A 288,358-nucleotide genomic window follows, 5' to 3' on the forward strand; every position below is an offset into this window, starting at 1 on the left:
AAATTAGGGATTCTCTTTGCTTCAGTTCAAGCGCCGTATTATAGACATGGGGCAAAGGCAACAAAGCTGTCAGGAGGTGCACTGAGAGTGTGCCACAAAAAGATGGTTCACTATTAGTGCACCCCCTGATGGCAGCCCTCTGGAGGTGTTCAAGGGGGTCATATGGACCCCCACAGATCTCCCTTTGCAGGCAGGTGCAGTCAAGGAGATCTCTCTCTCCTTCCCTTAAAAGTGCAGGCGGGTTGCCGCCTGGACAGTCAAACACAGAGGGACTGCTTCAAAGGCGCTTCGCATTTCACTTAAATGCACTGCCCCTAGGGCAGCGTGAACCCAGGCTACCCTGAGGGCAGCGCATTAAACATTGTAGGTTTTACTTTCCCGGTTTGCACACGGCGCACTTGTTTTAAGGTGCACCGTGGGAAAAATAGGGAAAGTGTTCCCTATTGAGTTTTTATATCCATTGTTCATTAGTTTTCTGACATTGAAAACTAGAAGCCTAGAATAAAAAAAGAAAAGTACCTTCAGCTCACTTCTAATAAAGATACTCAGTAGACTTGCTCCTCTCCAGAGCGCACAGTTTAGAAGCAGAAACGGGTTTAAACCTAAATTCCAATCTTGTATGGTTTGACCTGTATTCAGACTTCAATGTATCATTCCAAATTCAGTCACACAGATTGAGAAATTATACATAATGCAATAATGAAATACAAAATAGAATGTCTCAAAGTCAAGTGTCTCCTTAAGAACCTGAATGCAAAGACACTATCATTGAGCAGAGTAATGGAGCACAATATGTAAACATAGAGCTAGAGAGACAACAACTAATCTCTGGTATAGTAATCAAATCTGTTAAAATAAATAAGAGAGAAACATGTTCATAGCTAAAGAGGAAAGCAACGTTGCAAAGGTGCTATTCATGGGAAATAGAGTATAGAAATTAAAACAGTATGCCCAATCACTCTAAACCCAGTGAGAGCACGACTCAGGTTATGTGGCGATGAGTACCTAAGGTACAGTGGTGATGCCACAAGAGAGGGGAAGGTTGAGGTTCATTCCATGCCAGGAATCCATGTAAAATAATCAGGTCAAGGAGAAAAGATATGGCAGGCATGGCTAAAATGGCGCCAAGGCACTTTCAAGTATTCCTTGGAAAATCTAAGTATTTTTTTCAGGTAAAACGATTTTTTTTCTACGACTGCCTGCACAACTTTACACTGGCTGCCAGTTAAAACGAGGATCACATTCAAGATCTTAAATTCAGTTTCTGAATATCTACAGAAAATGATGTATTCCCTACAGACTAGGTAAACCTCTGTCCTCAGTTATCAATCTCTCACTGGTGTAAAGCCATTGCCAGGGCAACACACAGTACTGCTGGAGACTGGGTTTACGAACAATTCCTTTTGAGTATTCAGGTAAGTCCCCCTTTTTATTTCAATGAAGATGTTATATTTGACTACTCTGCCGACTCCATAATTCATTTTGAGGACAAATGTATAGAGGTATTTTGCTATGGTGATTCACAAAACTACCTATTTTTGCACCTGGAAAAGACCTTTGTAAAATGTTAAAAAAACATGATGGGATACAAAGTTCTTTATAATTAGCAAAATGGCGTTTGTAACCATTTCTTAATAGCAATTTGGATGCTGCTGTTCCCGTCCGATTTGTGAGTCGGAAAGGTATGTATGAATGGTTTGTGACCAATTGAGGTTGCAAACTTGATGAGTTAACAAATATAAATGTTGCCAGGCAGAGAATGTGAGCGCAGGGGCTGCAGGGATAGACGCCTGCTGTCCTTTGCACGCCACCATCCCTCCTTTAACAGCAAATCAAAGGAAGTTAAAGAAAAACAACTCCAGCCTCATTAATATTCATGAGGTAGGGGATTTTGTGGGCTTCTTGTAAATATATGTTTTGTGATGTGACTGATTAGTACACTAGTTGCATCTCAATATGCAATCCTGTTTGCAAACTAGTCGGAGTGTAATTTGCATCTATTAATTTGTGAATCACTGGATTCTAAGTCTATGTTTTTGTGCATCTATGAACAATAAACTTTGCAGCATGCATAAGCGTAATGCAAACTCCAAAATGAAATAAAAAAGAAATCATGAGAGCCTCTGATAATCAGTGATTGTGCAGAAAAATACATTCACAAAATACATTATTCGAATTTCTGTTTGCAGTTTACAGAAGCAGGATGTGTGAAATCGTTTCTCTCAACTAGCTGTGCTAAATAAACCATTGAGATAGTTCCCCTCTAATACCGATGATTAGATTATGTGTGTACTTGCAGCTGTTATTTAATATTTAATCGAATGGCTCAGTTATCCAGAAGGAATCAATTCTGGGAAACCCTTCTATGCATAGTCTTCCTCTTTAATTGTGTAGGGTTAATTCAACACCTTAGGGTGGACAGAGTGACAGCAATATTTGCAATTGGTATTTTCCAAAACCAGCATATAATAAGAGTATGCTGGCAACACGTTTAGTGAGTTGGACACACACTTCAGGTGAGGTCTGCTTCAACACTCACTAATCTTTCGATCATTTAGGTCTGCGGTAAACTACTTTACATGAGTGAATATCCCTGAATAACCGTAGGTTAGGCTCAAGAGATGAAACCAGTACTGTAAACTAAGCAGATGTACAATTCCCTTCCATTTCCCAAAAATAAGTTCATTCAGAAAGGAAAAGCAAACATCCTGAGCAATGTGTCATTACTTCATTAGCAGTGCACAATTATCTGATATTTATAGAATCAAAATATTTTAAAATGCTTGATCATCCCACATTTTGACATTTCTAATTTTCATCAATTGTACCAGCTTTTTCAGAGATAATCTACAGCAATTATCACATGACTAACTGTTGATTGATAATTCAGTATTGACATGGATGTGGAAGCCCCTGAGCCCTGACTACCATAACTGTGTAGAGGCACTCTTAAGATTCCCTTTAATTAAAAACAGACGCGCACTCACTCATGCAACTGCTATTATTTCTATGAATCCGATGAGTTATGGCTTTTGCCACACAGGGAAAAACCATTATATGCATTATTTTTCATTCTGCACTTTTCCTCAAACTCGCTCATCTGTGATTCCAAATCATTGTCCTCTCTCGTAGAATTTTGATTGCTGTGAGACTATGCCAAAACATTAGTTAGGTTCTTCAGAAGACAGGTTTTTTATTTGTGGATTGTCTTTTCCACTAACATCTTGGGAAGCCAACTAATATCTGAAATACTTAGAGCAGGGATGTTCCTGTGCTACTAACTAGGATGATTTTAGCAGGTGTACTCTTCCTAGGGCCATATACTACAGTAAGTGCTTCTGGAATGTAATGGGTGCTTATGTTTGCTTCTTATGCCCCTGGGACACTTTGCGCGGCTACTCAATGGGGCTTTGCGGGGGGTGGCCGACCGGAGGGAGGCTCGCCCCCCCGGGGATTTTGGGGCTCCGGGAGGAAGGGGAGGGGAAACATTATGGAGGACACAGGAAGGGTTTGGGCAGTTGGGCTTGCTGGCGGTTTTGGGCTCCTTTTGGGCTGGGTGGGGATAAAAGCGGCCATTTTGGGTCACTAGTCACCATTTTATGGGACAGTGACCCAGCAGCCGGGGAGGAGAAGGGGTTTTTTGTGTTGGTAGTTGTGGTGAGCAGTTAGGGAGTTTTGAGGGTGTTAGCGCGCTTGTCGCGTGTTGGAAAAAGTAGGTGTACTTACTTGTGGTTTGGCTCGCTGTCGGTGGACGAGTGCGGTGTCAGGCGGTGGTTCGTGAACTTCAGAGGAACAGCGACGATGGCGGCGGATGGCATGGCGGATCCTCGCGTGCAGGAAGCGCTGCGCCTGCTTGGGGAGGCGGGACGGACCGATCTTCTCCGCAGCGATGTGCGGGTAAGGCCCCCGCGGCGCGCTGCTGATGGCGCCGCGGCGGCTGTTGCAGCGTGTGACCCGCCGAGGTCGCGTGCGCGAAAGGGTGAGGGGGCGGGAGCAGTCAAGAGGGCGGCGCTCGGTGGCGGCCTACAGGCGGCTGGTGCGGCGAAGAGGTCTAAGGGCCCGGGGAGGAAGCGCGGTGCAGGTAAGATGGCACCGTTGGTTTTTGTGGCCGAGGCTGAAGGGCGGGGGGGGCTCCGGAGCGGTGGGGGGGCGGGGGAGAATGGCTCAGGAGTTTATGACAGGAGTGGGGAGGCAGAGGTAACGCAACCCGGGGACGCGAGGGGGGGGGAAGGCCACGAAGGAGGAGGGGTCGGAGGGCAGGGACAGGCTGAGGACGCGGTGGGGGGGGTCTGGGGGTAGAAGGGAGAGAGGGGCTTTTGGTTGGAGCGGGGGGGGGACCTGGGGGGGAGGAGCAGAGAGGTTTAGAAGGGGCAGGGGGGGAATCCCCATTGTTGATTGAGGACACGGAGGGGGAGGAGGAGGAGGAGGGGGTGGGGGCGGGAGCGGTCAGGAGGGAGAGGAGTCTGAGGATGAGCAGGTCATTCCGCCCAGCAGTAGGGGTTCCCCGCGGGGGGGGAGGCGGGGGGTGCAGGGGGGAGGGGGTGCGATGAGGGGCAGACGGGAGCAGGCGGGGGGGTGGGGGATGCGTCGGGGGGTGGGGGCGGATGGAGAGGGGGGGAGGTTTGTGGGGGGTCACAGCGGGGGAGGGGGCGTGTGGGAGGGTGCGGGGGGATTGGCGGGGGGGAGCTGCGTGAGTGGGGTGGGTGGGGGGGTATGGGTGGGGGCGCGTGGGGCGGTTCGGGCGGGGTGGGAAGCTGGGGGTGGGGGGGTCGACCGGCGTGGCGGGGAGGACATTCTGCGGCGGGGGGGGGAGGTGGTTGGGGAGGTAGTGGAGATGGTTTTGCCCCGGCTTGCTGGACTTCCCCGTTTTTCTCTTGGCAGGAGCAGTGGGGGAGGGGCTCGGGTGAGCAGCATGCGGCTCCACCCCGGCGAGTGGATGGGCCGGCTCTGCCTAGTACGGGCGGTCGCGCTCCAACGAGGGACCTGGGGTGGTCCGAACGAAGATGGATGGACAGTAGCTCTCCAGCGCCCCCCTCCCGATGGGTCGATCCGGCCGCCGGGGGACGGGGATGGAGCAACGAGGCAGCGGTTTCTTCTTACCAACATGAGGGTAGACGGAGAGTGAGTGTGGACCTAGGGGCCTTGATGACGGAGGGCCAGAGCAGGTTTGAGTAGGGTATCTACTAGTAGGATTGTGGTGGAAGGGGCAGGGAGTGCGGAGCTGGAGTCGGAGGAAGAAGGGGAGTTGCAGGAGGCCGGGGAGGTTTGTAACGTTGTTGCCAGTGTTTTGCAGGAATGCCCCCGGCAAGTGGTGCCGCGAGTGACGGCCCCCCCTGAGGATCTGGTTAGGCGGCGGGATCCGGTGAGGACGCCAGCCTTGATGCCAGGTAAGACCAGTACGGGGTCGGGGAGTGGCTTGGGCACGCCTCAAGGAAGCAAGGCGGGAGGAGGTGGTGTTGGAGGACACCACGTGTCGGTTGGGACGGATGCGGAGGGTGGGGATACAGTGCGACTGGTAAAAGGTAGGTATGTGATGGATGCCGGTGTGTGTACTGAGGCGGTTTGCCGGTCGGCGGGAAGTGCGGGGTCGAGCGGGTCCGCTAGTGAGTTAGTGGCGGCAAGTGTCGGAGCGAAAGGAAGCGGCGAGGGTCCGGCTGCGAGCGCGGCGGTGGGGACCGCTGGGACGGACGGGGCGTCAGGTGGTGCGGTTGCGTCGAGTTCCGGGGCGAAAGAGAGCTGCAACGTTCCGGTTAAAAAACTACCGTATATGGGTGTAGCGAAGCCATTGGGGGCTCATTTGTCATTGGCGACCAGGGAGAAAATATGGAAAGGGGAGTATGTCGAGATCTTTAGGTTGCTTCACCGGGAGTTGATGGCCAAGGAGGGGTCGAAAGAAGAAGAACAGGAATTGGCACGGCGGCCGAGGGTGCCGGTCACTATTGAGAACTGGTCAGCGGCGTTCTTAATCTATGCGAGCGTCTATTGCGAGAAGTATCCTGACCGGGCGGTCGCGCTGTTCAAATACATGGACGTGGTGCGGAGGGCGCAAGTGACTTACGGTGGGAATGCGTGGTCGCATTACGACGAGGAATTTCGGGCGCGTATGGCGTCGGACCCGGAGGCGAAGTGGGGGGAGTTGGATGCGGACCTTTACCAGCAGACAATGAGTGGGGCGAAATTTGGCCGCACTATTTACACGGCCAGTGGTTTGCCACTGGCTTCCACACCCTTTTCGGCTCGCCCCACCCGTGGGGGGGTGGGGCTGGGGGGAGCCGGGAGCTTCCAGAGCGGGGGGCCCTGCTGGGATTTTAACAGGGGTTCCTGTCTCCGGCAGACGTGCAAGTTTAGGCATGAGTGCTCCTGGTGTGGAAAGCGACATCCCGAATCGCGTTGCTGGGGGCTTTGGGGAGGCCCCTCACAGGGTCAATCCCCGGCTCCCGGGCCCGGCAGGGGGAGAGGGGGGGGAAGAGGGGGTGCGAGTACCTTGGGAAAAGGCTCGTACTCCGGTTAGGCTGGATCGGTTGGAACCATTCTTGGAGGTTTATCCGCAGGCGGATGATGCGTCGGTGCTGCGTCGGGGTTTCAGGGAGGGTTTCCGGTTGGGGTACGAGGGTCCGCGGATTGCTCGTTGGGCGGAGAACCTGAAGTCTGTGAACGCACACAAGGGCATCGTCCGGGAGAAGCTTTTCAAAGAAGTGAGAGAGGGGAGGATGGCGGGACCTTTTGAGGTGGCACCTTTGGAGGATCTGATCATTTCGCCCATTGGTGTGGTCCCGAAGAAAGAGCAGGGTCAATTTCGTTTGATTCAACATCTCTCGTGGCCGGAGGGCGCGTCGGTGAACGATTTTATATCGGCAGACTTGGCGTCGGTGTCCTACTCGTCCGTGGACGTTGCAAGAAAATTGGTGACGACGGCGGGACGAGGGGCGCTCATGGCGAAATGCGATGTAAAATCGGCTTTCAGGTTGCTGCCGGTTCACCCAGAGGATCATCAGTTGCTGGGAATACAGCTGGACGGGTTGATTTTCGTGGATAGAGCGCTTCCGATGGGGTGCTCCGTGTCATGTGCCTTGTTCGAGCGATTCAGTTCTTTCTTGCAGTGGGCTTTTTCCTGACGCACAGGCTCTGAGGCGATTACGCATTATCTGGACGACTTCTTCCTGGTGGGTACCCCTGGTTCAACGGACTGCCAGCAACAGCTGAGTAGTTTTATGGACCAAATGAAGTATTTAGGGGTGCCTTTGGCGCCAGAGAAGACACAAGGGCCCAGCACGGTGCTGTCGTTCCTCGGGATAGAGCTCGACTCAGCGGCCATGGAAGCACGCCTGCCGGAGGACAAGAGGTCGGCGATGGTGGTTCTGGTGAGGGACATGTTGGCTAAAAGGAAGGTGTTGGTGCGAGAGGTGCAGGTTTTGCTGGGGCACCTGAATTTCGCGTGCCGAGTGGTGCGGGCGGGGCGGACGTTTTGTCGACGGTTGGGATTGGCTTTGTCTGGGCTGTCACTGCCTCATCATCACGTACGGTTGCCGGTGGGCGCGCGAGAAGATCTGTGCATGTGGTTGGCTTTCTTGGAGAGGTTCAACGGTGTTCCCATGGCGCCGCCGGAGGAGTGGGAGTGGGACGTGACAATGTCTTCGGATGCGGCGGGAGTCGGCGGTTTTGGACTCTACTGGGCGGGCCGGTGGTGCGCGGAGCAGTGGCCGGAAAAATGGCAAGCGGGGGGGAGAAGCATTGCTTTCTTGGAGTTGTTCCCGCTGGTGGTGGCTGTGACTGTGTGGGCGCGCGAGTTGGCGCACAGGCGCGTGTTGTTCAGGGTGGACAATATGTCGGTGGTGCAGGTGGTGAACCGGCAGTCTGCGAGGGAACCTCAGGTGCTGAAGCTGATGCGCGTGTTTGTGTTGAGGTGCCTGGAACACAATATCTTGTTTCGGGCACAACATGTGCCGGGAGTGGACAATGACATTGCAGATGCTTTGTCTCGTCAACAGTGGCAGAGATTCCATGGGCTAGCCACGGAGGCGGAGGCGGTCAAGACGAAGGTGCCGGAGGAGATGTGGTTGGTGGGAGAGCGCGGGTCGTTCGATTGGTGAGGTCGTCAGTGGCGGTGTCCACGTGGAAGAGTTATGAACAGGCCTGGCTGGAGTTTCTGCGTTTTGGAGCGGTAAGGCAGCAAGACAAGTGGCGTCGGGAGGAACAGGTGGTACAATTCATGTTGGGATTGATGGACAGAGGTTTGGCGAGAGTGACCATTGCGGGTAAACTGGCAGGGGTGGCGTTTATGGGTAAGCTTTGGTGGGGCTATGCTCCCTCGGCGGGGGAATTGGGAGGGCGTCTTTTGGAGGGTTGGGAGAGAGAGAAAGGGGCCCGGGTGCGGCAGAGACGGCCCATTTCGGAGGCGATGTTGGAGGGATTGCTGAGTCGGATGCCGGTGGTGTGTAGAGATCAGGGAGAGGCGGTGCGGTTTTCTACATTGATGTCGTGGTTGTACTTCGGGGCCTTTAGGGTGTCAGAGCTGGTGGGTTTGAAGGGGCAGGCGGGAGTCATGTGGGGGGATGTGGAGTTTCGGGGAAGGGAGGTCGCCGTGCGGCTTCGACGTTCCAAAACCGATCAGCGGGAGAGGGGCACGTGGGTGGTACTGGGGCCAGGGGGCAAGGAGGCGGTGTGTCCAGTGGAGTGGGGGAGGCGGTTGGTGGCCGGTGGAGCGCAGGCGGGGACAGAGGTTTTTGACAGGGGAGAGGCGGGACGTGTGACGGCCGCGCAGTTGTTATGGGTCCTGCGGCACGCCCTGCGGTCCATGGGTGAGGATCCAAAAGACTTCGGGACGCATTCTTTCCGCATCGGGGCGGCGACGGAGGCGGCGCGCCGGGGTTGGGGGAAGGAGGACATTAAGCGGTTGGGGCGCTGGAAATCGGATTGTTTTAAGACATACGTCAGGTTGAGAGGGGTAGTGGTGGAATGAGAAGGTGTGGACTTGTTGCTTACATGTGTCTCTTTTCAGGTGCAGTGGCAGGGCCTACGGCGGCGGCGGTGTCCATTTATGTGGTGGGACATTCTTTTGTTAAAAGAGCAGAAAAGGCCGAATGGGAAAAATGCAGGAGCCTTAACCTGGAATTAGACGAACAGTTGTTTAAATGCCATTGGAGAGGAAAGGGGGGAATGCGTTGGCACGAGTTGGTGCCGGTTTTAAATAATGTTGTTCGGGGAGGGGTGTGCCCAGATGTTTTGGTGGTTCATCTGGGTGAAAACGACCTGGTGCAATGTAAGGGTTTGGCCCTGGTGAAGCAGATGCGGAGGGATCTATTGGAAATTAAGAGGCAGTGGGCAGGGTGTCACATTATCTGGTCTGAGTTCATTCCGAGGAGATGTTGGAGGGGGGCAGTGAGGCCGGGAGCGATTGACAGAACCAGGAGGAAGATCAACAGGGAAATGAGGGCCTTTTGTGAGAAGGAAGGGGTGGGCAGGATGGAACACCCGGAGCTGACGTATGGAGCTATATATTTTTTCTTGGAGGATGGTGTCCATTTGTCTAGGTACGGGATGGAACTTTATGTGGTGCAGTTGAAGGAGGCGTTGGACAGGGCGATAGGGGTAAAGCGATATCCGAAGGTACAGAGGTCCTAGGGGGGGGGTCGAAAGCGGTAAAGGCTTTCGAGTGGCGCTTTTCCCTAGTATAATGGGGGGGGGTAGGATAGGAGGAAGGAGCTTGACTGGTTGGAAGGGAAGGAGTGTACAGAGGGCAGAGATTAAAACATTGAGCCAGGAGTTTGTGTAAAGGATAAGGAGTTTATGAGGTTGTTGGGGAACTGTTTAGGGGTGGGGGTGGGGGGATTGACAGATATGTGCATATTTAGTTAGGCCTAGTTTTGTGCGGCAAAGGCCAAGGTTGGGGTTATGTTCAGGATGCACCTGTTTCCAATAAAAGCGGCCTTTAACACACTATATACCTGTGTCCGGTCGGTTCTTCCCCTCCCCGTCTCCCGATGGGCCCCAATGGGGCTTTGCGGGGGGTGGCCGACCGGAGGGAGGCTCGCCCCCCTGGGGATTTTGGGGCTCCGGGAGGAAGGGGAGGGGAAACATTATGGAGGACACAGGAAGGGTTTGGGCAGTTGGGCTTGCTGGCGGTTTTGGGCTCCTTTTGGGCTGGGTGGGGATAAAAGCGGCCATTTTGGGTCACTAGTCACCATTTTATGGGACAGTGACCCAGCAGCCGGGGAGGAGAAGGGGTTTTTTGTCCCACCCTCCCTCCCTGTTTTATGCTAGTTAGGGTTGGGGGGGATAATGTAAGGGTTTTTGTTGGTTTCAGGTGCTTTCTGTGTTAGGGTTGTCGAGTGTGTCGCTAGGAGCAGGTGCGGGGGTGGTTTTCTTTGGGTTGGCGCTTTTCCCTAGTATAATGGGGGGGGGGGTAGGATAGGAGGAAGGAGCTTGACTGGTTGGAAGGGAAGGAGTGTACAGAGGGCAGAGATTAAAACATTGAGCCAGGAGTTTGTGTAAAGGATAAGGAGTTTATGAGGTTGTTGGGGAACTGTTTAGGGGTGGGGGTGGGGGGATTGACAGATATGTGCATATTTAGTTAGGCCTAGTTTTGTGCGGCAAAGGCCAAGGTTGGGGTTATGTTCAGGATGCACCTGTTTCCAATAAAAGCGGCCTTTAACACACTATATACCTGTGTCCGGTCGGTTCTTCCCCTCCCCGTCTCCCGGTGGGCCCCAATTAAGGCGGAGGAGCATCACCCCACTCAAGTATTGACCCCAGAGATAGAAAAATAAAATAGCGACGAAGTTCATTTATTAACATCTTATGTTTCAAAACCATGTCCCGAGCCGAGCACCAGGATGGGGTGGGGGGGGGGAGGTGAGTGAGGAGGGGGGTTTAAGCACGGGGCTTTCGGATTTCTGCTTTTGCCAGTCAGGCAGCAGTAGAAAACAGTGATGGGCAGGACGTGCATTTTAAACCTTCTTAACCAAGTTGTCTAAGACAGCTGGGTTAGAGACAGCATAGGCCTCCAGTGTCCTCTAAAGCGGCAAGAGAGACTGCTCCCTGGTGCTCTCATGCAGTATGAGAGCAGTGCCAGGATGGGTTACTGTAGTTTACTGGAGTCTGTCTGCCTGCTTGGAGAAGGCCCGAGCGAGGAGGACGTCGCACCAGGAAGGTTAGTGGGATTATGTTTTCTTTACTTATTTTTTTTTACTTTTATTTTTGTACCCCCTCCTCACCACCCTCCTTACATGCCAACCGCCACTGGTCCGTAGATGATTGTGCAGCCATTTCTATAATAGGGATGGCCCCAGTGTAGATATTGTGTCAGGAAAATCACCGGCGTGTGTTCCCTCATTTGCATGGGTGTATAGCCCCATGCAAATAAGGGAACACTTTCCCTCTGTACTCGCGCTGTAGTACATATGCAGGTGCAGAGGCAAAGACGTCATCCGGAGGTGTACTGATTGTGAGTCACATATAGGCGGAGCACAGTCATTACGTACTCCAAGAGTTTCCTTTGGAAGGGGATAAATGTGTCTCATTGACATCCCCCAAACAGACCCTGCAGATGGGTGACATCACTCACTACAACTGTCTGCAAAGGGAGCTTTGTCCCCTTTTGAAATGAGGCTGGGTTGGAGCCTGCATAGTCAGTCCATCTTTCAATAATGCACTGTCCTCAGCGCAGGTGTGAGTTTTGTGCTGATCTGCGGATAGTGGATTCAACCTAATAGGTTGCACTGGTGGCATCTGCACCTGGCCCAGCCAGTTAAAGGTGTACCATAGCACAGACAGGGCAGTGCATCCTATATGCAATAGGAGCCTGGCCACAAGATTGTTCTTACCAGGCATTTGTGTAGATATTGGGACGTGCATTTAAATGTTATTCTGATGTTTTAAGCTGTTCCTTTCTTTATCTTCTCCTATGGGTTTGTGGGCGTTACCTTCTTTCAGTTCTTTTTTGGTCTATTTATGCATTGCTTTAGGTTGAATATCAACTGATCAAACAAACTGGTTTGTTATTGGGATCTTTTGAACTCTATTTAGGTAGTCAGATGGGTGAATAGGTGGACCTTGAGCCGATTTTGAAGGATTGTTAGGTGTGTTTTGATCTTGGAACCTTTGGGGTTGTTTCTTTCTACTGGTTGCATCGAGGTGTTGGTATGACCCCCACACACGGAGGCCAAAGAGAAGTGGAAAACTTAAAGGAAGTTTTGGGATTTTGGGTTATTTTGGAGCTGTGAAAGCAGATTATATCCCTAGTGTTCTGTGGGATGTGTCTGTTGATTGTGTTGGGAAGCAAGTTAAAGATGATTCATGCTAGGTTAAGAGTAAGTGCAAGGTAATTAAATGCTTAGATAAGAATTGTAAATTTATATTTACCTTTATAAACATGAATGATTACTTTCCGTCATGATATTGCGATTGTCAATATTTTGGCCACAATATTTCGTCATAATTATATTTTTTATGCAAAATTGTGACATACAGTTATACCTGTACTCTCTCTAATGGGAATTAATAAATTAAGAATAATAAATGTACACTTAAAACTACATACTTGGCTTCATGATATTATGGTATTTGATATTTGATATTTTAGCCAATATGTTGGAAGTACGATATTAAAAAGTCGATATTCTGATGGAATATTACAGCTATTTTAGGAGAATGGTGATATGGCCTCATTTCTATGTTTTTTACTTAGTTTAGACACAAATATTTAATGAGAATTTTATATGGTTCAACTTTTCACAGTATACATTAAAGCATCTTGTATTTGCATATAAATGTTTACATAAATTCTGTCAACATTTCAAAATGGTTACAATAAAACAAGCATTGTTATACAAGAAATAACAGGCCCAATGCATTTCGGGACACTTGGGGCCAGATGTAGGACGGCAAATACCGGTCGGTAATGTCGGATTTCGGTCGTTACCGACCGGTATTTGGATTTTCAGATGTAGGGGGCTTAAAAATTATCAATTCAGTAAATTTACAGAATCGGTATTTACAGATTCTGTAAATTTACCGAATCGGTAATTTGAAATGTAGGTGGCACTGAAAACAGTGCCACAGGGCCTTATTATTATTATTATTATGCGTTCTTATATAGCGCTCGATTACCCGTAGGCATCTCGGCGCTTGCCTTGGGAACCCGTCCTGGCTTTTTCCCTGTGAGTTACCCGTACTGGGCAACCCCAAGGTGAAAGCCAGGCATCCCGCCGCGGGGGAGCCGTAGTGGAGATTAAGCAGGCTGATGCCCAGAGCTGCACAGTGTGAACCCGTGATTCGAGTAGGCACCGAAACGAGAATTATCGAGTCCGTGGATATTTGGGCTCAAGACCCTGCCGCATCGGGAATTGAACCCTGGTCCCGGGTCTGACCTCTGCTTCAGGGTCTACCTCCTCCAACCAGTGAGCCACACTTCTCCACTAGAAATTAGAAATTAGAAATTCGTTATTTACCATCAAATACTATTTGATGGTAAATAACGAATTCCTGTGTACATGCACATCTGTGCATGTACACCTGTGCCATGTGGCACACATACATGCCCTGTATGTGTGTCACATGGCACACAAGCCTGTATCAGGGGTGCAACAGGGTGTCAATGTGACACCCTGTTCCCCCTTGTAAATTCAGTAATTTTACCGAATCGTATTTACCGATTCGGTAATTGCCATTGATTCCTATGGGCCTCAGGGCCCATAGGAATCAATGGCAATTACCGAATCGGTAAATACCGATTCGGTAATTACCAAATGTTACAGATTCGGTAATAAAATCGGAAAAAATACCTACATAGCATTTACCGATTTGTAAATACCGAATCGGTAAAATTCGGTATTTACAAATCGGTAAATGCTATTTACCTACATCGGGCCCCATGTCCCTTCATCAGGGGTAATCTGTGGAAAAGAAAGGAAACATTTCAACAGATGCATAAAAGGATCAACGTTGAATTCTTCAGACTGGGACAAGGCCACCTTCCTAGTTACATATATATGCGTCGCAGGCATTTTTCCTAACATAGCACACATATCGAACAAAAACACAGTCCAATTTTACAATCAGAGTGCGCTTTTCACCAACATTGTCGCATTTCTAGGTTTACATTTTTAACATCGAATTATTGTTAACAATTCTGTCAAATTGGCAATTCATTTCCTCATAACAGTACCATGTGTTTTCAAGGACCAAGTGGAGCCAGTGATGACAGGAGACTAATAGATACACTGGGTAAGGGTAACCAAGCCCGGCAACAGAGACACTCAGTGTCAATTGGACCACGGGTAATTTATTTTATAATTACAATCTATAAACCTGAGCCCCCTTTGAAGTGAACTGTTTAAATGAACTGAACTGTCTTCAAGAACTGTACTGGTCTCCAGAACTGAACTATCGTTGTTTCATATTAAGATGGTATGTTGTTTATTTTTTAAAACTATATACCACATAACACCTTGAGTCTGAGAACCGGGTAAAAAAATGAGCGAAAGGAGACCAAGTAAGCAGAACGTATGTCAATGGGTTAGGATACCAGCCACCTCATGGGAAAATGAGAATTCTGTGTTGCCCAAAACCCATCATTCACAATTAGTGAGTTATCATCATTTGGGTCTGGCCTCCTCCTGGTTCGGGTACTCAGTCTAGAAGAATGACTGGGATGCCCTCAGCTGTTTACCAATCAGAGGATGGCTGACTCGACTGAGCACACCATGAAACCCATAGGCATAGACTCTTGCCTAGTGAAGAGGGTACAAAAACAAAAAGTGACAAGTGCAGCGCTAAATAATACGAGAAAGGTGTGTGACTCAGGGAACTCTATAACACCTTTATTCTCAGAGTGCCCCTGTCATGGTTAAAAAAGCAGACCGCTAACAATTGAACTCAAAAGTTAGACGATAAAAAGGTCGACATGTTTCTGCCCTCACTAGGATCTACAAGTATCGGGGCATTCCTCAGGACCAATTAGCCTGAGGAATGCCCCGATACTTGACCCAAATGATGATAACTAACTAATTATGAATGATGGGTTTTGGGCAACACAGAATTCTCCTTTTCCCATGAGGTGGCTGGTATCCTAACCCATTGACATACGTTCTACTTACTTGGTCTCCTTTCGCTCATTTTTTTACCCGTTCTCAGACCCAAGGTGTTATGTGGTATATAGTTGTTACGTAGGGGTAATACACCTTGCAGGTCTTTAAACTAACCCTGAGACCCTCCTTAATGTGTTGTGTTCCGTTTATTTTTTTAAACCAGCTACTGTTCGGACCGGCAAAGTTTTCTCACAAATTCTTGCATTAGAACACATCAAGTTGTTTTTAGTTTCAAGCACATTTTGAAACTATATGCATGTAATTATTGTCGCCCTAGTGGGTGATTCCCTCCAAAAGACCCACATTATAATTTTGTGATTTCTCGAATTTGAAATACAGTTTGCAAGTCTTGAATTATATTAACTGCCAAGTGATAGCTGGACATGCATATCAGTACAGACGCTCGGCAAATATTTAAAAGTGATGCTGAGTGTGAGAATGATATATAGGGTCAGATTATCTAGACACGGACGTGACGGGAAATTTACAACGCTGGGTGAGCCATGCGTGCCCAGCTGCGGTTGGTAGGGGAGTACCTGCCGGGGCGGTGATGTAGGGAGGGCAGGGTGGGGGTAAGTAATGTATGGATAATGGAGGTTTGCAGGTAAGTAAACATTTAAATAAATCAAATGAATTTCGTTGCTCACACTGCATTGCATTTGGGGATGCAGTGCACGCAACAACATTTATTTGATTTATTTAAATGTTTACTTACCTACAAAACTCCATTATCCATACATTACTAACCCCCACACTGCCCCTCCCCCTCCCCACGTCACCGCCCCGGCAGGTACTCCCCTACCGACCGCGGCTGTACGTGCCGTTTCCTTGCAAGCATAACATGGCCTGAACCACGCATCTACCTTAACCACACATATGTGTGGTTGATGCAGATATCGGTCTAGTGTGCTGATGGGTGGGGAGAGGAACAGGAAGCATCAGAGCAGGAAGCTCCAGATGAGGATAGGTAAGTGGGGCTGGGGATGGGTTTTGGGGGTGGTTTTTAGGGGGGTCGGATTTAGAGGTCAGTGTGGCGGGTAGTTTTTAAATTTTGTGTGCGTCCTCACCCTAGTGCTTGGAAGGGGTAGAGTAGCATTTTGAAAACCTTTGTGCTTGTGTCTCATCCCTACTCCCTGAGTGGGGTGACGTTGGAATGACATGTATCTCACCAAATAGCCGGTTTGTCTGTAGCTCACACCAGGTGTTAAGGGACTGGCATGACAAAAGTAATATTTGAATGTTTCCTCTGAAAGGCTGTAAATGTTCCCCCTTGAAAGAGATGGGCTTTTGAAAACTCCAGGATTTATAAAAATGTAGATACTGAAGAACTAAGACTGCAATGAATCTATGGTGTTCTTTGAGCCCGAGGAACTGGACCAAATTTGCAGGTATATGCATGCAGATGTGTCAGATAGCAATAATTCTTGGTGAGAATCACTTTTACAATGCGGGAACCTACTCCGATACAGAGAATGCCGGTTAGTGTTTTGCAATCTACATGAAACATATGGCGTTAAGTACTGTATTAGTAACTTAGGCCTCCAAGCACCCTCTAGTTTGACTGACCTTTGTTTGTTTGGTTCTTCTTCCTCCTTATCTCATGACCAACTGCTTTTACGCTTTCTCAGAGCTCATTTTTATTAAGACTGTCTAGCCTCCAGACACCTGCTTAAGTGAAGTCTTTCCAGTATCGAGTACTCATTTGTTTCATTAGTCTGTCTTTATTCCTGTTTGCAATTGGAGGGATTTGTTAGAAGTTTTGAACCACCAAGCCGGTGCCTGTTTCTTTTGCCACTCTGGCCTCTCTTGTGCTGTCTCCAAGAGAGTGCAGCCTGGCATTGGAAATGGGTTGTCACTATCTCTTCAATACCAGTAGGAATTGGAGTATCCAGATGAGCTCTGCCGATCATACATATAAGTGTTAATCCAAACCTGTAAGGGATATGTTCTCACCTTTTGCAAATGTGTTGTTTTCTGTGTGATGACTTAGGAAACACTGAATTTTTTCTTGTGTTTAAAAACTTTATTTGAATAATAACATAAAAAATAGAAAAGGCCAGCAATACGGAGAATAACATATTAAAGTGAATACAAAATGATAAAATGGCTAGCAGGAAGAGAGAAAAGAAAGCTGTTTAAATTTAAAGAAAGTAAGGGGGAGGAGGGAAAGGGGAGGAGGAGGGGGAAGTGGCAAATTGGTAAAATATAATATTGTATATCTACAAAGGAATGCGAACAATGATTATTATATAATTAATTTAAAAAAAGCAATAAGCCAACAAGGGTTAGATGAAAAAACAGAGAAAATCAATGTTTAAGGAGGCTTAAAATGTTCTCTGCATTTAAACGAGAATAATTTGTTAATGCTAGTTTATCTAAATAAGTAGTAAGTGGCAACCAGAAGAGCTTCCTATTAACCATTGGTTTGCAAGAGTAGGCAAAAGCAATATCAAGTCGGTGAAAATGACAGATACTATTCCACCAGTTTTGGACAGAAAGCTTTGTAAGAGTTTTCCAATTATGAGTTATGTGCTGGAAAGCTAAAGCTAACATAAGCTCCAGAAGGCCATGTTTATGAGTGGGAAGATCTAAGGAGTCAGACAGACTTCCAGGGAAAAGAAGAGAAATAGAATAAGGAATGAGAATGTTAAGCAAGCGAGAGATATAGGACCATATTTTCCCCCAGAAGAGAGAAACTGAAGGGCAAAGAAAGAGAAGGTGTATGAAATCAACATTAGCAGAGCCACAAGTCCAGCAATTTGTATCAGTAGAGTGAGTAAACCTAGCTATAGAAATAGGAGTAAAGTAGAGTCTATGGTAAAGGAAAAACATAGATTGAGTAAGAGAGGCAGAGCGAGAGATTTTAAGAGAGGAGGACCTGAGTTTGTCCAAAAATATGATAGTCCATTCACATCCCAGGTCAGATTCCCATGTATGTTCCAATTTGGTTTTGGTACGATCAGGATTAGGAGCTAAGGAGAATTTATAGATGAGAGAAGCTATGGGTAGAAAGAGAAGAACCTTAAGAAGAGGGTTTTGGTCAGAGAGAGGAGGGAGGGAGGGAAGAGAATAGAAGGTGTCAAGAATAACTGCCATTAGGATAGAGAATTTCTGGAGGAAGGAGCGGGGACAATGAAAAGTAGCTTGAAATTGGGGGAATGAGCACAGAGAGAAGCCATCAAATAGGTTCTTAACCCAAATTATCCCCTTTGATCTCCAGGATTTCAAAAAGATGGGTCTATTAGTAATAGCAATAAGGGAGTTGTGCCAGACTGGGAATTCTAAAAGGGATTCTCTAGAGATAGATTTTGGTTGGGTCAACGGTTTCAGCAGGGAACAAGTGTGTTTAAACAAGGGAAGAGAGGTATGAGGGGTTGTAGCAGAAAAGGCTGGAGCTTCCCTAAAAGAAAAGGGCAAAAGTAGAGTCCGCTCAATGGAAAGCCACAGGGAGGTAAAAGGAGAAGGTTCGGAGAGTAGCCATTTTGAGTCCTGATGGAGGCAAAAGGATTTATGATAAATGCGAAAATCAGGGAAATTCACACCCCATTGGATTTTGGCTTACAAAGAAGAGATAAGGAAATCCTGGCTTTTTTGTTTTTCCAAAGAAATTTAGAAAGGCGAGAATCAATCTTTTTGAAATAACAGGCAGGAATATGGACAGGAAGCATGGAAAGAGCATAAATCAATATAGGAGTAATCATCATCTTAATTAAATCTAACCGGCCCCACTACGAAAGAAAGAGAGGATTCCAAGAGGAGAATAGTTTGTCAATTCGAGATAGGACCTCAATCATATTTAATTTGGCAGAAGAGGCGATGGAACTGGAGAACCACATACCTAAATATTTGATTTTGAAACTATTCCATGCAAAGCAGGTGGAACAGAAGGAATATGGAAAACAAAATTTTGTAAGAGAAAGAATCTCTGTTTTGTCTGAGTTAATATTATAGCCCGAAACAAGGGAAAAGGAGGTGCATTCCTGTAATAAAGGAGGGATGGAGATTTTGGGATCGGAAATGAAAAGGAGAATGTCATTCGCATAAGCGGAGAGTCTTAAATGTTGTTCACCATAGGTAAAAAACGGATAAAGAACCATTATTGCGAATTGAAGATAAGAAAGGTTTGAGAGCTAAGACAAAAAGAAGGGGGAAGAGACCACAGCCCTGGCGGACACCACGTTGCAGGGGAAAATAAGAAGAAAGACAACCATTGACAAGAACGGAGGCTCTAGGGGCAGAATATAATAAAGAAATAAGTGAAATCAACTTGGGACCAAAACCATTCCATTTCAAGTATGCAAATAAAAAGGACCAATCAACCCTATCAAATGCTTTTTCAGCATCAACAGAAATGGCCGCCGAGTATGTGGAAAGAGAAATGATTTTGTTCAAAACGTCAAGAAAGAGACGAGAATTATCCGAAGTATATCTGCCCTTAACCAAGCCACACTGCTCCTTATCCACCAAATAGGGCATAAAAGGTCTATTCGCAAAGCAAGTACTTTGGCGAACAGTTTGTAATCTACATTAAACAGAGAGATTGGGTGGTAATTCTTTACAAAACATAGGGTCCCGTCCATCTTTATGTATGAGGCAAATTGTGGCCTCCTGAAAAGTGCCTTTTGTCTTGCCAAGGAGAAAAAAAGAATGAAAAAGATTTAAAAGTTTAGGAAATAATAAGTTAGAGGAGTTAATAAAATTCAACTGAAAAACCATCTGGACCGGGGGTTTTCCCTTTCTTCAAAACATTTAAAGCTGTGGATAATTCACTATGGGATACATCTGTTTCAAGATCACAAATATTAAGGTGGTCATCAGATGGGGTTGGGAGGTTATTGAGATAAGATTGAATGAGGGAGGTGGAAGGGGGAGATTCTGGAGTATAGAGATCTTTGTAAAAAAGCATACATTCCTTAAGAATGTCCTGATGTTTGTGAATGGCCGTGCCTTTCTTAGGAATAGATGGTATCAAATAAAATACAGTCTTTACAGGACTTGAGGCAGTTCACTAAAAGTTTACACACCTTATTACGTCCACCGTAATATCAAGCCCTGCTACGAAGAAGTATGGAAGACGCATTATCAGTCGTGGTTTTGTTGAAAGCTAATTTGGCACGAATAAGAGCAGGTAAGACTGATTCCGCCTTTTGTTGTTGATGGAAACATTTCTTTTTTTTTAGACAAAGTCTATAATAAAACCTCTTGCTGTAGTTTTAAGGAATCCCATAATATATGGGGGGGAATTGGGATCACTGTTTAGGTCAACAAATTCATTAGCAAAAGTGATGAAAGAGGAAGAAAAAAGTGGGTCGAGAAGAAGAAGAGAGTTATTAAAACAAGAGGACCTGGGCTGTGGAGGGAGCAGATCAAGATCAGATATAATTGTAAATGTAAATGTAAATGTAGGTGTACTTATATAGCGCAAACCTGTCACCCAAAGGGCATCCTGGCGCATGCTTAGGGAACCCGTCCTGGTATTCCCCTGTGAGAAACCCCGGCAGGGTGTCCACAAGGTGAAAGTCAGGCATCCCGCCGCGAGGGGCCGTTGTGGAGATTAAGCAAGCTATTGCCCAGAGTCGCAGAGTGTGAACCCGTGAGTCGAGGAGGCACCGGGGCAAGAATTATCGAGTCCATGGATTTTTTAGCCCAAGACCCGCCAAGGCGGGGAATTGAACCCTGGTCCAGGACCGATCCCAGCTTCCGGGTCTGCCGCCTCTAACCCCTGAGCCACACTTCTCCACAGATTGACCAGACTGACCAGATTGGGGAATGGTCAGAAATAACAATAGATTCAATAGAGGAAGATAACAGATTTTGAGATAAAGATTGAGAGAGAAAAATATAGTCTAAACGGGAGAGAGAGTCATGAGGAGGTGAGAAGAAAGAGAAGTCAAGAGCATCGGGGTGGGAGAGTCTCCAAGCGTCCACTAAGTGTGGTTGGGAAATAGAATCGAGAAACTGTTTGTGTGTTTTGTTATGAATGAAGCGTATTTAAGATTGGCGGTCAAGAAAGAGATCAACAACTTGAATATAGTCACCTCCTAGTATAAAGAAATCCTCTCTAAACTGAAAACATTTCTGTGTAAACTGAGGCCAAAAGGAACAATCAGGTTGGGTAAGTCCATAAACAGAAACATTAATTAACAACTTCGCTAACAACCATTTTCCTTCTGTATCAGTCTCTTGCGATTTAACTTTACAATTCAGCTTCTTGTGACATAAAATAATGGCACCATTTTTCTTATTGGAAGTAGGGGAAACTAAAACTGAACCCACCCACCCTCTTTTCAATTGTAATGCTTCAGGTTCTGTAAGGTGGGTCTCTTGTAAGAGAAACAGATCGGGGTTATAGGAGGCAAGATGGGATAGTATTCTCTGTCTTTTAATTGGGATAATAAAATCCTTCCCATTCCAGGAAATAACTTTGAATGTAAAACCATCAAGAATACATAAAGAACAATATATGCAACAATAAAATGATAAGGTAAGAGATAAAGAGAGGGAAAGGGGAGAGATATTAAGAAGACACATAAGAAAAGAAACATAAAGGAAGAAGGATGCAAGTCAGTCAAGAAAAAGGAGAAGAAAAAAAGAAAGGAGGGGAAGAGAGAATAAGAACAAGAGGAGGCTGTACATGTCAAAAGACGACGGTTAATACGTACCTTATGTTAACAAAAGGAAAGGATAAGAGGCAGCACCGGACAACGGAAACTGCACACCCAACAAGGGGCAACACACCATACCAGGACATCAAATAAACATGAGTAGAAGCAGGAACATGGAGTGGAACACAGTGAACTTTCAATGAGCCTGTAAAAGGAAATAAAGAGTTATGCATTTTAAAAACAAGAAGGGCGAGTCCAAACAATATAAACCATAACAGCAAATTCAATGCAGTATTAAAACAAAAGGAGTACTACAGTCAAGTTCCAGAAGGAGGAGCCGTCTCCATTGAGGCAGTAGAGTGAGACTGACTAATCTTCTGAGTTCAACTGGATCTTCAAAAGTGGACATTTTGTTGAGGAAGGTGACCTTAAACAGGCAGGGATGGAACACACTGTATCTTGCACCTAAAGAACGAAGAGCCAGACGAAGATCCAGAAATTCTTTTTGATGTTTGGCAGTCATCGAAGAAACATCTTGGGAGAAAAACACTTTTGTACCATGCCAGAGTAGCTGCTTTTTGGATTTAGTGGTATTCAGTACCAGCAGAAGGTCAGTGAATTTGTGAAATAAAATAATTACTCCACGAAATTTAGATGAAGCAGCAGAAGAAGACAGACGTGGGCCCAGTCTATGTGCTTGTTGTATATTCAGTTTGGTTGCAGGAGGACGATCCAAAAACAGTGGCAAGAAGGAAGTAAAGTACGCAACAGGGTCTTCACCTTCAAGGCCCTCAGGAAGACCATAAGTAAGGTCTTGTTCCACCACAGTGAGGCGGGACTCCATAAATGACCATTTACTGTCCAAGGTTTGCAGGCGAGAGTAGTTTCCTCAATAAAAGGTCGCAGGGCGCGGATTTCCTCCAAGACAATGTCCAGGGAAACCGGAGATACAGATTTAGGAGGAGAGGGCGGATCTTGTTTAAATCTCTTGCCAGTAGTTGCAGGTAATTACGCTTTAGATGCCATAGCCGTGGGATTCTTTGCATTAGTATAACAAACCCCGTACATCAACACCTCAGGTGTATGAGGATTTGTTAGGGATCGTGTCATTGGTGCCTTAAGCTGCAGAAGCGTTTGACTTCAATCTTTTGATGTGATGAAGTAAGAATTTGCTCCAGCCCATGAAGTATGGAATGAAAAGCTTAGGAAAAGGCTGGCATCACATATGTGAATGGGCAGAATTACCTCATAAAAACAGCAATATTCGACAAATAGGGTTAATCTCCAACGTTGAAAAGAGTTCATAAAAAAAGGCGTGCAAGATACAGAAAACTTCGAGAAAATTTAATTGCAAGGCGCCATAAGAGGAAGCGTGAAGAAAAATGGCAGGAAGAAAAACAAAATTGTGACCGTTAGGCAGCTAAAAGAGTCACCTGTAAATTACAACAATTCTCCATGAAAATGAAGGCTGAAAAAGGTATGGTCCCGAAGAGCAGCCATTCCGATTCAGGAATATGTCAGCATAGTTTGAAGAAACGCACTGGAACCGCTCCAGAAGAACTGCAAAGTCCGGCGCGATGCGGAGCTCCGTCGCCAGGCGGCCATCTTGGTTCACGGTGCGCTCGACTCCCCCACAATTAATTTTTTCTAAAACAGAATACTAATTTAGAGATGATATTTTGATCTCAACATACAAAATTTAGGACAAATGTATAGCTGTATATGATTTGACTGATTGAAAATGTTTTGTAGATATGTAAATACCTTTTTTGTAGTTGAAGATTGTCTTCTCAATTGCCTTCTGAAGTCTGGCCTAGAGACAGCTTTCTTTCTTCTGCCAGTCTCACCTTTTCCAAAGAATTCATTAAAAATGCGATACATACACACACACATGGCTTTTGGTCAACCCTCTTCATCCACTGGTCTGCTCAAGCGTCATTCTTATGTTGCTTCTACCCACCACAACTTAGACTACAGGGCAATGGGTCAGCCCATTTTAGCCACTGGGTCTCTTCAATGTGAGCAATAGAATTTTGCTTGTGCTTGCCAAAAAATGTGTTCATGTCAGTTCTGGGGTATGTAGACCAACATCTGCTTTTCTTTCCCTTTTCTTTTCATGTTGTTTTTAAATTTCTTTTTTGGGATGGTGCTTTTATTGACGTATTTTTTGGGGAAGTAACTACATGTCACCTTTAGAAAGAATAGTTTTTACATTTGATTATTTTACACTTTTAATGCATGTTGTATATGCATTAAAAACATTGCAGGCCTGCCAAGGCCAGATGTGTGATTGATTTAAGGGCTGTTTCTTTAAAGATACAATTGCAGCCAACCCATTAAAGTAGTTCTACATCCAATCAGTAACAGGTAACCCACTTTCATCACAACAGACAGGGCCAAGATAACAAAATCAGCTTGTCTTATAATCCAGTTAAGTCCATCAGTTGTAATTGATGTAGCAACCTTAATTTAAGGGGATCGCGAAGCAATAACTATATTACAAGTAAAGCTTGTGACTTTGCACATTAGCACAACATGTGTTGTGCTGTATCATCTGACAAAAGACACACAGATTATTTTTGCATCTGTCACCATGAGTGGGACCGGTATGCCCAGATGTAAGTTCCGTGCTCTCCATGCCACTGGATTCAAGCTAGCCTTAGTGATGAGGGGTGTTACCCCAAAATCAGTACCAGGATGCTGGTTTCTAGTCCAGAGAAGAGCTGACTTTGCAGTTTGGGCTGGACTGTTCCCATGAGGAACAGGGTCATGACTGATATGCATATGGCTGGGTCTAAACTGGGGGGTTTGAAGTGATCTAAAAAACAATGATGGATTCAACCCAGATCTAGTAGGGACAGGGGGTAAGTGTCTGCAAAGTTTCAACACTCAGCCCATCATCTCCTTGTGTTTGCTAATTTTTCTTTCCACAGCACTAACCATTGTGCCTTTCTAAGTTAAATGTTTTAAGTTTTACCAAGATGGCTCTAGGTGTGCCACACTTTGTCATAATTGAGACTGCTAGCGCTCTAGTTGTTCTTTTGAACACTCTGGGAGGCTGCAGTAGAACAAGGGGACTCAACAGACAGGCTGCTCCTGTTGGAAGTAGACGTTTTACTGAAAATGTCAGATTTAATTCTCATATGGCTAAGAAACTTAGGGGCCGATTATGATGGCGGACGGACCTGAGCCCGTCCGCCACCCCAGAGTAGGAGGGACCGTCCGCAGGGGCAGCGGCGGTCCCTCCGTGCAAATTAGGATGTGACCACCACCCTGGCGGGCACATCCTGTATTTTTAACATTGCGGCGGGTGCTGCATGAAGCAGCACCCGCCGCAATGTTAAAAATGAAAGTTGTGCATTTGCATGCACAAAGCGGCAGGCACCGCGCGGTGCCTGCCTCTTTGTGCACGCAAATGCAGGGGGGTTCCATAGGTACCCCCCATGTGTACCCCCCACCCCTCTTCATCCCTGGGGGCCCGCAACGGGCCCCCAAACAAAAATCCGTATGCCTTTGCACTGCGGAAATGCCGCCGTGTAAAGGCATAGTACTCCAGACATCCTAATATGGCTGGCGGTGTCTGATAGACACCGCCAGCCATGTTAGTGATTTTCCGCCGCGGACGGGAGGCGACCGCGGCGGAAAAGCTGCGGACGGAAAAAAGATCCCCCAGCCATCCTAATCTGGCGGGGGGTCTTTTTTCAGTCCGCAGCGGTTTTCCCGCCACCGCCGGCCCGGAGGATGCAGGAAAACCGATATCATAATCGGCCCCTTAGTGTGAATTTACAGAAAATATACTGGAATTTCAGCTTATCGAGCATCTTCATAGCCTCTATGGGAAAATCATAAGAAAACAGTTTTCTATCAAACATGCTTCATTAAATACCAGAATAATGCTTTTTCACGGGGTAAGATCACCTTAAAACACACAACAATTCTTGTAATTAGTATGGTACTATCAATAAATTATTTATATTGTGACTAAAATCTGTTATCACCCTTTACATGTTCTCCTTTTTGTGACCATCAAAATCTGCCATTCACTACAATGCATTTCAATGGGGTCCTATGATGTTTGTTGGTCCCAAGATGGCTGCCAACACTTCCTGGTTTGAAGTGTTGGCAGACAATCTGATCTCAGCATGAGATCAGGAAGAGTCACAGATCTTCTTGTCCCTATATATACAAATTTGGATTTTGGTCAATATCTCTGAAACTACTGAACGGATTTATACCGAATCACAAAAACTCACTCCCTGTACCAACATCTACATTTCTGCCAAATTTGGTGTAATTCCGTTCAGCAGTTTGGAATGTAGCCGTTTCGAAATGTCTTTGGACTTAACATGGGAAACGTACATTTTTTGTCCTCTTCCCCCTTTTACTCAGTCCGCTTGACATATAACCGTGAAAGTTTCCATGTGTAAATCAGTTCAGTAGTTTTAGAGATATTAATCTAAATCAGCATTTTTATATATCGGGACGTGGAGGATCTGTAAACCCTCCCGATCTAGTGCTGAGATCTTATTGGCTGCCAACACATCAAACCAGGAAGAGTTGGCAGCCATCTTGGAACTCGGCTGGAGACAAGTCCTAGAATAAATGCTAACAGAAAGGAAAAGTGGTCAGGGTAGGGATACTCTGACCCCTTAGGCCTCTTGGGGAGGGGGCCCACAGGGACACCGCAGGGCCAAAAAAAGCATTTTTTTGGTTTAATTTTTAGCAGTAGCTGCTTTGAATCTACGGCTCCCATTGAACATTTAAAAAAAGAAGAAGCACCGGCTCCAGTGTTTCTGAAGTAATTGGCTCCTGGGAAGGTTAGGTCCAGGGAATATTTTGCAAAACAAGGGGATTTTTCATGCCCCAGGGACACCACCTCCCTACGACTTATTTATTAATAAATGGGGGCCTCTCTGACAACAACCTCCCCGGGGCCATACTTCACAAATAAATGGATGGGCCTCATCGACCCCCTGTGCCCCAGGGATCACCATCTCCCCGGGGCTTTTGCATTTGTAATGGGGGGGCCATAGGGACCCCCCCCGGGACCACCACCTCCCTGTGGCCAACTTCAACAAGAAAGAAAAGGGACCGCACATACCCACTCCGGGAGCCAGTATTGGCCCTGGGGACCATTACCCCCCCACACACACACTACTGGTTGGATCATGAAGTCCCCTTGGATTCTGAGGGTCTTCTGAGTGACAAGAACCCCTCGTGTTACCTTCAGAAAGTCACACACAGTGTGATTGCTGAGAGATGGTCGGAGGCCCCACCCCCTTTCTCCACCACTCCAAGTCCAATCAGGAAGAATATATGCTTTTCATAATTACAATCCAACAATACCAGTGTTGAGTTTGATTCGAAATGTGCACAAGAATCTGACAAATCCGCCAAGCCAGCCAATCATATCTGCTCAGGGAAGCCTCTTAGAAAATATGTCCAAATACACAGATTCGTTTTTATAACAATATCAAATTAACTTACAATGGTGATTTTCTAAAACTAATAGAACAAATAGTATCATTCTCCCATGCTAAGTTAAATGTTTTAAGTTTTACCTGTTTGATTCAATCAAGATGCTCTAGGTGTGCCACACTTTTTCATAATTGAGACTGCGAACGCTCTAGCTGTTCTTTTGAACACTCTGGGAGACTGAAGTAGAACACAAGGGAATCAACAGACAGGCTGCTCCTGTTGGAAGTAGATGTTTTACTAAAAATGTCAGATTTCATTCTCATAGTGTGAATTTACAGAAAATATACTCTCATTTTAGCTTCTGGGGCACCTTCCTTGACCTCTATGGAAAAATCAAGAGAAAACAGTTTTCTATCAAACATGCTTCATGAAATACCAGCATAAGCCTTTTTCACTGGGTAAGATCACCTTAGAACACACAACAATTCCTATAATTAGTATGGTACCATCAACAAATTATTTATATTGTAACTAAAGCTGTTATCACCCTTTATATGTTCTCCTTTATGTGACCCTCAAAATCCGCAATTCACTACAATGCATTTCAATGGGGTCCTGTCATGAATATTGGTCCCAAGATGGCTGCCAACACTTCCTGGTTTGAAGTGTTGCTAGCCAATCAGATCTCAGCACGAGATCGGGAGAGGTCAAAGACCTTCCATGTCCCTATATATACAAATGTTGATTTTGGTTAATAACTCAGAAATTACTGAACGGATTTACACCAAAAGGGTCCTGCAATACAAGCGTGCAAGTTGCAAGGCATTGCGCAACACATCACAAACATGATCCTAATAAAATTAGGTATTTTGTAATTGATGCAGTCCCCTTTAATAGGAGAGGTGGGGCCTGTGTGAATGTGCTAAGAGAGCTTGAAATGTGTTACATAGTAAGTCTAAACTGTAAGGCCCCCAATGGGACGAGGAACTACATGTTTGCCTCTAATCTGTATAACTGTACATTCTAGATATGCCCACAAGGGCTTAGTTTTACTACCATTTCTGCCATTTAATTTTTTTTTAAATGTTGTTTCGCAACAGCAATGAAACTTTGAGATTAATGTATGTTTTCTAGCACAACCTGCTCTGATTACCTGCAGAATAGAATGACATCATGAAAATGTAAGTGCACCATGGGCTGTATTAGGCATTGCCATTGTTTGCACCGGGTGCACCTTTTAAAAAGTGCGCTGGGCGCAAACAATGACAATGCGTCCTGTAATATTGTATGCGCTGCCCCCAGGGCAGCTGCAAACTCGTTTTCCCAGTGCAGGCGGCAAATGGCCTGCACTTCTAAAGGTGATAAGAGATCCCCTTGCAGGTGGGTGCAGTCAGTTACTGCACCTGCCTGCAAGTGGGTGTCTTGAGGGTTCACAGGACCCCCTTTCTCCCTTCCAGAGGGCTGCTTTCAGGGTGTGCACTCACAGTGCACAACCTAGAAGGTGGTGTACTGTGAGTGTGCCCCCTGACAGCTTCTTTGCCTCTGCACCTGTGTCTCTAATTTGTCATGGGCACAGAGGCATGGTGCAGTAATATTGTCTATATGTGACTGATGTAATATGTGGGATAATTAGGAGGTCTTGGTAAGGGTGTGAAATATACTTACCTTATGGCACAGGCATTAGTTACTAAAGATAACTATAACTGCTGCAAAATCTGAACCTAACCATAACATCTGTGTAACCTTTCTTATTTAGTGAATTTCTAAGGATTTTCAAATGCTGGTTTTTTTCAGTGAATTTTTAAGGTCTTTTAACCCCTTGCACGCTGATGACGGAACCGCTCCGTCATCAGCTGCGGGTGCGCTGTGCCGATGACGGAGCGGTTCCGTCATGGCCCGCTCGCCGCTCATGCGCGGCGCGAATTCCGCGCCTGCGCTGAGCGTTCTATTGAGTGGGGCGGGCCATGACGGAACCGCTCCGTCACAAGCACAGCCCAACCGCGGCTGGTGACGGAGCGGTTCCGTCACCAGCATGTGGCCGCCGCGCGGCCGCCCTGCCCCCTTAGCACTGCGGCGGAATAGCCGCCGCAGTGAAGGGGTTAAACGCTATTTTCTAACTATAATCCTGTAACCTTTGAATTTTTCAGTGAATGACTGTATGGGTATGTGAGTGGGTGTGTGAGGGCTGTTGTGGGCATTTGAGTGAGTGAGTGGCAGTATGGGTATGTGAGTGGGTGTGTGAGTGGCTGATTGGGTGTGTGAGTGGGTGTGTGAGTAGATGTCTAAGTGAGTCTGTGAGTGGATGTCTGAGTGAGTATGTCAGTGGTTGTGTCGGTGTGTAAGTGAGTGTGTGAGTGGCTTTGTGGGTCTTTGAGTGTGTCTATTGGTGAGTTTAGTGGTCTGTTAGTGGGTGCGTGAGTGGATTTGTTCATGTGTAAGGGGGTGTGTGAGTGATTGTCTCAGTGTTTGAGTGTGCATGTGAGTCAAATTGTGAGTCTGTGAGTGGGTGTGTAAATGGTTTTGTGGGTCTGTGAGTGGGTGTGTGGGTGTATGAGTGGTTTTGTGGGTCTGTGAGTGTGTGTGAGAGTGGCTGTGTAGGTGTGTGAGTAGATGTCTGAGTGGGTATGTGAGTGGTTGTGTAAGTGAGTGTGTGAGTGGCTGTGTAAGTGATATTGTGGGTCTGTGAGTGGGTGGGTAAGTGGTTTTGTGGGTCTATAAGTGGGTGTGTGAGTGACTGTATCAGTGTGAATGGTTGTATGGATGGGTGTGTGAGCGGGTGTGTGAGTGGCTGTATGGGTGTGTGAGTAGATGTGGGAATAGTTCTGTGAGTGGGTGTGTGAGTGGATGTGCGAGTAGCTTCTGTGAGTATATCTATTAGTGGTTTTGGTGGTCTGTGAGTGTGTGCATGAGTGGATGTTTTGATGTGTGAGGGGATGTTTGAGTGATTGTGTGGGTGTTTGAGTGGGAGTGGGAGTCACATTGTGAGTCTGTGAGTGGGTGTGTAAGTGGTTTTGTTGGTCTGTGAGTGGGTGTGTGAGTGGTTTTGTGGGTCTGTTAGTGTGTGTGAGAGTGGCTGTGTGAGTAGATCTCTGAGTGGGTATGTGAGTGGTTTTGTGGGTGTGTAAGTGGTATTGTGGGTCTGTGAGTGGGTGGGTAAGTGGTTTTGTGGGTCTATAAGTGGGTGCGTGAGTGACTGGATCAGTGTGAATGGGTGTATAGATGGGTGTGTAAGTGGCTGTGTGAGTGACTGTGTGGGTGTGTGAGTGGGCATGTAAGTGGTTTTGTGGGTCTGTGAGTTGGTGTATGTGTTGTTTTTAATTGGAGTCTGGATTCGCTGATCTGCCACAGAGTCGCACAGGGCCAGCCTAAGCACTGTGGTGGATCCTTTGATCCTCAAATGCAAAAAAAAAACATTTTTGGTCAATTTCTTGCCCATGAGTGGTCCCTCACAAAATCCTCCAATCATGGGGTCAGGATACCTCTATCCTGACCCCTTTAGTCCGATTTCTTAAATTTATTCCCCGGAACCGTGTACCAATGCTTTCAGTCAAATTTGGTGTAATACTGTTCAGAAGTTCTTGCTGTAGTCAGGTCTAAAATCCCTATGGAAAATTGCACGGGAAAACCCATTTTGAAACCTCACTTTTTTTCGACCCCCGGCTTGACGAATCACCCTAAAACGTTCCAGCCAGCAGCTCGTCTGAGTGAGAATTTTTAGGGACATTTTTGTAAAGATTTTATATGTATATATATTCACTGAAAAAACCATAGGTTTGAGGCAGGTTATAGTTAGGAATTATCATTTAAAAACCTTAGAAATTCACTGAAAAAAACATAAGGTGTTAGGGGTGTTATAGTTAGCTGGACATTTCACTCATACAAAACCATTGAAATTCCTCCGTTATAGTTAGTTATACTAAGTATAACTCGCATGCCCGCAATTCACTGCTGATGATGTCACAGATTACATCATTCATTACATGGTCGGTGACATCACTGATAACATCACTGATGATATCTCAAATAACATATCTACAGCGTAAGTTTCTGAAGAAAGTTTATTTGTATTTGCTAAATAAAAACGGTTTCAAACCTAGACTGAATTTTTTGCTGCGCAACCACACCTCCCCATCAGAAAAGTAAACACCACAGTATAAGTAAATAGTGCTCCTGGGAAGTATGTCACCCGCAAACTTGATTTAAAAAAACAGCGCAAGACAGTAATTTTTCCGCCATGATTTGTACACCACACGGCAATTATATAAATGGCCCTTAAATCATATTAAAACAATTTTTACCTTCATAATCCCTCTCCACCACCTTGTGACCACTGTACAGAGTTAATAGTGTTCCTAACCTCCCCTCTACTACTTTCTTTTCCCATACTCCTTTGGAAGTGCATCACAAAATCACTGACAACAGTGAACCGTTCCCACCCAATAAGGAGCAAACTCGTGCTCGAAACACTTTAGCCGATAAAATGTCCATGTTGTTCCCCAGAGGAGGAGGGAATGGCTGCCAACAATGAACATTAAGCTTCGTAAGGTCCCGCTTGGAACACGTTACCCAATGAAATGTCCCTAATGCTCCGCGAAGAGGGAAGGAATCACTAACAACACTTTGTATTGTATTGTATTGTATTTTGGATTTATAGAGCGCCTTATCACCCAGGGGTCTCTAAGCGCTTAGCGGAAAGTGAACGTGGTGTTGATTCAGGGAGCAAGCTAGATGGTACCCCATGCCTCCTGAAACAGCACGATTTTTAGCTTTTTCCTGAAGGGCAGCAAGCTTGTTTCTTTGCGTAGGGTCTCTGGCAGTTTATTCCAGGCACTGGGAATTGTGTAGGAAAAAGTGCGCCCTCCTAAAAAGGACAGTTTGAACCTTGGGCGGACCAGCAGTGCAGCATCTACTGAACGTAGGTTCCTGCTAGGGGCGTACGGGATAAGGCGATCCTTAATGTATTTAGGAGCTTGCCCGTATAAGGCTTTATGCGTAATGCATAGGCCCTTGAACTCGGCCCCCTGTTTTACTGGCAGCCAATGAAGTTTGCGAAGGAGGGGGGTGGCATGGGTCCTTCTTGGTTTATTGAAGACGAGTCTAGCCGCGTCGTTCATGACAATCTGGAGTCTGTTCATCAGTTTTTGTGGAGTACCGACATACAGAACATTGCCGTAGTCCAGACGTGCTAGGATTAATGCTGATACTGCTCTCCTGAGAGTGTCCGCCGTCAACATTGGGGATAATTTACGCAGTTGCCTCATTAGGCCCACGCAGGTGCCCATTATCGCTGAGACCTGGGCTGACATGGTGAGCTTGGCATCTAAAACTATGCCTAGGCTTTTGACTGTTTCTGCAGGTACCGGGGGGTTTCCTAAGTCAGTGGGCCATAAGAGGTCGCTCCATGGGCTAGATGTTGTCGTTATTGCAAGCACCTCCGTTTTGTCAGGATTAATTTTTAAGGAATTTGCCGTCATCCAAATTTAAGGATGTTTTGCAGTTTCTGATCTGCTGATGGAGAGTTGCCAATTTGAATGATGATCTGTGTGTCATCAGCGTAATTGTATATGCTGCAGTCCATCTGATTTAGTGATGAGATAAGAGGTTGCAGATATGCATTAAACATCAGGGGTGACAGGGCCGAGCCCTGTGGAACTCCACATGTGATCTTTGCTGCCTCTGATACCAGGTCATCCAGCTGTACTCTCTGAACCCATTCACCAAGGAATGAAGTCAGCCAAGCATGGGCTGTGCCCCGGATACCGAAATCCCACATCCGCGACAGTAGTAGGTCGTGTTTGACCGTATCAAATGCCGCGGAGAGGTCAAGCAGCACCAGGGCACAGGGATCTTTATTATCTGCTTTAAGTCGCAGGTCATCCAGCACGGCAAGCATGACCAATTCCGTGCTGTTATGGGCCCTGAAGCCGGCTTGATTGGGTTCCAACAGGGCGTTGTTCTCAAGGTGATGTGAGAGGCTGGGCAGAACATGCTGCTCCATTATTTTGGCCAGGAAAGGAAGTTGTGAAATGGGCTTGTAGTTCTTTAATAACTTAGTATCTGCCCCCGACTTTTTTAAGACCGGGATCAACCGGGCTTCCTTGAGGTTGGAAGGGACCTGTCAGAATGTGAGTGAGCTGTTTAGGAGTGATAGTATATCATCCTCCAGTCCTGCCCAGGCTTTCACTTTCAACAGTTTACAGCCAATCAACATTAAGCTTGGGAGAGTCCTCCTTGGAACACGTCAGCAAATCAGATGTCCCTCCTACTCTGCAGAGCGGAAATGAATGGCTGACAACACTTCTACTTCCAATAGTTTGCAACCAACCAACATAAAGCTCATTAAAGTCCTCCATACAACATGTAAGCCAATTAGATGTCCTTGCTACTCTCCAGAGCAGAAGTGAATTAGAGAAAATACTTCTACTTTCAATAGTTTGCACCCAAATGAACATTAAGCTTGTTGTTGGAACACCTTAGCCAATAAAATGTTAAATTTGTTCCACGCACACATACAGAACACGCCGTCTTACATATTAATACATTTCCTGTAACAAAGTAACTGTATCCGTAACAAAAGTGAACACTGCCTAATAAATAAACTTTATTCCACATTATATTAAAGAAAAGCTGCAATAAGCAACATTGTTCTTTTCCGATATAATTTCCACAGCCGACTGCACCCCCCTCCCAGCATGAGTTATTATATTTTCCACTGACTTCTTCTACGACTAACGGTTCCTATGGAAAAATTTAAAAACTCCAGCACAGTAACTGTTTTGATTAGCAACATAGTGTGGTGAATTTCTAACCCGGGGATTTCTGTATTGTGGGAGGCAGACTGCGTGGCCCTCTGCCTGGAGTGACTGGAGCCCTCGAGGGCTCCAGCACAGTAACTGTTTCGATTAGCAACATAGTGTGGTGAATTTCTAACCTATTTGCTCACTTAAGTGTACCATGAACTGTTAGTATGGTAACAGGCAGTAAGCCGTTTGGGGGTAGGGTTGAAAGGTACTGGCTGTACAGAAACCGTTATATTTACACAGGATCCTCTACATGACAGAAAGGAAAGCAAAGTAAAACAGAACACTGTGTACCAGATTTACAACCCCCTTGTGCCACTTTCGTGTCCAAGCCCCCCCTGCAAAATTAGAAGTGTGGTGGCCTCAATGACCCCCTCAAGCCCCGGGAACCACCACACCCGGGGATTTCTGTATTGTGGGAGGCAGACTGCGTGGCCTTCTGCCTGGAGTGACTGGAGCCCTCGAGGGCCGTGGGGACCACCACACAGACAGAGTAGTGAAATCTGTTCTCACTTTCAAAATCCAAACCAGATTGCTTTTCCACATGGAAGTTAGCATCTCCCGATGTGGAAAAGCAATGCCTGCTCCTGAAGGATGTGGGGATCAGGCGTGACCGTGGGGGCATTGCGGTCCCCAACATTTTTTATAAGACCCGGGATAGGGTCCCCGGGATATTAGAAATTACTGATAGGGGCTATTTTGTAATGGTAAAATTAGAAGTCGTGCACCCAGCGCAGCGCTCAGTGCGCCCCCCTGCTGTGAACGCGCTGGATGCACGACTCATAATCTGTAGGGTGCGTGACTCCAGCACCTTTGGTTGCACAACTTCTACTCGTTTGGGAGCCGGCATTGCTTTTCCAACTGGGGAGCTACTAACCTGCAGCTCCCCATGTGGAAAGCAATCTGATTTAGATTTTGAAAGAGAGAACAGATTTCCTTGCTATGGGAGGTCGGGATGGACACCCCGGGACATTGAAGGAGCCGGCCCTCCCACAATACATAAAGCCCCGGGAAGTGGTGGTCCCCGGGGCTTCAGAGACCTTGCAGCCCCCCCGCCAACCATTTTTTTTGTAACCCCGGGGGGTAATGGGGCCCTCGAGTGATCCACAATACATAAAGCCCCGGGGATGGTCCCCGCGTCTTTGGAGACCTTGGACCCTCCCCCCACCGTTTCTTTTTTTTTTTTAGCCTAAGGGGATGACGATTCCCGGGGCTATGGGGCCCCTCTGGGCCCACCATAAAATTTAATAAATGTGCCTGGCGGAATTTAGCCCCCCCAGGGGCTAATTATGAAAAAAGCCTCTGTTTTTTTTATGGCAGAGTCCATGCACCCTACACACACCTGCTGGGTCTTTTTAAAAAAAAAATAATAATTGTGGGCAGGACTAGAGGGTAAAAGTATTTCTACCCTGCCCCTTTATACGTTTTGCACACATATTCCACTGACTTCCTCAGCCTCGCTTCTACCGAGGCACAAAATGGCTGCCAACAGTTCCAGGTTTCGAATGTTGACAACCACTTGACAGCCAATTAGCATTCACCGCGTGATCGGAAGGGTGCGCTTATGGTGCGATGGCGATGCGCGCAGAATCCGCGGATCCACCGCGCCCATAGATATAGAAATGGTTTTAACTGTACTTTTCTCAGGCACCACTGAACAGATTGACACCATTTAAGCAAAAGGCACACGTCTGAACTGAGGGCTACCTCTTTGCCAAATTTAGTGTATTTTCGTTCAGCCGTTCGGGCTGTAGCTGTGGCTAAAGGTCCTATGGGAAATTGCAGGGAGAAAACACGTTTTGGGACCCCCCTTTTTTCTCGGCCCCCGCTTGATGAGTCATCCCAAAACTTTCAGGATAGGAGCGGTCCAGAGCTGGCCAAAAGTTTGAAACCTTTCACAAAGATTCATCAATCAGCACCAAAGTTATTGGGAACAGAATGTTGCGAATTTCCTATGGATAATAGGTCCTAACTATAACTACCTACTGACAACCGCCAGTAGGTAATATGTGTACATATATATATATTACAACCACAGTCCTTATAGTACCAAACACCAACTCCTCTTTACATTCAGGAAAGCGAGATCGGGAACGGACCACCACAAAGCAGATGTAGTTTTCAGTGCTTTATTCTTCCACCATAGCAGACATGACGCGTTTCGACAGGAAAACCCTGGTCTTGATCACATGACATGCCCCAACCCTTCAAGTGAATATATACTGAATATTCGAGCATGTGCTCCTCTCCCACGGTCATAGAGGTAGACAACAGACTATGCAATGTTGTGAGTATATAAATAATAACTCATCAAACTTGTTTTAAAACTATATTATGGGTAAATGTTGTTGACTCAATTCAAAATAATCCAATGGTGGAATAAATAACATGAGTGAGATTTCAATGGATACATTTATAGATAAAATAATGGGTAAGTGCCCTTAATATATCTAACCATTGAAAAATCAATACTTTAATCAGAAATAGGACAACAACATGTATTGATAAATCTGATAATCTTGCAAAAGCGCTGTGTGCTCATAACAGTATAACAACAAATTAAATTAAATTGATTTAAAAAAAAACAGTGCGTGCTAAAATGATCTAACATAAAAGCAACTCCATCATTAGATTCATAAATAGCTTGCCATCATTTTTGAAAAAAATATATACATACTTATTCACTATGTTAAAAACATGAGGTCATAGCGACGGACCACGTTATTTCCACAATTACTGCAAAAAATAAAGTGCTCAGTGCAAACCTAATGCAAAGCCAGCAAACATTAAATAAATAAAGTGCTTGTATTTCAATTGAATCAGGATCATCAGTATTATTAAATTCATATCTACTGATTAACTAAGTAAAAATGCAATGAATTGACATGTCTCAAGTAAGACTGTTAACCCCTTCAGTGCTAATGACAAGGGTAACTCGTCATGGAGTTTCCATTGATTTCAATGGAAATTACATGGGAATCAACAAATAGGCTTAGCATCCAAGTGGTTAAAAGAACTGAACAGAGCTGATAATTTCATAGGACTAAGGTTAAATTCATGCGCAAATAGCAGTCAACGGCCCTTCCACTCCACAGACACCAGAAAAAACCCAGTAAAACCAACAACTAGAAAAACCGGTTAACATCCAGTAAAAGAAAAGCTAAAATACAGCTTAAAAACCACCCACACAAAACTAAAACCACATTCGATAAAAATTATCATCATAAAACATGTCATATCGACAAGAGCATAGCAGCAAATATAGAGATTCCAAAGACCATAAAAAGATCATAAAACGTTGTATAAATCTTCCCCTGTGTTCCAACTATTTGACATTTTAGTATCTAGCTGAACAATATACTGACTCTCCAGTTGTCTTAACTTCCTCTCTCTGTTACCACCTCTGATAGATTTGGGCATGGCATCAATCACAAAATAACTCAATCATTGAGATTATTTTGATGTACTAATTTAAAATGTCGTGCCACCGGGTAACTCGAGTCGAAATTTACAATCGCACGTAGATGCTGAAAAATGAGATTGAATACCTAGAGTTTTGAACTGCCTATATATTTTAACTGACACGTACACTCTAAAATATAGACAGCGTAGTCAGTTTTACATGTGAAAAATCCTTTGATTTTATACATATCAGGGGAAAAGGCATCCAAGTATTCTGTTTTGTAAACACCAAATTTACACGCTCTGCAGGAGCTAAATTTAAAGAATCCAGTCCTATTGACAGCCAATTCCCTTTGTCCCGCACTTCTGGACTTGATTTAACTAAAGCATCCCGCATAGAGGGAACCGGTCTAAATGTAATGGCTGGTGAGGCTCCTAATTCAGGTGCTACTGTAATGTCAGATTTAAGAATAGGCCAGTTTTTATTAATAATATGTCTGACCAATCTATGGTGACAACTATAAGTTGTTATTAATCTGACTGGTGCTTTTTCTACAGTGGGCTCGCTCTGTGCGGTTAACGGACTCACTCTGTCTTCACTAGAAGTCACTGCTGCATTTTGTTGGTTGTGTATTTTGGACAAAGCAGTTTTTAAATCCGACTCTTGCTAGGAATCTCTGTACAGACTCGTTTAAGCATGTGGTCATTGCAGCATATCCGTTTTATTCTTAAAAACTCCCCATAGTGGATGCTCTTGATGAGGTTCCTGGGGTGTGTGCTAGTGGCATGAAGAGTTGAATTCCCAGCCGTTGCCTTCCTATGAAGTCTGGTGTGTATCGTATTATTCTCAATATATACTTCTACATCTAGGATTTGTATCCTCTGCCTGCTAATGTGGGCTGTAAACTCCAGGTTTAGATTATTCTCATTGATGACATCGACAAACCTCTGTGCAGATTCAACAGATCCCTTCCAAACTACACAGATGTCGTCGATGAAATGCCACCACTCAATAATGTTCTTCATGAACAAACCTCCCTGGACGTGGCGAAGAACATGCTCCTCCCACCAGCCTACATGTAAACATGCATAGCTGGGGGAGAAGCATGCCCCCATCGCCACGCCCCGGAGTTGCTGGTGAAACTCCTTATTAAAGAGAAAGTAATTGTTAGTCAAGCATATACGTATCATGGTCAACAACATGGTATTGTGTTAGTTGAATCTGACATCTCTGTTAGAAAGATATTGTTGGACAGCTGTGAAGCCATCCTCATGATTTATACTAGTATAGAGGGAGCATATATCCATTACAATGAAACAATACGTATCATCCCACGTGACCTCCCTGAGTTTTTTCAAGAAATGACCAGTATCCTTTATATAGGAAGGAAGGCTCTCTATGTCAGGTTTAGCTTTGCAGGATTCAGCTGCAGTAGAATAAAGGACCATCTCCTGACATCACCAAGTACCCTGACATGGGGTTCCCCCCCAGGGTCTTCGAGTTATCAAGCGAGGGGCACCAGGTAGGGGAGGGGTCAGCAGGGACAAAGGCTCTGAAAAGACATAAATACAACCATGAGATACTTGTTACACAAACTACTCTCATCAATTCTCGCTAGAACACAATTCTCATTAATACCTTCACATCCTCTGCATTTGTCTCTATTAAAACATCATAGAACCCCTGTACACCATCTGGTGGGGAAAGCAGAGTACAGTATTAATATACAGTCAAACCTTCGCCTATGTCCAAATACCAATGCTTATATCGAAACCCCTACCCTGCTTGTGTATCCTCTGACCCTTACAGGACATATGCACCAACCGGAATAGTGGAATGAGAAGGCAGCAAATCAAGGTTGGAAGACACCCTGACAGACAGCTTCCCAACAGATCTTCCTCCCCCTGGCTACTTGAAAGATGGTTTGTTCAATCTCAAAAGAAGCAAAAAAGGTGCTGTTACTCTCACAGCAAACTGAAGAAGTATGGATCAAAAGGATTCTCCTATAGTGACGGTAGCCTGCAGTTGCGACCACCGCCCGACTCCGCCTTTCCAATACAAGCAGAATAAGATCCAAATATACAGACGGTGTTACGCTGCAGCCGCACGCAGTAACCCACTGTAATGTCCTCAAAACAATAATCCCCAAAAGGTAGAATCAGACGGCGTTACGCTGCCACCTTGACACGCAGTAACCCGCTGAAAAGTCACATCCAGAATCAGTATAGTTTCATACACAATACGGCGTTACGCGGCTGATTGCTCGCAGTAACCCGCTGTGTCCACAAGGAACGGAACCGCTATCGGCCATAGGTACGCCGACTGTGATCAGGAATCAGGGGAGAAGCGGAGCACTCGTACGAGCACCACACCTTTACTCACGGAGATCAAACGTATTTCAGATCTCTGCCTCATCGGCTCCGAGCTCTCTCTCCCCAGGAACCAGGACAAACTCGCCAACCCGACGAGGAACCACAGGAAGAATTACACGCAACCTCGCGCGCACCCAGACTAGATTTAAGACTTCCTGTCAGCGCACCGGCATCATGGGAGTTGTAGTTCCATGCCGTCTCGCGCTGACCAGGGACTGAATCCTGACAGTACATCCCTCTCCCTAACGCCTTCCTGGCCCCGGTTTGGCAGGGAACCGGCGATGGAAGGACCGAACAGCAGCGGGGGTGTGCACATCCCCGCATGTCTCCCAGGAATCATCCTCCTCAGCTGTATACCCCTTCCAGGACACCAAGTACCACAACACTCCCCGGCGTATCTTGGAATCCTTGATGCTCTTTACCTCGTATTCCAGACCCCCATCGCACACCACCGGAGGCGGAGCTCGACGTCTGGCTCTCACAGCTGGCTTCAATAAACTACAATGGAAGACGGGGTGTATTCTCAGAGAACCCGGCAAACGCAACTTGTAGGCCACAGGATTGATACGCTTCACCACTGTATATGGGCCTATGAACCTGGGATGGAAAATGCTGCGCAGCCTGAACTTGATGTTCTTGGTTGACAACCACACCTTAACTCCCACCTGGTATTGAGGTCCATTACGCCTGTGCCTGTCCTCCCATCTTTTATACACCTCCTTAGCATGAATCAAGTGCAATCTCACCTTTTTCTGCAAGGTGTGCAGTCTCCTGACTTCCGACAGTTCCCTCGGCTGATTGTGCACCTCTACAGGGATGGTGATAGGCAGTACCTTGGCGTCAAACCCATAGGTGGCATGGAAGGGAGATAAACCAATAGAACTGTGCCATGAATTGTTATATGCCACTTCTGCCATCCACAACATGTCTACCCATGATTCCTGAGCATCCTTGGCATAACATCTCAAATATTTCTTCAGTGTCTGGTTCAACCTCTCCGTCTGTCCGTCCGTTTGCGGATGGAAGGAGGTTGAAAGGGAGGAATCTATGTGCAAAGCCTTACACCACATCTTCCAGAACCTGGCTATAAATTGAGGTCCCCTATCTGACACGATAGTCTCAGGCACTTCATGCAGTTTAATCACATTAGACATGAGGATTTGAGCAGTTTGGCTGGCAGTAGGAAGATTGGTGCATGGGATAAAGTGACCAAGTTTAGTAAGGCTGTCTATCACCACCAAGACCGCAGAGAATCCCTTTTCTAGGGGTAGACCAGTAATGAAGTCCAAACTTATGTGTGACCAAGTACTCATAGGCGTGGGCATAGGCATCAATTTCCCTTTTTGGCCCCTCGTCTCCCCTTTTGCCCTTGCACATTCTTCGCATTCAGACACCCACTTTGCCACATCTTTCTTGAGCTCTGGCCACCAGAAATGTCTCTGCAGTAGCTCTTGTAATTTCGTGATACCCTGATGACCGGCCAAAGGAGACACATGACACCACCGGAAAGCCTCTTTTTGTAGTGTGGACGTGGGTAGATACAGCTTAGAGAGATGAAACGGCAACCCTTGTCTCATTGAGCGCTCTCTTTTTTGAGCCACCCATGCATTCCACTCTCCCACGGAGCGATTCTCCTTCACCTGATCCAGAAACCTAGCGGCGGTTACCGCACCCACCACCTTGGATGGTTCAAGTATAGAAACAGGCACTGTTTCATTCGCACAGCCATCTCCGGTATTCAACCTGGACAAGGAATCCGCCTTATGGTTTTCCGCCCCTGGTCGGAAAGTAACCACAAAATCATATTCAGCGAAAAACTGCATCCACCTCATCTGTCTTTGGGAAAGATGCCTAGCTGTCCTCATGAATTGCAGGTTCCTATGATCTGTATACACTGTGATGGGATGTCTGGCCCCCCACAAGTAGTTTCGCCATTCCTCAAAAGCCTTTTTAATAGCCAATAATTCCTTTTCGGCTGTGGTATAATGTTTTTCAGCTGAATTCAACTTATTGGATAAGTAAGCCACGGGATGTAACTGTCCCGTACTCCGGTCTCTTTGGGACAAGATCGCACCCACTGCTTCGTCTGAAGCATCAGCCTCAACTATGAAGGGGTCTTCTGTGCGAGGATGAGACAAAACCGGGGCTTCCGTAAACGCCTTCTTTAGGTAGTTGAATGCATCATCGGCCTCTTGTGTCCACCGGAACACACACCCTTTCTTTAGCAACCTAGTGATGGGTACAGCCACCTTGGAGAACTGCAGGATAAACCGTCTGTAATAGTTCGCAAAGCCTAAAAAGCATTGCACCTCCCTGACAGTCTTTGGAGTTGGCCATTCTTGCACTGCTAACACCTTTCTTTCGGCCATCTGCAATCCCTCCGGACACAGCATTACACCCAGGAATTCGACCTGCCTTACTCCAAACTCACATTTACTGAGTTTGCAATACAGTTTATGCACCCGCAGCTGAGCTAACACCTTGCACACATGGCCTTCGTGTTCACGTGGATTAGATGAGTAGATCACAATGTCGTCTATGTAGACCACAACGAACAAATCCACGAAGTCTTTCAGGACATCATTCAAAAAGAATTGGAAAGCTGCAGGAGCATTACAAAGGCCGAACGGCATGACCTTATATTCGTATAGCCCATACCTAGTCTTGAAGGCTGTCTTCCATTCGTCCCCGCTTTTTATTCTTACCAAATGGTACGCTCCCCTCAAATCTAGTCGTGTGTAGATCTGGGCCTCCTTAACCTGATCTAATAGCACAGGAATTAGGGGCAACGGATATCTGTTCCTTACTGTGTTTTTGTTGAGGACTCTATAATCTACACAGACCCTCAATTCGCCATTCGCCTTTGAGATGAAGAAAAGGGGCGACGCAGCAGGAGACCTGGAAGGCTTATATAAAACCTATTTCAAGATAGTGGTCCAAACACCCCCTTAAATGCTTAGTTTCAGGTTCGGAGAGCGCATACACCCTGCAAGACGGAATAGTGGCCCCTTCAATCAGATCGATACGGCAATCATACTCCCTATGGGGAGGCAGGAGCTCCGCCATCTTTTCACTGAATACATCAGCGTACTGCATGTACTCCATTGGTAAAGACACCTCCTTCTCTTCTGCAGTGGCCACAACGTAAGCCTGAGACAGGGCGGTCACCGCTAACTGAGGCAGTGGAAACAAATGGTCTGTGCAATCCTCAGCTGAGAATGTAATGGTTTTTGTCTTCCATTCTATGATGGGATTATGGTAACACAGCCATGGCATACCCAATATGATCTCGTACTGAGGGGCCTCTATTATATTCAGAGTTAGACTCTCGGCGTGCATTTCCAACGCCATCTTATATGTCAACACCACAGTCTCCGTTCTCTCCACTATCAAACCTGATTTTAGAGGTTGCCCATCAACGGTAAACACTTCCTCAGCCTTACCCAATGTCACCCTTTGAAAGCCAAACTGGGATACCAAACCGCTATGGATAAAATTGCCAGTGGCACCTGAGTCCAACATCACTTGTACCTGATGTGTCTCGTGTTTGTGTGTTAATTCCATGAGTATTTTCATGTGTGTCTCACTTTCCACCAATGCCAAAGCCGTCAAAGAAGGTAGCTGCAACCCTTGCTCTGACCTCCCCTTCACCATTGGGTCGCTGCTCTGTGATTGACTACCTGAGTACGACACAGCAACCTTTTTGCCACTGTTCCAACTATCAGAGGATTTGGGCTTGGTGGGACACTCCCTTACAAAATGCCCTCTCTTCCCACAATACATACACAGCCCTTGCAGGCGTCTAGTGTTTCTTTCCTCTCTGGACAGGGCGGGTCTAACAGCTCCTATTTCCATAGGTTCCCCTCCTGAGTCCGGTGAGGGGTTTGGCTTACGAAAAGACCTGTCATACCTGTAAGCCCCTCTGTCCCATCTCCGTCTATCCCCACCTCTATCGACCATCCTGCCGTCTAGTCTCAGGGTCAAACTAATCATAGCAGCACAAGTGGTAGGTTGGGGGTCTATCTGAGCTATGACATCCTTGAGCTCGTCTTGTAGGCCCTGATAAAACAAGGACATCCTTTTCTCCTCCGGCCACTCTGTCTCTGCAATCAACCTATTGAACGTAGTCAAATAGGTGATCAGATCCTTTTTCCCTTGCCTTAGCTCAAGCAGTTCCCAGTCGGCGCTAAAGGTAGTAGCTCTGCGGTCAAACACACGCTCAAACTCAGCCTTGAAAGCAGCCCAATCAGATAAAATATGATCGTTATTCCTCACCAAGGGAACCGCCCAGTTAGCCGCATCCCCAACCAAATAAGATATGGCAAAAGCTATTCGTGAGTGGTTATTTGGGAAAGAAGCAGGTTTGTATGAAAAGTGCAGCATTATCTGCGTCAAAAACACCTGCACCTTCGAGGGATCCCCGGAGTACCTCTCCGGACTGGCCAAAGGAATGGGAGGAGGGACCGTCACCTGAATCTGAGAGGCCCCAACGCTAGCATCAAATGGATTCCTGGACATTCTATCAACCTTTTCTATCAAGGCAGTGGCCTCTGCTTTAGACGAGGCTAATTCCTGCTGTACCAACAGAAGTGCCTGCATCACATCATCCATAGTGGCCATTATTCCACTACAACCGAATACCCCAAAAGGTAGAATCAGACGGCGTTACGCTGCCACCTTGACACGAAGTAACCCGCTGAAAAGTCACGTCCAGAATCATTCTAGTTTCATACACAATACGGCGTTACGCGGCTGATTGCTCGCAGTAACCCGCTGTGTCCACAAGGAACGGAACCGCTATCGGCCATAGGCACGCCGACTGTGATCAGGAATCAGGGGAGAAGCGGAGCACTCGTACGAGCACCACACCTTTACTCACGGAGATCAAACGTATTTCAGATCTCTGCCTCATCGGCTCCGAGCTCTCTCTCCCCAGGAACCAGGACAAACTCGCCAACCCGACGAGGAACCACAGGAAGAATTACGCGCAACCTCGCGCGCGCCCAGACTAGATTTAAGACTTCCTGTCAGCGCACCGGCATCATGGGAGTTGTAGTTCCATGCCGTCTCGCGCTGACCAGGGACTGAATCCTGACACTCTACATATCCTCTAAGGAAAAAATCTCCATATTTGGACATGCATTCTAGTAATCCTCGCTGTGCAGATATTCTAGGATGGCCTGGCACAGGACTAATCTGCTTGTGCACTTTAGGTATAAAGTATAAAGTGGGTGTGATAGTGTGGTAAGCCTTTAAAAAATTGTTTCATCTTTGTTGATGGGACCAACCCTCTTCCACTGAGCTAATTCCTTAAAAACTAGATCTTTTACAACTTTTAAATCACTGAAAGAAGCCTTCTTATAACATGCCGGGTCACTCAGGTGTTTATTAGCCTCCGTCAGATATGCCTCACGGGGCCAAAGAACGATGTTACTCCCTTTGTCAGCATTATTTACAATTATGTTATTGTGGTCATTTATTTTTCTCATTAGTTTGGAATATTGTTGTTCCATGTAGCTCCTATGCTTGTTATTAACTATCACACTTCTATTCAAAGTTTTCAAGTCATCAATGACACAGTCACTAAAAATAGCAATAGCATCACGTGGCATGACTAGGATAAATGTTGATGGAGGATGTAGTGGGCTAGTAGCTGGACTCGTAGTAGTAACCCCCATTTTGCGCAGCTCTTCGTAGTGCTGCCTGTTGATTCTTCTGTGTGTCCCGCCAATGAATAGATATTTTCTAACATAGGTACATCTGATACTTGTAACTGGACACTAGGTCGATTTTCAGCCCCCAACATAATCGCCATGTTGTTTGCTTTGTTCAGTTTGTGAAATTTTAAGAGTTCCAATTTTTGAATAAACTTGAAAACGTCAATTCGAGACTGTACATATTTAAATCCTGATTTGGGACAAAATGAAAGTCCTGAGGCCAAAAGCTGGGTTTCAGCAGTATTGAGGTCTAAGTGTGTATATATATATTACCTACTGGCGGTCGCCAGTAGGTAGTTTTAGTTAGGACCTATTATCCATAGGAAAACTGCAACATTCTATTGCCAATAACTTTGGTGTCGATTGATGAATCTTCTTGAAATTTTCCAAACTTTTGGCCAGCTCAGTTACGCTCCTTCCCTAAAAATTGGGGTGATTGGTGTAGCGGGGGCCAAGAAAAAAGGGGGGTCCCAAAACGCTTTTTACTAATGCAATTTCTCATAGGACCTTTAGCCACGGCTACAGCTCGTACGGCTGAATGGAATTACACCAAATTTGGCAGAGGTAGTCCTCAGTTCCGACTTGTGCCTTTGGCCTATCTGGTGTCAATCTGTTCGGTAGTTTTTGAGAAAATTGCGGTTAAAGTCATTTATATATCTATGGGCACGGAGGATCTGCGGATTGTGCGAGGATTGGTCTTGTAGGATAAGCGCACCGTCCCGATCACACGCTGGATTCTAATTGGCGGTCAAGCGGTTGTAAACATTCGAAACCAGGAACTGTTGGCAGCCATTTTGTGCCTCGGTAGAAGCGAGGGTGAAGAAGTCTGTGAAATATGTTGGCAAAACACCCTAGGCCTGCTCAGGGGGTGACCTAGGGACCCGTAGGGCAAAAAAAGTAAGAACATATTTTTCTTTAAAAAGTCGCGAGATGCGCGTAGGATCCGCGCATTTGGTCGCTGAAAAAAAAACATGTATTTTTGAGATATATATCAAGCTTATGTGTATAGATGTTGGGTGGTTCTACAAAGAGCCCTTGTGTTTATTGAGAGATTTTAGTAATTACAAGTAAGTACTGATGCAGAGTCTAAAGCTCATGAGGAAGACACGTTTTTCTTCATTTGTAAAATGTACACTTTCTCTTTAATAGATGCCATGCATATTGAAACGCAGATTGTTGTGGTATATGGACAATATTCTATAGTCTCATTGAAAAGTAGAAAGATTTATTCACATGTTTATTCACTTATCTGTGCAGATCAGGTGTTCCAGTCTTCCCCAATCTTGACGACTGGTTGCTGAAGACGGGCTCTCCCCAGACAGTCATCTCCCACCTCCAGACTACGCTCTACCTCTTGCACCTGCTGGGGTTGTCCATCAACGTGCCGAAGTCGCACCTGTGCCCCTCTCAGAAGCTCCTCTTCATCGGAGCGGTTCTGGGCTCGGCGCAGTTTCGGGTTTTTCCCTCTGAACAGCGGGTTAGGGATATTCAGGCTCTGATTCCAATCTTTCAGCTTTTATCCCGGGTCTCGGTCAGGTTGATGCTGCATCTCCTGGGGCTGAAGGCCTCCTGCATCCTAGTGGTGCATCACGCAAGGTGGGATGTGAATAAATATAAACATAGGTCATGCAGTTTGCGTCTCGTAATACATAAATGTCAGGGGGTGGTGGTTCCTGGGGCTTGAGGGGGGTCATTGAAGCCCACATACTTGTAATGTTGTAGGGGAGGTTGGACACAAAAGTGGTGCAAGGGGGTTGTAAATCTGGTACACAGTGGTTTGTTCTACTTTGCTTTCCTTTCTGTGATTTAGAAAATCCTGGGTAAATATAATGGTTTTTGTATAGGCAGTAACTTTTAAACTTACCCCCAAACGGCTTTCTGCCTGTTACCATAGTAACAGTTCATGGAACACTTACGTGAGCACAGAGGTTAAAAGTTCACCACACTATGTTGCTAATGAGTTAGCCTCAGAATTATACTTCAAATTATAAATATCATTTCTATTGATGACTGCTACCCCCACAAAAAAAAACAGACGTATGTATTTTTTGTATTAACTTTTATTAAAACAATAACTGGAACTATAACTAAAAGATAACAATACATAAAAACCTAGAACTATAACTAACAAAACAATATAATAAACAACATATAATATGGACTCCAAAACAAGTATTGTAGTTAATCTGCAAAACAAAAAAGAAAATTAGTGTTTAAAATTAGATGGATATGACTGAAACGCTTCCACTGGAATTGTACATGCAGACTTTGGTCCACCCTTATTATCAATTTTTGCAGTTTGAGATATAACGACCTACCTCTGTTATTCATCTCCTAGTTTCTCCTTTCAAATTCTCTTGTAAATACCTTAACAATAATTAAAGGGTACATGTTCTGCATATTTTTAATAAAGCATTCGACACAATGCATAGTGACACCGTATTTATTGAATGTTTTGAAATAAATTTTCACAAGTCTTAAAAAGGGTGAATGCAAATAAAGTTACTTGCCGCATATGCAAGACTGCTTTCAAGAGGAGACCCCAATAAAGAGGACTGGTGTTGAACTGCAAGTATGCGGAAGCACTTGCAGGCTAAGAATCCGGTCAACTTAGCAAGGGAAGAGTTAAGGAGATTAAGAGAGACTCCTCCTGATTCATGAGGAGGCCCAAGTACCAGTGGAGCAACACCGTCAACCTCTACTGCATAGCCTAATATTCGTCCCCAATTTGGAACCCTGTAAGAAAAAAGTAAGAAGTTTGGGAGCTCTGTGTGCCATCCTAATACCTAATCATCCTTTAGTTATACAGAGATCTACCCTGTATCAGACCCATCCGTACAAGTGTGAATTGGAGATTATCTGTCACTGAAAACCCCTCAATTACTTATATCTATTACTTTTTAACTTCGTCGAGAAGTCGTATTGTGAGTATTTACCTTAAAGATGTCCGTTAAAAATTTGTGAATCTCTCTGGCTTCATACAACTAGTGCATGACATATTTGAGACATCAGTGAAATGAACTGGAACAGGAGAATATACTTTCTTCAATGTTGGTAACTTGCTGCTGACTCATGTAACATTGTGGTAACTGAAAAAAGAGTTACAAATATATATGTTGTACATATGTCCAAGCTTAATTTTAATGTTCATAAAAACAATTGTTCTCAATAGGATTGGGGATGAAAAGTAATCATCAGAGGTTATATTTGGACAGCAAAATAGGAAATAGTATTGCATTATACAAATGTTAGGTTGAGATTGGTCACTCACTACATTCACAAACTCCTGGGCTTGATCTGATAGAACACTTTTTGGACTTCCATGATCTAGAAATTCAGAAATAATTAGCTAGGAAAATTAAAAGTACAGGCTGAAAACGTGAAATGAGCATTTAAATGAGAAATGGGTTTCAGAAAGAAAGGTCTATAAGACTATCACAATGCAGATTTATATTTTATATTTTATAAAAATATTTATAGAAGCAAGAAAAATTATAACTCATACATTGCTAAATTTTAAATCACATATTTGGGCAATAAATCGGGAGGACATGTTTTTTTATGTTTGGTTGATTTCAGAATGCCTACAAATTCTAGTAAAACATGAAAATAACACAGTTATCCGTCTGTAAACACATGAAATACACAAATGCTTATCTCAGAATGGTTTTCGATCATGAAATGTTGAAGACAAACCTGAACTACATTAGGTCCATTGCAATTTTTGACTGATAACATATGGAGAGCAGTCAATGGATCTGATGTGTTGAGTTGTTCATCACCACGTGGTATAGTCTATGGGCAGGAAAGCTTGTGGCGGCCAGTACGTCTCATGGTTGAGATATCTGTAGAATGAGATAGAACAGGGGGCAAATGAAGTTTAAGGTTATTAAAAAACATGGAGAGCGTGCTAAAATACAACATTGACCAATTGATTACATGTGCAGTGCATGGAGAGGAAGCAGCACGTGACGCACTACTTAAAAAATTATATGCGTCAGGATTAAGTGATTTGCCCAGAAACATCATCTACCAAGGAAAAATATTTAAGTTATATGAACTGGAAACGTGCTAAAATACACTTTTGCTGAAAACATTACTTTTGCCATGCAAGGGGCACGTAACGCACTACTTACATGAGAAAAACTACATCGCATTAACTTGAACAGCACGTGGCACACTGCTGCGGGAGCGGCCACGTGGCTCTTGGCAAATTAAACAAACGCAACAGTATTAAGGGATTTGCACAGAACAAAGGATAGCAAATCAAGTTTAACTTTATTTAAAAATATGGAGATCGTGCTAAAATACAACTTTGACCAATCGATTACATGTAGCAGTGTACGGGGAGGAAGCAGCACATGGCGCACTACTTAAATAATGAAAGGCGACAGAATTAAGTGATTTGCCCAGAAACATTGCATACTAAGGCAAAATATTTGAGGTATAAGAGCTGGAAATCGTGCTAAAATACACAATGCCAAAAACATTACTTTTGCAATGCATGGGGCACGTAACGCAGTATTTACACGAGAAAAACGACTTCACATTCACTTGAACAGGATGTAGCACACTGCTGTAGGAGTGGCCACGTGGTGCTTGGAAAATTAAACTAACGCACCAGGATTAAGTGATTTGCCCAGAAACAAAAATTACGAAGTCAACTTTAACGATATAAAAAAGCAGGAAAGCGTGCTTAAAAACAACATTGTCAAATCGAATATAAATTTGCATTTACGTGGTATTTAAAGACTGTTCAGAATAATTAATTTCATTACTCTTAAAAAAAGTGCTCACCTACGAAGAAGTGGATACGAGCACTCTCAATGGCTGTGACTGCGGAATAGGAAAAGTTCAAGAAGGTTGGCAGCTTATAAATTCTTTGCAGAAGGATGATTGGTTGAGCATGATGTCTCTGGGTGTGAGAGCTCTGATTGGGCATGTTGTAATTGAGCATGCGCAAATAAAATGAAATATGTTAGGGGTACATAGCCAGACGGTGGGACGTATTGCGCGCATGCGTAACAATAACACGCATGCGCTACCACAAACATGTATGCGCAAAGTGAAGGCAACTCCTACGTGGTACATACATAGATGGAGTTCGGATGTCCCCGTAGTCTTGAAGTGGCTTCAGGAGGGGGGCTTTGCAGCCCTCCTCCATAAAATAATAATATATAATTAGCTATGCCCCGGGGGCTGGGGACCCCGGTGCCCGGAATTGGGCACGGGGGCCACGCGGACCATTTCCCATAAAAAAATTGAATACGTATACACCGCTTATTGTCATCGTACCATAAGCGCACCCTTCCGACCATGTGCTGAAGGCTAATTGGCTGTGAAGTGGTTGTCAACATTCAAAACTAGAAACTGTTTGCAGCCATTTTATGTCTCGGTACAAGGGAGGCTGAAGAAGCGTGTGAAATATGTGTTTAAAACGTAAAAAGGGGGAGGGTAGACACACCCTGATCCTCTATGTCTCCTCAGGGGGTCCCACAATGTCTCCCAGAGCCCCTATTTTGTTTTGGGGGGGGAGAATTCGCGGGGTGCGCGTATTATCCGCGCAATCTTGCAATATTTAAAAAAAAAACAAAGACGTGGGCTACCGCGTGTCTTTGGTAATTTTCATACTTTCAACTGTTTAGAGGAGATGCAGCAGTGCTGTATCTAGGATCCACCACTGAGTAAGAAAAGGTAACAATAACAATATTTACCTGCTGAGTGAATTTCCGCCCATAAGATAACAGTGATGTACTTTATAAGAAAGTTAAAGAAAAATATTAAAATAATAACCTCAGATAATCTGTTGTCTTAATATTTATATTAAATATATATAAATACGTTTTTCAACATTGAAAAAATCACGGAAGTCGCGCACACACCGTGTCTGATATGTATATGACGTCAGGCGCTACTGCGCGTCTGTCACGTCACCTTATAGGTACACCTCGCGTATGCGCAAGGCGTCGCACACAAGTCACATAGCAACCGCGTGGGAAAAGTTGTACCCGTCGCACACCCTTCACGGATCCTAGACAGCGACCCTAAAATGGTGGAAACGTTTCGCGCAGTAAATGAGCAGGGTGTTCGTAGGGTGCGCAACTGCAAAAAAACTGAAAAAAAATTAAAAAAAATAATTTAAGTATATTATAAACAATATAAAATAATGAAACAATATATATTTTTATGTAAAAAAAATAAAAAAAATGTGTAATATAATTAAAAAAATAACATCTAAAAATAAAAAGATAAAAAAATTCAGTTAGAAAATATAAAAAAACAATAAAAATATTTGCAAATTAGCATATAAAATATCTTTGAATTTTACTGAAAAAAACATAGGTTTCAGACATGTTATAGTTAGGAATTAGCATTTAAAAAACCTTTGAAATTCACTGAAAAAATGATAGGTTTCAGACATGTTATAGTTAGGAATTATCAATTAAAAAACCATTGAAATTCACTGAAAAAAACTTAGGTTTCAGATAAGTTATAGTTAGGAATTGACATTTTAAAAACCTTAGAAATTCTCAAAAAAAAACATAGGTTTTAGGGATGTTATAGTTAGCCACATAACCATTGAAATTTCCCCATTATAGTTAGTTATACTAACTATAACTCGTGCGCCCACAATCCACTGCTGAAGATGTCACATATTACATGATTCATGACATGGTCAGTGACATCACTGATGACATCTCAAATTACATCACTGATGACATCATCCATGTGACAAGCTGATACACCTGTTCATACAGTAGCATAATCTTTTAACACACATTATAAAATATGAAGTACCATATTTGAAACATTGACACACCAGTACAAGTTTCTAAAAACCCACTCAGTGATTCCTGAATCTACACACACATCTAAACACTTACCTATAGATTCACTCATACATGCTAACAAAGATCAATAGAACACTATTAAATATACTTATATACCTACATCAACATTACACACCAGCACATATCCTATTCCTTTATACAGACATCCTACTCACTTATGCAAACAATTGATCATACTTATATTTACTAAGCTACTCACTTACACAAACACCACTTTATTTATTCATATAGATAGTAACTCATACTCAGGGGCACATTATGATGGCGGTTTTCCCGCATCCTCCGGGCTGGCGGAATCAACCGCCGGCCCGGAGGATGCGGGAAAACCGCGGCGGACTGAAAAAGACCCCCCGCCAGATTAGAATGGCTGGGGGATCGTTTTTCAGTCCGCAGCTTTTCCGCCGCGGTCGCCTTCCGACCGTGGCGGAAAAGCAATAACATGGCTGGCGGTGTCTATCAGACACCGCCAGCCATATTATGATCGCGTAGAAAGTATGCTTTTCCACGGCGGCTTTTCCGCCGTGGAAAAGCATACGGACCTTCACTTTGGGGGCCCGTTGCGGGCCCCCTGGGTGAAGGGGGGGTGGGGGTGCACATGGGGGGTACCTATGGTCCCCCCCTGCATTTGCATGGACAAAGCGGCAGGCACCGCACGGTGCCTGCTGCTTTGTGCACGCAAATGCCGAGCATGCATTTTTAACATTGCGGCCGGGTGCAGCTTGAAGCTGCACCCGCCGCAATGTTAAAGATTGAGGATGTGACCACCAGGGTGGCGGTCACATCCTAATTGCACAGGAGGGAACTTCGCAGGCAATGCGGAGGTTCCCTCCTACTCTATGGTGGCGGACGGACTCAGGTCCGTCCGACATCATAATCGGCCCCTTAGTGTGTTATAAAATCAGTATTACAAGTATACATTTATCCATACATCAATCATACAATCACTGAGTATTATGTATACTTATTTATAAACAATAACTGTCACATACAATGCCTTACATATTTTTAGTTTGTTGGACACCCATACAGAGATTCACTCACCCAAAAAACTGTTTCCACATACAGTCTTAACCTCATAACTTACTAAATCAACTATTTACACCGCTTTCCACAGTCACACACGTCCCACCCAAACACACACACATTATTTCACTATCCCATACAAATACACATTTAACTAATTAATAACTAAAGTAGACTTTCACATAGGTAGTAACCAACTTATGTAGTGGTTAGGTTCTGGTGTTAACCTGGGCTTTTATGGGAATTCACAAGCGCATATTATCAAGCCCATTATCGCTGCTTTAGCGGCAGTTTCCTGCCGATAAAAGTGGCGATAATGTATCGCCCTTTCTTGATAATATGGCCCCATGAAACTACAGTTACTCAACTCTTGGAGATGCTGGCTAAGAGGTGTCCAAGGCCAGGTTACAAAAGTCAGCATTTTAATCCCACAGCTGGATAAACGTTTTGACTGCAGTCATGACAAACTTGGTGAGCAAGATATTGAGCACTATCTTATCAGGGTTCAAAGAGGTGATGATGGCCTGTTGACAGGTGTGAATACTGAGTTTTTCCATTCTCCTCGTAAGCTTACCCTGCATTCTTTTAAGCAGTGCTGGACAGAGGCATACTATGTGTTGAAGTGATTCCTTACTGGTTCCACAATCCCTGCAGATTATGCTATAGCTAAGGTGACACCAACTAGCTAAACGGTCAAGGAAGGACCACTCCTCTTACCTGAGGGCCATGAATCTTATTTTCCCATGAACTGCATATGTGTGGGGCAGATAAGATGCTGTAGTGGCTGGCTGCTACCCGGCTATGATTGACCAGGCATCTGGGCTTTTGGCCAGTTGTGCTCTGTCTGGGTGAAATAAGCCCAGCAAAGCCAAGAGAATCAGACTGCAAGCAAGCTAGCAAATGGAAGAGTTCAAAATGAACAGTGTCACCACAAGCAACTCCAACAAAGATGGAGACAAAGCCAGATTGACTCAGATTGACTCAGACAAGAGCACCTACAAAATCCCCCTAAGACGCTATTATCAGCAGATCAGGGCCATCAATCGCTCCATGATCACATATTGAAGGCAGCACCAACAGGGCATAGGAAATCTATGCCATTGTGAAAAATGTCAACTCTCCAGTAACAAAGTCCACCAGCATCACCTCCTCTCAAGACCTCTGCCATGAGCTGTCCATATTCTTCAGCTACAAAATCACCAGCATCTTTGGCAACTTAGAGCCAAAACTAGATCACTTTGTCCTTGCAACTTTACCAAGGGGACCTCTCTGACCAAGGTTGTTGGGCTGATTCAGGGCCTGATTTAGAGTTCGGTGGTTGGAATACGTGGTGACACATGTGACAGATATTTCATCCACCACAATACAAGTGCATTATATCCAATGACACTTGTAATACTGCAGATGGGATATCCACCATGTTTGTAAAGGAGTAACCTGTCAGTCTTAGAAGGGTATGTGAGGTGGGAATGGTGAAAGGTTATGTAGCTAGGATGCCCATGATGGTTAACTAAGTCTATGCTTGATGTATATTTGGATGGAGTGTGTGAAATGATCGGGGAGGCCATGGAAATGTCTAGGTTTTATTATATCAAATTAAAAGAGTATCTTTCCACACCATTAGCAGGGGACTTCTTGGAGAGGAAGTCATAGCATTGTGAGGATATGATTTGAGAAATTTAGAGGTGGAAGGGGATCAATGGATTATCTGAATGGTGACAACACCACACATAGGTGCTGGCATGGTCACCATGTTGCCTTTTTCCTATTTATGAGAGGACATTTTGGGGAAGAGAAGACTAAGATTTGTCCTAATGTCAGTGACAATTGTTGTAAACCTTTTAAGATCACTGCTTGTGAACTGAAAACACATTTGAAGCAAACTAGGAATATAGCCATATAAAGGGTGTTGGGGCCATCCAAATAAATCCATACACTAAATAACTGATGTTGCTTAAGTTTTATGTATAGAGGGCTCAATTCACAAAGGCAATTTTCAGAAAAAAATGTGTGCACACATAGATTTATGCCTACATACAGGCACAAATCTCTCACTAAATCTAATTCAGCAATTGACTTACCCTTTTGTAAGTTTGTTTTTCTATTTGCATGTTTCATCCTAGTTTGTCCTTTTTGCCTCCCATTTGGTAGTAGATGTTCTCCATGTTACTGCAACTCCCCTCTGCCACGTGGACATTTATTCAAAAGAAGTAAACTTCCATGTGTGGATTTATTTCACTCTGGTGGCGGAGAAGTCCGCACATAAGAGAAAGGGCACACATACGTGGACATCTCCATCCATGCTTCAGTTAATTATGTTTATGAGCATGTGAAGTGCTGCTGCTGGAGTACCAGTTTATTAATTATAAATATCATTTGTGAATAAGGTCCATAATGTTTCTAAGAAAATATGTTCCGTTAATACACTGTATTGGAAGCCAGATTGTAATCATATGGTTTGTATAAACCACAGGTTAAGTTGATAGTGCACCAGGACCTATTTTGAAATCATACAAGTTTTTAATGTATCATTAAATATTTAGAGAACATAAAATGTGTTACAAAACATCCATCATTATAAATTGTTACTTCCTTTCAAAGTACTTTTTTTGAATGTAGATAGATTGTGAATCAAAATGGTAAAAAAATAACTTTCCCTTTTCACAACCCTTTTCTTTGACCTTCAATTGCTTCTCTTTGTTTTCCTTTTACAATTGGGTCTGTCCCTGAACTAGAACAAGTTTAGATGGTGAGGGTTCTTCATGGGGTTTCACCTGTTGTTGTGTTGATGACATCTCTGTTCCAGCCACACATAGTTCTGCCACTTTTTCTAAATTACTACTTGATACATTTGTTTATATATTTGTTCTGGTGTTATTTGGCTCACATTCTTGATGGTATTCCTAACCTTTTACTTTACAACTTTCAGTGTGAAATGTGTGTTTTGCATCTTAGCCTCAATCTTTCTCATTACTCCTCCCCCCACTGTCTGTTTTCTCTCAACTGACTTCTGTTTTCATTCCTCCAAATGGTCTGTCCCTAAATCCTTTCTTTCTAAATAACAGTTATATTTTCCCTGCCTCTATCCATTGCCAAATTATTCCACTCCCATACAGGAATTTATTTTTTTCCACCCTTTCTTGCCCTTGAATGAAATTCATTCATGTCAATGTCCATCTTCAGAAACCCCTCAATGTTAATTTTTTCCCTTCAATTTCTTTTATTGTCTTTTTTGCTGTCTGACACTCAATCCTACAATTCCCCAATATGTTTCTATTTCTTTTCATCCTGTTGCCTGCCTCTTTATTTGTCTCTAGTTGTCTTCCTAACACTGACTTTTTCTGTCCTTTACAATATATGTGACCTTTTATGACTTCACTGACTGATTTCATTTGTTTCCATCTTCAATAGTCTCTTGTTGCACCTCTTCATCTTTCTATTGCTTGTCTCTCCTTTTAAGACTCTTCATGTTGATTAGATCTTGACTTCAACCACATTTGCTGGCATATTCTTTTGTTACTCTTGCTATCTCCTTCTCTTGGTCACACTGCCTTCACATTCCCTTGCATGTCTCTCCTTAAACCTGGATGCAGATTAACTAACTGATAAGGGTTTTATTTTCAGGCTCATCATCTCCTTGTCAATCTAACTTCAGGAACAATGTCTGCCTCTCCATCTATGGACAGTAAAAGTAGTTCAAAGATCTAAAATGTTTTTTTTTCCTTTGGCAGGCTCCTACATTCTATTAGTTAAACAGGTGGTTACAAACAATTTTTTTAAATATCATATTGTTTATGTGGCTCATTGATAATATCTCAATAAACATATCATTGTTCTTCTTGAAGGTCCAAGCTCTGAAGATAATGGAGAAAGGGAATCAAAGCACAGTGTCTGAATTCATCCTTTTAGGGTTTTCTGAGCCTCCGGAGCACTCAATAATCCTGTTTGTGGTTTTCCTATTGATGTATTTGGTGACTCTGGTGGGAAACGGTACCATAATTTTTATTATACGGGTAGATACTCAACTTCACACGCCCATGTACTTTTTTTTAAGTATCTTATCTTTTGTAGACATTTGCCTGACGACTTCCACAGTCCCAAAGCTTCTGGCCAACATCTTCCTGGAAAGGAAAAGCATATCTTTCCATGGGTGTTTTCTGCAACTGCACTTTTTCCTCTCCTTTGGTAACATGACAGGTTTTCTGTTGGCCATCATGGCTGTGGATCGATACTTGGCTATCAGTAAGCCACTGCACTATGCTATGTTAATGAGCAAGGGTGTGCGAGTGAGGCTGGTGGCTGGGTCTTGGGTCATTGTCTCTCTGCATTCAGCAGCACACAGCGTTATGGCAGCACGATTATCATACTGTGCCTCCAACGAGATACGCCACTACTTCTGTGACCTGCCACCACTCTTCAAACTGTCCTGCTCAGACACATCCCCAAATGAGCTCCTTCTTCTGTCCGAGACAACCTTATTCCTGCTGAGTCCATGCCTCTGTATTACAATATCTTATATCCTCATTATTGCCACAATATGCAGGATGCCTACAACGGAAGGGAGATCCAAAGCGTTTTCCACTTGCTCTGCCCACCTGACAGCAGTGACTCTGAACTATGGCCCAGTGCTATACACATACATCCGCCCAGCCTCTGCTTATTCATTGGAAAAGGACCTCATTATCAGCGTGTTGTACAGCATTGGGAACTCCATGTTGAACCCATTTGTCTACAGTATTCGAAACAAGGAAGTCAAAGGTGCTTTGGCTAGAGCTCTGAGAAAAAGACATTTTTGGGGGACGAAATAAAATCTGACACTATCCATCTGCCTTTCTGCTGCAGTGTCCATCATCTGTATTGCTTTTTTTAACTTTGTGCTGGGATTTTGTAGAACATTTATCAGCCACTACTGAGTGCTGGAGGTGAGAGAGGGTGGGTGGGAGAGTTGGAAAATAATTCTGAAGGTCTAATCCTATGTACTGCACAGACAGGTGAAATTCTCCGATAGATCAATTCAGAAGCTGGGATCAATATGTAGAGTGGGTCAAGTAAGCCTCTAATCCCTTGCTTAAGGGCAAAAGGTCTGATTAACAACGTGCTCCAGAGCAAGGTTTCTTAATAATTTGGCCTCGCCCTCTACCCCCCAAAAAAACATTGATTAAGCAATATCTTCATATCAGAGAGACAGATACCATTGGCAAATCAAAACATCTGGAAATCTTACAATAAAGAAGCAAGTACAAGCAATAGAACAATCACTATTAGACAGAGTTGGCACACTTATTGAAGACTGTAAAGATATTTACATCTACTCAGACCGTGGCTGGGAATATCCAATCCTGAATGTCGACTCAACAGAATATTGTTACAACAATGTCAGGGGATAAAACATCGATAAATAAGTGCATAGAGGCAGGTGAGTATTTACTATTCTTAACTCCACATCTATGTACCTTGGAGCTATATAGATCACCAAGGTACGCATATGTGGAGTTAGGTAAAGAAAATGTACAGTAACTTATCCCTCAATATTGTTATAATGATAATCTGTCCTGTTGATATTCGCAGCCTACACCCTTACTAATTTATGCTTTGTGATCCTTTTATTTATTAGTGGTTTTAAATACAAGACCAGCATTAAGTTTCATAATAGGACTGTGAACATGAAAATGTAGCATTGTACACATGTTTACAAAAGCATACTTTGCATTGACATTTTGGATATTGTTACAAGAATATTGAGCAGAAATGCATTGTAATAAAACAGTCTTAGCAATGCCTATTTACTATCATCTGAGTACATCTGCCAGTTATGGACAAAGTTGCCCATGAAATAGTCCAGAGTTAGGGAAATCCCTCTAGATGGTGGTGCAAGAATGTGACCTAATGACAAGCAATGTTGACAGATGTGCGATTCTTGGAAGAATAAAGGGCCTCACTTACAATATTTTGATGCACAGCAGTGCAGCAAGCCTTCCGTGCAGATACAGCACATTCCTATCCTTCTTTCCTGTGCTGGCGCACAAACAGTAGCGATGCCCCAACGCGGACACCCTTACGTAATTTTGCAAGGGTGCCTGTACTGAGGGGATGGTTGTTTTTGTGCAGAAAGGGACACCACAGAGCTTAGTGGTAATGCTGCTTGGGTTATGTGGATTTACTGCATCAGTATGGTAGTGATGCCACATCGGGTAATTCAAAACTTTAATTTGCATTAGCAAAACCCTGACAGTAATTTGTGAGGGAAAGTAAATGTGCAAAAAAAAATCCATTAACCTTCTAATCAGACATTAGCTCTCATGTTCCCCCGCTGACCTCTACATTTCTAGGAAGTATCCAGTTTTACTACAAGTATTGCTACCTAATACTACCTCCACATAAACCCTGCACTCTAAATGAGGTTGATAGTAGGAAACCACTGCACAATTATTAAAAATGATGAAAGGAAATGATTGCATTATTAAAAGGTTGGTAGTGAGATCCCCTTGACTGCTACATTCTGGCAGATTTTTTTGAGTGGGTCTTCTGTTTTCTAGAGATACACAAGGGGCAAATTAAATAAAATGCCTAGTGGTGCTATTTTGCACCATTATGTTTTGCTATCATCTGTGCTGTTTTGTCAAAGCATAAATCATTGTTCGTATTTTATCTAAGTATAAAAATATGTTGTTTTTTTTAATGAAGGAGGGGTTCATAAGGGCAAAAAGAAAGGAAACAAATTAATAAATAGAACCTCATTGTAAATTAGTGCCACCTAACAAACCCACATAAAACAAGCCTGGGACCACTTTACAGTAAGTGCCTTGGGGCACAATGGACATTTACTTCACAATGGACATTTACTTCCATACCATACTACCGATGCGGGCAAAGCGGCTGGGAAGAGGCAGACTGACTGTATGCCACAAAGAGGAATCTCACAGTCAGTGTGCCCCGAGGGGGGCACTTGAAAGGGGGGAATGAGGACCCTTTAGACCCCCCGTCCAGGACATCCTGCAGCAAGTGGGAGAAATCACTCATTGCACCCCCTAGCTGGGGAATCTTTCCTCGCCTTTCAAATGCAGGCCAGGCTACCGCTAGCAATGCAAGAAAAGGTGGTGCCTGTCAACTGTCAGTCTGCCTTTCATTAATAGGCTGCACTCAGTGAACGTGCAAATTTGTAGCTGTGCTGAGGAAATGCATTTGCTGTAATAGGGGACACTGCCTCAATCGGCGCCAGATGTGGCCAGTTGAAAGTTCAGCACAAACTTTCCCCCTCATCATACACAATCTCGAATAGATCATATTTTTATTTCACGCAATATCTCACAATCCCTTCATTCTACTGACATGGACCATATTCTTAACTCAGATCATGCACCCGTCTCTATTCAATTGGACATTTTAAACCAACCCACATTACCCAAGAAATGACGCTTCAACAATTCCTTACTTCTTGACCCTAATTTTAATTAATCTTTTGTTTCTTTCGGTCAAGAGTTTTTTCATATTAATTTAACAAATGATGTCCCCTTTCATACAGTCTGGGACGCCTTTAAAGCCACAGCCCAAGATTTCATCATTAGATTTGTATCCAATAAGAGAAAAGTTTCTCGCATACTACATAACACACTTCTTGTTAAGATCAAAAAATTTGAACACTCCTTCCATACCTCCAAGTCAAAAGATTCTCTTAAAGATCTCATCAGTGCAAAAATTGCCTTTAATGAATCCACCACTGAACAGGCCTCCCTTTACCTACTGAAATCCTCAGCGAAGTATTATGGTGGACAAAACAAATCATACAAACTCCTAGCCAACTATCTAAAGATTAAACAACAGAAGCTCCATATTGATTCCATTATGAACGAAAACCAAGTGCCGAAACTCAAAGACTCTGAGATACTCCAATAGTTCGTACATTTCTATCAGTCCCTCTACACACCGGAACACACACCCTTGGATACATATCCCAATATTATTCCACCATTCAAAAACACACAAACCCCCAATTAGATTTGGCTTCCTTGGAAGAGCTGACTTTACACAAACCGAAATGTTCAATGCTTTGAAAACTCTTAAAAAAGATAAAGCTCCAGGCCTGGACGGCTTCACAGTGGACTTTTACTCACATTTCGCTCATTTATTGCTCATCGCTCATCGATGTACCACGTTTTTTGCAGATACCACTCATCTTGGTATAAAAAATAACTGTGCATTAGAGTGAACTCTAGGAGTTCCATCAGGAATACTTGCATGTCTTGGTTGTAATCGCTCTCCAATAATACCTTTTCTGTTGTTTCTAGGCCTAGGTGGTGGGGTATGGAAGTGTAAAGTGAGTGTTATCTGCAAAAAAGTGGTACATCGATGGGTAAATGTGCGGCCCCAACTTACGCTAACATATTCATGAGAGAATTCGAAGAAACGAACATCTTACAAAAAGCAGAATGGTCTAAACACATTCGCATATATGTACGTTTTATAGACGACATCTTCATAGCATGGGAAGGATCAAAAGAGCCACTAACTACAGAAATTACAAAATTGAACTCCATCAATGAAAGGATTCAATTCACATGGGACATTAAAGATGAGACGATTAATTTTTGGGATGTGGAAGTAACTAAGCTGACTACAAGATTCGCCACAAACCTGTTTAGGAAAGCTACAGATCAAAACAATCTACTACGGTACGATAGCTACCATCCTCCATATTTAAAGAGACATTTAGCCTACTCACAACTCATGAGGGTGAAAAGAGTAGTCTTGGAACCACAACAAGCAGAAACACAAATAAAATCGATGATCACAAGATTCACCAAAAGAGGGTACCCTCAAACAGTTTTACAACAGGCTCTACATAGAATTGAAAATGTAACCAGAGAAGATCTCTTAAAAACCAAATCTAAGACCTCAGAACCCAGGATCACTTGTGTCATTAAGTTCTCAACTGCCAGTTATCAATTCTAGAGAATCATAAGGAAACACTGGTCAATATTGCAAGCAGAGCCACATTTCAAGGGAGCGTTTGCTAATGAACCCATATTTGCTCACACGAGGTCAAGAAACATGAGACAACTTCTTAAACCAACCAAAACGACAACATCACAAACGAGATACAAAGGAACACAACCATGCCAAAACTGTCATAACTGTGTTAACATCACAAGAGGGAACAGCATTCCTCACCCAATCACTGGAAAACAGATCAACCTTAAAGTTAATGGAACATGCAACACTACCAATATCATATATTTATTAAGTTGTCCATGCGGCAAAGGATATGTCGGTCAAACCGAGAGGAAATTGAAAATAAGACTCAATGAGCATAAGAGCAACATACGCACCAAAATGATGAAATCCACTGTAGCCACACATTTCGTGGATGCTCAACATCGCATCGACCAGCTGAAGGTATGCATCTTAGAAGTTGTGGACAAAAGAGAGAGAACTGACAATAAGAACATTTCGTTAAAAGGAGAAAACCACTGGATATATCACTTAGGAACCATGAAACCCACAGGACTGAATGAACGTATTGAATTTATGTGTTATTTGTAAATAATGTTGAGCATATATGTATTTACGCTGGTGGGGGCGCTACTACATTTTAAGTAGAACACACCTTCAGCAAGTTGAACTGCAGTTTTTAACCACACTCCATATCCCAGCATGAACAGCGAGAACAACAGCACACCCACCCCCCACAGAACACACCCACTAGCAACGTACACAAGTTGATATCCCTTTAAGGGAGCCAAGTTCGCCGTAACGTAGAGACGTCGGATCGACATTCGAACAGAACCTTTACGCGGAGACTTGCGGAACTCCGTCTACACAGACACCGGTAAGATCTAGGATATGGTCGTATCACGTCAGCGTTAAGAGTAATGGCGTGGGTTTAGCAAATCAGCGCTAACAGCCACAGCCACAGCGTGTACACATGTGATGTAAAAATGCCAGCGGTATCTGTAACTGCGCGCTAACATGTTAATGAATTTTAAAAGCGATAGCTATGACCGACAACGCTGCACATAACGGGGGAGGAATCCTAGTTCGGTACACAGAGAGTGGCTCCCACCACAAGACACATATTAGGGATGAACACACGAGACTAGAGTGTTTTTTATACCAACACAGGGAATGAGAAAACTGCACGTGAACCATTTAACATCAGCAAATCACAACCACTAGTAGTAAATGAGGGGTGAGTTGCATAGGACCTTCATTCGGACATGCACACCCACAACAGAATCACAAGGAAGCGCAAGATTGCGCCCAATGGTGGCAACACATACTGCACTAGTGACACATGTATTATCATTATTCTTTCAGATTGATCCCTTGAGAAAGGCGCGTGGCACCGAAATGCATTGGGATATGGGATATGAAATGCGTATTGAGATATAAAGAATTTGAAATGAAACAGAAGATGAATGTGAATGCAACATTTAATCATGAACTAAAGGATTAATAAACAAAATCCAAAGAAACAAGAAGTTTATCTTGCACATTTATTCATTTGGAGCTGGAGACACAGCAGTACCTTGGTGCCCAGGGAGACAGACCAAGAGTTTGGATCTGCTACATATTGTAGTTTAAATGAAGACATCTGCCCGAAATGCATGTTACCTCTTCGCCGACCAAGATCTCATGAAACAATTGCACTGTATTTACTCTCATTTAAGCCTGATTAAATGCCCCCAGTCTATCTAGAAACAAAACGTTTACAAAAATTGAATTTTTTTCAAATACTTTCCCAAAATATTGACAATGACTTATTGCTGTATTAACTTTGAAAATAAAATAAACATATATGGAAAATAAGACGTGTCGTTGATTTCATTACTGTATTGTCGAATAAAAGGCTATAACCATGGCCAACTTCTGTAAATGCTAACCGTGTATCCACTATTTTGTAGAAGATCTCTACAAGAAGTATTAAGGGCCACCACATCCATTCGTCCTATTTAAAAACAATCAGGAGAAAATGTGCCAAAAAGAATTTGTGCTAATTATTTTGATAAAATGTTTACTGTGATGTGCAAATCAAAAACAAAAACATCGCGTGTATATTCTTGTGTCTAGCTTCCACTGGTAGTCATTATCTTATGCCCTGTTCCTCCCACTTCTCATGGGGGCCAGGGTAATGCCCCTACATCACCAAGCTTTATGCCAAACTTAGAGGTGTAAGACTGCCTCTGTTAAATATTTGAAAAGAACACTGACAAGGCCAATAGGTGTGACTTGTTCTTGAACATGCTTCTTCAATGACTGGCGAGATAGTGTGTGATATTCTGTATTTTGGGCGATTATGATTGCAAGAATTATTTTGAGGCTTGATCATTGGATGTATCAATGCCTGGATGAGTGACTTAGTCGATGGAGTAGGAGTGCACTGGAAAAGCCAAAGCCAAAGTGTTTGGCTTGTTTCACATTTATGTGATCTTTGAAGCAATAGTGCATACTGTGTGATCTTTTTGAATTCACAAAGAAATAACATGTACAAGCACCATTATACACAGATAACACCTACAGGCACAAAACATCATACATGTATTCAGGTAACTCACATGTGGATGTGGGAACATGCAGACACAAGGGAATATTGGATGCATGCACGTAATGGTTGAGGATGTGTGTGCATAGATAGCTAGATGGTTGGGTTGCTGTGGATGCCTGCAGCAGTGGATTGGTAGATAGATGGAGGCAGGTGAGTGGATAGATGCAAAAAGGTTTGACATTTCTATAGTGTGTGACAATATTAATAAACAAGATCTGGCACACATACTTCACTTGGAAAAATGTGTTGAATCATGTACAGCAAGAGCAGAAGGGTGATATTCATCCACTGGGCCCAGGGTGATGGGAATTAGAACAGCACAGGGTGTAGAGCCAGGGTGATGAGCATTAGAACAGCACAGGGTGTGGGGCTGGGGTAATGGGCATTCGAACAGCACAAAGTGGTGTGTACCAAATAAATCACAGAATGATGAGCTTCAGGGAACCTTAATACAATAATCTTCATGGAGGCAGGATGTTCTTGAGGGAGCACTAGATGATGTAAAGTTCAAGGTCAATCCTTGGGCCAGTCCTTTTTCCAAGGTCCCCATAAGCCTTTGAGAATTGTCAAACAGGAGGCTGGCAAGACCGTGGCATATGCACCCTGTTCCCTCTACCACCAGGACAGATATGCCTTACGTGCTGGCAACCAGTTTAGATCACAAGCTTCCATTACAGGTGAGACTGAATCCTTATTTGGGGGTTGTTCGGGTGTTCTTCCTACATACCTAATCCCAGAAAATCCAAGATGCTTTAGTCTACAGACAGTCCTGTGATTACAAATATAATGTTATGGTTCTACCATACAACAGTTTCATCCCAGTCAACTGTCTTTTTCTCTACACAAAAGGACCTTTAGAGATATGGAAATTCAGGATTTGCTTCGCAATGCGGTAAACAATCTGAGGTCTCCCCATCAAATAGGTTTTTGCAGGACCATTTTGCTGCTATTCAAATGCAGGTTGGTATTGAACCTAAAGAAGTTCAATTGTTGAGTCCTTTATAGCCACTTCAAGATGAAGGGGATCTATCTTCTCAGACACATTCTCATAGAAAATGATAGGATGGTCCGCTTCTAAAGGATACCCATCTGACCATTCCATCATTTGCTCCCCCCAGCAGTTCCTTCAATTCCAGGGTTGCAACTGGTGGTACAAAAATGCAGTTCTGCCATTTGGCCTATCTTTGACCCCTTGGTGCTACACCATGATGATATAACCGGTTGCAGAAACTCTGGGGTGCCCCTCATAATTTATGTAAATGATCTCTTCCTCATCATTCAGGACTAGCCCCTCTTCCTGACCCATTTGACCTGGACAATACATTTGCTTCACCAGTTACGTTTTCACCTCAATGAGAATAAGTCTGTGTAAAATCCATTTCAGGCTGTGAAAGTTCTGAGCTGCAGGATCAATTCAGGGATGGCACAAATATTGTTAAAATGTGAGATGTAAAACAGGAATTATGGAGGATTTTGAAAGTGACCTGGTGTCCTATAGAGATGTAGCCAGAGTGATGAGAATACCGGCTTCATCCATTCAGGCCATTTTCCCGGGTTCACTTAATTACAGAGAGTGGCCGCATTTCAAGATCCAGCCCCTTCAAAAAAGGTTCTCTTAAACAGACAGGATTCCCTTATCTCAGGACACCTAAGCCAAGATGTTCTGGTGGTTGGAGCATAGAACGGCAGGGCGATGTTGGGTTCCCAACCTGTGATCATCATCGGGTCAGATACCAGCAAGTGGGGTTGGGGAGCCAGGTACAACCTAGTCTCCACCAGAGGTCTCTGGTCAGCAGAGGAGTTGAGTCTTCACATCAACTCCCTAAAATTGTTGGTGGGCTCCTTCACCGTCAAAACCTTGTCCCACTAGAAGTCAAGTTAATGTATACTTCGGATGGAAAATGTTCTGCTGGTTCTTTACATCAACAAGTTGGTAGGCACAAGGGCGCGAATGGAGGTAGAGTTTGGCACCAATTTTTTACATTATTGCCTCCAGGGTAAGATTTCAGTGGAGGTGGTCCTGTATCTGACTGGTCGGTCCACTGTAGCAGTCAATTGGAATTTCAGATTGTTGAGAGATTTCAGTGATTGGAGGTTGCATCCTCATCTCTTTCAATATCTTGAGAATCTTTGCGGCCCTTGTCAGAAAAATCTTTTTGCCCCTTAGCTCAAGAAACAGATGGCATAATTTTTCAGCCGAAAGCTGGATTCGCTGGCCCTAGCGACAGATGCGTTCCTTGCTGGACTGGATCAATGATCTCCGCTATGCGTTTACTCCCTTCCTGATGATCCCAAGGTTTGCCACTCTGGTGAGAAGGAAGAAATGTGAACCTGATGTATGTGACTGCAGTGTAGAGGGCAAATTTGGTTTCCAAGTTTGTTGGAGCTCTCATGTGACTCCCCGATTTGTCTTCCTTCATTTTCAGAGGTTCTGAATGACCCTGTGAGGATGCTTCATCCTCTGATTTGGGACTGGTCCCTACAGCTCATGGCCTGGGGAGTTTCAGGGGTCTTTGGCTCCTGCCTGGCCTGTCACGACAAGTTGAGTTCTTCATCTAGCAGTCTCGGTCCTCTGGTACCCATAAGCGATATGCTTCAGCCGGACACAGAATGGTATGTTGGTTTGACGCACAATGTGTCGATCACGTGGGGGCGAACCTGCACTTTGCAATTAATGTTCTCTCTTATTTGACAACGTATAGGGTGGCCTATCTCTTTGTGACTAATTTTCAATCTGGCAATTCTGGGTTCATGGTAAATCTGTAGGTAAGTTTTTGTGAGGTATTAGGTTGGCCAATCCACCCCAACCTCGCTATTCCCATTTATGGGATGTAGGCTAGTATTGCAGTTCCTACAGAGTTGGCTGGACAGTTATATTCTCTCAAGCAAGCTGATTTCAGCTAAGTTGACCATGCTTTTATTTTAAATATCCTGTAGGAGAATTTTGAATGTGTGAGCACTGGACCTAAAAGGTAGAGTATTTTCTACTGAATGGGTGTCTTTTCAGATTTGTAAACGTACGAAAACTTTTTCAAAATGTGTTGCATAACCCAGTTTTCCTCATAACCTTAAATTGTGCATTTTACAATGTTTCAAAGCAGCTGTTGATTGCACTGCAGAAACAAATATGCCCTGTCTCATGAGCTACTCTTTTTTTCATAAACACACGGAATCCACCCACAAGGTAAAGTGAAACCCAATGTACGATCTCAATAGTGATGTGGTTGATACTTTGGTGGGAAGCGCATTGTGTTTTTAAAAATACCCCTCACACACCAAAAGGGCCCTTGGTGTCATGCTTCATCATAGGGGTCTTCGCACCCCTCTACGGTGCGCAGCGGCATGCTACTAACCAACGAATACGCGGGAGCACTTAATGTGACCTCTATGTGTAGTGTGTGAGAAAGGGTGGGTGTGAGCGGTAGGGTCGGAGGTGAATAGTGAGTGAATGTTAAAATATACCTGGCAGGTAGGACTAGAAAGAGTTTGGGCACAAAAACAGATGACGGCGCGAGCGCGCATCATCTATAAGGCATTTCGAGTGTGTGGTTGCGAGGCTGCAGACAGAGAAGGGGTACTTGCTTGTGACTTTGAATGTGGAATATTAAATACTGAGTTGATTTTTAAAGACGCATTTTGGAAAGGGCTGTGATTTTTTAACTCTTATTTCTGGCAGGCTAACGGGGTGATTATCTTACCTCCCACACGCCAATATCTTTCACCGCTCTCCTGATTGCGTGGTCTGTCCATGTGAGCGGAAACGCCATTTTGGGAGTTGCGGCTCAGCGGTTAGCGGTTCAGCTCTCCTGGCTGCCTGGGCATAAAAACAGATGACGGCGCGAGCGTGCATCATCTATAAGGCATTTCGAGTGTGTGGTTGCGAGGCTGCAGACAGAGAAGGGGTACTTGCTTGTGACTTTTAATGTGGAATATTAAATACTGAGTTGATTTTTAAAGACGCATTTTGGAAAGGGCTGTGATTTTTTAACTCTTATTTCTGGCAGGATAACGGGGTGATTGTCTTACCTCCCACACGCCAATATCTTTCACCGCTCTCCTGATTGCGTGGTCCGTCCGTGAGAGCGGACACGCCATTTTGGGAGTTGCGGCTCAGCGGTTAGCGGTTCAGCTCTCCTGGCTGCCTGGGCATAAAAACAGATGACGGCGCAAACGCGCAGCAGATGTGCGCAGCGGGCGCGCCGACAGCCCACTGGTGGTGCGCCAAAGGCAAGCATGTCTGCGCCTGTCCGCATCAAGGATGCGCCCAGCGCCTGCTATGCTGTCCCCTCATTTAGAGATGTTAGATCTGCTGCAGGTGGGCACTCCATTATTTATACTAGTGACGAGCTACGTAATATTGGGGAGTGGGGTAAAGGTAAGGGGAGCATTAATCTCGCTGATTCAGCTTCACCGACCTCATACTTCTTGAATAAAGATCTGTTGTCCTGTGGGCTCTTAAATGTTAGATCTTTGCCCAAACATTGTGTAGAAATCCAGATGCTGTTGGAGCATCATAGTCTGGATGTTCTGTTTATGACAGAAACTTGAACTCCGCTGGAGTGTGATGTTGACTCAGGGGTGGCCTTTCCGCCAGGGTACAAATTTTGCCATAAGCCATGACAGGGGGGAAGTGTGGGGGGGATTGGGGTGATTCATAAAGACGTCTGGGATTTGGTTACTATTGATATTAACGAAGCTGAAGGATTTGAACTTTTAGGCTTCGCCATTAAAAATGTCCATGCTCATGTGTTAACAGGGATCGTTTGCTATAGGCCCCCTGAGGCTTTTACGGTGGTTCAGCAGCAGTTATTATTGGAGATTTTTACCAATTTGGCTGCCGTTCACCGCAGACTGGTCATCCTGAGCGATTTAAATCTTTGGCTGAATGGATCCCTTGATTCAGGGTATCTCAATGTTCTTCACTCATGTGAGGGTCTGGGCCTTTCTCAGCGGGTGGTCACATACTTGATCTGATCTTTTCTGAAGAGCATCATCTTATCATTACAGAAATTCTGCCTCTGGTCTGGACAGACCATTGCCTGATTAAATTTGCAGTGAATGTGGCCAACTATAATCGCAAAGTAACTGGTATTAGGAAAGATGTAGTTAGTAGAGATTGGAAGGCGCTTTTGCGTAAGCGGGGATCAGCCCCTTTGTTTCAATTGGATGATTGCTTCTCGGTGACTGAACCGGTAGGTAGAAATTACACCACTTTCTGCGCAAATATTACGGCGGTTTTAAATGCTCTGGCACAGCTAAAAATTCATAGAACCAGGGGCAGACCATCGGCTCCATGGTTCAATGAGAAATTGAAGAATATGAAATTGGACTGTAAATGCGCAGAGAAGAAGTGGAGACGGGACTACTCGGTTTTGGACAAACATACGTGGAAATCTAATATCAAGTGTTATAAAAAGGAGATAAATAGGGTCAAGGCAGAATATTTCTCTAATACGATTCTGAGTGCCCCTAATACCTCAAAAAGTATTTTTAACATCTTGAATAGTCTCACTAACCCAGAGTGCACAAAAAAACAGATACCCCCATCGCAGGAGCTATGTAACGATTTAGCTAAGTTCTTCCATCTCAAAATTAAAACGATTATTGATGAGTTGGGAGAGGGAAATAAGCAAGCGACGTTGGAAACCATTGATACAGTAGGTGTCAATGACACGGGGAAGAGGGTAATGGTCTCTCCATCACCCGCCCAGACAGACTGAATGGTAATTATCTAACCGAGTTTGTGTCTCTGACTTCGGAAGAATTCTGTAAAGTTGCACAGGGTATTTCCTCAGGGTCCCCTTTAGATCCCGTACCTCAAAAAATGTGGAAGGCATTTGAGGCAGAACTGTTTCCCACTCTGCGGGCAATTTGTAATCACTCCCTCAGCAGTGGAAGCAAGCTTTAGTGACTCCCTTGCTCAAAAAGGCCTCCCTGGACCTGGAATGTGCTAAGAACTATAGGCCGATTTCCCTGCTGCCCTTTCCGGCGAAAATTATGTAAAAGGCGGTCAGCAGGTCGCTCTCCAGCCATCTGGAGCAACATGAATTGTTGGAGGAGGCTCAGTTTGGATTTCGGCCTGCTCATGGTATAGAGTCGGCCCTGGTGACCGTGATGGACGAACTTCGGATGCGGGCAGACAGGGTTCGGGCAGCTATTCTTATTCTGCTTGACCTGTCTGCAGCGTTCGACACGGTCAACCACGGGACTCTGCTGAGCAGGCTGGAGGAGGTGGTGGTGAAGGGCTGTGCTCTCCAGTGGTTTCAGTCCTTCCTCATGGATCGAACACAGGCAGTATCCCTCCCTCCTTATCGATCTGATGAAATTAACATCACACATGGGGTGCCACAGGGCTCGGCAATCAGCCTGATTTTATTTAATATATATATAAAACCTCTGATTGCAGTCATCAAAGAACACAAGATTAAAGATCATAAACTATGCCGATGACACGCAGCTTATTGTTTCATTGGAGGGAGAGCAGTCTACCTCCTTGGAGGAGTTCCACTGTTGCTTGCGTGATACAGCTATGTGGCTAATGGGTAATTCATTGCAATTTAATGCTGGCAAAACGGAGGTGCTCTTCTGCTCTGCGGACAGGATTCCCTCAGTGCTGCCCAGTAATTTTTGGCCCAGCGATATCTCAACAGTGAGACCAGTGGACACGGCTCGTAACCTGGGCATCATGTTTAATAACAAGCTGACTATGGAGGCTCAGGTTACTAGAACGGTAAGTAGCTGCCTTGCGATCATTAGATCCTTACGGAAAATCTTTCCTTTACTACCCCCTCATGCAGGGGCATTAGTTGTACAGAGCACAGTACTGAGTAGATTAGATTACTGCAATGCCCTGTTGCTAGAATCCCCAAAGTTTCTTTTGGACAGACTTTTTAGAATTCACGCCACCGCTGCCAAACTCGCTCTGGGTTGGCCTAGAAGGTCGTACTCTTCCCGGGCCCTGGCTGAACTGCATTGGCTTCCGGTGGGGCAGAGAATTCAATTCAAGTCACTCTGCCTAGTGTTTAAAGCCCTACATGGGTTGGGCTCGGTCGCACTGCAGAGGAAATTTCAGTGGTATCTTCCAGCTAGAAACCTCCGTTCCACCTCGTCTAGACTCGTCAAGATCTCGAGGTTCAGGAAGGTTAGAACGAGGGCAGATCCTTTATGGTTGCTGCGGCCAGACTGTGGAATGGGCTTCCTTAGGAACTACGACAAGTTGGGGATCTTCTTCTTTTTAGAAGAAGACTAAAAACTTTATTGTTTCCAAAAATCTAAACTGCTTCACTTGTTTTGGGTGGTCTACCCCTGCCTCTCTACTGCACGTCTCTTCATCTGTACTGTATTGCCAGCGCCAGGACGCCTGTTGGGTGACAGAGCGCTTTAGAAATTAAATAAATAAAACAAATAAATAAATAATAAACTTCCTGCTGGTATAGGTAAAAGACGTGGGTCTGCTCCTGGCGCTGCGAGCCATAACATCACAATGGAAGGCGAATAGGGGCCCAGGGGTGGAGAAATGGAAGGCTGAATTGCTCAAATGGGCCCGCTGTGAGGGAGAACTCCGTATGCGGGCTGCACTTAGAGTAGACAATGACGCGGCACTAAAGAGGGCCAGGGCATGGGAAGGACTGATCTTAGACCTCTCACTTGTGGGCCTGGAGGAGGAGGACACCCCGGCACATAGCCCTGCCCCGGCGGACCGCTTACCCGGTGAGGCGGCAACCTAGGCTCCCTACCTTATACCCCTACTTCCCGAGTGAGGACAACAAGTTGTTTGTTGGATGCTCCTGATGACCCACATTGGGGCTGCTTTGGTCGAGGAGACTATGATCTCGCACTGGTGACGAACTGGCATGCCTGGGGGGGTGGGGGCTGGCGGAGGGGGGGAAGGGGGGATAGTTCTGGGGGGGAGAAGGGGTGGAGGGGGGCAAGCTGGGTGTTGAGGGTGGGGAGTTCTTGTTTAGACGTAAAGTAGAGACCTTCCTGACTTTGATGGACACAGTGTTAAAGTGAGAGAGCAAGAGGACTGAAAAGCAGCACTGTCTTTCCCCAGAAAGCTGATTTCGACTGTTACATGTTATTACACCCTACACATGTATATCTCTGCAAGCACGCTGCTCGACCTCCGGGGTGTGAGCTGAAGAGCTGTGTGACACATTTATCGAAAATTTACAAGGGGATTATACACCGGAAGAACTAACAAGCACAATGTGAATGTACAAATAACTATGCTGCAATAAAAATAGATTTACAAAAAAATAGGTAAAAGACGTGAGGCGGAGATTTTTAATGTATTAATGTACAAAAAGCCTCCTACGTGTCTGTGTCAACATGTTTCGAAGTTGGATACATCTTCATCAGGACGGGTACACAGATCCCTACCCTGCTCACAATCAGACAGTGAAATATTGTCAAAACATAGGGAATTCTATGTGTGTATTTACTTGAAGTATGCCTAATCAGCTCAGTATGCTATGGTGACGAGATAATATCTTTATCTCTTGCAATCCAGTGGTGTCAGGCCTTATGAGCCTTCATGGAGAAAAATTTAGGGGACCCTGTGTTTTAATCAAGCACTTATATGGGAGGATACTTCCTCACCCAACCGTCCCCTCCGCGGCTCCATGGACAATCCACGGAGGTGTCACTATTCACCTCTGACCCTACCGCTCACACCCACCCTTTCTCACACACTACAAATAGATGTCACAACAAGTGCTCCCGTGTATTCGTTGGTTAGTAGCACGCCGCACTCCGTAGAGGGGTGCGAAGACCTCTATGATGAAGCATGACACCAAGGTCCCTTTTCGTGTGTGAGGGGTATTTTAAAAACACAATCTACTTCCCACCAAAGTAGGAACCACATCACCATTGAGATCGTCCATTGGGTTTCACTTTACCTTGTGGGTGGATTCCGTGTGTTTATGAATTATAGTAATTGGAGATTGAATCCACTCCCTGTGTCCCACTGGACACTCCCTCTCTCCACTCTCTCTTTTGATTTAGATAATCATGAGCTACTCTGGTAGGATGGGACATGTGACTTATGGCAGAAGCCAGAATTGATCTAAGTACTTTTAGAGCACACTCAGTCAGGGATGTGATGGTGTCAAAAACCTTTCTGTTAGGCTCCATTTTGGAGGACATTATGTGGGCAGCCTATTGGTCCTCTGATTCTACTTTTGAAAGAGTTTTGCTATAAGCCTATATCCACTGTGGCATCAGCGGTGGTGGATAGGCTTTAATCAAGCAAGTTCGGAGCCTCTGGTCCTGACATAGAATACAAATGTTGCCAGTTGTTGCATCAAGATGTTTTTCTTCTATTAAGGACACAGAGGCAAGGATAATCTCACCAATTATTGAGCATTAATTGCTGAACTATGTCTTGTTTTGTTATGATAGATTGCTGACCCTCCCTGTTATGTGCATTGGAACAGAGTGATGGACGTTAACTCGTATTTTATTTTTCAGGTTCTCTGCAGCAGCAGGATTGAATTGAACTGGAGAGATGACATGGTCATTGGGCATGGTGCCATGCCACAAGTCCGGTCCTATGGTTTGTCTGGAGTTGGCATCCTTGAGGGCTAAAGGCCAGTTTTTTCCATATCCAGTTAGATTCAATGTTTGAGGAGTTCCGGGTGTTTTTCTCCTTGCTGGTACTTGAGTAACTTTTTTAGCCTATGAGTGCTATTTGCATTCCGATTGGTTGCTGTTTTGTCAGACTGAGGAAAGAATGAGGAGGAGTTGAAGTGTCTTGTGTTGATTAAGGGAGATGTGTGCTGTTATTGGTTGTATGGGAAATGTAGCTTGTTTTAATTGTTTTTATAGGCTGCTGTGAAAATTCCACTAAAATTTGAGAAGCATAACCCTCGCCTCTGTGTCCTTAATAGAATTGAAAATTATTTTATCCCAGGCCGCCTTAGAACATTACCGGTCCCTTCCACCCAACCCACCCTCAAAATATATATTCTATAGTAGGATAGGCTAGTAAGTGACCTTGAAGAGCTGAAATTAAGGAAATATTTACATTCATGAAAACATTAGCAATAGATAGCTTTGTCACAGGCTGAAGTCACAGCCATCCCAATAAATTAAGGGACAGCTTATGTATGGAAAGAATGTACAGAGAATTAGTTTTGACTTATGAAACCTGTTGCTGGCAATAAAAAGGAAAGAAACAGTATTGTTGAGGTTTTCTCTTGCATGCCACTGCATCATCACACTTTAACAAGGTGGCCATCTTAGAGGAAAGAAAACCCACCAACAGCCAATACAATACCGAAGCTCTTTCCAAGTAAGTAAACAATTTCTGCCTAATCAAATCATGTAAAAATGTCTCCCAATATGTAGACGAAACTAAAACCCCTCTCTCCTGGTGATGCTCACTTAATTGTCTAGTGACAGCTGTGCTGTCAAGCCACACCATAAAAAACATGCATGTATGTGAAGTTGGATGATGTCAACCCTTAAATTACAACATAAGGTGTTTCAAGGAGATGATCCTTGCACACAGTAACTGTAAATTTCTCCCCAGGCTACCATTGGATTCAGCAATGTCATAAAATCAGGGCCATTCATTATTGAAGGGGTAAACTGTCTGTCTTGAATGGCAGGAATGACAAACAGTGTAGTAACACCAAGATATGACAAGTAACAGGTGAAAACCAACAAAGTGAACAAATTGATGTGGGAACTACCCACTAGAATTACAGAAAATATAAATGTACACGCTCAAGGGAATACATAAATATGGAATTACTCTTGCCCTGTCCAAAGACAGAAGTCAATAAAAACATCAATCCACTGTGTCTTTTTTAAAAAGAACAAACTCACATAATGCATCAACCGCAACACGTTGGACGCTCCAGGTTAAGACTTGAACTAGGGTTAGTACTTCCATGAATCAAACTGCCTAACTGAAAACTCAGGTCTTGTGAGGTTGTAAAAGGGTTTAACCCTTTCTGCTTAATCAAAAATGGATGTTCTCCCAAAATTCAAGAATTCCAGTATGAACTCTAAATTTTTCATTGACTTTGGAGGTTGGAGCAGCACACACCTTTCTAAAAAAGTTGTCTGCCAAGCTTTCCTTTTACTTGTAAGCTCATATCCCAAAAATAGGACGCTGAGGTGGGTTATTTTCGATTTTTCGAAGTTAAACTTGTAACCCTCTGAGGCGAATCCCAAAATGATGGTGTTCACCCTCGTCGAGTGTTCTCCAGGTCATCATCCATCAGATAAATATCATCTACATAGGGCAATGCCTCCTCATCCAGATTTTGAAGTAATTCAGTTACTCTGGCATAAAACAACCCCGGGCTGTTCTTATACACCTGGGCAACCCAACAAAATTGTCACTGGGACCCTAGCACTGAGAATGCTGTCCAGTATCTGCTCTCAGGTCCCATATCCTGCCAGAAAAATCCATTCGAGATATCTAGTGTTGTTTTGTATTTTGTCCGCACAATGTTATTCATTAATGCGGTCTTATGTGTATTTTGTACCACAAATTATTTTGTACATGAATTTAGATGTCTGTGATCCAACGCAGACATGTCAGGTTTCATTACGGGAAACAAGGGATTATTCATTGAACAGGTGCAAGTTTCAGTCAGAAAAAGCTGGCATAATTACCGTTGCTCCGTTTGGGCTATCCATAACAAAAGAAGGCGGCCAATCTTTTTCCGCTAGTAGGATGTCATAGCCAAATGTTAAGTTCTCCCAAAACAGGCCTTTTACCCGTCTGGCTTTGTCCCTCTATCCGGAGTGTTATTTCATGTAATTTATGTGGGATGCTTACCCTAGTATCAGGCATTTCCACCGTGATATATTCACTCAACTCCGCTGTCACCAGAAATTCCATCAGGTTTGGCGAGCTATTGTTACTTCTGTTGTGCTGTCTAGCATCGTCAGAACACAGTCCCCATTCAGTATTTGAGTCCTCAAAATTCTGAGCATGTCTAACTTTGAGACCTGACACTTTCTTCTTTTTGAATTGAAGTTTAGCTGTTTATTTTTCTTCTTTTTAGGTGGTAGTCCACAGCGCGTTTCATGTCTCTGGACTTTGTACGGTCCTCCTGTCTGTGTTCCGATCCTCCTTCTCTCTTGTTTTTCGATGAACCCTGAAAGGAATGAGAGGAACGTGTATCAGTGTCCTGATACCTCTCAGGTTATCGAATGTTGTCTCTATTCCTAAGGTTATACCTCCTTTTGGCGGGCTCCCGTTGAGGAGACCCACCTCTTGAGTGAGCTCTATTTGTTTTATTCTTTTGTTGTTTGTTATTGTCCCATTTCTTCTTTGAAGAAGCAGGTTCTTGCTTAAAGGTATCCTTTTCAGGACTCCCAATTACCTGAGGTTTTACTGGTCTAGGTCCCAAACTGTCTCTACCTATTTCTGCATAAGCAGTTTCTATTATTTTAGGTAATTCTGTCTCCTGTTGTAAAGGAGTAAAATCTCTAGAACGTTGGCGTATTACCACTGATGCGGCCTCCCCCTTAATGTTTGCTAATATTATCGCTGATACCTGGGCGAAGTTATTTAATAACTTCACCCCTAAGTTCAGAGCAGGTTCTGCTCTATACTCATTCTATATCTGTTGCAATACGTCGGTTATTACTGCTAATGAAGGGATACCATGTGTTCTTGGATATATAGCTGTGAAGAACGTACCCCAAAAAGTACAATCCTCTATCCGGGGAGCTATCTCCATGGGCAAGCAAACTGTAAGCATTCTGTTTTTTTCTTGTGGACCAGTCTGTGGGAATACTGCCTCTAGCTGTGTTATCTTTTGAGCTATCCAAAAAGTCATTTGCTCAACTTTAGTGGGTATTTTACCCATTACTGCGTGGAATGCTTGTGGTGTAATTTTTGTTTTCGTCACAAACTGTGTCATGTTTCTGTACATTTTTATTAGGTCTTTATGATGTGTAAGTAAGTCTCCTCCTGGTTTTGTCTCAATGTCAGGATGTGGTGCATATGTCGCTAGTACTGGCCATGTTACTTTATTTCTTGTATGGGGAGGGCGCCTTTAAACCAGTATAAATGCTCATGGTAAGTAAGCGGAATTTCAATGTCCTCGTATGGACAATATTTGTTCGGTATGTCATCTTTTAAGGGGCAGATTTGCAAGGAACTGACGCATCCGCATAGTTGCATCAGTTTCCTTGCGTCAGCGCCAAATGTCCTTTCGGCACTATGGATGCACTGTATTACAATACAGGGCTCTATGGCACAAGGATTAACAGAAGAGTCAGAAATTCTGATGGCTCTGTTGGCACAAAAGTGATGCATTGCTGGAGTTGCTCACAAAAGTGACGCAACTCCAGCAATGCGCCACAATAGATGGCTGAGTCCCCTTCAAAAAGCCCTGCATCATTCCTTACGCCTGGTCTGAGCAGGCGTAGGGATTTTGACTCAGTGAAGACATAGAGTGACGCAGTGAATTCTTGTAGATTTGACTGCATCAGTTCTACATGGCTTTTTGCGTGGGATTGCCTACCCTGCATAGATTATACCTGACGCCCTGATTTCTGAGCCCCCAGGGAGAGCATGTCTGAGGGGAGATATGGCGATTTGGCCGCTCTGTTAGCCATAACGCTGCTGCCAGAATAACGGTTGACTCTGGGACGGGGAGTCCTCCTCTTCCATACCCTTCGGCACACGCGACCCTCTCGGGAGTCGACCCGCAGACCCGCTGGAGCGGAACTTTCGCTTCTGGGCCCCTTGGAGCTGACCCGTTGAGCTGACACCCGGCCGAACAAAGTGACGCCAGTCTCACTCAAAACACTAAACCACACAGACTTAGGGTCCAACATATGGGGATTTGAAGGAGTGGTGACGGAGGCAGCAATAAAAAAGAGCACCCGCACAGGCAGCTGGGAGGAAAAGTGAAACCGAAACCGCCTTAGACACAGGACAGCCTAAGGGGTGCCACAGTGAAGTGAAGAAAATGACATAACAACAGTGTTCACTCCAGTGAGCGGTGACGGGAGCCTGCATCACTACACTCTGTTGTCTCAACTCTGTGGCCTCAACTCTAAAGCTACCTTTGTATGATGCCCGGTGGAGCTACCTCGCGAACCATAGGGGAGATTAAATTTGGACTCCCTCCTTTGACTATCACCTACCTAGCCGGACTTCGGACAAACGCTCCAGCCTCTCCCCTGCCCCTTGCCCCCACCCTGTTTCTCAGTGAACCTCTTCCCTCGACACTTGAGACCGAACTATTTTGTCTGATGCCCGATGGAGCTACCTGGTTTAGCTATAGGGGAGATGGGCCGCGGATTCCCTCCTTGGTCGTCACCTACCCAGTCGGTCTTTAGACAGATTTCTTTTCGTCTCTCCTTATTGTCTCTTCCCTTATCCTCACTTTCTCACCTCCCCTACCCACCACTACTTTTCTCTCTCCTTTCTCTCCTCTCCTAATGTATCGCTGATTGTTTGATGTAATGTGTAATTGTTGATCTTTTTTCTGTTATATTGTTGAACCACATTGTTCCACTTCCTTTCGTCTCTCCTGTCCTCTCCTCCTGCATCCTCCCTCTATTTTATGTCTCTCCTTCTCTCCTCTCTCAATGTATTGAGACTGAACTATTTTGTCTGACGCCTGATGGAGCTACCTGGTTTAGCTATAGAGGAGATGGGCCGGGGATTACCTCCTTGGTCGTCACCTGCCCAGTCGGTCTTTAGACAGACTTCTTTTCGTCTCTCCTTATTGTCTCTTCCCTTATCCTCCCTTTCTCATCTCCCCTGCCCCCTCCACTACTTCTCTCTCTCCTTTCTCTCCCCTCCTAATTGTATTGCTTATTTTTTGATGTATTGTGTAATTTGTTGAACTTGTTCTGTTACATTGTTGATTCTCATGTAAAGCGCTCTAATACCTTCGGGTCTAGCCAGCGCTATATAAAACTCTTTTAAATAATAAAAAATGTGAGGCAGGGCTTTACAACATGACGCATCTCCCTAGATGCGTCAGGTTGTAAATGGGCTACAACATTTACGTTGCAGCTGCATCACAAAAGTGATGCAACCGCGGCGCAAAAGTCACGCAGGGGCTTGTAAATCTGCCCCGAAATGTTTTGATCGTGCATTTGCATGTGGGAATCTAGGGCCATATGTAGGTAGGTATTTTGCGATCGCAAACACTGCGATTCGCAGAATCCAGGGTGTATGCGATCGCAAAAGTGAGTGTTCCGATGTAGGTAAGCATTGCTGCTCAAAAAAATGTGAATCACAAATTTTGCGATTAGCAATTTTGCGTGCCATGGAATCTGCGAATAAAATTGCAAATTCAAAAGGTGCATCCCAGTATTTGGGAAAATCGCAAATATTGTTCATGCAAAATGCGAATTCGCAATTTGAGATGTAGTAAAAAATCGCAATTAGCGATTTTACGAAAATCGCTATTTAGCACATCTCAAATACCACCAACTCTGAACAGGTGGTAACCAGGTGCAACCTATTTAAACAGGCCCACAATGCCACTGGGACTTCCCACAATGGCTGGCCTGTATGTGATAGCCAGGAGGCTGCGTATCTGAGAGGCTGCACAGAGAAGGAGACACCAGGAAAGGATCTACAAAGCACACATCACCCTCTTCCAGTGGACCCAGGAGGACATCTATGTGCACTACTGGCTGCACCCAGAGAGTATCCTGGAGTTGATAGAGGAGCTGACACCCATACTTGAACACCCCACATACAGGGCACACACCATTCCCACCCACATACAGGTTTTGTGCTCACTGCACCTCCTAGCATCACGCTTTCCTTGATGCTATGATTCAGAGGATGCATCACCACATCCAATTCCCAAACACACAGCAGGCACTTGACTAGACGAAACAAGATTTTTACCAAATAGCCCAATTTCCCCAGGTGATTGGCTGCGTAGACGGAACCCATGTCACACTGTCACCTCCATCACAGAATGAGTTTGTTTTTAGAAACAGAAAATCCTATCATTCCTTGAACATCCAGGTAGTGTGCAATGCTAAACATGTAATCACAGATATTGTTGGAAAATTCCCAGGAAGCACACACGATTCCTTCATTTTTCGACACTGTGGTTTACATCACAGACTCACAAATGGCGAGTTTGGAGAGGGATACCTGCTAGGTAATTGCATGGCACAAACACACACAAGTAGGAAAGGTATGAACTGGCAGGACAGTACTTAACATCAACCTACTTTTGCCCTGCAGGTCACAGAGCCACAAGATGCACGATTGAGAGGACCTTTGGAATCCTTAAAAGCCATTTCCGGTGCCTCCATAATTGTGGAGGTGCCCTACAGTATAGCCCTGAGACGTGTTGCAAAATCGTGGTGGGCTGCGCAATGCTACACAACATCGCTACCAAGAATGGCACCCCAGTGGATCTGACAGATGCGGACACATCAGATGAGGAGGATCCAGCTCCCCAACACAGACGTGAAGTTGGTGCCGGGGCGGCTGCCGGGCACCTGAGACGTGATGACATCACACAGAACTACTTCTAGGTGAGAAATGAGGACACAATGCTGCTGAAATAATATGTTTGTTCCCTTAACAGCAGTATTAAAGCTGTCACACAGCGTGACTGAAATGTTGTTAGATGCACATGTTGAGCTCACAGTGCTATCATTGTTAAGAGTCACTTAGTCCATATGGCATGTGTTGCCTCACACATTGCCATGAGTGCATGCTGCCCCTTCATCTCCTTCGTGCACGCCCTGTTGCCCCTCGTTCGGGCTGCGCACTGGCCTCACTGGTGTCTTCTCCTGCTCTGCCCTGACGCCCACGCCGGCGTCTTTCTGCAGGAAGTGGAGGAGTTAGGCTGCTCCTGCTTGATTGTTCATCAGTGTCCAAGCTGCACAGTGTCCCTAGGCCACCAGTGGCTAAAGCACGCATTTGGTCAACCGCATGTGTGACCTGCACCAGGCCCCTACCCACATCCTGGCAGCAGTGTGCCATTTCGTGCTGCATGCTCACACATCTCCTAGCTAGCAGGGATATGGCGGTGGACTAGCGGTTCACAGCCTTAGTGTAGAGGTCCATAGTTAATACTACACTCATCCCACATAGCAGTCAAGTTTGTGCCCCTATCTGACACCACTTGTTTTGGAAAACCTACTCTGGTGAACACACCAAGCAGTGCTCTAGCCACTGCAGGAGCATCAATAGTTCTAAGAAGGATTGCCTCAGGCCAGATCCGGCAGGCAGGAGCATAGGCCAAAGACGACATGAGGATACCAACACACACAATGCTGTGCAACAGTCATTGGAAGCACTGGCCAGGGTGGAGGAAAGCTATCAACGTGGTCAGGCACAGGCAGACCGGGCCCACCAGGACTTTGTTGACAACACTGCTATGTTGGGGGCCATTGAGAGGCGGCTTGGCCAACTAGTGGACATTTTTACCATGACAACCAACATGCGGATGCCATGTACATCCGCCAACACCACCCTCCCCACAACCCCACAAACAACGCCACCGCCACCGCCACCGCCACCTGCGGCGGATGTGGTACCTGATGCGCCAGCGCACCCAGCTGACTCCGTACCGTCACAAAGACGGAGGGGCCGTCCAAGGCTGGAAGTGGGCGAGAGCAGTGTGGAAGCAGCTGGCACACGCTCCAAGAGGAACCGAAAATGACTATAACAGTACCCGAGCATGCCATTCACCCTGCCAACTATCCAGTCCCACCTGCCACAGGCCTGCTGCACTAGGCAGACACCACCCTATGTGGTGTCAGCACGGACATTTCATCTGCCATAACCTTCTACTCTCACTCCCCCACCCCTTCACTCATTTGTAAATATGCACCTACACCCATGCACAATTTGTAAATAAATGCCACTTACTCACTCAATCATGTGTTGCCTCCATGTTTATTCACATGAATGCATCAGAAACAGATGTTACTAGGTACAGGTATCCAACTGGTACAGAATCATGGCGCTGCGGGAGTGACCTAGGGAAAATAGAAACCGCAAAGACACGTCAGGAAACATGATCACACTCATCAGAACACACTGCAGTGTCAAGTCAAGTCAAGTCATAACATTTATATAGCGCACTACATACCCAGAGGGTTTCAAGGCGCTTAGGAAGGGGAGGAGGATTATTTGTCAAATATCCACGTTTTAAGCTGCTTTCTGAACGCTAGGTGATTCTGGGTGAGGCGAAGGTAAGCGGGGAGTGAGTTCCATGTTTTGGCAGCCAGGTATGAGAAGGATCTGCCTCCCATGGTGGTCTTGTTGATGCGAGGTACAGTGGCGAAGGCTTGGCTGGAAGAGCGAAGTTGTCGGGAGGGGGTGTAAAAGGACAGTCGAGAGTTGAGGCAATCTGGTCCGATGTCGTAGAGTGATTTGTGTGCGTGGGTAAGCAGTCGGAAAGTAATCCTCTTATTGACGGGTAGCCAGTGGAGGTCTTTAAGGTGACCAGAGATGTGTTCGTTGCGTGGGATGTCTAATATGAGTCTGGCTGAGGCGTTTTGGATTCGTTGAACAACCTTGCAACATTGAACAACCCACACGCATCACAACAGTAATGGATGAGACGACACACATCATGGAGACGTGCATTGACCAAAAATTAACACACACACACATGCATGCATCACATTGCAGAACACAGAGATGAAGCATACCACAATGCCACAACACCAGCACACATTCTCAGGGCATACCCAAGCAGCACAAGAGGAGCACATTCACAATCAAGGGAAGTAGCGATCAATGATCTGGCGCCTCTGGTCCACACCTTCCTCCTCACCACTATCCTCATCAGTTGACATGGGTGGGTCGGGAGGGCGAGGAACTTGCAGTTCATCAGGGTCCAAGAGCAGTTCAATGTTATTGCGCACAGCCAGGTTGTGGAGCATGCAGCACGCTATCACGATCTTGCATACTTTGCCTGGTGAGTAAGGCAGGGCCCCTCCAGTCTTATCCAGGCACCGAAACCTAGACATGAGCAGGCCAAATGTTCGTTCTACCACTCGACGTGTCCTACCATGGGCATCATTGTATCTAATTTCTCCAGCTGTAGTGGGATTGCGTATGGGACTGAGCAGCCAAGGCCTGTTTGGGTAAGTCGAGTCGCCTGTGTTGGTGGAAGAGAGAGAGAGAGAGACATCACAACCTGCATTGTGGGGCACACCATGCCACACAGATATCACTCCTGTCACCACAGCATACTCACCAACAAGCCACGCTTGTGCCGGACGCAGATTAGCCATCAGTTGGGGGACAATGCTGCTCCGCATGAAGTGGGCGTCATGTGCAGAGCCAGGGAATCTTGCACACACATGTGAGATGATGTTGTCGGCCTGGCACACCACCTGCACGTTGAGGGAATGGAAGTGTTTCCGATTCCTATACACCTGCTCACATGCCCGTGGTGCAATGATAGCGATATGCGTGCCATCAATGGAACCCACAACGTGTGGTATACGACCCAGTGCATAGAAGTCAGCTTTGACCGCTGCCAACTCCGCCGCCTGAGGGAAATGTATATAGTCATGCTTGTACAGCATCATGGCTGTCAGTACATCCCGGAGTACCGTGCTGAACATGGCCTGTGACATTCCCCCGGCATATCCAACTGTGTACTGGAATGTGTCTGTTGCAAAGAAATGGAGTGCCGACATCACCTTTTGCGTGGGTGTCATGGAACCTGGATAGGTTCTTCGTGGCAGCAGGTGAGGAGACAATAGGGTCACAAGGTCCAACAATCGACGGCGATCCAGCCTGAATTTCCGGATCACCTCCTCGTCCACCATATCCTCCAGCACAGTGTATGGGCGATGGACATTTGGAGCCCTCCTGTGTGGGAGTAGATGGAATGGAAGTCAATTCACATACAACGCATGTGTGTGCAACTCACTCACATGTCAACGCCCTCTACCAACATGTAGTATCCAGTGTATGATTGTCATATGTGTGACTTCTCTGATTGTCAGGACAACATGGATTGACGTAGCAACAATGTGCATCCACTAGCAACATGATGTTTAGCAACATGTGCAATGCACAGTGTCTCACCTCAACATTACTGCCAACCAGACATGTGACATGACCCACATGTGTAGGCCCAACATCACATGCACACATGCAAGTACATGCACACATACTAAAATAAACCCCCCCCCATTTCATGATGCACCAATGGCAACACCAATAATGGTGGCCATACGGACATCACATGCATGGGGACACAATAGGCAACACACATGTACAGTACACAACAGAACCCCCACCATAGTCATCATCGGACACATACCACTCACTGACAACTGATTCACAGGTGCCCATACATACGGGATCTACTGTGTAGATGTGAGGTACGACAAACTTGTGTAGGGTACTACCCGATGTGGACATGCAGACGTGATGGACACTTGTGGCTCACCGATGGCCATGGTATGGACACACATGGGATAGAGCATGACATGTGTAGCCACGCAATCACGCACACGCAGCTGCAGACAATGGTACAAGGTGCATCATCAGCGAAGATTCAAACATTGACCCCGCCATGGCGGTGCACTGCTTCCGCTGTTTACGTCTGGGCATACGCGGCCCGCCTTCGACATTCACATTGTCTGCACGTGCACAGACCGTCACGCTCACACACCGGCAAGTGCATGTGCAAGGTTCCGGGACGGATGGTCGATTTGCAACAATGTTGTATCACTGGCGCCAACATGGCGGGGCACATGTTCGGCGGGGGACATGCAGGCCAACACATCCATTAGCTGATGTCAATGCACATGGCAGGTCATGCCCCCCTTACAGTGACATTGCATCATCCAGCCTTCACCGGCCGGCCGGCCGGCCCTGCCCTGCCCAGGACCGCCGTGCCGGCCATGCCAACCACCGCCGTTGCACGGCCCTTCCACTACCGCCGTGCCAGGCCCTGCCCAGGACCGCCGTGCCGGCCATGCCAACCACCGCCGTTGCACGGCCCTTCCACTACCGCCGTGCCAGGCCCTGCCCAGGACCGCCGTGCCGGCCATGCCAACCACCGCCGTTGCACGGCCCTTCCACTACCGCCGTGCCAGGCCCTGCCCAGGACCGCCGTGCCGGCCATGCCAACCACCGCCGTTGCACGGCCCGCCAGGGAACGCCGGTAGTGGAAGGGCCGTGCAACGGCGGTGGTTGGCATGGCCGGCACGGCGGTCCTGGGCAGGGCAGGGCCGGCCGGCCGGCCAGTGAAGGCTGGATGATGCAATGTCACTGTAAGGGGGGGCATGACCTGCCATGTGCATTGACATCAGCTAATGGATGTGTTGGCCTGCACGTCCCCCGCCGAACACGTGCCCCGCCATGTTGGCGCCAGTGATACAACATTGTTGCAAATCGACCATCCGTCCCGGAACCTTGCACATGCACTTGCCGGTGTGTGAGCGTGACGGTCTGTGCACGTGCAGAAATGGGAGGTGCGAACAAGGGCGGCGTGTGCCCAATAGAATGTACCGTATGCTGTGCAGCGCAACACCAGGGCCAGTCATTGGCCCATTTCCAAACACGCTTCTAGGGCTGACCAATGGCTGTCGCCGTATGCCACTGACATGGCCACAGGGCCCTATAAATGTGTCATGTGCAATACCACACATTCCACGATGACCACCGACTGCTGCCTGTGACCATCACCTCCAACTGCTGCTGCGGAGCTGACCACCGACTGCTGCCTGTGACCATCACCTCCAACTGCTGCTGCGGAGCTGACTACCGACTGCTGCCTGTGACCATCACCTCCAGCTGCTGCTGCGGAGCTGACCACCGACTGCCGCTCTAGTGCCCTACTCCGTGAGCTTGCCATGTCGAGAGTCAAAGAGATCCGGTCTCGTCCCTTCACCGCCGCGGAGCTGGATGTCCTCGTGGACGGTGTGCTCCGCAACTACGGACGCCTGTACGGCGCACCCGGAGAGGTGGTAAGTGCAGTGGGGGACAAGTTGGTGTGCATGAGGTGTACCATGACACCTGGGCTCTGGGATCTTGGCGGTGTGATGTGGGACCAACACATGATTCGCAATGTGCATGGCTGCTGAGAGTAACGTGTTGCCCCAATCTGTGTGACTGGCGAACTGTCCACTAACTTGCACCCTTTTGTCTCCCATCATGGTAGGTCAAGCTGCACCTTCGCAAGGACGTGTGGAGGAGCATTGCACGTGATGTACGAGCAGTGGGGGTGTCCAATAGACGACATACACACTGCCACAAATGCTGGGACAACATTTTCCAGGCTGAGCAGGAAGGTAGCGGAAGTGACACTAGGGATGATTCCAAGAACGGCACGACTGGCCCGACGCTCAATGACCCCTCTCATGCACCGTATCATAGCTGTGACGCATCCTGCCCTGTCCGAGCGGTTGCGTGTGGATGACCAGCAACGTGGCGGTAAGCATACTGTCAGTGAATGTTGCTTGTGAGTGCAATGCATGTTATGTTGGCCAGACACATTAGTGACTTCCGTGAATCGTGAGTCACTTTCCGGTGCGGCATGTTGAGACGGCACTCGCTAAGCAGTTGAGTGTTGATGCACACGCTGTAGTGCTCCATCACCCCATGGCAAGACTGGTGTGCAGATGTAGTTGCTCATGCCCTGTCCGCATGCTGTACATGTCGCACGGACAACGCCACTTATTTCATGTGAGGATGACTGGTAGGGGTGGCCCGTGTGCAGGTTGGGGGATCGAAGTACATCGTCAGTAATGGCAATAGGGATTCCGTACCAGTACTGTACGTGAGTGTGGCCGTGACTTACACCTCTTTTCTGTGAATTTCAGCTTTGGCAGAGGACACTCAGCCACAGACCGAGGAGATGTTTGAAGCAGGCCTCAATACATTGAGAGAGGATAAGAGGACAAACACACACAAGTAGGAAAGGTATGAACTGGCAGGACAGTACTTAACATCAACCTACTTTTGCCCTGCAGGTCACAGAGCCACAAGATGCACGATTGAGAGGACCTTTGGAATCCTTAAAAGCCGTTTCCGGTGCCTCCATAATTGTGGAGGTGCCCTACAGTATAGCCCTGAGACGTGTTGCAAAATCGTGGTGGGCTGCGCAATGCTACACAACATCGCTACCAAGAATGGCACCCCAGTGGATCTGACAGATGCGGACACATCAGATGAGGAGGATCCAGCTCCCCAACACAGACGTGAAGTTGGTGCCGGGGCGGCTGCCGGGCACCTGAGACGTGATGACATCACACAGAACTACTTCTAGGTGAGAAATGAGGACACAATGCTGCTGAAATAATATGTTTGTTCCCTTAACAGCAGTATTAAAGCTGTCACACAGCGTGACTGAAATGTTGTTAGATGCACATGTTGAGCTCACAGTGCTATCATTGTTAAGAGTCACTTAGTCCATATGGCATGTGTTGCCTCACACATTGCCATGAGTGCATGCTGCCCCTTCATCTCCTTCGTGCACGCCCTGTTGCCCCTCGTTCGGGCTGCGCACTGGCCTCACTGGTGTCTTCTCCTGCTCTGCCCTGACGCCCACGCCGGCGTCTTTCTGCAGGAAGTGGAGGAGTTAGGCCGCTCCTGCTTGATTGTTCATCAGTGTCCAAGCTGCACAGTGTCCCTAGGCCACCAGTGGCTAAAGCACGCATTTGGTCAACCGCATGTGTGACCTGCACCAGGCCCCTACCCACATCCTGGCAGCAGTGTGCCATTTCGTGCTGCATGCTCACACATCTCCTAGCTAGCAGGGATATGGCGGTGGACTAGCGGTTCACAGCCTTAGTGTAGAGGTCCATAGTTAATACTACACTCATCCCACATAGCAGTCAAGTTTGTGCCCCTATCTGACACCACTTGTTTTGGAAAACCTACTCTGGTGAACACACCAAGCAGTGCTCTAGCCACTGCAGGAGCATCAATAGTTCTAAGAAGGATTGCCTCAGGCCAGATCCGGCAGGCAGGAGCATAGGCCAAAGACGACATGAGGATACCAACACACACAATGCTGTGCAACAGTCATTGGAAGCACTGGCCAGGGTGGAGGAAAGCTATCAACGTGGTCAGGCACAGGCAGACCGGGCCCACCAGGACTTTGTTGACAACACTGCTATGTTGGGGGCCATTGAGAGGCGGCTTGGCCAACTAGTGGACATTTTTACCATGACAACCAACATGCGGATGCCATGTACATCCGCCAACACCACCCTCCCCACAACCCCACAAACAACGCCACCGCCACCGCCACCTGCGGCGGATGTGGTACCTGATGCGCCAGCGAACCCAGCTGACTCCGTACCGTCACAAAGACGGAGGGGCCGTCCAAGGCTGGAAGTGGGCGAGAGCAGTGTGGAAGCAGCTGGCACACGCTCCAAGAGGAACCGAAAATGACTATAACAGTACCCGAGCATGCCATTCACCCTGCCAACTATCCAGTCCCACCTGCCACAGGCCTGCTGCACTAGGCAGACACCACCCTATGTGGTGTCAGCACGGACATTTCATCTGCCATAACCTTCTACTCTCACTCCCCCACCCCTTCACTCATTTGTAAATATGCACCTACACCCATGCACAATTTGTAAATAAATGCCACTTACTCACTCAATCATGTGTTGCCTCCATGTTTATTCACATGAATGCATCAGAAACAGATGTTACTAGGTACAGGTATCCAACTGGTACAGAATCATGGCGCTGCGGGAGTGACCTAGGGAAAATAGAAACCGCAAAGACACGTCAGGAAACATGATCACACTCATCAGAACACACTGCAGTGCAACATTGAACAACCCACACGCATCACAACAGTAATGGATGAGACGACACACATCATGGAGACGTGCATTGACCAAAAATTAACACACACACACATGCATGCATCACATTGCAGAACACAGAGATGAAGCACACCACAATGCCACAACACCAGCACACATTCTCAGGGCATACCCAAGCAGCACAAGAGGAGCACATTCACAATCAAGGGAAGTAGCGATCAATGATCTGGCGCCTCTGGTCCACACCTTCCTCCTCACCACTATCCTCATCAGTTGACATGGGTGGGTCGGGAGGGCGAGGAACTTGCAGTTCATCAGGGTCCAAGAGCAGTTCAATGTTATTGCGCACAGCCAGGTTGTGGAGCATGCAGCACGCTATCACGATCTTGCATACTTTGCCTGGTGAGTAAGGCAGGGCCCCTCCAGTCTTATCCAGGCACCGAAACCTAGACATGAGCAGGCCAAATGTTCGTTCTACCACTCGACGTGTCCTACCATGGGCATCATTGTATCTAATTTCTCCAGCTGTAGTGGGATTGCGTATGGGACTGAGCAGCCAAGGCCTGTTTGGGTAAGCCGAGTCGCCTGTGTTGGTGGAAGAGAGAGAGAGAGAGACATCACAACCTGCATTGTGGGGCACACCATGCCACACAGATATCACTCCTGTCACCACAGCATACTCACCAACAAGCCACGCTTGTGCCGGACGCAGATTAGCCATCAGTTGGGGGACAATGCTGCTCCGCATGAAGTGGGCGTCATGTGCAGAGCCAGGGAATCTTGCACACACATGTGAGATGATGTTGTCGGCCTGGCACACCACCTGCACGTTGAGGGAATGGAAGTGTTTCCGATTCCTATACACCTGCTCACATGCCCGTGGTGCAATGATAGCGATATGCGTGCCATCAATGGAACCCACAACGTGTGGTATACGACCCAGTGCATAGAAGTCAGCTTTGACCGCTGCCAACTCCGCCGCCTGAGGGAAATGTATATAGTCATGCTTGTACAGCATCATGGCTGTCAGTACATCCCGGAGTACCGTGCTGAACATGGCCTGTGACATTCCCCCGGCATATCCAACTGTGTACTGGAATGTGTCTGTTGCAAAGAAATGGAGTGCCGACATCACCTTTTGCGTGGGTGTCATGGAACCTGGATAGGTTCTTCGCGGCAGCAGGTGAGGAGACAATAGGGTCACAAGGTCCAACAATCGACGGCGATCCAGCCTGAATTTCCGGATCACCTCCTCGTCCACCATATCCTCCAGCACAGTGTATGGGCGATGGACATTTGGAGCCCTCCTGTGTGGGAGTAGATGGAATGGAAGTCAATTCACATACAACGCATGTGTGTGCAACTCACTCACATGTCAACGCCCTCTACCAACATGTAGTATACAGTGTATGATTGTCATATGTGTGACTTCTCTGATTGTCAGGACAACATGGATTGACGTAGCAACAATGTGCATCCACTAGCAACATGATGTTTAGCAACATGTGCAATGCACAGTGTCTCACCTCAACATTACTGCCAACCAGACATGTGACATGACCCACATGTGTAGGCCCAACATCACATGCACACATGCAAGTACATGCACACATACTAAAATAAACCCCCCCCCCATTTCATGATGCACCAATGGCAACACCAATAATGGTGGCCATACGGACATCACATGCATGGGGACACAATAGGCAACACACATGTACAGTACACAACAGAACCCCCACCATAGTCATCATCGGACACATACCACTCACTGACAACTGATTCACAGGTGCCCATACATACGGGATCTACTGTGTAGATGTGAGGTACGACAAACTTGTGTAGGGTACTACCCGATGTGGACATGCAGACGTGATGGACACTTGTGGCTCACCGATGGCCATGGTATGGACACACATGGGATAGAGCATGACATGTGTAGCCACGCAATCACGCACACGCAGCTGCAGACAATGGTACAAGGTGCATCATCAGCGAAGATTCAAACATTGACCCCGCCATGGCGGTGCACTGCTTCCGCTGTTTACGTCTGGGCATACGCGGCCCGCCTTCGACATTCACATTGTCTGCACGTGCACAGACCGTCACGCTCACACACCGGCAAGTGCATGTGCAAGGTTCCGGGACGGATGGTCGATTTGCAACAATGTTGTATCACTGGCGCCAACATGGCGGGGCACATGTTCGGCGGGGGACATGCAGGCCAACACATCCATTAGCTGATGTCAATGCACATGGCAGGTCATGCCCCCCTTACAGTGACATTGCATCATCCAGCCTTCACCGGCCGGCCGGCCGGCCCTGCCCTGCCCAGGACCGCCGTACCGGCCATGCCAACCACCGCCGTTGCACGGCCCTTCCACTACCGCCGTGCCAGGCCCTGCCCAGGACCGCCGTGCCGGCCATGCCAACCACCGCCGTTGCACGGCCCTTCCACTACCGCCGTGCCAGGCCCTGCCCAGGACCGCCGTGCCGGCCATGCCAACCACCGCCGTTGCACGGCCCTTCCACTACCGCCGTGCCAGGCCCTGCCCAGGACCGCCGTGCCGGCCATGCCAACCACCGCCGTTGCACGGCCCGCCAGGGAACGCCGGTAGTGGAAGGGCCGTGCAACGGCGGTGGTTGGCATGGCCGGCACGGCGGTCCTGGGCAGGGCAGGGCCGGCCGGCCGGCCAGTGAAGGCTGGATGATGCAATGTCACTGTAAGGGGGGGCATGACCTGCCATGTGCATTGACATCAGCTAATGGATGTGTTGGCCTGCACGTCCCCCGCCGAACACGTGCCCCGCCATGTTGGCGCCAGTGATACAACATTGTTGCAAATCGACCATCCGTCCCGGAACCTTGCACATGCACTTGCCGGTGTGTGAGCGTGACGGTCTGTGCACGTGCAGAAATGGGAGGTGCGAACAAGGGCGGCGTGTGCCCAATAGAAAGTACCGTATGCTGTGCAGCGCAACACCAGGGCCAGTCATTGGCCCATTTCCAAACACGCTTCTAGGGCTGACCAATGGCTGTCGCCGTATGCCACTGACATGGCCACAGGGCCCTATAAATGTGTCATGTGCAATACCACACATTCCACGATGACCACCGACTGCTGCCTGTGACCATCACCTCCAACTGCTGCTGCGGAGCTGACCACCGACTGCTGCCTGTGACCATCACCTCCAACTGCTGCTGCGGAGCTGACTACCGACTGCTGCCTGTGACCATCACCTCCAGCTGCTGCTGCGGAGCTGACCACCGACTGCCGCTCTAGTGCCCTACTCCGTGAGCTTGCCATGTCGAGAGTCAAAGAGATCCGGTCTCGTCCCTTCACCGCCGCGGAGCTGGATGTCCTCGTGGACGGTGTGCTCCGCAACTACGGACGCCTGTACGGCGCACCCGGAGAGGTGGTAAGTGCAGTGGGGGACAAGTTGGTGTGCATGAGGTGTACCATGACACCTGGGCTCTGGGATCTTGGCGGTGTGATGTGGGACCAACACATGATTCGCAATGTGCATGGCTGCTGAGAGTAACGTGTTGCCCCAATCTGTGTGACTGGCGAACTGTCCACTAACTTGCACCCTTTTGTCTCCCATCATGGTAGGTCAAGCTGCACCTTCGCAAGGACGTGTGGAGGAGCATTGCACGTGATGTACGAGCAGTGGGGGTGTCCAATAGACGACATACACACTGCCACAAATGCTGGGACGACATTTTCCAGGCTGAGCAGGAAGGTAGCGGAAGTGACACTAGGGATGATTCCAAGAACGGCACGACTGGCCCGACGCTCAATGACCCCTCTCATGCACCGTATCATAGCTGTGACGCATCCTGCCCTGTCCGAGCGGTTGCGTGTGGATGACCAGCAACGTGGCGGTAAGCATACTGTCAGTGAATGTTGCTTGTGAGTGCAATGCATGTTATGTTGGCCAGACACATTAGTGACTTCCGTGAATCGTGCGTCTCGTTGCAATGCCATGTTGGTGACATTGGCGCAGTTAAAAGTCACTTTCCGGTGCGGCATGTTGAGACGGCACTCGCTAAGCAGTTGAGTGTTGATGCACACGCTGTAGTGCTCCATCACCCCATGGCAAGACTGGTGTGCAGATGTAGTTGCTCATGCCTTGTCCGCATGCTGTACATGTCGCACGGACAACGCCACTTATTTCATGTGAGGATGACTGGTAGGGGTGGCCCGTGTGCAGGTTGGGGGATCGAAGTACATCGTCAGTAATGGCAATAGGGATTCCGTACCAGTACTGTACGTGAGTGTGGCCGTGACTTACACCTCTTTTCTGTGAATTTCAGCTTTGGCAGAGGACACTCAGCCACAGACCGAGGAGATGTTTGAAGCCAATGCATCCGGATCAGACGTCGGGCACACGCAGACTGACACAGAAGGGGGCAGCGCCGGAGAGGGGGACAGGACCGTCCCGGAGGACTCGCATGTGGAGACAACATCGTCAACATCTTCCGACAGTGTTGGTGAGTCAGCACTGTTGTCACAGACTGGGAGTGGGCAATCAACACCTTTGGTCGGGACACAGCACACAGGGCCCACCCTGCCGCCAACTGCACCATGTACTGTTCGTGCACGCAGGAGTAGGGGGAGCAGAGTAGCGTTCGGTGCCGGAACCGCTGCCCCGGCCTCCGTGAGCCAAAATGCTCCTTGTGCTGAGGCTGTTGATCTGCTGCGACAGCTGTGTGTGGGGCAGACCAATATGATTAATGCTTTCCAAGACCACGATAGGAAGTTGGGGCAGGTGGTAGCTTTCATGGAAGGTATGCATGGCGATCTGGCTGCTCTACACAGGACAGTGCAGTCATTGGGGAACAGTGTGTCGTCTGCCATTGTACAGTCGCAGGGACTGGGTGCAACTTCTGTTCCACCATCTACAACACTGGATGTCTCAGGGGGGAGTCAATTGTCTGACCAGGACTCGAACACAGGTCATTGCACTAGAAGCAGCGTCAGCCAGCACGTCAAGTCTCGGAGGGCTCAGACACCATCCCCTAGGTCAGCTAAATCTGTTCTCAGAGACACCGTCAGAGACAGTGGAGTACAGACACGTGATCCAATAGAGGGTTTGGGTTCAATGGCTACACATGCTGCACAGGCATCCCACACACAAGGTACTCCCAAGGCAAACCTTACTCCCAGTTCCATTGACACTACCTGGGACATGGACAGTGAGAAGAGGAAGGCACCTCATGAGAGCAGGGCCACTCCCAGGGGCAGGGAGACTAGGAAGGAAGGAGCCACTCCCAAGGGCAGGGAGACTGGGAAGGAAGGAGCCACTCCCAAGGGCAGGGAGACTAGGAAGGAAGGAGCCACTCCCAAGGGCAGGGAGACTGGGAAGGAAGGAGCCACTCCCAAGGGCAGGGAGACTAGGAAGGAAGGAGCCACTCCCAAGGGCAGGGAGACTGGGAAGGAAGGAGCCACTCCCAAGGGCAGGGAGACTAGGAAGGAAGGAGCCACTCCCAAGGGCAGGGAGACTAGGAAGGAAGGGGCCACTCCCAAGGGCAGGGAGACTAGGAAGGAAGGAGCCACTCCCAAGGGCAGGGAGACTAGGAAGGAAGGAGCCACTTCCAAGGGCAGGGAGACTGGGAAGGAAGGAGCCACTCCCAAGGGCAGGGAGACTAGGAAGGAAGGAGCCACTCCCAAGGGCAGGGAGACTAGGAAGGAAGGAGACACTCCCAAGGGCAGAGACAAGGACAGTCACAAGACATACGCACCTAAGAAGAGCACGGACACTCCCAGGGGCAGGGACACACACAGGGAGAAGGTGTGTCCTGGGGATGTGTACACCAAAGACAAGTCTGCTGCCTGGGACAGGGCACCATCCAGGGAACAGGGAAGATCCACAGACATCATTCCTCCTACGGAAATAGGACATCCAAGGGCAAAGGCATCTCCCACGGACAGTGGTGCTGTCAAGGACAGGCATACATCACCCCTTGATGCACTGCGGTTGCTATTTTCTGGGAAACGGAATACAGATGTCTCCGCAGTGGAGTCACCCCTTACCTCCACTCCCATCAGGGCCCGTCAGGAGCGGATGGAGGTTGACCCTGTAGTAGCATCCCCCATGCCACATGTTGCAGAGGCCAGAAGGCAGCCACACAGCAAACGACAAGCTGGCTCAAGCACGTCCCCAGAGAGCATTCCCCTGCCAGCAGATGCACCTCCCATGGTGGGTGATATTTCTACCCAGTCAGGCACACTTGCCAGTCCTGTCCTGTCCAGGGTGCAGTCACATGTCACCAAGAAACGGAAACACACACCATTGACACATGCCCAACCCGATGTCGGCCAATTGCAACTATCCCCCACTCCCAGAGCCACCGTGCCTCCTGGCCCATACAGCCCTGTGGCTCATCATTTCAGTGGTCCCAGTGGCGCCGCTGCAGTTGACTCGCATGTGTCAGGTAGTGGCACTGTGTCTGTTGTTTGCTGTCATGCATCATGTAGTGGCACTGTATCAGTTGTGCCTCATCCTGTATCAGGTGCTGGCAGTGTGTCTGGGTGTGTGGCGCATGTGTCGGTCACTCGGGATGTGGCTGTGTCTCACACTCCTGTTTCAGGTGCTGGCAGTGTGTCTGGGTCTGTGGCGCATGTGTCGGTCACTCGGGCTGTGGCTGTGTCTCACACTCCTGTTTCAGGTGCTGGCAGTGTGTCTGGGTCTGTGGCGCATGTGTCGGTCACTCGGGCTGTGGCTGTGTCTCACACTCCTGTTTCAGGTGCTGGCAGTCTGTCTGGGTCTGTGGCCCATGTGTCGGCCACTCGGGCTGTGGCTGTGTCTCACACTCCTGTTTCAGGTGCTGGCAGTCTGTCTGGGTCTGTGGCTCACGTGTCAGTCACTACATCTGTGGCTGTGTGTCACACTACGGTTTCTGGTGCTGCCAGTCTGTCCGATGCGGGAACTTCACGCAATCCACCTGATAGTGTGATGTAAGGTGCTGTTGTCTTCACTCACATGTAATTGGACATGGTGTGTGAATTGTCCATTGTACACAGTCTTCCACTGCTGTGGACCTTGTTACGGGTTGTTGGTGATTCGTACTTGTGGTGCCTCAGATACTGCTGTATGCCCTGTGATGTACCTGCTCTGGTGTCCACACTGCCCTGTTGGTGTTCTCATGCTGCTCTATGCCCTGTGATGTACTGCCTCTGATGTACCTGCTCTGGTGTCCACACTGCCCTGTTGGTGTTCTCATGCTGCTCTATGCCCTGTGATGTACTGCCTCTGATGTACCTGCTCTGGTGTCCACACTGCCCTGTTGCTGTTCTCATACTGCTGTATGCCCTGTGATGTACTGCCTCTGATGTACCTGCTCTGGTGTCCACGCGGCCCTGTTGCTGTTCTCATACTGCTGTATGCCCTGTGATGTACTGCCTCTGATGTACCTGCTCTGGTGTCCACACTGCCCTGTTGCTGTTCTCATACTGCTGTATGCCCTGTGATGTACTGCCTCTGATGTACCTGCTCTGGTGTCCACACTGCCCTGTTGCTGTTCTCATACTGCTGTATGCCCTGTGATGTACCTGCTCTGGTGTCCACACTGCCCTGTTGCTGTTCTCATACTGCTGTATGCCCTGTGATGTACTGCCTCTGATGTACCTGCTCTGGTGTCCACACTGCCCTGTTGCTGTTCTCATACTGCTGTATGCCCTGTGATGTACCTGCTCTGGTGTCCACACTGCCCTGTTGCTGTTCTCATACTGCTGTATGCCCTGTGATGTACTGCCTCTGATGTACCTGCTCTGGTGTCCACACTGCCCATGCTCGAGCCTACACTGTGATGTTACCCCGATTATGTGTAAATAAAGTTGTCATTCATGTGTCGTGGGTTGTCGGAGTCATTCTTGCGTGTGTGATGCTGGTGTGTATTTGTTTTTCCTTCAAGGCAGTGTGTTTGTATAAATGTCTCTCCCCCCTACCTAGGTCACGACTCTTGCAGTTGCTGCCATCCACACGACTCAGTGGTTTCCGGTACATGTGACTCCCCCCTACCTGGGTGACGACCCTTGCAGGTGGTGCCCTCCACAAGAATCAGTCGTTTCCGCTACATGCCACTCCCCCCTACCTGGGTGACGAGCCTTGCAGGTGGTGCCCTCCACACGTATCAGTCGTTTCCGCTACATGTCACTCCCCCCTCTCTACGTCACGTCCCTTGCAGGTACTCCTCACCAGGCAGCGAAATGTTTGTAGCCTACCTGCGTCGTCCTCGATGGTGGGCCAAGACTAGGACGTGGTGGATCGCGTAGAGTATCGGGTATGCGTGTAGTGCAGGGTCCATGTCGGCGAGCGGCTCGTGGTGGGTATGGTCGCTTTGGTGAATCCGCTGTGTTCAGGCAGGTTGTTTTTCCGCGGCGCTTTTATGTGTATTTTCCGCTATCTTGATTTGGTGGACGGGCGTAGACGTCAGTCCGTACGGCGGCGTATCTGGATTGGTTACGTCCGCTGCGTGGTTGGGTGAGGTTGTGCGGCCGACCGGCATCTACCGCAGCGGACGGATTTTGACCTCTATTTGCTATCCTGATCTGGCGGACGGAGTGTCCGCGACGGGCGGACGGAGAATAGGCATGTTCCGCATACTCCGGTGCTGCGGAGGCACTTCCGTCCGCCATCCTAATGACCCCCTAAGTTTGGAATCAAAAAGGACCCCAAGATACGAGAATGACTTCGAGATGGGGATTGCTACATTATCTATTTTAAATAAGAAGTTCCTTCTTGGTTGTTGGCCAACTTGCATGATGAAGGATTTAGAGTTGTTGACCAGGAGGTCTCTGTCCGTCATAAAATTCTTAAAAGCATTTATTAAAGCTTGGAGACCTTTCTCTGTTCTAGAAATTAAAACTGCATCTTCTGCATATAAAAGGACTGGAATACCTCGCCTGCCGACTCTGGGAGAGTCGGCCTTTACATTCTGCAATACGCTATCTAGCTCGTTAATATAAAAGTTAAAAAGAAAGGGGGCGAGAATACAACCTTGACGCACACCCTTCCCAATATTAAAATTACCAGTTACACACAGCTCTTTAGAATACCTCACGTTAGCACTAGTGTTACTATGTAGATCAACAAGGAAGTTGACAATCCCACTGTCAACACCCTTGTCCCTCATGGACTGCCACTGCTTTCCCCTATTAACACAGTCGAAAGCTGAAGACAGATCCATGAAGGCAAGGTGGACAGTACCCTTTTGGGCAACAGTGTACTTGCTTAATATTAGAAAGAGGTTAAGGCACTGTGTGATAGTAGAGCGTCCACTGCAGAAGCCGTACTGAGAAATGGACATAATACTGTTTTCCAGGGCCCTCCATGACAAGTGGAGTGGGCCCTATCCAATCTTAGAGAAGAAGGGTGAGGTTAACTATTTGGTTGACCTTCGTACCCCCAGGAAGCCTCATCGGGTCCTGCATGTGAATAGATTGAAACCCCACCATGACACGGCAGATATGACCACTTTACTGGTCACTGAAGAGGGTGTGGAGGAGGAAACTAAGCCTGTGCTTAAACTCCTCTCCACTAATGTGCAAGATGGGTCAGTGGAGGGAATTGTACTCTCTCCCAAATTTGCAGACCAGCAGCACAGAGAATGTAAGCACGTGCTGGAGCAGTTTGCTGGCCTGTTCTCTTTGGCCCCAGGCATCACAGAGTAGTGTGTGCATCACATTGACATGGCCAGTCCAGCGGTACTGGTACCTAAACCTAATCCTAAGGGGGGACCCAAGTAGTTAAGGTTCTGTGTGGACTACAGAGGTTTGAATGCAGTCACAAAGACTGACGCTCACCCTATACCTAGAGCTGATGAGCTCATTCATAGGTTAGGAGCTGCTAAGTACCTGAGTACATTTGATTTGACTTCAGGTTACTGGTAGATTGCCCTCACTGATGGAGCAAAGGAGAGGTCAGCATTCTCCACACCAGAGGGCCATTATCAGTTCAAGATAATGCCCTTTGGCTTAAAGAATGCACCTGCCACCTTCCAAAGGTTGGTGAATAGGGTCTTGTCTGGGTTGGAACAGTTCACTGCAGCTTACCTGGATGATATAGCTGTATACAGTTCTACCTGGGGGATCACGTAAGCCACCTAAGGGAAGTGCTTCAGGCCATGCAGCAGGCAGGTTGACTATTAAGGCAAGCAAGTGCCAAATAGGGCATAGTTTGTTGGTGTACCTGTGCCGCCTGGTAGGTGGGGCACATGTACAGCCTCTCCAAGCTAAATTCCAAACTATTTTGGATTGGACAGCACCTGTTACCCAGTCTCAGGTCAGGGCATTCCTTGGACTGACAGGGTACTATAGAAGGTTTGTTCCAAATTATGGCACCATTGTGGAGCCCCTAAAAGAACTCACTGCTAAAAAGCGGCCCAAGAAGGTGATTTGGGCCCCAGAGTGTCAGAAGGCTTTTGACACTCTGAAAACTGCCATGTGTTTAGCACCAGTGCTACTGGCCCCTGACTACACAAAGGAATTTGTGGTTCAGACAGATGCTTCAGAGCAAGGGATTGGGGCAGTGTTGTCACAGCTAAATGAAGGGGGCCTTGATCAGCTAGTTGCCTTTATTACCAGGAGGCTTCTTCCCAGAGAGCAGAGGTGGAGTACCATTGAGAGAGAGGATTTTGCTGTGGTGTGGTCGCTGAAAAAGTTGAGACCCTATTTGGTTGGGACTCACTTTCGTGTTAAAACTGACCACAGAGCTCTCAGATGGCTTATGCAGATGAGAGTGGAGAATCCCAAGCTGTTAAGGTGGTCCATTTCCCTACAGGGAATGGACTGTACAGTAGAACACAGACCTGGGGATGCCCATGCCAATGCAGAAGGACTTTCCAGGTTTTTCCACTTAGCTGATGAGGACTACCAGGGTGTAGGTTAGTAACCTATCACCTTTCGTTTGGGGGGCTATTTTGCAAAGTCATCCTGTGCCCTGGCCACCCTCTTTTGCTGACTGATACTGGTGGTAACTGGCTCTGACTGACCCAGGGCTCTGCCTAACCAGCCCCAAGGCCAGTGCTATGCTGAAAGAGACACATTAGAATACAGTTAAAACACCTACATACACTGGGGTACACAATGGTATGGTGGGGTACCCCATGTGATTGGCATGCCCTCCCCTATAGGCCCCTATTATATTATAGGGCAGGGGGATTGAAACTACCTAGAAGTACCTAGTACCCTGGGGCATGGCAGTTTAGATGCCAGCAGCCTTTTTCTGCACTTGCATGTGTGCACTGCTGAACCCTGAGGTCAGTTTAAAAACAGCCATGGGGGTCAGGACGGCTTTCAAAAAGTAAATTGTGCCCAAACTCAACTTTGCTGTTTGGGGCACTTACAAATGAATAACCTACAATGTTTTGGCATATTAGGGACCCCCAGGGCATCCCCTAAGTATCCCAGGGGTGGGGGGGGGGGGGCAGATATTTATAAGGTACACCCTTATAAAATGAATTTTTATATGCCTGGGTAAAGTGAAATTTCACATTTCACTCCTCACATTGTAGTAAAGTGCTGCTCAAATTCGACTTTGATGCTAGGAGCACTGTGAAGGAAGAATCTGCAATATTTCTACAGATTCAGGACCCCTACAGTCTCCCCTAGTTACACATGGTGTGGGGTTCCTGTAGATGTAGTACTGGTGCTGGAAAAATTGCCCACGTTTTTTTCCCATTGCAAATCCCCTGTTACATAGGTTAACAAAGTAGGAAGTTATTTATTAATAACTCTTAATAGAAGAGGGATAGAAATGCCATTCACATACTTCCCAGAATGGTATTAGTAAATCCAACACTATCATTTTGGTGAATTTCCTTTAAAGTTTACATACAAGAAGTTATAAGACGTTCTTGTTTGTAAGTCCAAATTCAGCCTTCCAGTGGTCTGCCCTGATAGGTCAGAGTTAAATGGATTAGCCAGGCTGCCTTGAAGAGGTGATAAAGAGCCCCTGGGGTTAACCAGCTCTGCTGGCAGGGCAGTGTGCTGTTCCATAGGAATGTGAGGCCAGGGGGATGAGTCGTAAACTATGCACTTCAAAGGGGAGAGTAGAGACCAGTGTCATTTACAGCTCTGAACTTCCCTCCTTAGGCAGGTGGCAGGAATAAGGAAGGTATGAGCAGATGCAAGGGGGGAGAGTCTAAATAAAATTAGCCATCCTAGGGGTGTGTTTAGGCAGCTCTTACCTCCTTGATGGAAAATCAGCAATTATGGATTTGGAAGATTTGATGCACTACTGGACAAAATAGTTCCACACTCTACAGGATGTGGTTATCTCTTGGAGGAGTTACCCTGCTCCCATTAGCCAGAAGTGATCGCCTGCTTGACCCAGAAACTAGGAATAAGTATCTGAGAGGGGCAGAGCCCTCCAGATGTGCTGCTTGAAACTTACTGAAGCAAGAAGTGCCCTGCTGAGAAGTTTTGCTGTGCAAATATTTCTAAGGCCCTTAAGAAACTTCAGGAAGAAGTTCAAGAAGTTTGGAGAACTTTGGGGCATCTTTGATAAAAAACTCCATAGAGGGACCGGCTCAACCTGGCCAGCCAGGCCGCTTGCTTTAAACCGCGAGCCGGCCAAGCCAACCAGGTTTGTTCCGCTAAAAGCTCTATCGCTCCAACTTCCAGAGATTGACCGGGACTAGAAGAAAACTGAAGCTGGCGAACCCTCACCAGATCCGGCTACATGAGGAGCATCGAGAGACCCCATGAGAAAAAGCTCCAGAAAAGTTTCTAAGTCCGCTCGTAGAAAAGGTGACTGGGAGCAACCGCGAAAGCCAAGCCGCCTTCTACCGTGTGCCGGCCTGGATTCCTGGGTTGCCCCACTGAAGCGATCTTGAGAAGTGTTCTAAGTCCGCTCCAGGGAAGTTGACTGGGACCTCGTCACAAGTCAAGCCGGCGAACCCTCACCGAATCTAGACTGGCTGGGAACTTTGAGGGGGCTCGAGAAGAAAAGCTCCAGAAATGTTTCTAGGTGTGAAGGGAGAAACTGAGACCGGGACCAGCCGCAAGCTGTAACAACTCAGGGCTCCATCGCGCCCGGCCTGAAACTTTGACTATGGCCCAGTCCCTCGCGAGCAAGTATCACAATATAGTGCTATAATCTTCTGAGTGCTATATTTTATTAAATCTTTGAAAATGTATATCTCCTGTTCCCTACATTGGATTTTTGTCGTTTTGGTGTCATTTTAAAGATAAAAATATTTCCTATTCTTATAAATTGGTGTTGGATTTTTATTATGTGTTGTGACTTGATTATGTACTGAAATGGTGTTTTTAAATGCTTTACATACCTGTCTTTGAAGTTAAGCCTCTCTGCTCGCAGCAACGTTACCAAGGGTTGAGCATAGGAATAATGTTCTAAGACCTATGCTCAGTCCTACCATGTATTAGTGGACTTTTTACCAGTGGCAGACGGGAAACGGCCATTACAACGAAGCCGTTTCCACGAAATCGTTAACCACGCATGCAGTACAACGCATGCGTGGTTACCACGAAAGCCTTTACCACGCATACCTTTACTACGAGGTTTGTACTAAAGGTATATGTGGTAAAGGAAAAAAGTAAAAAAAGGGGGGCTTGGGGGGGTTTCCCCCCCCAAAAAAAAAACTCACCTGAAGTCACGTCGGGTTATGTATTTAATCAGCGTCGTTTAAGAGAAAACGGAAAATAAACTTCCGCTTTCTCTTAACGACGTATGACGTCACCACGCAAGCAATCGAGGTAAATGTTATGCGTGGTAAACGAATTCCGTTGTAACGCATGCGTGGTAAAGGCATGCGTTGCAACGGAATTCGTTGTAACGTCATACATTCATGGCAGACCTACATTTGCCCCTACCAATAACCCACTTTCCAACATGCTGCTACTAGGGAAATCCTGCGCTCTATGTGCAGTGACGTATCTAGGTAATTGGTCAGTCCCCTTAAGAATCGTTATGTGTGTAATGTAGGTGAGAATATAGGTGATGTTACCTGAGCCTATATTGGGGTACCTATATGTAAGTAAGCAAGGGGCATATCGGCAACGGCCGGAGTTAAAATTATCGAGGCTTTTGTGTCCGTTTTCAGGCGAAAGCGGCGATAATTTTAACGCCCTATCAGCATGGGCACGCTAAAGCGTGAATCCATGCTGTAGGGCCCATTATCCTTTCACCTCGCCTCGCATCGCTAATGAGATGCGAGGTAGGCGTTCCCGTGTGAAAGACACACAAAATACAGCGAAAATATTTGCTGACAGAGGTTCTCCCTATCAGCAGGGAAATTGCTAGCTGGCCTAGCGATATTTAAACTAGCGCTATCAGGCATTATCGCAGGTTCGTTACGCCTGATAGTGACACGATCTAGCAATATTTTGAATGGGAGGTGGATCATAATGCTAGATCCACCTCTCCCTATTTACAAGGTTTCCACTGATTGTGCGTCATATCGCTGGTATTCCTGCGATATTTTATGCTTAACGCCGCTTTTGCCGGGATTTCTATCACCTCGGCGATGCGCATTGTATCGCCCGCAGACCGGGCGATAAAACCCGGCGTTAGGCGGCGTTAGGATTTTGCAGGCTATAGGCGGCCAGGGATAATTAGCGCTGCCACTTGTAGATATGCCCCCTAGTAAGTAATAGTTTATTGTCCGGTCAATTAAAACCTTTACAATTTCTCTTCAAAAAGAAAGTAACAAAAGTTACAGCAGCAAAGTTCATGGTTTAGGACTTCTCAATAATATAATTTTATAAAACATCTGTGCATTGTAGTAACATCATTAGTGCAATTGTCCATGATTGTGTCTAATACAGTACATTAGTAAGAGGTTTGACGGTTCAATATCTTGACAGGTTTTCAGATCCTGAGCATTTTTTTGGGAGGGAAATAAGATTCAAAAAGATAAAAATTTTAATAAAACAAATGCTCAGTTCGAATAGAGAAGTACATTTACAATAAAACAGTTACTTTCTGAACAGCGGCAGAGTAGGTTGCTGTTGACAGTTATACTGGGGCATGTGTTGTCCAGAAGAAATGTAAACTGAGTATGTGTTGTTTGCTATGAACGCAAAAACAGAAGAATGATGCATTGATGGAGGATACCAGTGGTGTATCGGCCGAGTTTCTACCCAGCCACTTCCATGAATTGCACAAAGCGACACGCCAGCTGAGAGTTCCCTCTTCCGAGGCATGCCATCACTGCTAGTCTACAGGTTCTTATCCCCTCGTTTACGAACTGTGGCTTCAGTAATTGGCATCGTTCAGCTAGTAATTCTCTGCAGATGCACAAAAGGTGTATTATACTTTCGGTATCTTCTTGCATAGACGGCATGTTGTCATTTCCAAGGGGAAGGTGCTTCAATGATAGTAAAATGCCCATTCAGAAATGGAGCTAGTTTTCTTTCTTCCTTCTGTTGAAGCCTACGCCTAAGAAGGATTGAGGGGAGGGCTTGACGTAGCTTTGCACAGCAAACAATACATGGGAGTAAGATTTGGGCCGGTTGTTCGATGCTTAATGGATTTTATTGCCGCAGCGATAGAGGTGCCTCTTCTTTTGATTACATCTTTTTGTGTGTTAAATGTGCCTTTATTGTCTATTATCACTCCTAAGTATTTGTATTGGTCCACTACTGCAATTGTAGAGTTGGCCAGGTGCCAGCGAAACTTAGAGGTTTCCTTTCTTGGATGAATCCTAATTATCTTTGTTTTGTCATAGTTGATGGTTAAACCATTATTTGCTGAATATCTACTAGTTGTATCTAGTAGATGTTGAAGGCCAAGGGGGGGTCGACTCAGCAGCACAAGGTTGTATGCATACAGGAGATTAGAGAGTAGCAGCCCTCCAATGTTTGGTGCATGCGAATTACAACTGTCTAGTTCTGACGATACATCAGACATGTACAATTTAAAAATTGTCGCGGACAAGACGCACCCCTGTTTGAATCCCATGGTTGTTGGAATTTTCCGGGACACAAACCTGCCATCTCCTAGTTTGACTTGAACCCATGTTTTGTGTGGAGGAGTATTAACTGATTCAGGGGAGCAGATGGTGTTTTTTTTCCATAAGCTTATGCCAGATAATGATCCTGTCAATTTTGTCGAATGCTGACAAATAGTCAATAAAACATATAAAAAGAGGTTGTTTTGTTAATTCCTATATGGAATATAACAGGATAAGCCCAGTAGGTATTAAGCTGAAACAGGTTTATCGGAGGCTCTAAGTTTGACAAGACTAGAGTGCAACATGCATTTTATCCTCCTAGATTGAACTGCTCCACTGGTCCTCCCATAAAGGATTTTGGCACTAATTTGATTTGGTTCACTGTCATTATAAACCAGATCTGTGTATATATTTCCGACTTTGTGTTATGAACATTTTTATCTTAAATATGAATTTTAGTGCCTATGAGATTATGTACTACTTTTATGATGGAAATCACTCATTAGGATTGGGTTAGATAGAGGCACTTGGGACTTTAATAAGGCACATCGCATAGGTTACCTGAATAATGGACTATCATTGATTCTATTGTTAATCACGTTTTGAAAAATTTTGTGAATCATGTTGATGGTTTTAATGATTTTATGCGTATTTGTTATGGTTTTAATCAACTATATAATAAACATGCTAACTAACTAACTAACTACTGAACTCACATCTTCAATATGGTGGGTCTCTCATTATGTTTTTACACTAGTTCTATTGACCAAAAGCACAAGTCCCTGAATTAAAGTTACTTACTGTACCCTCGTTTAAGGTCTCTGATCTATGGTCCAATGAGTCTATAATAATAAACATTCGGTGTAATATTATTTTTAGCTGAAGTCCAGATTGAGAAATGTTTGGATCAGAGACTAAAGCCAAACAAAATAGCAATCACGCCTTTCTTAGATATAATGAGGCGAATGATTGTGTCATTAAGCATCTTACTCCAAACTCTCTTGATTCTTTTTTAACTTGATTCACATAACTTATTCAACCATAGCACCCCTCTTTTCAGTTACATCAATGTAAATGTAAATGTAAATGTGCTGGACTTGTAAAGCGCACAGCTGCCCGTAAGCGTCCCGGCGCTTGCTTAGGGAACCCGTCCTGGTATTCCCCTGTGAGAAACCCCGGCAGGGTGTCCACAAGGTGAAAGCCAGGCATCCCGCCGCGAGGATCACCTCTCATTTTGTCCTATTGCCGATTTTTGGTTATGATGGTTTAAAATTATGTCATGTTTGATTTTCCTTTCATGGATGTTTTAATGGCTAATAAATACAATTTCATCCTATGGTGTGAATCAAATTCTAGTTAGCCAAAGGGTATTGAAATAAGCAATGAAGAAATGACAAGGGTTTGATTGCCAGATACTGAGCAGGAGGAGGAGGGAGAGGTCGCCCTTCTCTGAAGTGAGGAGCCAGCCAACTTATGGGAGCTGTCTAAGTGATGAGCTGTGACTTGAACAATGACTGTTAGCCATTGAGAAATTGATTGATGTTGATTCATTGTTGTATAGCTTTAGTTTTTTCTATTTTTTTCAATAAATGGGAGGTGGGTGATGGGTCGGTACCTTGCTTGGTCATCTGCGTCTAATTTTCAGTTGGAGTCAAAAAACTGCCATGCTTTGTAGATTTCTAGGAAGAAATGTTGTAGGATGCAGTAGCAGCTGGTGACTATTGAAAGTGATGTGACAGGGAAGTTATTTCCAATTTTCATGGCAAGAGCAAGGCAGCCAAAAGGTCCCAAGGTCTGAACTGCATAATTTGAAAGCAGAAATCCTCAGATCAATTCCGGCTGCCCCACTTGACCAAACTGAGTGATAATAATAATATTTATTGTATAGTTAGTAAAAACCATTACAAAATGTAAATGCAGCCATATTAAAACACACGAAAATTTACACTGTTGAGTGAATAAAAAAAGTTGTAAAAATGAGAGCGTCTTTCGGGTTAGTAAAGTAAATGTGTTCAGGGCTCAAGACTTCGCCAGTTTATTTTGCTTTTTCTCAAAATTGTCAATGAATTTGATTGCCCTGCAGATGAGTTGCGGATCAACTGAGCACAGGATTAGCATGATCGCAGACCGGCAGGTGCGTGTTCCATATTCCTTAAACTTTGTCTTCAACCAACTCCGACGTTCCAGGTTCAGGGCCGGGCACCTACAGATCAGGTGGATAAAGTCTTGTCTTCCTGCGCCACATAAACAGCATCCATCACTTTCTTGGGGCTTCCATTTTGGTAACTCAGCATTTGTTGGTAGGCTGCCCAGCCTTAAATTGAGGTATTTCCGTTTGATGAATGTCGAGAAAGCAAGGTCTAGGTAGGTTGCTGGTGCTAGTTTTTTGTAAGATTGAATTGTCATCCAAGCGTGGGACCGATGACTAAAAGTTATTTTATCATTTAGCAACGAATGCCTATTGGCATCCTTTTTTGTCAACTGTTTAAAGGAAAGCACTGGAAGCTTGGATTCCCAAAGTGCAGCCAAGTTAGTGGATTCAAGTGATGATTTAAGGTACTAGGCATAGTGCGAGTTGGAACTTTTACTGATTGTTTCCCACATGGCACGGTACAGCGCAATTTCTTGGTTCATCCACACATCGTACCAGAATTTTATGGTCTCATACTTTTTCAGCAGGACTTGAGATTGCAAACCGAATTCGAGTCTGACTTGTGAGGGTGATGCATTCGTTGGTAATACAAATACACGCTTGTAGATTTTCATTTGAAGTTTGTCCAAGAGTTGTGCACTCTTGCCATGATGTAATATGTTCCCATAAGCTATTGTTGGAAGTAGCTTGGCTTTCATTATTGTTAGCAAGGGAGAGACCAGGGGGCATCTGAGTTCGGACGCCAAGCTACTGAAAGCGTGCAATAGGACCATGCTCTTCTTTTCCATGCTGTTTAGGTGCGTAGCAAAGTTAAGACGCTTGTCCAATAGTATCCCGAGATAATTATAACTTTCAACTGCTTCCAGTTTGACATTGTCTATAGTGAAGGTTGGTTGCACTTTATGGCGTCGGGTTATGACCATAATCTTGGTTTTTTTGGTGTTTATTGCTAGCAAATTCTGTTTGGTGTAGCAGGTCAGTACCTGTAATAGACGCTGCAGGCCTATTCTTGTCTGGCTTAGTAGGACCACATCGTCGGCATAGGATAGGTGTGTTATACAGAGATTACCTAGCCGCGGTGGATGAGCATTGATTTGATCAAGGCTTGCTGTTAAATCCGCCATGAATAAATTAAAAAGGTGAGGGGCCAGGACACAGCCTTGCCTTAAGCCATCAAAGGTATTGATCTTCCGGGTTAGCCTCTGTCCGTTGTCGATCTTTACCTGCATCCAGGTGTTACTATACAGGTCAATGATCGGCATTAGGATTGAGTCTGGCAGGCCCTGATGCTTCAATTTGGCCCATAGTAAATTCCTGTTGACACGGTCGAAGGCTGCCTTAAAGTCAACGAAGCAGGTGTAAAGTTCCTGGTGGTTTTGTAGGCTTTTTTCACCGATTAAGCATAATGCCATTGCGTTTGCCATGGTGCCTGTTCCGCGACGAAACCCTGTCTGGTTTAACGGGATTTTGCTGTGCATGTCCGACCATTGAGCTAGATCGGCTAGCACCAGAGATGCGTAGTATTTGGCTTCCGCATCGATCAGGGCTATTAAGCGGTAGTTAGTTGGATTTTTGCGGTCTCCGCCTTTGTAGATGGGGTTGATAATGGCACCCCTCCAGCTCTCCGGGACCCGTCCTGAGTTGCTAATTGACCGAAACAGAATGTTGAATTTGCGTGCCCAGAACTTAGGGTCCTCTTTGTAGATTGCCTGCGGAATGCCATTCGGCCCCGGCGCACTCACTTGTTTGCATTTCTTGATTATTTTTAGTATTGATTGATCCATGTCTTCCTGGCCGATGATCGAGCCAATAGTGCTGGTAATAGTCGTTCTTTCCTGGTTCATAGCTCTTGGCATATCAGATCCAATTGTTGACGTTGTGATCTGGTTCTTTGTTAGGTTTATTGAGAATGTATCGACTATGTGTTTGGCCCAATCACTTTCGGTGACTTGACCAAACTGTGTGATCCTAGACAAATAGTTTAATATTACCAAGCCTCACTTTTCTTCATTATCACATATAAGAGCATCTTAAAATATGCAAGTTCAGGATATGCTCTGTAAAGTACATCTTATGTTTGATTTCACCGAATATAATGCTAATTAAGGTATCATAAAAAACGAGGGCACAAATATGGTGTACAACAACTCACTAATAGCACCGTCGTTAGGGTGAGGAGAGCTGAAAAAAAAGAGGTTTTGCATTTTTGGCCTGTGCTCTGATGGTACGCTGCTCGGCTAAAAGATTTTCAAAGAATTGACAATCAGTTTGGGCTGAATGCAGCGATACTCAATTCAATTTGAGGCTTCCCTTTGACCTCGTCTTGTATTCCGAGTAAATATTGGGTGGTGATTTAGCGCGGGCCACTTAATCGCTTTTTTGTGTCCAGACTGAGCAACGTGTTTCATTTTAACTGCCTCAAATTAATGAAATAAAATTAGCCACATTATAAAGAGGCCGGCTGGGCCTCCTACCTGCTCAGGGGGGATCTAGGTACAAAGGGAGCACTGTATCTGTCCGAGGGACAGAGAGCCTTTGGCCCTGACCTGAGGGCGTGCTGAGGAAACACAAAGGCCTGATAAAATGCCAGCGTCATGATTGGTAGTTATGAGGAACATCTTACGCCATGAAAATGCTGACACAATACTGAGCCTTTGCAAAACCATATGCATTTGGGTGTTAAGGGCAACTAGGAAAATGCAAAGTTTTGGGCGATAAATAGAGCACATTTTAAAGATTCATTGACTCGCCATATGTTGACCACAGCAGCTGCTTTTCACATATACCCAGTTATACCCCTGGGCAGTGCACTTCTACCTCCCTACTTTATAAAAATGTCTGTTGATAAAATGAGTAGAAAGACATACATACTTGCATATTGTATTAATCCCTCTTATGCAATTCATGGTAAATTTGAGCATAGCTAGCCAGTGTGCAATGATAATTTGAAACGATAAAGCTTATGCATCTTCCAAAAACGTAACCACCTGCTAACACTGTTGAAGGCTAGAGCAGCAGTATTTTACACATGCATATTTATAATTTTAAACTGTTTCGGAAATAAAGCTCCAGAATAACTTTTCGGCTACAGTAATTGGTTTAAATTTAAAATACAATTGTGTACTTACCCTTTCCAACATGATCAGTGTGTTACACATTCTGACATTCTTAGGAGTTATGGAATATTCTGCACCTTTTTTGGTTCCTTAATGAATTGAAATGGCAACAGCTCACCTAAGCATTCCCAGAACTCGCCTAGTTATCTTTCAGTATAACAATACTGTGAGCCCCGGCCTGCCCCCCGCCTGCTAAATAACCACCATGCTCCACTAACTGAAGCTACAGCCCTATCTGTGCCAGAAGCTGCTTGCCACTGAGGAGCACCCGGTGGCAGCCAGCCAGGCCAAAGCGTAGCTTGCTGCTGCTGGTGCTGACTGAGCCCGGCAGGCCGACCTCTCGAACTTTCCCAAGGCCTCCTAAAGATCTTGTTACAGCGGGGAATGCTTTCTATGACAGGATCGGCAGTAAATTCGGCATTGTTTATTTATGCAGAGGCGTTTCCAACTTTGATGCCAGAGAGTATAATTATGGATGACAAAGTCAAAGTTCTACATTAGAAAAAACGGGGTTTGTCGTAATAATCCTACTACATCTAGGCAAGGAATACACTCTGGGAATGAACAGCGATGCAGAGGAACAGATAAAGCAATCATTATATACATGGGAAAAAGTATATTAGTCCCTATCTGTGAGTCCTAAATCTCTTAATACAATTTTTTATTTCTTTTATCAAACCAATACTGACTCCAAAACTGGTTGTAAAAAACATATATGTTATCTTTTTTTTACAAAAAGACCAATAAGAACAAATATACAAAAATACACATACATATATATACATATATATATATACATATATATATCCATAACCAATCTTTCCTGCCCGTTATATTTATATACGGATGTAACAGCAACCTGATTCAAAAAAGGCAATCCGTAACAGAAAGAGGTAGTCACATTCACATTCGAGGGGATACTTCAACCCTCCACCAGCCTTAAGGAACGTGTACACAATCTTTTAACATTAATCAAAATCTGACCGACTCCTCCGTGTTGTAGGGTCGACGTGTTTCGGCCCATTCATTCAGGCCTCATCAGGACAGGAGAGGCAAGAAATGGAGATCCCCGGGCAAATGTATAACAAATTGTCACTGGAATATCGAAAGAGCTTCCAAAGTACCAAATAGGGGGGATCGTCTCTAAGCTGGGGCTTTTCTCTCAGTGTCTGGTTTAGAGCATCTCGTCATTATCCACTGCTGGCAGATGCCCCAAGATAACTGTTCCCACCCGGGGGTAAGAGCTGCGGCTAACCAGAGAAACCAAATCTAGTTGCTGGAAGTGTCGGGCAGAGGCTGGTGTGTGCTGCTTTGCTGTTGGAACAAATTGAACAGAAGGTGGTTCAGGTTGACATAGCCAATACAAACCTAACCATTCCTGGAGCTGCTCGCATGCTGTGAGAGAAGAGCCAGGATTGATTTGAGTAGGCTAACCTAGTGCTCCTTTTGAGCCTAGGTGCCTATGCCTGCAATCCCTGAAAGGTTAAATCTGCTGTTATTTGTGCAGTCTGAAGTGCGCATGTCAGGCTGGCCATCGCAAGACAGCCGGCCAATCCGACATGCACACTCTGCACTGGAAGCCAGTTTCACAAAGGAATCCTGATGCTGCGATCAGCCCAGCCTTCAAGTTCACACTTCAGCCCGTGCTGCTGACTGTATAAAATAGTGATGACACATGTGCCTCCTGCTCTTGCAGCAGGTGGGGCGATGCTCTCTGCCCTTTGAGAGTAAGACAGGCCTAACTTAGGCGACAGAAGTGAAAGCATGTAAAAACAAAAATATAACTACCTACTGGCAATGGATTGGTGTCAGTACAACGCGTTGTATTACAACGCATTCCGTTACAACGCAGATTTTACAACGCGGGATCCATTACAACGGATGTCATTACAATGCATGGCATTACATCGCAGATGCTATTACAACGCATGGCATTACATCGTAAGTATAGGTAAGTTGACTTTTTTTTTAAAATGTTATTTAGTTTATTGTAATTAAATTTTTTTAAATAATTTAATTAAAAGACATTTAAAAATTGTCATTAATTTAATTTAATAAAATAATATCTATTTAATAAATGTAAATATAATAAAAATTTTAATTAATTTAATTTAATTAAAAAAAGTAATTAGTTTAATGTACATATTTTTTATAATGAAATTAAATTAAATTAATAATATTAAATTATTTAATTTAATTAATTTAATTAAAAAATGTAATTAATGTAAAATAATTAATTTAATTTATTAAATATATTTCAATTAATTTTAAAATGGTAAATATAATTTAATTATCCCTAAAGCCAAACCCTGCCCTAAAACCTAAAAACACCCCTGTACCCCAAAACCCAAACCCTGCCCTAAAACCTAAAAACACCCCTGTACCCCAAAACCCAAACCCTGCCCTGAAACCTAAAAACACCCCTGTACCCCAAAACCCAAACCCTGCCCTGAAACCTAAAAACACCCCTGTACCCCAAAACCCAAACCCTGCCCTGAAACCTAAAAACACCCCTGTACCCCAAAAACCAAACCCTGCCCTGAAACCTAAAAACACCCCTGTACCCCAAAACCCAAACCCTGCCCTGAAACCTAAAAACACCCCTGTACCCCAAAACCCAAACCCTACCCTGAAACCTAAAAACACCCCTGTACCCCAAAAACCAAACCCTGCCCTGAAACCTAAAAACACCCCTGTACCCCAAAAACCAAACCCTACCCTGAAACCTAAAAACACCCCTGTACCCCAAAACCCAAACCCTACCCTGAAACCTAAAAACACCCCTGTACCCCAAAAACCAAACCCTACCCTGAAACCTAAAAACACCCCTGTACCCCAAAAACCAAACCCTACCCTGAAACCTAAAAACACCCCTGTACCCCAAAACCCAAAACCTACCCTGAAACCTAAAAACACCCTGTACCCCCAAACACCTATACATATACTCCTATACTCATATTTATTTAAAAAATTACTTAAAATAATAAATTTAATTTATAATATTTAAAAACATAAATAAATATTTTTATTTATTTTTATTTATAATTAATATTAATTAAATCATTTATATAATATTAAATAAAATTAAAATAAATTATATACTTACCAATACTTACGATGTAATGCCATGCGTTGTAATAGCATCTGCGATGTAATGCCATGCGTTGTAATGCCATGCGTTGTAATGGATCCTGCGTTGTAATAGCTGCGTTGTAACAGCATTACGACGTAAAAGTTGCGTTGTAAGTGATACACACCACTGGCAATATATATATAGGTTGTAAATATATATATATTGATATATATTACCTACTGGCGGTCGCCAGTAGGTATATATAGTTAGGATTTTTTCTCTACGGGATTTTTGAAAATTCTATGTCTAATAACTTTGGCGTTTGTGGACGGAATTGGCTGAAATTTTCAGGAAAATGGAACATTTTGTTTCTGAGCAGCCCCTGAAAATGTGGGGGGGTTTCGTCAAGGGGGGGCCGAGAAAAAAGGGGGGTCCCAAAACGTGTTTTTAACATTGAGTTTCCCATAGGGCGGTTGGCCTCACTTTTAGCCCGAACGGCTGAATGGATTTGCACGAAACTTGGCAAAATTGTAGGGACTGGTAGCCCGATGTGCCTTTGCTAGGTCTCAATATATGTGCTTCAGTGGATTTTGAGAAATTAACGTTCAAAAAAAGATATATATCTGTAACAGCGGACCGGGCAGCGCTCCGGTTCGCTGACTTTTCGCGGTACGGAGCTTTGTGAAGCGAAGCTGATTGGTTCTCCGGCGTCTGTGAACATTCCAAACAGTCCGTAGCGGCCGCCATCTTGTCTCTCGGTAGGATCGAGAGACAAGAGGAGGCCAAAGCGAAGGGGCAAATGACCATAAGGGGGCATAGTAGATCCTCGCTGACCCCCTAGGTTTGATGTGGAGGTTTTAAAAGGGCCCCGCGGGGCAAAAAAAAATAAATAATAATAATAATCGAACGGCTGAATGGATTTGCACGAAACTTGGCAAAATATTAGGGACTGGTAGCCCGATGTGCCTTTGCTAGGTCTCAATATATGTGCTCCAGTGGATTTTGAGAAATTAACGTTCAAAAAAAGATATATATCTGTAACAGCGCTCCGCTTCGCGTACTTTTCGCGTTACGGAGCTTTGCGAAGCTGATTGGTTCTCCGGCGTCTGTAAACATTCCAAACAGTCCGTAGCGGCCGCCATCTTGTCTCTCGGTAGGATCGAGAGACAAGAGGAGGCCAAAGCGAAGGGGCAAATGACCATAAGGGGGCATAGTAGATCCTTCCTGACCTCTTAGGTTTGATGTACCATTTTGCCAAGTTTGGTGTAATTCCGTTCAGCCATTCAGGCTGTAGACGTATGTAAATGTCCTATGGAAAATTGCATGGGGAAAACACATTTGAAAGTGTTGAAATTTAGAACCAATTAAAATCTTACTTTGGTTTTGTATTTGTGTGTGATGAAAGTTAATTGGTTATGTATATATCTCAAATGAGAGGAAACCACAGCCATTTTGTGATACTACTGTCTGAGGTACATTTGTGAGGAATTTTTGGTGGTGAATTTCTGGTGTTTGATTTACACAGTACTAACACTTCTCCTACTTTTAAAAAGGTGAGTTGTTAATTTGTAAGGGGAACTATGTTGTACACTTGAAGATAATTTGAAAAATGTTTTCTGTTATTTATTTGCAGTCCTTCTGTTATACTAAATACTTGATAAAGTTAGTTTTATATTATGTATTACTAAAAACGATAAATGAAAGTGATTATTTTTTTCTGCAATTTACAGCAAGCAATTTCAAAATAAAATGGCTCACAATGAAGAGACCGTGGCAATTTCTTTTGAATTGTCCACTACATTGATTGAAATTGACAGCACCAATAATGAAATATTGTCACAAGGAGGAGATGACTTGAATGATTCCACTACATTGATTGAAATTGACAGCACCAATAATGAAATATTGTCACAAGGAGGAGATGACTTGAATGATTTTTTTGATCAATCTGTTGATGGCGAATTTATCGAATGTTTGGAGACCATAGAGTTACAAGAATCATCATTGCAGACTTTTAATGAGGAGATTCCAGATGAGATGATTGAAGAGGAAATTCCTGATGAGGACATGTTACTAATTCTTTCAAATTTAGAAAATTCAGAAGAATAAATTTATATTTAGAAATCAAAAATTGTTTGAGACATTATTCATTTTTATTTTTAATTTATGAGGTTGTAGCGAAGTGATTGTAGTATAAAATGAGACTTATAGTATAGAGTGCAACATTTTTATGTTACATGGTAAGTTTACTCATATTTACTTCCCTTCTCCCACTATATTATCTCCAATGTGTATTTGACATCTCTTCTTCATCTCCGGTCTCCTTTCTCTCACTGTGTGTCTCTGATGCATCTTATCGCTGCTATTTTGTGTAATTACAGAAGAGAGTAAAATAAAATAGTTCGGAACGTGAAAAGGGGGCAAAGTAGAGTACCCCTCACCCCCTAGGCCTTCTCAGGCGGTCCCAAAAGGATCAGTTTCTGCTTTCCTGAGAGATTATGGTATGAGTTCCATATACCACAATAATTTGCATTACAACATGCAAGATATATATCTCCTTTTACCAACTTTTGGAGATATTCGCGCTAAGCGCGAATATCTCCAAAAACTAACACCTGCCCTGAGCAGTTCTTAGCCATGTTATCCAATGGGAGGTGGATAACATGGCTAAGAGCATTAGCTCGGTAATGCATGAATATCGCTGAGTTTTCAGCGATATTAATGCATTGCGGTCGTTTTTTATCGCATTTGCGATAAACCTTGATAATAGCAAGGTTTATCTTCGATAATTTCTGACGATGCTTACCGGTAAAAAATTCGTTGGTAAGCATCGTTAGCGATAAATATCGCTTAACTTTGGTAATATGCACCAACGTCTGTTAACGTTCGATTCGAAGGAAATGAGGAAGTGTTGAAAAACATTGGGGCATATTACCAACAACTAGCGATAATTTTTGTCTCTAACTTGTTTAGAGACAAAAATTATCGCCGCACATCGGCGATTTTTATCGCAGATAAACCTTGCTATTAGCAAGGTTTATCGCAAATGCGATAAAAAACGGCCGCAATGCATGAATATCGCTGAAAAGTCAGCGATATTCATGCATTATCGAGCAAATGCTCTTAGCCATGTTATCCACCTCCCATTGGATAACATGGTGAAGAACTGCTCAGGGCAGGTGTTAGCTTTTGGAGATATTCGCGCTTAGCGCGAATATCTCCAAAAGTTGGTAATAGGAGATAGCGATGTTAGCGACGGTTTCCAGTCGCTAACATCTTGGCACGCCCACTTTGCATGTCATTAGTGATAAATATCACTGACATGCAAAGCGGGGCCCAAGATGGTCGCTATCTCCTATTAGCTGTCACTAACTGGTGTTAGCGACAGCTTGGTAATAGGGAGATAATTTTATCTCCGCTTTCTTGGCTTTTAAAGCCAAAAAAGCGGAGATAAACCCCCTTGATAATATGCCCCATTGTTTGCGCCATCTTGCCTTTTTTGAAATGCCACACTTTTGTCGTGCACGGCAGCCATTTTAGATGCCTTGACCAGACCCACTCTCTGCACGCTGTCGATTCGTAGCATGGCTCCCCACCCTCGCAAGCATCTTCCCCAGGCACTGGTCACCCCCGCTCTCTGTGTTATGCATGGGCAATAAACCTCTCCCCATCTGCGCTGCTCTTCCCTGAGAATCACACTCTGTGCCCGCCCGACACCTCCCTTTCGCCCTATTCACTACCGCACCCTCTGACACTCCTCTTCCTCTGTGTCCGATTGTCCAGGCTATCAGCTAGCCCTGCAGATGTAGTTTATGGCCCCAGCTGTAAAGAATCACCCCTCTTCAAAGGAGTTATAGTAGATCAAGGCCCACACCCGATGAGATCCGTCACACCACACGTGTTCCTACTATCTGAAAACCATCCTGTATTGTGATTGGGGAGGGGACCGAGCCTGAAGCGGAAGATTCCAGGGATGACTCTTTGTACATCAAAGTTTTTACATTTATGTGTCACATTCAAAATATATAGCACTCCAACAAAGTAGTAGGATTATAAAACTTTAATAACTTATAAATATATACAACAAAACAAAAACAGTAAAAACATTTAAACAACGAAGAGACCGTGGCAATTTCTTTTGAATTATCCAATACATTTATTGAAATTGACAGCACCAATAATGAAATATTCTCACAAGGAGGAGATGACTTGAATGATTTTTTTGATCAATCTCTTGATGGCGAATTTATCGAATGTTTGGAGACCATAGAGTTACAAGAATCATCATTGCAGACTTTTCATGAGGAAATTCCTGATGAGGACATGTTACTAGTTCTTTCAAATTATGAAAATTCAGAAGATGTTGCCTGGGGGTGGGTCGTCAGTAGCAGTCTGTTGTGCGAATAGTTCCAAGGCAGCAGAACGCGCTAAAATCTAGATGGCACGAAGGTGATGTCTAGTAAGTTGCCGCCCAGCAAATAACGGCGTGGGGCGCCGCGGGGGTGAGTGAGTCCAGTAGGCACCACAGCTATTCTTACCGGCATTGCAGAATTACTGCTGGGGACAATGCCTGTGCTGTAGCAGGGTCACAGCAGAAACAAAAAGGATTCTGTTGAAGATGTTGTTGGTTTTCAATTTGAAAACAGTTCTGGTGTCAACTGCTATGCTAATGTAGTGGTTAATGTTTTGTTTTCTCTAGAAAATGTAAAAGAGGGGGAGGCAGTCCAAAGTTCTGGTAAAAGGGCAAAGGAAAGGATCGGTGGTTTGAACTATCAGTCAAAAAGGGGAGGGGGTGCAACAATTTTTCCTACCGGGTCACAGTGTGCTTTCACCGGAACTGAGGTTTGCAGGATTCTAGTAATTCAAAGTGAGGCTGGCGCCAGCATGGGAGCGCCGACGTCCCGCGGATACAGTTTCGTCACTCCACGGGCGATCATGGCAGTCATTCCCCATCGGGGGTGTCTGCGGGGGTCGGAGACTCCCGCGGCTCCTCTAGAATCTTCAAGGTCGTGGAGGACTACGGTGGTGGAGTCAACCAGTGACCGGGCCATTTCTTTATGCTGGGCCCGCTCTTGCCAGGTCGATCGCCATTTTGAGAGTTCGGTAGCTACTGGCGATCGCGGGGTCAAATGAGCGGACGGGCTCCACCCTGCCGGGCGAGACGTTGCAGCATCGCCACAGTGGAAGAACCCTTTTCTGGGCGCCTGGAGCGCTGAGGGTGCAGGTGGGAAGCCTCCACTGGGGAGGCGGGAGAGGCCTGTTCGCACCGTCTCTCCCTCCCAGTGCACCCCACGGCGTCTCGCTTGAGATTTGTTATGGCCGGACCAGGCGATGAGGACGAGGGGGGGGGGTCGGAGGCATGTGCAAGACATCCCCCCCAGTGTTGTCAAAGCCATTATGCAAGAAAGAAGAAGTGTCCCGTCCGTCTTCGGGCCGGGCTTCCGGTGGATGTCGGCCGGACGCCCCTTGCTCTGGCCCCATGAACGGGTTCCTTGGTTTATCGGCTGCAGCCGGATCCCATCGGCCCCGGCCGTTGGTGGCCGGACCGGTAGAGAATGTGGCGGGACTACCTGAAACTGTCAAGGGCCACCGCGGCCGGACTGGGAGAGAGAGGGGAGGGTCGAGGACACGGACATTCCCCCCCCTGCAACTCTCCAGCGTTGTCAATCCCCCTGGCCGGGTCCCGCTGGCCTCGGCCTCGGCCTCTCCTCCGGCTACACCCTACGTGATGATCTCCGAGGCGTGGCAGCAGGACCCGCCTTATATGTGTTGCTTCCGGCTGGGCGTAGCCGAAAACCTGTTGCCCTTTGGAAGTTTCTAGAATGGGGCGGATGTCTGCTGACTTCTATCTTTCCCAGTTTGCCGTTATTTGGCCGTGGCAGGCGGTGGGACAGACACGTTTTGGGGCAGTGAGGGGCGATGTTTTCAGGTTTCTTATTACGGGCTTACTTCTAACGTTTCTTGTTTCTAGGACAATAATAGGTTTTATCATTACGTATTGTTATCGTTTCTTTGTTTGTTATTTAATAAAAAGTTCATCAGTGGCCTACTGATTTTCGTTTTCCTATTCTTTTCTTTCCAGGTTGTTTCATGCTAAAGTTTCTGTTAACAGGATACAGTGATCACTTTGTTATTATTGCATATGTCCTTTTCACTAGGGGTGCTCTCTGGTCGGGCCAGATGACCTATCTCTAGTAAATGGTCCGGGTGAAACAGGTGCATCAATCAGTGGGGAGTAGATAGGCATGACAGATTACAACGGGGGAGAAAGGTCCGCATTACCTACCCTTTCACTACTTGCAAAGATTTTCCTACGTTTATTTGCAAACAGGGAATACCTCCAAAAAGAACTAATTCCCAAACAGTCAATGTTCGGACAATCAATCAATCAATGAGGAATGAAATAGGTACGACGTGTTAAAGGCTTGCGTTACCTACCCTTCACTATCTGCAAAGGGAGAGAGAATATTCCTATTCTTCCTCGTTTGCAGGCAGAGAAGATCCTTAAGAGAACCAACTTCGAACAATTCAATGCTCGATTCAAACAATCAACAAGGGGTACTATGAACACAAATGAACGCCGCTTATGTACATACACATTGCTATTTTCAACAGGTTGTTCCTAATGTTTCTATTTTAGCGAGGTCAAAAAGAGATCCCATTAGTGGCCTACTGATTTTGCTCGATTCCTTTTGTTTTTTTACACGATTTTTCGCTATCTGCAAAGACTAAACAGAGTATTGCGACTCTGTGCTTGTTTGTAAATAGGGAATGAACCAAAGAGAACAATCAATCAAATGGAGAGAGAAGCAGGCACGACGGATTACAACGGGGGCAAAGGCCTGCGTTAACTACCCTTCACTATCTGCAAAGAGAGAGTACTCCTAATAGAAATGAGGGGTGGGGGGCAGCATTCAAAGCAGATCAGTGTGCATAAACACGAAAATGTTTTTACTTACCACGTACTTGACATTCGACAGCTTATGATATTTGCTATTAAAAAACCATTGAAATTCACTGAAAAAACCATAGGTTATAGACCATATATAGTTAGGAATTAGCATTTACAAAACCTTGAAAATTCACTGAAAAAAACATAGGTTATAGACCATATATAGTTAGGAATTAGCATTTACAAAACCTTGAAAATTCACTGAAAAAACCATAGGTTAGAGACCATATATAGTTAGCTGGACATTTTATTGACATAAAACCAATGAAATTCCATATATAGTTAGTTGCACTAACTATATATCGCGCACCCGCAATCCACTGCTGATGATGTCACATATTACATCATTCATGACATGGTCAGTGACATCACTGATGACATCACTGATGACATCTCAAATGACATCACTGATGACATCTCATTTGACATCAATGACCACATCACTGATGATATCATTCATGTGACAATACAATGCATCTCCTCACATTTTAATATAACCTCTGTTTCACCCAGTGTTAAATACAGAGTATAATTTTTGAAACCATTGACACACCAATACTAGTTACTACATACGCACTCACTGATTGCTACGTCTACACACACCTTCACTCATTCACCCATACAATCATTCATACATACAATCACTCATCTTTACAACACTATCATATGCACTCATACACCTATACAGACACTCACAGTCTGCCACTCATCCATGGAGTTACTCACACACCTAGTCAGTCCTGTAAAGAATCAATGACACTTCCATTTTCTTGTCTATACAGTTAAACATAGAGCAACCTGCCATTTTCAAACATATACTAACACATACTTACCTTCTTATACAATCATTGATACAAGTACACATTGATCTGCACAGAGTCACACACCTCCCAGCTAGCCACACACACACTCAGTCTCCCATACAAATACTTGGGCAATCAATCAATAACCCATATAGTTACTCATATAGCTACTGATCAACACATGCAGTAGTTTACAGAACAACAGACATAATGATGCACAAATTAAGACAGTTTAGTCACTAACCCATGCACTCAGTGAGACACATTTAATCACTCACTCATACAGTCAGTCATGCACCTACTAAATCCTTCGTCCAGACACTTACACATCCACTCATTCTTCAATATGTAAGACATATTTAAACTTTACAGAAACAAAAAATCACTGGATGTTGTTATCAGTGATGTCATCAGTGATGTCATTTGAGATGTCATCAGTGATGTCATCAGTGATGTCACTGACCATGTCATGAATGATGTAATATGTGACATCATCAGCAGTGGATTGCGGGTGCGCGATATATAGTTAGTGCAACTAACTATATATGGAATTTCATTGGTTTTATGTCAATAAAATGTCCAGCTAACTATATATGGTCTCTAACCTATGGTTTTTTCAGTGAATTTTCAAGGTTTTGTAAATGCTAATTCCTAACTATATATGGTCTATAACCTATGGTTTTTTCAGTGAATATATATATATATATTACCTACTGGCGGTCGCCAGTAGGTAGTTATAGTTAGGACCTAGTTTCCATAGGAAATCCGCAACATTCTATTGGGAATAACTCAAATTAGGTGGCCAGCTCCGCTTCGCTCTTTCCCTGAAAATTTGGGGGGGATTCGTTAAGCGGAGGCCGAGATAAAAGGGGGGTCCCAAAACGTGTTTTCCCCATGTTAATTTCCATAGGGCGGTTGGACTCACTTTTTAGCCCGAATGGCTGAATGGATTCCCACGACACTTGGCAAAATTGTAGGGACTGGTAGCCCGATGTGCCTTTGCTATGTCTCAAGATATGTGCTCCAGAGGATTTTGAGTAATTTAGGTTAAAAAAAATATATATATCTATAAGCGCGCCCCGGTACGCGCACCGGTCGAGTTTGCGCGCGGAAAGCTGATTGGCTCTCGGGTGTCTGTCAACATTCCAAACAGTCTGGAGCGGCCGCCATCTTGTGTCTCGGTAGGATCGAGACACAAGAGGTGGCAAAAAGAAAGGGAGAAATGACCATAAGGGGGCAGGGTAGACCACCTCTGACCCCTAGGTTTGATGTGGGGGCCATAAAAGGGCGTACCAAGGGGAAAACCCAGTGAAACAGTAAAATAATAATTTTAAGTGCTTAGAGGTAGGGTAGCTATGCATAGAGTTGTTGTGTTGTGTGGGTGATTTAAGTACCAGCATGTAGGTACCAATACAGAGTCGAAAATTCAATGTACACTGTCTACTCTGTAGATAATTTGCATGTTGTTATAGAAGTTATTGTGGTATAAGGAATCCATACCATAGTCTGTCAGGAAAGCAGAAACAACATGGAGGCAGGAGATGAAAAAGAGATTTCAAATACACATTGGAGATAATATAGTGGGAGAAAGGAAGTAAATATGAGCAAAATTACTATGTAACACCAAAAAGTTGCACAGTATAATATAAGTCTCACTTTATATTATATTCATTTTGGTACTATTTCATGAATTACATATAAAAAATAATAATGTCTCGAACAATTTTTAATTATTAAATAAAAATGTATTGCTGCGATTTTTCAAAATTTAAAAGAACTTCCAACATTATATCGTCAGGAATGTCCTCATTTTCAGTCCATGATTCCATTTCTTCCACACAATTAACTAACTCTTCGTCCAGAGACTGATCCATAAAGTCAAAGTCTGCCTCAGGATTGTTCTCCAGAACAATTTCGAAAGAAATATTAATTTTGTTTGCTTCTCCTTTCATTTTCTTGCTGTAAATTGCATTAAAAATAAATATATCAGTAGAGTTAGGGCATTGCTGGGTTTAAGTTTAGACAGGTACTTCTGAGTTTTTAACAGTGAAGTTATCTTTGGGCAGTGTATGGTATCAGGCAGGAAGTAGAAATATCAATAAAGTGTATGTGAAGAAGCCTAAGTAATTTCATAATTATACCAGAGAAGCCTAATTGAATCTATAACTATAACAGAGTAGCCTATCTCAATCTATAACTATAACAGAGGGACAGTAAATAACTATCAGAAAACGTTTTTACAAATTAACTTAAAGTGCCCCTTACAAATTAACAACTTACCTTATTGAAAGGTGATGAAGATAAATGGAGAAAATTATTTAAAGATGTACCTCAGGTAGTTGTAGTCAAAATGGCCGTGTTTCCCTCTCATTTTTCATTTATATTCATGTACATAACCAATCAAATGTCAGGAAAAAGAGTAGAAAATGAAAGTAACATTTTAATTGGTTGTAAATTCTAACACTTCATATGTGTTTTTGTCATGTAATTTACCTCAGGATATTTAGACAGTGCTACAGCTCAAATGGCTCAATGGAATTCCACCAAATTTGGGAAAATGGTAGGGACTGGTATGTGTAGGGCCTATTCTATATTTGGTGAAAGTCTCTCCAGTGGTTTTTAAGTAAATTGACTTCAAAAAATGTTTAAGGGTGCTTACCGGTGCGCGCCCCGGTACGCGTACCGGCAGCGCTACGGGAGTCCTCCATTTTGTGTTTCGGTAGAATTGAGACACAAGATGGAGAATAAACAACGTTGGGAATGGGTAAAAGGGGGCACGGTAGACACCCCCTGACCCCCTAGGTTTTCTGAGGGGGGCTTAGGAGGACCATATAGGCAAAAAAGAATAATAATAAATTAATTAATTTTTAATTTTTCGCGGGGAGAGCGCCCGGTACGCGTACCGGGGAGCGTACCGGGGAGGGTACTTTGGTGAAAAACAGTGAAAAAAGTTAGAGTAAAGTAATCATTTTGAGTGATCAGGTGTAGGGTAGCCCTGAAAAGAGCTTTTGGGTTCTGTGGATGATTTAGGTACCTACAAGTAGGTTCCAATGCACAGTCTTAAATTCAGGAGGAATATTCTATTCCCCTCATCTGAGAAGTGCACACCATCTCCTCCGTAGATATCTTGCATGTTGTAACTCAAGTTATTGTTGTATATTGAGCCCATTCCATAGTCTCTCATATAAGCAGAAACAGATTTATTCACATGTTTCCGTGCTTTCTAAAATTGTGGACAAAATTGGTTGGACCACTTCCATTTCTGTCTTTGGCATATATTGGAATATACCAAGGCAGTTTGTGGAAAAAGTGTCATCAATTGCCCAAAGGTGTCCTTTAAAACCATTTCCAGACCTACCCCAGTCAAAGTGCCTAGGTCATTTCCACCACAGTGCAAAATTATACGGTCAGGGTGTGGTAGATGGTGAAAGGTTTTCACCAATGGTATCAATTGATGAAATCTCAATCCTCTTTGGCCAATCCATTTGATGTGCACATTTGGTAAATCAAGGTTGTGAAAATTTCTGAGAGCTGCATACCTTTGAGCCCAGTGGATGTAGCTATGTCCAATAATCCAGACAGAATACATGGTGAGAGGAGGTTCTGGTGCAGTCAGAAGGAAACATCCTTGCTGAGTTCATTTGCAACATTATAGAATAAACTTTTAACCCTGAGAGCTCAGTGAGGAGGGAGTTGCTATGGTAACAGGTAGAAAGGGCTGAGGGGGGGAAGGGTGTTGGTTTGAAAATAGAGAGGGAAGAGTTTTAATTGGTTAACATGAGGTATATGTGTGTAGAATTAGAGGTTTTCTGTGCCATTCATGGTTGCAGTGCCTGGAGTACATACCTTTTGCTCTGCTAAAGAAATATTGGTGTGTGTATCTGACACTGTTCTCAATCTCCCAAAGCATTTGTAAAGGTGAGTTATGATTCATTCAATATAGATAGAGAGTTCAGATTAGGAAGCACATTGGGCTTCTTTGCTGTTGGTTTGTGTGATGCTTTTTGAAAATGCATGGTATCAATATTTGCAAGATAGAGGATTTGTATTTTGTGAAATAGGAGGTTTTAGTAGTGAAATTGAATGCTTGTACATAGGACCTGCGCTCTGTTTCTAAAATGTTATTTAAAAAACGATTTTAGGGCAAATCAATGGGTTTCAGTAGTGAAATTGAATGCTTGTACATAGGACCTGTGCTATGTTTCTAAAATGTTATTTAAAAAACGATTTTAGGGCAAATCAATGGGTTTCAGTAGTGAAATCGAATGCTTGTACATAGGACCTGTGCTCTGTTTCTACAGTGTTATTTAAAAAACGATTTTAGGGCAAATCAATGGGTTTAAGTAGTGAAAATGAATGCTTGTACATAGGACCTGCGCTCTGTTTCTAAAATGTTATTTAAAAAACGATTTTAGGGCAATTCAATGGGTTTCAGTAGTGAAATTGAATGCTTGTATATAGGACCTGCGCTCGGTTTCTAAAATGTTATTGAAAAAACGATTTTGGGGCAAATCAATGGCTTTTACATTTTTAAGAAGGAATAAATAGTGTGTGCATTATTACATAAAAATATTTGAACCTTTCACAATCATGTCACCTGTGTTACCTCAGATTAGAAAGCACACTGAGCTTCTTTGCTGTTGGTTTGTGTCATTTTTTTGGTAATGCTTGGTAGGAATGTTTGCAAGAGAGAGAAAATGTATTTTGTAAAATAGTGAGGTTTAGTTGTGAAATTGAATGCTTGTACATAGGACCTGTGCTCTGTTTCTAAAATGTTATTTAAAAAACGATTTTGGGGCAAATCAATGGGTTTCAGTAGTGAAATTGAATGCTTGTACATAGGACCTGCGCTCTGTTTCTAAAATGTTATTTAAAAACGATTTTGGGGCAAATCAATGGGTTTCAGTAGTGAAATTGAATGCTTGTACATAGGACCTGCGCTCTGTTTCTAAAATGTTATTTTAAAAACGATTTTAGGGCAAATCAATGGGTTTTAGTAGTGAAATTGAATGCTTGTACATAGGACCTGTGCTCTGTTTCTAAAATGGTATTTAAAAAACGATTTTAGGGCAAATCAATGGGTTTCAGTAGTGAAATTGAATGCTTGTACATAGGACCTACGCTCTGTTTCTAAAATATTATAAAAAAAGATTTTAGGGCAAATCAATGGGTTTCAGTAGTGAAATTGAATGCTTGTACATAGGACCTGCGCTCTGTTTCTAAAATGTTATTCAAAAAACGATTTTGGGACAAATCAATGGCTTTTACATTTTTGAGAAGGAATAAATAGTGTGTGCATGATTACATAAAAATATTTAAACTTTTCACAATCATGTCACCTGTGTTACCTCAGATTAGGAAGCAGACTGAGCTTCTTTGCTGTTGGTTTGTGTCATGCTTTTTGAAAATGCATGGTATCAATATTTGCAAGATAGAGGATTTGTATTTTGTGAAATAGTGAGGTTTCAGTAGTGAAATTGAATGCTTGTACATAGGACCTGCACTTTGTTTCTAAAATGTTATTTAAAAAACGATTTTAGGGCAAATCAATGGGTGTCAGTAGTGAAATTGAATGCTTGTACATAGGACCTGTGCTCTGTTTCTAAAATGTTATTTAAAAAACGAATTTAGGGCAAATCAATGGGTTTCAGTAGTGAAATTGAATGCTTGTACATAGGACCTGTGCTCTGTTTCTAAAATGTTATTTAAAAAACGATTTTAGGGCAAATCAATGGGTTTCAGTAGTGAAATTGAATGTTTGTACATAGGACCTACGCTCTGTTTCTAAAATGTTATTAAAAAAACGATTTTAGGGAAATCAATGGGTTTCAGTAGTGAAATTGAATGCTTGTACATAGGACCTGCACTCTGTTTCTAAAATGTTATTCAAAAAACGATTTTGGGGCAAATCAATGGCTTTCACATTTTTGAGAAGGAGTAAATAGTGCGTGCATGATTACATAAAAATATTTGAACCTTTCACAATCATGTCACCTGTGTTATCTCAGATTAGGAAGCAGACTGAGCTTCTTTGCTGTTGGTTTGTGTCATTTTTTGGGTAATGCTTGGTAGGAATGTTTGCAAGAGAGAGGAAATGTATTTTGTAAAATAGTGAGTTTTCAGTACTGAAATGGAAAGCATGTACATAGGAACTGCTCTCTGTTTCTAAAATGTTATTCAAAAATCGATTTTGGGGCAAATCAATGGCTTTTACATTTTTGAGAAGGAATAAATAGTGTGTGCATGATTACATAAAAATATTTGAACCTTTCACAATCATGTCACCTGTGTTACCTCAGATTAGGAAGCACACTGAGCTTCTTTGCTGTTGGTTTGTGTCATGCTTTTTGATAATGCTTGGTATCTACATTTGCAAGATAGAGGATTTTTATTTTGTGAAATAGTGAGGTTTCAATAGTGAAGTTGAATGCTTGTACATAGGACCTGCGCTCTGTTTCTAAAATGTTATTAAAAAAACGAGTTTGGGGTAAATCAATGGCTTTAACATTTTTGAGAAGGAATAAATAGTGTGTGCATGAATACATACAAATATTTGAACCTTTCACAATCATGTCACCTGTGTTTCCTGAAATTAGGAAGTGGATTGTGCAGATGAGGTGAGGCATGTCCAGGGGTGCAAAGGAGTTGAGGCCTGTGTCCATGAGTGCAATGGAGAGGACTTACCTCGTCTGAACCTTAAACAAACATTATCTAATCTGTGCCCCTTGGACAGACCTCAATACATTGAGTATAATTGATGGTAACAGGGTGCAGATGAGATGAGGCGTGTCCAGGGGTGTAGATTAACTGAGGCCTGTCTAATGGTGCAGATGTGTTGAGGTCTATTCAGGGTTGCAGATGAGGTGAGGATTGTCCAGGGGTGCATAGGAAGTGACGCCTGTGTTGAAGAGTGTAGTGGAAGAGAGGTCTGTCCAGGGGTGGAAAGAAGGTGAGGGCTGTGTGTAAGAGTGTAGTGGGGGATAGGCTTTTATAAAGTCCAGTCCAGTGCACTCTTAGACACCGGTCTCACCACCTATGCTCCCCAGGACAGGCCTTACCTCATGTGTACAATCTGCTTACTAATCTGAGGAAACACAGGTGATATGATTGTGAAATGTGCAAATATATTTTTTTAATCATGCAGATACTATCTAATCCTTGCCAATAATGTAAAACCAATTCATGTGCACGAAATATTTTTTTAGAATTACATTTAAAAAACAGAGATAAGGTCATATGTATAAGCATTATAGTGTTTATATCGTTTGCTTATTGTCATTGTTTTGTTGTTTGGTAATAGTGGTCAATAATGAGTTTTTTATTTTTTTTTTGTTTACCACAGATTGAAATCAAGATTTCAATAGTAAGGAAATATGCCCTCAAGGCAGAGGACACGGAAAGATGCTAAGCGGAAAAAATCAAAAACAGCAACGGAATTAAAGCAGTCTCCTACAACAAATACTTCAAAAAACAGGAAAAAAGCTCCTGGTAAGACAACTAAGTCTTTCTTACGGAACATATGTAGATCAAAAAAAAAATGTTGGTCAGAATGTGGATAAAGAGAAGGAGAGAGCAAATTTGAAAAGGAAGGAGAGGCCCCCCTAAAATGTTACTACTGGAGCAGGAGAGAATAATATGTATAGGAATAGAAGGCAGAATCAATTTAGGGACATTCGTAAATGAATGTTTCACAATAGGGTGGTTTTAAATTTGTTAAAAAACATTAGGAAAGGTAAACAGAGAGCTGCTTTTTATAAGAAAAAGAAAAGTGTAGAGAAGATTGTTGATCAGGCTTTTGAAGTTAAGAAAAAATTATTTATTTTAATAATCAATAGAATTAGGACACTTAACAAGACAATTGATGTTTTCAAATCAAAGTGTAGATGCAAAAGAGTAATTAATCGGACTAATTTTTGTAAAGGTTTTTCTGGAGAATGGATGCATAGTTCAAGTTGTCAGCCATTTTTTAATGAGGAGAGTTACTTCCAGGACAATGATTTGGTGCATGCAGTTGACACCAGTGGTCGAGCATATGAGGTGAAAGACGGTTGTCCGATTGAAAAAGAGAAACTTGTGCCTAGAGAAGCAGAAGAGGTGTTAGCTGATGAAGTTTTAGGGAGACGTACTAAGGGTCCAGTGTACACTTGGAAGTGTAGTAGTATTTGTAGGGTGCGACAGGATTCAATCGATGTGCTTCGTAATTTCTTACGTACATATAGTAAGAAAAGTCTAAAACAGAAAATGAAGATGTTGTAAGACTTAGATCCTTGCAGAGTGAGAGAAAACACAGGTTTGCAAGGGCATTCACTGGCTTGTCTTTCTAGAAAAGTCTGTCAGAGTGTTTTTCATCATTTGAGGATGTTAGCAGTGCATCATAACAAAATGAGGAAATTAGTGAGAAGGTTGTATTATGCAAAAAGTCCAGCACTTAAGCTTAAACAGTTAAATAGTGCTCTTTTGCACGGAACTGAATTAGATGTGAAGAAGATTTGTGAAGAAATTGAGATTTGTTATTTTTGTGAAAAAGAGGATAGTGTAGAAATTGACACAGTAATACAAGGTAATGTGGAAGACAATGTACAGATTTCAAGTACAGAAAAGTTTGACCAGGAAATTACCAGGTTTAAGGTGAAATCAAGTGAAAGGCCTAATTTTACTTGTGTGTGTTGTCGACGAACTCATTATAAGCATCAAACTAGATTAGTTGATTTATACGTAAAAAGTGAAAAGATAAATAATTATGAGTGGAAGTATTTTGCAACTTATTTGTGGGTGGAGAATTCTTTTGATTTGAGTTCTGATCAGCGTATTTGTAAATATTGTTATAATAAATTAAATCAAAACAGAATGCCTGCTAGAGCTGTTCATAATAATCTTGAGTTGGTAGACATTCCTCCTGAATTGATGGATTTAAATACATATGAGTCTATTTTGATTCAAAGTGTCCATCCTTTTCAGGCAATTGTTCGCATGGAGCCTAAGATAGGGAAATTGCCTCCTTCAGATTTACAAAGAGGATTAAAGGGAAGAGTTGTTTATTTGCCTCTTGATTTCAAGAAAAATATTGATACAATTGGTGTAGAGAAAGTGGAAGAGGAACCTCTGGTTATTCTAGTTAATGGGGTTCCGACAAAGAGTAAGAAAATCTGGCAAGATTTAGTGGATGTTAGGAAAGTCAAAAAGGCAACGTTGTATTTGGTCAAAAACAATGAGTACTACAAACATGTATGTGTTGGAGCAGAGGAAACAGCTGCAGATGAAGACAGTGATTGTTCAGCTGGCCAAATTGAAAAAGTTTATGTGTCTACAAGTGAAGAAATATATGAACATTATACTGTTAATCCTTTGCATTCCAAAGAAGTATTGGGGAATGCAATTGACTTGTTTCAAATGAAATCAGCAAAAGGAAGTCCCATTAGTGTATGGGAAGAAAGTTTGGAAGCTCGTTGTTTTCCACATTTATTTGCAACACGTCGAGGTGGACGATATGGCGATCGAGCACTTCAAATTCCTGCATCTGAATACCGGACTTTAAGATTATATGCTGAAGATCCAAGGTTTCGTCAATGTATTCCATATTTGTTTCATCTACTGTATGAAAGTGACTTGTCTGGGCTTTCTTATGCAGTAAATCATATACTGAAAAGTGGAGCACATCTGCAAAATGTTTCGGCGAGGGACTTTATGGAGAAAGTCAATCTGCAAGATAATATTTTGGAATCTCATCTAATCAATCTCATGGCATGTCAGCGTGGTACAAACGAGTATTGGTACCATCGTCATGGGGAATTGAAATGTATGCTAAGAAACTTAGAAACTCCTACATGGTTCCTCACTCTTAGCTGTGCCGAGTATGCATGGGACGACTTACTTCAATTTATACGCGAGGCAAATGCAAATATACAAAACATAGAATTCAAAACACCTGGAGAACTGTGTTCTTTGGATCCAGTGAATGTATGCAGATATTTTAATCATAGATTTGAAGCTATCATATCTTTTATTACCAACAAAAAAAATCCTCCCCTTAGAGAGGTTTTGGATTTCTTTTGGAGAAAGGAGTATCAAACGAGAGGTGCTCCTCACATACATATGTTGTTGTGGATTAAAGATGCACCCAAATTTGGAACAAATTCGGATGAAACAGTGATGAGTTTCATTGAAGAGTATTCAACATGTGCTGTTCCGAAAACTACAGAGGAAAACAGTTTAAGGCAACAAGTTTTACGCTTCCAATCCCATCGTTGTGGGAAGTATTGTCGTCAAAAATCCAAAAACAAGGAAAAGTTCTACACAAAATGTCATTTCGGCTTTCCACGACCAGTGATTTCTAAAGGAAGAGTAAATAATTTGATGACTTCTCTACGACATACTGTGACGAGGAAATCACCCAAAAATACATACAATTTAAAAAGAAACGAAGAATCCAAGTACATCAACGACTACAACCCAGTGATTTTGTCCATGTGGAATGCTAACATGGATATTCAATTCGTTGCTGACAACTCTATTGCTGTGGCTCGATATGTGACGTCTTACATCACAAAAAAGGAAAATACAGAACTGAAGGAAATGTGGGAGGATATTTCACATGAAAAGAGTCTAAGCAAGAAATTATACAGTTACAGTCTGAAGATGTTGTCACATCGAGAAATTGAAGCATATGAATGTTCTGATCGATTGTCATCAGCAAGTCTATATGCCAAAACTAGAACCATCATTTGGGTGAGTCTAGGTCTTGCTACAACACGAAACCGAGTTTTGAAATCTGTACAAGAAATAGAGTATTTGGCGGAGAAAGAACCAGAAAGTATGCTCTTATTACACCGCACCTGGACTACGGGAATGCCCTCCTCCTAGGCATTAACCAAAAACATCTACACCAGCTGCAATGTGTACAAAATGCAGCAGCCCGTTTGGTATTAGGTCTTCCCAAAAGAGCTTCTGCCAAAACTGCATTGTCCAAACTGCACTGGCTCCCCGTAAAGGAGAGAATAACATTCAAGAGCCTCTGCTATGCTCATAGGATAGCCCACAACAAGGGTCCCACCTACTTAAGGAGCCTCATGACCATACACCGCCCTACCCGTCACCTTAGGTCCTCAGGAATGTCCCTTTTCATACTCCCCCGCATCCACAGAGCAAAAATCGGTGGCCGCTCCTTTCGTTATCTAGGTGTGAAACACTGGAACGCTCTTCCGATTCATTTAAGAATGGAACCTTCTGAAACTCTGTTCAGAGCTAACTTGAAAACCCACCTTTTCCCTTAATAACTCTGCCACGCTCTCTTCCTTTGACTTGATTCTCGGTTGAGATTCTTCAGCAATTAGCGCGGGGATACACAGTTGTGCAGCCATGCGCTTAATAAATGTTTTTATTATTATTATTATTAAAGTACAGATATTTTGAAGACAAACATGTTGGATACATACTATCCAAATAGAAGTCCTTACCTTGAGAACGCTTGTCTCTATGAAGTTCTGCAAAGATATATTTATAAGAGGAACATCAGAGAAGATATCAATAATGGAATATATGCTGTCATTGGATGTGAAGGATGTCTAGTGAAACAGAGAAAAGGCGATTTGATTAATCATCAAAAATTGAGTTGCGAAAATCCAGACAAAAGCATATTTTACTATTTGGCTCTTTTGCAACTCTTTAAACCATGGCGTACAGAAGAGGAACTACTTGGAGATTTTCTCTGTTACGAAGACTCTTTTAATGCAACCAAGGATACCATAGAATGTCCTGTTTTTCCAAATTATCTGCAAATGTTGAACGAAGAAATAGAGCAAGAAGCAACAATTGCTGCAGAGATTGCGAGAGACAGTTCTCAAGACAGTCAGAGTTCTACTTCATTGAGTCAGGATCCACTAGGAGGACCAATTATTCAAAATGAGGCTGCCACTGCCACGGATGAGGTGGAAAGAGCTATGGAACAAGCTGAAGAGGATGTAATTAACTTAGAAGATTTGGTGAAACAACTAAACATTGAGCAGAAACAGATATATGATGAAGTCACAGAACAGGTTGAACATGGATTCAGTCATGAGAAAAAAGAGTGCTCATGTACATCATTTAAGCCTGTCCGACTGTATGTGAGTGGAGAAGCGGGAACTGGAAAAAGTTTTCTGATTAAAGCAATTGCAACTTATCTGCAGAAAAGGACTGAATCACCGCTGTCTTGTGTTGTTACCGCTCCAACTGGGCTGGCAGCACATAACATTAAAGGGATTACTTTACATCATTTACTGATGCTACCAGTTGAGCATGATAACAAATTACAATACCACAAGCTATCTGGAGATGCTTGTTCTGAAGTTTCCAGAGTCCTGAAGAAAATGAAACTTCTTATCATTGATGAGGTAAGCATGGTCTCAAATCTAATGCTTGCTTTTGTGCATTTGAGAATGCAAGAAATTCTTAGAACAGACTATGATGTCTTATTCGGAGGAAAACACATTATTGTTTTTGGAGATCTACTGCAGTTGACTCCAGTGAAAGGACAACCAGTGTTTAAAATGGTCACGCATGAAGATACCAGGAAGTGCCTAGGAAGCATTGGAAACGTTAATATATGGTTAAACTTCAAATATGCAGAACTGCTTCAAAATATGCGACAGGCAAAGGATGAAGATTATAAAAATATTCTACAAGATGTAAGAATCAGAAAAGTAAGTGAGCATGGGAAGGAAGCTTTACATGCACGATTAATTTCAAACTTGTATCCAAATGAAAACATTCTTCCAGAGAATATTTTTAAGAAAATTACTGAGAACAAATCTGGGATATGTTTGATGCCAACTGTGAAAGAATGTTCCATCTTCAACAAAAAAATGTTAAAGTTAGAAAATGAAGAGATTGTGAAACTGGAAGCTATAGATAAAATAGAGCATATGGGAGCAACAATTATTTTGTCTGAAAATTTGAAATCAAAATTGGATTCATTAGAGAAGAGTATATCTAAAACTGCTGGTTTTGAAAAGACTGAATGTGTGTTTAAATTGTCGTATCATTTTGAGAAGGAATTTAAATGTTGAAAGAGGTCTGGTAAATGGAGCAATGGGTCATGTTGTTGATTTTGTGAATTACAAAAATAGAGATGGAATTGAAATTTAAAAAATTAAATTTGATGGCATTGACGAAGTAGAACAAATTTGTCGTTGTTCAGCTAAATTTTTGCTTGTGAAAGACTTATATGTTCGCCGAAAACAGTTTCCTGTTTGTTTGGCATATGCGGTGACAATTCATAAATCTCAAGGTTTAAGTGTAGATAGTGCTTTGCTGAACATTGGAAGTTCTGTGTTTAAAGAGGGTATGGCATATGTGGCATTATCACGAGTCAGAACTTTATCAGGATTGTACTTGATTGAGTGTGATGAAACAAAGATTTTTGCTGATCTAGATTGTGTTAAAGAATACAATAGGTTAAGAAGAGAGTATGCTCCACATTTGCCTCAATATCCTCTGTTTGAAAAACGTGTGGTAGGCCAAAAAGAAGAAATGAAAATAATTGCAGTGGGGTAGTAGCAAAAAGACAAAAAGTAGATGAAAATGTAATTGTAAGCAGAAAGAAAAAGGATTCTGTTGAAGATGTTGTTGGATTTCAGTTTGAAAACAGTTCTGGTGCCAACTGCTATGCTAATGTAGTGGTTAATGTTGTTTTTGTTCTTCAAAATTTACAAGAACAGATTGTTGAAAATCGGGATCAAACATTCTGCTGTTTATTGAATTCTGTGTTTGAGAAATGTAGCATTGATAGAGGAAAAATAGAAAGTGTTTCAGAAATTCGAAATCTTCTAGACATATGTTCTGGTCAAAATCAATTTTCACAGAATATTCAGCAGGATTGTCAGGAATTTTTAATGTATATGTTTTATGTATTGGAAGATGAAGGTGTAGATATAAAAAATCTTTTTAGCCTTTCTTATCAATGGCAGCATGACTGTGACAACTGTACTTTATCAAGTAGTACTACAATAGACACCGAAGATTTATATATTTGACTTTACCAGACTGCAAATCAGTGCCTTTTAATAATCTAGTTAAAGCAGCGGATCACAATATGGTGTGTACCCAATGTAAGTCTGCAATGCTGTCCACATTATTTATACAAAATTATGGTCAGTATGTCATTTTAATGTTCCAACGATGTAGACCTGATGGAACTAAATTGACAACTTCTATTAAAAATTTCGTGGCTTCTCAGTTATCAATTTCAGGAAGAACTTTTGCAACTGTAGCTATTATTTATCATGACGGTCCTTCAACATCAGGGCATTACACATGCTATTTAAAATGTCGTAAAGGTTGGACTAACTGTAATGACAATCATTTGACTTTCAAACAACGTTTGCCTTTTGACTTAAAAAATTCATACCTAGTGTTTTTAGAACCAAAAATGTAAGTAAATGTAATTGCCCTATGAAGACGGGAGCAGTTAATAAAAGTTAGTTTGCTGTTTAAAATTATATTGTGAGTAAAAGTGATGAAGATAATATAAAAATTATAGTATATCCTGGGGACCCAAAGTTCTTCAAGAAGGTCAGGCTTAAGATTCTGGGGACTGCGGTTAGAAACTGGGTATTTGTCAGGAAGAAGCTTAACATTCCCTACTACGCAGTACAGGCCCCGATATGGGACTCTCCTGGGACACCAGCTTGTCTTGACGACGAACTGTCTCGACCATTCAAGGTGGCAGGACTGGAATGCTGGGGGGACCTACAGGAAGGAACCCAGCTTCTGACATGGGACGCTCTTTTTAACTTGACAGGGGGATCACTCACCAGGTTCAAATACTACCAGCTATCTGGTTGGTGGTCAACTAGAAGTGAGGGCAATAAAATCCCAAACCCCAAATTTGACGGAGTAACTAGAAGAGGAAGGTGGAAGAGTCAAATCGCATACTGGTATACATCGCTGCTCGAGGAAGATGATGTAACTGAACCCGAACTAAAAAAACTCTGGATGAACAAGTTAACCACGGATATCATTACCTCAGAGACTGGTGGCTTGACTCCTTTGCTATCTTACAATCAGTAGTTAAACCTGCGACGCTAAAAAGAAATCACCTGTATACTATGTATCGGGTTTATATAACCCCAAAGAAATTAGCGAAGATCACCAAGTTGGAGCATTGTTGCCCGAGATGTAGCCATCCTGAAGCTGACGATGTTCACATGTTCGCTGACTGCCCCGAATTGAAAGGCTATTGGGGGAAGATCAACGGCTTCTTGGGAGAGGTTCTTGGTGTCCCCACTGCAATAACTATAACTCCCATCCTGACGGGGCTAAGTATGGGCTACAATATCAATGACCCCTCTACAAAACTCGTCTTTTATGTCATCCTCCTTGCAAGGCGAGAAATATGTAGAGCCTGGAAGGATCCAGCCCCCCCCCCCCACTTTCCCATGCTGCTTACGACAAATCATTTTTACCATCAAGTCTGATTTGACATGCGATCCCACAAGTTTGGTTAAAGTTTGGGCGGCCCTCGAGGCATGGCAACACGGATGATTGGTTTTCCAATGATTTATCTGGGGCCTTGCCGGTTCCCTTGACTCCAAAGTAGCACGGGGCACTAGTAGAGCTGCGAAACGGAGTATGGATGGGAAAGCAGTGGCTACTTGAGGGATCAGGTTCACCTATCCCGCTTCTGGTCAAGCATAACAACAAGGGCCGGATCAGGACGACCAAATAGCCCGAAGGTTACCAGTTTCCCATCAAGACTTCCAATAATGGTATATGAGGATTACCAAAAAAAAAAAAAAATTATAGTATATCCCTCATAAAGGTACGGTAAGTGGATCGCATATTAAGTGATATCAGTATTATAGGAAATGTTCAACATGAGAGAGCCAGAGCTGGAATTATGAATATTTAAATATTGTGAAAATGTTGTTTGAGCCTATCTTTCAGAACGTCGGGAAAACAGTAATTTTAGAATTTGTTTTAAGTAATTTGAAAATATACTGATACATCTGACACTATTTGGCCTTAAGGAAAAGTGAAGGAATGAGCAAAGAGTCATGACTGAAAAAAAGGAGTATATGAAAACATTGAAACATATTTCAGATGTTCTTCGAGCTTTTCTTCTGGAAAGTCGATGAAATGGAATTTTTAGAGAACAGCAGAGTACTTTCCAACGAAAAGGACCTTCATGATGTACTATTTGGCCTAAAGGAAAAGTAAGTGAATGAAAGATTAGTGTACATTTGTGATTTTTAAGTTTATATGTTTTTTTTAAAAACACAATCTTTTTGATTGTGGTTTTTTGTTCCCGCTGTCATATGATGAGTAGTTTGAACTCACTGTTTTAAGTGAAATTCAATATATTCTGAGAACAGCAAAAATAAACTATGTAACATGTTGTACAAGTTATTCTATAGTTTGTATTGTGTAATTTAAATTGTATTCCAATTGTCTCACACTCACTTTGCTTTTTGCATCCTCTTTCAGCTCTTTTTACTCACTTATCATGTCTTTCTCTCACTCTGTTTCACCCCTGTTCCTTTACTCCAATTCTTTCACAACCCCTCATTCCCATTTCAACTGTCTGCATCCCCTCTCTCCCTTGCACCACTTTTTAGCTTTCAGTCTCTCTGCTTTACTTTCCTTTTCCGTCTTTTTCTCCTTTGCTCTGTTAGTAATTCCTCTTTACTCACTCAGCAGTATTGTCGTACTCTATCACTATAACTCACCCACTCTCCCTCGCTTATCTTTGTTTGCTCCTTTCTTTTGACCTCTTCTCTTTATTTTCCGTTCACTACCTCTATGTCCTCAGTCCCTCACTCTCCTTGTGTTATGTTCACTTGTGTTTATCTACCTTCTATCATTTCTCTTACAACAACTTCACTGCTCCTCTCTTATCGTTCTTCACCCCATTTCTTTTAGTCCGGTTCCATTACTACCCCTGATTTCCTATCTTTCAATGTTCTTCTCTTTACTTTCATCACCGAATCACTTTCTCTCAGTACCACTGCTTTAGTCCTCTTCCCCTATCTTTCCTTCTTTTGCTCCCTTACTCATTTTCCTTTCCTCACTCATTGTACTCCACTTCACTCAGTCCTTGCCTTAGTTTCTTTGTCTACTAACTTCCTCACTCCTTTTCCCTCAATCCTTCTATATTATCCTCTCTCCCTTTATCCCTTCACTCTGTGACTCCCCTTCACTCACTCTCAGTCATCTTCCATTCCTCATTCTTCTAAATGCATCCTTAATTAGACTCCTTTCCTCTCAGTCATTGTCTTTTTACTTACTCCTGTTTCCTGATTTAGTTTTGCTAACTCACATTCTTTTAGTATATTTCTTACCTTCAGTTCATTTCTCTCTTCTTATCTTCCTCTCTGTCAGTGAATCTATATGCCTTACTCTTAGTAATTTGCTCTCCTTCTATTTCTTTAACCCTCTTTTTGTCCTTTTACATCACTTTATTTCCCTTTTTGTGTCTTTCACTCGTACTTTATTTCTTAATACACTGTTATGATTTTTAACCTCTTCATTTGTATCTTTTAATTTAAAATATATATTTTCCTAATTATAACTTATTTTTTCTTCTCTGTTTCACAGATACAAAGTGTAGTAAAAAATTTTAATTAAAGTTACATTAATTATATGGTAAGTGTGACTAAAAAAATGTAGTTTGTCATCACCCTTTGCTTTAACCTTACTATTATTCTCTCACCCTACCTCACTCCTGTTTCCTTACTCTGCTTCCCTCACTTATTCTTATGATCCATGTTTACTCTCCTTTCCCTAACTCCCCTCCCAAATTCAACTTCTTTCAGTCCCCCTGCTTTACTTCCTTTACCCTCTGTTCCCTTCCTTTGCTCCCTCACTCATTCCCTTTCCCCTAATCATTTACTTTACTCCTGTCACTCCTTCTCTCAGTCCGTCTGTTCTCACAGTTCCTCATTTCCGTTCCCTCACTCTTTCTCTCTTATCATCGCTGTCTCTGTCTCCTCATTCTGTCAATACTCTTTCGTCATGCTCACTCCCTATAACTCACCCACACTCCCTCACTTACCTTTCTTTGCTGCTTCACTCACTACCTTTCAGTCACTCCTTCCTTTACTCTCTCTCTCTTTTCTCTCTGTCACTCCCCATGTCTTACCCTTATTCACTTTTATCCACCCTCTTTCACCCCTCTTTACTTACAGTCACTGCTCTTTTCTAACCCTCCATCACCGTTGTTCCTTTACTTCGGTTCCGTCACTACCCCTCATTCCCCATCCTTTACTGTCCTTCCCTTTACTTTCAACACCCACTCACATTCTCCCAGCACCTCTACTTTAGTTTTCTTCCTCTCTCTTCCCTTCTTTCGCTCCCTTATTCATTTTCCTTTTCTCACTTACACCCTATTACACCTTCTCTCTGTCTTACTATGTAATACACAGTCCCTCTGTGTTGTTCCCTCTAGCTCTCTTTCTCTTAACATCACTCTCTCTGTCCCCTTCCCTCATGCTCACAAAAAGAATGAATGAGTTTTTAAAAAATGTAGCATTTTTTTTTAAATTGGAGGTAGTTCTAAAAAGAACTGTTTTTTAAATTCTTTTTGTTGTTTTATTTTTTTTTATTGTTTTTTTAAACATTTTTTACTTTTTTTGGTATTTCTGAACAGTTTTATATTTTTTTTGTATTTTTTATGGGGAGAAACAAAAAACAGGGAATTGTAAACGGCTCAACTGGAGCAAAAACAAAATCAGGAAAAAATTAGGGTTTTTTGGGGCAATTGTGATTGTCACCAGCAAGGACGTTGAGCTTTACGCTCTGCTCACCATAGGTGATGGTCTTACCACAAAAAATACATGTGACCCTGAATTCACCAAACCGTGGTTGTATGCTTGGCATCATCGCCCTTGTCTCTGGTCCCGATGGAGTGGGTTGCTTTCTTTTGGAGGTGCTGGGTGAAGATTGGGGAGGGTTACTGGCCAGTTCTCTCACCTCAGCAGCATAGTTGTTGGGATGCTTGCGCTGCATATGCCGAATCATGGTGTAATTGCCAAATGAATATTTCTTATTAGGGTTCCCCCTTGAAAGTTCCATGCCACAGATTCGGCAAGTCACCTTTGGCGCATTCACTTTCTTCTTGCCCTCTGGGATGGAAAAAAACTCCCATACAATGTGCTCCCTTGGCCTATATGGGGTATTGTCTTCTGGCAGGAATGTCCTTCTCCCCTCCTCCTCCTCCTCCTCCTCTTCTTCTTCTTGACCACCAATGCGATGTTGTGGTGGTCCTCTTGGTGGTGGTGGTGGTGGTGCAGATGCTCCAGCTGCTGCTGCTACTGTAGCCATTTTAAAGTACAAAAGATTAGTGACAGATCTCCAAACAGGTCTTCCTCAGTCAAAGGACAGAGTCAGAATAAGGAAAAAAGGTGGGGGGCTTTCATCATTTGGAAACAAAAAAAACTGTCCTGGACCAATGAAAAGTGTTATTTTCAGGTCACATGACCCGGACTTTCATCATTTGGAAACCAAAACTGCTCTGCACCAATTAAAAGAGTTATTTTCAGGTCACATGACCCGACGCGCTTACGCTATGCGCCCCGGGGCGCGCCCGGCCGCGCTTACGTTGCGCGATCGTATGCGCTCGGGTGCTTCCGGGTGCGCGTACGCAGTGCGTCATATGACGCATCACGCGGCTACGCGATACGTCACGATGTTGTTTTCGTTCGCGGGAATAGCGCTAACGGGACGCTCACCGGTACGCGCCCCGGGGCGCGCCGTAACACTGCGCTTACCGGTGAGCGCATCGGTACGCGCCCCGGGAGCGCTCCGGGGCACAAAAATAAAAAAATAGTATTACATAATTATAAAATATAAAATTCATTATAAAAAATATTACATTTCATACCTATAGAGATTTGCTATTTAAAAACCTATGAAATTCACTGAAAAAACCATAGGTTTCACATCAGTTATAGTTAGGAATTAGCATTTAAAAAACCTATGAAATTCACTGAAAAAACCATAGGTTTGACTCCAGTTATAGTTAGCTGGAAATTTTACTCGCATAAAACCAATGAAATTCCCACGTTATAGTTAGTTGGACTCACTATAACTTGCATGTGCAATGCACTGCTGATGACGTCACATATTACATCACTCATGACATGGTCATGACCGGGCGTGTCATCGATTTCAAAAGAAGGAAGAGACTTGCATTAGCCACTTACAGTTCACCTTTCCCTGAGGAAGAAGGCAGGACCTTCGAAACGCGTCGGATTGAACACGTGATGAACTTTTGACCTCTGTAACGGAGGTTCCCTCCTTGACCCTGAGCGAATCAGTGTGCTGCTGCACAATAAAGCTGCTGTACTGTTATCCCCGCGAGTGTGGTGTGTTCTTTGAACAGCGAGCGGCTATATATATATATATATATATATACATATCCATAACCAATCTTTCCTGCCCGTTATATTTATATATGGATGTAACAGCAACCTGATTCAAAAAAGGCAATCCGTAACAGAAAGAGGTAGTCACATACACATTCGAGGGGATACTTCCACCCCCCACCAGCTTTAAGGAACGTGTACACAATCTTTTAACCTTAATCAAAATCTGACGGACTCCTCCGTGATGTAGGGTCGTTGTGTTTCGGCCCATTCATTCAGGCCTCATCAGGACAGGAGAGGCAAGAAATGGAGATCCCCGGGCAAATGTATAACAAATTGTCACTGGAATATCGAAAGAGCTTCCAAAGTACCAAATAGGGGGGATCGTCTCTAAGCTGGGGCTTTTCTCTCAGTGTCTGGTTTAGAGCACCTCGTCATTATCCACTGCTGGCAGATGCCCCAAGATAACTGTTCCCACCCGGGGGCAAGAGCTGCGGCTAACCAGAGAAACCAAATCTAGTGGCTGGAAGTGTCGGGCAGAGGCTGGTGTGTGCTGCTTTGCTGTTGGAACAAATTGAACAGAAGGTGGTTCAGGTTGACATAGCCAATACAAACCTAACCATTCCTGGAGCTGCTCGCATGCTGTGAGAGAAGAGCCAGGATTGATTTGAGTAGGGTAACCTAGTGCTCCTTTTGAGCCTAGGTGCCTATGCCTGCAATCCCTGAAAGGTTAAATCTGCTGTTATTTGTGCAGTCTGAGGTGCGCATGTCAGGCTGGCCATCGCAAGACAGCCGGCCAATCCGACACGCACACTCTGCACTGGAAGCCAGTTTCACAAAGGAATCCTGATGTTGCGATCAGCCCAGCCTTCAAGTTCACACTTCAGCCCGTGCTGCTGACTGTATAAAATAGTGATGACAGATGTGCCTGCTGCTCTTGCAGCAGGTGGGGCGATGCTCTCTGCCCTTTGAGAGTAAGACAGGCCTAACTTAGGCGTCAGGAGTGAAAGCATGTAAAAACAAAAATACATCAAATAAGTAAGATACAACACACAATGTCAAAGTTTTAGGCAAGTAAGGAAACACTTAATTTCCCTTGGAAGACTTTGCATTCACAAGAACTCCTTTGCAGTCACTACTTTCACACCAATTACACACTTTCATTTCGGGACCTCCACACAATATTTTGAGGTCTTAATAAACCCAAAATGGAATGTAGTGTTTGCACACATTTTATTACCAACGAAAAATATATGTTTTTTAAAAACAATTTCTCTGCGCCCAGAGATAATTGTACAGTGCACAAGATTAAAATTCATAAAACGCATACAATTTCTACATAATGCAATTAATCATATACAAATCCACATTATGAACATGGTAGTTGAAGCTATACTCAATAAGGAAACCCTGAAGGCACAATAATATGTACTGTTGCCCTACTTGACCCAACACTCTATTGACATGCAGAAAAACTGTTAAGAATATCACTCCTATCCACGTGATTCCGATAAGTTGGTTTCTTAACACAAAACAAGCGTCAACGCATTTCGGTGGTTTTACAGATTATATACAACGACCACCTTCTTCAGGACTCAACATAAATATGGGATTTATTCCTCCATATAGCAGGTTGTTATCTGCACAGACAAGAAAAGAATATATGTTTTATACAGATCCTCAATACATTCTATTTTGTCTATCATCCCTTTTAATCTGTACATTGAACAACTATAATACATATTTTTCACACTTTTAACTTTGATTATTATCCTTGATGATGTTTATTATTATAGCTTAAAAATCCCATCAATACACATTTTCCTCAATTTTATTATTCTAAGTGTATTATCCTCATGGCGTTACCCCGAAATCAGCATCCTTTTATTAAAACTGTGTGTATCACTCAATACTCTAGGCTACAATTCAACACTACATTCCTATTTTGCATTTACCCAAAAAAAAACACAATTCGTTATCTATGGGGGTGACAGTTCTCACTCACTCACAACCATTCACATCACATTTTCACATTGTCATCATACCTACACATTAAGAACCTACATTGGCAGAAATATTTTTTCACCCACTGCCCATGGCATGTGACTGACCTATATGGTCTATCAGTCTGTGGAATTGTTATATTCATATACAGGTATGGCTATCTAACACTGGGAAAAATTATAATGACAAAAATTAGAGGCGTTGGTCTACCAAACTACCCTTTTCAGATCAGGCATTAAGCTAGTTATAGTCAATATAATTTTTTTCTCGATTACCTGTTGTGCATAAGGTGGATGCAAACTGTTTTCTTATTTTGTCGCATTCACCCTTTTCAAATATTTTCATACAGGTGATACAATCCTTTCACTTTCCCACCACATGGGATAACGTACTTGGATATCAGACCCAATTTTTCATAAACCTTTAATGAGAATTGGAAAGTAAATCCCCTTGTTAGGCTGTATATGTTGTACATTCTGGAGTTACACACACTAATCTACATCTATCATTTCGTACCGGAGAAATCTTACCTCGCCCAGTGGAATGAGTTAATATATCCACCGTCCAAATCATGGGATGGAGGCGATTTACAGCCCTTTAGTATTTGTCCATGGGCAAAAGACTAAAAATGTCACCATTAAAGACAGGTTTCCTGCACCAGTAGTCAACTTGAGCATTGAATAAAATGGGTAAAAATAACTGGATAGAGAATAAATGGTTTTAAAGCCATCAAACAACATGTTGCAGGATAATATGCATGCACGTTTATAGGAGCTAAATACGAAGATTACCACAACAGATAGACTTATAAGCTTTCAAGAAAATCAATTAAAATTGATTAAAACTTATCAAAATCGGCAACATATAATATTAAGATTATTCTATATGAAGATGGGGGCTGAGAACTGTGACACTTACATACGTATTTACATTTTGTTGTTTTCAGTATGTTGGAGATATAAAAACCCAGCGTATTAGAGATCATAAAGAAAAGGCTCAATCGCATGGATATTGTGAAAGACACTGAGAACATCCTAAAGGTATGAAAAACTTTTTCCCAAATGTCTATTGTCATACTTAAATTCTAATTCCAATAGTGATGATTTCCAAACTGATGATCAGTTTAGTTACCCAACAAAACTGTACAATTCCACTCTCTTTATCTACAGAGTAATTAATGCAGCGATACATTGATTATACTGGAGAAGCGAATCTTTCCTATTAAATAAACTGAAGAAGTGAATTTTCTGATATACCAGGAACCAAGAATATATTTTTTCATTGGTAATGAACGTTTATTCTATCTGTGGTAATGTACGGTTCGTAGATCAGATTAAGTAAAACTATTGTATATAGTTTTTATAATATTGTATATATGTTCAGTGTGTAAATAATGTATATATATGTATCATTTGTAGCCCTGAAGAAGTCCTTGTTGGACGAAACACGTTGGCTACGGCTATGGTCTGTTTTTATTGAAGAAGGAATTTTGGAACTAATAAAGAATTTGCCACTACTCCACTGAAGAATCATCATTTGCTGCGACCTAGTTGCATCAATAACTGAAAAAATTAATTTTGTGTGTGATATAGACTGTGCTTACTTTTTTGGAGAGTGCTGGGCCAAAGGATACTATGTTTTGATTAAGACTTGTTAGTCTTAGAAGATTTAGGGGTTCTGAATCTCTGGTCCGCTGCACCAAGGATTTAAGATAAAAAGTGATACTAACGGATAGGTGCAATTGTATGCAGCCTCAAACCCCTGGGTTCTGTGTGTATCTATTTTGCAAGAAAATGTTTATCTTGTTATATTACAATCCGCCATAGTAGGTCGGTTCCTGGTGTAACTTAAAAATTATAACATACAGAATCCTGAGCTCGTATTTATTTACTAGAGAAAGGTTTGATTTTTATAAAGTGTGGGTCTAGCCCCTCTATATATCTTCTAAATTCTATCTCTTAGTTCTTGCACATTTAAGACATGGGGTGTATTTACTCACATTCTCTATTAGCATGATTTTGCCTACCCCCTTCCCTTTAACTACGAGTCGAGTGGAGCAGAGACTTATTATCTCATCCACATAGTGGAGTCCTTTATATATTACCACTGCCCCTTTTAAGTGTTGCACTAAAACACCAGGATTTAAACAAACAAGTCTATGCCTCAGGGGTGTTTTCCCGGTGCTACCCCCTCTCCGCCTTAACTACCATTGTCTGCAGTTTAGCAAACCCATACCTGATAGTATCCGTGCTCTCACTTCTAATACTGCATCGGGGGTCCTTACTATCCTGACTCCCTTATGAAGCTCGTCTTCTCCTAAAGCGCGTGGATACTGCATTTACCCGGCATGCATTGCACGTCCAGTGCGCATGTCCGGCAGCCATATTTGAGTTTGTAAGGTAGCTCTATCATCTGAGGATTTCTCTCACGCCAATCTTAGAATATCTAACCCTGGTAGAGGGTCCTTACTTCCATAAATATAGCAACCCAATTGATTCTACTCTGGGTTTAATTGATGGGTTCCTCTTCAAAACAACCATGTGTTGATTCAAGATCCACGCTTCCTAATAAGAAGGAATACTGTACCATGATTGCCTTTGGGTACCCCGTTTTGGCGCACAATCGGTAAGTGCATCATGGCCTTATAATAAATCTTCTTATCATACAATGTGCCGGTTGTTCGGCTAATGGTCACATTTATTATCTAGGTGACGTCTCCTTTCTGCTACTTAACCTTGAAGAGCCCTGGAGCTCCCTGTTCTCCCAACAGTTGGACTGTGAGAGTAACTCCCTTCCCGCTGCTACATTCATGGTAAAAACAAGTAACGTTGCCCAGTTTACTGGGATTCCTTTTAATATTTTAATATTCCACTTTAAGTCCGGGTTTTAAAACACCCTCCTTTTTCCTCAGGTGCCCCACTTCCCTCTCACACCACACTAGTCCTGATGAAGACCCCAGCAGTAAGGTCAAAGACACCTACGGTCAAGAGGTAGAAACGTCGACTTTTGAATACCTGCCAGTAACCATTCAACAGTGATTCAACAACTGTGACTTTATATGTGTTGTATGGCATTATATCTCTAATGTTTAGACGTTGGTTATTTGGTATATAAACATCTGTATACCTGAACTGCTTGTGATTTACTGTCACTACCTTTCAACTATCCTACCCTTGACTAACTACCTCGCACTACCCATCCCCTTCTGGGCACTGCCTATGTGAGTTTTTCTACTTTATCGTCTCCCTGCAAAAATGAGATTTGTACATTTGGACTTCGGCCAATGTGATTAAATAACATTGCGTGTTAATCTATTGCGTTCTCGCTTTTTGGAAAATTGCTGTAAATATTTTATGATTTTGTTTTCTTTTTTCCCCTGTTTATGTAATTATCTCTATACACTGGGACCCCTTTCTTGCATACCAATTAGTACCTAGGTCCCAGTGATTCCTGGTTTACCCTTTTTTGTAACCGGATGCCACCCAAAAGCATGCCAACTTCCTCCAAAGTGTGGCATCTTCTTGGCTCACAAAGCACTGCACTTCCAAAATCTCTCAGGAGGAGTAAGAGCTAGCTAAACCAATCCACAGTGTGGCTCATTCCATTAGCTATCCTCCCCGACCTCTATAAATTCCTGTTCTATACCTGCCATCTGGTTGGGGCACAGGAAGTGGGGGAAGGTGGACCTGGCATTCCTTACTGATCAGCTCTCTTATTGAGCTCACTTTGATTTACCCAGCCCTATCAGCAGGACCCTTCCTCCCCAACTGCAGAGCTCTTTGCGTCAGCCACTTATCACCTAATCAAAGAAGCCTGACTAAGCTGTTAAGGCTAACCACTAGAAAGCTGGATTTTGGCTTACAGAAGGGAAAAGTCCATAGCTTCTCTTCTGTACTAGTTATGATAAATTCCCCAGTGGCAAGTTATTGCATTTAGCAAAACCAGTCTTTTAAGTCCATACATCTGTGGTGTAAAGAAGATCAGCAGGGTTGGAACGGGCGGCCGGGCTTAGCTCCGCTGCAGCGCTTCTGTGACCAGCGCTTCTGTGACCAGCACTTCCGGCTGGCCGGGCTTGGCTCCGCCGGTCGGGAGCTTCCCCAACTACAACCCCCAGCAGCCCTGAGGTGAGAGCGCCTCCCCCAGCGTCACCGCGTAGCGCCAGGAGGCGCATAAGGGGAGAACCCCTGCCGAGGACTCTGTGGCAGTTTCCGTTTGTGAGCCCACCTCCAGGTCACCGAGGCTCCATACATCTTTGGTGTAAAGAAGATCAGCAGGGTTGGAACGGGCGGCCGGGCTTAGCTCCGCTGCAGCGCTTCAGTGACCAGCGCTTCTGTGACCAGCACTTCCGGCTGGCCGGGCTTGGCTCCGCCGGTCGGGAGCTTCCCCAACTACATCCCCCAGCAGCCCTGAGGTGAGAGCGCCTCCCCCAGCGTCACCGCGTAGCGCCAGGAGGCGCATAAGGGGAGAACTCCTCCCTCGTCCCGCGAGGACGCGCGCGGGACGCGCCGGGCGAAGCCCGGGCAAAGGGCAGGCCCTCTGAGGCCGCAGAAGACCGGACTGGGCTACCCCCCTGTCATCTGTTATCTTATTCTCCAGCATTTTAAAGGTAATTACTGTATTACACGGCTGTTAATATATAACATTTCGCAGTTGTACTGATGGAAGCCAAAAGTAAAAGCAAAAGCAGAGTGCTGGACAGAAAAACACCGATGCATACACGCTCAACTACAAGGAAACAAACTCTGGTGCCAACTCCCCTACCCACTTTAACTGCAATAGATAGGATGTTGCAACAAACCATTGGAGTAGTTGTTAACGCTATCGAAAATACGGAAAGAAGACTTTCTTTGCCGGCGAGTATGTGTCTAATAAGTCAAACACCAACAATTGTTAATACACATGTTAGCGTTACAAATGAAACAACTATGTCCCATGATTCACTTTTGTTGGAATCATTTGCAGGTTTGCCAAGGTATGATTTAAGTCAACCAGATGTATTTCAACCTTTAATACCTACCGTTACGTGCACTAGGGAATGTAGACTGTCAATAACACCTGACTTATCAGCCAGTATATTGCCACAGCCCCAAACTTATAGTGATATGCCGATAAATGTTACAGACTTGGAAGGCCATGATACTAACACTGTCATTCCAACTGTACAAATCAGTGATATCAGTTTATCAAATACTGAAACTGACTGTGACTCTATACCCCCCAAAAGGAAGATTACCCAAGGTCGTAAGAGAATAATAACTAATAAACAGCCAAGAATGTACGTAAGAAGAAAAAAGAGGGTTCTACAAACTTTAGAAACCAATAAAAGAGAGGGTGATATACAGTTGGAAACTCTACCTCCAACAAATGTCAAGGTACTTACAGCATGCTTCGAGGAAGCGATAAAAACCTATATTGCACCTGTGATGGCAACTCTAGAAACTCTAAGTAAAAAAATAGAGAATCTGGAAAAACTGGGCATAGCTAATCTGGATATCCTAGAACAATTGGGCACACAGGCAGGTCCCCATAGAACTAATGTAGACATTGGGAATCCTAGCACAACTAAATTAAAGACAGTAAATTATATCCCAAAAGTGCCCATTGTGGCTGCAAATCCGGTGCTTTCTTCTACACGTGGTAGTCAGAGGTCAACATTTACCACCCCTAAGACAATGATAAAGACAACGAGTGGGCAAAATGCAGTTAGGGGTCAAAGAAACATCAATGATCCGATACACAATAAACAGAGCCTACCTGCACCGAGGCGTCATATTAATAACGTTATCCCAGCTACTATTAATTTGCCACCTGACTGTAGACCATTCGTAGCAATACTTGCGAATGTCCCGAAGCTGTTGCCCAACCAGTTTGAAAATCAAGAAACCCTAAAAAATAAAACCTTACATTGGTTAGTGAAAAATTGTGGTTTCCCAACACGAGGTGCAGATGAGATCATAACCACACAGAGGGTAGGTTGGGTGGGCCCAAATAAAAAGGAGATAGATGGGGATTGTATAATCATAAATTTTAGGACTACAGAATGGGCTAGAGATTCGATCTTACACGCACCTATGCCTTCAAGTCACGAATTTAACATCACGCTGTTCCCATTAGACTATTTCTATAGGAACCTGGCAGGAAGACAAATTATTACAAATAACTTCCAACATCCAAGAATGGCTACTGTAAAGTATCCTAGTGTTGTACCCACCTGTCTTCCTTTATTCCCCAATCTATATGACAACTTTCTGGTCCCAACTTCCAATAGATTTCAGTTGTTGAACTCACTTGAGGAGAACGATTGACTGGCTAATTTATCTTTGACCCAACACTCTGGTAGTACTGAAATGGATGTTATAGTAACATTAGAAAAGGAGACGGGCAACGAAATTTGTTTACAAACCATAACTGAGCCACATCCATTATTGTCAGAAAATGTGCTATGTACAGGAAATATTACAGATAATGTTATAAAAGACAATATAATTGCTGCAATTGTTAACGAAAATGATAGTTTGTTTATAAGGCAGGAAGTATCACTTTTGTCTAATGATCCAGAACGTGTAGGTACGAGTTGCACTGACTCCCTTCTAATTGTCACCTGGAATATAGCGGGAATTGTTTCCAAACTAGGTACCCCGTTCTGGGATACCTTCATTACGTGTGGCTACGACATTATTTGTCTACAAGAAACTTGGCATACAGAACCAATAGAGGTTGAAGGCTATGCCTCCCATAGTGTGGCAGCAGTGGCATCCAATGCTGGTAGAGCTAAGGGTGGTCTACTGACTTTGGTTTCTACTAAACTAACGAAATTTATTGTCGGGGGAAACACAGTAGTTTGCCAGCATGCATCAGTATTGCGATTAATACATAGCCATGGCAGGGACTTAATTATTGTAAATTTTTATAACAACATTGTGGGCACTAAGAGAGATAAGATTGTCCCTGAGGTGGATTGTGCTATCGAAGCTGCAATTACCCTTACTAAGAATAACTTTGTAATACTGTGGACAGGCGATTTTAACATTCAAGCCTGTAGACATGCCCAGAAGGGATTTTGCGGGCACCACAAAGATTATGCAGGGGGTGATAGTGTTTACATTAATCATTTCCCGCATAGTAATTATGGCAGCGCACTGAACAACTCAATAGCCAAATTCAATATGGAATTACTTGAATGTACAAAAAACAAAAACAACGAAATGTGCCCAACATTCAGGGGGAGAGATGCCCATTCTAATATCGATCATATTTTATTGTCTAGTGGTTCGATTTTTTCGAATGTCTGGGTAACAGTGCAGCCTGTGAGTGATCACAACAGTATTTCAGTGGAGTTAATGGGCTGGGGCCCAAAAACTGTTGTGCATGGTAGATCTGTTCATGGGATTTCCGCTGTAAGACCAAATGGCACGAGAATTAAATGGGCCAAAATTGACCCAGACAAGTTAATGAAGTATGTTTTATGCAAATGTACTAGAGAGGTTGATTATTGTCTTGCACCGAATGTGATAGCAACAGCCGTTCTCTCAAATTTTATGAAAATCACATGTACAGTTGAAATAGAGGGACTAAAAGGGAAAAAACTGTTTGGTTTGACAAACAATGTGCTATGACTTTGAAAAGATTGAAAAGTGTACTTGATGTTAAACCTAGAGATAAAGATATAGTTAGAGAAGAACGTAATAATTATAAAATGGCGTTGTCAACTAGGAAAAGGGAGTTACAGAATGAAGCGTGGAACAAGCTTGATATGGCTGTTGTAACCAAAAACCATAAATTGTTCTGGGATACTATAAATGGCCCATTTCTAAAGAATGAAAATATTCCAGAGGTCAGTTCCCACGTTAGTTGTCTTGCATGGATTGCACACTTTTCAGAGATTTTTAAATCTGATCTTAATCCAGATGGGTCTATTATATGTTTTAAATGGAAGAAAATGCAGCTGTTTTTAACATTAAATGAAGTGACAGATGCAATTAAAAATAGTAAGGGGGGTAAAGCACCAGGGCCCGATGGGGTACCCATGGACTTTTATAAACATGAGATATCATTATGGGCCCCAATCCTGACTCGCTATTTTAATGCAGCAGTGGAAGGTAATTTACCAGTGACATGGGACCAATCAATCATTATACCTCTTTATAAAAAAGGTTCCAGATCAGAAGCAAGGAATTATCGGCCAATCTCGCTTCTAGACTCGACAGTCAAAATCCTTAGTCGAGTACTATTAGTGAGACTGGAAGCCTGGACCGAGGAGAACAATATCTTGTCCCCTGTGCAGTATGGATTTCGTAGGGGAATAGGAACAATGGAGCAGTGCGTGAACCTGGAACTCATAGTCGGCAAGTATACCAAAGCTAAACCTGGTAATCTTTACCTATGCTTTGCCGACTTGAGTTCCGCGTTCGACCTGGTGGAACACGCATTGCTCTGGCCCACACTACTGGCAATGGGCGCCCCTACTGAAATCATACATTTGCTTGCCCGCTTGTATAATAACCTAACAAGCAAAGTAAGGTTTGGAACAGATGGTGAATGCACCCCTTTCTTTGATGTTAAGAGGGGCATCCGTCAAGGATGCATACTCGCCCCCTTATTATTTTCCTTATTTATTAACTATGTTGACACAACTTTAAGAATGACAAATGTAGATGCACCAACTATAAAAGGTAACCCCATCCCAATCCTTTTATACGCGGATGACGCGGTCCTCCTTTCTAGGACTCACAATGGACTGCAACACTTAATTAACCAATTCCACGTATTTATAGAAAACAGGAGACTGAAAATTAATAAAGGGAAGACAGTTACCATGGTGTGTGGTAAGAAACAAAGAAAACATAAGCCTTTTTTCTTAGAAGGGGGGAAATTAGAAAGTGTTAACAGTTTCTGTTACCTAGGTATTACCTTCTCAGGAGACGGGAAATGGATTAACGAACAAAAAAGTGTCCTTTTTAAAATGGCCAGGAATACCAACTGTATTTTTAGATTTGCTGCGAAAGTAGGGGATCGCAGAATTCCTGATATGTTGACCCTTTTTAATGCCAGATGCATTTCGTCAGCCATATATGGGGCTGGAGTCTGGGGGTATGATGAACAGAATGCCAATACTGTTCAAGGGAAGGAAAATGCGTTTTTAAAAAGACTAATCAGTGCCCCAGCTACGGCCTCAACGGAGTTATTACATAAGGAATTAGACCTGTATTATGTTAAAGACCTAATTGCACTCCGTCCCCTGTCCTTATGGCGCTCAATTTGGGCTAAGGAGGAGACAAAGTTTACACAGGATGTAATAACTGATTGTATTAATCTTGACCATCGATCAGAAATTCCCTGTCTGAACCACATATATCATTGGTATAAAACATTGTATGGTCTGGATATTTTTAAAGATTCTAACATGGATTCTATTTTATCAAAACGGGAGTTGAAGATGTCCTTTTTGAAATATTCAGCAGAGACTAGAATGGAAAAATATAAGAAACAAAGTACATTCAATCTCTATGAACAATACAACACTAATGAAGGTTTTAAATTTTATCTTGCAATAGTTAGTATTCCTTCACACTGATTTGTGTTAAGTCATCTCCGTTTAGGAATTGTACATCATCTTGTGGCCTTCCCTGTGCCTAAACAACCCGGAACGTGCCTGTGCCCATGTGATGGCAAATCAAAACAGAACGTATGTCACTTTATGCTATTTTGTACTTTTTATACTTCTTTTAGGAAATATTACTTGAAACCCATCTTTTTAAAATATGATACACACCATTTACAAACAGCAATGAAATTAGTGTTTAATCTTGAGTCCCCAGATGTATGTTTTTATGTGGCAAGTTATATTTTAAAATGTATTTCTGCTAGAAAATCAATTATTATATGAACTTTGTAAGCTGCTAAATGTACTATGCACTTTATAACAGGATGTGCTGACATCATGTATTATCATGCTAATTTGCACACATATGTTTGAGTACCGCTGCTAAGATACAATATTCACTATTGGAATGATCCTGCACCTGCACTTTTGTCATAATTATACCTTGTGAATAGCCTGATTAGACGTTGCTATATGCATATTGCACTTTAGGAAGAATGTTGTAGAATTTCCTATAGAAATTATCTATCTATTTGCGTATACACTAACACAAAGATGATACTTAGCACTTTAACTGCATATTTGCACATCTTCGATGGTCGTATAATTATTTATCACAGCTAAGTGTATTTTTATAGATGACTTCATAACTCTGTATTATTATTTTTGCCAGATGTTTTTATTTTTTTGTGCAATCCCATTATTTTTCACTTCCCTTTTCTTTAGCTGTTCTAATATGTGTAAAAATTCCCTTTTTTTATGTCTGTTGCTATATGGTTGTGTTATTAACAAACCGAATAAAGCATCTTTGACTTTGAAGTCCTTGAATGATGTTTGGCTTCTTTCCTAGCAATATTTATCTCTACATACAATATTGCAGTTTTAGCCTATGGAGCTACATATCTACAATGGCAAAAATGAAATGGGGAATTTTTCCCTCACCAGGGCATATAGGACATCTTTTATAAGGCCCCTGCTTATAGTTACATGACCCCCTAACCCTGGGACTCCTAGCGGAGACCATGGGGGTACCTAATGTGTAAAGATAAGGTATATTATCACTTTTTAAGTGCACATACCACCAAATTAGATTTTGAACACAGTGCACATTTAAAGAAAGTCTGCAAGCCAAGCTGCCTTTAAACTAACAGCAGGAACTCAGCATTGCACATATGCAAGTGCAAAAAAAATTCTGGGCCTCTAAACTTCCATGCCCTATTACATATTAGGGACTTAGAGGACCTGTCAATACCAATTGTGAAAATGTACTTTTAAAGAAGGCTCCAAGGCAGAACTGCAACCCCTGGACCTATTATCTATTAGGGACTTATAGGGTCTACCATTGCCAACTGTAAGTGTACCCTATTACATGTACCTTTTTAAACATAGAACTTGCCCAGGTTAGCAGAACCCAGGGTACAGTCAGAGCCAGTTAACACCAGTATAATTCAGCAACAAATGGGGGTGAAAAGGGCAAAATGAGAACTTTCCAACATGCCCGCCTCAAATAAAAGGTGATGAGTACGAACCTACACCTTGGTAGTCCTCATCAGCTGAGCGGAAAAACCTGGAAAGTCCATCAGCATTGGCATGGGCATTCTTAGGTCGATGTTACACTCTTAAGTCCATCCGCTGTAGGACATGTATGCCCTCAATAGCTTGGGATTCTCACCCCTTACCTGCATGAGCCACCTGAAAGCTCTGTGAATAGTCTGAGCACAAAAGCGAGTACCAAACATGTATGGTCTCAGGTTTTTCAGTGACCAAACCACAGCAAAGGCTTCTCTCTCAATGTCACTCTATCTTCCCTCTCTGGGGAGATGTCGCCTGCTAATAAAGGTAACTGACTGATCAAGACCCTCCTCATTTACCTGGGCCAGCACTGTCCCAATAACTTGTTCTGAAGCATCTATCTGAACCACAATTTTATTTGTGTGGGAAGGGGCTAGTAACACTGGTGCTGAACACATAGCCTATTTCAGAGTGTCAACGGCCTTCTGTACTTTCTTAGTACTTTCTTAGAATTATGTTCTGTCAGGGGAGTCACAATGGTCCCATAATTCTGAAAAAATATTCTATAGTACCCCCAGGAGACCAACAAATGATGTGTCTGGCTAAAAGTAGCTGTTCAATCCGAAATGGTTTGGACTTTGGCCTGGAGAGGCTGTACATGACCTCTCCATACCAGTTGGCTCAGGTACACCATAGAACTCTGCCCTATTTGGCACTTGCTGGCCTTAATAGTCAGACCTACCTGCTACATGGCCTGAAGCACTTCCCTCAAATGAGGTAAGTGATCCTCCCTTGTGGAACTATACACACCTATATCATCTAGATAAGTTGCACTGAACCTTTGAAAAATGGCATTGAAATTCTTTAAGGCAAGGGTCATCTCTGTGAAAAGGTAATGTCCTTCTGGTGTGGAGAATGCGGACGTATCCTTTGCTCCTTCAGTGAGGGCAATCTGCCAGTAGCCTGATGCCAAATCAAATGTACTCAGATGCTTAGCAGTCCCTAACCTATCAATGAGCTCATCAGCTCTAGGTATTGGGTAAACATACGTCTTAGCGACTGTTTTCAGTCTTTTTAGTGCACACAGAACCTTAACTCCTTCTTTCCCCCCTGGGGATTAGGTTTGGACACCAAACCAATGGCCTGGCCCATTGACTGTCAGAAGGCTCAATCACCCCAACTCCAACATCTAAGACACCTCAGCCTTGATGCTGGCTCTGACCTGGTCAGACAACCTGTACCATTTATTTTTGACAAGTGGGCTGTCACCAGTGTCAATGTGGTGCAAACACCAATCAGTGAAACCTAGGGTCAAAAATAACAGACCAGCAAATTGCCCCTGCACCTGCTTCCAGTCTCGGTGTTGCTGGACTGTCAGTTTGGGAGAGACAGCATTTCCTCCACTGACCGATCTTGCACATTATTGGAGAGGAGGTCAAGCACTGGCCTAGTTTCATCCTGTTTCCCCTCATCTGTGACCAGTAACATGGTCATGTCTGCCCTGTGGAAAAGTGAATTTTGCCATGTTATATGTGCCTACGTGTTCCCCATCCTATGTTATATGTGCATGATCGATATGCATATATCCCCCTATGATCGATTAAAGACGCAATTGTGGTTGTGTCCAGCTCTAGTATGCCAGTTTCCAGTTCTCGTGAAAGCAACGAATATTAGGCCTATGTTGCCACGTTTCACAGTGTGCACGTTAATTCATTGAATTGTCCCCGTTTTCTAGGCCTCAAAGGGCCCGGACACCAGATTCAAGCTCCAGTCTCCTGAACCCACTCCGAGGAGCGATACAGCCCCCACCTGCATCCCTGACCCTTCACTTACTTCCTGCCAAGCAGCGCGGTGCCCGGCCTGGCTCTGCCTGCCTGTCTGCCAAGAATATGTTATGCTTCTAGTTATCAGTTCAGCTTTCCTTCTTTGCATTCCTAAGCTACTGAACCGCATCAACAGTTCCAGCTATGGTCTAGTCTTTCTGTCTCCATGTAAGAGAAATACTGTATTAATATTCATAGAATATTCATAGCACACGCAATACATGTAAGAATAAGGCATGCACCAGCCTTAGTGTCAAGTAGCTTTTGCCCTGATAACTTTTAGATTCTATCAACATGTACTCCAAACACCAGATACCAGATATGATATAAGTACATGTCGTCCTGACACCGCAGACTTTTAGTCTCCTCTTCTAGTGCAGAAGTCATAGCCCCAGTTCTCCCTGGTAACACGTCATTGCCCGTTTGCGCGCACCACTAGGTTAAAGGTCTCAGCTGCTCTCAGGTAGCCCCCTCCATGTTTCCGCCCCATTCATGACACTTCTATGACGTTCTCATCACATGTCCACGTGCACGCCCTGTGCACGCCTTCTCTTCATGCCCATGTCTTCTTATCTTACGCTTGTCACTAGTTACGCCTACTGTATGTAATGTAATTGAAATGTCTTACTATATATATGTATGTTAAACTGTAATGAGGCGCGCTGCAGCTGCCTTCCTTCCTTCCTATTTTATTTCAGGCTGTCCCGTTCCAGTCCCTTCCCTTTTGCCTGAATAAAACCTGTTCAACTCGGACACATCGGATCCTGCCTCTTATTTATTGAGCTATCTGTTATTGTTAATATAGTCAAAAATAGTCCCGGTATTATTTATTTATATACCACATAATGGCGCCCGAATAGGGACGAGCCCCTTCCTCACGCGCTGGCGATGCTACGCAGGCCCCCTGACCCTCTGCAGCCGTGACGGAACTCTACTGCGCACCGGCAGATATTTCTGCTTCAAGTCTCCCTCAGGCCCACGGAGGAAACGGAGACTGCGGTCCGACATCCAGACGAAGCGGTGTGGAATGCGGTTCGTCCCGACCAGAGCCCAAGCCGAGAGAGCAAGGTCCGAGGTATCCGGAGGTCCACCTGTAACCGAAGTTTCCGAAGTTCGTAGCCCGACGTCGTAGCAGTCCAGTCCAGTCCGAGGCCTTCCAGTTTCTGCTTCCCGGTGAGTACCGTCGCGGGGGAAGTATCTAGACAGGATCATTAGTTTGTTCCTGGTCCGTTGGGTTTGGGTACACAGATCCATTACGAAGTATTCACCTAGGTGGATACGGGTCCTGACGTGTCTCTTTATGAGACCGGTATGTTCTGTACTGTTTTAGCAGTGCATCCAGTAATTCTAGTAAGTTTCATTCTCGAGAAATTCATGTATTGTGTTTTCAGTGTATCAGGTAGTATTTCTGTTCGAACTGTTATCAATGTATTTTTATGTCGTGGTATGAGTGTTTTGTTCGCTATTTTTTTACTGTGCTTATTGTATATTGTGTTTCAAGTGTATTACCGAAATGCCTCTGTTCTCGAAATTACGTCAGTTAAAGACCAGAAAAGGGTTACTCGAAGAAGCAGTTCCTGTCCCTCCTAGGGACAGTCCAGGACATTTTATGTATCACAAGCATGGCTTAGATGCCATAATATATCTAGACTTATGGGCGGACTATACTAAGGAACTAGAAGAGAAATATAGATGGCCTGTATCAGGTACATGGGATGCCGAGTGCATCATGCGAGTAGAAGAAGCATTATGGAAAAAGAAAGCCAGACAGTCCCAGAAAGATGCCATCGAGTTATGGCGCAAAGAATCTCATAAAAGAACCGAAAAAGAATTCAGAAAAACAGAATTAAGTAGGGAATCCTCAGAAAGAGCCCAAGAAAGGGAATTAATCGAAGAAGGTGAACGAGTTAGAACAGAACAGTCAGACAGACAGAGAAATGCCCTTATTAAAGGCATGTATCCTCTTCTTGCCGAGGGCTTGCCAAAAGCAACCCCGGAAGTACCCTGTAATTTACCGCCGCCATTGGTCCCGACTAAGCTACGTCATAAACCGACCGCAGCTGATATTTTTCTTTCGTCCTATTTGGACGATACAGTCCCAGAATATGCAAATCCTATCCCGCCTGCTCCTGTTAATAATGTAATTCCTGTTCCTCCAGCCGCTGGTCCCGTAGGTCCAGTCAATGTTACAGTACCTGTTACAGCACCCCCGGGCCAGCCCACAGTACATGTACCCGCTTTGCCAGTCACTCTACCAGCCCGTACAGTATCCACCGACGATTCTAGTTTAGGAGTCGCGGGGGGAGGTTCTCCTCGTACCCCGCCTCAACCAAGACGTCTGACGCTACATGAGCTAGCGTTACAGCGTACGCCAAAAGTGTCTACATACGTAGATGTCATGCGAGGTCTTGCTGAATGTCGTTATGATCCAGTTCCAGGCGAGGATCACATGGTCATATATTCATTACGTTTAAGACGGGTTGCCAGCTATTTGGTCACCCTGCCCGACATGGGAGAACATCTAGACAGAATATATCGTTTTGTCCGTACAGGAGAGAATCCAGGAAGTATTCACGAAGCCATGGTTCAAAGAAAAGTCGAGACTCAGCTCATGATTTTAAAGTTCCTGATTAACTGTTTAATAAGAGAGCAAGATTGTCCAGAAAAAGATCAAGAAGAACTGAAAGTCCTGACTAGGTGGAGTGACAATATAGCCGATGGAAAACACAAGACACAAGGTTGTATAGAGAGTATGTACAAGAAAATTCGTAGGGAAATAATAACTATACACGAGAAACGAGAAGCAAAACAAGCAACCGAGAAAGAGTATGACTCTTCTACGGAAGAGGTAGACAACGAGAATCCCGACAGAATAGCGTATGTAGGTAGAACTAGACTTTCCGACCGACATTCACGCCTAGATTACAAGAAAGCTTTTCCTCTTCCAGCACCGGAACAGTGTTCTCTTGAGCAAGTATTCCAAGCTACCGATCACATTCTGAAATCACGAATAGGTTATAGTGAGCTTAGTACAATGCATGAACAAGAACTAGCTCGATCAGCAGTCCGATGGACTACTGACTCTACCACTTTTCCAGACGAAATAGTGGCTCAAACTTTTCTGAAACTGGCCCCAGCCGAACAACGTCTGGTGGGCACATATATGATCCAGCACCTCATTACACTGTATGAGGAACAGCATTCTGATCCAGGTCCCCTACATGATATATTAAACGAGTTACTCCAATACAGATGGAAAGGTCTAGGTACCGATTTAATTAGTGTCATTCTAGAACAACGCCACAAATACCGAACGTTTCTGAATCCACACTTTGTTCACGTCTCACCCCCAGAAAGTAAATCATTCTACATAGACAGACAGAATCCGTTACGAGAAGTACATCCAGTCAAGAAAGAGGGGGGTGGTCTAGAACGAGTATTTGTTTACACCCCTATCACGAAAATAGAACTCTTGGAAATGAAAAAGTTAATTCCCTGTCATGATAAAGATCCAGCAGGGTTTCACCGTGAATTAAAGGACATGCTCCGTATGGGAGAATACACGTATCCTGATATCATTAAAATGTTAAAAGTCCTGTTGCCTGCGGGCATATATGAAAAACTCAAAGAAAAAGAATGGGAGGTGGGAGAGAAAAAGATAGATTGGACAGCATTAGAAGCTGAAGATAATTCACGAGTACCAGGTACTGGTCTAGGGGATAAAGCTAAAGCTTTGCCCGAACTGTTAATCCAAGTTTTGCCAAGATTACTAGCCACGAAAAAGGAAGATTGGGATGCCATCTCAGCCTGTAAACAGAAACAAGACGAAGATACTAGTGATTTTTATTCTAGATTTGAGAAATGTTTCATTATTAATAGTGGTCTGAAAACAAGTAGTGAGTCGTATCCCCATCTTTTTGTTACCAAACTAGTCGAGAATTCAAGTCCACAAGTTAAAAATCGAGTACTGAAAGTCGAAAGTACCTGGCAAGCTAATACTCCGTCACAGATGCTCCTGTACCACCAGAACAGAATCAGGGAAGAGCAGGAACACGAAAGAAGACGTATGAAAGACACGAAAATGAAAGTACTAGTTGCACAGTCTGTTCCGCAAGACAGTCAGAAGAGGGGTCCGAATCAAGCCAGTCATCCTGCAGTTCCCGTTAAAGGGACATGCAATTACTGTAAACAGCCAGGTCATTTTATAAACGAATGTGCAGTTCTGAAACACAACATAGCTACTGGTAAAACGAAAGAAAGACCACGTCCGCCTAGACCAGAACAAGTTTCACAGACTTCGCAGCCACCACAGAATGCACAACAGACAGTCACAGTACCGCAGCCTATAGCTGCAACACAACACGCTACACAGCAGATGTACCAGTATGCACAGTCAGAGTATCCAGATTATCAGCCATATTCATGAAACAGCCTAGAGAGGGAGGTAGGCTTGCCTCTCATCGAGATACCTGTAGATCAAGAGGGTCCCTATGTACATAGTCAAGTATTAGGGAAAGACAGAAAGTTTCTGATTGATACAGGGGCAAGTAGGACTACCATCAGTCATGACGAGGTTCCAGGGGCTCCACTCTCAGGCTCTAGAAATGTTTCCCTTGGTTTTTCAGGAAAGCCTATTGTTAATGAAATATCGAAACCAGTTACTCTAGAAGTTGGTCCATTGTCCCGAACTACAGATCTGTTACTCACGAAATCTTGCCCAGAGAATCTGTTAGGCATTAGAACTCTGAAAGAATTAGGAGCAGTCATATGCTGCTCCCCAGAGGGGGTACGTTTGTTTCTGCGTGATTTTAAAGGTCATTATGTATTACGTGATTTTGATCCAAGATTATTGAATGTACCACAGCATTTATGGGCGCAAGGTCCAACTGATGTAGGCTGTATGCATATCACACCCCATCGTGTTACTCTGAAGTAAGGTGTTGTATTACCACGAATCAGACAGTACAGATTGCCACCTGAGGCTGTAGCAGCCTTATCCAAAATTATTGACGAACTTATTGTTCAAGGAGTGGTTGTAGAAACTGACTCCAATGTATGTAATTCTCCTATCATTCCAGTCCTGAAACGTACTGATCCAAATGCACCTCCAGTTTATCGATTAGTGATTGACCTTCGAGAACTTAATAAATGTATTATACCACAGTACCCAGTGGTCCCAGATATTTCTTCCCTATTGACAGCCATTGATTCCGAAGCCACATTCTTTACAGTTATCGATCTCAAGAACGCATTTTTCAGTGTCCCCATTCATCCAGACAGCCAGTTCCTTTTCGGATTCTGTTTAAATGGAAGAAGCTATAAATTCACACGAGCACCTCAAGGTTTCACAGAAAGCCCTAGCATTTACAGTCAAGCACTTAAAAGACAACTAGACAATATTCACATGCCAACTGACACTGCCCTGCTCCAGTATGTCGATGATCTACTGATCACAGCCCGTTCTGAACGTGACTGCGAGCGTGCGTCACTTACAGTCCTGTATTTTCTGGCCGAGATGGGGCACAAGGTGTCCCCTTCCAAATTGCAATTCTGTGTCCAGCAAGTGGTCTACTTGGGACACTTACTGTCCAAGAGGGGTAGGCAGTTGACACCTGACCGTATCCAGTTAATAGCACGTCTTCCACAGCCCAAGACACAGAAGAAGGTACGAGCTTTTATCGGCCTCACTTCTTACTGCAGACAATGGATTCCTCAGTACGCATTTCTAGCCAAGCCACTGATACAGTTAACGACACAGGAGGCAGCCGTATCGACTGTCCTCCCTTGGACCCAGGAACATACACTTGTCTTTTATGAGTTAAAGAAAGCTTTATGTAATGCACCTGTTCTAGCAACACCGAACTACAGTAAGCCTTTTACACTTTTCGTTACAGAACGTGATGGTACTGCATTATCTGTTCTCACACAAGATCAAGCAGGACAATACAAGCCCTGTGCTTATTTTTCTAGCACATTAGATCCAGTGGCCCAGGCTCTGCCTGCGTGCCTCAAGTCAGTTGCAGCCACAGCTTTAGCTATCAGACAGAGTGATTCCATAGTGTTAGGACACTCCCTGACAGTACAAGTTCCACACTCCGTGGAAGTTCTTTTAAACCGAACACAGACTCAGCACTTGACAATAGCACGTTTAACAGGTTATGAACTGACACTGTTTCAGCCACACATAGAAATCAGACGCTGCAACATTTTAAATCCAGCTACACTGTCACCATCAGTTACTTCAAATCTTGCCACACATGACTGTGTGGAAGTTGTTAACACCATGACAAAGCCAAGACAAGACCTGACAGATATTGCATTACCTGATCCCAACCTGACACTTTATGTGGATGGTTCATGTATGAGAACAAGTACAGGAGAACTAGTAGCCGCGTATGCAGTGACTACTGAAACCGAAGTTATAGAAACACATCGTATTGACACCCTGTCTGCTCAAGCAGCAGAGCTTGTCGCTCTGACCCAAGCCTGCATACGTGCCAAAAACCTGAAAGTAAATATATACACCGATGCACGTTATGCATTCGGAGTCGTACACGACTTTGGAGTGCTCTGGCAAGAAAGAGGTTTTATGACTTCTCATGGAACCAAGATTCAGCATGGTCTCCTTATTCAAGTCCTGTTAGATGCAATACATTTACCGACAGCTATCGCCATCATGAAGTGCAAGGCACATACGAAAGTCACTGATATCATTTCCCAAGGTAACGATCTAGCAGATCGAACAGCCAAGCTCACAGCTCAGACTCCAGACATTCCAGTTAACACGACACACATTCCAGATCAGACTACTTGTATGACAGTTAAGGACCCTACACAAGATGTAATAGATATACAGTCACATGCTACCCCCGATGAAATCAAGAAATGGTCTGAACAAGGAGGGGTCCAGACAGATCAAGGATGGTTAACGAAGGGAAAAGCCACATGGTTTCTCCCCGACTCTATGGTTCAAGTCATTATTAACACCGCACATAGTCCAGCACATCTAGGAGAAAAAGCCATGTTAGACAGTATCCAGAACCTTTGGTTCAACAAGCATTTACGAGCAGCAGCCAAGCAGAAAGTACGTACCTGTATGATATGTTGTCAGTTCAATCCAGGTAAAGGTGTCCCGGTGGAACAAGGTGGATTCCATCCTCCTGACCACCCTTTTGAAGTCCTCCAGATGGATTATATTCAGATGGAGCGATGTCGAGGTTTCAAGTATGTCCTCGTAGTTGTATGCGCTTTGTCCAGGTGGACAGAGGCATATCCAGTTCCAGATTACACAGCTGCGACCACTGCCAGGCAGTTGGTTCGTGAGTTCTTTCCCCGCTATGGATTACCTCGGGTCGTGTATTCAGATAACGGCCAGCCATTCTCATCCGAGCTCATGAAACAAGTTTCCCTTCTGTTAGGGTACCAGTGGAAGTTCCATTGTGTACGCCATCCTGAAGCAGCCGGTCTCGTAGAGAGACATAACCAGACCTGAAAATCCGCATTGCAAAAGTATGTGCAGAGAAAGGTGTAGATTGGATAGTAGCACTGCCAGTCGCCCTTTTTTATATGAGAATGGTTGCTCATTCCCGTTCAGGTCTATCTCCGTATGAGATAGTGTTTGGTCGTCCCCCCAATATGTGGGGTACACCTAGACCCCGTACAATAACTGATGTTGACAGTAATATGCTGACAGATTACCTTGCCTCCTTGATGTCTGCACTACAATCTTGTCGTTCACAGGTTGCCGCTGCATTCCCAGACAACACCGAAGTGAAACCGCATGAAGTCGTTCCGGGTGATTTTGTGCTGGTTCGTAATTTTGATCGTTCAAGGCCTCGTTCTTCTCACCACCCGGACTGCGGTGAAAGTGGAAAACAGAAAAGGGTGGCTACACGCGAGCCACGTCAAGAAATTCCATGGACTTAAAACAAAAACTTTTCTCAAGGACTGCCCCGTTCTCAAGGACTGCCCAGACAATGAATCTAAAATTCCCCTGTTAGAGAAAACTCCGCAGCAGGAGTATAAATCCAAGTTGAGGTCTAGTAAGTCAGCCAGTTTAACTGTCTAAGTCCCTCTCGGGTGAAACGGTTAGACAGGTTCCTGACATGTATGAGATAGACCCACACAGTGAGAGAGTTAGTCAAAACTCTAAGAGATGTATCATCATTCTGTTCTTTTTATTGTTCCTGAGTCTTATGGTTACATGCATAAGTTATGCGTTACATTTATGTTTTCCTATTTCACATGTACATATGTTTTCTAATGTTACAGTAGAGCACACATTTAGTGACCTGCCTCCTCACGAGTTATCCTATCGTCTTGCTATGCGAAATAATACCTTTATCCGAATGCTGCACTATTCACACCAGACCAGCAATGCCACTAATTGTTGGGTATGTGGTCGACTCCCCACTTTCCAGACACCGAAGGGAGTTCTGCCACTCTTTCCCTATCCGTTTTCACATAATGGTTCGTGTGGAGCATGGTCCACGTTAACGTCATCCTCAACTGATATGTCCCTTCTGAATCGAACATGTTTCCCAGACAAGCAAGGTCTTTCCCATAGAACAGGATTAGATCTAGAAAATGAAGTATATGATCTAGGTAATTATTCCTCGAATTTCATGGTCTTGAATGTTCAGTCCGATACTACTCCAGATTTGCCTGCTATTTCAGTTCTACCAGTCAAAGGCGAATTATGTGTCAGAAAGAATGGTTCCGCACATGTAGGACATAGTGATTGTACTACTATGGTCGAGTATAGTGACAGTGGGAAATCTATTTTCAAAGCCTCACGTCATTCTTATTTTGTGTGTGGTCAGACCGCATATGTTCGCCTGCCCCTCGATTGGGATGGAACATGTTATATTGCTTTCCTACTGCCACCAGTTTTTCTAGCCCCATCCGATTATCACAGAAACACACATCTAGTACACATTAGACATAAAAGGGAGACTGAGTCCCCAATTGTCGATCAAACTGAAACTGCTCTAGAACAGTACCAAGACTTCAATAAAGGTTTCTTTTTCTTTATAGGCCCTGTCCAGAATAGTAAGTTAATACGTAGGCTAACCAGAACCCTTGAAGCAGTAGTGAATGAAACTACTTCCGCTCTAGGTAACTTAACTGAAGAACAATCTGCTATGCGTTTTGTCGTGCTCCAAAATCGTCTCGTTCTTGACGTCATACTGGCCGATAGAGGAGGAGCTTGTAGAGTCATCGGATCTAGTTGCTGCATTTTCATTCCTAATAACGCACCGTCTGTTTATTCAGCTATAACCAGACTTCATAACATTGCCCATCAGTTACACCAGAATCCAGGCACCTGGACATGGTCCGGTTGGCTCTGGAGTATAATATCTGCCTGGGGATGGAAAGTATTGTCATTCCTAGGTATAGCAGTAATGATCATATTCAGTTGCTGCCTCTGTTTACAATGTGGCCCTGCGATTTGCGGCATGTGTGCTACCTCTTGTATTCCTAGTCCTAAATCCCGTTCCAAGACAATTCGAGACGAGCAAATGATGCTATATGAACAGATAGATGGTATCATGAATATTGACGTTTCCTGATGGAAACGTAGGGCACAAGGAGGGAATGTGGAAAAGTGAATTTTGCCATGTTATATGTGCCTACGTGTTCCCCATCCTATGTTATATGTGCATGATCGATATGCATATATCCCCCTATGATCGATTAAAGACGCAATTGTGGTTGTGTCCAGCTCTAGTATGCCAGTTTCCAGTTCTCGTGAAAGCAACGAATATTAGGCCTATGTTGCCACGTTTCACAGTGTGCACGTTAATTCATTGAATTGTCCCCGTTTTCTAGGCCTCAAAGGGCCCGGACACCAGATTCAAGCTCCAGTCTCCTGAACCCACTCCGAGGAGCGATACAGCCCCCACCTGCATCCCTGACCCTTCACTTACTTCCTGCCAAGCAGCGCGGTGCCCGGCCTGGCTCTGCCTGCCTGTCTGCCAAGAATATGTTATGCTTCTAGTTATCAGTTCAGCTTTCCTTCTTTGCATTCCTAAGCTACTGAACCGCATCAACAGTTCCAGCTATGGTCTAGTCTTTCTGCCTCCATGTAAGAGAAATACTGTATTAATATTCATAGAATATTCATAGCACACGCAATACATGTAAGAATAAGGCATACACCAGCCTTAGTGTCAAGTAGCTTTTGCCCTGATAACTTTTAGATTCTATCAACATGTACTCCAAACACCAGATACCAGATATGATATAAGTACATGTCGTCCTGACACCGCAGACTTTTAGTCTCCTCTTCTAGTGCAGAAGTCATAGCCCCAGTTCTCCCTGGTAACACGTCATTGCCCGTTTGCGCGCACCACTAGGTTAAAGGTCTCAGCTGCTCTCAGGTAGCCCCCTCCATGTTTCCGCCCCATTCATGACACTTCTATGACGTTCTCATCACATGTCCACGTGCACGCCCTGTGCACGCCTTCTCTTCACGCCCATGTCTTCTTATCTTACGCTTGTCACTAGTTACGCCTACTGTATGTAATGTAATTGAAATGTCTTACTATATATATGTATGTTAAACTGTAATGAGGCGCGCTGCAGCTGCCTTCCTTCCTTCCTATTTTATTTCAGGCTGTCCCGTTCCAGTCCCTTCCCTTTTGCCTGAATAAAACCTGTTCAACTCGGACACATCGGATCCTGCCTCTTATTTATTGAGCTATCTGTTATTGTTAATATAGTCAAAAATAGTCCCGGTATTATTTATTTATATACCACAGCCCTCTCATCTATTGACATGCAGGACCCTATGAGGGTTCCTGGGGGTGTTAATGTCAACCAGGTAGGTATCCTCACCCTTTTTCTCAATGAATGGATAGGGCCCACTGCACTTATCATGGAAAGCCCTAGGATCCCTTGGCTCTAACACCTACACCAACTGTCCTGGAGTATACTCAGGAATTGCAGCCTTTTCATCATACCAGTGCTTCATGAGCTCCTGGCTGGCCTCCAGTTTCCTGCCTGGCTTGTACACGTACTCTGCCATTTGAGATCCCAGGCCCTCTTACAGGGTCTCCAAACAACAGATCAGAGGGACTAAAGCCAACCACTTTTTGTGAGAACTCCCAGTAGGTATGGGAAGAGAACATCACATCTCCTCCTGAGTTTGTTGGACAAGCTATAGATCATGCCCTTCAACCTTTCCACCAGATCATTTCTCTGTGGGTTATATGGTGTAGTAAGCTTGTAAGTAACACCACATTCATCCCACATCACTTTCAGATAGTTGGGCATAACACTTGTGCCCCTATCTGAAACAACCTCTTTTGGGAAACCCACTTCGGTGAACACACCAAGCAGGGCTCTAACCACTGTAAGAGCAGTGACTGTTCTGAGGGGTATTATCTCAGGGTATGTTGTAGCATGGTCCACTACTACCAGGATATACTTATTCCTCAAGTATTTGGGTGTGTCTAGGGGGCCAACAATGCCCCGCACCCCCTTATAGGGAGTCCTAACCACTGGCAGTGGTATCAAGGGAGCCTTTGACTTTTCTCCTGTCATGCGACTGGCCTGACTGGTGACACAGGAGCTACAGAACTCCTTTACTTTCTCAGACATACAGGGCAAAACGAAATCATTCACCAACCTGTTCCAAGTCTTTCTCTACCCCAAATAACCTGCCAAGGGGATATCATGACTCAAATTCAGGTTAAACCCTCTGTACAATCTGGGGCACCACCAACCTCCTGGTGGCCCCCTCCTGTAGGTTTATGGCCTCAGTGTAGAGCATTCCATTTTCCCATTAGATTCTGAGGAGCCCATAGCCATCCCTTTCTCTTGCTTTAAGACAATCCACCACAAGACCTCAAGGGTGGGACAGTCTATCTGCCCATGACAAAACTCCACTCTGGAGTGTCCACTGACTTATGTCGGTTCTGCCAAGTCTGACAGCTCTGGCAGGGATGGAGTCCATTCCTTAGAGGCCAGATCCTCCTCCTCTGGGTCATATTCCTTCTGCACCTCTATAATTCCCTAGTCAGGCTCACCAGACCCACTGCCCTTTTCCATGGATGGTTGAGCACTTGTTCCAAGGTCTAAGTGTTCAACATTTCCCTTCTGGCCAGCCTGTGACCTGGTCACAGCATATACCCATTCAGGGAGTCCCAATATTCTCATATGGAGACCTCTCTCCACCTCTGACCATTCAAATGCTTCAAGATCGTTTCCTATCAAACACTGTGCTGAGAGTGCAGGAGAGCAACTACCGCCTGTCAAACCTCCCTATCTAAACCAACCATAGCCATAAGATGGAGTTTGGTCCTGCTGTCTGCATAAGTCACCTGATGAAACTCACCAGGTAGGACCTGCCCTTCAGACACCAGTGTGTCCATGACCATAGTCACACTTGCTCCTGTGTCTCTCAGAGCCTAAACCTCACTTCCATTGATGGTAGGCCTCTGGCTGTACTTATCCATGCTTGGAGGTAAGGTGGCCAGGGTTGCAATATCCACCACACCCAGGGACACTTCTCTGGGACACTGTCTACCCCCACACTTACACTACCAATCCCTGGGGACTGCCCACCAGACATCATCTCCTTTCTTGTGCCCTGGCTGATAGCAGACGAAGCTCTTTCCCACATTTGAGGGATCAAATAACCTACCATTCTTTCCTTGATTACCATCCCCCTTGAACTTGGATTGGCTCAGCCCCCGTTCATATTTTTGAGGGGCTCTTGAGTACTTCTTCTGTTTTTGACCTTGTGGGGAAGGGAGGGGCGCTGTCCTCCCTTTCTCTGATCACCCCTCTGGTGCTAACTAGAAACCCAGGTTCTCACCCACTCATCAGCTAACTGCGCCAGCTCCCTAAGTCTAGTCAGCTTAGAGTCCACAAGAGACTGGTGCAACTTCTCTTGTATACAATGAGTCAAAATGTTCTCTTTCAAAACAAAGTATACAATCCCTATATGTTCACTTGCTTGCCACCAATCCAATCTTCTAGTGCCTTTTAGGGGTGAGCGGAATTTGTGTAGTCGCACTACGCAAGGCTCCGCGAAACAGTAAAAAATCTCAGCCCTTTTGCGATGCTTTTTTCCTGTTCGGAACGCTATTTGCGTACCCGGTGAGAAATATCTCACGAACACGCATTTTTAAAGCGCGAACAAGCAAAAAATTCTGTGAAACCGGAGATCGTGGATTTTTTGGCAATTCCACGTTCTCCGTGGAATGCGAAATTATCCAAGTTTCGAAAATTCCGCGAGCGGAACGGAATTTGCCACCCAGGCCTTGTGCCTTTACTAAGATGTCAACAAAGTCCACCCATCAATCAATCACAGCATTTCTAAAGCGTGCTACATATCCGTGAGGGTCTCAAGGCGCTGGGGGGGGTGGGGCGCTACTGATCGAAGAGTCACGTCTTGAGAAGTCTTCTGAAGGCCAGCAGGTCCTGAGTAGGCTGGTGGGGAGAGGGTTCCAGGTCCTGGCGGCGAGGTAGGAGAAGGATCTGCCGCCAGCGGTGGCTTTCCGGATGCGGGGGACTGTGGGGAGGGCTATGTTAGCTGATCGGAGGTTTCAGGTGGGCGTGTGGAAGCTGAGACGGTTGTTGAGGTATGTAGGTCCGGTGTTGTGTAGCGCTTTGTGTGCTTGGATGAGGAGCTTGAATGTGATCCTCCTGTTGACGGGGAGCCAGTGCAGGCCTCTCAGGTGGGGTGTGATGTGGCTGCGTCGGGTGACGTCAAGGATCAGTCGTGACGAGGCGTTCTGGATTCGTTGTAGTCGTCTTACGAGCTTGGTTGTTGTTCCTGAGTAGAGGGCATTCCTGTAGTCCAGTCTGCTGGTGATGAGGGCATGGGTGACGGTTTTTCTCGTGTCGGGAGGGATCGATTTGAAGATCCTGCAGAGCATTCGGAGGGTGTTGAAGCAGGACGCGGAGACAGCGTTGACTTGCCTGGTCATGGATAGGGTGGAGTCGAGGATGACCCCCAGGTTGCGTGCGTGGTGTGTGGGTTCCGGGGCTCTGCCTAGCGATGTGGGCCACCAAGAGTCACCTCAGGCTGATGCGGTGGGTCCGAGAATGAGGACCTCCGTCTTGTCCGAATTCAGCTTCAGTCTGCTGTCCTTCATCCAGTCGGCTACGGCCTTCATTCCTCTGTGGAGGTTGGCTTTGGCGGTGTGGGGGTCTTCGGTGAGGGATATGATCAGCTGGGTGTCGTCGGCGTACGAGATGATGTTGAGGTTATGTTGTCGTGCGACATGGGCGAGCGGTGTCATGTAGATATTGAACAGCGTCAGGCTGAGGGAGGATCCCTGTGGGACGCCGCAAATGATCTCGGTGGTTTTCGAGCGGAAGGGAGGAAGGCGGACGCTCTGGGTTCTGCCGGAGAGGAAGGAAGTGGTCCAGGCCAGGGCCTTCTCTTGGATTCCGGCATCATGGAGGCGAGCTGATAGGGTGCGGTGGCAGACTGTATCGAAGGCTGGGTGTCCCTGGACCTTACCCTGTACTGTTCTGGGGTCAGATCAAACTTCTTGCCTAAGCATTGCCTCCAGCCCGAACTGCCAAGCCATGTCTTTCCTGAACCGGAATCAAGCATCCTAGGACCGGTTTCTGGCTATCAGCCGTCTTCAGCCAGGATAGCTTGACTCCAGTGGTGTGGAGAGCATGGGACTTACATCTGAGCATACCCATCCCACTCGGGGTGACAAATGCAAAACAACAGTTGATGGACAGAATGCAAACCAATGTCATACATTCACCCCAGTACAGAGATCTGGGCTTAAATCCATTGTTTTTTTGCACTCCACACCACCCCAGTTCAGACATGGCCATATGCAAATCAGCCTTGACCCTGTGCCTCATGGGAACAGTCCAGCCCGAACTGCCAAGCCATGTCTTTCCTGGACCAGAATCAAGCATCCTAGGACCGGTTTCTGGCTATCAGCCGTCTTCAGCCAGGATTATATTATTAACAGTCTCAAAGTCTCAATCATCAGAAAATGTGCTGGGTGAAACAAAGTCACTCAAGGAAACCTTAAATTGATGTAGAATCTTCAGCAGCTCTGCAGGACCATAAATGTCATAATCAGTTCTGTCCCATGCTATACCACCAGGTATAGGAACGGCAGTGATGTCTACTGATGACAAGTCTCTTTGTTCACGATGAGATGATTTGTGTGGCTTCACCTGCAAGTTGATGTTCTTACTTGCTGTGTCCATTTTACTATATTTTCCATTTATCAGCATACCCAAAGTTAGTACAAGAGTCAGCCAAAGTAGGAGAAAAAGGACTCCTAACACAATCCAAAGTTCAACCCATGGTGTTACCAGATATGTATTTTCAAGCTGATGAAAAAGTTCTGTTACTTGTTCCTTGAAAGTTTTATTTGCTGTTGTCGTTTCAGGTTCACTGGGATCCTCGGAAACGTATCAAAGTTGATGAAATAGCCAGAGGCAGTTCTGTCAATTGTTGGTATTGCATCAGGATTACTTGAAATCACTGGAACTATTTGATCCCTTGTCATATTAGTATAGTCAGATGCTATATCATTGTAGACAGGAGTGTCTTGACGAACTGTTATTTGGGTTTCAAGAGGTACAAGTTCCATGGCTTTGTTGCATAGTCCTTCTTTTCGCACTGCAGATTCTTCAAAGGTGACGAGTCTTTCAGTTTGAACCTCTTGGATAGTAGCAAGATTTGGTCATCTGCTACATCTTTGGAGTCCACTGGGCCTACTGCTTATTATCAGTCACATGATGTGGTTTTACCAGGTCGATAGATACGAACCGGTTCTCCTTTCTTCCAGCAAGGGGCGGAAGTAACATTGCTAGCACAGGTACTGGTTTTCTGTAAGAAGGCCCAAATTCCTTCTTGTCTGCGATCTTTTCTCTAACTAGATCCCCAATCATTGGAATCCAGGTAGGCCTTGCTGGGACAGGTGGTTTTTCTTCAGTGGTCGTTGGCTTCTGCAATGTGTTGCTTAGACTTCTTGTTTCATTTAAGTCCTGTAAAACAGCCAAACGGTCTTTGATATCGAAGGGTTTTTGTTCTACCACTGAAGTATGACGGTCGAGGTCTTCGACAATCATTCTAGTACCACAAAGGATTTCATATGGAGTGATTCCACCCAGAGAATTTCTTGGCAGATTATTTAAACTACGTTGGACACTTATTAGATGTTTGACCCACCCGTCACCCGAGCCTAATACCCTAGCTGTTATAGATTGCTTTATGTCTTGTTTTTTTCTTTCCACTACCGAATTTCCCTCAGGATGGAATTGAATTGAGTACCGCAATGCAACGCCCAGAATGGCCATGGCCTCTTTGTAAGCTCGAGAGCTAAACGCAGGACCCTGGTCAGAGTGTAGCGTGCCGATTGTGTATGTGCCGATAAAGACTCGCAAATCTTTTATAACAGTTCGGGTGTCAGCCGAGCGCTGAGTCCACATCCAAAGGAATCTTGAGCATGAATCCACTGCGACCATGATATATGTATATTTGCCATCCCTCTGTAATGGACCACAGGGATCCAGGTAAATGCACGCTAGTGGTTTATCTGAAATAAGAAGGGGCGTCTGCGCCGGGCGTTTTACTGTTGAAACCTTCATTTTTTGGCAGATTTCACATTCTAGAACATAGTTTATAGTTTGTTTCCTCACGCGCGTCCACCAGTATCTCTGTTTTAATATTGACACTGTGGCAGAAACACCTGCATGTGCAGAGGCGAGCCCTTCATGTGCTGCTAAGATTAGTCCTAATCTATGTTCCATGTTTGGAATTACTCTATCCCCCACTCCAGGGATTCGATCAAAAGGAACATTATTTGCCTCAGTTATATATGAGTACTTGAGTGGAAAACCTTTCGGTAATGTTCTACCGCTGATTTTGTTGTAAGCGGTGACAGCTTGCATTATTTCGCTGTCTATTTTTGTTTTTGAACGAGTGATTGCAGCTACTGAAGCCGTTTGCACAACTGCCTTCGCGGCTTCATCAGCCAATGAATTCCCTGCATTGTGAACGCCATCACGCTGATGACTCAGTGTATGGATCACGTGAGTCTTTGTAGTTCTTTCTGTAATTGAACTTCTTGTTCCCAAAGCAACTTATGCTTGATTGTGCCGCTTTTTGCATCTTTGAAACCGTTTTGAATCCAGTTCTGCAAGTATTCATTGTAGGATTGAACGCAGTAATACGAATCGCACACTATGAGTGTGGGGAATTCGCAATCGGTATTTTCAAGCGCCATCTTGAATGCCTGTAGTTCAGCTCACTGAGCTGTACAGTCTCCGAGAGATTGTGTTTTTGTGACCATGGGTCGGAATTTACCATCGTGCCAGCGACCTTAAACAATCCCGCATGCATCACTATAAGCCTATTGCGGGCTGTGCTGATCCGTATGTATAAATTATACAATCGTATTGTTCTAGAGGCAGAATCTCAGTGGGCAGAGGACAGTCTTGTTCGTATTGTAGAAATTCTTGAGTTTTCAAGTAGGGGTCAAAAACGTTTTCAACGTCTGTTCCAGCAAGAGAATTAACCCATTGTATCCATCTCAGATGTAAAGCCTTTGCATTCGGAATGCTTACTTTTGTCACTGCCTCTAAGGCTGGTACAGGTGTAACGACCATTATGCATTTTCCCTGTGCGAGGGCTCTCTCTTTTGCTACTGCAATCTGAACCGCTGTCAGAATTTTTTCTGTAGAAGTGAATTTTATTTCAGCTTGTGTGTACGTGTGTGATTTATAAGCTATTGGTATTTTTTCACCTTCATTAAAGGTGAAGTACGTGAATCCGCATCTTCCTGGGATGATTCGGATTACAAGGTTGCGTATGTTTACGAGAGTTTGCAAATGTGTTGTTGCTAACATGTCTGTTTGTACTGAACGCAAAATTTCTGTGTGTTTTTGAGTCCAATTAGTAGTTTTGAAATCAGCTTTGATTAGTTTGTAGAGTGGTTTAATCCTTCCTGCGTAATTTAGAATGTAAATTCTTCCGAAATTCAGGAAACCTAGAATTGACTGTACGTTTTTCAGCATTTTTGGAGGTTGGAGCAGCGCCCACTTTTCTAAAATGTTCGCTGCCAGACTTTTGCCTTTACTTGAGAGTTCGTATCCTAAGAATAGGAGAATGAGGTGGGCAATTCGTGATTTCTTAAAATTTAATTTGTACCCTTCAGATGCGAAGCCAAGAATTATGGTGTTCACTCTGTTCAAGTGCCTGTCCAAGTCATCGTCTGTTAGATAGATGTCATCGACATAAGATAATGCCTCATCATCATACGTTTGTAGGAACTCTGTTACTCTGGCTAAAAATAACCCTGGACTATTCTTGAATCCCTGGGGGAGACGACAGAAGTGGCGCTGTGTCCCAATGATTGAGAAAGCGGTCAAGTACCTGCTTTCCTGTGCAATGTTTTGACAGAAGAAACCATTAGAAATATCTAATGTGGTTTTACAATTTTTACGCACGATGTTATTCATCAGTGCTGTACTGTGTGCATTTTGTACTGCAAAAGTTTTGCAACAAGTGTTTAAATGTCTGTAGTCCAACACTAGACGATATGTATTGTCTTGTTTGGAGACAGGAAACAAAGGATTGTTCATTGACAAGGTGCATGTGTCAATCACCCCTTGGTATTCAGTTGATCTAAGATCTTCCTGACCTGTTTTGTAGCTTTTTGCTTAACTGGATACTGCCTCTGAGCAGTTGGTTGATTTTTCAACTGGATCTTATGGTGAGGAGAATCCTCATCCCTTCCCACAGGATTTTTATATAATGCTGGAGCCTAGGCTACAGCCCATTTTCTGGCATAGGTGTCTTTTTTATGAATTGGAATATTTGAGAAATCTGGCATAATGATGTCTTCGCCATGTGGGCACTCCCTGACAAATTCTGGTGGCCAGTCTTTTTCGGCTAGAAGAATGTCATAACCCTTAGAGAGCTTCTCCCAAAAGAGTGCTCTTATTTTCCTAGTTATATCCCCCTCCATCCAGAGCGTTATTTCATATAACTTATGGGGTACACTAACCCTGGTATCTGCAGTTTCAACTTGAATGTATTCATTCAAGTCCACTGTCTCCAGATGATCCTTCAGAATCTTGCGAGCTATGATAACTTTTGCTGCGCTGTCCAGCATAGTCTGAGCCCACTCCCCGTTCTTAAGTTGTGTCCTCAAGATCCTCGGCATGTCTGATTTTTAGACCTGCTACCTTCTTTTTGGTTAATTGGGTTTTCTTATTTTTTGGAACATGTTGATCGTCTTTGGACTTCACACGTTCTTCTTTTTATTCTGACCATTCTCTTCTTTCCGATTTCTGTGAGGGAGTCTGAAAGGTACGAGAGTAACGTGTATCAGTATCTTGATATCTATCAGGTTTTCTCAAATTATCCCTGTTCCCGAGGTTATACCTCTTTTTAGAGGGCTCCTTTTGAGGAGACCTTCCTCGGGACTGAGAGCGCTTCTCTTTGGGAAGAGTCTGTTTAGTGTTTTCCCACTTCTTTTTAGGAGTAGTGAGAGTATTTTTAATAAAAACCTTTTCAGGATTTTCTGTTAGTTGGGGTTTTACTGGTTTCCCACCCAAACTATCTCTACCTTGTTCTTCATAGGATTTTTCAATTATTCTGGCCAGTTCATACGGTTGCTCAGTTACATCAAGTTCTTTTAGTTTTTGGCGGATCGCCACGGATGCTGCTTCACCTTTAATATTAGCTAATATTATAGCTGAGACCTGTTTGAAACCTTTAAGTAATTTCATACCCAGATTCAAAGCATGCTCTGACCCGTATTCATTTTGAATCTGTTTTAGGACGTCTGGTATTACTGCCATAGACGGAACACCGGGTGTTTTTGTGTAAATTGCAGAAAAGACTGTACCCCAAGTGTCACAGTCCTCCAGGTGTGGTGCGATCCCCATTAGTAAACAGATTGTTAGAATCCCGTGTTTCTCATGAGGTGTACTATCAGGAAATACTGCCTCTATTTGAGTAATTTTTTGAGCTAACCAGAAGGGAATTTGTTCCCGTTTTGCGGGTAATTTACCAATGACTGATTGTATAGACTGTGGTGTCATTTTATTTGTGTTCCCCTGGTGAGGGGTGTGTTGTGGAATCTTTATAGCAGGTTGGACTGTTAAAGTCTGCATGACTTATTGTGGAGAAGTGTGGCTCAATGGTAAGAGCGGCAGACCCTGATGCAGAAGTCTGGCCCGGGACCAGGGTTCAATTCCCGCCTCGGCGGGTCTCGGACTCAATTTCCTCGGACCTGATCATTCTCGCCTCGGTGCCTATTCTAATCATAAGTCTCTCTGCAACTCTGGGCAATAGCTTGCTTAATCTCCACAACGGCCCCAACAATGCTAGGATGCCTGGCTTCACCTTGGGGGTGCCCAGGAGTGGGCACTTCACAGGGAAAGGCCAGGAAGGGTTCCTCAGCGGTATTCGTACAAGCGCCGAGGGGCCTCCGGGTAGTCGTGCGCTATACAAGTACCTCTACATTTACATTTACATTTACTTAATGAACCAATTGTCTATGTATTTTGATTAGTTGTTTTAGTTGAACTAATAATCTGGACCTGTCATTCCTTCAATGGCAGGGTGTGGTGTATAGCTGGCTAGTACCGGCCATGTTGCTCCTGGTCTACCTAGTGGACCGAGCCTGGTAATGTGATTTTGATGTTGTAGGGCGCCTTTAAACCAGAGCGCATGCTCTTGGTATGTTAATCGAATTTCAACATCCTCGAAAGGAGTGTATTTCGCTGGAAGTTCCTCTATCTTGTAGAAGTGGAACACGTGTGTTAATGGATTTGCTTCTGGGAAGATAATCCATGAATAGAATACCTCTGTCTGCCGATATTCATGTGCCTCTATGACAAATATCACCCTACCACCTCTCGATGATAGGCTATTTGTTATAAGCTTTATAGTGATGGTTTTCCGGGAATATTATAGCATCCGCATCGTCTTCATTAAAACATGTAACGTCAAAACCTGGTCGAGCTGCTGCAGCTCCACCGGTTTCGTTGTTGTTTCTTGTAGGTCTACCGGTCTTGGTATCACTATCTGACATTTTGTTGACTGAAAGTTTGCAGAGCAAATTTCAAGGAAACAAAGATAAGGTGCACAATATTTTGGAACACTGCATCCTTCAACGTTTAACTAACCAAAAACTAATACATAGGATTTTCGTCCCACTCAGTTATGGCGGATATTATCCTTTCACCTACTTCAGACGTCTATTGGAGTATTTTACGGGAAAAAGAAGTCTCTGTGAAAAGCACGACTGAGTTACTCTAGTATCTAGCGTTAAATTAGTGCCTTACCAAATGTTGGGGTGCCATGTAGTGTAGTTCCTATATTCCCAATAGGCTCTGCACATTGGAATAATATATCCTATAGAATTGACGTAGGACTTAGGTCGACTGGGTCTCTATCGAATATATTAGACTTCATTGTGAGTGCCAGCTAGCTCAGAGGTCACTAGAAACGTTCTCGGATACACAAAAAGGGATTAGTTTCTGACAACCGCATAAACATGACAACTTTGTTTTCCCAAGATAAAACGTATCTTCAGAGTCATGGAAACAATAGATAGATATTTTACTTAGTCAATCGTGCATGCTTCGTTTCACCAGAGGTGCAGAGAAATAGAGAGACGGACGTTTTCAAAAAAAGTATTTATTGAACAAACTTTTTTCTCATGCAGAAGAAATAAACTGCTACAATCGTAATACTGGCTGCAAAGTATAATACGTACAGCAAGAAGAGTATTATGAAATAATACTGTAAAAGCATGGTATGGTTTCTAAGCCTTAAAATACATACATAAATAAATAAAGACTAAAAGTACTCAACTGGTGCTACTAAAGTACGCCTACCCCAATGTACCTAACCCAAGTCTAGTACGAGGGAAGAAGTAAGTATGGTGTAGCATAGGTTTAGTATTCTTTGCCAAGAATCTATCCAAGATTTCTCTTAGGGTCTAATCAGCTCCGTACCTTGGTTTAGAATGAAGGAGGTCTGGTATCTCTCTGTCTTGGGAATCGATTTCCCAACACCCCGCAAGGAGAGCTTGGAAACACTGGAGCTGGATTTCTCGGCAAGAGAATAGACAGCGTCTCTCTCAGTGCGTCAGCTGGAGGGTCGGCTTCCATCGGCACTTGCTGTGGCGAGCTGCGTCGGGCAAGTAGATAGTCGAACTGCTCCAAACCACTGTGTGTTTGCTAGAGCAAGTGTGGGCATATTTATACCTTGAAGGTGCCTGGTTTGACGTAAAGTTGGACATAATAACATCAGCAAAGAACTCCAAGGGAATGGTAGTTCTTTGAAAACTCCATGAGTTCTTGGCCAAATCCATTTTCAAGCAAGGGGAAGTCCCTGACTGCTGAAGCAGAGTTTTCCAAGAAATTGTTGTGGCTTTTCGGAACTAGTGGAAGTATCCATGCCTGTATTTGAGCTGCATGGGCTATGCCTAAATATGGTTATGATTTCTATGCCTATATAAGGGCAAGGTGATTTGTACCTATATAAGGGCATGAATCGGGAAAATTACACTAGGGTCCTAAAATGCTATACAACACCCACTCCACTTTATTATGTTTGACATTACTAAATTCTAAGCATTTAAAACATATCTAAAGCATCCGTTTACAATCCCACCCAAAATACTCAAAATGCATTTGAAATGGTTGCACACGAAGATGAGCATTTGTGCTGTACGCATTTTTAAAGGCAATGGTTTCATTCAAAGTATATAGTATGACATTGGAAATGCTATCTGAATGAATCACGAAATTACATTTATGAAATGGCTCTTAAATGTAGAAGAAAAGGTCGAGACCATCCGCCCATAAGCTACATGAACCTCTGCCCCATCCCACAGCACAGCTGCAGCCCACCGATGCCAGGCCTATTGACTGCCAATATGTGACAGCCACCACAGCTTGCACAGTGACCGTCAGCTCTGCAACAAGCACCACCCTGCTGTGCACCGCAGCCCTTGTCTCATCGACGCCACTGGACAACCGCCACCGGGTTGCTGCCTGCACCACAACATGATGGCACCGCACGCTGCACTGCTCCGATTCACACCGCAGCCTCAACGACTGCTGCCGCCGCCGGCCTACTCCGCCATGGTCAGCCAGAACAAAAAAAAATGTTTACAAGTCTTCTGACACCGATGCCGGCCCACACTGACGCCGACGACCGAAACTGTTGTATTTGGTTGTTTTCAGCACCACTGTACCACTGGACAGAGCTACCGGCTTCAAGGAGCTGCATTTTTAAGGTTATTCTTGCAAAGTGCATATTTTGATTATTGTATGTTTAACCTTTATAATTTTGGTCTTGTTTTACCTTAAAAAATATTCGATGTTTTCTAAACTGGTGTGGTGTCCGTTTGTGGTGTTTTCAGTTTATTACTGTATGTTGTGGGCAAATGCTTTACACACTGCCTCTGAGAAAAGCCTTACTGCTCGTGCTAATCTACCGAGGGGGTGAGCAGGGTTATTTTCAGTAGTTTATCCCCCTTATCCTGACTAGGAAGAATGGTCCCTACTTGGACAAGGTAACAACCTGCCAACTAGACACCCCCCATTTCTAACATTGGTTGTCAGCGGTGAGGATAGGACTTGCGTTCACACTTGACCTACAGTGATTGGTGTACAGTACTACCATATCGCAGACCATTACGTACCACATACTGTTTCTTTGTTGGTCATTTTAGGTCTCGCCTACGTAGTGCGCATGCACTGCATAGGCAAAAAGACCTTTAGCAATCGCTTCGGCTTTTCGGCCAAAAACGTGCACGCTTTCCATTGCCTTCAATGGCAACACGTTCACGTTTGGCGATTCACTTGTGGGAGCGCGCGGTGCCATATAGTAACAATTATTGCTCCTGGCGCTGCTCGCTCTCGCAAGTGAAACGCTTTCACTTTTGCTGACACTTTTTTTTTATCTAGCACTCCCCCCACTTGTTTTTTTTAATTGGAGACTCCTGCCGGCACTTGTTCTTAAGATGCTAACGGTATTTACCATGCCACGTCTAGCCAATAAGATGCTAAAGGGGTGTTTGAAAAGGATTGGAGAAATGCTTCATCGGTGCATTTTATTTCACTTAGCCAATTCCAAGGTATCAAAATGGTGTGCTTGGAAGCGACTGGAGCCCTGTTACGGGGCCTTCTCTCGAAGGCTCCATGTTTTCCCAGTGGCTGTGCTATGCGATCAGCCATATTTATGTTCACTGTACTTTTCTCACCCTGGGGGCATGGCTGCCATGTCTGGGCCATTGAGAAGGCTAGGCTTCTCCTCTCCCCTACTGCTGCGCCGCCACCGCTGGATTCCAAAGGAGGCTTTTTGTCATGCAACTGGAATCTCAGATCCCCCCTCCCCCTGTGAGGGCCATTCTCATGCAGATGCATAACAATGCAGCGTGATTCTTACACTGCAGAACCCGATATTTGTTCCTCGATCCCACACTCCTTACCACCCACCCCCATATGCACCACTTTATTCCCCAAGACCCGGAACCACAGGGGAATGTGCAGGTGCACTGGCGGAGTTCACAGCCCTCCTTCCTGGGAGCCCAGCCACATGAAGCCGCGAGTCACCCTTTTACGTACAGCTTAATGCATAAATGCCAACATACTGTTTTTATTTCAAAACCATCCTTTTCCTACATCAAAATGTTGGCATGTCTGCTAACGCGCAGGGCATGGGACTGTGAAGCACATCTTTTGGAGCGCAGTCACACACAATTATATTACCGTGTTTAGCAAACACGCATCTTCAAAACCTGTCACTAAAAAGCATTGTGAGCCCCCTGGGAGCGCCGTGCACTGCTTGTTGGTTGTGTGTTTTGCTGCGTAGTCTGCTGGAGCCAGAGCGCACGAGCCCAGTCCCCCTGTCACGCTGTCTGTCTCTCAGTGGTTGAGGTGCACGTGCACATGTCTGGGTTTTAGGTGCAAACATATGCTCTGCTTGCTGGTGTCAGGACCGCTGCATGTAGGCGCAGCATACGTGTAATAGCCCACCATGTATATAGTAGACGAACTCCAGAGTGGGAATAAATCACTTCATTGGTCTCAGGCAGCGAAACCGCTTGTAGCCTTCACAACTAAACTGCCTTGATGCTAAAGCCCCCTTCCATTCCAACCCAGAGCATGTTTCCTACATTCCATTACATCACATTACTACATTAATCCCCCTCCACTTTTTGCGAGCGCACAGAATGACATTGCTCCTCAGCAGAGAATTACAGAACAGGCAGTTAGAACATACATAAAATGCAATTTTAAAACCCAGAAGCTTGCCTGTTAATTAAATTGCTTTTTTGAAACAACTGCTAACTATCCCTGCTTTGTAGAACATAAAAAGCCCCTCCTGCCGTTTTCAGTCGACCCTCTATAACAAGCATTGGCATAGCCAAAAGGTCTCGCTGTTGGGACCTTGTAAGTATTTAGTTATGCAGCATAATATCCTTCGTGCACCAACATAAACTGGTGCATGACTAAACACTTATATGGTCCCAAAGGTGAGAACTATTGGCTATGCCTATGCTTGTTTAGATCTTGCCATTTGTTGGAAATTTGAACTTTCTATTGCATCATGCCTGAGTCAATGGCACCATCAGTTCCATCCCTGGAAGTAGCCTTTGAGGAGGAAAGGTTGGGAACCTACAACATAAAGGAGTTGAAGGCTATTTTTAAAAACCTTCAAGTCCAAATCAGAGGCCTCACCAGAAAAGAGGAGCTACAAAAGGTGCTGAGGGGCTGGGTAGCAGGCAGACATGCCAGTGAGCAATCTGGAGATCTTGGTATGGAGGCGGCCGAGACTATTCCAAGGGTTGATGTGCTTTTGCAAGGGGGGAAGCCCCAGGTCAGGCAGCAGTGGCTTGTCCCCGGAGGAGCTGGAGGACAGGTGTGAAGCCAGATGGGATGCAATGGAGCTTGAGAAGCTCAAGATAGGAAGGAGGAGAAAAGAATGACCATGAGCTTAGAGGAAAGGAGCTGGATCAGAGGAGTTGGTCAACACAGATGGTGGCAGAAATTCCTCAGTGCTCTCAGAATGAATTGTACACATCCCAAGAATTTAAGAAAGGAATTCAAAAAGGGGACTGACATTCAAAGGTGGTTTCAGGGTTATGAGTTATCTATCAACATGAATGAGGTCCCTGCAAAGAATTGGGGAGCAGGATAGTGACCTCTTTTCCCAGAAGAGGGGAGGGGCACTTTGGTGGCTTTGGGTATGTGGCAGAACCTCACCTATGCTGACATGAAGGAGACCATTCTCACCAGTTATGGTTTTACTATTGACAACTACAGGGATCAGTTTAGGTCCAGTAGGAAACTGATGCAAACACTTGGTTGTAATGTGTAGATGCTTTTTGTAGGTCACTGGATGGTTGGGGGAGGGCAGTAATGTGACATATTTTCATGGGCTCTACAATTTGATTACATGAGAGCTCTTGTCTAGTCTGCATTTTGCAAAGGTGCGCCAGCACTTGGCACTTGACTGATAGTAAGGTGACTGACCCCAGGAAGCTTGTTAAGGAGGCGAACTGCTGGGTAAGTACCAGTGTCCACAAGACGATGTATGGGGGAGACTCTGCCAAAGGTGGGCAGGGTCGCCAGCAGAAGAGATGGATGGGCAGGGGTAAAGTACAGGAGTTCTCTAAAGGGCCACAAACTAATACCCAGGGTAAAGGTTCCCATCCATCAGAAGATAAGACACCAGGAGGCTCTTCAGGGAAGCCTGCATAGACCGATTCCAGCAAGTGCTATGCCTGTGAGCAGGTTGGTCATTTGAAGGGGAATCCCAACTGCCCCAAAAAAGCACTGACACCCACCAGTGGGCAGTCCAAGCTGTTGGCTAGTGTAGCGCTTGGGGAGGAGGGGCACCCAGAGGAAGGTGGGGATCCCTCAGAAAGGACCCTTATCTCACTAGGAGAGAGTGAGATGGTCCCAGGAAACCAGGTGCCTGAAAACACAAAGTACAGAGCCTGAGTGTCCATCAATGGTAGAAGAGTAGAGACTCACAGAGATACTGGAGCCAGTGTGACTTCAGTTGTGTCACCTGGTCTCTAAGGAGCAAGTAGACGCCAGGGCATTCCACCAAGCAGTTGCTGTGGACAACTCAGAGTGGTGGTGCAGGTTCCCTTTGAATGGAGGAAGGGGTCTCAGGTCCCTTGAGGGTGATTGTGAGCCTTACCATGCCTGTAGATCATCTACTAGGTAACAACCTGAATCAGTCCTTTTGGGAGGTTGCGGACCTCAGGTCTCACTTGGAGATGCTTGGGTTGCCAGAGTGGGCATTCGTGACCACTCAGTCCACGGCACCCAATACGGGTTATCAGAAGGGCCTGGAGCCTGATACAGTGACCCAGGTGACTTCCAAGAGAAAGGGCAGGGGGCATGGGAAACTTGCCTCTGAATTTCCCAGACTTTGAGGGGGAACCAGGTGCCTATTTGGGGGCAAGTGGCTGAACTGGGGGACTTATCTGAGGTAACCCATTGGTAGCAAGAAGGTGGACCCACCAGGTAAGAATTATGCAGGGAGCAGAAAGAATACCCTTCTCTAGAGGGTTTGCGGCAGCAGGCTGAAAACCAGACAGCTGATGATCAGCCTGGACCACACCGTATCTACTGGGAGAATGGTCTCCTGTACTGCTGCGAGCCTAAGCTCGCTGAGCCTGGGTCAACCCATGTGTTGGTGGTACCCCAGCGCTTACTGGGTATGGCTCATGATATGCCTTTGGCAGGACATCTGGGGCAGAACAAGACCTTTGACAGGTTTGTCAACCACTTCTTCTGGCCCCAAATATGAAGGCAGTCAGATGCAAATTGTAGGTCTTGCCAGACTTGCCAGGCAAGTGGTAAGAGTAGGAGGAAGTGTAAGGCTCCTCTCCAAACGTTTTTAGTTGTTGGCATCCCTTTTGAAAGGGTAGAGAGGGACATTGTGGGGTCACTGAACAACAGGTATGTCCTAGTCTTAGTGAACCATGCCACCAGATACCCGGAGGCTATCCCTCTCAGGACAATGATGACGCCAGTAGTGGGCCGGGCACTAATGGGGCTCTTTTCCCACGTGGGGTTCCCGAGAGAGGTGGTATCTGAACGGGGTACCAATTTCATTTCGAAGTATTTGACATCCCTATGGGAGAAGTGTGGTGTAAGTTACAAGTTCACCACTTCTTACCACCCCAAGGTAATGGATTGGTAGAAAGGTTCAACTAAACCCTAAAAGGTATGATCAAGGGTCTAACAGTACCCATGATGAGTAAGTGGGACGTCAACCTACTATGCCCTCTCTTTGTATACAAGGATTGGTTTGTCGGGGTCCTCTGCAGAGGGAGATTTCGTAAACTGGACTGCATCCAGGTGGCTTCCTCTCTGCCTCTTTCTTCAGTAGTCTGCTTTCCAGTAGAGAAAATGTGTATCCAAGTTCTGGATGTAGACAGCTAGAGCAGGATGCACAGGCTCTGCAGACCAGACCATACATTCTGCCCGTCTGATCACAGACACTCCTAAATTTGCCTTGGTAGCTCAGGACTTAGTAAACCTTCACTGGCTACCAATTCGCAAGAGAATTGTTTTTAAAGCACTCTGCATGGTCTTCAAAGCCCTGCATGATACGGGCCCTAGATGCATGAAACTGCTCTTCCACTGGCATAAACCAGCAAGAACCCTGAGATCTGGGGAGCTGGCGCTGGTGACAGTCCCCAGAGTTAAAAAAGCACGCTGGGGCGGCAGGAGTTTCTCCCTCGGTGCAGCAGAGGCATGGAACAAATTGCCACTCAACCTCAGACAATCCTCGGACCTTATGGCTTTTAGGAGAGAGCTTAAGACCTGGCTCTTCACTCACTAAGTTCTCTGACACCCACACACTCTGGTCCAATCACGCTAGCGCCAGGACACCTCCGGGTAACAGAGCGCTCTACAAATGTGATAATAAATAAATAAATACATTATAATCTTTTCTCGTAGCCAGAGAATTGGCAGACTAGGGATAGTGTGGTCTCTTAATTGACCCTACATTTTTTCCTTGATATTCCAGAAGGCCATGATATCTCCCCTCACTCTGTGGGACTGGGTGCATACTGTGAATTTCGTGTCAGATGGCGGAGTTGCTGCTTGTACAGTATCTTAGAAAAGATGGCAACCCTGGGCCCGATTCACAGAACTAACTTAAGACAAAATCCTAAACTTACTACCATTTTGGTATTCACAGAAGGCACTTACTAATTTTGGCATTCACAGAAGGCACTTACTCATTTAGGTATTCTCAGAAGTTAGGAGTCCTAACTTTAGGACTCCTAAATGCCTTCTGTGAATACCGAAAGTCTTGAAGTTAGGATTTTTCTCAGTTTTGGAGTAGTAAAGTTAGAACTCCTAACTTTACTTCCCCTAAACTTAGAAAAATCCTAACTTTAAGACTTTCGGTATTCACAGAAGGCATTTAGGAATCCTAAAGTTAGGAGTCCTAACTTTACTACTCCTAAACTGAGAGAAATCCTAACTTTAAGACTTTCGGTATTCACAGAAGGCATTTAGGAGTCCTAAAGTTAGGACTCCTAACTTCTGTGAATACCGAAATAAGTATGTGCCTTCTGTGAATACCAAAATGAGTAAGTGCCTTCTGTGAATACCAAAATGGTAGTAAGTTTAGGATTTTGTCTTAAGTTAGTTCTGTGAATCGGGCCCCGTCTCCATGGAAGATGGCCATGCACAGATCTCCTTCTGGTTCATATCGAACATCTACTTTGGGACCCTCTAGGCCCTTAGGTACCACCCAGTACACCTGGCGGTCCCTGTGGCTCTAATAGTGCCTCTGCCAGGTGTGTTCATCTTGGGTAGGCTGGGCTTAAGTACTATGGAGTAAAGGGCAGCTCTACAAAAGTATGAAGGTGTGTACCTGACTTTTTGGGGGAATATGTAATCATTGGAAAGAAGCACCAACAAACTTTAACATGAGGAGCCTAGCCAGCGAGCGTGATGGTCGCCTTTTAGCTCGGCTCCGTCGGCCCTCCGGCTAACCCCGAATATCCTGCATCTTATCCTGTGCTGAGACGATACATCATTACAGAAATTGAAATATTGCGATTTGTTTCAACTCACCGTTCTGTCCGGAAACCTCTGTGTGCTGTGGATCCGCGGCTGTACCCTCGAGAAGATTGAGGCCTCCGGGAGATCGAGACCGGGACCTCGCCTGCGGGATCCGACCGGCGATGCTGAGATTGCAGGCCCCGGTCGAGAGAGTGAACCGCCGGTGAGAGCCGTTGTGCGTGTACCCCGGTGATCCTGTACCGGCCCCGCTTTGCAGACCGTGCGGCTGGAGGGGAGCGAGGTGTGTTGGGGACTGACTGTGTGAAGGGGTCCCTTCGCCTTGTCCTGCCTGGCGGCCCCGGGCCTCCGCGCTCGGCTCTCGGTCGTGGGACCTGCCGCGGATGGCAGGAGGGCCCCCCCCCCACTGCCGAACATCTACCCTTTCTGTGCCAGTGAGGCCATTGTTGGGATCCCTCCGGAGATCTGTAAAGCCCTACATTTGTGGACTGCTTTGGGGGCCGCGGTGGAGTGCTGGGCGGCGAAACTCACAAGATGGCTGCCGACATCGTAGGGAGTGTTTCGCCTTGCACCGACGACCTTTGCTGGCCGTGCTGCACGGGGGCCTGGGCATGTGCTCGCGAGCCCACGCTCGGTGATATCCTGGATGCCTTGAGGTCTTTGTATGCCGTCTTGGCCCCCGGTGCCTCTACTGACTCACTGCGGTCCGCCGCCATTTTGGGCCGACGCTCCTTCATGCACCCTTCCCGTCAGGCTGCCCCCATTGCTCTTCCCCCTCCGGCTGCTCCGAGGGTTGGTACCGCTGCTCTGCGGTTGCTGTGTGTACCGGTGGCTCTTGATTCTCCTGTTTTTCAATATCCGGAACTCGAGGACTTAAAAGTGACGAGGAGGCCTGCTTCTTCCTGGGGGACTGGCAACAGTGGTGAACGGTGGTTTGCCTCCACAACGATACTTCGCGCTTCAATCCTGGAGGGGTACTTTCGCATTGTCAAATTGTGAGACTGAACTCCTGCTCATCTTTGCCTGCGCTGCTGTCGCTGCTGCAATTGACTTGTCTCATTGATCTCCTGTATTCCATTAGTTTGTTTAATGTCTCTCGACTACGCCATTGTTGTGCTGCTCGTTGGCACTATGATCAAACTGTACTGGGTGGCCCGCTCCAAACAGTCCTTTATTGGGTTGGTTCTGTGGTTCGGAAAGGCTGGGGGTGAGATACACAATATTGACAGACTGATGGTTTCCACTTCCGTGGCGCTTGCATTGCGTTCTTGATATTGTGAGACGTATACACTGTTTCCCCCCCCGTTTCCCCCCCCCCGTGGATACCTGACATATGTGATGGTGTTGCATTGACCTTATCGTTTAATATTTGCTGGTTGGGGGAGGGTCGCAGCCGGGCGTGTTTGTTCGTATCTCTTGGCTCCTCCCTCTCACTCTCATTTTACTTTATCTTTCGTTATATTTCTTATTCTTCTATTTTTCTCTCTCTTCTATATTTCGGGTTTAGATACTGGGCGACAGGCGCGCTGCTAGGGGGGTAGGCCGTAGCCAACTGCAGGGGTGCGGGGTGGGGGGTGGGGAGGGGGGATTATTTTTCCTCTTTTGTTTCTATGGCCCTTTTTCTTCGCTCTATTGGTTTTCCTTTTGCTTTTGCTTTTTCTGCGTTTGGGATCAGTTCATTGTGTTGATCTTTGAGCTCTCATTGCTTTGTCGTACTTTATGCCTGAGCTGTTGTTGCACTGTAGATAAGACCTGGGCGGGCTTCTAATTAGTATTCATAGTGATTGTATGCATGTATATCCTGACTCTTTGATAATGTACTCATGCTTTAATTGTGGTTCTCTTACATTTTGTAAGAATTCTTGTCTGGCCCGCCCGTTCTATGGCTATCTTTTACGGCTCGGCACCTGGTCCCCACCTTTCTTTATATTATATTGCAGCTTTTTATGTTTTTGATTTCATCCTGCTTACGATAAAATTAAACCTTATTTATCCTGTAATGTACTCGTTATATGCCATGATGTCCTGACTTTGATTTGCTGCCGTGCCCCTGGGATGTTCGGCTGAATGGCAGTGTTCACTTTTACGTCAATAAAGGTTTTCAAAAAAAAAAAAAAAAACTTATTAAACCAGGGAAATTAGTTTAAAACATTTAAACATCTTATTCTGTATACATCTAATTTTGGTTGAAATGTTGGAGGAATAATCACAAGCAAACACAATTGTTGTTAAACGCCACCTAACAACCATGTACTGTGCGTTCCTTGCCTCGTTTTGTCATAGAATCGCTGGAAAAATAGTAAGGCTAACATTACCAAAATCTACTTATGTAGATGTGTTTGCTCATTACCTCGTTGAAAGAATCCGATTCAGTATTGGTGCTTCTTACCGTGCAAAGGTTATAAAAAGTTCTTTCCGTTTAAAGATACCTATATATTTAAATGATATAAATATGTAGGGACGGTCCTGGTGAATTGTACCATACTGCATAAGGGAATTACCACAAATAAAGTAGGTTCAGGAAGTGAAGCTGCCTAAGGCCTGTCCTTCCTGTATTGTGTACTTTAATAGTCATTACTAAGCCACAGAAAAATACATATGAATATATATGACAAGGTGCCTGTGTCCTTCCAACAGAACTATATACCAAGGTATGACAAAAGTCATGAGCAAATTTCCCAAAAAGTTGTATTTGGAACATTTTAGATTGGTTAACAGCACAAAGCCAATAATTTGAATTTTATATATTAGCAATTATGGTGTACTTGTGCAACACATATCTTAAAATTACAAAGTGAAAATATACCCTCTGAATATTTTCCTTAGATCAATTAAGAGAACAAACAAGAGGGGTTACTTGCATTTCACTAATTGCCAAATATACATACTCAATAAGTACCCATAGTACTTTAGGTTAAAAGTATGTGTCTATGAAGCAGGACAAAGTAGTGGTCTTTGTTCTGATTCACCTATGTCTGCTTGTAAGTACTTTCACCAGAGCATCTTTCATCTCTTTATTCCTTAGAGTGTATATAAATGGATTTAACATTGGAGTCAAGATTGTATACACTACACTCACTGCCCGGTCATAATCAAGGGCAAAGCTCGAGGAGGGCCGGAAGTACATGAAAAGGACAGTACCGTAAAAAAGACCCACGACCGCCAGGTGGGAGGAGCAGGTGGAGAAGGTCCTCCTTCTCCCTTCCTCTGAATGGATCTTTAAGATGGTGGAGATGATTTGAGCATATGAAAGGACAATAAAAAAGAAGGGGCTGAGGAGGACTAAGCCCCCCTCCATGAAGACCACAAGTTCGTTGAGGAAAGTGTCTGAACAGGAGAGCTCTAAGAGCGGAGGGATGTCGCAGAAGAAATGGTGGATGATGTTAGGACCACAGAAGCTCAGCTGGGATGTCATTAAAGTGTGCAGCAGTGCATTCAGAAGGCTCACCACCCAGGAACATGCCACCAGCCGCAGGCAGACGTGTTTGGTCATGATCATGGTGTAGTGAAGAGGGTGGCAGACTGCCATATAGCGGTCATAGGCCATGACGGCCAGAAACAAGACCTCCATGCTTCCAAACCACATGAAGAAAAAGAGCTGCACGAAGCAGCCGTGGAAAGAGATCGATTTTCTCTCCTGTAGAAGGTTGATCAGAATTTTGGGGACTGTAACTGACGAGAAAGAAATGTCCACCAGGGAAAAGACACCCAAGAAAAAATACATTGGTTTGTGAAGTCGAGAGTCAGCGTTAGTGACTGAAATTATAACAAAATTCCCCACAAACGTCACAGTGTACATGAACAGGAATACCATGAAGAGGATGATCTGCTGCTCTGGCTGGTCCGAGAGACCCAACAGGATAAACTCTGCCACCCTGCTAAGGTTTGCACTCTTCATTGCCTGTGGAGATAGGGAGGAAAAATACTCATTTATATCAGTCATCGCACACGTGTCAGAGTTTCCATGATGGTAAGGATTACACATTTAGGTACACAAAATACTTGTAAACATTTAAAGATTTGAAGAAACCGCTAAATTTAATTATAATGATAAATAAATAACATGTTTGCTTTTCTTTGAATCGAACTGAATATATCGCCTTGGATGCGGCACACTGTGATTTAGCACTTTTCGCATACCTGATATTTGTTCAGCATCACAAATCTATTAAGGGAAGAGCACAGTCACCCTATACATTACATATAATTCTATCAAAATTAAGGTTTATCTATTTTAAAGTTTTAAGATGGAATCAAATGTTAACTTCAATAAATCAGCTAAAGTTTCAGGCGATCGTTCATTATTAATTTAGGGAATTTTGCATCACCCTGGACATGTCATTTTGCAGCTACTTGAGACTGATTGAAGGAAGTTACTGAGAACCTATGAATCCTGTCTATAGACTGATCCCGGACTACAACAGAGATTCAGCTTATCTCTTGAGTGGCATACATAGCTAGTGAGCCCATGGTCGCAACCTTCTGTCTCTAAGGACATATTATAGTAGTTAGAAACCTTGTGATCGATCTTCTGGAGTGACCACCAACCACCGAATCACCTTCGTGCACACTCTCTCCTTAAGACCAATCATTACAGAAACAGGGACCAAGAAGATCTCCTACACACAGAGGAAGAAACTCAACCTCATAGCACTCAACTCAAATCTTATGTATATCATCTTGAACTAGTGTCAGTTGAGTTTCCACAACTGACATACTAACAGAACAGAAACTAATGCTGTCCAGTAGCAAATGATTGCCCTTTCATGTGTCTTTAAATACCCTGTCCGCTTTAACAACATAACTTACCTTAACCGTATTGAAAAACACACAAGCCATGTCCTAACAACCTGACGCCTACATTTGACTACATCGAAGGGTTTACCCAAGTTCTAATGGGATCATTATATTTATTTATCCCTGTACAAATATGTGAATTAGTAGATGATTTCATGTTCTCTAACAAGTCATGTTATTTGCTAGAAGGACATGGGAGGATATGTTATATTAATCTGAATATAAAATGGTCTAAAAAGCAAAGTTAACTAATGAACAATATACAAGTAATCATTTTTTACTTCTGCCAGGCTGGTAACTAATGCATGTGTTGTTCTAATCTGACCTGAGACTTAAAATACACTCTCATCTAAATTTACCAAAAGCTATGCAGACAAAGCAACTTATAAAAAGAAAATATATTCTTCTGGTCAACTCCTCCACCATTCAGTCTGAAACCCACAGAAAAATCAGTGGTGATACCAGTAACCACAATACAAATCTTCCAAACCCTAAAGTGATATCTCTTTCCTATTTCTATAATTATTTCTGAGTTTTAGAAATGGCACTGCAAGTAACACTGAATTGTGTAATGCATCCTTAAAGAAGCAAGCATACCCTGAAACTACAAATTAGCACCCTTTCCTCAGAGAGGTTTTTTGTCCTTACATGGCTCTGAAATGGCAAATACAATCATTTGGAACCAGTCACTCCTTTGCATATGAAGGAAAACCTGACCTCATTTTGGTTTGTCTGCAGTCTTTAATATAACAAATTACTCCATGTTATTGACAAGCTCAAATTTAAGGTAGTGTTCTCTACAAAAGCCAATAAATAAAAACATTAAAATGGTTCCTATTAAGCAGACAACTGAAAATGATGGGGCATATTTACAAGGTCTGTTGGCTAACTGGACTAATGCATTCACTGCCGGGCCATGTGTTTGACCACATGGTCACTGTTAGAAATGGGGGGTTCTAGTTGGCAGAGGTAGGTACCTTTGTCCTTTGTAGGGACCGTTCTTCCTAGTCAGGGTAAGGGGGATACACGTCCAAAATGGTAGCTTAGCACGGGCAAACAGGTTTATTGAACGTGACATCAACATATTGCCACAGGCTGGGCCTAGGGTGACGTTGAGTGTGTTCCCTCCAATCTCTGCTTCGGACTCCCTGGCTTTAATGGGCAAATTAAAATCGGGTTCTCCCCTGGACCCATGCCCGGCTAAATTTTTAGCGAAAGTCGCGGAGGTGATCAACCCGTTGGCTAATCCGCTTCTGAATCTTTCACTGAGGCTAGGGGTGGTCCCGCAAACCTGGAAACAGGCGATGGTGATACCCTTGCTTAAAAAATCTGGCCTAGACCCGAAGGCCCCAGTTAATTATAGGCCCATCTCCCTGCTGCCGGCCCTCACCAAGATTCTGGAAAAGCACGTTCAAGGCGTGCTTTCCAATTTTCTGGAATCTAATGAGATCTTGCACGCCACCCAATCGGGATTTCGTCCCCATCTTAGCACGGAGACTGCGCTCCTGGAGGTCTCGGAAACCATTAAAGGGGTTCTGGACTCCGGGGGCAAAGTCATGCTGGTGATGTTAGACCTGTCGGCGGCTTTCGACACCGTTCCCCATGATGGTCTTCTCGCAAGACTTTGCGAGATAGGCATACAGGGGACGGTGTTCGACTGGTTTTCTTCCTTTCTTGCCGGCCGCCGGCAGACGATCTGGGCCCCGCCTGATTCCGCCGTGATGCCGCCTCTGGGAGTCGGGGTCCCTCAGGGCTCGGTTCTGAGCCCGACCCTCTTTAACATCATTATGACCCCGTTGGCGGCACTGGTGGAGTCGCATGGTGCCCAGATCGTATCCTATGCGGATGACACCCAGCTCCTCTTCTCGTGTACGAGAGGAGGTGACTTTGATGGGGAGAGTATTCGGGATTGCCTTGGGGCTGTTTTCCATTGGTTCCATCTAAACAGCCTCAAGTGCAATTCCGATAAGTCCGAAGTACTGTTCTTCGGGTGTGACACCGAACCCGTTTGGCAGACTTGGTGGCCTCGGGATATGTTCCCTCCATCCTGTTCCTCTCAGGTTGCAAAGAATCTAGGGGTGAAGCTGGATAACAGGTTAACTTTGAAATCCCAGGTCCTGGGGGTGTCGGGCATGTGCTTTGGCATCCTTAGGATGCTGCGGAGGTTTCTTCCCCTGTTGTCCGTGGAACATAGGACGCTGACAGTTCAGGCTCTGATTGGGTCCAGGTTGGATTATTCCAACGTTCTTTACCTGGGCCTTCCAGAGTACTTGCTGCAGCGCCTTCAGGTGGTGCAGAACGCCGCGGCTAGGGCAATTTTCGGCCTTAGTAGGCGCGCTAGTGCCTCGGGCCTGCTGGTAACTTTACATTGGTTGCCCATCCGCAAGAGGATCGCCTTTAAGGCTCTGACCTTGGTCTATAAAGCTCTCCACAAGGGGGGAGCTAAGTACCTTCAAAAGAGACTGGTCTTTTATCATCCGACCAGATCTCTGAGGTCGGAATCCCTGCACCTTGCTGTTGTCCCTCGGGTAAAGAAAGCGCGCCTTGGGGGGCGCTCTTTTGGATTGCTGGCATCTCGGCTATGGAACTCTTTGCCGCTGGCCCTGCGGGGAGCCACTAGCTTGCTGGTTTTTAGGAAAGGCCTTAAAACGTGGCTTTTTACTCAGTAGCCGTTCTCTTTTGAATTTTTGGCTTACTGCTCTTTTAGTTTTTCTTTTGGTGTTATGTTATTATGTTGCAGCTTCCTCGCCTTCTCCAATAAAAGCGCCGGGACACTCTTTTTGAGTAGCCGTGCGCTATAAAAATGAACCAATAACATAACATAACATAACATAACATCTCAGAGGCAGTGTGTAAAGCATTTGTGATTACATACAGTAATACAATGAAAACACTACAAATGGACACCACATTAGTTAAACAAAATAAGTAATCTTTATCTGAATAAAAACAAGACCAAAGGACATTAATCGACAATACAGCTATCAGGAGCTCCTTAAGAAAAGGTTATTCACGTAAATAAAGTTCGCAGCAACAAATAACTCCACCTGGAATTATTACGACGTAGTGACAGATGAAAATCCTAAAGTACGGTGGGGACTGCGAAGTACCTGATGTCACGTGCGGGATCAAGCAGATGCCCAAAGAACAGTACCTTGGAAACGATGAAAGCAAAGATGGTGCACGGCACTGGGGAGGTGATGCTTGATTAGAACCGAGTGGAGTCGGTTCCTATCGACCCCAGGGAAGGTGAAGCCTTGGTCATTTACTGCCGATGCAGGGGAAGTGAGACATTGGTTCCTGTTAGAAATGGGGGTCTCTAGTTGGAAGGGGTAGGTACCACTGTCCAAATAGGGACCCTTGCTTCTAGTCAAGGTAAGGAGGAAACCCTCTGAGATAACCCCTGCTCACCCTCTAGGCAGCTTGGCACGAGCAGTCTAGGCTAACCAGAGGCAATGTGTAAAGTATTTGTACCAACACTCACAGTTACACAGTGAAAACACCACAAACCTGCTCCACAACAGTTTAGAAAAATAAAGGTATTTAATCTAAACTACACAAGACCAAAACGACAAAAATCAAACATACACAGTTCAAGAATATGGTTTCAAAAGAGTTCTTAAGGTTGCGATAAAATAATCCACAGATGCGTGAAAAGTTCACAGTTGCGTCACTTTTAGCCAACAGTACCTTTAGTTGCGACAAAGTTCCAAAAGATGAAGTTGGTGCAGTGGAAAATAAGCGATGCGTTGCTCCTGAGACCTTGGGGAGGCGATGCGACAACCCCGCTGCAGCAGCGGGTGTGTTGCGGCGAATCCGGTCTGTATGGGGAGGAAGGCCACTTGTATGGATTCATGTGCGTAGGTTCCGTAGGAAGTTTGTTCTCGCAAAGGCAAGATGCGACGATCTCGTAGGGGCTGCGACGATCTCCGGGCGACGATGCGCGATCCAGCGGCGATCTCTCTCTCGCAGCTCCTAGATGCAATGGCTTTGCGACGATGTTTGCATTGACATGATGCGGTCCGCAAGCAAGCGGTGCGGCGATCTCACCCAGCGGCGACAGGCTCTGCGACGACATTCGCAGCGATGGTAGTCTTCCCGCACCGGTCTGGTGCGTCCCGCAAACAAAGGATGCGACGGCTCTGGCAGCGGCAACAGGCGCTGCGACGATCTCGGCCTTCGTAGCGGCGGGAATTTCCTCGCACTGTCGGGGATGCGCTCCGCAGCGAGCATAGTTTCCAGCTTCCCAGCACAGGTACAACTTCCAGATCCACCACACATGGGCCACTCACTTCAGGAAGGACAGAACTCTCTCAGTAGAGCTCAGGGGAAGCTGGGGGGTGAAGTCCTTTTGTGTCTGGGACTTCAAAACAGGGAGCCAGCTCTTCTCAGGCCCTTGGAGATTCCTTCAAGCAAGGGGACACAGCACAAAGCAAAGTCCTTCCCGTCTCCTTGGCAGCAAAGCATCAGCAGAGCAATCCAGCAGAGCAACAGCTGGACAATCTTCCTTCTTCAGTTTCGCTTTCTCCTTGGAAGAGGTTCCTTCTTGATTCCAGGATGATCTAATTTTCTGTTGTCAGGGGTCCTGTACTTATACCCCTAAAAGTCTTTGTTCTCTTTGTGCAAGTGGGCCCTGAGCCCGATCTGTACCAGTTCCCGGTGTTTCTTGAGCACTTTTTATCCCTGCTTCTCCTTTCCTTTCAGAGTGAGGGGCAGGGTTGTCAGCCGCCCAGCAGGAGGTGGAGCCAGCATTGTGGAAGGCAGGCACAGCCCTATTCAGGCCCAGGTGCTATCTCCTCCCACCACTCAAGTTGTAAATGCAGTCATTCGGCCTAGGGCTGACTCAGCCAGCCTCCTGGGGAATCCACAGCCCCTGTCACTCTCAAACCAGACAGTCAATACACAAACAGGCCAAGGCACACAGAAGGGTCAGACAAGAGAACAGCAACTTTCTAAAAGTGCTGTTCTCAAACACAGGATTTAAAAACAACCTTTCCTAAAAGATGTGTTATTAAATTCTGAGTTCAGGGATACTAGACTCTTATTTCCTATCTTGCTCCTATGGGAGGAAATGCTGGTAGCCACTGGAGCCAGCATCCCCCATGTTAACCTATGGAGCAAGATAGACTTACAATCGTGAAAAAAGAAAATGGCTCTAATTCACTACCAGAGCATGTCACCTGCACCAGTACATGCTCTACCTTTCACATACACTGCACCTTGCCCAGGGGGGTACCTTGGGCCTTCCATAGGGGTGACCAATGTGCACAAATAAACTGAATAACTGAATAACTGAATAACTGAATAAACTGAAACTCTCTGGAGGCTCTAGACCTTCACGCAATGCGGAGAATCTACTGCTTGAACCTCCCACTTTCAAGAAGGAAAGAACAACGGCCCAATCCTTTTCTGGCAACGCAGTGAGAATCTGGAACTCTTTCCCGCCTCAGCTCCGGACCACCGCCTCCTCCCAGGCCTTCAAAAGGAACCTCAAAGTTCTCCTCCTCCAGAGACACCTCCAAAAGTAATTCATGTCCTCTTGCTATTTGTAAGGAAGACTTCCCACTACTGATAATTTCTACTTTCCATGACCATGGAAGTGCCTTCCCAGTGTATGCCTATGATTGGAGGGTCTGCCTTTTTGCAGTATTTTCCATGTACTGGTGTTCGGTGCCCTTTTGTAACATGCACACACCACTCTGCCCTTGCAACACACGGCTGCTACCTCTCACATGTCTTTACCTTTGATACTTGCACAAGTGCCACCTTGCCCACGTAACGCTTGTTCCTGAGCCTGAGTGTCTAGCACTTATTGCAGGACTATACGTCTAATGATACTCTGTTTTCTCTTATAACTGCACACTTGTCACTTTCATTTCCTCTTGTGCACTTTTGACTACCTCATGTATTTTGGTTGCTCACAATTTTTACTCAAGTATTTTGTTTGCTCACGATTGTCACTATTACCTTTACTACCTCATGTATTTTGGTTGCTCACAATTTTTACTCAAGTATTTTGTTTTCTCACGATTGTCACTATTACCTTTACTACCTCATGTATTTTGGGTTGCTCATAGTTTTTACTACCTCATGTATTTTGTTTGCTCACAATTGTCACTATTACCTTATGTAAGTAATGTATGTTTTTGCAATCTGTTCTTTTGTAATGTCTCTCATTATGTTTCATTTCTGTTCCTAATGTGAAGCGCTCTGACGCCTTCGGGTAAAGTCCGCGCTATATAAAAATGCATAAATAAATAAATAAATAAATAAAACAAAAAGGGAAGGGTTAGGCCTGGTCAGTGGGGACACTGACCAGGAGGACATGGCAGTTCACAGACTGCATACAGGCACTGTTGTGGCAGGCCTGAGACACCATTTTAGGGCTACTCATGTGGGTAGCACAATCAGTGCTGCAGGCCCACTAGTAGCATTTGTCATCACCAGCCCTGGCACACTCAGTGCACTTTACTAGGGACTTCTTTGTGATACAAATATGCCAATCGTGTATATTCAATCATCATAACAATTTACACAGGGAGCACTTACACTCTGGCACTGATCAGCAGTGGAAGAGTGTCCAAAGCATCTAAACCAGCAAAAACGAAATCCAGCACAGCATCACAAATACAGGAGGTAGAGGCCAAAAAGACAGGGGAAACCACGCCAAAGATGCCAGGTCTAACACGTGTCCCCTCCAGCTGAAAGTGGGGGGAACTGCCCATCCTCTTGGGAGTTCTCTTCGCTAAGGCGGTAAAATCTGGACAGACCATCAGCGTTGGCGTGTTCTGTACCAGGGCGGTGTTCCACCGTAAAGTCCATTCCCTGTAGGGAGATGGACCACCTCAACAGTTTTGGGTTCTCCCCCCTCATCTGCATCAACCACGTTAGGGGCTTGTGGTCGGTCTGAACACGGAAGTGGGTCCCAAACAGGTAGGGCCTCAGCTTCTTCAGGGCCCAGACCACAGCAAAAGCTTCCCTTTCAATCGCACTCCACCTCTGTTCCCTGGGGAGTAGCCTCCTACTAATGAAAGCTACTGGCTGGTCTCCACCATCCTCGGTGACCTGTGAGAATACTGCTCCCACACCATGCTCTTAAGCGTCTGTCTGCACTATGAACTCACTGGAAAAGTCAGGTGCCTTGAGCACCGGTGCTGTGCACATGGCAGTCTTCAGGGCATCAAAAGCAGTTTGGCAGGCTTCGGTCCAGTTCACTCTTTTGGGCAACTTCTTAGAAGTGAGTTCTGTCAAGGGGGCAATGATGGTGCCATACCCCACGATGTCGATGCCCACCCGCTCGACAGGGCTGCTCACCACAGGGAAGGGTTGGAGGGGTGCCTTGCACTTTACTCCAGTCTTGCCACTGGCCTCACATGTTTGGCAAGGCCTACAAAAGTACTTCCTCATCTGGGGCCAGTGGAAGTGGGTGACAAGCCTGTTTAGGGTCTTGTCTTGCCCCAGATGTCCTGCGAGAGGCACGCCATGAGCCAGACCCAGTAGGAAGTTCCTGAAGCGCTCGGGTACCACCAGCACACGGGCTGCACCGGGCTCAGCCAACTTAGGCTCGCTATATAATAAGTCATCTTCCCAGTAGATGAAGTGATCTCTGGCCGCTCTACCTGCTGCCTGGTCTGCAGCCTGTTGCCGCAGACCCACAAGAGACGGGCACTCTTTCTGCTCCTGGCAGAATTCCTCCCTGGAGGGCCCACCTTCTTGCTGCCAATGGGTCAATTCAGGTAGGTCACCCAGTTCGGCTACCTGCTCCCCTGTAGGCTCCAGGGCATCCCCCTCAGGGTCTGCTTCTTCCTGGACCGTGGGAACGGCTGGGGCTGGTTTCCCGCGCCCTCTACCCTGTCCTCTCCTGGCAGGCACTGGGCCACTGTTTCAGGCTCCAGTTCTGCTGAATCACCCCTACTGGCTGCCATAGCACGCGTGGTTACACAGATCTACGCAGGCAACCCCAACATCTCCAAATGAGTTTGGTGTTCTACATCTTTCCATGGAGAACTCTCCAGGTCATTACCTAGCAGACAGTCTACAGGCAAAGGCATCACTGACAACAACTTCCAAAAGACCAGAGACTCCCCCCCCACTCAAAGGGAACACGTGCAACTTTGCAGAGGCGCACTGAACTGTCAGCTGCTGCTACAGGGCGGAGTACATTAGGGAGACACTGCTCTTCAGACACCCACTGACACCTCACGGATGTCACGCTGGCCCCTGTGTCTCTCAGAGCCTCTATCTCCCTCCCATTGACGGTCACCTTCTGTCCATATTTCTTAGTGTTCAGGGGCAGTAAGGTTTCCTGGACCATCTCTTGGTCTCCTAAAGAGACAAGGGACATAACTGCTATCCCCACCTCCCCACTAGAAACCAAGGGCCCGATGTAGGTGGCAAATACCAGTCGGAAACGGCCGAATTCGGCTGTTTCCGACCGGTATTTGGCATCTTGAGATGTAGGGGGCCAGATTTTACAGATTCTGTAAATTTACCAAATCGGTAAATTTACAGAATCTATAAAATACCGAATCGGTCTTACTGATTCGGTAATTCCCAGATGTAGGTGGGACTCTTCTGAGTCCCAAAGGCCCTACAAATTCAGTATTTTACCACCCAATCCAATTGGGTGTTAAAATACCGAATTCAGGTGTGCATGCACATGTGTGCATGCACACCTAGCCATGTGACAGACAGACATGCCCTTAGGGCATGTCTGTGTGCCACATGGCGCACATGCCTATTTTTGGGGTGCCAGAGGGTGTCAAAGTGACACCCCCTGCACCCTTGCAAAATTCGGTATTTACCGATTCTGTAATTACAGAATCGGTATTGCCCATTGATTCCTATGGGCTTTAAGGCCCATAGGAATCAATGGGCAATACCGATTCGGTATTTACAGATTCGGTAAATACCGAATCTTAACGATTTGGTATTTAACCGAATCTGTAATACCTACATCTCCCCCCTTCATATTTACTGACTCTTAAATACCGAATCGGTAAAATTCGGTATTAAACTGTTGGTAAATATGAATTACCTACATCTGGCCCCAAATCCCCTCCCAGAGCTATACTTGTTAACCCTGGGGCTGGAGCACCAGTGGGTGCTGGGGCCCTCTTGGGGCACCGGCTGATAACATGTCCCACCTCATAGCAGTGAAAGCAGGTAGGTGGGAACCTGTTGTCTCTGGGATCTCTGTAGTCCCGTCTGCCCCTAGGGGGCCATGGCTGTCTAGTTTTGGGGGGTTGGGATTCCTTCTCCTGGGAACTATTTTGTGGCCCTTGCGAGGACTCCTTTTGGTTACCCTTGTCCCCCCCACTCTTCTGCTGGGGACCCTGCCCACCTTTGGCTATGGTACCCACAATTCCTCTGTGGACCCTGGTACTGGTCCAGCGGTCCGCCTCCTTAGCAAGCTCAATGGGGTCTGTCAGCTTGCTGTCTAAAAGATGCTGGCGCAGCTCTGGAACATAAAGACTACTCAAGTGCTCCCAACTGATTAAATGCAACAACCCCTTAAAATCAGTGACTTTGCTGCCCTTCATCCAACCTTCCAGTGCACGTGAGTACAAATTCACACACTCCATCCAAGTCTCAGATTATTTCTTCTTAGAATTTCTAAACTGCAGTCTGTACTGCTCTGAAGTAAGTCCATCCCTGAGACATAAGGCCTCCTTCATGTTGGGGTAGGCCATGACACCTGCTAATTCTAAGGGCTCTAGAGCACTCCTCCCAGAAGCCTCAAAATGTTTCCACAGGCCCGCCCCCCAATGTTGTTCAGGCACACCATTCATCCTCAATGCAATCTCATAGGAAGTAAACCAGGCATAAATATCCTCACTCCTATTGTAATTCTGTACCAGATCCTTGTGAATATATACTTTACCCCCATGCCCTGGCTGCGCGCTGCCACCATTTGAACTGGCATCCACCTCCTTGGTTTTAAGATCCAGTTCTCTCATGCTCAACTCATGAGCCAAAAGCAATTTCTTCTCCTCCAAGGCACGGGCTTTTTTACTCTCCTCCGCCGCCTTTTCTACTTCCAATTGTTTAATTTTCATTTTCATGACTTCCAAGTCATATTCTCTTACTCTCTGATTTTCTTGTAACTCTTCTGGGGTGAGGCCCCTACTGGAATGGTTGCTGCCAGCTCCTGAGCCTACTCTGTCCATGGGCAGATCTGTGGTTTGGAAACCATTCCCTGTATTCACATCATCATTTCCCTCTTGTGCCTCCCAATGGGCCTTCAAGATTTTCTGCAGCTCATCCTTCCTGTAGCCACTCTTTATGGGGCACTCAAACTCGTGGCAGAATTTCCTAAGCTGTGAAGCTTTGTAGGAATACAAATCCCCAATGCAAAACTCTACTTCTGCCTCTTCCACGCTGGGTGCCTTCCCATTCTCAGACATGATGCTTTGAAGAGTTAATCAAAAATAGAATCAAAAATCAAAAACAGTAGTATGTGGTGGCGTAGTGGTCTGCACTCACTAGTGATGTACACCAATCACTGTGGTTCTAGTACAAATACAAGTTCAAATCCCCTCCACTGACCAACAATGTTAGAAATGGGGGTCTCTAGTTGGCAGGGGTAGGTACCACTGTCCAAATAGGGATCCTTGCTTCTAGTCAGGGTAAGGAGGAAATCCTCTGAGATAACCCCTGCCCACCCTCTAGGTAGCGTTGCACGAGCAGTCTAGGCTAACCAGAGGCAATGTGTAAAGTATTTGTACCAACACTCAAAATAACACAGTGAAAACACCATAAACTGACTCCACAACAGTTTAGAAAAATAAAGGTATTTAATCTAAACTACACAAGACGAAAACGACAAAAATCCAACATACACAGTTCTAGAATATGGTTTGAAAAGAGTTCTTAAGGTTGCGATAAAATAATCCACAGATGCGTGAAAAGTTCACAGTTGCCTCACTTTTAGCCAACAGTACCTTTAGGTGCGACAAAGTTCCAAAAGCAGAAGCTGGTGCGGTGGAAAACAAGCGATGCGTTGCTCCTGAGACCTTGGGGAGTCGATGCGACAACCCTACTACAGCAGCGGGCGTGTTGCGACGAATCCGGTCTGTAAGGGGAGGAAGGCCACTTGTATGGATTCCGGTGCGTAGGTTCCGTAGAAAGTTTGTTCTCGCAAAGGCACGATGCGACGATCTCGTAGGGGCTGTGACGATGCGCGATCCAGCGGCGATCTCTCTCTTGCAGCTCCTAGATGCGATGGCTTTGTGACGATGTTCACAGTGACATGATGCGGTCCGCAAGCAAGCGGATCGGCGATCTCACCCAGCGGCGACAGGCTCTGCGACGACACTCGCTGCGATGGTAGTCTTCCCGCACCGGTCTGGTGCATCCCGCAAACGAAGGATGCGACGGCTCTGGCAGTGACAACAGGCGCTGCGACGATCTCGGCCTTCGTAGCAGCCAGAATTTCCTCGCACTGTCGGGGATGCGCTCCGCAGCAAGCTTAGTTTCCAGCTTCCTAGCACAGGTACAACTTCCAGATCCACCACACATGGGCCACGCACTTCAGGAAGGACAGAACTCTCTCAGTAGAGTTCAGGGGAAACTGGGGGGTGAAGTCCTTTTGTGCCTGGGACTTCAAAACAGTGAGCCAGCTCTTCTCAGGCCCTTGGAGATTCCTTCAAGCAAGGGGAGACAGCACAAAGCAAAGTCCTTCCCCTCTCCTTGGCAGCAAAGCAACAGCAGGGCAATCCAGCAGAGCAACAGCTGGACAATCTTCCTTCTTCAGTTTCGCTTTCTCCTTAGACGAGGTTCCTTCTTGATTCCAGGATGATCAAATTTTCTGTTGTTAGGGGTCCTGTACTTTACCCCTAAAAGTCTTTGTTCTCTTTGTGCAAGTGGGCCCTGAGCCCGGTCTGAACCAGTTCTGGGTGTTTCTTGAGCACTTTGTTTTCCTGGCCTCTCCTTTCCTTTCAGAGTGAGGGGCAGGGTCGTCAGCCGCCCAGCAGGAGGTGGAGCCAGCATTGTGGAAGGCAGGCACAGCCCTATTCAAGCCCAGGTGCTATCTCCTCCCACCACTCAAGTTGCAAATGCAGTCATTCAGCCTAGGGCTGACTCAGCCAGCCTCCTGGGGAATCCCCAGCCCCTGTCACTCTCAAACCAGACAGTCAATACACAAACAGGCCAAGGCACACAGAAGGGTCAGACAAGAGAACAGCAACTTTCTAAAAGTGCTGTTCTCAAACACAGGATTTAAAAACAACCTTTCCTAAAAGATGTATTATTAAATTCTGACTTCAGGGATACTAGACTCTTATGTCCTATCTTGTTCCTATGGGAAGAAATGCTGGTAGCCACTGTAGCCAGCATCCCCCATGTTAACCTATGGAGCAAGATAGCCTTACAATATTGAAAAACGAAAATGGCTGTGATTCACTACCAGAGCATGTCACCTGCACCAGTACATGCTCTACCTTTCACATACACTGCACCCTGCCCAGGGGGGTACCTTGGGCTTTCCATAGGGGTGACCAATGTGCACAAAAAGGGAAGGGATAGGCCTGGTCAGTGGGGACACTGACCAGGAGGACATGGCAGTTCACAGACTGCATAAAGGCACTGCGGTGGCAGGCTGAGACATCATTTTAGGGTTACTCATGTGGGTGGCACAATCAGTGCTGCTGGCTCACTAGTATAATTTGTCATCACCAGCCCTGGCACACTCAGTGCACTTTACTAGGGACTTCTTGGTGATACAAATATGCCAATCATGTATATTCAATCATCATAACAATTTACACAGGGAGCACTTACACTCTGGCACTGATCAGCAGTGGCAGAGTGTCCAAAGCATCTAAACCAGCAAAAACGAAATCCAGCACAGCATCAAAAATAGAGGAGGTAGAGGCCAAAAAGACAGGGGAAACCACGCCAAAGATGCCAGGTCTAACAGTTTCTTACTGTGTCGGGGAGGTGATGTCATGGTGTCGGCGAGGCGGAAGTTTCTTACGATGGGCGGTGCCGATGGATTCAGGAGTCACCCACATCGAATATCGGCTCTGAATTGATGAAGCACCAGTTCAGTGGAGTCTGGGCTGTGGTGCGAGTCAGGACGGTGCGTCATGGACGTCACAAGCGGTGTCCTCGGCTCTGGTGCAGACAGTAGCCTTGGTGACGGCTTCGGAGTCGATGTGGCACGGCATCAGTAGGTGTCTGGCCTGCGGTGCAAATCAGGACTGTGCGTCGTGCTCTTCACAAGCGGTGGCCACAGCTTCGGTGCAGGTTACGGTGTCGCTCACCGGTGTCAGTGTTGCAATTTCCTTCTGTGGCAGCTGAAACATCATGTCCAGATGCAGAAAGATAGAAGAAATTAAGTCTTTGTGTCCCTGAGACTTCAGAACAGGAGGCAAGCTCTATTTCAAGCCCTTGGCAATCTTCCTCAAGCAGGGGACACAGTAAACAGCCAAGTCCTTCTCCTTTCCTTGGCAGCAAGTAGCCACTGCAAGTCGACCCCAGACAGCAAAACAGCACAGGGGCAGTATTCCTCTTCAGCTTCTCCAGCTCATCTCCTTGGCAAAGGTTCCTCTTAATTCGCAGAAGTGATCTAAAAGTCTGGGGTCTGGGCCCCAATATTTATACTACAAAGTTCTTTGATGTCTGGTGGCAGAGAAGCCCTGTGCTCAGTCAAAACCACTTCTGTCCTCTCTGGTGCAGCTTCCTGGCAGGAGGAGGAGACAGCATTGTCCTTGGCAGACGAGGCCTGTTCTGGTGAAAGGGAATATCCTCCCTCTACTCTAAATGTAGCCCAGGTCTATTCAGCCCAGCCCTGACTCATCGAGACTCTCTGGAGCCACTACACCTCCCCATCCCCTGTCACTCTAAAGCCAAACAGTCAATACACATCCTAGCAGAGGCACACTGGATGGCTAAACAAGAAAATGCCTACTTTCTAAAAGTGCAAAAAACACAGTTGATGGACAGAATGTAGAACAATGTCATACATTCATCCCAGTACAAGGATCTGGGCCTAAATCCATCGTTTTTTGGCACTCCACACCACCCTGGGTTAGACACTGGCTATATGCAAATCAGCTCTGACCCTGTGCCTCATGGGAACAGTCCAGTCCGAACTACCAAGCCATGTCTTTCCCAGACCGGAATCAAGCATCCAAGGACCGGTTTCTGGCTATCAGCCTTCATCAGCCTGGATAGCTTGACTCCAGTGGTGTGGAGAGCCTGGGACTCACGTCTGAGCCTACCCAGCCGACTCGGGGTGAAAATTGCAAAAAACACAGTTGATGGACAGAATGTAGAACAATGTCATACATTCACCCCAGTACAAGGATCTGGGCCTAAATCCATCGTTTTTTGGCACTCCACACCACCCTGGGTTAGACACTGGCTATATGCAAATCAGCTCTGACCCTGTGCCTCATGGGAACAGTCCAGTCCGAACTACCAAGCCATGTCTTTCCCAGACCGGAATCAAGCATCCAAGGACCGGTTTCTGGCTATCAGCCTTCATCAGCCTGGATAGCTTGACTCCAGTGGTGTGGAGAGCCTGGGACTCACGTCTGAGCATACCCAGCCCACTCGGGGTGAAAATTGCATGGGATGAATGTATGACATTGTTCTACATTCTGTCCATCAACTGTGTTTTTTGCAATTTTCACCCCGAGTTGGCTGGGTATGCTCAGACGTGAGTCCCAGGCTCTCCACACCACTGGAGTCAAGCTATCCAGGCTGATGAAGGCTGATAGCCAGAAACCGGTCCTTGGATGCTTGATTCCGGTCTGGGAAAGACATGGCTTGGTAGTTCGGACTGGACTGTTCCCATGAGGCACAGGGTCAGAGCTGATTTGCATATAGCCAGTGTCTAACCCAGCGTGGTGTGGAGTGCAAAAAAATGATGGATTTAGGCCCAGATCCTTGTACTGGGGTGAATGTATGACATTGTTCTACATTCTGTCCATCAACTGTGTTTTTTGCAATTTTCACCCCGAGTGGGCTGGGTATGCTCAGACGTGAGTCCCAGGCTCTCCACACCACTGGAGTCAAGCTATCCAGGCTGATGAAGGCTGATAGCCAGAAACCGGTCCTTGGATGCTTGATTCCGGTCTGGGAAAGACATGGCTTGTTAGTTCGGACTGGACTGTTCCCATGAGGCACAGGGTCAGAGCTGATTTGCATATAGCCAGTGTCTAACCCAGGGTGGTGTGGAGTGCAAAAAAACGATGGATTTAGGCCCAGATCCTTGTACTGGGGTGAATGTATGACATTGTTCTACATTCTGTCCATCAACTGTGTTTTTTGCAATTTTCACCCCGAGTGGGCTGGGTATGCTCAGACGTGAGTCCCAGGCTCTCCACACCACTGGAGTCAAGCTATCCAGGCTGATGAAGGCTGATAGCCAGAAACCGGTCCTTGGATACTTGATTCCGGTCTGGGAAAGACATGGCTTGGTAGTTCGGACTGGACTGTTCCCATGAGGCACAGGGTCAGAGCTGATTTGCATATAGCCAGTGTCTAACCCAGGGTGGTGTGGAGTGCAAAAAAAACGATGGATTTAGGCCCAGATCCTTGTACTGGGGTGAATGTATGACATTGTTCTACATTCTGTCCATCAACTGTGTTTTTTGCAATTTTCACCCCGAGTGGGCTGGGTATGCTCAGACGTGAGTCCCAGGCTCTCCACACCACTGGAGTCAAGCTATCCAGGCTGATGAAGGCTGATGAAGGCTGATAGCCAGAAACCGGTCCTTGGATGCTTGATTCCGGTCTGGGAAAGACATGGCTTGGTAGTTCGGACTGGACTGTTCCCATGAGGCACAGGGTCAGAGCTGATTTGCATATAGCCAGTGTCTAACCCAGGGTGGTGTGGAGTGCAAAAAAACGATGGATTTAGGCCCAGATCCTTGTACTGGGGTGAATGTATGACATTGTTCTACATTCTGTCCATCAACTGTGTTTTTTGCTACTTTCTAAAAGTGGCATTTTCAAACACAGAATGTAAAAATCACCCTCACTAAAAGATGCCTTTTAACATTCTGAGTTTAGGCATACTAGTTAGTTTCCCAGGGGCAGTTTTGCTTATGAGATGTTAAAAGCATACTCCCCATTCTATTGTATGGAAACAGATAGCCTTACAATAGTGAAAAACGAAATTGACAGTCTTTCACTATCAAGACATGCCACACACATTAGGGCATGTCCTACCTCTTATATACACTGCACCCTGCCCAAAGGGGTACCTTGGGCCTACCTTAGGGTTGACTAACATGTAAGGAAAAGGGAAGGTTAGGGCTTGGTAAGTGGGTGCACTTTCTAGGTCGACATGGCAGTACCAGACTGCACACATGCTCTGCAATGGCAGGCCTGAGTTACATTTACAGACTGCTTATGTGCGTGGCATAATCAGTGCTGCAACCCAAAAGCAGTATTTGAATTACAGGCCCTGGGCACATACAGTGCACTGTACTAGAACTGACTAGTAAATCACAAATCCATAACAACAATTTACAAAGGGAGGACTTGCACTGTGGCCCTGAATAGCAGTGGCAAAGTGCCCAGAGCATCTAGACCAGCAAAACCCGTCTGTGCCCGTCCACGCCTGGACCGCGCCCAGTGCCAGAACCCCTGGCCCCTGCAAACACCACAACGACCGATAGCACTACGATGACAGCTCCCTCCATGCACTCAACTCCGGACGAGAACACACCTGCTACCAAGCCACCCCGAAGCGCACCCAAGGACCCTTCACCTGCCGGAACTGCAGCTTCACCAGCAGTCTGCCCGCAAAACCACCTACCAAAGGACCCAACTACCTTAGATGCATACTCCTCAACACCCGCTCCACCCTCAAAAGCGCAGTCGAACTATGGAACCTCCTCGACTCTACCGCCCTCGACATCGCCTTCCTGATGGAGACCTGGCTGAACGCCACCTCAGCTCCCGACATCGCCATCGCCATTCCGGAAGGCTGCAAGATCACCCGCAGGGACCGCACCAACGGCGTATGTGGAGGAATCGTCATCGTCCACAGGAACACCATCAGAGTCTCAACCAACACCGACAATACCCTCAGCACCGCCGAACACATGCACTTCCAGATTCACACCGACCCTAACACCACCCTCAGAGGAACCCTCGTCTACAGACCCCCCAGACCCTGACCGCAGTTCAGCGACTCCATTGCTGACTTCATCAGCACACACGCCCTCACCTCTACGGACTACATCCTCCTCGGGGACCTGGACTTCCACCTCGATAACAACAACGACACCAACTCCACCGCCCAGATCGACAACCTCGCCAACCTTGGACTCAGACTTGGACACCAACCCACGCCTCCGGCCACACACTGGACTCCATCTTCACCACAAGCCCCCACCTCTCCTTCAACCACACCACCGAACCCCACTGGACCGACCACCACTGCATCCACTTCACCTTCAGGAAGCCCACCATGCACCAACGCACCCAACAGATGCCTCAACGCTGCTGGCTCCAGGTCGCAGAAGACCAGCTAACCACCACCCTTGCCCAGAGCCCACCCACCGACCCCTGCGACCCCGACATCGCTGCCCGCAACCTCAAACAATGGATCTATACCCTCGCCCCGCTCAAGACCCCCTCCAACAGCCGCACCCACAAGAAAGCCACCTGGTTCACAGAAGACCTCCAAACGAACATGCCGAAAACTGTAGAAGAACTGGCTCCGCGAACGGACTCCGGACAGCTACACTGCCCACAAGAACACCACCCGCAGACACCATCAACTCATCAGAACCGCCAAGAGGGCCTCATTCAAAGACAGCCTGTAAAACAAAGCACACAACAGCAAAGAGCTCTTCAACATGGTGAAGGAACTCTCCAACCCTAGCTCCAACACCAACGACATTCCGCCTTCGTAAGACCTGTGCGATGCGCTGGCCCCCTTCTTCCACCGAAAGATCACCAACATCCACGACAGCTTCAACGCCGCAACCGTCCCAACAACCATCGCCCCCACGACCCCCATCTGCACCAACTGCCTGCTCTCATGGACCAATATCAACGATGAGGACACCAGCGAGATCATGAACACCATCCGCTCCGGATCACCGCTAGACTCATGCCCTCACCACATCTTCAACAAAGCCAGCACAGCCATCGCACCCCATCCCCGGAAAGTAATCAACATCTCCTTCGAGACAGCAACCTTCCTGGAAAGCAGGAAGCACGCCAAGATCAAAGCCTTAATCAAGAAACCCAAGGCGGACCCCAAAGGACCTCAAGAACCTCCGACCCATCTCCCTGCTCCCGTTCCCGGCGAAGATCACTGAGAAAATCATCAACAAGCAGCTGACCCGTTTCCTCAAGGAGAACAGCATCCTGGACCTGTCCTAGTCCTGGATCCGCAGCAACCACAGCACCGAAACCGCCACCGATGACATCAGGACCCTGTTCGACAACGGAGAAACAGCTGCCCTCATCCTCCTGGACCTGTCAGCCGCCTTCGACACAGTGTGCCACCACACACTACGAACACGCCTACACGACGCTGGGATCCAAGAGAAGGCCCTGAACTGGACCACATCCTTCCTCTCCGGCACAACCCAGAGTGTCTGCCTCCCCCCTTCCGCTGCCACCGAAATCATCTGCGGCGTACCCCATGGCGCCTCCTGAAGCCCGATGCTGTTCAACATCTACATAGCACCACTCGCCCACGTCTTCCGACAGCACAACCTTGACATCATCTCCTACGCTGACGACACCCAGCTGATCATCTCACTCACCAAAGACCCTCACACCGCCAAATCCAACCTCCACGAAGGAATGAAGGCCATCGCCGAATGGATGAGGAACAGCCGGCTGAAGCTGAACTCGGACAAAATGGATGTCCTCATCCTCGGCTCCACCCCCTCAGCATGGGACGACTCCTGGTGGCCGTCAACCCTAGGAACAGCCCCGACACCCACCGACCAAGCACGCAACCTGGGGATCATCCTTGACTCCACCCTCTTCATGACTAAACAGGTCAACGCCGTCTCCTCATCCTGCTTCAACACCCTCTGAATGCTCCGCAGGATTTTTAAGTGGATCCCCACAGAGACGAGAAGAACAGTCACCCAGGCCCTTGTCACCAGTAGGCTGGACTACGGGAACGCCCTCTACGAACGAACATCGGCCATGCTCCTGAGTCAATTGCAACGCATCCAGAACGCCTCGGCACGTCTGAACCTCAACATTCCCCGTCGCAGCCACATCACACCCCACCTGAGAGACCTGCACTGGCTCCCCGTCAACAAGAGGATAACCTTCAAACTCCTCATCCATGCACACAAAGCCTTCCACAAGACCGGCCCAGCTTACCTCAACAGACGACTAAACTTCTACTCCCCCACCCGCCAGCTCCGCTCCGCCAGACTTGCCCTCTCCACTCTTCCCCGCATCCGAAGAACGACCGCCGCCGGCAGATCCTTCTCCCACCTCGCCGCCAAGACCTGGAACACCCTCCCCACCAACCTCCAGCAGTCCCATGACCTACCAGCCTTCAGAAGACTCCTTAAGACCAGGCTCTTCAATCACTAGCAGCACTCCCCCTCAGCGCCTTGAGACCTTCGGGGGTATGTAGTGCTCTTTATAAATGGCATGATTGATTGATTGATCTATACCTCAAGTACAGGCCCACTGCACTATGTCTCGCTATAAATGGCTCCTGGGATTGCTTTGCAGCACCAGCTCATGCAGAAGATACACAGCTGATTTTATCAATTGCTAGAGCTTTGGACGTTTCCAAACTGACCTTCTAAAATTGTTTATCTCGGGGTATCAGGCAGATGCAACATGGATACTTGAAATGTAATTCAAACAAGACAGAGATGTCAACCTTTGGGAAGGCTAATAACTTTAAAATTAATGGCTGATGACTGTACGGTTTGTCTACTCCCTCCTTACAAATCTGGGGGTGATATTCGAATATAGGTGTGAGAAATGGGTTGCTGGTAGAGGGGGCAGTGAGCCCTTCCAAGCATCAGCAACAATCCCTGTCAGGGTGAACCACAAACATTCACTAAGTTAACCTGTGTTTAATCCTAGCTTGGCACAGATGTAATCAGGCTTAGCTCAAAGGCAATTTGTAAAGTATTAATGCAGCACTCAAACAATATTAAAGTGAAAACAAAACACAAGAAAACTCCCACACCAATTTCAAAAAATAGAATACAATTGTATAAATTATTGACACCAAAACAACGAAAATCCAATCAAGACAACTGTGGACATGTTATTTTAAAAAATTATGGTGAGAATAGCGCCTAAAAGTACAACGCTCCACTCATGGTTATCCGGTCGTGCAAGACCCTCATGAAAGTCACAAGTTTAGGTTGACAACAATGGAGTGCAGGTTAGATACATGGACCAGGTTAGTCCTGCTGAAAAAGTTATCTCCTAAAGTCCTACTCAAAGAGTTCCATTTGCAGTGAAGGAGGCTGCAAGAAGCAGGGAGAGCATTGCAGATGTTCATAGCTGTAGCGCGATGAGAAGGCCAGTAGTTGCTGCATATCCGTGGTTGCCAAGGGTTGTCGATGCTGTAGCGCAAATTGCAGATGTCTCGCTGCAGGATTTCTCCTTTTCTTCAAGGAGGAGCTCAACTGATGCCACACCAAGGGTCCAGGCCCTGAGGGGCACCTCTTGGAGATCAGGATCTTACTTCAGCAGAGGGCAGCAGGGCTCAGACAGGTCCATTTGCAGATCTAGTTCAGCAGGGCAGTTGCAAGGGAGACCTCTGGAGTTTGTTGTGTCCCTGTAGCTCAGAGCAGGAGGTCAGTCAGATGACCGTTGGAGTCACTCCAGCCTGGTATGAAGGGTGCAGGTCTAGTCTTCATTCTCACAGAGAGCAGGCCAGGTCTTAAGCAGCAGGGTAGTCATCTGACAGAAGGGCAGCCATTCTTCTTTAGTATCCACAGGTCCAGGAGTATACTGAAGAGTGGGTCTGAGGGTCTCCTTTTTAGGTCGAGCATAGTGGCACCGCCCATGCGCTGCTCATTCTGCAAGACTGCTGTTGTAGAATATGGGAGTGAAGCCGTACCAATTCTCCTCCCATATTTTTCATTGGCTTGTGTCATTGTATTTCGTAAAAGCTGCCTTCGGATTTCTTAATAGGCTTGTTAGTCCCTCCGTAGTACAACCATGTCTTCATTTGTACCCTCCCATGGCTATTGGCCCCTTTACTTCGGTTGTTACACAGGACCTGTTATTTAGTCTGTAAGCACTTTTTACTTTATTGAATTTTTCTTACTGCAGGCTGGACATGCGCTGTTTCAGCTGCAATCAATTGTGTTTTTTGTAAGCAGCACAGTCGCTCCACAACACAGGTGCCTGCTTTCAATCACTTTAACCCGGCATTATCTCATGTCTGTTTCAACCCCCCCCCAAGTAAAATGGATTTAGAAATGATTAGCGAATTAAGTCATGTGAATTCCAGGAAGCACATAATCGTGTGCTAATGGGCTGAAGCTGACAACAGCACATCTGTGTTACATGTCTTCTGCACTAAGCCACCTGACGGGTTGTTTTCAAAAGCCTGTTTTATTAACAACAACAAACCACCACCACCACCAATATCACCAGCACCAATATCATCACCACCACCACCACCATCAATACCACCACCTCCACCACCAATACCACCACCACCAATACACCACCACCACCATTACCACCTCCACCACAACCAATACCACCACCACCGATACCACCACCAACAATACCAATACCACCACCACCACCGATACCACCACCACCAATACCACCACAAATACCACCAACCACAAATACCACCACAACCAATACCACCGCTACCGATATCACCACCACCACCAATATCACCACCATGACCAATACCTACACGACCAATACAACAACCACCAATGCCACCACCAATATCACCACCACCAATACCACCACAAATGCCACCACCACCAATACCACAACCAACAATACCACCACCACCACCATCAATACCACCACCACCAGCAATACCACCACCTCCACCACCACCACAATAAATACCTCCACCACAAAAACCACCACCACCAATACACCACCAGCACCAATACCACCACCACCAATTCCACCACCACCATGAATACCACTACCACCAATACCACCAGTACCACCACTACCAATACCACCACCACCAATACCACCACCACCAATACCACCACCACTAATACCACCACCAATACCAGAACCAGGACCAATAAATCCACCTCCAATACCACCACCATCAACAACCCCACCACCAACACCACAATACCACCACCAGCAATATCACCACCACCACCAGTACCACCACCAATACCACTACTACCACCAATACCACCACCAGCAAAACCAAAAGCAATACCACCACCCACCAATACCACTACCACCACTAATACCACCAACACCACCACCACCAATACCACCAATACCAATATCACCACCACGATCACCAATATCACCATCACCACCTATACCACCACCAATACCATCACCACCACCAATACCACCACCACCACTAATGCCACCACCACCACCAATACCACCACAAATACTACCACCAATACTACCATCACCAATACCACCACCAATATCACCACCAGTATCAACACCAATACCACCACCACCAACATCACCACCAATACCACCACCGATACCACCTCCACCACCAATACCACCACCACCACGAATACCACCACCACCAATACCACCACCATCACCAATACCACCACTAACACCACCAACAATACCAACAATGCCACCAATACCACCAATACCAATACCACCACCACTACCACCACCACCACCACCAATACCACCACCACCACTAATACCGCCACCACCAATACCAACAATACCACTAATACCACCACCACCAATACCAGTACCACCACTAATACCACCACCAATAGCAATACCACCACCACCAATACCAATACCGCCACTAATACAACCACCACCAATACCCTCACCACCAACACTACCACCACCACCAATGCCACCACCACCAAAACCACCATCACCACCAATACCACTACCACCAATACCACCAATACCAGCACCACCAATACCAGCACCACCAATACCCCCACCACCAATACCATCACCACCACACCACCACCAATACCAATACCACCACCTCAGCACCTCTTGCTCACTGGTAATAGCAGTGGCACAGTACGAGGATGGAGCTGGTGCTGAGACCATCCCTCCCTCCATGGGCTAGTTCAGTGGGTGGCAGAATAAGTGCTGCAGGCCTACTAGTAGCATTTAATTTACAGGCCCTGGGTACATGTATTACCACATTACTAGTGACTTATGAGCAAACTAATTGTTGCAATATGGTGTAAGACAATTGTACTATGTTTAAAGTAGAGAGCACAAGCACTATAGCATGGGTTAGCAGTGGTAAAATGCAGAGAGTCATAGGGCCAACAAAAATGAGTAAAACAGGATGGGTGAATGAAAAATGTTTGGGCGACTACCACCTAAGGGTGTCAGATCTAACAATAAGCTATCCATTTGCAAGCAGATTATCAGCACAACAGGAAGTTTTTCTTTATAATGTCCACTTTGAAGAAATGTTTAGACCTTTTACCTGTAGAAGCCCACATAATGGTGGTACACGCTTTGATTACCTCACAAATTGATCAGGCAAATAGCCTTTATCTCAATGTACCTAAGACCTTGACCAACAGGCTTCAGGTGATACGGAATGTGGCAGTTCGACTAGTTTTGAAATTCCCTAGCGGGTCGTCAATATTGCATCATCTCAAACATCTGCACTGGCTTCCAGTGCATGAGCGTATTTAGTACAAATGTTTGATTTTGGCACATCCAATATACTCCTAGGATGGCCCAAAACATCTAATGATATCCACAGTTTACTCTGCCCCCAAAACCATTCAGGTACAATAAGAAATGTAATGAGGTAAACACTTTCCTTTAGCGGTCGATAGAATACTAAGGGCCAGATGTAGGTAATCCGTTTTTACCGATTCTAAAATACTGAATTTTACCGAATCGGTATTTTAGAATCGGTAAATGGTATGTAAATTAAAAATCGGTAAAAAATACCGATTCGGAAAAATTAGGTATCGGTCAATCGGAAAATACCGAATCGGTATTTACCGATTCTGTATTTACCGAATTGGTAAATACCGAGTCTGTATGTACCGAATCGGAATTCCCCATGCATTCCTATGGGCCAAAAGGCCCATAGGAATGCATTGTGAATACCGATTCGGTAAATACAGAAACGGAAAGCAAACAAAAGTGAAGCTCTTGTAGGCAGCCAATCAGGTGCTACCACCCTCCCCCTCCCTCCCAGGAAGTGGTTATACAGGCAGCTGCAACTAATTAGAACTAATTAGAAGCTTCTGGAAAGGCAGTTGGAGCAGAGCTGAGTCACTGAGGAGCAAAAGGGTTTGGTGCACTTTTAAAAGTTGAAAATGGCAAGCAGCAAGGAAAAAGAGCAGCATGAGAGGAGGAGGAAACTCAAATTCAGCAGCATGGAGTTGCAGGTCCTTGTGGAGGAAGTTGTGAAGGTGCATCACAAACTATTTGGCAGGCAGTCCCTCACTGTGGCAGAATCTGCCAAAAGAAAAATATGGCTGGACATTTTGGAGAAAGTTAATGCAGTTGGGGTGACCACCAGAGACACAGAGAACCTTAAAAAACGATTTTATGACCTCAGGAGCCAAACAAAAAAGAAAATGGCAGAACATCACAAGCAGGCATCAAAAACTGGCGGAGGCAAGAACCCAGCACCCCCCCTCACTGACCTGGAGGAGATGGTGGCCTCTACCATTGAACCTGAAAGCGTCTGCAGACTGGGAGAAGTGGACAGTTCAGCCAGGACTGCAAGCAAAAAAGGTAAGACACATGCACAGCATTCCCCCCATACCATCATCCTTACCTGTACCCTTAGTGCGCTAGTGAACCCCAGTCCAGTACTGCTAGCACTATACAGGGCCAATGCATGAGGCGATATGTATTCAGTGAATGTAAGAACATGTCACACAGCACACCAACAAACCAGTTAAGGAAATGACTGCATAGAGAACATTGCAAATGTGACATATATTTAATTGTAGTGACTGTCACACAGTAGCGCCTAGCTAATGTACGCTCATATGTCCACAGGTGAATCGTCTCGCAGGCGTTCGCAGGAGACTGAAGTCACACCACCTGAGAGGGAGGACAGTCAGGAGGCAGGTCCCACTACCTACAACGTACCACAGGACACAGGTGCATCAAGTAGCCATCCTCCTGCACAAGACTCAGAAATGCCTCAAGAGTTCCTTGCGTCCCCTGGCAGATCTCAATCCCCTCTTTTACTGTCATTCCCAGAAATGCCAGCATCACAGCTCGCTCCCACACCTGCATCACAACCCAGCAGGAGGCATGTAGTGGCACCACTCCTTTCCTTGAAATGGAGTCAGCAGCAGCTGACACTGAGGGTGACGACACACACAACTTGCCTGCAGATGTCAGCTCTGGTACTACGCACTCCAGTGCAGGGGTGTCCCATAGTGGTGCTAGACGCCGCAGAGTACAAGAAAGGCCAGCAGATGCAGCAGTTAAGGGTCCAAGTGTGTTCCGTGGTCTGGAGGGGAGCATGGTAAGGATACAGAGGATGCAGGGAAGATCCATCCAGGCATGCCAGCGACATATGGGGGCCCTGAACAGTAACATTGGAGAAATTGGAAAGGGCATTAGTGAACTGGTACTAGTCACCAAAGAGATGGCAGCAGGTATGCGCGGTATTCACAACTCGGTGCAGCTGCTATGCACCAAACTAGACACTGATTTTGATGCAAGGCGCAAGGAAAGGCAGTGTGCACATGGCCAAAGCAAAGCCATCAACCGCCTGGCCACTGCCACATCCCTGTTATGCAGGAGGAGCAGTAACATGCAGGAGGCTATGACCCAAAACACCCATGAGGTCACTAGGGGCATGGGCAGGATGACCAGTGCTCTTGAGGCGCTGTTGAATGCCCAAACTGCACATACAGCTGCTCTGGATGTGCCTGTAAGTGAGGAAAGCACAAGCAGGAGAGGCATGGGGAGCACCCTTGTCCCTGAAACAAGGAGGAGCAGGCGCCACGCTGAGGTCACAGGCCAGCAAGAGAGTGAGCACGGTGAGCAACCTACAAGTGCTACTGGGAAGCGTGGAAGGAAATAACTTTTACAGTTCATGGTGAGATGAACCAGGACTGACATCATTGCAGTTAAATACATTCTGTTGCACATTTGTGCTTTGATAACCTACCTCATTACTGACATCATTGCAGTTAAATACTTTCTGTTGCACATTTGTGCTTTGATAACCTACCTCATAACAAAATTAAACTACTTTTGGTGCTAACTCCACCTGTCTGTGTCTCATCACTTACTTAAAAGTAGTTGCGTGTGATCTCATCACGTCTGTGTCTGCCATCAGTTGGTGTTGCAACTCCAGATGCGTGTGGTTCCGGCACTGCTTCCTCATCATCATGGTCTTCATAATCTGAGAGTTCCACTGCTGTGCCCTTCTTGACCCCAAGGTTGTGCTGCATTGCACAGGCTGCAATAATCTTGCAGCAGGTTACAGGTGTGTACTGGCGGGCACCTCCACTCTTATGGAGGAGGCGAAACCTGCTCTTCCACATGCCATAGGTGCGCTCCACAATGTTTCGGGTTGTTCTGTGTGCCCTGTTGTATCTCCTCTGACTTGGTGTAGTAGGGTTGAGGTAGGGAGTGAGGATGAAGGACCGGAGGGCATATGCACTGTCCCCTAATTGTAAGAAGAAAATACATTACTCACATGCACACACACACATCCACCTGCAATACGTATCAAGGGAGTTTCACAGTGTGTGTTACCTAGCAAGTATCCTTCGCCAAATTCCCCCGCTGTCAGGCGTGCGTAGATCCCACTGTTTTGGAAGATGTAGGAGTTGTGGGTACTCCCGGGGTACTTAGCTACTAGGTCAGTGATCATGTACTTAGAATCACAGATCACCTGTACATTTATGGTGTGGGTGGACTTCCTGTTCCGATAAATGTACTCTGTGGCAGCAGGTGGGCATATTGGTATGTGGGTACCATCAATACAGCCAATTATGTGTGGGAAATGCGCCATCTGATAAAAGTCTGTCTTTGTCCTTAGCAGTTCTGCATGCGTTGCAGGGAAGCTGATATAGTGGTGAAGTATCTGCAGCATGGCATCAAGGTATCTTTGGAAAAAATGTGACAGACAGCTCTGGGACACCCCACCTACCGCAGCAACCACACTCTGGTAACTCCCGGATGCAAGCAGGTGTAGGCTGCACAGCACCTGCACATGGGGTGGGATGGCGTGTGCCCTTTGGGTTGGATGGTCCAACAGTGGGTGGAGGTCCCTGATAAGGTCCAGGATAGTTTGGGGAGCCAATCTGTACCTTTGCAGGATCTCTGGCTCAGTTAACTGGAAAAGAGTGATCCTCTGCCTGTACACCTGCTCCTCCCTCCTCCAGACCTTCTCTCCTTCTGCTTGTAGACGTAGCCGCCTCGCAATGACATAGAATGCCGCCATTGTTGAGAAAATGTTGCATTTTGGGGCCTTTTTTATACCCTGCACCTGTTTACCACCTGATTTGAATCCATGGTAAATACCGACTCTTAAATACCGATTTTCAAGCAAATTCGGTATTTCTGAGGTTACCTACATCTCAAAACAAATTTTTACCATTTCTTATTTACCGATTCGGTAAATTTACCGATTCGGTAAAGTTTCCGACTCGGTATATTTACCGATTCGGTATATTTACCGATTCGGAAACTTTATCGATTCGGAAACTTTACCGATTCCGTATTTTTCCAGATTCTGTATTTTTTCCGATTCGGTAAGGTTTCCGAATCAGTAAATTTACCGATTCAGTAAATTAACCGATTCGGATGTTTTTGTGTCCCCTACATCCCAAATGCCCAATACCGGTCGGTAACGGCCGAAAATCGGTAAATTCTGCCGTTACCGACCGGTATTGGGCTACCTACATCTGGCCCTAAGTCCTTCCACTGGCAGGACATGTACGCTTTCTGTCCATAAAAACAGTGAGAGGATAGCTTCTCTAGCCTGCAAAGCAGACTTCCAGTCCATGAAAACCAAGAGAGAGCTTAGTATACAGTTTTCTCTACAAGCCTCTCTCATAGGGTTAAGAAGGGCATTACATGATTATGTCATTGGTGATGGCCCCTTAGTTATTCAAACAAAAACTACCATGCTCTTTCTACAACACCTTTTCTTAGCAAAGAGACCGAGTTCATGCAACATGCAACATTATTTCTTAGCAAAATCTACCCAAGAGCAACTTTCATCACAGAAAGTCAAAAAACATCGCCACAGAGGACCACTGTAACTATCGCTAATGAGATACAGAGTAGGCATTCCCGTGCAAAAGGCAGCGACAACACGACACCTCAACATTCACAACAACCAGCCAGATCGGCGATAAGAACACAAAACACGCGATAGGGCGCGATAGCAGCAGGAGATTAACAGTTGCTATGACCTAAAGTCGGACCACAGTCAGAACCACAAAAGGGAGCAAAGCCCCGAGCCACACATGAAGAACAACAGATGCCCCCGAGCAACTGAACATGCAGCACGGACACCCAAGAGGGCCACAACACCCACCGACACCATACCCAGACCCGCAACACCCTCCCCCAGGCCCACCCCCAACCCCGGACCAAGAAACTGCACAACAACACTATAAATCCCATAAGAAATGTTTTGCCAGATGTCGCACAAGCAGGAAAATCAACATACATGAGTGGCCAGAAAATGGAGAATCAGTTATACAGCAATGCAATCACCAACGCAAAACACCATACAAACAAAAGCAAAAACTACCATTGGGATGAGTCCCAGCGGGTCCTCACTGGGCAATCTGTAGGACACAGCCTGGAAGACTAAATCCAAAAGACGAAGGTGTGCCATGAGTCCAACAAAGGAAAGAGAGGAAGAGAGCGAGGGAGAAAGACAGAGTGATATTGCTCAAGCAGCGCAAGCCCTCACAGGGCACAAGGCACCACATGCTAACATGTGTATGTGATCGCCATCGGTACACCATGAGCCCAAGGACATGTCCCAATCTCAGCACCAAAGCCACATCACATTCCGAAAATGCAAGTAGTGGCCAGACAAACACCAGGGATGAAAGCTCCATAGTTCCAGTGCAGAAGGCGGGAGGTCACCTGCACCTCTGACCTTGATCCAGAACGCACCTGGAACACCCCGAGAGAGATTCCATGCCAGATGGGGATGACTCCCACACCACCATTGCGCAAATGAACTATCTGACTAATCTACAACCCACACACAGAAGCCCCTGCCTGAGGTACCCCACATGGGATGCCCTTGACACTCACGGAAACAGCAACCCATTCAGCCCAGTGTTGCACACACATTCGAATCATTGCTCATAGCTGTGGTATATCCTCCACACAAATGTGGCAGTACAGAAGAGTGACGGTTCCACGAGATGCACCAAGGCAATGGCAGGCCATACCGGGCACATGCACAACCCTGTCACGTGGAATACTACCCTGTAAGTATGCTGCATTTACTGGGCGCAGTGCCACTGGCAGTGCTGCAGATCAGCTACCGCCACAGCTTCCGCATTGCCTACGTCACCTCCGTCCAGCCATGGTTCCACTGCCGAACATGCACATTTGAGTGTCCCATGGATGTCTGCCAATCCAACACAACCGTAGATGAATTGGACTATGAATTGTGTCTGCGCCCCCGGTTGGAACACGAACAGGAGTGTAACCGAGACAGCCGTGCATGGGATGTCTTGACATAGTGCGCATGTATTGTGCATGGGAGATTGCACAATTCATTGTGTGCAGTGACCACATCGAGGCACTCCCCTATTGGGCTGTGTTGTGGATTGGTGAAATGGTGTGGGCTGAGCACACCTACCCGGACCAGTTAATGGATTGGCTTATCCTGGTGTTCATTGAACACGACAATGAGGTACTATTGGAACACATTGCACATGAAGCTGCGCGGGCATTCACGGACGAGTAACTATGTTCCTGCAGCCACATCCGAATGTGACCCACAGCACAGGTCCCAACAACCTGTTGCATCATGGGGATTGCTCACATATCCCACCACACCAGTGGACACGTCTGCCATCGTCCGGACTCTGGATGCATGAGCGTGGAACAACACGTGTGTACACATAGCTGTGCAAGGTGATGAAGGTCTATGGTCTGAGCAACACAGCATCATGGGGCAACGTTGGAAATTCGAACACACTGCTGGGGGAGAGCACACACATGGCAATGTAGCACGACATGTGAACCTGTCAGACCCCTTCAACCGATCACTGTCAGCAGAGCAGACAATCTGTGCACTCCGGAGGCAGAGCACTATGCAGAACCCATGGGCAGTGAGTCGTGTCCCTGGGCAATGAGCACTGGGCAATGAGCAGATGCAAAACAACACATGGCTCATCCAGCAAGGCATGGTGGGCTGGGAGCGTTGCCATCCGTGATTATTGTCATCCATGTTTGCACCAACATTTTCTGAACATCGACATGTACCCATGCTGTGTGTAGGTGTCTGAAACATGTACATGCCTGTTGTGGCTGTTGCCTTGTCCGTACTGACACACACATGCCAATAAAGTCTATGCCACCCCACTGGTGTCTAAATGTGAGGTGTGTTGATTTCATTGTCCACTCGTGTGCCACAATGAGCATCCTCCCTACACAGTGAGGAACTGACTGATGCTTGTGCAATGGGGGTGTGTCCCTTTTGAAAGCTCAAACTCTGTGAGTCAGGCATTGTTTTGGGATAGGTGCTGGCCGACATGTGCACCTACGTGACTCCAGCAATGTGAGTATGGTGTCCAACCTCTGACCATGAGGAGCAATGTCATATATCATTGCAGAATGTGTCCACACAGATGCGTGTAAGTATTCGGCACATGTGCATGGGTCGGTTGTGATATTGGTGATACGGAGGGGGCCCCTTTCTGCACATTGTGGATGGGGGCCTACTTGGCATTTCTATGTGTGCTGCAGTGTGCCAAGGCTGTCAGTGACATGCTCCACGATCATTGTGGGTGTGCAGTGTGCTACACATAATTGTGCATGTGTGCCATTGTGCCCAACTCCCCCCTTCCCCCGTCCCTGGCCGTTATTCACCCTGTTGCTATTGGGTCAGGTCGTATTGTGCTGTGTCCTGGCCCCAATTCCTTGCACTGTCTCCACACTGCTGACTGTGTCCACCATTTCCTCCAGCGCATCCAGCTCCTCATGTGTCGCAGGACTCCCACCTCCAGTCGCAATTGCTGCTTTCTTGCTTGAGGAGAGCTTCTCCTTGGTTTGGCTGTGCACTTCATGCCAGTGCCTCTTGACCTCCTCCAGTGTCCTCCTCGCCACTCCCACTGCATGGACGTTGGTGACAATTGCCTGCCATAAATCCGTTTGGGTTGCCAGTGCTGCAGTGGAGGTGCCGAACAGTTGTTGATGGTGTTCTATCACCTCTGTAATGAGGATCCGGTCTTCCTGCAGACTGAACCCCGTCTTCCTCTTCCTCTTGTCCTTTCCCTTCCCTGGACACGGGGTTCCTGGCAGTACCTCCGTGGGGCTTGTGGGGTTCGGCTTGTCCTCTGCACTCTGTCTGGGTGCATCCATGTTGCAGCGAGGTTTGAACTGCTTTTTCTTTTTTCTTCTTTTATAGTGCCGTTTCCCACCAGACGCGTGGGATTTGCAGGCCTGTGGCTGGTTTTCTCAGATTTTTGTACCACAATTGGCCTCATCGCATGTTTTTTTGCGTTGGCGTTTCGCATTTTTGTGGCGTGGTGTGGATTTTCACGCTGACATTTGACGCGTTATCTGGTGGGTATAGCATGCTTCCACCTTGTTGTGAATTTCACGTTGACACAGGGCTATTTTCCCGCAATGAGCTGCGATGTTGAAAGTTGCGTTTCGCTACTCTTGTGGTAGTTATCACACGTTCTTGTGAATATACCCCTTTGTCTTGTGGATAAACGGGAGCCACATGCTGTTCCACAAATGTATCCACATGGTAGGCCATGCATGACAATGACCTTTTGCTAAATACTGCTGCTAAGTATCAGGCAAGTTACACTTAATAGCTTAAAACACAGATAAGCAGTAAAGGTAATTAAAACCCAATACTGCAGTGGATATTGCTTCGTAGAGGTTTGCTTTGATGCAGCAAATTTGGAGTTCTCATAATTTTTCTAAAACTCTCAGCTACTCCAGAGGTCAAACGCCAGCTATCTAGAGCTCAACTATTGGATAAACATAAATACATATGGATTTCCTTACAACATTAGTTTTGTGTACATTCATTATTAGACTCTACTAGAATTCCTTCTATATAAACCTCTACCTTACATTTTTATCACACTAGCAAGGATTAGGTTAACAGTCCCATATACCCACCAGCTACATCAATGTATTTATCTCTCCCTAATTCAAGAGCTCAAAATGGCATTCATCTAGCATAATCTTTTGTCAGGTGTTCACTGGAGAGAGTGCGCTGAGATGTTCCTGGGCCTCTATCCAAAAGCCCCAAATGTCCAATACTGAATCATTAACACACAATCAGGGGTGGAGGTGGCAGAGGCAGGCTGGCAATTTTGAGCTCTGCCAAATTACTGTTTCACCTTGGAAAAAGTGCAAGGAAGACCCCAGTCCTCTTGCTCTGGTTAGAGGGGGTGTTGTTTCACCTGTTGGATAACTTTCAACTTTGTTATATGTTTGCCTTCATTTGATTTCCTTTTTTACTTGACCAGTGGACTGGAAACATCAATATTCTAGTAACACTTGTGACATAATGGCATTTCAGATTAATCTTTTTGACTAAAGAACTGACTGTTTTCTACCTTCGGCCAAGACACAGATATAAAAATAACAGACACTTTGATTCATGTATGATCTCTGGATCTTTGTGACATGTGTCCTCCATTTCAAATTTTCTCTTTGTGAGAAACTGGGTTACTGGTTGAGGGGGGCAAAATCCTCCTCAAGCAGGAACGATAATTCTTCTCAGGGTGAGGTACAATTAACCTGTACTCATCCCTCTGGTAGGTTGGCATAGGCAGTCAGGCTTACTTAGAGACAATGTGTAAAGTATTTACGCAATACTTTATTCACTAATAAAGTCAAGACAAAACAAAGGAAAGTCCCACACCAATTTAGAAAAATAAATAAATCAAGACCAAAATTACTAAAATCCAATCAGCAGAACCGAGGATATGCCATTTAAAAAATGTCACGAGTATTCTGTCAAAAAGCAAAAATCGCCACCTGTGGATGTCTGGTCGCAGTGGACCGGGACTAAGCCATAAATTCAGGCTGACTAATATGAAGCTCGGGCCAGCACAGGGACCCAGCTAGGCCTGCTGAACAAGCAAAAAAGAGCCTGGAGATCTTCCCCATCCTTGGAACTTCTAAATTGCTTAAGATCAACAAGGCACACATAAAACAGAAGCATAAGACAGGTGAAAGCTAATTTCTTCAGAGCACAGCTTGACCGAGCAATATATAGGCCCAAAAAACTATTCGAAATAGTCAAGCAGCAATCATGCACCCTCACCAACTCCGCAGAACTGGCTGCCTTCTTCATGGAAAAAACTACAAAGATAGAGAATGAAACACAACTAGCGAATGAACTACTACCGGCTCCCTCATTTAGTTTCTCATATACCACCCAGTATACTGAAGGGAGTGACCCATATATGCACACCTCCAAAAAGAATGCCTCTCATCAATCAACGAAAGAGACCTGTACAACATTCTTTCATCATTAAACCCATCTAATCACTTCACTGACTCTCTACCTAAGTCTGTGGACTAAGATTGTAAATGCCTCACTAAGTCAAGGCACTATCCCTGATTGCCTAAAAGCAACCCCCATATAAAATAAAATGCAGACTGCTCTGGTCCTAACAACTTCCTCCCTATCTCCAACATCCCTACTTTTGCAAAGCTCTTAGGACAATGTGTCCAGATCCAACTCTGCAATCACTATCAACTCCTTGCCCAACACCAGTCAGGGTTCCGTCAAGGTCACAGCACTGAATCTGCACTTACACATGTCGTAGATCACATACTAAAAATGCTGGACGGAATGAATCATGACTTCTGATACTGCTTGACTTATCAGCCGCCTTTGACACAGTCACACATGATAGTCTACTGAAACTACTGGAACAAAGAATGGGCTTTTCAGGGGTCATATTGGAAGGGTTTTCCTCATTCCTCCAAAACAGATCCCAGAGAGTCAAAATTTGCCAATCTCTGTGTAAGCCCCACACGATCACTCTGGGCGTTCCCCCGGGATCTGCTCTCTCTACCATTCTCTTCAACGTATTCCTGGAACCACTATCAAACCACTTAAAATCTGCTACTATCTATTATCATATGTATGTGGATGGCACTCAGCTATATCACAAAATCACCTCGTCAGAGGATATTATATCCCTCAATTCCACCATGCAAAATACACATCTCTGGCTCACAGATAACCATCTCAAACTCAACACTGCCAAAACCGAATTCCTTTTCATCTCACCGCTGATTAACAACCACAAGATCGAGATTTGGTTGAAACATCATACAGGCCTTAACTGCTCTCCTCACATCATAGACTCTGCTAGATCCTTGGGTATTACATTTGACAAACAATATGCAGAATCACATTAGTGCAGCCACCAAAGGAGCGAATTACCAACTGAGCATTCTGCGGAAACTTAAACCCTACCTTCCACATGAAGACCTAAAACAAGCGGTCAAGCTCTTACATTGCCCAGACTGGATTATGGTAGTGCCACACTATGTGACTTACCTCCATACAAGTTGTCCCCTCTAAGAGCCTCTCTCAATGCGGCCGCCAGACTTGTCTCTGGAACAAAAAGAAATACACACATCTCCCCGGCTCTTAAATTCCTGAACTGGCTACTGTATGAAGCAAAAATTCAATTAAAAAATTGCATGCTTGACACATAAAGCATTACATTTCAATACCCCCAGATAGCTGGCTCAAAAGCTAGAAAAATCAGGGGGCTGCAGACCCTCGCAAAGTGCACACACCCTGCTTCTGAAACCACAATGAACCCACAAAAAAAACGGGCGCCAGAGATTTCTCTGTTGTCGCACCTAAGATATGGCGCTCTCTACCCCCAGACGTTCGCCTAATTTCCTCAACCGCCTCCTTAAAAAAATAGCAAAATCTTTTCTGCTGACTAAGTTTTTACCCTAAGACAATAAATCTGTGCTTATAAAAATTTAACCATACTAAGTTCTCTATGATGATTGACCATCTTATTACTGACTATAATTGAGACCAAGCTTTTTACTCTATGTACTTTCATATATGTTTGTCATTCAAGCATGTATCTTTTGTTTACCAGTCCAATTGATACCCTACTTCTCGTCATGTAAAGCACTCTGATGCCCATCAGGGTCATGTTCGCGCTATACAAAACTTTATAAATAAATAAAATAAATAGATAAAGAGTATCTAAAATCCATTACAGACCAAACCGCATAAAATAGTATGTGTAACAACATTTTGCTCTCACACTAACAACAATGTGGCATCAATCAAAAATCATTAGCATAGCATTAACAATATCGAACCCACAATAGGATTGCCATTGTTCTCCTTTAAGAGGGGCAAAAATGTAAGAGACCATTTAGTACACCCAGCAGGACACACTATCCCATCCAATAACACGCTACGGGACATATGGGGTCTCGCTCCAGTGATGGATCACTTGAAATGTGCACTTTGTGTTGTTTGCCCATTTACAGACAATACCAAATACTTTGAACATGGGAATTTTATATGTGAATTGAGGCATTTATAATTGTAATACAGCAAATGTTGATATTGTATTTGGTGTCCTTGTTCCATGATCTAAATAGGTAAAACCACTCAACAAGTTAAAGTGCGATTGGACAACACAGAAGCAAGATTCAATGTGGAATGGCCAATGCACTAAATGTTTTCAATTCAATTCAAAATCTTTATTCAACCTATATATAGGCCATAAAAATAACACAATAAAATATTACAGACAAATATAAAATACAAATAGATAAAACAAAACAACCACAAGTTGTTGATGTAAATCGGCAATATGCATTCTCTAATAAAGAGACACTTTGATCCAATACAATGAATTCATACATATGTTTAATACGTCCTGAAAACTAAAACATGGATCATCTTAAAATTTAAATTAAAATGACAAGCCAATACCAGACCATTGTGCCGTTACCTTATCATTGTTTTTCTTGTCCGTATTGCTGATTTCAAAAAGGCACAGGCACAATAACAAATTTCAGGCAAACTTAAAAACTGTAAATAAAGCAGAGCTACTCTACACTATTGGACCCCGAATTGAATTGACTACTGCACTCTTGGTGACACATATTATTGATGCTCATCACTCTACCAATGACATCCGATGGGAAGTACTGGATATGGCACAAACTCCAGCAAGAGGAGGTACCATTTCTCAAATTCTGCAAAAAATGGAGTACAAATGGATTATGATATGCAACTTGATTGAAAAGGCTTGAATACCAATGAAGAATGGCGTGCACTTATGAAACTGCCAAATGGGACAGAACTGTGATATCTGTTCTCTACTTGAGACTGAGAAAGGACTATTGCCATTTATACCTTCCTTTGTGTGCCTAATTTATTTATAATTATTTGAAAAAAGAATTTCAATTAATCAATTATTATGATTATTTGATCACAATCATGAACATAAAAGAAGTGATCAAACACATAGAAGCAAACATATTAAAACATTCCATCACATCATAACAATGATATAAATAACATCACATTATCAGATGACAGAAATAGGCAGTACAATAGATCATATTATAACACAGTACTAGCATTCTGGCTGCCTAATAGCCCTCTGAATATAGGCTGCAGTTAAAAGAGCAATCTGCAAATTCTGCAGTGACAATGAATAAGTAAAGGCTGCTCTGGTAAGTTGAATATTTGCTTGTTTTATAAATGGCACAAGATAAAACCTTCTCAAGAAGATATAAAATGTACAAATAAACATAAATTGCAGTGTGCTTTTGTTGCTGGCATGTGAATTCACCTTGAAAAAACAAAAGATAAGAGGTGCCCGCTGTGACCGGTAAACAGTTATAGAAACAGGTCTGAGGACTGTCTCAACATAATTTAGTTCTGAGTGCATTTATTTGCAGTCTTTGGAGAGCCATAAAACAACATAGATCTTATTTTAGAAAAAGAAATGTGCGTCTAGTCATGGAGCTGTAAATCAGGCTACCTGATAACAACACAATGAGGGCCAGTGGGTGAAGTGCCTAGATGCCTGGCATGAGGAGCATGTGATCACTGTGTGTACTATGTGTGATATGTTCTGACTGGCTGCGTGTTCCTAACTTCATTGGCATCTAATTTTATGGTGTTTTGGGAAAGCTTGGACCCCTCAGGTCATATACGCTTTATTGGGGCTAATCTCCAGGGACCATTGTGAATCTACTGCCTATCTGTGGGTCTAATCTGTGTTATTCCTGCGTACGTGTTTGTCCTGCTGGTTACGTGGCACCCCACCTGTGATCTGTCAATTAGTAGTTTCAGGTCTAGGTCCCAGGGCCTGCCAGACCATGTACTTCTTACTTGGTTGATGGTGAGGTCATCAAGCGAGATTTAGACAACAGTGATTCGATTTTGTTTTTGAACATACATGTATCAATGTGTATATATCGACATCAATATTAACACTTTGTGTCAAATTACCATCACAGGAGCAGACAGGTAAGCTATTAAAAAAGGGGCCCTGGGTCGGAAAGGCACTCAAGAAGTGAGCAGTGCCAAACCTAAGCCTCAGCTGAAAAAACAGATGACTTGAATTCATTCACCACCCACTTTAACCTCATCACTACGGCGCAAATTCCGCCGCAGTGCTGAACATTCTGATTGCGGGCATGGTCATGACGGCTCCCGGCCGTCATCAGCACACGCCCACCGTGACTCATCACGGCCGGGAGCCGTCATGAGCATGGAAGAGGTTAAGTATTGAGCCATATCTGGGTTAGTCGGGGTCTCAGCATATGCCTGGACATTTTGTCTATCAACCTCCCTTTGTAACCTATGGTCTTCTCGATCAGATACAAATTTGGTCTACAATATTGCAGCAAAACTTGCTTTGAGACTGCACGGGGTCCTAAATAATTCATTGAGCTCCAGGATCTACAAAGTATGATGGATATACTTTAACCAAGAAAAGTCCATGGAGAGGTCCAGTTGCAGATAATCTGCAAGGATAACCCTGTTAAGAACTGTCTGCTCCGAGTACATATTGGGAGCCACAGTAACAGACGTAGAATTTTTTTTAATTCTTCAATATAGCCCAGCTCTGCCTTGAGGTAACACATAAAATGACTTTTGCTCGTGGGGATGGAGAGAAACCTCTTGAGGAAGCTATTCTCTACAGTATTTTTAGAAATTGTAAAAGGAGTTACTGCATTTATATCCTTTCTGTATGCAATGTTTCTCATTTTTATCACTTTTTTTATATTGTGTAATCAGTAAAATGGTTTTGGCTGGTTGACTTACTAGGATTTAATTTCCTTTGAGATGTCCTCTCTTTGTGGCTGTGCCCCCCGGCTTTTGAGCTCCAGCTTCTGAGCTCGGAACGCACTCTGCATTCCAAGCCTTGTTCCCACGTGGAAGTGGAGTTAAGTAATTTAGCAAGCTTGCAGTCCACGCCTACAGCTGCTGTTACAGCAGCACTTGGTGTAAGTTGGCCACTTATAATGTGGTACAGTGGATAATTTAGTCATATATTTTGTGGCCTGTATTCATCATGTTGAACTTTATTCAGGTAGACTCCTTCCTGAGTAAGTAACTGGTTTATTTTCTTCTCAAGGGTGCGTTATTGTTGGCATTTTCTTGTTGGCATTTTCTTTCCCCATTGTTTGGATGGATGGTTGTTCGACACACATATTTCTATTCACAGACTACCACGTATTAATTGTCCATTGTTAACATGGTTTCGTTGTTCATGGTTTCAGATGTTCCTCATATCACATTAGGTCTTGAGTAGACTTGGTCATCCTTTTTTTGGGTTGAAACGTCATTGACAAGGTGTTACAAACACTGCAATATTGTGGAGCTCTAAAGGTTGATTGACCATTTTATCTCATTTCATGTAGGTGTTTGTTATATGTAACACACATGTAATTGTATATTTGAAAGAAGGTTGCACTTACTTTTCTTTTGTGGTTCTGCTGCACTAGGGTCACTATGCACCATATGTATTTATTTTGTATGGTTTATCTTTTGCAATTTTGCAAACTAGTGTGTTGGAAAATTGCCCTCTCTGAAAGGTCACCCCAATATGTTTGCCTTCCTCCTCCTCTTTTCTTACATAATTTTGTTCAGACTCTGGGCATTTTACCACTGCTAACCAGTGCTAAAGTGCTCTCTCCTCTAAACATGGTATAATTGGTTTACATATATTTGATATCATTCTATGCCCCTTGTAAAGTAGTTTACAATATACCCAGGGCCTGTAAATTAAATGCTACGAGTGTGCCACCCACTGAAGTAGCCTTTCAAACCTGTCTCAGGCCTGCCACTTCAGGGTGTGTGTGTGTGAAGTTACTCCCACTTTGACTTGGCATTTGAAACTTCTTGCCAAGTTTGAAATCCCACTTTTATTACCCCGAAGTCACCCATAAGAAAGGCCCTAGTCAAACCTAAGAGCAGGGTGTTGTGTAAAAGAAGGTAGGATATGTACTATGATGTTTTGCATGTCCTGGTAGTGATAAACAACCTATTCCGCTTTTCACTTCCATGAGACCTACTCCTCTCATAGGTTAAACCGCTTTTCACTAAGGTTAAAATGAGAATTCCTTAATACACTTTTAAGCTGTAATTCCTGATGAGAGAAGAGTAACTTTTTCATTTTTCATATGTTTGGAATGGCAATGGCAAATCATCCTTACTGGTAAAGTTGGATTTAACATTATTGTATTGGAAATTACACTTTTAGAAAGTGGACATTTCTCTGTGTTTATAACTCTGTGTGCTTTGCAGCCTGTCTCCAATATACATCTGGGTTGGGTGACAAAGGCACTTTGTGCATTCCCTCTAGATAGCCACAAAACAGGAAGGAGAGGCTTATCTGCATTATGAGCACTCATCTGTATTGTGATGGGTCTCCCTGGGGAGGGAGGAGTGGGAGGAGCTGACATTTATACTTCAATGGGTAGTGTCCTGTCCACACACAAAGCATCAATGTACCCCTCATAGCTAGCCTGGCAGACAGAGTGCTACTTTGTAGTCACCCTCTATAACAAAAGTACTTTTGAGTATACTTAGTGGGTCTCTGACACCCTACAATCAGGCATTTCTGGATCTTTAACTTAACCTCTGGTAAAAGTGCTGCGGTGCTGCTTACAGGAACCAACTATCTCGCTTTTCTCAAAGGACTGCTGCCTACGGCTCCCTGACTCTGCTGAAGGAGAGCTTGCGGGCTTTCCTCCTGTTTTCTGAAGTCTTAGGGACACAGAATACATCCTGCAAGTCTACTGGTGCTGTTGGAGGCTGCCTTCTGTGAGTCTTACGCTTGTCTGAGGTGCCCTCTCCAAGATCTGAGACTCAGAAGTGGGTTTTGCAGATGTTTTCTAATAAACCAACGTGTTCTCACCAGAGCGCTGATCAAAACCAATGCGTCACCCTTCAAAACTGTTGTAGAGGCTGTTTGCGACAGTGGTTCTACAGCCTGCATTGCTCTGCGATAATACTCTGTGCAGCTCGCCGACGACAACGTATTGCCCTCATTTCAGCAAAGCTCAACGACGGTGTGGTGACCTAACAGCATGGAAAAGATCGATGCATCAAGCCTCACCATTGACGCTATGCTCCATCTGAGGTATTTTCTCAGTGCACCCTGCGTGGGTCCTGTAACCGGCCTACCGTTCAGCCTGAATTTTGGAATTAGACCGGTCGTTCACAACCTCAAGTAACCTTTTGACCACTAGTGACTTCTAAGCACTATTTTTGCTTAATCTTTATAAATTCCCATGAGCAGCAGGGTTAAGACTGATTTGCATATGGCTGGGTCCAAGCTGAGGTGGCGTGATAAGCAAACTAAAGATGAATTAAACCAAGATGTTTGTGACTGAGGGTGAATGTTTGCATTGTTCAGCATTTCGTCCATCATTTGTTCTTTTTGCTTTTGTCGCCCTAATTGGGAAGGGTATGCCCAGACATGGGATCTATTCTCAGTGTACCACTGGATTCAAGCTAGCCTGGCTGATATGGGTTGAAACCCTGAAATCAGTCCCAGGACGCTTGTTTCCAGTCCTGGAATGACTTCCCATGAGGTGCTGGGTCCAAGCTGGGGTGGCGTGATAAGCAAAATAAAAATGAATTAAACCCAGATCTGTGTGACTGGGGTGAATGTATGCATTGTTCAGCATTTCGTCCATCATTTGTTCTTTTATCTCCTGTTGCCCTAAGTGGGAAGGGTATGCCCAGACATGGGTTCCATGCTCATTTTGCCACTGAATTCAAGCTAGCCTGACTGATATGGGATAAAAAAAAACGGAAATCAGTCCGAGGATGCTTGTTTCCAGTCCAGGAATGACTTCCCATGAAGTGCAGGGTCAAAACTGATTTGCATATGGCTGAGGTGGGGTTTTGAGCAAAAGAATTATGGATTAAACCCAGATCGTTGTGACTGGGGGGGGGGGGGGCTGACTGTTTGCATTGGTCAGCATTCTGTCCATCATTTTTCTTTTTTTGTGCTTTTAGCTCTAGTAGGCATGATTTTTGAGTGCAAAGTCCTGTCTACTGTTGTCAATTTATAGCGCTTTGTGTCATAAACTATAGGTGGTCGCAAGGAAAAGCCCATGGAGAACCTTTTGAACGCATCCTTGACACAGAGAAATGGAAAGTACTTGGAAGCACTATTTTCTTCACTTTTTGACAACTTTCCAGTGCAAGATTTGGGCTAGAAAAAACACATCCTATCAAGACTTAGGGGTATATTTACTAATATTTAGATCTGGTATTGCACCATAACAGTGAAGGAAACTGGCATGAAGTTTTTTTATTAATTACTTTTGATCCAGCGATCAGGGATCGATAATTTTTCATAAACAAAGGCCCATTTACACTACCTAATTAATCCCTTCAAGCTGGGGTTCAATGTGATGTAAGTTTATACCTAACTTATCAAATACATAGAAGAACCTGCATTTCTCTTTATAATATAATATAATCTCTAAATTCCCAACTCTGCCCAAACTCCTAGAAAAATGTGTACAGATACAACTAAGAAACCACATCAACCATTTCAACCTGCTCAACCAATCCCAATCCGGCTTTATAGAAGGGCACAGTACGGGGTCGCCATAACCCACACAGTAGATGATGCACAAAAAATCCTAGACCAAAACTAAGCCTGTCTGCTAATCCTGCTTGATCTATCTTCGGCATTCGACACCGTCAAACATGACAATCTTCTGGACCTTTTGAAATAAAGAATGGGCTTATCAGATATGAACTGGTTCACCTCCTTCCTCCAAAACAGATCCCAAAGATTCAAGGTCAATCAACCCCTATCTATGGCCATTCCAGTCACATTAGGTGTACCACAGGGCTCATCCCTCTCACCTACAATCTTCAAACTTCTCATTGAACCACTTACCATTATTCTCAGCTCCTCAAACATCCAATATCACATGTATGCAGACGACACACAGCTATACTAAAAAATCGCCTCCCTGGAGGACATAAAATCTCTCAACTCAACTCTACAAAAAACCCAAACTTGGCTGGTGGAAAATCACCTGAAACTAAATACCCTCAAGACGGAATTCCTCCTAATCACTCCACCCAACCAAACATCCATCATCGAAGAATGGCTTCAACAACTAACAGTGCTCAACTGCCAACACCATATTATTGACTGAGCGAAGTCGCTGGGAATAACACTCAACAGAAATCTAAACTTGCAGAAACATATCAGTGCTGCACAAAAAGGTGCAAACCTTCAGATGAACACCCTGAAAAAATTAAAACCCTTCCTTCCCACAAGTGACTTCAAACTGGCAGTTCCAGCACTAGTAATCCCAAGACTTGACTGTGGGAGTGCAATGCTCTGCGGTCTTCCCAGAACAACAACGGCCCCCTCTAAGAGCCTCACTCAATTCTGCGGCCAGGCTCATTATGCGCTCAAAAAGAAATTGTCACATTACCCCCAGCCTTGGAGCTCTTAAATGGCTTGCTTTTGAAGCTAGAATTCAACTAAAAATAGCCTGCATGAACCACAAAGCCTTACATCACAATACTCCAAGCTACCTGGCCCAGAAACTTGTGCTGTCTTGTGGAAACAGATCCTCTAGAAGTTCCTGCAATCTTCTTCTGAAACCACGTTTTGCCAAAAAGAAATCATACAACAGGGCCTTCTCTGGATTCGCTCCAAGGATTTGGAAAGCACTGCCCCCGGAAACCAGACGGAATCCCTCTTCTACCTCATTTAAGAAAGAAGTTAGGTCTCTACTCCTAAGGAAATTCATATGAACATTTTTATGTAATTCCCCCTACGGATGTGCTGTTTATCAAGACTCAATTTGTGACTCTCTGTATCCTTTTGTTTCTGATTTTTACCCCTGTAAAGCGCTCTGATACCTGCAAGGGTCTTGTTCGGGCTATATAAAACCTTCAAAATTAATAAATGAAAATAAATAAATAAATAAATATGAATACATTTTTGGCGACAGACCTATAGTTGAGAAGTTGATAGCAATAATTATGCACTTATCTATACTACTAAATAATAACAGACTCTGTAAAATTTATAGTGTTTATCGAAAATAATGTGAAATGAATGCTCATCAAATACATTCTCACAACCGAAAAACACAGATTATCAAGGAAATAAAATATTACCAATGTATATAAACAAACTTATGTTAAATAAATAATGCATTGAAGGAGTGGATAGGTGGGGTTAGAAAAGGTTTCAGAGACAAAAAACATTTGAAAATGATTATGCAATTTCAGGATATTATCTATACTAACCCAAGAATTAGGGAAATCTACCCTCTGGCCAAAGGGCAGTAACCCCCTCAAGTAGAGTTGAGTTGCAAAGATTATGTCAGGAATCAGGAAAACAGGTAGGCCTCTATCTGGAAACAGCAAACCGACGACAGTGACGATCTCCCACTACTGAAACACCAGCTGACCATACCCACACCCACTGGGGGCTTTCAATTATACCCTAAAACCTAAATGTCCAAAACATATATGTTTCAATATGAGAACAACCTCCGTCTCTCATTGGCTAAGGATGGGGCTGTTCTGTCACACCACTCTCATCATGACCAATGTCTCTTTGTCTTAAACATTCAGCATTACAACAGATTCTTCTCAGGAAACACCTTTGAAAACAATCATAGTAAATATTTCCTGCAGTTCACTACATGTTGTAACTCTCTGTGCTTCCATTGTTTGCCTCTGCCATCTCATGAAGGAAGTTGCTCGCTTCCACTGATATTGTAATTCCTTTTCCGAAGCTTGGCAGTCACACAGTGAACCACGAAGGTCACATTTAGCTTTTGCATTCTCTTTTCTCATTCCAATATTTCTTTTGGACATTTAAATTTTTCAACCAAATATTAACCCCAAACTGGCATGCAGGAAAGTAGGCCCATGCTTGCTTTTCTACAGAAAACAAACACAAACATTGATTATTTTCATGAAATGTAATTTCATTGCGCACCATCCCAGTATTGCACTAACCAACCTGTATTATTTTTCTTAGCAATCATTATTAACATGCATAAAAACAGCATTAGTCTTTTATCAAAGCACTTGCGGCCTAGTTCCATGCATTAGTACATGCATGCGCAAAAGCATTTCCCCTTATTGTAGCGTTCTTTAATAATATTTCTCACAGCACACTGTTAATAAATATTACTGAGGGTTCAATCCGAGCAGGTTTTATTTTCGCAAAACTCTGCTCCATCACTTTCCAGTACAAAACTTGTTTTGTGCAGGAAACTAACTAAAAGTAATGCTAAGTAACGCCGTGTTTACGTTACTTAACATCAAGGGGGTAGTACATGGGCATTCGGGTGCAATCACCCAACCTTTTTGATGCAAAAGCCTATCTATCAAAAATGTGAGACAGGGTTTTGCATCAAAATATAACGCCTTCTAAAACCAGGCATTAAAGGTAGACATTTTTTTCTTTCTCCTTTATTTTCTGACTTTGCATGTGTGCTGCACTGCACAGCATAAGTACAAAGTAGGAACAATTTTAGAAGTTTTCTAGGCATAGAGTTTTGCACAGGAAGGGAATCCTTCCCGTACAAAACCTATGCTAGACTCACACACATACTTGCACTATGGTGCAAAGGTGTGTGTGGTGCAGGGTAATAAATTCTGTGTGGGGCACTAGGGAGAGGGGAGAGCCATATCTCTGTACATGTGGCTCTCTTCCGCCCTCTTTACGCAATTCAGCACAGCATTTTTGGCTCCAACGCTCAGTTGGGTGACAGTTTAGTAAATCTGCCCCTTAGCGCTGGTTTGCCTCACTTTTTATATCTGTTCTTAGAGATAGCTTTTTGCTGTCTCGCCAGACTATTGTTTTTAAGAAAGAATATTGTATACCAAACATACAGGGGCTTTCTGGCAGCCTTCTTTATCCAATGGTCGGATCAGTTGTCATTCACATTTTCCTTCCTCTCACCACAGCATACATCATGGAGCAATGGATTAGCCCACTTTAGACACTGGTTCCTCAGATATTTTTACTTACAGCATGTTGTTTGTGCAGAGTGCGTACATCTGCCTAAAAGTAGCCTCCTTTAGTACCTTGGCTATTGAGTAAACACCCCCTTTACATATGTGCCAATAGACTTAATACATGTGGGAAGTTCCAGTTTTTTAAGCAAAAATTGCTTTATTTTGGCTGTCTCCCTCTTGAAACTGCCTTCACTTCAGTGGATGTCAATGGGGAAATACGTTCTCCTGACATTTTTTTTTAAATCTCCCACAGTCCTCTACTAAAATGTTGACATGTATGCCTTTAGCAGTGAAAGGCTCAGCAAGATTTATTTTAATAAACGTCATTGTTTATTTTCCCTTGTGTGAGGGCTCAGAAACTCCGTGCACACAGCTAAGACACGTGGGACTGCCAGCAGTGCTCCACTTCGGCAGTCATGTATTTCTCATGTTTAAACATTCATTATGCTTCAACATAGTCTGCATGTTCCTTTCAACAACACATCGACAATCTTGGAATGGTAAGGAATGATAAAGAACAAGAAAAAAGCTGTCACATATTTATTGCGTTCTTTCTTATTCTTAACCGTTCCAAGATGGCTGCTGCATTGTTCCAAAAGGCACAGGCTAACTTGTTGAACTAGTCTATGCAAGCTAATTGTGTTTGTTAATTAATGGTTGAATTTGGGCTGCTCCTGCTTCTCCCCTATGTTTTTAATCACATTGTACATTTTGCTGTGACAAACATTTGCCAGTGCCTTTCTATGCAAAGGTCTGTGTGTAAGTTAAACATTTTTTTCTTGACATTTATTTCAGCAAAATAATAGCAACATCACTATTCAATGTAAGAATATATTTTATATTTGGATCATGAACTATTAAGCAGGTGATTCGAACATGGTCTTGCCGCACCAGTTGAGGCAACAAATTAACAGGGAGAGCCGAGCCAGAGCTGAGGAAAGCATAGCTGTCAAGGTTTCAGACTGCTCCTGTGTGACATTTTCATAATTTCATTGTCATTATGAGTGACATTAAACGACTATGAGTGACACTTTCACATGAACAGGATAATGTCACCCACACGTAGTTAGTTGCAGCATGGCATCGCTGCCAAGTTTTATGATTCCATAAGCGTGACGTTATTGTGTTTTCATTGTTTATGTGGGACATTTGATTGCTATACGTGTGACATATTGAGTAATATTTTATAGTGAGTGTAGCCAAACAGTTTTGTCCATTTAATGAGTGCATGCCCCATCACTCTGTACACACAATGAACATAAGTGCATCTCAGCTAAGTTGAGTTGATATGCCTATGATGAGCCCAAATGTATTTATTTACTGTAGTGTGGGAAATACCTGCTCCTGAACATTAATGCAAATCACAGGGCTTTTTAAAAACATGTTTATATTCATTGCCACTAATAAAGCATGTGATCTCATGCAGTGACGAAGTTCTAAACCAGCATTTAATGTAGCCAACATGTAAAATTAAAAGGTAATCAATCAGACTGCAAAGTCAGAACTGGCAGAAAGTGCAAACCACTGCCTCACTTGCAAAACACAAACCCTGCAAACATTTAAATAGTGTTTTTCATCCAATGGCATTTCCCACACAATTTGCTCAAGCTAGGAAGCTGGAATTTACCCCAGATTTGCCATTTTCACACAATGCAATTAAGTTATTAGACAGGTATCTCTTTCTGTTTTCAAAGATTAATTCTTTGTCCTTAATTTATGAAAAATATAATTACAAGGTGGGCGACAAGAAATATAGACCCCACAAAGCATGTGGTGGACATGCAATCATCTACAAAAGCATGATCAACTGCACCATTTCCATGGACTCGGACACCAACCTCATGGAATATGCCACCCTTACGGCAACCCGTGCCTACCGTATCCCAGGCCGGAGTGAACTTCTGTACCCAAATCGCAGACTTCATCACTCCATCAGATCAACCAGCCACATCCTCCTCAGGGACCTCAATTTCCACCTGGAGGACACCACACACCCTAACTCCACTGTGCTCCTCAAATGAGTCAGCAACCTCAGATCCACCCAGCACATCCAAGAACCAACCCACACAGCAGGTCACACCCTCAGTTCTATTTTCTTCCCCAACAACAGGATCTGGACACTACACCATACATTTCAACATACCTGCCCACCAAGCCACCCAACCAGAAAAACCCGAAGTACCAACAAGACACTAGGGAAAAATATCCGAAAAAAACTGGACCAACGCCCTACAGCAGTGGTTCCCAAACTTTTGACTCCTGAGGGCCCCCATTGAGTCACCACTGGAAGCCGGGGACCCCCAAGCAATTTGTATGAGTTAAATTTCAAACATTAAAACAGTAATTTGAAAAAAAAACACGTGGACCACAGTTTGGGAAACACTGCCCTACAGGAACGCCCACCCAACCACACTGGGAACCTCAATGTTGACCCCAAGCTCTTCAATAAAGGGCTCGCCAACTGCGTCAACCACACAATTCCACTAAACACAAGGCATACAAAACCAAAAATTGGCCTGGCTGGTACATGAACTCTTCAGAGAGTCCAGGCACCACTGAAAACAACTTGAGAGACAACAGAGACTCAACACAAACACAGATTCAAGATCCACATACAAAGCTGTCCTCAACCTCTAACACCAACAACTACAAGATGCAAAGAAAAAAGCCCTAACCCTGAGACTTGAAGTCATCTCAAACAACAGCAAAGGACTTTTCACCATTGTCAAGGGGTTCTCCAATCACACAGGTGCAACCAATGACATCACCCCACCTGAAGCACTCTGCTATGTCCTATCAAATTTCTTCCAACAGAAGAACACAGAACAAAATGTACAACACAGTCGATCCCCATCATACTGATATGAACTCCCCCGTCCAGCCGGACACTTCCTTTGTTGTCAAACAGCAGCTAGGCAACTAGAAGCCCATCTCAAATGAAGAAGCCACCACCCTGATAAACACAATTCAATCAGAAGCCCTCTCAGATCCTTGCCGCCATTTCATTTAAAACCTTGGAAGAACCATCATCTCCCCCACGCTCACCGCTCACCGCTATCATCAACACCTCCATAACTGCCACCACCACCTTCCCGCCTTTCTGGAAAAATCCAGTAGTCAATGCCCTAATGAAGAAACAAACAGCAGACTCCAACAGCTACAGACCCATCTCACTCCTGCCTTTTCCAGTTAAAAATCATTGAGAAAGCCATCAATACCAAGCTCACACACCACATAGAACTCTGTCAACTCCTAGACAACTCTCAATCAGGCTCTGCACCAACCACAACACAAAGAGAGCCCTCATTGCACCCAGCAATGGCATCAGAAACGTCCTTAGCCATGGAGAAATGGCTGCACTCATCCTACTCGACCTCTCTGCAGCTTTCAATACAGTCTCTCACAAGTCACTCATCAGAAGGCTTCAGCACGTTGGTATCTTTGGACTGGCCCACAAGTTGCTAAGTTGCTATCCTCCTTCCTCATGGACAAAACTCAACGAGTCCGACTTCCCACCTAAACTCACTTCCCAAGAAACTCATCTGCATAGTCTCTTAAGGATCACCGCTCAGCCCAGCACTCTTCAACCTCTTCATGACACCCCACATAGGCATCATCAGAGTCTATGGCATCTACACAGTGGCCTACGCTACCAACACACTGCTCATCTTCTCCCTTTCTGACTCAACGAGCACTGACAAAGCAAACGTCTCAAACGACTTGAGCTGCATCGCTGCTTGGATGAAAAAGTACTGCCTCTAAATCAACAAAGACAAAGTATTAATCTTTGGCTACAACCACTCCACCTGAGACGCCTCTTGGTTGCTTTCCCATTGGCCTCCCACCCACCACTGCGGACCATGCCAAGAACCTTGGAATTCATCCTGGACACAAACCTCTCCATGAGCAGATGGGTCATCGTCATCATGCTCCCACATCCTGTGAATGCTATGCAAGATATTCAAGTAGATCCCACTAAACACCAGACGTACAGTCACCCAAGCTCTTATCACAAGTAAACTTGATTATGGAAATTCCCTCTGCATCAGAATCCCAGCCCATGTACAACCCCGACTCCAAACCACCAAGAACACCGTTGCCAGACAGATCCTGAACATCCGGCAAAATAGCCACATCTCTTTACACCTCAACAATCTACACTGACTCCCAGTCCAGGAAGGGTGTAAGTTCAAGTTACTCACTCACACCTACAAATCTCTCCACAAGACCTATCCAGCTTACCTCAACCACCACCTCAATTTCTACCAATCCACTAGACACCTTCAGTCTGCATCCCAGGCAAAAGCACACCTCCCTCGCATCAAGTAGGCAGAAGTGGCAGACGCACCTTCTCATATCTTGCAGCCAAGACCTGGAACGACTTCAGAACCTCCCCCTCCCTGAATGATTTCCAAAGAAACCTCAAGATATGGCTCTTCCAGATGAAATAGGCATGATCTTCTCATCCCCCCTCAGGCCTTCCCTACTCAGCGCCTGTAGACCCTCACGGCTGACTAGTTGCGCTCTGCAAACTCACATAAAATAAGATTTTGGGCATTTTTTACATAGCGTGAGCCTTGTCCAAAAATACACTGGTGCTTCATAACAGTTTCAATTTACCTACCATGTTCTTTTTTTCTGTCACAAGGAAGTTTTCAGGGATTCGGCCATGATCCGAACCCAGCTCCTTGTGATGATACATGGTCGCTGGCTGTAGCCACTTGGCCACAACACTTGCAATGAAAGCTCAACTTGTTTTGGGCTCAAGGGTCCCAGAGGACCTCAAGCTGAGCCAATGCCAGGGATTTGTCTCGAGCCTGACTCAAACTTTCTGTGGCTCACCCACTTCTAGTACCAAGGGTGGCAGCTTTATCCTGTAGGCCACAGCAACTCCACGTTTGTTTCAATTGCGGTGTCATCGAACGACTGCAAATACACATAGGCACAAAGTTTAGCTTTCTAGCGGAGGACATTTCAGGGTCCCTGCCAACAGAAGTTACAGTGTGGTACAGAACGTGCCTTCCCTGCCAGAAAGACAGCTAAATGTGTCATTGGGATCAACTAGCTTTTGCAAAGTGTAAAAATAGTGAAAATAGGGCACTGTTTCGCAGGATGAAAACTTATATAATATTTTGAAGGCAAAAAGTTAATGAGAGGTTGCGCAGAAAGTTTCAAAATTAAAATCAGATCCCCTGGAATCCGGTTTTACCTCTTACTTCTGCTTTAAAACTGAATGATTATTGCGGGATATTTGAAGCTTCTCGCATGCCTGATTTGGACGGTATTAGGACGTGCGATATATAGGGTAACTCGTTGCTGTTGAAGAAAAGGCAAAAACGGGTGATTTTCCCTACATTAGACGGTTGCCTTATTTGCTTTTTTATCGCTAGTCCATTATTAAGTGTTGTTGACCGGAATGCGAATTTATTTTCGTTCTTGCCACTTTATCTTGTGCATATCGATCCACTTGCTTTTCCTTGTTTAGCAGTTTCTGTACTCGAACAGAGTGCACCTACGAGTACTGCATTTATGCTACCACTCAATTGTGTCACTTTGTTAAGAGGTTACGAACTCCTGTTTCAGATCCCACGGACAAGGAATGACCCAAATGCGCAGGATTTAGGCACTCTCTTCATTTGTATGGCCCCTTTCTTATAGCTGTCTTAGAAACAGCTAGCTGCCCCAGTTGCCTCATGTAATATAAATGCTTCATAAATAAATAATTACATGCATATGTACATGCTTACTTACAGGGACTTATGGTCAGCTTTGATAACTTTAACTATCATTCAGATTTTATTTCCGCCCATGATAGAATACAACCTGGAGCAATGGGCCAGTTCACTTAAGCCATTTGCGCTCTTGCGTTGTGAGTAATAGCGTTTTGGTTAATCACGTCGTCCATATTAGGGAAGGTGATCCAATATTTATCTTCGCCAATGCTTATCTTTCATTCTTTATCCTTTATTCAATTTTCTTAGTCACCCCAGTGTATTTAAACAATGCCTCATGTTGCACTAATTAAAAAACAATAGTACGTTTTCTGTGTGCCAATAAGAACCATCTTTTCCTATGATGCGCATTTAACCATAATAAGGTTTGTATAACCCTTCTAAGTACACCTGCCTGCTACTTAGCAGGGTATTATTCTATTACATTTAGAAGTGTTAGTGTTTTTTTCAAATGTAACTTTTTTATTGAAAACACACGGTCGCCGTTTTTCGGCGACAGCAAGTTAATTTTTTCCCTCTTTTGATGAACACGATAGCAAAAAGAAGAAAAAATAACCACGCTCCATATTATCAAGGACAGGTGAATTGGTTTTGCATATGCTCATTGTGACTTTGCACAGGCACAAAACATTGGTAAACTGCCCCAAGAATTTCCAGGTGTGCTTAATTGAGTATCATCAAATTGGGTGATAGTAGCGACTAAAGGAAGGCAATTTTGAGGTCTGAAGCACGGATGTATGACGTTACAACGCATACTTTTACAACGCATACCTTTACAACGAAATTTTTACAACGCAAAAACCATTACAACGCATGTATTTACAACGCATGTTTTTACAACGCAGGTACCTTTACAACGCATACCATTACAACGTAAGTATTGGTAAGTATATATTAATTTTTTAATGTAAATTAATTGAAATTAATATTATTTAATTTAATTTCATTTCATTTCATTTCATTTCATTTAATTAATTTAATTTAAATTTAATTTTACTTTATTTTTTCCCTGTACCCCTGTACCCCAAAAACCCAAAACTGACCCTGAACCCTAAAAATACCCTTTTACCCAAAAACCCAAAACTGACCCTGAACCCTAAAAATACCCCTTTACCCAAAAACCCAAAACTGACCCTGAACCCTAAAAATACCCCTTTACCCAAAAACCCAAAACTGACCCTGAACCCTAAAAATACCCCTTTACCCAAAAACCCAAAACTGACCCTGAACCCTAAAAATACCCCTTTACCCAAAAACCCAAAACTGACCCTGAACCCTAAAAATACCCCTTTACCCAATAACCCAAAACTGACCCTGAACCCTAAAAATACCCCTTTACCCAAAAACCCAAAACTGACCCTGAACCCTAAAAATACCCCTTTACCCAAAAACCCAAAACTGACCCTGAACCCTAAAAATACCCCTAAAAAAACCCAAACATATAACATTTTAAATATAATTATATACTTACCAATACTTACGTTGTAATGGTATGCGTTGTAAAGGTACCTACGTTGTAAAAACATGCGTTGCACATACATGCGTTGTAATGGTTTTTGCGTTGTAAAAGTTTTGTTGTAATGGTAGTGCGTTGTAAAAGTTGCGTTGTAAAGGTTGTTTCCCCTGAAGCACTGTCTAAAGATCTATTTATCATCAGTTTAAAGTCTCCTTATGAAGAAATTCTGCAAAATTGAGGGCCTCATTTACAAAAAAAATTACGCACAGCGGGGCTGCAAGCCATTTTCCTGCGCCGAGCTGTGTCGTTTTAAAAGCACAGGGATGCTTAGTATTAACAACAATATGACGCATCCGGGTGCTTTCCCCTGCTCTGGTGTACAATTGTCTGCCATGTGCCAGTACAGCCACCCTTGCTTCAAGGTGCAAGGGTGCCGGCATTGCAGGGATGATTATTTTTGTGCAGGAAGGGACGCCTGCACAAAAAGAATAATTGTTGGCATTTTTCTATTTCTATGCAAGTTACATAGAAAGAGGAAAAAGCGAAGGGAAATAACAGTATTTTTCTTTGTAGTGCTACTCCTATGCCTCCACTGGGGAGAGTATTCTACCTTTACTACGGAGTCATTACTTCATATTACCATTACTACGCATATTTTAGTTCGCAGATGCCATTACTTAGCATGCATTTACTTAGCATGCATTTTCTACGCATGTTCCATTACTTAGCATGCACTTACTACGCATCATGAAGTTACTGTGCACAGGGGTATTTTTAGGGGTCAGGGCGGGTTAGGGTGTGAGGTGTAGGGTGTATTTTTAGGGTTAGGGGGCATTCAAGGTTTTGGGGTGCTGGGGTATTTTTGGGGTTTAGGGTGCGTTTAGGTTTTGGGGTGCTGGGGTAATTTTAGGGATCAGGGTTGGTTAGGGTTTTGGGGTGAAGGGGTAATTTTAGGGTTCAGGGTGCATTTAGGTTTTGGGGTATTTTTAGGGGTCAGGGTGGGTTAGGGTTTTGGGGTGCATGGGGTATTTTGATGGTTCAGGGTGCGTTTAGGGTTTTGGGGTGCTGGGATATTTTTGGGGTTCAAGGTGTGTTTAGGTTTTGGGGTACAGGGGTATTTTTAGGGGTCAGGGTGGGTTAGGGTTTGGGTTGTAAGGGGTATTTTTAGGGTTCTGGGTGGGTTTAAGGTTTTGGAGTGCTGGAGTATTTTTAGGGTTCAGGGTGCGTTTAGGTTTTTGGGGTGCTGGGATATTTTTAGGGGTGAGGGTGAGATGGGTTTTGGGGCGTAGGGGGTATTTTTAGGGTTCAGGGTGCGTGCCAGGGGGTAGGTTACTATTGCGATTATTTTTTTGTTTTAAAGTACCAATAAAGCGTTGTAACGGTATGCGTAATAATTAACTGTGAAGAAAAAGCATTTTTTATGTATTTGTATAGAATTGCAAAGTAAAAGCATGCACACTAAAATCATGCATAGTAATGGTATTTGCGAAGTAAAAACTTTGAAGTAAATACCTGCTGAGTAACGGTATACTAAGTAACATCATACATTCCTGGGGAGGCGTAGGATTCTGAAGCATTCACATCTTTACAAAACTTTGTAAGTCTGAAAATGTGTCAGGTTCCATGGATGTTGCATGGGAAAACCCACAGCAACACCTATGAAACGCCCCTTTCACATAGGGTAATGCGCAAAAGGGGGCCATATTTACAAAGCCATGTAAACCCAGCAATGTGAATATACGTGGCCTTGTAAAAATGGGCAGGTACACTGTGCCTCAGGTGCGTACTTTTTTTACCCTATGGCCTTGTAAATGAGGCCCTGAATTTTTACCAAGATGGATTACCAGTAACTAAACCCTTTATATCGAACTTCAGGTAGAGAAGATGTTTATCACACCATTGTACCTTCTTCCAACTGAGTCAGTGCCCTGTCTCGTTCCACCTTCATTTTTAGAGGTATGTAGCTGCAAAAACCCAACCTGCTCACCACCAATGTAATCGTCAAAGCACTGCAGCAGTGCCTTTCATCAGCACATTTTAAAGTCACTGTCCATACATATGTAAAGATCTAACATATATACAGTTCAAATATTTGCTTAGTTGGCCTCAAATGTGCTTGTCTTACCTTAATATATACCTTCCATTCAGAAACAAACAACGGCCCGTACTTGCAAATTCAACCACATTCATCTCATCACCACACTACAGTTGTCAGCCTGTCCCGCCTCACTTCTTTCTTAATGTGGCCCATCTTTAAGTCCTTCAAAAAAACGTAAAACACTCATTGCACATGAATTACTCTTCTGCCTCCGCCCCCTCTCCCCTCCCCCCATTGGTTCTTTTTTCACCGTGGTCCAACACCAGGAATTGTAAATGTGATTAGTTAAATGAAGGAATACTTATCATCAAAGCCCAACATTCAGCTCCTTTTTCCTACTGTTTTTCTGCCTCTTTGATGACTTCCTTACCTTGTGAACCCTTTAGGCTCTGTTCGCTTGATTCTAGGCACTCGACCCCTCTGCCTGTGTCTCTCTGACTCCGATTCTCACACCCTCGCACCCTTCCTCCCCGACCCTTTTTTACCCAGAACTGATAATAAGGCATTTATTTACTCGGTGTGTTCCTTTGGAGAGATCCTTTCGCTTTTAGTATCATGGCCCAAGACTCACTCCTCATGCATGTTGTGTCCCTGCCGCCTTTACAAGATTTGTACCCTGGAGAAACCCTTTGACCCAAACTATTCGAGTCAGAGACCCCACAGATGCAGATATCAGACCTTTTGCAGTTTTTCCTCCTGTACATTCTGTTGTGAAAATCATCGCTGTAACGCACATCGCTGTGAACAGCTGAACAACATTCTACAAACAGCAATTGTCATTTAAAAGGAGAAGGAATTAATAATCAGAGGCAGAGCTTGAAATTACTTTACACAGACACCTCATTGTTTCCATTTTTTCTACGAAGACATGGTATTGGGCAAGATCTATAGACTCAGCTGCCAAGTAAGATCACTTACCTTTTTTTTCATTTGAACGCTATAAGACTTGAAAAAAAACATTGCTAGTTAGCTGAATATCTTCGAATCAAAATCTTGTAAAAAAGTAGACTATAAACTGTTTCGGAAGCAAAAAAAACGGGACGCCTTGGCGTGTGCCGACGTTTGGAAGATATAAGTTATTCTGAGCACATCATCGGTTTTGCAAGATGATGCCAGCTCAGTTTGAATGGACTTTTTAATGTTTGAAAGGTCTTCAGGGAACAATCTGCAAAGTTCCTAGGAGAGCTCTGAGCAGTCTCTAAAGATTGTTCCTGGTACTGGATGCCCTTGGAGTCACGCTGATGGGGTTCTAAGATGAAGTTGTTTTTGGAAGTTATGCTGCTTTTATTACATTTCTTAAATCAGGCCTGGAGCTGCTGGATGAATAAACAGAGGCAGTCTGTTAGTGGGCTTTGTACTTTCTCCACTCAGCACTTCATTGCTTGTAGTGTGCCAACTATTTAGGCCGGAAAGAACAAAACGTTAATTGCTTAAAATTTATAATACAGTAGTCTGGCCGGATCTCGTTTGAAAATCCTCTGAAATCAAAGTATCTAAGGAAAATAAATGTACTGCCATTGCAACCCACACACGACGCTAGGTCCAGTGAAGTTCAACAGATATGCCTGACCACGTCCTCCGAGGAAAGAACAAACTGCAGCTGAGCAACCCATAAAAACAGTAAACAACACACACCTGTTGTATATAAACATATTTTTGCCTTCACACATGAACGGTTCCCAGGAAACCGTATTCTACAAACTCATCCAAAGCAAACACACAAACTGCTATTAGCAACAAATAAAAGAAAACAGACATATGTGATTAATTAAGTTATTATGGAACAGACTATGTCGAAATGTAGGAGTAAATGGAGGAAAGCATGTGTATGCGTAAATACGGGTATTTACATAGCATTAGTCTTCAGCCACTTGCTGAATTGGAGGAGGGCTGTATTGGTTGGAAGTTGACACCGATATTGTTACAGGCCCTAGGAATGCAGTCAGAGAAGCCCTCCGTTCTCTTTTGCAGTACTTCCTCTCTAGTCTGATAAAGTCCTAGCCTAGTGTGGCATATTCCACCAAGGAGGATATTTTCTCACTAATATAAGCATGGACACTAACCTGGAAGCCTTGTCGGGGATACAACTGGTCTTGAAGATAAAGCAGGGCTGAAGGGCGAGCGAGATAGTCCATGAGAGTTGGCGTGATGTAGCTGAATATCTTCAGGTCTTTGATCATACATGCCGAAGTAAACAGAATGCCTTCCTGGGGGTAGGGGGGTATGTTTTTGAGGTCGAGGAGCATGGAATCTTCTGAGAGTAGATGAGGGGGGTACAAGAGGTAGGACAACAGCTGTGAGGTTGTTTTCAAAGACAAAGGGTTGGACTTTTTGAGGATTGAATGCTTATACCATGCACTCTTGGCGTTCTTGGCGGGTTGTTTCTTGAGGGAGATGTCAGCATCAAGTAAAAAGTCCAAGCGATTAGATTCAGATAGGTAGTTGGAAGTTAAGTGCCATCTCCATAATGGATAATTTTTATGTTGCTGTTAGTGAGCAAAATTCCACCCTTGCTAGCATGGAAGCTAGCAAGGGTGGTCCCCCTGCTGAAAAAACCTCCCTGGACCACACTAAGCCTGAACATTTCAGACCAATATCCCTTCTTCCCTGGGTCGCCAAAGTTGCGGAGGCCCACACCAATAACATCCTCTTGGGCTTCCTGAAGAGCAATAGTATCTTTGACCACTCACAGACGGGCTTTCGCCCCGGTCATAGCACCGAGACCGCACTTGTGGCGGTTTGTGAACATCTGCGGACCATCCTGGATGAGGGACAGACTGCGGCGCTGATTCTGCTTGATCTCAGCGCCGCGTTTGATACTGTCTCTCAGCAGATCCTCCTGCGCCGCCTAGAGGAGGCGGGGGTAGTTGGTCTGGCCCTGGATTGGTTACGTTCTTTCCTTTCTGACAAGGCGTTTCAGATCACAGCTCCCCCCTTCCTCTCCCATGTCCATTCTAGCAAGCAGGGGGTTCCTCAGGGTTCAGCATTAAGTCCTTGCTTGTTCAACCTCTACGTTCAGCCCTTGGCGAGAGTAGCGCACGACCATGGCTTCACCCTGGTTTCTTACATAGACGATACGCAACTGGTGGTGGCCCTCTCAGATGATTATACCAACAAACAAGTAGCAGGGGTCAATCAAAAAGGAACTACAAACTAAGTGTCTGTGTAGGTAGAAGAAGGAGTGAAATCATCAACTGAACCTATGAAAAATCACCTAGGGTATTCATTCATTGGGGAGAAAAAGTTCCCATCAGTTGTCGACCTGGACCGCCCTTCATCATCTGGGATCCTTCATTCCATGAAGGCAAGAATGTATACCCACAGTGGATTGGCAGATGTATCAGCCTAATCTAACCTGTGGGTCCCAGTGATTGAGGTAATGCGTAGGGGTTGTAGGTATCAACTGAATAGCAGTGCAAAAAATATAGTGAAGAAAATAATAAGTGATAAGACGTGTGTCTATAAATAAAATTGGATAGTGAAGGGGTGAGAAACTTTAATATGCACCTCTTCAGTCCCAAATCTAAAAAGGAGTGCGAAAATAGTAGTGTAAACAAATAACTACTAATGAGAATGTAAGGTCAACATGTTTCTGCAGACAAACGGAGCCAAAAGGTATCCTGCTGCTTCATCAGGAACATTAGCGCTACTGCTATATATATTATAAAAAGATATCACCTGGTTGTGATTTGAATCATCCTTCTCCTTGCTATGTGGAAGGAGAGGACTGCTCCACCTCACCTGGCTACAGCGCAGGTAAATAGAGCACCGCTCTGCCCACCGGTACTCCAGACGTCCCTCTGGGCTGTCTTGGGGAGGGCTTCCTGAACAGCAATAGTATCTTTGACCACTCACAGATGGGCTTTCGCCCCGGTCATAGCACCGAGACCGCACTTGTGGCGGTTTGCGAACATCTGCGGACCATCCTGGATGAGGGACAGACTGCGGCGCTGATTCTGCTTGATCTCAGCGCCGCGTTTGATACTGTCTCTCATCAGATCCTCCTGCGCCGCCTAGAGGAGGCGGGGGTAGTTGGTCTGGCCCTGGATTGGTTACGTTCTTTCCTTTCTGACAAGGCATTTCAGGTCACAGCTCCCCCCTTCCTCTCCCATGTCCATTCTAGCAAGCAGGGGGTTCCTCAGGGTTCAGCATTAAGTCCTTGCTTGTTCAACCTCTACGTTCAGCCCTTGGCGAGAGTAGCGTACGACCATGGCTTGACCCTGGTTTCTTACGCAGACGATACGCAACTGGTGGTGGCCCTCTCAGATGGCCATGATCTGGGCCCCACGCTGTTTCGAACTTGGCTTGAGGCGGTCGCACGTTGGATGACTGCCAATTGCCTTCAACTTAATGCTAGCAAATCAGAAGTGCTGCTGTTGGGGAAAAATAAAGAGTACTGGAGCACTCAGTGGTGGCCTACATCCATTGGCAGCGCCCCAACCCCTAAGTCTGCGGTAAAGAACCTAGGCATATGGCTCGACTCTACTCTTGGGTTCCAGGAGCATACCAAAAAGGTGGCGGGCACCTGTTTCGGACTCTTACGGGGTCTGAGGCCCATTTTGGGGTTTTTCGATCCAGCCACACGCCAACTGATCATTCAGGCGACTATTCTGTCGTGAATAGGCTACGCCAACGCATTGATGTTAGGCGCCAATAAGGCGGAGGTGAACCGCCTGCAGCGAGTCCAAAATGCTGCCGCACATGTCCTGCTCAGGCTCCACAGAACCTGCTCTACGTCAGGCGCCGTGAGGCGCCTCCACTGGCTACCTGTTCCTAAAAGGATTGAATTCAAAGCACTTTGTCTTGCCTTTAAAATCCTTGAACTCTCGTCCCCGAGATTCTATCTAACCTATTGATCCCTTACATCACCAAGCATCAGTTACGCTCTGCTGAGCATCTGTTGGCTGTGGTCCCCCGGGTAAAACGTACCAGAGCCGGGGGCCGGTCTTTCTGCTACCTGGCCGCTAAGCTGTGGAATTCTCTTCCCGTTCAGACCCGTCGCTTAGATTGTAGTGTAGTTCCTATCTTCCCAATAGGCTCTGCGCATTGGAATAATACCTACAGCAGTAAAGGCCTAGGCCAGACGTTAACTAGGTCTACTACTGTCGATACTAGACTTAAAGTTTTGGGTTTGCCAGCTTAGCTCAGAGTTCGCTAGAAACTTTCTCGAATGTTCAAGGAGGACTTAACTTCCCTGATTAGACAAGAAGGGATTTAGTTTCTGACAACCATAGAACATGACAACTTTGCTCTCCCCTAATCAAGAGTCAATCTCGAGAGTCGTGTGAACAAAAGGCAATTTATTTTACTCAGTCAGTACGTGCATTCTTAGTCTCATCAGATTGTAGAGAAAAGGAAGAGACGGGCGTATTCAATAAAAAGGTGTTATTTATTGATCAGTCTCTTTTCTCATACAAGAGAAATGGATCGATATTATTGCAATACTTATAGTTAAGTAAAGTGCATACATTAAAAGCAATAGTATAAAGTAATACTGTAAAAACATTGATATGGTTTCTAAGCCATATGATGTTTTAAAATGAATAAAATATATTACCTACACATATACATTTGACTAAACGTACTCAACTGGTGTTTCTAGATACGCCTACCCCGTGTACCTGACCTAAGTCTAATACGTGGGCGGGAATAGAAAGTTACAGTTTAAGTTAAGTTTGTTTTTGCCAAGTGAATAACTAAAGAATTCTCTGTGAGGGGTTATTCAGTTCTGTACCTGGAAGTTAGGATGAATGAGGGATGGTATCTCTCTCTCTGGTCTCGATATTCCAGGCGGCCTGCGAGGGCTGCCCAGAAACGCCGGTGCTGGATTCTCGGCAGGAGAAAGCAGCGCGTCTCTCAGCGCGTCAGGAAGGCGGGGCTGCTGCCAGCGGGGTCTGCTCTGCTCTTGGCTTCGGCAAGTATGGCTGCTCCGTCTCGTCACCACGCGTGTGTTTGCATATGGCAAGATCGGTAATATTTATACCTTTAAGGTGCCGAGATTGACGTAAGGATGGACATAGATACGTCAATAAAGATGTCATACGACTTGCTCGTTAGCACATTCTTTTACTAAAGTTCTCGGTGAAATCAAAACAATGGCCGCAGGGTTTTGCCCAGGTTGTCATAGGTTTGATTTGTTATGAGAACTCCGTATGCCTTATCAGGGGCTGGAGGAATATCGCTTGTCTAATTAGATCGCAAGCGTTATGACCTAATCAGATAACACGTTCCTGTGCCGTAGTGTGACTGCGTCAGATAACGGTATCTGCATCATGGGGGTTTTCTGCCTCATGGGCTGACTGCTAGTTAACTTGTAGGTTTGTTTAACTAGAATAGGGTCAGGAATAGGGGGATCGATTCAGAACCTATAGGAATACATGACACCCACTCCACGCTAACTATGGACATATTTACTAATCTAGGCATAGTATAACATAGTACAACATACTATAGAGTAGTGTGTATACCTTACCACCCCAAAATACATAAATGCATTTTGAAATTTTCAAATATACTGAAAACATTGCAGACATTTATATATGGTATGCACTCAAGCTGTAGAAAAATGCCAAAGTAATCGCATTTGTATACATTATTGCTTATTTGGTATATGAGAATTAAACATGAAATGATGTCTTACAGAAAAAAGTTTCGAGACCATTCCATCACAGAATAAAATATCTTTATGAACATGCCAGCGGGCAGCTAATGTCTATAAGCTATCAAAATTTTTTTTTAGAAACCTTAGTTCTCTAAGAATAGTTCTTACTTTAAGCAGAAGATAGTGTCCCGAAAAATATTCAAAAATATTTGGGGCTGCTGGAAAAACTGCTGTCCGTGAACTGGAGCGAAAATGTTCATGTGACTTTATTTTTAAAGTTGAAGGCCGAATTCAGGGAACGCCGTGTGCGAGCTTGCTCAAAAGTCTCTATTTCTGCTCTGGTGAGAACATCATATCATTTAGGCTTTCGAAAAAACTGTCAACAGCTTCCTGGGAAAGTTCCACTAATTCGGAAATAGGTGTAATCATGCATTCTTGCGCATGATTGTCTCCATTGACATTCTGATTTGCATTACTGACAGAAGGTCGTACCTGTTCGATGCTGCTTTCATCTTGAACTTCACTACCCATCAATCGTAGTGGTGAAGCTTCCACGAATGCCGTCATCAGGATTGGTAGCCTTTGAGGGCAGCACAAAGCATGAACCTTGATCGGGCTCAACAATGTTTCTGCATCCATCGGCGCATCCGATTGTAGCGTCAGACAGGTGTCTAACACGCATTCTTCTCCGCATAGCAGACACCTTAATACAGGTAAAACACATCTTTGCCACATTGGTCGAAATGATAGAAACCAAGTCATGTTCAGGTCTCTAAGCCGGGAGAGTCCCAGGATTTTTGATATCCGGTCCCGGTATCCAATGGCTAGGATTGTTTCTTCCCTTGTCGCAAGAGTTTTGTCTGTGACATGGGTTGCCATAACGAAAAATCAGGACTAAGAATAGGATTCCTGCAATTAGTCCCAGGATCAGGGGAAGTCCGCCAAAAATCGAATGGACGAAATCTGGAAAAATACCCAGTATGGCTTTGAATGGTGTTAATGCCATCGAAAATACTGTCTTAAATACCCTTGAGACCCCATTGGTATCAGAAATATTTAAGATTTCACTCAGGATTTCCGCGAAATGTACGGGGGAATTAGTTGATAATAATGTATGTATCTCTGCAGTCGTCCTTGCGACTTGTAGATCATACGTTTCTTTTGATGACGAGAGCCTGGTAGGCATCTGAAGAAGGACTGTTTTCATTCTGCTTAAAGTATCTATTCGAATAGAAGTAATTTTCAAATCGGGCCATGCCCTTGCCTCCCTGTCTGGGAAGGAGCTGGGGAACAATGAGCGTCCACAGCACTTGACCTTCGCAGTCGTAGTAACTAGATAAGGAGTCCCGGGCATAAGACTACAACATCTGCGGTCTACAATAAGAATGTAACTCCCATTATAGAGTCTTTGAAAGAATGGTTCTATTTCAGTTGCAGGTGCGCCTTGCTGGTGACATGAAAGGTTGTATGAATTCCCTTCACAGGCTCCATGCAAACTAATTCCGTTACACAGAAGCGTGCCGCTTAGTGACATCGCACAATTGTTGCCACTAAGAAACACTTTCTGTCCTTTATTACTGACACATGCATGTGAATAGGGCAGGTTCCATGTTGTTTTTAGGTACCCCTTTCCCAATTTCTCGTACATGCCAGCCTGTATATATTTTTGGCAGTATTGAAACCTGAAGGTTGAGATAGGAATATTTATGATTCCGTGTATTATCCATTCACTGACAGGTCGTTCTGACATTGTCATTGGTAATCGTTCTAGTTTTTCAATGCTCAAGATTGTATAATCAGCACCCTTTTGTGCCATACCGATTTGTCTATCAGTAAGGTTAAAGATTTGGAATAGTGACGTTGTGTTGATTAAACGCCAAGGCACATAGCCTGAACGCAGATTTTGTAACGTCCAGCCAAGCTGTACAATAGAACGCAATTGTGACTGACCATGTTGTAATAACAGTAAGTCTTGCGATAATATATCGATTGCTGAAGACACAATGCTGTCCAGTGAAAAAATTCTGGAGGACAGAGTCATTAACCCATTGTCCACTACAGAAAGTGATTTTTCCAAATTAATACGGTCAATTTCCCGTATTCTCTCTGCTGTTTCAATTTGATTAACCTTCCAGGCCTCATTGTATGCTGCATATACAGAGGCTGCTATGAAACGCTTTTGACGCTGTTTGCGTGGTCCCAAAGTGAAATCACGCAAGTCAGCACCATCAGTAAGTAAAGTTAGGTGTTGCTTAATTTCTGCCAGTGTGGAAGTTTGTAGCCATTGAAGGCATAATTTGCCCACACTGTAGGTGGTTATTATCCCTGGGTGATGTCTTTGAGGATATCTAGGGTCTGGCCTGTTCATTTTGAAACCCTGTGTTTTGTTCAGGAATCTGTCTTGACAGTTATTAGTATCTGTGGGCCAGATCAACCACTGTTTCCAATCAGGATGTGTTCTGTTTTGGTTTAATATATGGTTTACGTCTATCTCTTCATCTGTATCAGAGTTATTGCTAAACATTGTTGGCTTTGGAATAGACGGTTTAATTAAATCTTTGATTTTGGCTAGGCCAAGACAGGTGGTTTGTTGAACAGTGTCATTTAAAAATATCATTTGTTCTGGGATCATGCAGGCTCTAAACAAAGCTTCTATACCCTGTACTTGCCATTCTTTTGTACCCCAAACACTTTTCAATTCAACATTATTGTCCCAATAATCAAATCCAAAAGTATTCATTTGTTCAAAAAATGAGTCTGAATATAACAATTTTGTGTTGGTTATCATGGTTGTGGTTCCTGTCTTGTTTGACAATTTAAAATAAAACGTTTCAGCGTTACTTGTGTTAAAACCTGAAAAATATGAATATTTGTCGTAAACGGTTCTTGAGCTCCCTTTTGGAGGTGTTGCACAATGTTCCCATTGATTATAATTTAAAACATTTCTAGGTTGTGCAGATCTATGTAAAAAGTGGTTACCATAGTGGTTATAGCAATACATACTATCATAATTTGTAGAACCCTGCAAATAATCATGTTTGGTAAATTTAGCAGACATTACTAAGTCAGACATCATATTATTAATGCTTTCGAAGTCCCAATCATCAGCAAATGAGTTTGGTTTTGCAAAGTCACTCAAGGAGATCTTAATTTGGTGTGGATATTTCAGGATCTCGACCGGACCATAAATTTCATAGTCAGTGTTGTCCCAGGCTACCCCACCAGGTATCGGATTGGCTGTGAAGTTGACTGAAGAAAGTTCTCTTTTCTCGATGTGTGAAGATGTGTGTGGTTTGAGGATCAAGTTGATTTTCTGACTTGCTGTGTCCATTTTAGCATATTTTCCCTCAATGAAGCGTCCCAAAGTAAGTACCATGATGAGCCAAAGTATGAGGATAAATGCACCAAAACCCACCCAGAATTCAATCCATGGAGAAATCAGATATGTTTCTTTCAGTTGTTTCAAAAGTTCCTTAGCTTTGTCTTTAAAGGATTTTGATGATGGCTGTGTCTTTGATTAACTGAAGCCTTCAGAGGAATCATCGAAGTTTATGAAGTAGCCGGATGCAGTTCTGTCAATTGTTCCAATTGGTTCAGGATTTTTGTTTCTTGCATTTTCACTTGGTACTTCATTATAGATTGGTGTGTCTCTGCTAAATGTTTTTATTTGGGTTTTCAGAGGTCTGAGTTCTATTGCATTGTTGCATAGTGCTTGTTGTTCTTCTGTAGGCGTTTCGAATGTGATGAGCCTCTTCGTTAGGACCTCTGTACTGGTAGCAAACCTTGGTGTTCTGCTACTTATTGGGAGTCCACTTGGCCTACTGTTTGTTATCGGCCACATGTTGTGGTTTTACCAGGTCGATTGATACAACTCGGTTCTCCTTTTTACCAGCAAGTGGCGGTAGTACAACTGATCTTGTCCCGTTGACAGACAAGACTGGAACTGCTTTTCTGTAAGAAGGCCCAAATTCCTTCTTTACCGCGATCTTTTCCCTGACTAGATCCCCGACTTTTGGAATCCAGACAGGTCTTGCTGGGACAGGTGGTGGTTCTTCAGTGGTTGTTGGCTGTTGTTTCAACTTTATGTTGCTCAGGTCTTTTCTTGTTTTGTTTAAGTCCTGTAAAATAGCCAAACGGTCTTTGATATCAAAGCTTTTTTCTTTCACCACTGAAGTCTGACTATCAATGTCAGAGATCATCATCCTAGTTCCAAATAATAATTCGTACGCACTGAATCCCTTCAGAGAATTTCTTGGCAAGTTATTGAGACTACGTTGGACACTTATTAGATGTTTGACCCACCCAGCTCTTGAACCTAATATCCTTTCCGTTATAGATTGCTTTATGCCTTGGTTTTTTCTTTACACCATCCAGTACCCTCAGGAAGGAAGTGAGAAGATTCCCGCTGGGCTGTGCTCATTTGGCCATGTTTCCCCCCAGGCTGGTGTGCTTGAGTGAAAACAATGGTCAAACGTAGCATGCTCTTAGCGTATATGCCATTTAGACTCGCAAATCTTGTATAACAGTCCGGACGTCAGCCGAGTGCTGGTGATCTACATTATAAGTGGAACTAGCCTGTATATGTTAATCGCAAGCCCTGCTTTTTACTGCTGATATTATCTGCCGTAATACGACGAGGTATCAAACTCTTTCTCTCCCCACTGCGATCTCTATTGCAGTTTGGGCAGCGTTTTACAAACATGGTGTGACGCAGGCTCATGCCTGGCCACCAGTACCGTGATTGTAATTCTTCCAGAGAATCTTTTAATTTAAGGTGTCTGAGACCCTCGCCCATATGTGCGTCTGCGATTAACAAGTTTCTCCTGTCCATGTTTGGAATCACTCTATCCCCCACTCCAGGGATTCGAGCAAAAGGGACGGAGTTTGCATCGATTATGTATGTATAATTGAGTGGATAGTTGATCGGTAACGCTGAGCAGTCGCCTTTTGATGACGTTTTCACCGCCAGCACTGTTTCACCGTCAATGTATTTTAATGTACGCTTTTTTCGAACTACGGGAGCCGAGTTAGTGGCTGCCGCTGCGGCTGTTTCAGCCAATGAATTCCCTACAACGTGAACGCCATCACGCTGATGACTCAGTGAGTGAGTCACATGAGTCTTTGGTAGTTCTTTTTGTAAAAGAGCTATTTGTTCCCAGAGCAGTTTCTGCTTGATTGTGCCACCTTTCGCATCCTTGAAACCATTCTGAAGCCAGATCTGCAAGTATTCATTGTAAGACTGAACGCAATAATACGAATCGCACACTATGAGTGTGGGGAATTCTCGATCGGTATTTTCAAGCGCCATCTTGAATGCCAGTAGTTCAGCTCGCTGAGCTGTACAATCTCCTAGAGATTGTGTTTTAGTGACCGCTGGTTTAAATTTTCCTTCGTGCCAGCGGCCTTTAACGATCGCGCACGCAGCACTGTAAGCTTGCTTACCCCCCACTGCGGGTTGTGCTGATCCGTCTGTATATATTATACAGCCGTAGTGGTCTAGAGGCAGAATTTCGGTTGGCGGAGGACATTCAAATTCATATTGGAGAAATTCTTGTGTTTTTAAGTAAGGATCAAATTCGTACACCACGTCTGTTGCAGCAAGAGAATTGGCCCATTGTATCCATCTCGGATGGAGTGCTTTAGCATTTGGAATGCTTGCCTTTGTTACCACCTCTAGGGCTGGTATTGGTGTCACGATTATTATTCGTTTACCTTGTGCCAGGGCTCGTTCTTTTGCTATAGCTGTCTGTGTTGCTGTAAGAATTTTTTCCGTTGGACTAAATTTCATTTCAGCCTTAGTGTACAAGTGTGATTTGAATGCAATTGGTACCTTTTCTCCCTCATTAGAGGTTAGGTATGTGAATCCGCATCTCCCTGGGATGACTCGAATCACAAGATTGCGTGTGTTATCACGTGTTTCTAATTTTGTTTTAATTAGCATGGCTGTTTGTAAGGATCTCAAAATTTCTGTGTGTATTTGAGTCCAACTGGATCTTTTAAAGTCTTGTTTAATTAGATCATAAAGTGGTTTGACCCTTTCTGCGTAATTTGCAATGTATGTTCTTCCGAAATTTAGGAAGCCTAGAATCGACTGTAGGTTTTTTAGTGTTCTAGGTGCTTGGAGTACGGCACATTTCTCTAGGAAATTGTCAGCCAGGCTTTTGCCTTCACTTGATAACTCATATCCTAAGAATAGGACCGTCAGATGGGCAATTCTGGACTTTTTAAAGTTGAATTTGTAACCCTCTGCTGCGAACCCAAGTATTATGGTGTTCACTCTTTTCAAGTGAGTCTCCAAGTCATCATCTGTTAAGTAAATGTCATCGACATAAGATAATGCTTCATCATCATATAGTTGTAGTAATTCTGTTACTCTCGCTGAGAATACCCCCGGGCTGTTCTTGTACCCCTGGGCTAACCGACAGAATTGTTTTTGAGTGCCATTTACTGAGAATGCAGTTAAATATCTGCTCTCTGGTGCTATGTTTTGACAAAAGAATCCATTGGAGATGTCCAAGGTTGTTTTGTATTTTTTGCGCACTATGTTATTCATTAGTGCAGCACTGTGTGAGTTTTGCACTGCAAAAGTTTTGCAACATGTGTTAAGGTGTCGGTAATCCAAAACTAGACGATATGAATTGTCTGGTTTGGAGACCGGAAACAAAGGATTGTTCATTTGTGAGGTGCAAGTTTCAATCACCCCTTGGTATTCTAGCTGATCTAGTATTTCATTTACCTGTTTTTTAGCTTCTTGCTTAATTGGGTACTGCCTTTGTGCAGTAGGCTGTGATTTTAACTGGATTTTGTGAGGAGGAGAATCCTCATCCCATCCTACGTGATTTTTATATAAAGCAGGAGCTAGAGCCACTGCCCACTTTCTAGCAAGTGTGTATTTTTTATGAATTGGAATTTGATTTGAGAAGGCAGGCATAATTACTTCTTCGCCATGAGGGCACTCCCTGACAAACTCTGGTGGCCAGTCTTTTTCAGCTAGAAGGATATCATAGCCCTTGGAGAGATTATCCCAAAATAGTCCCCTTATTTTCCTAGTCTTATCTCCCTCTATACGTAATGTTATCTCGTATATCTTGTGAGGTTTGCTAACCCTGGTGTCTGCAGTTTCCACTTGAAGATATTCACTCGTGTCCACTGTCTCCAGATGATTCATAAGGACTTTGCGAGCTATGCTCACTTCTGCTGCACTGTCTAGCATTGTCTGAGCCCACTCTCCGTTTTTCAGTTGTGTCCTCAGTATTCTCGGCATTGTTAACTACCTTGATACTGGCTACCTTCTTTTTTGGAAATTGTAATTTCTTTTTTAGCTGAGCAGGTTCCTTGTCTTTGGACTTGGCGTGCTCTTCTCTTTGTTCTGATCGTCCTCTTCTTTCCGATTTCTGCGAGGAATTCTGAAAAGATTGAGAGGGACGTGTATCAATGTCTTGATATCTATCAGGTTTTTTAATATTATCCCTATTTCTAAGGTTATATCTATTCCCAGAGGGGTCACTCTGCGGTGACCTCTGTCTTCGGTTTGGAGATTTTTCTCTTCGCCTAGGAGACCTTCCTCTGGACTGGAATTTCTTTTCTTTAGGATTGGATTGTTTATTTCCATCCCAGTTCTTTTTTGGTGAATTATTATTAAAAAATATTTTTTCTGGACTTTCAGTCAGTTGCGGTTTTACTGGTATTCCACCTAAACTATCTCTACCTAGTTCCTCATAGGATTTTTCTATGATTCTGGCAATTTCAGCTGGTTGGTCTGCTATATCTGTCTCTTTTAACCTCTGGCGGATCGCCACGTTTGCTGCTTCACCTTTTATGTTGGCTAATAATATAGCCGAGACCTGCTTGAAGTCTTTCAGTAATTTCATACCAAGAGTTAAAGCAGGTTCTGGACCGTATTCGTCTTGAATTTGTTTTAGCACATCTGGTATCACCGACATGGATGGAACACCGTGCGTTTTTGTGTAGATGGAAGCAAAGACTGTACCCCAAGTGTCACAGTCCTCAATGTGTGGTGCGATTCCCATAGGAAGACAGATAGTCAGGATCCTGTGTTTTTCTAGCGGGGTGGTGTCAGGAAACACCGCCTCTATTTGGGTAATTTTCTGTGCCAACCAGAATGGTATTTGTTCCCGTTTAGCCGGTACTTTACCTAGGCAGGATTGGATGTTCTGTGGTGTAATTTTATTTGTGTTCCCCTGGTGACGGGTCAGCTGTGGTAGTTTAATCGCTGGCTGAATTGTTGAAGTCCGCATTACATATTGGACTAATTGTCTATGAATTTTTAGTAATTGTTTTAGCTGTATTAACAGCTCTCCTGTAGACATCCCTTCGATGTCTGGGTGTGGTGTCTATCAGGCTAAGACCGGCCACGTTGCTCCTGGTCTACCTAAAGGACCGAGCCTGGTAATGTGATTGTTATGTATTAGGGCGCCATCAAATAAGAGCAAATGCTCTTGAAATTTGAGTGGTACTTCCACCTCCTCGAAAGGAGTATAAATGTCAGGTGGTACCTCTATTTTGTAATAGTGGAAGTACTTTGTTACAGCATTTGCTGCTGGAAAATGTATCCATGAATAGTATACCTCTGTCTGCCGATATTCGTGTGCCTCAATTACGAATATGACTGTGCCACCTCTAGGTGTCAGTCCATTTTCTATAAGTTTTAAGGTTATAGATTTCCTTTTGGTGACCGGAATTAGTATTATATCCCCGTCTGCGTCTTGTAGTGCAGTATCAGCTGCTGCTATTTCAGCTGCTAATCTAACTGCCTCTCTTTCTTCATCACTGTCTCCCATTTTACCGACAGGATGGTATTATGTTTGTTTGCAGATCAGGTTTCTTATGGAAACAAAGATTAGATGCACAATATTTTGGAACAGTGTATCCTTCAACGTTGACTATACCAAGAACCATACATAGGAGTTCCCTCCTGCGAGGTTTTGGAGGATATAACCTTTCACCCACTCCAGACGTCTTTGGAGTATTTGGGAAAAGGGGTCTGAGTGAGAAAGCACGACTGAGTTACTCTAAATGTCTTACGTTAGTTTTATCGCCCTTTCCAAACGTGTTGGGCGCCATGTAGTGTAGTTCCTATCTTCCCAATAGGCTCTGCGCATTGGAATAATACCTACAGCAGTAAAGGCCTAGGCCAGACGTTAACTAGGTCTACTACTGTCGATACTAGACTTAAAGTTTTGGGTTTGCCAGCTTAGCTCAGAGTTCGCTAGAAACGTTCTCGAATGTTCAAGGAGGACTTAACTTCCCTGATTAGACAAGAAGGGATTTAGTTTCTGACAACCATAGAACATGACAACTTTGCTCTCCCCTAATCAAGAGTCAATCTCGAGAGTCGTGTGAACAAAAGGCAATTTATTTTACTCAGTCAGTACGTGCATTCTTAGTCTCATCAGATTGTAGAGAAAAGGAAGAGACGGGCGTATTCAATAAAAAGGTGTTATTTATTGATCAGTCTCTTTTCTCATACAAGAGAAATGGATCGATATTATTGCAATACTTATAGTTAAGTAAAGTGCATACATTAAAAGCAATAGTATAAAGTAATACTGTAAAAACATTGATATGGTTTCTAAGCCATATGATGTTTTAAAATGAATAAAATATATTACATACACATATACATTTGACTAAACGTACTCAACTGGTGTTTCTAGATACGCCTACCCCGTGTACCTGACCTAAGTCTAATACGTGGGCGGGAATAAAAAGTTACAGTTTAAGTTAAGTTTGTTTTTGCCAAGTGAATAACTAAAGAATTCTCTGTGAGGGGTTATTCAGTTCTGTACCTGGAAGTTAGGATGAATGAGGGATGGTATCTCTCTCTCTGGTCTCGATATTCCAGGCGGCCTGCCAGGGCTGCCCAGAAACGCCGGTGCTGGATTCTCGGCAGGAGAAAGCAGCGCGTCTCTCAGCGCGTCAGGAAGGCGGGGCTGCTGCCAGCGGGGTCTGCTCTGCTCTTGGCTTCGGCAAGTATGGCTGCTCCGTCTCGTCACCACGCGTGTGTTTGCATATGGCAAGATCGGTAATATTTATACCTTTAAGGTGCCGAGATTGACGTAAGGATGGACATAGATACGTCAATAAAGATGTCATACGACTTGCTCGTTAGCACATTCTTTTACTAAAGTTCTCGGTGAAATCAAAACAATGGCCGCAGGGTTTTGCCCAGGTTGTCATAGGTTTGATTTGTTATGAGAACTCCGTATGCCTTATCAGGGGCTGGAGGAATATCGCTTGTCTAATAAGATCGCAAGCGTTATGACCTAATCAGATAACACGTTCCTGTGCCGTAGTGTGACTGCGTCAGATAACGGTATCTGCATCATGGGGGTTTTCTGCCTCATGGGCTGACTGCTAGTTAACTTGTAGGTTTGTTTAACTAGAATAGGGTCAGGAATAGGGGGATCGATTCAGAACCTATAGGAATACATGACAAGATGGCCTACTTTCTTTCCGCAAGGCCATTAAAACGCATTTGTTCCCTGCGGACTAGTCCTGCTGCCTTTCTGACCCTGCTTTTAGCGCCGGGACGCCCCTTTGCTGGGGCAGCTGCGCGCTCTATAAAATTACATAACAATAACAACAATATAGACTGAAGATGATGAGGAATAGTATGTAAGAATGGGGAACTCCGCTTATCTGTGATGAGAATATAGTCGTTGGTAAATGTTGCACCGTGGGATGAGGAGAGGATAGTAAAGTGCCCGCAAAAAGGACACTCGATGAGACACCTGCAGGTAAGTGTCTTTATTAAACAATTCTGCAATAAACTTACTTCAAACTTCAAACTTAAACATTCAATGGTTCCCAGCAGCATCATAGGATTCTAGCATTGAATCTTATGATTGACAGCCCAATTTTCAAGACATCGTACTTCCCCCTTCTTTACAACACAAATAATAGGCATTTTTAAAATCACAATTAACATACATATTATATATCATACAAACAGAATAGAATTGCAACCTAGAAAATTAATAAAAATGCCCTGCACATTAAAATGGGCTAAACATAAATGTTGAGATATGTATAAAGAAAATTATTCCCTTATTCACCGACATATACATCAAATTAGGCTGGTCTCTTAAGTATTCTAGTTCTTCTCTCTTCCAGACCAGCACTATCCATCAGTGAATCTTTATTACTTCATACCCTTCTTTTTCCTCTCTTACGTGTTTACTTACATTTTCTCATGATCCATTGATTCCAGAACCATCAGAATTGACTACTACAACAAAAGTAAGTAAGTAAATATTTATTGTACAAGTTAATAAAAACCTTTACAAAAAAAAAAAGAAATTGCTCAAATCCAAACAAATTCAACTAAAATAGTACACTAAAATCATCATTATTCCACAAACAATGAAGATACGAAAAGATATGGGAGGAATTGCCCTGGCCAATTTTTCCTTTCCAGCGTGGATGAGCCTTCCTCCAACAAGTATCCAACTATATCAACAAGTGTCCTTTAGTCAATCCTTAGTCCAAAAGTAGAGATATAGACTACTACAACATGACTTTTATTACATATCCTGCCATCACCTGTTTTGACAGCATTTCTAAACACATTTTGTGATTTTTCGGGCAATGGTAAACCTTGACCATTCTGCACATCCAACTGGAGCTCTTATTTTCACCCAATCCCCAACTTGAACATCAACTTCTTTGGTATTTTTTAAAAATCAAAATAGACCTTTCTCCTGTGTTGTAAGTCAATTTTATGTGCCCTCCAGGCACTTATTTCTTGATTTTTCACCCCTTTTTTCCAGTTCATCCACCAGGACATACCACTGTATTGGGAGTCCTTCCCTTGAAAAATTCCAACTGACTTTTACCCGTGTTAGAATACTTGGTCATACGATAGGTAATCCTATCTTGTAACTCCTCTCTCCAATGAAGAGTGTTCACATTGGCCAGCTGAATACCCTCTGTAAAAGTTCAAAGTATCCTCTCAACAGCACCATTTGTTTCCGGGTGATACATTGAACCTCTTTCGTGGAGAATCCCCTTCAAAAGTAAAAATCTCTCAATTTCATGAGAACAAAACTGATGTCCCTCGTCGGAAAGAATACACTTAGGAAAACACTGTCTCATAAATACCTCCTCCAAAAATGTAATCACCCCTAAGGAGGCGATATCCTGTACACATGCCACTTCAACCCATCTTGAATAATGATCCTGCAACACTATCAGATAAGGTGTACAATGCTCTTGTCTAAGTAGTCCAACTGTGCCTATAGCAAGCTCTTCCCATGGGTACCAGGAAGTTGCCTGCACCCCATGGGCATCTGTCTAGTAGTTAGAATTTTATCACTATTCTTACATTCTTTATAGTCACAAACCATCCTTTCTACCTGAATATCGATCCTTGGCACCCAAAAACTTTCTATGGCCTCAATTATACCTAAATGGCCAAAATTAACTTGTGTTATCAATTTATCTCTCAAACTCAGTAGGGGCACCAACCGAGTGCCTCTTAAAAACATACTTCTGTCTACCAACAACTCATTCGTAACCATAATTCATGGTTTGTCTAGTGCACTGAAATGATCATCACTACACACTCTCATCACCTCCATTAACTCTGAATCCTTCAACATCTCATCCTTCCATTTCTCCTTCGTTATCACACTCAACGTGACCTCACAGACATTCACCTCCTCCTCCAAACATTAATCCTGAAACTCCTCCACGTCTGCTTCATCTACCAGTCTAGACAGACAATTGCTGACGCATTGCGAACTCCAGGTATATACTCAACATCAAAACAATATTCTTGTAAGGCTATCACCCACATTCGGATCCTGGATTAAATTGAATCTACACCTCATGGTTTATGATCTGACTAAACTGTACATTTGGTTCCCCAAAGCAATTTTTTTTAACTTTCTCAATGTCCAGAATATGGCCTACGCAACTTTTTTCAATCATGTAGTAATTAATTTCTGATCCACACAAACATCTGCAGGCACACGCTATCAAACATTCAACTCCATTTCTTTTTCTAAAAGAAATGACCCCAATCCTTTAGAACTGCCCTCTGTAACAATCATGGTCTCCTCACCAGTCTCTAAACACGGTGCATTCTTCAGTTCCATCCTGCAGGATCAGTTGTTTGTCTTTTTCAAATTTGATGTTAACCAAAACCTTTCGATTTTACTAAAATTATCTGTAGAATATACTTACTTATAGTGACTTTCAGACACTCCTTTTCCACTGGTCTGTTGTTGAATCATTCAATTTTTCTTCCACCCACTGTAGGATACGGGATTGAGCAATGGGTCAGCCCACTTCAGTCACTGGCTAGGGACATCATTTTGCTCTTTCACAAGGAGACCATCCTCACACTAAGTAGTGCCGGGAAATGCTCAGCAATGTGTGCTTTCTGGGCTCAAATAAAAAATGTTGTTTACAGATATTTTGTTTGTTATATTGACAAAGGCCAGGCAGCTCCCCCATCAATAAAGCAGTACAATGACGTAAACCATGAAAAAACAAGCATTGTCAAGGCCAGAGCCAAAGTCTGTCATTTGCTGCCTGCGGACTGCACAGCTATTGGCTTCGACAATGCTTGTTTTTTATTGCTGTGAATGTAATCTTTCCCTGCTGATGTTTTAATAACATTGGTTCCTGCTCTTTAGTAAAAGACCATCTCATTCCCCACAGAATATGTGGATTTAAAAATTTTGGGGACAAACGAACACCCACTGTAGAAAGCGATTTTGCTGAAATGCTGATTGCGTTAATCCCCCAAAAATGTGCTTTAAAACTGAAAGAACTATGCTTGACAAGAAGACTTTATTATAAGTTATGATTTGTTCCGTATTAAATGTTGTGCCCAGGATGCCATGTTTACAAATGAACTGCATGTAATGTGTTTAAGGAAGTCCAAGAAGTTTCAGTGAATGTTCCACGTTTAGGAAAAAACATTGTTGGTTTGTCAAATGCAGATAACCACCTTTATTCCATTAGAAAAGGAAAAGTGTAATAAGGAACGCTCTAATGCTAGTGAGATCTCGCAAGAACTGAAGAAAAGACCAAGATCTTATAATAAGAATCAAACTCTCTGTGGCCATTTTGAAAAGTGACAAGAATATTTATGGCACCCCCGTCCGAGGATAAATCACCTCATCATGAGATCACATTAAAATCAATTCCTAAATCACAGAGATATACCCAATAAAGCATGAAGCAAAGAATCATGTCAGGGAGATCTTAGATCGGTTCCATGTTAACATATTGATTGCAAAAATATAGTTGAAAAAATATCGATGTAAAAATATCAATTACAAAAATATCAGATCCTATACTTAAACAGGTAAGTACAATAATATCGACTCAAAAATATCGATGTAAAAAATATAAATGTAAAAAATATCGACTTTAAAAAATAACATAAATTAAAATAAATAATTTAAAAAATATGAATATTAAAAATAAAATAAATTGATTTAAATTAAACTAATTATAACAAATACACTTAATTTATTAAATATAAATACAAACATATTTATATATACATATATTTACTTAAATATATTTTATTAACTATTATCTTTATTTAATTTATAAACTGTTTTAATTATATAAAAATAAAATAAACACATAAATAATTTAAAATAAAATATTCTATATTTAATTAACACATTAAACTATTGAAAAAATATTGCATACATTTAATAACAAAATAAAAACATTAGCAGTAACAAAAGCGCTGGATAGGGTAGGGGTAAAAATTACTATTCCCACTCCAATGAGTGCAACAGTAGGAAAAGCGCAGGAAAGCTTAGGGGTAAAACTTACTATTCCCACTCCAGTGAGTGCAGCAGTAGGGAACGCGCTGGATAGCAGAGGGGTACATTGTACTATCCCCACTCCAGTGAGTGCAACAGTAGGGAAAGCGCTGGATAGCGGAGTGGTCAAAATTACTATTCCCACTCCAGTGGGTGCAACAGTAGGGAAAAGGCTGGATAGCGTAGGGGTAAAAATAACTATTCCCACTCCAATGAGTGCAACAGTAGAAAAAGTGCTGGATAGCGGCGGGGTAAAAATTACTATTCCCACTCCAATGAGTGCAACAGTAGGGAAATCGCTGGATATCGGAGGGGTAAAATTTACTATTCCCACTTTAGTGAGTGCAACAGTAGGGAAATCCCTGGATCCCAAAACAATAACAAATAAAACCATCAACATTTTTATTACATTTACTTTCCAATATTAACATAATTAATATATAAATGTGAATATATTATTATTAACAAAGATAATAAAAAATGACCCATTATTTAACATTATAAAATCCACAACACACACCTACAATTAATTATACAATTAAATTGAATAATTACTAATTAATTAATGAAAATTAATGTATTATTATGTATTAATTAATCAATAAAAAAAATAATTACTTATCACCTTTTTACTTATCACCTTTCACACCATTTACAAATATTAACACCAAAACACACACCTACAATTAATTACACAATTACAATTATTAATTACTAATTAATTGATGGTAATTAACTTAAAAGTATTTAATAATTAATCAATTTCTATTTATTAATTACCACCTTTCACACAATTTACACATATAAACACCAAAACACACACACCTAAAATTAAGTACACAATTACAATTAATAATTACTAATTAATTGATGGCAATGAACTTAAAAGTATTTAATAATTAATCAATATTTTTTTATTAATTACCACCCTTCACACAATTTACACATATAAACACCACAATACACACCTAAAATTAATTAAGCAATTAACCTCATTGTTTAATTGACTAATTAAAATTAATTAACAACTAATTATTAAACTATTATTAATTAATCTATTAACACATTAATTAATCTATACATTTTATAAAATTGAATTACTTCCCACCCTATTTCCCTATAAACCCACAACCAGCTACTGAACTAAAAACGCAGAATTAAACTTAAAATAAATTAATAACTAGTAAAACTCTAAAACATATAAAATAACAAACAATTCACATTAAAAACACTTAAATACATACAATTATTAATAAATCGATATTTTCGTAAACTATATTTTTGTAAACGATATTTATTACAAAGATATTTATGTAATCGATATTACTTACCTGTCAGTCGATATTCTTGTCAACTATATTTTTGTTCTCAATATTTCTTCTCCATGATATTTTTGCGGCGATATTTCTGTCTGACGATATTTTTGCGGCAATATTTCTACTCTGCACCCTTAGATCAACTTGAGTATCAGGGTGTGATTGGGAATTGCACCTCACCTATGAATAATCCCTTGTTTCCCATGACGAAACCAGATAATTCATATTGACTGGTCTAAGATTACAGACATTTAAATGCATCCAAACACACATTTGCTGAGTGTTGCACTAATGAATAACTTAGGGTCCATTAGGATGGCGGACGGACAAAGTCCGTCCGCCATCCTGTCAGGGGCCGGTACCGTCCGCCACAAGGGCGGAGGAACCGTGCCCCCAATTAGGATGCACCCGCCACAGTGGCGGGTGCATCCCACATTTTTAACATTGTGGCGGACGGTGCTTGAAGTACCAGCCGCCGCAATGTGAAAAATGCTTGTTGTGCGTTTCACAGCACAACATGACAGGCACCGCGCGGTGCCTGCCATGTTGTGCTGAGAAACGCAGGGGGCTACCATAGGTACCCCCCATGTGCACCCCACATCCCACCTTTACCCTGGGGGCCCGCAACGGGCCCCCAAAGCAGGAACCGTATGCCTTTTCGTGGCGGTATTGCCGCCACGGAAAGGCATTCCTCCCAGGCCATCCTAATATGGCTGGCGGTGTCTGATAGACACCGCCACCATATCAGGCCTCTGCCACGGTCCCCCCGCCATTGTAATATGGCGGGGGGAAAAAGGCGGCGGACGGGCAAGGATGGCGGACGGATCGCCACCGCCTGCATGGCGGTGGCGATCCGTCCGCCATCCTAATGGACTCCATAGTGTGGAAAAAAAACCACTAGAAATCTCAATCAGATTTTTCGGCCAAAATATAGCACCTGGAAGCAGATACATGACAGAATTCTCAGCACTAGGCTCTCAACGTCAATTTTGTCAATTACCCCAGGGGTATCAGAATAGCCCTGGGTTGTTTTCAGCCAGTGTAACAGAGTTACTTCAACATTTTGTGAGGAGGCATTGTCCTATGTAGATGGTATCTATCTAAAGGACGATGAATTAATCGAACACTTGTCTAGGGTGAACAACATAATTCGTGGGTTTACCCACCTGCGATACAAATTTAAATTTAAAAAAATCAGAAAATTGCCCACCTCAGAGTCCTACTTTTAAGGTATGAATTGTCAAGTCAAGGCAAGAGCCTGGCGGCACAATTTATAGAAAATTTCCACTGCTCCAACCTCCACCGACTCTGAAAAGATTACAACCCAATATAGGATTCTTGAATTTTGGCAGGACACACATTTTGGATTGCGCAGAAAGAGTGAAACCTTTGTACGACTCAGTTAGGCATGATTTTCCGTACATCATTGGATACAAGAAAATACTGATAATTTATGTTCTGTACAAGCTGACATGATAGCTTTCAAACATTTACACACATGCATGTTAACACAAATAACCTGGTGATCCTCGTAGTCCCTGGTCCAACTGGGTACACATACATCACATATATATAGCATACAAATCACATTTGTACATGAGCGCCGAAATGCGTTTTGCACCAACTGAAAAGTCACTCACAGCAGTGCAGACTTCTGTAGTGAGAGTGAGAGCACTGGCACAGGGGAAACCCATAATTGTCATGACCCTGGTTCCCACCCAAGAGGCCGTTACAAAGGCAAGCATCCCGAATGCTAAAGCATTGCATCCACAATGGATTCAATGGGCTAACTCTCTCACTGTAACAGATGTAGATTCCAGATGTGTTTCTACATTACAAACACAAGCATCCCTGCAGTACGAACAAGAATATCCTCTGCCGAATGAACTAATGACCCTAAATCAATATGAATGTATCATTTATACCAATGGATCTGCCCAGACGGCCGTAGGAACAAAACAACAACATTCTCCAGCATGCACAATTGTAAAAGGGCACATGCAGGACGGAAAATTCCTTCCTGGAAAACCACACACACAGTCTCTAGCGACTGTACGGCACCGGCAGAACTAAAAGCCCTGATACTGGCACTACGAAATATGGATCATGAATTCCCCACACTCATAGTGTGTGCTATTCATTTTACTGTTTTCAGTCTTATAACAAATATTTACATTTTGGGGCCAGAAAAGATTTAGGGATTCCAAAGGTTGCACAGTGAAGCACAAGATGCTTTGGGACCAGGTGGCAAAGCTGAACGAATGCCTGCCACAGTCTCATGTTATTCAAACATTGAGTCATCCATGTGTTTGCGTTAATGTTGAAGGTAGTTCAATGGCAGATGAAGCTGCCAAGGCAACACTACACACTGCTGCTGTTGCTGCAATAACTCTCTCCAGTACGAAGATAGTTGGAACAACTATGACAGCTGTCAGTACCATGCGCAACAGTTCAGCCCTGCCGAAAGGCTTTCTACTCAAGTACTCTCACAAGTTAGTCACACAAAACATTCTGTATTGTCAAATTCCAGGAGTCGGGATAGAGTAATACCAAACACTGATCGCAGATTGGGATTGATACTGGCTGCACACGAGGGTCTGGGTTCAGCACATGCAGGGATTACTGCTACAGTTTCACTACTAAAGCGCTATTGGTGGCCAGGTCCTGCTAAGCAGACAATAGACTTTTTTCTCAGATGAGGCATCCGCCAGCAGATGAAGGGCTCCACCGTAGCACGTCCACCGCAAACACCTTTATTGATCCCAGACAAACCCTCATGCGTGTGTCTATTTGGGTCCCTGCGACCCCTTACACTCTGTTATGTTATGTTATGTTAAGTCATTTATAAAGCGCAAACGGTTACCCTGAGGTGTCCTGGCGCTCGTTATTTCTCCTTACAGCCACAGCCTGAGTCTGCTAAAAGGCCGTCTAATTTGAAAACAACCACGTTTTCAAGGCCTTTCTAAAAGCCAATAGATCAGTGGTCCCTCTAAGATAGGGAGGGAGATTATTCCAAGCCTTGGCTGCTCCATAGATGAATCTCCGTCCACCCCAAGAGACTTTTTTTGTAGATGGGACAACAACCAGTTTGGCACCTGATGAGCGTAATTTTCTACTAGGTGAGTTCCACAAAAAGTGTTTTTGAAAGAATTCAGGTCCTTTGAATTGCAGTGCCTTGTGCACTATACATAAGGTTTTGAACAGTACTCGCTTCTTTACAGGGAGCCAGTGTAATTTCCTTAAACCATTTATAACCGATGTAAATTTGGGCACCCCTGTCAGAAGTCGGGCTGCCGCATTTTGTAATCTTTGCAATTTATTTATACATCTTTCCTGCATATTCGGGTAAAGCCATTGCAATAATCAATCTTTGACATTGCAAGTGCAGTAACCACTGTTTTCCTACTTCCAAATGGAAGTAGGAAAACACTCTGAAGGGACTAACAAGTGCATCTTAGTGGCAGTAGATTTATGATCTAGATTCCTGTGGGTTTGACCCAAGCGCTTGGCCGACACTCAAACTATTATAAAAGATTTGCGTGTCTTTATCGGCACACGCAATTGGCACACTACATTCCGACCAGGATCCGGCGTTTAGCTCTCAGGCTTACAAAGAAGCCATGGGAAGTTTAGGAGTGGCCTCTTGCGATACTCCTCCCCTATCATCCTGAGGGAAATTCGGTAGTCAAGAGGAAAAACCGTGACTTAAAATAGTCCCTAACAGCAAGGGTATTAGATTCGGGTGGCACTTGGGTCAATCTGTTCGGATTGACTGATCTCCTGAGGTGGAAAGCCGGGAGCGCGACTTGTTATTTTAAATATTTGAGAGTCACTATTGTTTGTGTTTTTAACTCACCCCTCCTGCACCTCTCAGGGCACTTGCTTGCTCCTGACCAGGCCGCGCAGCCGATTTCAGCGCTGCCGCGGAAGCTGCATTAAACAATTCTTGCCGCCATCACCGGCAGTCACAGAGGCCACGCCCCTTCCTGAGGCCACGCCCCCCGCCGAACCCACATAAAAGGCGTTGACTACAAACGCCGTCAGATTGACTGATCTCCTGAGGCGGAAAGCCGGGAGCGCGATTTGTTATTTTAAATATTTGAGAGTCACTATTGTTTGTGTTTTTAACTCACCCTTCCTGCACCTCTCAGGGCACTTGCTTGCTCCTGTCCAGGCTGCGCAGCCGATTTCAGCGCTGCCGCGGAAGCTGCCTTAAACAATTCTTGCCGTCATCACCGGCAGTTACAGAGGCCACGCCCCTTCCTGAGGCCACGCCCACCCTTCCCTGTCCTTTTTCCATAAATTATGTGCCTCTTTTGGGCGCGCAGCAGGAGGGCGCAGCGGGCGCGCCGTTTGCACGCCGGAGGCGCGCCTAAGGCAAGCCCGTCTGCGCCCGTCCACGCCAAGGTAGCGCCATGTGCCAGCTATGCTGCCTGTTTCGACCTACCTGTTCATAATCAGCTACCTTCTGGCCCTCCCTACTAAGAGAGATGCTCATACAACTCGGTAAGCTACATGCTGACAAAGGAACGTTCTCCCTGCTTCACACGGCCCTCCCACGAGCTGATTTTCTGGGCAATGATTTATTAAAATGTGGGCTTCTGAATGTGAGGTCCCTGCCTAGGCACAGCACTGAGATCCAGCTACTGATTGAAACTCATGAATTAGATATCCTATTCATGACGGAAACGTGGACTCGTCCTGACTGCCTGGTCGACCCTGGCTTTGCATGCCCTCCTGGGTTTACATTTTTACATACTCCTAGGACTAGGGGGAGAGGTGGGGGGTGGGTGTGATTTTTATTGCATCCTGTAACATTAAGGTTTTGGCTTTAGATCTACCTGAGGACATTGAACTCTTAGGCTTATCAATTCAGGCCCACTCCGGGACTACTGTTACCGGGGTACTTTGCTATCGCCCACCTGGTGCGTTTAGCCTTCAGCAACAACAAATGCTATTGGCTTCTCTGACTAACATCGCACTTTCCCATCACAAGTTGATTATTCTTGGTGACTTTAATCTTTGGCGCAATGGCGCCCTTGACTCAGGTCTTCGCAATTTATCTCAATCCTGCGAAAGCTTCGGCCTCTCCCAGTTGGTTACTGGATCAACCCATAAGGCGGGACACCTTTTAGACCTGTTGTTTGCGGTTCCCCATCTGGTGGCGATGGGGGAAACCTTGCCTATGGAGTGGACAGACCACTCACTTGTCAAATTTTTCATACACAGGGACGGTGGCCATTTTAAAGCGCCTGTGTTGACTAGGAAATTTAGCTGCAGAGACTGGAGAGCTATTACTCGTCTGCACTCCCTTGGTGAAGTGTTCCAGGTGGAGCAACTCTTTGATGAGGACAAGCAAGTAGAGGAAAATTACACCTCACTTTGCTCCGGCATTACAGCTACTCTTAACGCTCATGCTCCTCTAAAAACTCGTAGCTGTAAGGGCAATGGCTCCGCTCCTTGGTTCAACGATACCTTAAAAAATCTGAAGCAGGGTTGCAAACAAGCCGAGCGAAGGTGGAGACGTGACTACATTGAAACCTTTAAGGAGGTGTGGAAAAACAAGGTTCGTGAATATAAGAACCTGATTAAGAAATCTAAAGCTGAATACTATTCTTCTTTGATTTGTAACTCCGCCAACAATTCTAGAAGCCTTTTTAATATACTGAATAGTGTTACTAACCCTGAATGCGCCAAAAAATTGAACACATTATTAGGGACCTGGAAGTCTCTCCGGTTTCCGGCCCTCTCTCTAACCTTAGAGTGGGGTCCCTAGTGGACCAGTTGGCGCCGGATTAACTTTTATTTGAGTTTCCTCCTCTTACGTATGAGGCCTTTAGTAAACTAGCCAGTGGGATTTCATCCGGTTCCCCCCTAGACCCTGTTCCTCATAAAATTTGGAAGGAATTTGAGAAGGAACTTTTCCCTTCACTCCACCTAATCTGCAATCAATCCCTGGTGACTGGTACTGCCCCAGCTCAATGGAAGAGGGCGTTAGTATCTCCTCTGCTAAAAAAGCCCTCTCTCAACCCAGATTGTTCTAAAAACTACCGACCCATCTCCCTGCTACCGTTTCCAGCCAAGATTGTTGAACGGCTGGTCAGTAACACCCTTTCCAACCATCTGGAACGTCATCAACTTCTTGATGTTGATCAATTTGGCTTCCGGCCTGCCCACGGAACCGAAACCGCCCTAATCACCGCTATGGACGAGCTTCAGAGACGTGCAGACAGAAAGCAGGCAGCGTTTCTGATCCTGCTTGATATGTCTGCCGCCTTTGACACGTTGAACAATAAGATTTTGCTGAAGCGGCTATTTGAGGCAGGAGTAAGAGGGTCGGCGCTGCAGTGGTTCCACTCATTTCTGCAAGATAGGCAGCAGGCGGTGTCTATCCCCCCTTTTCAGTCAGCTTTTACTCTGATTTCGCATGGGGTTCCCCAGGGCTCAGCAATCAGCCCAATCCTTTTTAACCTTTATCTTCGACCCTTGATCACACTTATCAAAAGCTTTAATATTAAGATTGTCAATTATGCAGACGACACGCAGTTGATCCTCTCCTTGGAAGGTGAGGATTCTACATCTGTGGAGGTTTTCCACAACTGCCTGCGTGATATATCTCGTTGGCTAAAGGACAACTCCCTCCAATTTAATGCAGGGAAGACGGAGGTGCTCGTCAGCGCTGGAACTAAGATCTCCCGGCCACTCCCAGATAACTTCTGGCCCCCGGAAACAGGGACCATAGTCCGTCCGGTGGAATCAGTCCGCAATCTGGGGGTCATGCTGGATCACAGGCTCAGTATGGAGACGCACATACAAAAGGTGACTGCCTGTTGTTTTGCCATCCTCCGCTCCCTAAGGAAAGTCCTGCCTCTCTTACCTTCCTACGCCCGTGCCCAAGTGTAAGATGTACCATCCTCAGCAGACTGGACTATTGTAATGCCCTTCTGCTTGGATCCCCTGGGTTCTTGCTGGATAGGCTCCAAAGGGTCCAGTCAGCAGCTGCTAAATTGGCCTTGGGGCTCCCGAGAAGAGCACCCGGACCATCCTCTCTGGGCAAACTACACTGGTTACCAGTGAGACAGAGGATACAATTCAAGGCCCTTTGCATAGTCTTTAGGGCTCATCATGGAATTGGCCCTGCTTCCCTTCTGCTTTGCCTGGTATACCCTGACTAGGCAACTTCGTTCTTCTGAGGCCAAGCTTGCAGTTGTTCCCAGATTCAGGAAAGTCAGAGCCGGAGGCAGATCCTTCGAGGTTGCAGCTGCCAGACTCTGGAACACGCTCCCGGCCGACATTAGGCATACCAATGAACTACTCCCATTTAGGAGAAGGATCAAAACCTGGGTATTTCCCACTATAACCGCCTGATAATTCACGCCCCTGTGATCATTTCCTTTCTCATCTGATCTAGTCAGCGCCAGGATGCCTGCAATGGTGGTAGTGCGCTTAACAAATGCCATAAATAAATAAATAAATCACCTATATGGGGTTCAGATAGCACATACCAACATGCAAGAGAAATACCTGGGGATTCGTATACCTTATGAACTCCTGTTTGGGGTAAGGATCTGGTATCCGACCTCGATAGTGTCAGCACAATGGAGCCTGAAACCCAATTTGACCTCAATAATCTTTTGGATTTTTAACAGGACCTAAAAGAATACATAGCTATACAAAGCAAAATCCAAGTAAAACGCACCTCCACTGGGGATGTGAAAACTGTAATGGAAAGAAAGAATTTGGGCATGTACCTGTGCTAAATGTCAAAGGAACCAGAACTGTTTATCTTCTGCCACTTACTGGCCGAAGAGACAAAAGGTTTGTCTCAATTGATCTGATCAAACCACATTATGTGCTGATTCTCAACAGTATGCCACATGGGCTCCTGGATAGCCACCACACTCCTCTCGCTACTGTACAGGAAGTTCAGATGGAGGCATTGATAACGACTGAAGACTTCACTTTCCAAAGAGAAGCTGTGAATGACAATGAAATTATGCTTCTCCCAGTTGAAACAACTACAACTGTACAATTAACAGAAATTTCTGTTAAAAAAATGGACAAAGTCCATGTCAACATGTCACAGATTGAGTCATCTACCAGTTCTGCAAAAGCTGCTGAGCTACCAAGCATAGGCCAACGGCATCTGGCTACTTTGTGCATTATGATGAATTCTCATCAGATCCAAGTGAACCTGAGCAGCAGACACTGCCTTTCCCTTTCAAGTTCAGAGTTTATGCTTTCTATCCTTGGCTGACAAAGGCTTACTTCGTTGTTCCCTGGATACATCTATGGATTCCAATTGGATTACTTATCCTGGTACTTTAGATTGGTATAGTAACTGTCTTTTTCCTACTTTTGAACGGACAGTTGCTCCCAGAACGTACTGCAGTACAACTCGTGAACGTAGTTCTCAAACCACATGCATCATCACACCGTGAACTAAAAGACTTGTCCCTAGTGAACATTTCAGTGGTTCCAGTTCCTTAAGGAATTGTATGGGACAGGGTACTGTATGATGTATATGGTGCTACTGAACGTTTGAAAATTCCATTTTTGTCTAAAGTTTCTTCAAATTACATCATGACCGCTAGTACTTTCTGTGATGATTGGGACATTGAAATTTGCTTTCAGATTTAGAGCAATCAGCAGCATTTTCTAATGATGAACTGTTAGACCTTACAACAATAGAGGGTTTGGATTCTAATCAGTAAGGCTGAGCCCCATTTCCGCAATAAACTAAAAAATGCCAGCACTGATCCATTATTGACCTTTCAGAACCGGAAGATTGAAAAAAACAATGCCACCACAGAATTTCAATTTCTATCTGAGTTAATCAAAACTTATTTTTAACCATAGACAAAATTAAATTCAGCAAACACAATTTCATATCATTAAAATCTTTCACACATATTCATCATCCTCATATCACCAACAAACAACTATTCTTCTTTCATCACAGTATTTCACACACATTCATTTCACTTACAAAACCCATTCAGACCTGCTTTTTCACCACACCTTACAAACTCAACTCCAAATCACACTTCCCATACATTCCAACAACCGATACTCAGCTCACTTTTCGAAAAAATGTCTTTTCAATCAAACTTTATATATCACAACAAAAAAATGGGCCAAAAGACAAAGCAAATTACAATGATTCCAAACTTTTTGATTCATTGCATAATATACATAAAAAATTGGCACGAACAAAAGGGCGACACGTTTCGAACCCCTCTAACTACGGGGTTCTCTTCAGGACCAGAAAGCTTAATATATAATGCCGCCAGATCAGCCGATCCATGCACCATACTCTCAAAACATCTTATATTTTGTTAAGGCGATAGAGTAAAGAACGAATTCCAAAGTGTCCCCACAGTAATTTTGGAAGTTCCAACTGGAAGTCCTAGCTCTGCTCTTTTGGCGATTTTCAGCCCAGCAACGCGAGCTTGATTTTCAACGTACATCACACACCTTGTTTCCTTTGGCGTGACTGACTCTTCAGCTTCTTTCTTCATGAATGGCCGGAACGTTTAGCCATGTGTTTGTTGAATTTAATTTTGTCTATGGTTGAAACTAAATTTTGATTAACTCAGTTAGAAATTGAATTTCTGTGGTGACATTGTTTTTTTCAATGTTCTGGAACTGTTAGACCTGGCATCTTTTGGCTTGTTTCCCCTGTCTGTTTGCTTTCTGACCTCCCAGTTTTGACTTGGTTTTTGCTGGTTTACTGTCTCTGCACACTTTCTCACTGCTGTTCAGTGTCAAAGTGGGAATGCTCCTGTTGCAAATGGTGTTTCTATGATTGGCATATTTAATTTACTGGTAAGTCACCAGTGCAGGGCACTGAGAGTGCCAGGGCCTGTAAATCAAATGCTACTAGTGGGCCTGCAGCACTGGTTGTGACGCCCACAGAAGTAGCCCGGTAAATTTAACTCCGACCTGCCACTGCAGAGTCTGCATGCAGTTTGTAAACTGCAATGTCGACCTGGCAAGTGCATCTACTTGCCAGGCCCTAATCTTCCCTTTTTATACATATAGGTCACCCCTAAGGTAGGCCCAAGGTACCCCTGTGGATAGGGTGCTGTGTATGTTAAATATAGGACATGTACTGATGTGTGTGGCATGTCCTGGCAGTGAATTACAGAGCATTTTGTTTTTTACTATGGAAAGGCGATCTGTCCCATAGGGAAGAATGGGAGTTTTACTTATAACATCTTATAAGCATAACTTTCTATTGGGACAAGATAGGGAAATTGAGTTTAGTATCCCTGGACTCAGAATGTAAAAATGCATCTTTTAGTAAAGATGATTTTTATGTTCTGGGTTTGAAAAAAACACTTTTAGAAAGTAGGTATTTTCTTGCCTAGTCATCCTGTGTGACTCAGCTGGGTTTGTGGATTGACTGTCTGGCTTTGGAGTAACAGGGGCTGGGGAAGTGCATTCTCTTCAGACAGCCACAGTGGGGGGGTCGAGGAGTTTCTTTCCTGGATAAGTCAGGGCTGGGCTGAATGGACCTGGGCTGCATTTAGAGTAGTGGGAGGAGATATCCTTGCACCTGAATGGGCCTGGTCTGCCTTGGACAATGCTGTCTCCACCTCCTGCCTGGAAGCTGGGCCAGAGAGGACAGAACTGGTTTGGACTCAGCACATACACTCTCTGCCTTAGTGAACAAAGGAATATCCAGTATAAATACCGGGGCCCAAACCCCAGAACTTTAGAACTTGCTGGAATCAAGGAACCTGCCAAGAAGAAGAGCTAGAAAAGCTGAAAGGAGGGGTACTACCCTATGCTGTGTTGTTGCTTTGTTGGGTTGGCCTGCAGTTGCTGTTTCTGCCTTGGGCAGTGAAAGGACTGTACTGAACTTTCTTTACTTTTGCTAAGTGTCTCCTGGGGCTTGAAGTAGAGAATGCCTCCTATTCTGAAGTCTCAGGGAATGCAAAGATTTCACCAACCTCTGGGTATTGCTTCTGGAACCATTGTTTCAGTTGCCACAGAGAAGGGAAAAGCAACATATTATGTTACTGACTCCGTTGCTGGCTCTGTGTCCTGAATGCACCACAGAGGGCACCCTCCGCATCTCACACCACAACCCTGGTCTCACCGGCGGGCAACGCCGCCGCCACCAAGCCGGTGCTTGCACCGTGACCTGTGGACGCTGCACCGCCACGCCTCACTTCAGTGACTGCATTGTTTCTTGGTGGCATCGCACGTAAGTCACACGATGCATCGTCCCACACTGCGGTCAAGACCGACCAACGCAGCCATGGTCTTACCGATGCCGCTGGACGACTGTCACCGAGCCGCTGCCTGCAAAGGGACATGAGAGCACTGCATGCCGCACTGCTACATTTCGCATCACAACCACAACAGTTGCCATGACCAGCGCGTACCGAGACATCCACAACACAAAAGGTACTGTTCATGAGTCTGTTGCCGCCTCTGACCAACGCCGTCAGACGGAACTGTTGGATACTATTGTGTACCGCACTGTGGTAGCACCGGACAGAGCTACCGACTTCAAGGAACTGTGGTTTTAAAGTATTATTACAAAGTATATATTTTTAAGTACTGTAAGTTGGATTTTTATCATTTTGGTCTTGCTTTGGAAATATAAAAATATTGAATATTTTTCTAAATTTATGTAATATCCTTTTGTAGTGTTTTTTCACTGTATTACTGTTGGTTATGGGCAAATGCTTTACACATAAGATAAGCCTGACTGCTCGTGCCAAGCTACCAAGGGGGTGACCAGGGGTTATTTTAGGAATGTAACTCCCTTACCCTGACTAGGAAGAAGGGTCCCTACTTGGACAAATATACCTGCCCCTGCCAACTAGAGACCTCCATTTCTAACATGAACTGTATGATGGTACAAGTAATTTTGGAGAGATGTTTCGTTACCCGCATTATGGTCACCATTTTCTACATAAAGCTAGTATGCCACACACTGTTTATAATTACCACAAAGGGAACACTGCCCAACACTGCCGAAAGGTAGTTCAAATACTTTTGCACAGAAGTTTGTTTATTTTTTCAGGTTTTGAAACATCAGACCGAGCCTTGTATTACTATAGGCTTGCACCTACACCTGCAAATAAAAATATGCCAGCAAGCACCGAGCTGATATACTCTGCTACCTTTATTTCCCAACTGTCTATAGAGGGTTTCAACTTTTGAAAAGACAATATAGACACAATTTCAATGTGGGGGACAAATGATTGGCAGGTTCAGGGAATGGGGGCCATATTTAGAGCATGCCTCATACCACATCAAATGATTTTCCTGAACAAAACAGTGCAATAAACTTCATGTTTGGTATAGCAAAAACAAAGCATTTGACCTCACCACATATCCCTGCATTCTCACATTTTGAGAATTGGCAGCACTTTACACACTTTAGTGAGGATATAATACAAAATGTTTCTTTCAATTCATCAGACCCCAATTGGAAGGGTTGGTTGGTTTGGCCTGTGGACAAAAATGGGTGGCAAACTAGATTCCTGGGTAACACCCACGGGTTTAGGATCAATAGGCCTGATCAGTGACATTTACAGACAGAACACTCGGGCGGTCACGTCATATAGTGTTGGGAACTTAGGCCTAAATTGGCTAAAGGCTTCTCCCAGGTGAAACAACACTTTTCCCTTACTTCTTTCTGATGACATAGTTCTCAGGGATTTTTTACTAAGCCCCGGGAATCCACTGCAAAAGTGCTTTTTGTACGGAATATACAACAAGCTGTGGCAGATTTCTCAACAGGAAGCTGCTGAGGAATTGCACGAGATTGATAGGGTTCATCTAGAAAAAGGCTTTGGCCGTGGTTGACAACAGTGTGACCACTTTATCATCAGAATGCATTCACTGGGCAACATAGTTTCTTCTGCAATTGACATAATACAGCAAGACGTGTCTACATTACAACATGGACAGTCACAATTACGGTCAATAGTAATGTTGAGCTGGACGTTGCGATGTTATGTTCAGGCCATGTGCCATGGCGTTCCATCAGTAGGACAAATCTGTTTTCAACATACGTGCTAACAGAAAGACAGATAACAATGGCATGTAGAGATGTGAAATATTCCATGTTGCACATTGAATAATTAGACCAATTACCTTTCACCATGGCTGGGACACCATCTACTGACTTGATAATTGATGGTTACATCACCCTACAAGTCACGACCTTTGAATTCCAATATTGTCTCCAATACCAATAGGTAGGCAGATATGAAGCACTAGGGGAAAGATATGTGCACAAGTATTGGGAATTACTGTTCAGGTTTAGACGCAGGAATGGGGACACAGAAGTTTTTCTCAGTGGCTTCGACTATGAAGACACTTTAAGGGGATCCTTGATTTGCAAGGACATTTCTCTCCACGGGTCATGCAATGATTCAATGGCGAACTTGTCTTGTTATCTGAAGGGTTCCCCAGGCTGCTCTCGAATGGGAGCTATTTGATGCTGAATGATCAAGGTTGCTGCAGAATGGAACCGGGCATCATTTATCTGGTGACGGTTATTTCCATAGTCACTTGTTGTACACAAGTACTGCTTCCACCTGTCTGGCTAGTTAGTGAGACAGCGCTATGGCCTTCAATAAATGTTTCCAACATAAAATGTAATTCCCTAAGCAAAATGAAAGCCATGCTTTTGCAAAAAGATGTGGCCTTAACTTCAGACAAGGAGACATTTGCTGTCTAGGTTGCAAGGTCCTTGTCTGAGATACAGACACTACTACATACTAACTTCTCGCCTCATTTTGAGGAGCTGGTCCATACTATATTGACCATGTCTGATCCAATAGTAATAGTGCACTTTTTTAAATCTATCGGCTGGTTTGGTTAGTACCTTTCAAACGATATTTGGAGTTATACCATCATTCTTACACTCCATGTTGGGAAGCGTTTTTGGAGGTCTCCCAGTGTCCTGCTACTTGTGGTGGGAATACTGATTTTATTCTATCTGCTCTGCAATGGATGACCCAGTTCAACTTGGAATGGAGGCTGCACTGCTAGTGCAGCGTTGCCGTGAGTGGGTGATGGCCTAGAAGGCCCATCTTTTGACTCTTGACAATAGCTGGTGTTTACATGCATTATGTATGGTTTACTGAGTAAGTCAGAAAAAGGGGGAGATAAGGAGGAACAAAAGACTAGGTCGACCTCCAAGGACGTATTCAAAACAGTAGAACCCACAGAAATTGGGTTCAGAGACCTAGCTCGTATAAAGGCCCCTGATCTAACTTAATCAGTACTGACCAAAAAAGAAAGAAAAATTTCTTTCTAGTGTCTCCTCACTCACCGGGGTTGCCCCACGGTGACATGCTTCATCATTGGGGCCATCCCAGTTCTCTACGAAAAGGGGCATGCTACGACTCACGGACTACGCAGGAGCACTTAGTAGTGAAGGACTATGTGTGGTGCAAGTGAGAATGGTGGAGTGGGTGTGTGTGATTAAAAATACCGTGCTAGTGGGCCTCAACAATTTTATTTACTGCTCCTAGGTAGGTATATTAAAAGGGGTAATACTGTTTTTAACCTGCAATGATGGCTAAATCAGTGTTTGGTCGACATGTTTCAAGCTCCCCAAGCTTTTCTTCAGGACCATACAGGGACCCGCCCTGTATATGCCACTCCTATCAATTCTTAAATTTAAGAGTACAGATTTGGCATATGTTAATAATATTTAACGCTGTCTAGAGTAAAACATGCGTATCATACATAGGTTTTGTACTATTTCCTGGTTCTGTATGAATAATAACACAAGGTTAGTTGTAAAACCCCCCCCATCTCGTAAATACGCTGAAGGGTTCCACATTTTACCTTCATGCTGCATGCTACATTATAAGGTGATTGTTTTGCCCCATATTGGTACGTGCAGACTTTCAGGTCCAGTGCTTAATACATAAAAAAGTGGTGATTGTGGTTTGTGAATTCACACATATAAACTACACAGGACTTAATATGACAGTAGACAAAAGACACACATATAAAAGAACATTGGTCATATTTCGATTAAATGGTTGCATATTTACATTTTGTAAGGCTTATTCGCACTTCATGATCACTGGAGGGGGGCAGGGTCACCTAATGGAATCATTGCTGCCAGATGGAAAAAGCGATGTTAGGCTTCTACCGTTAATCTTACCGCTTGTGTAGACATCAGTCGGCAGGTCTGAGTTTTCGGTTTCTCAGGTGGGAAAAAGGATACTTACTTCCCTCGCGGTGAGACCGCACGGAGTTACCTATGTGGTTCCCCTCCGGACCGCATTTTACTGCGCGGTGTATCCGGAGTGATTATGAACCCTTGACATTTCCGGGTTTGCACAAGGCCAGCACTAGACTGCGCATGAAGCGCGGCCATCTTGCTGGTACGCTATTCATGTAGCTGGTACAATTTAGTTGTAAACAAAGGGAAGATAGAATCGTTAAGTAACGCGATTCATTTCATAATTCAATTTTACCATTAGAGGCAATTTTTCTTTATAATTTGGCCTCAGTTTTAAAAAAAACTATATTAACAGACGACATTTCGAAATTGTGTGTATATCCAAAATTACTTCTGCTTGTAGTCTTCGTTTGGTTTATGTGGACATAATGTGGAAAAATTTCGTTTCCCTCATATTTTTATGGTTAATGAAAATGTTCCAATACTTGCCATAGGTTACAAATATTTGCTACTAGGAGTCTAAAAGGCAGCGGCCATCTTGGAGAGGTTATTTATGAGTACCTTGTTGGAAAAACTGGGTATGATCTCTGAAGTGCCCTTTCCTTAGTCCTTGGATTGATTGGGCTCCCCTGTTTAGTTGCTGAATGCACCCCAAGGAATATCATCATTGAGTCCTTGAGTATCAGTTCGCAATTTAAAAAACCATCTTTGTTCTCGTTCATGCAAAACCCTCTCAATATTCTCTTTGTTTTTGATGCACTCCAAAACTACCCAACTGAGGTCGTTAGGTGTATGGTTTTTCTCTATGAAGTGATTCGTCATTCTGGTAGTGGCACGCTTACAGCGGATGTTGCTTCTGTGTTCCACGATGCGGGTACTCACCTTTCTCGTGGTCATGCCCACATAATGTAGGTTGCATCTGCAGGTTATTAGGTAAACCACCCCACTTGTATTACAATTTGAAAAATTGCGTAATTCCCATTTCGTGTTGTCATTGAAGGTTATTGATTTAGTCACAGTAGTCAAATGGCACACACTGCAATTATTACAGGGATAGTGTCAAGTGGGTAGGGATTGACGTCTCAAGTTTGAGACAGTGGGTGGAGGACGGGTATGCACCAAAAAGTCTTTCCGATTTTTTCCCCGGTGATGACTAAACATGGGCATTGGTATATTTAGTCCCCCACTGTTAATCATAGGCCAATGTTTTTTCACTATTTTGGTTACATTGTTTGAGACCTGGTTGAAGGTTGTGATGCAGATGGGTCTTTGATTTTCTGTTGGAATCTTGACCTTTCGTTCTAGTAAAGCGTCCCTGTCGTTGTTACTTGCTCTCTTTTTTGCATCCTTCACCAATTTTTTGGGTTACTTTCTGATTTGTAGTTTTTTACTTAGATCTTCTGCCTGTATGAAGTAGTCCTGCTTGTTGCTACAGTTCCTTCGCAATCGCAAAAATTGTCCGAAGGGAAGGTTCTGTTTTAGATGTCGGGGGTGAAAGCTATCATAGGCCAATAGGCAGTTCCGTGAAGTTTCTTTAAAGTGTGTTGTTGTGGTCAGTAGGCCTGAGTCTGCCTAGATGTTCAGATCTAAGAACACCAAATGTGACCTACTCATGGTGTTAGTGAAGTTGAGGAAATCATCTTGTGCATTGAGCCAGGTGAAGAAAACATTTGCTTGTTCTTCAGTCCCTTGCCAAATCAATAGAACATCGTCTATATAGTGTTTCCATACTTTTATATGGTGCCTATAGGGGTTATCGTTGTTCAGTATTTTGTTCTTCTCCAAATGGTGAACGTGCAGACCAGCTATGCTCGGCGCAAAAGTGCTGCCCATGCTGGTCCCATGGAGTTGATTATACAATGTCTCTTCAAAACGAAAGAAGTTCTCTGTAAGGGCTAGATGACAGCACTCCAATACCACATGACGTGGGGTGTGGTATTTCCAATCACCATCGAAAAGAACTTCCTCGAGTATTTCGAGGGTTTGTTGGTGTGGAAGGCTTGTATAAAGACTCTCCACACCCAGGCTGATGAGAATACTGGATGTGGGGTCAAAAGTCTGTTCTTTTAGAAGGCATAGAACGTCCTTAGTATCTTTGAGATAAGTGTCAGTCCCTTGTACTAGTGGTCTTAGAAATTTAAGAATTGATAGGAGTGGCATATACAGGCCGGGTCCCTGTATGGTCCTGAAGAAAAGCTTGGGGAGCTTGAAACATGTCGACCAAACACTGATTTAGCCATCATTGCAGATTAAAAACAGTGTTACCCCTTTTAATATACCTACCTAGGAGCAGTAAATAAAATTGTTGAGGCCCACTAACACGGTATTTTTAATCACACACACCCACTCCACCATTCTCACTTGCACCACACATAGTCCTTCACTACTAAGTGCTCCTGCGTAGTCCGTGAGTCGTAGCACGTCCCTTTTCGTAGAGAACTGGGATGGCCCCAATGATGAAGCATGTCACCGTGGGGCAACCCCGGTGAGTGAGGGGACACTAGAAAGACATTTTTCTTTCTTTTTTGGTCAGTACTGATTAAGTTAGATCAGGGGCCTTTATACGAGCTAGGTCTCTGAACCCAATATCTGTGGGTTCTACTGTTTTGGTTTACTGAGTAGTCTCAGGCTGGAATTGATGGACAGAGTGTTAAGTGATCACCAGTCATCACTGACAACAGACTGTGAAAACAAATAAAAGCTGTCCCACAGCTGGAGGCTCAAGAGAAAAAAAGTGTCAACCAGCTGGTCATGCACCTGCATACGCTGTCCTCTGTTAAGGACAATGCCCTAGTTTCCTGTATTCAGAACTTGGTTAGGGGATCAGAGGTATGTTTAAGCCTTGACTTGCTGCAATGTTGTACAAGACACAACAGGCTACTATAATCTTGCACACAACTTCAGGGGAGTACAGCAGCACCCCCCTTGTACAGTCAAGACATCTGAATTGCGACTTTAGGAGACTAAAAGTGAGCTCTATAATGGCTTATCTACCTCTGTGTGCCCTGTTGTGCCTACTGTGTGGTACGGTGATTGCACATCTGTATGGTGTGAAGAGATAAGGGGAAAGTGCATCTGCAGTATTACCTGGGGAGGACAATGAGGAAATAGTTGTACATGTGCCTTTTGCATCTGTGGAGTTCCTGAAATGGTGCATGCTGTGTCAGTCAGTCAAAAATCTTTATTTCGATCTTAGCAAAAGATCGTAAAGGTACAAAACACGGACAATGCAATTCAATTCAATTCAATTCATGAAGCTTTATTCGGTACAAAAGAAATGACCATAAAAGCACATATGAAAAAATACATGATACATGAATCGTCAATTTAAAATAAGTACGTTAAAATACAGACCAAAGACACTAAAATATCATACTTTTACGTACACTAATAGATTTGGTTAAAAACACGGGAGTATAAAAACAGATATCAGCAGATTTCATGTTAAAAATAAGACTCATTGCCTCGTCAACTGTACGTACCCCATATTTAACAAATAAAGGTTTTAGGTACAAAATTCGAAAGTTCAAGTACAGTTTACATATTAGTAAAAAGTGCAAGGTGCTCTGTTTTGAAATATTGTCACACTGACACGGTCCTTTGGGATGTTGCTTAAGGTTAGGCAAGGCCACTAGTTCGTGTACTATTCCA

General features: G+C 44.4%; 2 protein-coding genes across 2 annotated transcripts; one reads left to right on the forward strand and one right to left on the reverse strand.

Moving 5' to 3' along the window:
• Positions 1-57,138: 57,138 nt before the first annotated feature.
• LOC144767457 (olfactory receptor 1F1-like) lies at positions 57,139-58,083 on the forward strand. The gene has a single exon (XM_078650881.1). It carries the CDS (start codon positions 57,139-57,141, stop codon positions 58,081-58,083), a length of 945 nt encoding a protein of 314 aa, XP_078507007.1.
• A 16,718-nt stretch (positions 58,084-74,801) lies between these two features.
• On the reverse strand, positions 74,802-192,872 carry LOC144769513 (olfactory receptor 1f45-like). The gene is made up of 4 exons (XM_078653648.1): positions 192,790-192,872; positions 189,851-190,756; positions 108,849-109,593; positions 74,802-74,822 (listed from the first exon to the last, which is right to left on the reverse strand). The coding sequence occupies exons 1-4, from the start codon at positions 192,870-192,872 to the stop codon at positions 74,802-74,804; spliced, it is 1,755 nt and encodes a 584-aa protein (XP_078509774.1).
• Between the last annotated feature and the right edge of the window lie 95,486 nt (positions 192,873-288,358).

Source organism: Lissotriton helveticus, chromosome 7, assembly GCF_964261635.1.
Source record: "Lissotriton helveticus chromosome 7, aLisHel1.1, whole genome shotgun sequence".
NCBI lineage: Eukaryota > Metazoa > Chordata > Amphibia > Caudata > Salamandridae > Lissotriton > Lissotriton helveticus.

Coding starts and splice junctions, on each gene's coding strand:
- LOC144767457 (XM_078650881.1), top strand. CDS start 57,139: ATGGAGAAAGGGAATCAAAGCACAGTGTCTGAATTCATCCTTTTAGGG.
- LOC144769513 (XM_078653648.1), bottom strand. CDS start 192,872: ATGGGTCCAGGGGAGAACCCGATTTTAATTTGCCCATTAAAGCCAGGG. Junction 109,594..189,850: donor GTACTTACAAGCAGACATAG/GTGAATCAGAAC, acceptor CTATTTGTCTAG/GATCACACAGTTTGGTCAAG. Junction 74,823..108,848: donor ATAGTAACACCTGGATGCAG/GTAAAGATCGAC, acceptor CCTTAATTTCAG/CTCTTCAAGGTCACTTACTA.